Here is a 288358-nt window from a genome sequence, read left to right as displayed (position 1 = left end):
CAGTATGGAAAACAGCATGGAGGTTCCTCAAAAAATTAAAAATGGAGCTATCATATGATCCAGTGATCTCATTACTGGGTATACATCTAAAGAAATGAAATCAGTATCTCATAGAGATATCTGTACTCCTGTGTCCATTGCAGCATTATTCACAACAGCCAATAGACAGCCTAAGTGTCTATTGATGGATGAGGAGATAAAGAAGAGTAGTTTATGCACGCACGTGTGCATACACACACACACACACACACACACACTGGAATATCATTCAGCCTAAAAAAGGAGATCTTGCTATTTGTGACAATAAGGAGGAACCTGGAAAACATTACGCTAAGTGACATAAGCCAGACACAGAAAGGAGAATACTGCATGATCTCACTTATGTGAGGAATCTTAAAAAGTTGAATTCATGGAAGCAGAGAGTAGAATGGTAGTTACCAGGAGTGGGACTTGAGTGAAATGAGGAGGTGTTGGTCAAAGGGCACAAAATTGCAGTTATGTAGGATGAATAGGTTCTGGAGATCTAATGTGCAGCATAATGACTATAGTCAAAAATACTGTATTATATACTGGAAATTTGCTAAGAGAGTAGATTTCAGGTGCTCTCACCACACTTGCACACACATACCTCCCCCCCAACTCAATGAAAATTATGTGAGGAGATAGATATGCTAATTAGCTTGGCTGCAGTAATCATTTTACTATGTTGTACACATATATCAAAATATCATGCTGTATATCTTAAATAGTGGTGGCAGGGATGTCAATGTCACAGTGAAAGAAGAGCATGTGAGGGGCGCCTGGGTAGCTCAGTGGGTTGAGCGTCTGACTTCAGCTCAGGTCATGATCTCGCACTTCGTGGGTTCGAGCCCCCATCGGGCCCTGTGCTGACAGCTCAGAGCCTGGAGCCTGCTTCAGATTCTGTCTCCCTCTCTCTCACTGCCCCTCCCCCATTTGCACTCTCTCTCTCAAAAAAATAAACATAAAAAAAAAGAAAGAAAGAAGAGCATGTGGATGGGATACACAATGCAGCCCTACTGAGAAAATATCATCTGTCACACTTCAGGAACTCTTTTGGATCTGTACTTGTAAAACGGAGATCAAATTCTCAGAGGTTCTTTCTTTTTACCCTACACCTTCACCTCCCTCCCTCCCTCTTGTCTTTCCTTTCATTTATAAACAGCACAACTACCGGTGAGTTATTGTTTCATGCTGTGAAATCTTGCCAGAAGGATCATTGTGATGGTCTGTCTGGTGGTCCCTAAATAATTTTATTTTTGCTATGCTTACACTCTCTTTTCCACATTGCCACAAGAAGGCTGTCCTTTCAAACTGGTTTTTTTTTTTTTTTGTTATCTCTTATCCAAGGATTTTCACAAAAGATTTTATAATATCAAAAGAATCAGAATCAGGACAATGTTTTTTATTTAACAGATACTTTAACATGCTCAATATGTGCCAGGCACTGTTCCAGGCAGGACCTTTACAAATATTAACTTGCTTAATCTTCATAACGTTATTCTCAATTTCTAGAGGACGAAACTGAAACACAGAGAAGTAACTTGCCCAAGGTCACGAAGCTATCACATGGCAGAGCCAGGTATCAAACCAGGGCATCTGCCTCCTGTGTCTATATCCCTACCTACCGTGTTATGCTGCCTCTCTGTCATTGCTCTACTCCACTGACCCTTTATTTGCTTGAGCAATAAGGGATCAATAGTCTCAGGAAAAAAACATGAACTCTCAGATGTACAAAATAATGGGAAGAGGCCTGGATGTCTGGGACAGGACTGGGAGGGAGGGGTTTGTAAGAGCCCCAGTCCTGCCCCCTGCCCCTCTCAGAGCAGGGTCACAAGGAGCAGTACCCACCCCCCACCCCTCCCTGGTCTGCCCTCCGGCTAGCCTTACCACTCCTAACAGCTTTTTGCCCCAGAGTGACTGGGAGGAGGGACAGTACTTCGCTCCAACGAATGTGGTGAAATATACAAGAAGTTCAAAGCATTTTGTTGATATTCTGTAATGTTTTTCTCACAGAGCTTTTGTAATGGGGTATTGTTGCCTCTGTAACGCAGCTGGAGAGACAAAGAGATTTCAAGTGACTTCCCCACATCGTACAGTCAAAGGGCTTCTGAGAAGTGAACAAAATTCTGCAGACATCAGGCCTCTGACTTTTACCCTGCAAAGTAATCTCTCCCAAACAGCCTCTCCCTGTGATATCAGGTTTCCTCAGCTGAGTATTTAGGAGGCTGCTGGCAAGTCTAATCACCTGGGACATCTTAATAACTGAAGTCACATTTGATGGAAAAACTCATAAAGAAGCTGTGGGTGATTGAGGGCATCTTGTCAGAAGTCTGGCTCCAAATACGCGTGATGCCACATATTTGGAATTCTGCAGTGAGAATGCAGAGATATTTCAGGGAAAGTATCAGAGAGGTTTATCTGATTCCTTTCATACAGTGTTTTCAAAGGAGAAACAAGTGTTTTCAAAGGAAAAACAAGTTCTCCATTAGCTGAGAAGCACCGTGTATTCAAAACAGTAAATGAAGTATTTGTTATTGGTATAAACAAAGACATAAAATAGATCCTCACACATACTTTCAGGAAGCCAGAGGTAAAGCAGAGAAAGCAAAGAACTATGAGGGAGAAGGTTTAGAAAACTATGCAGTTTTGTCTTGGACATTTGCCAGGGAAAGCTGGGTAATGAAGGATTAAAAACAAAAACCAAAAAGGAAGCAGCGTAAGGAAAGCGCTACAAGGACTAAAGCGCTGTCCATGCGGTCGATATAACTGAAACGATCCAAATCTTGGTGTGGGTGGGAGTGGGGGCATGGGGACAGCAGGCCGGGGTCAAACTCAGGGTAAAAAACAACATCCAATAAATGAGTGGAGAGGAAAAGATGAATAAGGAGCAAGAATAGAAAGAGGAAAGGAAGTACATTTAACCGGAAATCAACCAAAATAGACACGTACAGTGTCCTTTGAAGGGAAGGGGGGAGAAGGGGCCATTAACACGATTCGAGCAGAGGAATTTGAGGAGATGATTTTAAATATTAAGCAATGGAGGACTTTCAAATTACCTGCAAATTCTATCTCTGTGAATTATAGAGGGCGGACGCCCTGGATGTTGTCACAGGAACGATTGGCTTCTATGATTTTCCATCCCAGAAGTTAGCCACCTTTCAAGGCGAGTGGGCAGGATCCCAACTGCCATATTTTAAGTGTTCTAAAGGCTTGGGATGGTGGTCAGTGGGGCAGGGAGAGGAGGGAATGTGCAAGACCATGAAGAAAGCATTGAGATGGATGGATGCATTGACTGGCAAGAACGCCTGACCACATAGCTGCAAATGTCTGAGTAGGGGGCCAGGCCTTGCCTGGTCTCAACGAACTTCATCCCCTACTGCTGAGGCTGCTTGGTGTCCATCCATCATTGCAGCCTTCTCTAAACTTGAGGCCAAATCCTGGCCTCTGGCTGGACTGTCTCAGGAGCCCTAGCCCCATATGCTGGGACTCCGAAGGCAAGGGCAGGGACAAAGGCATCCTTGCTGTTTATGTCATCTTGACCTTGGACTCTGTCTCTCTAACTGGAAGCCAAAGTTCTGTTGACCCTCTCTTGGTCTTGGATTTGTCCTGTGTATTTAAGGCCCTACCTTGGATGCATATCTGGTTCCTAAAACCCTGTAAGGCTGTGAGCACTGACTTAGTCTTGGTAGGCTCCCTCACAGAATCCAGAGTTGTGCCCAGACCCCTCTCTGGGCACAACTTGTGATTGGCACCAACTACTGGAGACAGATTACTGTCACCTGCTGTCTGTCTGTCCTCCTGGCTCACTATGAAACATCACTTATGCCTAGATTCCCATCACATACTCTGAGGCCCTTTAGGGACATTTGGTTCCCCCAAGTGTGTCCTTTGTAATATTGCATAGATCACACGGTCAGCTGTGCTTTGCCGTGGCTGTCAGATGCCATGGGTTGTCTGCTACATTGGACTGCTTTTATTCTAGAAGGTGGGTCTGCACCCCAAGTCCTACAGCTGGGTCTGTCCCACCAGCACCTGGGCCATTCCAGGAAGTGAGGGGGTATTTTGAGGTATCAGCTTTTCCCAGCCTGCCCCGTCTCACTGCAGCCAACCTGGCCATTCCCAGCTTCTTGGATTAAAAAAAAACAAACCATCTGTCTATCTATCTATCTATCTATCTATCTAAAATCTATTACATATATATAAAATCTATTTATATAGCTTGTTTCAGTATCCTCAAAAATATTTTACTAATAGGGTTGTCTATTTAACCACACTAGAGCCAAAAAGAGACCAGGAAAAACACATTTAGAGTTCAGAGACATGGCAGACACCATCAGTGCTCCGCTCACAGCTGCTTGGCACTCACTTCCGACACAAGACTAAGGCTTCCGACAGCATGCACCTGTGACTCAGCCTGGGCACTTTCTCTCAGCTGTGGGCAGGGCAGGCAGGAAAAGCCAGAGAGTCAATGCTCCTGGGAGCAGCTCTCAGCCAAAGATGGATTGGAGTTTAGGATGAACACTCTAGCTTCCTTTCCTTATTGTGAAGGGGGTAACTTAACAACCCCAAAGTGTATTTGTTCTGTGCTGTCTCCCAGAGTTCCCCAGTGGGATTGAGCCTCAGTGGCCCATAACTGGAACCTGCTTAATGACTCACATTTTTTGGCTTCCTTCTCTTCCCCATTTCACTTTCCTACTCCACTACTGATGTTGCCCAAGATCACCTCTCCCTTGCCCCCCAAATTTGTGCTCAAATCCTCATCTTGGGGTCTGCTTCTGGGGGGAAGTCCAAACAAGACGAGAAGTCTCATATTCAAGGTAAAGGATTTAATTGTTTTACTGAGAAGGCACACATACTTTGAACCCTAACGTAATAATATACTTTCTCTAATACGTTACGAGAGGGAAAAAGACCAAAGGCCCCTATGAACAGTACTTCATAACTGGGTCACATGGGCTCTACTGGCCTTTGAAGGGATCTACTGGCCTTTGAGATGTTAATAGGTGTTGTAAGATTTGGGGGTCAAATATGCTTTGGTTGAACAAAATTAAGCAGGTTTCTTCTCTTTAGTACTCCTGTAATCTCTAGGAAATCAATGGGCTTTGTAAATTTCCAGAAGTATTGGCTTCCGGCTTTCCAAATTCAGTTCTTAGAACACTTTTTCTTAGAACGCTTTTTCCTCAAGAGGTTCTGTTTACACTGGGGTACCTGGGTGGCTCAGTTAAGCGTCTGATTTAGGCTCAGGTCATGATCTTGTGTTCGCAAGTTTGAGCACTGTATCAGGCTTTCTACTCTCAGCATGGAACCTGCTTCAGATCTTCTGTCCCTCTCTCTCTCTGCCCCTACCACGCTTATGCTCTCTTTTTCTCTCAAAAACAAATAAACATTAAAGGAAAAAAGAAAAAAAGAAAAAAAAAGAAAAAAAACACCTTGCAGGAGGCTGGCATCTCAGAGAATATAGTTTACGAAAGGCCTTTGTGCCCAAGCTATAGAATTAAAACATAATATTGAGAAGTACACAAGGCAAGTTTTTCTGATGGTGAGAATACTGCATTTTAGGGTACCCATGTTTTCTTTCATGTCTCAGCCAGCTAGAGGGACAGCCATCTATGGGCTGAGCTCAGATGTTAATATTTCTTCTGCACAGAAAAACCAGCTATTTAGTTTGTTTGATCTGAACATTTAATGAGAAGAGAGGCAGTGAAACACGTGTGGTCCTCCCCCACTCCCAGCCAGGATGGTATCAGTGGAGGGCTAATGGGGAGCCTCACCTCCCATCCCTACCCAGAAGTAACAAAAGGCCCCTCCTCACCACTTCCTCAGTGTCAACATTAACTGAGTGGAGATGTGGATGTCTAGACCTACCTAGCAGTAATGAGGTGATGTACTCCATCCTCTGACCAGAGTGGTGCCAGAGGATGCCTGTTAAAAGACACAGTTTAAATAAAATCCCAAGTCTCAGAACATAGGTTTCAATAGAAAGTCGCTCATCATACCAAGAACCTGAAGATCTCAACTTGAAAAGACAATATATGCCACTGAAATGACAAAGATATTAGAGTTATCCGATAAGAATTTTTTTTAAGTTTATTTACTTATTTCGAGAGAGAGAGCGCACACACACATGCAAGCAGGAGAGTAGCAGAGAGTGAGGGAGAGAGAGAATCCTAAGCAGGCTCCATGCTGTCAGCACAGAGTCTGATGTGGGGCTCGGTCTCATGAGCCATGAAGTCAGGACCTGAGCCAAGACCAAGAATCAGACACTTAACTGACTGAGCCACCCAGGTGCCCCTAGAATTATCTGACAAACATTTTAAAACAGCCACCATGAAAATGCTGCAATTAGTAATTATGGACCTGCTTGAAACAAATGAAAAATGAAAAAAATAGAGTCTCATTAAAGAAATAGTCTTAGCGGTTGATGGGGGGTGGGAGGGAGGGGAGGGTGGGTGATGGGTATTGAGGAGGGCACCTTTTGGGATGAGCACTGGGTGTTGTATGGAAACCAATTTGACAATAAATTTCATATATTAAAAAAAAAAAGAAATAGTCTTAGCAAAAAATTACAAGATCTAAGGAATAACCAAATGGAATTCTTAGAACTGAAAAAAATACAAACTGAAATAAAAAATACAGTGAATGAGCTCACAGCAGAATGGAGAAAACAAAGGAAAAAATCATGGTCTTGAAGATATAAAATAGAAATAACATAATATGAACAACAGAGAGAAAACAGATGGAACAAAAATGAATAGATTCTCAGGGATACATAGGACTATAACAAAATATCTAACTCTTGTCATCAGAATTCCAAAAGGTGAGGGGACATGTGTTCAAAGAAAGAAGGGTGAAAAATTTCTCAAATTAGGCAAAAGACCTACAGATTCAGAAGCTGAATGAATCTCATCAAACAGGATAAATCTCAAGAAATCCACACCAAGACATGTCATAGTAAAACTTCTGAAAACTAAAGACAAAGAAAAATTCTTTTTTTAAAGTTCGTTTATTTATTTATTCGTTTATTTTGAGAGAGAGAGCAAGTGGGGAAGGAGCAGAGACAGAGAGGGAGAGAGAGAGAATCCCAAGCAGGCTCAGTGCTATCAGCATGAAGCCTGATGCACAGCTTGAACCCACAAACCATGAGATCATGTCCTGAACCAAAACCAAGAGTCAGACGTTGAACCAACTGAGCCACCCAGGTGCCCCTGTTTTTTTTTTCTTTTTTCTTTCTTTTTGAGAGAAACAGAGCACAAGCAGGGGAGGGGCAGAGAGAGGGGGAGACACAGAATTCGAAGCAGGCTCCAGGCTCCAGCTGTCAGCACAGAGCCTGACGCGGGGCTTGAACTCACAAACTGTGAGATCATGACCTGAGTCAAAGTCAGATGCTTAACTGATTGACCCACTCAGGTGCCCCTGTATTTTTTTCTTTTTTAATGTAAGTGTTTACCACTGTAATATTCCCTCTTAGTATTGCGTTTGCTGCATCCCATAAATTTTGGTATGTAGTAGTTTAGTTTTCATCTTTCTCAAGATATTTCTGATTTCCCTTTTGACTTTTTCTTTGATCTGTCGATTGCTTGGGAGTGTGCTGTTTAATTTCCATATCTTTGATAATTTTCCAGTTTTCCTTCTGCTGTTGACTTATATTGTCATTCCACTGTGGTCAGAAAAGATACTTCCTATCATTTCAGTATTCTTAAGATTGTTGAGACTTGTTTTGTTGCCCTAACATGTGATCTATCCTGAAGAATGTTCCCTGTGCAGAACAGACATTCTGCTGCTGTTTGTTGGAATGTTCTGTATGTGCGTGTTAAGCCCACTTGGTGTATAGTGTTGCTCAAGTCCTCTGTTTCCTTGTTTTCTGTCTGGATATTCTATCCATTACTGAAAGGGAGGCACTAAAATCTACCATTTTTCAAACTGCCATCAATTTCTCCGTTCACCCAGGCGCCCCAAGACAAAGAAAAATTCTCGAAACCAGCTAGAGAAAAATGACACATTATCTATAGGGCAAAAACTATTATAATTACAGTGGATTTTTCATTAGAAACCATGGAGGCCAGAAAGTCGTGGAATAGCATTTTTAAGTGCTGAAGGAAAAGAACTGTCACCCCTGAATTCTATATGCACTGAAAATATACTTTAGGAATTAAGGGGAAAACCAAGACACTCTCAGATGAAGGAAAACCAAGAGAATTAGTTGCCAGCAGACCAACCTTAAAGAATGGCTAAAGGTATTTCCTTAAACACAAAGCAAATGATAAAAGAAGGGATCTTGCAACATCAGGAAGAAAGAAAGACAAAGAGCACAAAATGTGACTAAATACAATAGACTTCCTTCTTCTTTTGAGTTCTATACATTATGTTTGATGGTTGAACAATTATAACATTGTCTTATATGGTTCTAAATGTATGTAAAGGAAATATATATTTTTAAATATTTATTTTTGAGAGAGAGAGAGCACAAGCAGGGGAACGGCAGAGAAGGGGGGTGGACAGAGGATCCGAAGCGGTTCCCCACTAACAGCCAAGAGCCTGATGCAGGGTTCGAACTCGCGAACTGCAAGATCATGACCTGAGTTGAAGTCGGATGCTTAACCGACTGAGCCACCCAGGCACACCTGTAAAGGAAATATTTAAGACAATTATAAATTGGGGAGGGTAAAGGGACACAAAAGATAAGGTTTCTATACTTCACTCCAACTGGTAAAATGATGACACTGGTAGACTGTGATAATATCTATCTATATCTATATCTATATCTATATCTATATCTATATCTATATCTATCTATAAATATAAACATATGCTTACATATACTTTGGTATTACCTAGAAGGACTAATAAGAAAAATATACAAGGACATACATTCAGAAACACTGCTGACAAATCAAAATGCAATTGTAAAAATATTCTAGTAACCCAGAAGAAGGCAGGACAAAGAAAACAGAGAAATGAAATGCAGAAAATAAACAGAAAACAAAAAATAAAAAGACAGATTTTAGCTTTTTCACATCAATAGTTACATTTAAAAAATTCAAAATTTAAATGGCCTAAATACACCAACCACAAGACAGAGAGTGACAGAATGGATAAAAAAGACAAGACTCAATTATACGTTGTCTATAAGAAATACACTTCAAATATGATATGGGTAGGTTGAAAGTAAAAAAAAAAAATGGGAAAGCTATGTAATTCAAATAGTAATCAAAAGAAAGGAAGAGTGGCTATATTGATATCAGATAAAATAGACTGTAGAGAAAAGAAAATTACCAGGGACTGAGAGCAATATCACATAAAGGGTCAATACACCTAGAAAACATAGCATACCTAAATGTGTACACACAGATGTATTTGATGCGAATGAAAAACTGAGAGACCTGAAAGGAGAAATAGACAAATCCACAATCATAGTTGGAGACTTCAACACTCCTTTCTCAACAATTCATGAACAGCTGGGCAGAAGATCAGCAAGGATATAGAAGGATGTAACATTATGAAATAACATCAAATAACAAGATCTATTCACCATTTATAGAACATGCCACCTCACAGAAGGAGAAGACACATTCTTTTCAAGTGCCCGTGGAACATATACCAAGATAAAGCATGTCCTGGGCCATAAAACAAAACTCAACAAATTTAAAAGAATTGAAATCCTACAGTGTGTTCTCTGACCACAAGATAATCAAAGTAGAATTTAATACCTGAAAGATAGAAGGAAAATTTTCAAACATTTGGAAATGAAGCAAAACATTTCCAAATAATCCATGTGTCAGAGGAAGCTTCGAGTGAAATTTTTAAAAATATCTTGAACTAAATGAAAACAGAAACAAAAACATACTCAAATTGGTGGACATAACTAAACCAGCGCTGAGAGGGAAATCTGTAGTTTTAAATGCCTACAATAGAAAACAGGAAAAGTCTCAAATCAATAATCTAAGCTCTCAGCTCAAGATACAAGAAGAACAGCAAAATACACTCAAAGCAAGTAGAACAAAGGAATTAATAAAGATAAGGGCAGAAATCAATGAAGTTGAAAACAGAAAAAAAAAAAAGACAAAAATAGCGAAACAAAAGCTGTTTTTTTGAAAAGACTAATAAAGCTGTGTTGGTGGGTGGGGATTGGCGAAATCTACACACGTAACAACATGACACAAACTATATGTGCACACCGTACCAATGTCAGTTTCCTGAGTTTTGGTATTGTGCTACAATTATGACAGATGTAATCACTGGGGAAAACTGGGTAAAGGGCTCATGGGACCTCTCTGTACTATCTTTACAACTTCCTGTGAATCTATAATTATCTTAATTTATAAAAAGTTAAATTGGAAAATATCTGTACAACTAAAAAATTATTTATTTTATAGTCTTATATAAATTCCTCACTGGAAAACTACAGGGTGCTAAGGTAGCTTATAACGAATGTACCATATTCCTTCATCTCTCCTTAATCTTACATAGTTTTTGTTGTGTTTTTGTTTTTGTTTTTTAAAGTAGGCTTCACGCCCAGTGCAGAGCCCAGTATGGGGCTTGAACTCATGATGCGGGGATCAAGACCTGAGCTGAGATCAAGAGTCGCTGAACCAATTGAGCCACCCAGGCACTCCAATATTACATAGTTCTCTAACCTCCAAAGCTTGGTCACCTTCCTCTGAATGTTGTCTAATTTGCCAGTGTCCTTCTTAAATACTGATGCCCATAAGACAATACTTGCTTTGAATGGGATATCATCTCCCTTGTTCTAAACACTATACTTTTATTAATGTGGCCACAGTCTTTTCCAACTTTGTAAGTAGCCATAGCACAAATCCTTGTATCATTTTTGGTCTGGTAGTCATACAAAACTTTCAGATCCTTGAATATGAATAGAAGAATATTTCCATCATTAGTATTTATATAATGGGTTATCATGAACCTAAATGGACGATTTTTCATTAATCCTTGTAGGATTTCATCTTGTAGGATTCAATCCAGGATTGTTCCAGCCATCAAAATCGTTTTCAAATGCTATTTTGTTGCCTATCATTAGGGCTATCTTCACATTGTCAGCTGCAGATGTAAGTATCTATCATTCTATGTCTTCATCTCAGTCACTGCTACTAAAAATGTTGAGTAGGACAAGGTACAAGAGCCATGGAGGTATGCCACTCTGGTATCCATCCAAGAAGAAACTTATCATTTACTTCATGGAATGCAGTTAACTGGGAGTCTCCACTGTTCATGCTTTCAGGCTATGAGGCTCTGCCTCAGCCTTCTTTTGGTGTATGTGGTAAAAAAAATAAAAATGTAACACGAGATTTACCCTCTAAACAAATATTTAAGTGTAAAGTACAGTGTTGTTTAACTATAAGTACATGTTGTACAGCAGATACCTAGAACTTTTTCATCTTATGTGACTGACACTTTATACCCATTGAACAGCAGTCCCCACTTATACCTCCCCTCAGCCCTTGGAAACCACCATTCTTTCTGCTTCAGTGAGTTTGACTACTTTAGATACCTCATATAAGTGGAGTCATGCAGTATTTGTCCTTCTGTGACCGGCTTAATTCTGCAGCATAACGTCCTCGAGGTTCATCCATTTTGTAGCATATGACAGTATTTCCTTCATTTTTGTGGTTGAATAATGTTCCATTGTATGTATGTACCACATTTTTCTTTATCCATTCATTTGTTGAAGGACATTTAGGTTGTTTCCATCTCTTGGTTATTGTGAATCACGCCACAGTGAACATAGGAGTGCAGATATCTCTTTGAGATCCTGATTTCAGTTTTTTAATTTTAATTGTATTTATTTTTGTGACTTCAGGTTTTTAAATAAATACCCAGAAGTAGAATTGCTGGATCATATGTAATTCTATTTTTAAGTTTTTAAGGAATCGCCATACCACTTTCCATAGTGGCTACTCTGTTTCACATTTCTATCAACAGTGCACAGGGGTTCCAATTACTCTACATCCTCACCAACTCTTATTATTTTTTGTTATTTTTTTTATAATGGCCATTCTAATAGGTGTGAGGTGATAGCTCATTGTGGTTTTGATTTACATTTCCCTAATGATTAGTGATGTTGAACGTCTTGTCATGTACCTGTTAGCCATTTGTAAGTTTTCTCTGGAGAAATGCCTATTTGAGTCCTTCACCTATTTTAAATTCAGATTATTTGTTTTTTGCTCATGGGCTGTATGAGTTACATATATATATATATATATATTTTTAATTTTTTAACTTTTATTTACTTTTGAGAGACAGAGAGAGGCAGAGCATGATCGAGGGAGGAGCAGAGAGGGAGACATGGAATCCGAAGCAGGCTCCAGGCTCTGAGCCGTCGGCACAGAGCCCTACGCGGGGCTCAAACCCACAAACTGTGAGATCATGACCTGAGCTGAAGTCAGACGCTCAACCGACTGAGCCACCCAGGTGCCCCGTTACTCATATATTTTGGATATTAACTCCTTGTCAGAGATATGGTTTGCAAATACTTCTTTTTATTCTATAGGCTGACTTTTCATGCTGTCCATTGTTTCCTTTGCTCTGCAGAAGATTTTTAAATTGAACTGTCCTTAAAGCAGTCCTTTTTTTTTTTTAATGTTTATTTATTTTTAAGAGAGAGACAGACAGACAGACGGACAGAGTGTGAGTGGGGGAGGTGCAGAGAGAGAGGGAGACACAGAATCCGAAGCAGGCTCCAGGCTCTCAGCTGTCAGCACAGAGTCCAACATGGGGCTCGAATTCATGAACTGTGAGATCATGACCTGAGCCGAAGTCTGACACTCAACTGACTGAGCCACCCAGCGCCCTTACCTGCAGAAGATTTTTAGCTTGATATAGTCCCACTTGTATTTTTGCTTTTGTTGCCTGTACTTCTGATATCATTTCCAGGAAATCATTTCTAAGATCAATGTCATGAAGATTCCCCCTTGTGGCTTTTTCCAGGTGTTTTAGTTTCAGGTCTTAATTCATTTTGAGTTGATTACTGTGCATGATGTAACATAAGGGTCTAGTTTCATTCTTTTGCATGTGGATATCCAGTTTTCTCAGCACCATTTATCGAAGAGACGATCATTTCCTCATTGTAAATTCTTTGCTCCTTTTTAAAAAATGTTTATTTATTTTTAAGAGAGAGAGAGAGAGAGCATGAGTAGGGAAGCGGCAGAGACAGAAGAGGACAGAGGATCTGAAGTGGGCTCAGTGCTGTCAGTACAGAATCCAATGCGGTGTTTAAACTCATCAACCATGGGGCGCCTGGGTGGCTCAGTGGGTTGAGCGTCTGATTTTGGCTCAGGTCATGAGCTTGCGGTTTGTGGGTTTGAGCCCCACATCGGGCTCTGTGCTGACAGCTCAGAGCCTGGAGCCTGCTTCAGATTCTGTGTCTCCCTCTCTCTCTGCCTCCCCCAACACTCACACTCTGTCTCTCTCTCCTTTAAAAAGAAATAAACATTAAATTAAAAAAATTTTTTTTAAATTAAAAAAAAAACCTCATGAACCATGAGATCATGATCTGAGCCAAAGTTGGACACTCAACTGACTGAGCCACCCAGGCTCCCCTCTTTGTTCCTTTATCAAATAGAAGTTGACCATATATGCGAGAATTTATTTCTGGGCTCTTGATTCTGTTCCATTGATATGTGTCTGTTTTAAATGACAGTATCATACAGTTTTGATTAATGTAGCTTTGTAATATATTTTGAAATTAGTAAGTGTGAAACTTCCAGATTTGTTCTTAGTTCTCAAGATTGCTTTTGCTTATTTGGAGTCCTTTGTAGTTCCATATGAATTTTAGAATTGTTTTACTTTTGTTTCTGTAAAAAAATGTCATTGGAATTTTGATAGGAATTTCATTGGCTCTATAAGTGGGTTGGGGTAGTATGGCCTTATAACAATATTAATTCTTCCAATCTATTAACTCAAAATATCTTTTTTAAAATTTACTCAAAATATCTTTCCATTTTTATGTGTCTTCTTCAATTTCTTTTAACAATGTTTTGTAGTTTTCAGCTTTGTACTCTTTCTATTCCTATGTTAAATCTATTACTATGTATTTTATTCTTTTTGATGCTATTATCAATGGAATGCTTTTCTTAATACCTTTTGCATATAGTTTGTTCCAACTGTATAGATATGCAACTGATATCTGCATGTTTATTTTGTATCCTGCTACTTTACAGAATTCATTTATTAGTTCTAATAGGTTTATGTGTGTGTGTGTGTGTATGTGTGTGTGTGTGTTTTCTACATATGAAATCATGTCATCTGTGAACAGAAATAATCTTACTTTGGCAGGAACTCTCAGCATTCTATTGAATAGAGGGGGTGAGAGTGGGCATCCTTGTTTGGTTCCCAATCTTAGAGGAAAAACGTTTAGTTTTCTATGTCAAGTATGATGTTAGCTGTGTGCCTGTCATATATGGCCATTATTATGTTGAGGTACATTGCTTCTATACCTAATTGGTTGAGTTTTATCAAGAAAGGATGTTGAATGTTGTTAAATGCTTTTTCTGCTTCTATTGATGTGATCACATGATTTTTATCCTTCATTTTGTTAATGTGATGTATCTCATTAATTGATTTGTGTATGTTGAATCATCCTTGCATCCCAGGGATAAATCCCATTTGATAATGGTGTATGGTCTTTTTAATGCGCTGTTAAATTTTGTTTGCTAGTATTTTGTTGAGGATTTTTGCATGCATGCTCATGAGGGATATTGGCCTATAATTTTCTTAAATTGTACTGTTCTTATTTGGCTTTGATATAGGGTAATGCTGGCCTCATAACATAAGTTTGGAAATGTTCCCTCCTCTACAATTTTTTGGAAGAGTTTGAGAAGGATTGGCATTAATTCTTTAAATATTTGGTAGAATTCACAAGTGAAGCCATCTGGTCTTGGGCTTTTCTTTGTTAGGAGGTTTTAGGTTACTGATTCAACCTTCTTACTCATTATTGGTCTGTTCAGATTTTGTTTCTTCATGACCCAGTGTTGTGAGGTTGTATGTTCCAGGAATTTATCCATTTCTTCTAGGGTAGCCACTTTGTTGGAATGTCTTGTCTTTATTTTTTAATTTTATTTATTTGGGTCTTCTCTCTTTTTTTCTTCATATAGCTAAAGGTTTGTCATTTTTGTTTATTTTTCAAAAAATTCACTTAGTTTAATGGATAATTTTCTACCATTTTTCTATTATCTATTTTGTTTATTTTTTACTCTAACCTTTATTATTTCCTTAATTCTGCTTAGTTTGGGCTTAGTTTGCTCTTTCTTTTCAAATTCCTTGAGTTGTAGTGTTAGGTGGTTTATTTGACATATATATTTTTTAAGTTTATTTATTTATCTTGAGAGAGAGAGACAGAGAGAGCAAGTGGGGGAAGGGCAGAGAGAGAGAGAGAGAGAGAGAGAGAGAGAGAGAGTGAGTGAATACCAAGCAGGCTCTGTGTTGTCAGCATGCAGCCCGATGTATGGCTTGAATCCACAAACCGTGAGATCATGACCTGAGCTAAAACCAAGAGTCAGGCGCTTAACCAACTGAACCACCCAGGTGACCCTATTTTTTTCTTTTTTAATGTAAGTGTTTACTACTATAATATTCCCTGTTAATATTGCGTTTGCTGCATCCCATAAATTTTGGTATGTAGTAGTTTAGTTTTCATCTTTCTCAAGATATTTCTGATTTCCCTTTTGACTTTTTCTTTGATCTGTCGATTGCTTGGGAGTGTGCTGTTTAATTTCCATATCTTTGATAATTTTCCAGTTTTCCTTCTGCTGTTGACTTATACTGTCATTCCACTGTGGTCAGAAAAGATACTTCCTATCATTTCAGTATTCTTAAGATTGTTGAGACTTGTTTTGTTGCCCTAACATGTGATCTATCCTGAAGAATGTTCCCTGTGCAGAACAGACATTCTGCTGCTGTTTGTTGGAATGTTCTGTATGTGCGTATTAAGCCCACTTGGTGTATGGTGTTGCTCAAGTCCTCTGTTTCCTTGTTTTCTGTCTGGATATTCCATCCATTACTGAAAGGGAGGCACTAAAATCCACCATTTTTCAAACTGCCATCAATTTCTCCCTTCAGTTCTGTCAATGTTTGCTTCACATAATTAGATGTTCTGATTTAGATGCATTCATATGTATAATTGTTATATCTTCCTGGTGAGTTGACCCTTTATTATGTAATGTTCTTCTTTGTTTTTTGTGACAGTTTTTGACTTCAAGTTTATTTTCTCTGATACAAGTATAGTCACCTCTACTCTCTTTTGGCTACCACACGTATGGAATATCTTTTTCCATTCTTTCATTTTCAGGTTATGTGTATCCTTAAATCTAAAGGGAGTCTGGTAGAGTCTTCTGGGGAAGATGGGAAAGTAGGCGGACCCTAAGCTTACTTCGTTCCATAGACACAACTAGATAACACCCACATCAATGTAAATAATCCAGAAAATGACCCCAAAACTGGAAGAATAGACTCTCCAGAGCTAAATGTAGAGAAAAGGCCACACTGAAGAGGGTAGGAAGGGTCTAGAGATGCAGTTGGGAGCTAAACAGATCCATGGACCATCTGAGCAAGGGCCACCACTGGTGTGGAGAGAAAGAGCAGACCCTCACACCAAGCACCCCAGGCACAGGGAACCCACGTGAAAACCAGAGGGGAATAATGCCACAAGTTCTTGCAATCAGTGGGGCTTAACACCTGGAACTTTGAACATCAGTGGGTTCAGCTCTGGGAGAGCTGGGAAGGTGAGAGGAAATTGAGTCTCCACTCTTAAAGAGACAGCACAATGACAGCCCACAGAGATACAGCATAGAAGCAATGGTTTGAAAAATGCCTGGGGTGTATGTGAAAGCGAATTGTTGAATAATCTCAGAGCGAGTTTTGGAGGGTCAGGGATCATTGGGAGACTTCTCCAGACACAAAGGAGCTGGTGGGCACCATTTCCCTCCTTTACCCCCAGCCTAAACAAGCAGACACCCCCAGGAACCAGTGTAGCACCAACATTCACTACCTAACTCGCTAACAGCATGCCCCACCCTGTGTTCCCCTGTGGACATGACCCCTCCAGCTAGGTCTTGGCTTCAGGTCCTCTCTCAAAGCAGACCTGCACAAACCTTGCTAACACTGTGCACCCCACTCCCAGGTTCAATTGCAGACCTTCCCTCTCCAATAGGTCCTTGGCTGCAGTCTAACCAAACTGGTGCTACAAATCTGGTTGAGTGTGGGCAGTCCCAATAGAGACCAGCACCACTCCAAAGTGACTCCTACCCTGAAGAAAGGGGAAGATAACCACATGCACCAGTCTGACTGTAGCCCCAACGGTGGCCTGGGGAAGGAAATCTGGTCTGACTGCAGTCTGCGCCCACCAACAAAAGCTTCTCAGGGGATAATACAGGGAAAGTCCCCAGCAGTTTGGTGCTACTGCATCTCTAGTAAATGCCTGGTCTAAACTCAAGCCTAAAGTGGCCCTAGACTGGCCCACTAAAAACACAGAGAGCAAACCCTGCCCACAACAGGCAAAGAGAGCCATTGCAGATCAATGAATTGGAAACAAAAGAGGCTAAGTCACAATAGCAGGGCACAGGTAACACACATAGGAGACACCCTTGAAGTACCAAGTTCTGGTGAACAGCAGACATTGCAATGCAGGGCATTCCAGGACCTCTTTTTCATAAGGCCACTATTTTCAAAAGCGGGAGATATAGCTGACTTTCCTAACACAGAAAAAGACACAGAGAGTTAGACAAAATGAGGAGACAGAAGAATATGTCCCAAATGAAAGAACAGGGCAAAATCAAGCAAGAAACTAAACAAAATGGAGATAAAAATTGAAAGTAAGGGTTATAAAGATACTCATTGGACTTGAGAAAAGAGCGGAGGACCTCAGTGAGACCCTCAACAAAGAGACAGAAAACAAAAAAGGACCAATTATAGATAAAGAACTCGAAAACTGAAATTAAAAATACACAAGAGGTAATAAATAGTAGACTAGAGGAAGCAGAGGAACAGATAAGGCACCTAGAGGAAGGAATAATGGAAAACAATCACACTGAACAGGAGAGAAAAACAAAATAATAAAAAATGAAAATAGACTCAGCAACACCATAAAGCATCATAACATATGCTTTATAGGGGTGGCAGGAGAGGAGAGAAAAAAGGGGGCAAAAATGTATTTGAAGAAATAATAGCTGAAAACTTCCCAAATCTTGGGAAGGAAACAGAAATCAGGTCCAGCGGCACAGAGAACCCCCAAGAAAATCAAGCCAAGGAGGTCCACACCAAGACATATAGTAATTTAAACGGCACAAAGTAGTGATAAAGAGAGAATTTTAAAAGCAGCAAGAGAAAAGAAAACAGTTACATAAAGGGAAACGCTGTAAGGCTATCAATTTGATTTTTTAGCAGAAATCTTGTAAGCCAGAAGGGACTGACATAATATATTCAAAGTGCTGAAACAACAACAACAAAAACCTGCAGCCAAGAATACTCTGTTCAGCAAGGGTATCATCTGGAATAGAAGGAGAGATAAAGAGTTTCCCAGACAAGGGTAAAGGAATTCATGACCACCAAATCAGTCATACAAGAAATGTTAAAGGTAACTGTTCGAGTGGAAAGGAAAGGCCATAAGGAGGAATAATAAAAGTAGGATGCACAAAAGCAGTAAAATTTATTATGTCTATAAAAAGATGTAAAGTATGACACCACATACCTAAAATGTGGGGTGGAGAGGAGTCAAGCATGGGTTCAAATTTAAGTGACCATCAACTTAATATAGACTTCTATAAGCATAAGATGTTATATACAAACCTAATGGTAACCACAAATCAAAAACCAGTAACAGATATGCCAAAAAATAAAGAGAAAGGAATCCAAGATTATCACTAAAGAAATCCAGCAAACTATGACAGAAATGAGCAAGAGAAGAATAGAGAATAACTACAAAAACAACCATAAAACAAGGAACAGAATGGCAATAAGTACATATCTATCAATAATTAATATTACTCAGCCATAAAAATTAATGAAATCTTGCTATTTGCAACAACACGGATGGATCTAGAGTATATAATATTAAGTGAAATAAGTCAGTCCAAGAAGGAGAAACACCACATGATTTCACTCATATATGGAATATAAGAAACAAAACAAGTGAGCAAAGAAAAAAAAGAGACAAGCCAAAAAACAGACTCTTAACTATAGAGAACAAACTGATGATTACCAGAGGGGAGGGGTTTCAGAGGATGGGTGAAATAAGTGAAGAAGATTAACACTGTTCATCATGATGAGCACTGTATAATGTATAGTATCGTTTACTTTTTTTTTATGTTTATTTTATTTTTGAGAGAGAGAGAGAGAGAGCGCAAGCAGGGGAGGGGCAGAGAGCGAGAGAGACACAGGATCCAAAGCAGGCTCCAGGCTCTGAGCTGTGAGCACAGAGCTCCGTGGTAGGCTGGAACCCAAGAACTGTAAGATCATGACCTGAGCCGAAGTTGTTGCTCAACCAACTGAGCCACCCAGGTGCCCCTGTATAGAATTGTTGAATTGCTATATTGTACACCTGAAACTAATATAACACTGCATGTTAACTACACTGAAATTAAGATAAAAAAATAAAAAATAAAGTGAGTTTGGAAGACAACATATAGTTGGATCTTTTTATCCATTTAGCCACTCCATGTCTTTAGATTGGGGGAGTTTAATCCATTTACATTTAAAGTGGTTATTGACAGGGAAGGACTTACTGCTGCCTTTTTCATCATTGTTTACTGTTTATCTTGTAGTTCTTTTGTCCCTCTTATGTTTTGTTGCTTGCTGTCTTCCTTCGTGTTTCATTAATTCTTTTGTTGTTTTTTGTTTTGTTTGTTTTTGTTTTTTGGTCATGACATGGTTTGATTCCTTTCTTATTTTCTTTTGTCCCTTCTATAGGTATTTTCTGTCTGGTTACCATGGGACTTACCTAAAACATCTTATAGTGACAACAATCTATTTTAAGCTGATAACAATTTCAATCACATAAAAAAATTCTACACTTCTACTTCTCTCCCCTCTACTTTATGTTATAGATGTTAGAAATTATATCTTTTATATTGTGCATCCAATAACGTTTTTATAATTATAGTTATTTTTTACACTTTTGTCTTTTAAGTTCTACACCAGAATTTAAAGTGATTTATACACTATAGTTACAGTATTTTAGTATTCTGTACTTATTTATATAGTTACTCTTACACTAGTGAGCTTTATACTTTCATGTTTTTGTGTTGCTGTTTGATGTGTTTTCATTTCAACCTGAAGGACTCTCTTTAGCATTTTTTTATTAAAGTTTTTTTTTTTAATGTTTTTATTTATTTTTGAGACAGAGAGAGACAGAGCATGAGCAGGCGAGGGGCAGGGAGAGAGGGAGACACAGAATCCGAAGCAGGCTCCAGGCTCTGAGCTGTCAGCACAGAGCCCAACATGGGACTCTGACTCACAGACTGTGAGATCCTGACCCAAGCGGAGCTGAAGTCAGAGGCCCAAATGACTGGGTCACCCAGGTGTCCCTCTTTAGCATTTCTTATAAGGCTGGTCTAATGCTGATGAACTCCCACAGCTTTTGTTTACCTGGGAAAGCCTTTCTCTTCTTCATTTTATTTTTTTTTAAGTAGCCTCCATGACCAGAATGGAGCCCAATGTGGGGCTTGAACTCACAACCCTGAGATCGAGACCTGAGCTGAAATCAAGAGTCAGACGCTTAACCAACTGAGCCACCCAGTTGCCCCTCTCCTTCATTTTTGATGGGACAATTTTGATGGATACAGTATTTGTGGCTGGCAGTTTTTTATAGTGCTTCAAATATACCCCTTCTGACCTGCAAGGTTCCTGGTGAAGAAAAAAATCTGCTTATAGTCTTATGAGGGTTTCCTTGAGTATGATGAGTCACTTTTATTTTGCTGCTTTCAAAATTCTCTTTGACTTTTGACAATTTGATTATAATGTATCCATTAGGATTCTTGAATGTGGATGCCATTTCCTCCCCCAAATTTGAGGAGTTTTCAGCCATCACTTCTTAAATAAGCTTTCTTTTCCTTTCTCTCTCTTCTTCTCCTCAGTTATTGCATTCTTCACCTCCAAAATTCTGGTTGGTTCTTTTTAATATTTTCTATCTCTTTGCTGTACTCATTTTGTTCATGCATACTCTTCCTGAGCTCACCGTGCAGTTTTATGATGGTTATTTTGAATTCTTTGTCAGGTAATTCATGTACCTCCACTTCTTCAGAGTTGATTTATGGAGATTTATTTTGTCCCTTTGATTGGGCCATTTCCCCTTGTTTCTTGATGTCCTTGTAACTTTGTGTTGGTTATCTGTTGATACTTGAAAAAACAGCCACCCGTCTCTCCCAGGCTCAGACTGGCTTAGTACAGGGAAAGACCTTCACCAATCAGCCCAGCTAGAGATCCTGGGGGCCTCTCAAACATTTTCTGTGGATATGTCTTCTCTAGACTTGTGCACGTAGATTTTGAATTAAGGGGATTTGCTTGTTTCTTTCATTCAAAACCTCATAATCTCTTGCTTACTCTGGAGTCTGCTGTACTGTGAGTCCTCTGAAACAGCAGCATGCTGCCTGGCTTTTGATTTTCCAGTGGCCCTTAAGGCATCTAGAGTATGTCAGGTCCTGTCAGTGCCCCAAGTTGTGCTAGACAGAAACCAATCCTTTGGGTAGCCCCCTCAATAAGCCAGGATGTTGGACGCATACTCCATTCTTCTCCTCTCCCAAGGAAGAGGCTGTCAACTTGTATCAGTGTCTTTCTCCTGTACCATGGGCCCTCTGGAGCAGCAGCAGCTGCACTGATCTTTTTTGTTTTCAGCAGCTCTCACGCATCTAGAGTATGCTAGGTCCCATCCATGGTCTGAGACAAAAACCGGTCCCTTGGACAGCCCCCTGAAAAGCTGGAATGTTGGACACATGCTCCACTGTTCACTTTCCCCTTGAGGGAGAGGCCGCCAGGCTGTCTTAGCCTGTGCGTGTTGTACCGCAGGTTCTCAGAAGCAGCAGCAGGCGGCCTAGCTCTCTTTTGTTCTCAGCGGGCCCCCAGCTATTTAAAGTATGCTGGGTCTTGTCAGCGCTCAGAGGCAGGCAAGACAGAAGCCAGTCCCTCAGGTAGTCCCTTTGAAAAGTCAGAATGTTGAACGTATAGTCCAGGCTTCTCTTTCCCTACCCAGGGAGATATACCAGGAGTCGGGACTAGGGTAAGAGGGTCACAAAATTTCCTAGCACCTTTGATGTAGCTGATTTCATGCTTGCCTGGGGTACAGAAGCCTTTTAACTGGTTTCTGGACTTCTCATAAAGAGAATTCATTCCTGTACTGCCGTTGGTGTCTCTGTGGGAGGAAGGATGGTCTGGCATCCTATTCTGCCATTTTGCTTACATCGCTCTGCGTCAGCTTTTGGGACAAGGCCACTCCCTTTCTCAGTAGCTCCCAGACGATAACTGAGTATGGTGGTGGTATCAGGCTCTTACCATGACTTTGCAATGTGGAACTCCTATAATGGGCAATCTTTGCTTTGGAGCTCCCCATTGTATTGGCTAAGACTGCCAGATCTGCACTGTAGTCTGAAGCCAGCTAGCCCTTTCTAACCTGCATTCTCCCCCTTTCATCTTTTCTTTTTTTAAGTTTATTCATTTATTTTGAGAGAGAGAAAGGGAGGGAGGGAGAGGCAGACAGTGAAGGAGGGAGAGAGAATCTCCAGCAGGCTCCACACTGTCAGTACAGAGCCCGATTTGGGGTTTGAACTCATGAACCCGTGAGATCATGACCTGAGCTGAAATCAAGAGCGGAGGCTCAGCTGACTGAGCCACCCAGGTGTCCCTCTCAATGAAGCTTTAAATGGCTTAATTAGTAATGCTGTTCCAGAGGCATTGATATTGTAGACTATTTGTAGCTTGTCTAATCATCTTCCATCTGCCCCCAGATCCATGACATTTACCATGTAACCACTGCAGCATTTCCTTGTGCTGGCATAAGCAATATTTTATAGTATAAACTCTATAATAATGGCTGACAACATGCCAGAGTTTAACAAACAGTCTAAACTTTACATGGAATGGCACCAGCATTCTTGTCTTTGTTTTGCCATTATTACTGTTGTTAGCTCAATTTAAAATTTCATTTTCTTTCAGGAGCCACGTTAAAAGAAGCTACACACTGGCAAACGTTTGGCCACTTTGAATTTTTTAAATTATTTTCCTTTTTATGTTGTCATACAAGTAAAATAAACTTTTTTCTTTGGTATATACGCCTATGAATTTTAAAGCATATATATAGTTCCATCAATCCCCAAACTCCCTCATGCTGCTGTTGATTTGTTTTCTGTCTCTATAATTTTGTATTTTTGAGAATGTCATATAGGTGAAATCATACATACAGTATGTAAGTTTTTGGGACTGACTTCTTTCACTCAGCATAATGCCTTTGAGATTCATCCAAATTGTTCTATGTAACCATAGTTTCTTCCTTTTTATTGCTAAGTAGAATTTCATTATTATGGATGATGTGTCACATGGAGTTAATCTATTCACCAATGGAAGGATATTTGGATTGCTTCCAGTTTGGGGCAAAAGGAATGGAGGGGATTATAAAAGTTAATGTACAAAAGTTTTCGTGTGAGCGTCAGTTTTCATTTCTCTAGGGCAGAGGTTGGCAAACATTTTCTGTAAAGTGCCAGATACTAAATACCTTAGGTTTTGTGGGCCACTTATAGTCTCTGTAACATATTCTTAAAACAAACAAACAAACAACAAACAACTCTTTAAAATTATAAAAAGCATTCTCGGGGCGCCTGGGTAGCTCAGTTGGTTAAGCGTCTGACTCTTGGTTTTGGCTCAGGTCACGGTCTCACGGTTCTGTGGGTTCGAGCTCCACATCGGGCTCTGCGTTGGCAGCGTGGAGCCTGCTTGGGATTCTGTCTCCCCCTCTCTCTACTGCTCCCCTGCTTGCGCTGTCTCTGTCTCTCTCAAAATAAATAAATCAACTTAAAAAAGAAAAAAGAATTTAAAATTATAAGAAGCATTCTTAGCCTGCAGACAGGCAAAAGCAGATCACTGGCCTGATTTGACCTGCTTGCCTCAGTTTGGTGACCCCTGCTCTAGGGCAAATATTTAGAACTCGGATTGTTGGGATTTATAGTAAGTATATGTTTAAATTTATAAGAAACTGTTTTCCAGAGTGACCATACTATTTTGCATTCCTACTCTGTGCATGAAAGTTCCAATTGCTCTACTTCCTTGGCAGCACCTGGTATTGTCAGTATTGGTTTTGTTTTGTGTTTTATTATTCTAATAGATGTATGGTAGTATCTCACTGCATTTCTTTAATAGTTAATGATGTGGAGTATCTTTTCATGGTGAAAGTTTATGTCTTTTCTCCTTTTGCCAACTTATTGTTTTGTTACTGTTAACCTTTGAGAGTTCTTTATGTATTCTAGATACAAATCCTTTGTTGGATTCGTGGTTTGCAAATACTTCCCCCCAGGCTATAGGTTTATTCTCTCAATAGGGTCTTTCACAGAGAAGAAGTTTTAATTTTGATGAGGCTCAATTTATCAATTTTTTTCTTTTATGGATCACGCTTACGTGTCAAGACTAAGAATCCTCTGCCTAGCCCTAGGTCCCAAAGGTTTTCTCCTACTTTTTTCTTAATGTTTTATAGTTATGATTTGCATTGAAGTCCTGTTTCATCTTGAGTTAGTTTTTGTGTAAGACGTGAGATGTAGATTGAGATTCTCCTTTTTCTCCCTGAGGATGTGCAACTGCTTCAGCATCATGTTGAAAAGGTAACTTTCACTCTAGTGGATTGCTTTTGCATCTTTGTTGAAAATCAGTTGTACATATTTCTGTGAATATATTTCTGGATTCTCTATTCTGTTCCACTGATCTATGTGTTTATTTATTTATTAAAAATTTTTTTAATGTTTATTTTTGAGAGAGACAGAGAGAGCACGAGCAGGTGAGGGGTATAGAGAGAGGGGCACAGAGAATCTGAAGCAGGCTCTGTGCTGACAGCAATGAGCCTGATGTGGGGCTCAAACTCACAACCATGAGATCATGACCTGAACTGAAGTCAGACACTCATCTGACTGACCCACCCAGGTACCCCTGCTCTTATCTTTATAATTTCTTTCCTTCTGCTTGCTTTGTGTTTCTTTTGCTTTTTTTTCTAGGTTGTTTTTTTTTGTTTGTTTGTTTTCAGGGTGAAAAATTAGATTATTGATTTCAGTTCTTTCTTTTCTATCAACATTTGATACCACTAATATCCATCTAGGTACTTCTTCAGTTGTATCCCACTAATTTTGAAGTGTTATAGTTCCATTTTTGTTCAGTTCAAAATATTGCCTAATTTTTTTGAGATCCATGAATTATTTAGGGATGTATGTTTAATTTCCAATTGGAGACACAGAACATACTTTCTGATTTCAATTCTTTCCAATTTACTGAGGGTTTTTTTATGACCCTGGATATGGTCTATCTGGATAAATGTTCTATGTGCACTTGAACATATTCTGCTCTTGTTTGGGGGGGTGTTATATAAATATTAGATGTAGTTGATTGATGGTGTTGTTCACTTTTATATCTTTGCTGATTTCTTCTAGTTCTATTGATTTCTGAGAGCAGAGTATTGAAATCTCCAAATATAATTGTGAGATTTTCCCTTTTTTGTTCTCTAAGTGTTTGCTTAATGTATTTTCAAACTTCGTTTTTTTTTATTGGTGTGTGTAGACCATTTACATTTAGTGCTGTTATTGATATGCTTGCATTTATGTTTACTATTTTATTATCAGATGTTCGTTCTGGTTTTTTTGTTATTCTGTTTCTATTTCTTGCCTTCTTTTGCATTCTCTGAACATCTTTTTCACTTCATTTTAATTTATCCATTAGGTTTTTCAACTATCTCTTTACATAGCTTGTGTTGGTTTGGTGGTTGCTCTTAGGATTACAATATACATACTTACCTTTTCACACTCTACTTTGAATTAATATTTTACCGCTTCAAGTAGAATGTAGAAACCTTACCACCACATAGGTCCCTTTACCCTCATCCCCTTATGTTATACTTGTCTTATATCTACATACACTGAAAACCCGATCAAACAATTATACAGTTCTTGCTTTGAATTGTTAAACACATTTTAAATTATTTGAGAGAAGATTGGCCTATTTTGCTTACCCAGATATTTACTATTTCTATTGCTCTTCCTTCAGACCTGATGGTCCAAATTTCCTTCTCTTATTATTCCTCTTCTATCTGAAAAACCTCTAATTCTTTTAGAGCAGGCATGCTGGCAATGATTTCTTTTAGTTTGTCTGAGAATGTCAGTTTCACCTTGATTCCTGAGGGATATTTTCACTGGATACAAAATTCTTCTTTTTAAAGTTTTATTTATTTAACTAATCTCTAAACCCACGTGGGGCTCAAACTCATGACCCTGAGATCAAGAATCGCACACTCTGACTCAGTCAGCCATGTGCCCCTGGATATAAAAATCTGTGTTGACTTTTTTCAACACAAAATCTTTGTGCCACTTCCTTCTTATCTCCATGGTTTCTGATAAGAAATCTGCAGTCATTCAAAGAGTTGTTCCCCTATAGCTAATACACTGTTTTACTCTGTCTGCTTTCAAGATCCTTTCTTCGTCTTTAGTTTTTAACAATTTGGTTATGATGTATCTAGGTATGGATTTCTTTTTGTTTATCTTTCTTCAGATTCATCAATTAGTTTCCAGTCACTATTTCTTCAATTACTTTTTTTCAGTACCACACTTTTTCTCCTTTCCTTTTAGAACTCAGACGACATGAATGTTTGCCCTTTTATTACTGTCCCACATTTCTTGAGGCTCTGTTCATTTTTCTCAATTTTTGTTTTCTTGGCTGTTCAGATTGAGCACATTTGATATACATTTAAATTAAATACTGATATACATTTAAGTTTAATAATACTTTCCTCTGTCATCATTATTCTACTATTGAACTCATCTCATGAGGTTTTTTTTTAATGTTTATTTATTTATTTATTTTGAGAGAGAGAGAACATGAGCGAGGGCAGGGAAGAGAGAGAGGGAGAGAGAGAAGACCTAGATTATCTTATACCTTGAAGGGCTTTACCCTGAACTAAGAAAATATTCTGCTGCTCAACATTGTCCTTTCTGCCTTCCACAAAGTGGTGGTCTAGGGAAATAAATCATCATTGAAATTTTATTAATAATAAAAAGGAAGCAATATAGGAACTGTACAAAAATATCCTCAAGAATATAGGAGCAAGACCAAGAGAAGACCAAAGGGCACACATCAGAGATAATTTGCCAGGGAAAAAAATGAAAATCATGACCAAAGATTTCTATAGGAATACAAAAAACTACATAAAAGCACAATATGTGAATAAGGAATTTAACACAGATAAACAGCTCAAGGAAAAAAAAATAAGATAAAAGAAATAAGAAATGAGCTAGCAGGGCTCAGGAAAGAAATGGAGAAGATATATAAAGGAGAAATGAAGGTCATCTTATAAACATCAAAAAAATAAAGAGATTACTGGGGGTAAAAGCCATGGGCATGAAAGGTAGGCTTGAGAAAAGTGAACAAAATGAATGAGAATATAACAAGTAGTTTTAGAAGTTTAAAAGGATTAAAGAGAAGGGGCACCTGGGTGGCTCAGTTGGTTAAGCATCTAACTCTTGATTTCGACTCAGGTCATGATGTCATGGTTTATGGGACTGAGCTCCACATTGGGCTCTGCACTGAATGTGGAGCCTGCTTGGGATTCTCTCTCTCCCTCTCTCTCTGCCCCTTCCCCACTCTCTCCCTCTCTCTCAAAATAAATAAACTTAAAAATTTTTTAAATAAAAGGATTAAAGAGAAAATGACATATATAAAGAACAAAGACCTACCTCATGTATGATTGGTGTTTCTGAATAAGAGAATAGATTAAATGGAACAGTAATATCAACAAAAATGTTCAAATATAAAATTCAAGAGTGCTTCCAGAAATAAGACTTGAATTTTAGCTTGAAAGAATAAACCTATCCCAGGTAAAATTGAAATAAAACAGCTACCTTCAACACATATCCTGACAAAGTTAACGGATTTCAGAAATAAAGAAAGAATCCCATGAGAATCCTTGCAAATAAACCAAGTCACTCGTGAATGGGAAAAAATTCATCTGGCTTCCAGCCCCTCTATAATAGCATCCAACATTAGAGGATGGAGGAGTAATGCCTACCAAGTCTTCGGAGAAAGAGAATGTGTGGTGAGCAGACCGTCATCCAACTATAATGGCACAGATGGCTTTATATTTCTCAAGAGTCTTTCTTGAAGACAGAACTGTCTGATAAATTTCTACCAACAGATACAATAATAAAAATGACTAGGAGTGATCAATGGGTCCATTAAAGGCTAAAATGACTACAGAAAGAGAACAGCATATACATCTTATATACACTGAGATGATATAAATAGAAGTCATAATATAGCCAACCAAATTCTGGATATCCTAGAGGTGAGGAAACATGGAGGTAGTATAAGTATGCCAATTTCCTCATCTTTCAAGAATTATTTAAAGCCAATAATAGAGACATAAGTATTTTTCTCTGAAGGTGTAAATTCACTTTAAGAAACTCATGGATAGAGATTAATACATTTATTTATTTATAACATTTTTCTCTTTATTATTATTTTTTAATGTTTATTTACTTTTGAAGGAGAGAGAGAGACAGAGCGTGAGTGGGGGAGGGGCAGAGAGAGAGGGAGACACAGAATCTGAAGCGGGCTCCAGGCTCTGAGCTGTCAACGCAGAGCCTGACACAGGGCTTGAACTCACAAGCCATGAGATCATGCCCAGAGTGGAAGTCAGATGCTCAACCAACTGAGCCATCTAGGCGCCCTTAACATTTAGTTTTTAAATAATTTTAGATTTCCAGAAGAGTAGCAGAGATAGTATAGAATATTCCTGTATACTCTTCACTCAGTTTCTCTAATGTTAATATCTTATATAACCATTGTTATGGTACCAATGTTTGTGTCCCCTCAAAATTTATATGTTGAAATCCTAATCCCCAAAGGTGATGGTATTTGGAGGTGGAGACTTTGGGAGGTGTTTAAGTCATGACAGTGGAGCTCTCATGAATGGGATTAGTGCCATATAAAAGAGGTGCCAGAGAGATCCCTATCCCCCTCCAGCATGTGAGGACATAATGAGAAGACACCAACTATGACCTTGGAAGAGGGCCTTCATTTGACCATGCTGGCAACTTGATCTTGGATTTCCAGCCTCCAGAACTGCGGGACATAAATTTCTGTTGCTTGTAAGCCACCTAGTCTGTGGTATTTTGTTATAGGAGCCCAAATGGGCTAAGACGACATTGGTACATTTATCAAAAGTAAGAAATGAACACTGGTACAATACTTTCAACTACACTCCAGACATTATTTGGATTTCCCTTTTTCTCTTTCAAGATCTGATTCATGTGATACCATCTTGCATTTAGTCATTATGTCTCTTTAGTCTACACTCTGTGACGTTTTCTTGGTTTTTCCTTGTCTTTTAAGGAGATCAAGAGTCGCAGGCTCTACCTACTGAGCCATCCAGGTTCCCCTAAAAACCTTTTATTATCGAAAATTTTAAACATACACAAAAGTAGAAATGATCATATAATGAACACCCATGTACTCATCACTAAGCTTCAACAATTTTCAATATTTTGCCAATCTTTTTCTATTTAACCACCTTCAAAGTCCCTCAATTCTCACAAAGATATCAGATATCATTTTCAGTTAGTTTGTTCACATTGGGATCCAAGCAAGCTTTATATATTCTTTTGATTATTGTAGATCGTAAGTTTCTTTTATTCTCTAACAGCTCCACTCCCTTTTCTCCCACACCATTGATTTATTGGACAAACTGGATCATTTATCCTGTAGGATATATTATATTCTGGATTTGGTTGATTGCTTCTGCAGGGTGTCATTGAACTCAATCTCTGTTCCCTGTGTTTTCTGTTCGGTATTTATATAGAGCAATTTGATTAGATTGGTGGGGGTTTTTTGTAGGCAGAATATGTAACAGGTGAGGCTACGTACTTCCCCTCACAACATATCAAGGGGCAGATAACGTGTGTTGTCTCTCTTGTAGTGATGTTAAAATTAATTAGTAAGACCAGGTGACGTCAGCCTGATTCATCCATTTTAAAGTTTCCTATCAATCTTTCCCCTAATGGTTTTTAGCAGCCATTGATGATCATCACTAAGATCCATCATTTTATTAAGACCTGAAAAATGGTCATATCTTATTTTATCATTATTCTGCATATTATCTGGAATTCTCCTAAAAAGAAGAAGATTCTTCATCAACTATCTGGTTATGGAAAAATTCAATTAATGTACAGGAAAGGCAGATACGTGTTTGATTCTTTCTCTTATTTTAAAAACCACTTTTTCAAAACAATGAATTGGTGCTCTAGCTCCAATGATGACAAATAAGCTTTCTGGGTTTTTGTTTCATTTTTTCCTACCATTTTGAACTCATAAATTTAAGAAATTGATGCTTATCAATCAATGCAATGTTTATTCATTTTGATACCCAAATTATCTCATCTTAAACCAGAGGGAGTGCCTTCAAGTTGGTTCCTGTGTCCTTTTGACAAACCCCAGTAGTCACTGATAGTTCCTTTGCTTATTTTATATGCTTCTAACTCTAAGTGCAATCTGCCATCTCTCTGAGGAGCCCTATTTCTTTTAGGTGAAAATGGTATTTAGAGGCCACCATTTTGGTACTAGTGTGCTCATGCTCCTGAATCATCATTGTATCTAAGTCTCTGTCAGTGTACAAAGCTAAGAGATACAATTTTTTAAAAAAAAATCCTAGGGGCGCCTGGGTGGCTCAGTCCATTAAGCATCCAACTTCGGCTCAGGTCATGATCTCACAGTTTGTGGGTTCAAGCCCCGCGTTGGGCTCTGCTGACAGCTCAGAGCCTGGAGCCTGCTTCGGATTCTGTGTCTCCCTCTCTCTCTTTCCCTCCCCTGCTCACACTCTGTCTCTCTCTTTCAAAAATAAGTAAAACAATACAAAAAGAATAAAAAATAAAATAACCTAAGTCATGAGTTTATATTGATATTTCCAATATGAATTTATGATTAAACTGTATAATTTATTTGATTTTATACTAGCATCTCTCTTTTATCTTTGGTGGAAAAATCCCTATTTTTAACAACATTATCATAATTATTAGGCTTATCCTGTGTGTGTGAGAGAAAATAGTAATACTAATATCACTAAGGCTACTAAAAGCAGTTTAAGATTTTTTTAAGAGCACTTTGCCCTAAGGGTATATTCCACTGGGTTTGTGTCATTAAAACACTGTATTTTAAAGCAATTTGAATAAATTATTTCTCACTGTGAGAGAATGCCACCATCTGATGCATGAGTGCTTCTAATTGGTATAACCCAAATTACATCCAAAACCCCGGCAGCAAAGGAGCCTTTTATCTTTCCAGACGGTGCACACTGAAATGGGTGTTGAACAAGTCAGTCTGACACATCTGCCTTTATAAGGCTATAGGTAAGTGCTTCAAAGTTATGTGCTAAAAGGTTAGTGGGGTAGAGGTTAGTTGGGTAGAGGATCAGGAAGTGTAGTGATCATTTAGAATACCTGCTTGGGGGAGGTGAGGGGAAATGGACTCAAAGAAACATAGATTTGCAATCAGTGTTCAGGACCCATCTGAGACAAGAGTCTGAATTCCTAATGGCCTTGTGTGCGTGATGGCATCTGGCAGCCCAGGTAAGAGCTTGAGAGGAGAGTGGGCTTTGCAGTGGTGGGAGGATAAAAGAACAGGGGGCTCAGGATGCTAAGGTGCTGGCAACAGAGAAACTGATGTGATATACCATGAAGCTCTAGAAAAGAGAGGATGTTAAAAGAGACAGAAAAATAATGATAAGCGCTTGCAATAAGCCAGGCACTGTCCTAAGCACTTTACATATGCTAATTCACGGAAACCTTACAACATGTTAAGGCAAGTATTGTTATTATCATCCCCATTTTACAGATAAGGAAACTGAGACCCTGAGAAGTTAATTTGAACAAGGTACACATATAGTAAATGGCAGAATTAGAATTTAAACCTAGAAGACTGGCTCCACAGAAGGAAGCAGTAAGACGTGCTTAACCTGGCAAAAATTATAAAAGCTGTAATACCTATAGCTGGTGGGGATATAGATTAAAAAATGCTCTTGCACATTGCTGGTGCACATTGGAGTATTACAGTCGTTTTAGAAACGAATCTGGTAACAACTGTTAATATTAATATATTTCATTTCCCCAGCAACTCTGCTCCCGGGAACCTATTCCATAGGAATGAAGGTACCAGTAAGTAAGGACATGTGTAAAAGGATGTTTTATCGCAGCATTGCTCATAGTTGCAAAACAAAACAAAACAAAACAAAACAAAACAGGACGCCAAGTGAAAGCCTGCCAATAGGAGAATGGCTGAATGAATGATAATATGTCCATACCACAAAAGTTATGCAGCCATTAAGAAGGTTCCACTGGGGCTATACCAGGTGACATGGGTGAGTTCCATGAAGTATTGTGAATTGAAAAAATAAAAATCAAAATCCAAAATTGCTAACACAAGAACTGGAATAAATTTGAATATGATCATTTTGCAATCTCTAATAAGTTAATCTAAGCATCAATCATCATGGCTACTAACATCACAAAAATTGTCAATGAGGTTTTTGTGCTTCCTGAGGGAAGAATATATCATTATCTGTTTATGAAGTAGTAATAAAAGTTGGACCTGAATTTGACTAAGCCTCTGGAGCCAACTATAAGCTTATAGCAAATAGAAGAGGGCACATTAAATTAGACTATGGGAATACAATCACTAAAATCATGACTGTGGGATATGCTACAGGACAAATGTCCCGTTTTCTTCAAGAAATAAAAAGTGATGGAATGGGAAGCTATAGATCTAAAAGGGAATCAAAAGACATTAAAAACAAATTGTTTTTTAAAAAGTCATGTATGATATTTACTGGACAATTGGAAGTCTGACACTGATTGGATATTAGGATTTTATTTATTACTTTTGTTAATGGTTTTGTGGCTTAAAAGAATTCTTATCTTGGGGTGCCTGGGTGGCTCAGTTGGTTCACTTAGCTGACTCTTGATTTTGGCTTAGGTCATGATCTTGCAAAGCCGGCTTGAGATTCTCTCTCTCCCTCTCTGTATACCCCTCCCCTGTTCACACTCTTTGTCTCTCAAAATAAATAAATAAACTTAATAATAATAAAAAAAGAACCCTTATATTTTAGAGATGCATTTGAATTATTGACATGAAATGATATGATGTCTGGAATTTGCTTAAAAAGAATAAGAGGGCAGGGGTGCCTGGGTGGCTCAGTTGGTTAAGCGTCTGACTTCGACTCAGGTCATGATCCCGTGGTTTGAGCCCCACGTCCGTCTGGCTCTGTGATGACAGCTCGCAGCCCGGAGACTGCTTCGGATTCTGTGTCTTCCTCTCTCTCTGCCCCTCCCCACTCAGGCTCTCTTTCTCTCTGTCTCAAAAACAAATAAACATAAAAAAATAAAAGGAATAAGAGGGCAGAGTGAGTGGGGATATCGATAAAATGAGATTGGCTCTATGTTGATAATTGTTGAAACTGGGTAATCGCTACATGGTGTTCATTATACTATTCTCTTTACTTTTTTTATATATGTTTAAAATTTTCCCATGATAATTTTTCTAAAATGTTATGGGAGGGGTGGTAGATATATTCCATTTGTCCCTCCAGATCTCCTCCCACCCTTCCCCCCATACTCTCTGCCTGGGAAGCTGACCTCTATGGATAGAATCAATGGGCTCCTGTGCCCTGTGTTAGGTTTGTAAAATGGGATACCCATAGGAGATGGAAGGAAGGAGAGTGAGGTTGGGGTTTTTCATTTCCCAGGCTCCCTCCCTGATGAGTCACAGTGAGCTGGCTGCCTCCTTTAATGAACCACAAGTCTCAGCTCCTGCCAGGGTGCTCTCCACCCATCCCTTTTTGCTGCTCATCCCTCTTCTTGCCCTATCCCTAGTGGTTTCCCTAAACCCTGCCCATGCTTTTATAAATAATCTCTTATTAAACTCTTCTCCAATTACCCATTTTGAGCATGCCATCTGTTTCTTGATGGGCGCCTGTCTGATACCAGAAGGTAATCAGCAGCAATAAGTAGAATCAGGGGAAGAAGCCCAGAGTAGTGGGGAGGAGGCAGTATAGGGCATTGGAATGAGAGGAGAAGTAGCTGAGGGCAGAGTTTAGCCAAAATATACAACAACCTGTAGACTACAGACACTGAACAAGCTAGTACTGATACATCCCGGCTCATTCTCAGCCCTGCCTGAGTTGGGTTCAGATCTGTAGGACAGGACTGGTTGGGTTATTTGAACTCAAGTTTTCCCAGATGGTTGACCCTGGTGGTTAGCAGGACCCTCAGATTCTCTTATCCCAGGGGAATCTCAGCTGCCAGCAGGGGCCCTGGTACAGCTGGAAAGCCTTAGTGGCCTCTGAGAAAACAGCCCTTAAGTTTTCCCCAGGGAGCTGGGGTGGGAAAGGTAAGTGGTGGCTCCAGTAAAAGATAGTGCTCAGGCTACAAAATCTAAACCTGGGGGCGGGGCATGTCTCCTCCCCATGCTGACAGCCTGGTCCCATGCAGCAAAGGAAACTGAGCCAGTGGGAAGTGGGGTGGGTAATGCTACAAAGATCATGTGGTTCCCTAACTCTGTTGACCTGATGTATCTTTTTTTTAATGTTTGATTTTTGAGAGAGAGAGAGAGAGAGAGACAGAGTGTGAGTGTGGGAGGGCAGAGATAGAGGGAGATGCAGAATCTGAAGCAGACTCAAGGCTCTGAGCTGTCAGCACAGAGCCCAGCGAGGGGCTCAAACTCACAGACCGAGAGACCATGACCACAGCCGAAGTCAGAGGCTTAATTGACTGAGCCACCCGGGCACCCCAAGCCGCAGTATCTTTTAAAATGCTTTAATTTGAGGGCACCTGGGTGGCTCAGTCAGTTAAGCATCCAGCTCTTGGTTTTGGCTCAGGTCATGATCTCATGGTTCATGAGTTCATGTCCTGCTTCAGGCTCTGCATTGAAAATATGAAGCCTGCTTGGGATTCTCTCTCTCCCTCTCTCTCTGCCCCTCTCCTCCTTGCATGCTCTCTCTGTCTCAAAATAAATAAATAAACATTAAAAAATAAAATATTTTAATTTTAAAAGACATAGATTCAACGTTCTATATAGTTCAAAATGGCTCAGAAATAAAAGCTATAACCAGATACACAATTAAAGCTCTCCCTCTAATGCCTGCCCCATCTGCCCAGTCCCCTTCCTCCCCAATTAAACAGCCACTGTAACCTTTCAGAGGTTAAAAAAAAATTTTTTTTTTAGTGTTTATTTTTGAGAGAGAGAGAGAGAGAGAGAGAGACAGAGTGCAAGTGGGGTAGGGGCAGAGAGAGAGGGAGACACAGAATCTGAAGCAGGCCCCAGGCTCTGAGCTGTCAGCATAGAGCCCAATGTGGGGCTCAAACTTGTGAACTTCCAGATTATGACCTGAGCCTAAGTTGGACACTCAACTGACTGAGCCACCCAGGCACCCCATCATGTTTATTTTTGAGAGACAGAGAGAGAGAGACAGAGCGCAAATGGGAGAGGGGCAGAGAGAGAGGGAGACATAGAATCTGAGGCAGTCTCCATGCTCTGAGCTGTCAGTACAGAGCCTGACATGGGGCTTGAATTCACGAACGCGAAATCATGACCCGAGCCAAAGTTGGACACTTAACCGACTGAGCCATCCAGGCACACTCTCTTCCAGACATTTTTTAATGTATATGGATATACATTAGTATATACATGTGTATGGATATACATACACATGGATATACATGTGTATGGATATACATAGTAAGGATATGGATATCCTTACTTTTCTCCTTTTAACATGATGTATGCTCTCTTCTGCTTCTCTTAAAAACATGTTAGAGCTCTTTCCATACTGATACACATAGAGCTTCCTGGTTCTTTTGTTCCAGCCATGTGGTATGGTAATGTACTTAATTATCACTGGTGATAGAAATTTAGGTTGTTTCCAATCTTATGCTATTTTTTAAAATTTTTTAAATGTTTATTTATTTTTGACAGAGAGAGAGAGAGACAGAGCATGCGCGAGGGAGGGGCAGAGAGAGAGGGAGACACAGAATCCAAAGCAGGCTCCAGGCTCCCAGCTGTCAGCACAGAGCCTGACGCGGGGCTCGAACCCACAGACCGCGAGATCATGACCTGAGCTGAAGTCGGACACTCAACCGACTGAGCCATCCAGGCACCCCTCCAATCTTATGCTATTAACAATACACATGTTGTATGAATGAGTGAGCAAATGGATAACTTTGTACATGGATCATTTTCCATGTCTACTAATGTATGTGGGGTCAATTCCTAGAAGTTAAATTACTGGGTCAAAGGTCATACACTCTTATGATTTTGACAGATACTGCTAAATTGACTTTCAGCAAGGTTGTGGCAGTTAACACAGGACGGTTGTGCCAAGGACCCTTAAAGACAGCAATGGCAGGGGTAGGATGTCCTCTGTGGTTGCTTCAATTGAAGTTAGTGCCCCATGGGGTCCATCTACCCAGCCGGGCACTGTCACCAAAACCTCTTTAATCCTGACATTCCTAAATCCAGGCCGACCTTCTGTATTAGTTTTCTATGGCTGTGTAGCAAATTATCACTTAACAACATGAATTTATAACTCACAGTTTCATGGGTGAGGAATCCTGGCCCAGGTTAGCTGGGTCCTCTGCTCACGGTCTCATTGGGCTGAAATCAAGGTGTCAGCCAGATGGGGCTATGATCTCATGTGAGGCTCAGAGTCTCTTCCAAACTCTATTAGGTTGCTGGCAGAATTGATTTTCTTTCTCTTTCTTTCTTTCTTTCTTTCTTTCTTTCTTTCTTTCTTTCTTTCATCTATCATCTATCTATCTATCTATCTATCTATCATCTATCTATCATCTATCTGTTTATGTTAAGTAATTTCTACATCCAACGCGGGGCTCAATTTCATGATCCAGAGATCAAGAGTCCCATGCTCCCCTGACTGAGGCAGCCAGGTGCCCCCAGGATTGATTTTCTTAAAGTCGTGGATTAAGATCCCAATTCTCTTTCTGGCTTTTGGTAGGGGGATCGCTCAACATCGACAGACTGCCCTCAGGGCCTAGCCATGTGGCTTTCTAACATGGTAGTCATATTGGCAAAACTAGCAGGAGAACTTCCCTCTACTCTGCTATGGCAGGATCTGGTGTGACATAACCTAATCAACAGAATGATTATCCCACCATATTCACAGATCCTGCCCACACTCAAGGGGAGGGGATGAATCAAAGTATGTATACCAGGGACTGAGAATCTTAGGGGCTATCTTAGAACATTGTTACCACACCTGCAATTGTTCCTGAGCCCAGCTTTGCTCAGCTCTTGGCGTCAGCCTGAATTCTGGGGCTCCATGTAACCCCCTCTCCATTCTTGTGTCCACCAGGGCCCCTCCTGCTGAGACCATGCCTCAGTTCCCTGGTTTCTGGCCGCATATCAGTATTTTTTGGAAAACAAAATTGTCTTGCCAGGTGGCTCTCAGCTGCCTACCTCCAGCACTACTTGTCCCTGCCTCAGCCAACCCTTGAAGTTTGGTTAGCCCTTCTGGGGTAGGATTCAGAACCCAGAGGCAGCACAGACCAAACACTAAGCCATGCCAGTCACCTCCTCACCTCTCCTCCCTTTCTTCTTCCTCTAAATATTCAATCTTGAAGGGGGTCCACACCGATTTATTAATGCCAGTATCTTCATGGTCATGTATTTAAAATGTATTTCTATGGGGCACCTGGGTGGCTCAGTTGGTTAAGTGTCCGAGTATTGATTTTGGCTCGGGTCATGATCCCAGGGTTGTGGGACTGAGCCTTAAGTGGGGCTCCACGCTGAGTATGGAGCCTGCTTAGGATTCTCTCCCCCCCTCCCTCTCTTCGTCCCTGTTCCGAGCTTGCACTCTCTCTGTCTCTCTCTAAAATAAAAATTCTAAAGAAACGTATTTCTCCCGGATATTTTGGTTCTCACAGTTCTCTTTGGAATCTGAATGCTTCAATTATCAGTACAATTCCTTTTCATCTTAAGACATTATTTCCTAAAGTTCTTAGATGTACCAAAAAGAGATTAGTTACAAGAGTCTCTCTTCAAGAGTCTCTTCTTCCATCCCACCTCTCCAGCCCCCACTTTTCTACCAACCTCCCCAATGGAGCACCACAACAGGAGTTACACAGCATGACCAAAGGAAACCTCTTGACTTGACAACGTTTGTTTTGTTTTAGTTTCTGCAACCCTATTTGTAGTGCTAGAGGTATTTTTCCCCCCAAAGAAATATTTTATGAGTCATCAGGAGACCATTATCCTGTAACCACATCAGAGACCATGGGTATTTTCTCTCAGAAAATTTCGATATTTTGAAAATTTACCTAGATAGAACTGATGTGTTTTCAGCTGCAAATTCATCTATGGTGCAGATTCAAACTGTTAATCTTGTATATGTAAATCACTATAGTTAAATTACTTAAACACATAGAGCACCAACTAAGATTTTTAAGTCTTTTATGTCTGGGGCTAAGAATAGCAGACACAGATTCTTGTCTTGCCTTTATTGATGACTGCAAATCTTACAAAGGGTAATTTATAAATTACCTTCTTCATAATACATGAAGACTTGCCCTTCAATCATCTGAATGTAAATACAGACATACCCTGCTTTATTGTGCCTCACAGATACTGAGGTTTTTTGTTTGTTTGTTTGTTTGTTTTTTACAAATTGAATGTTTGTGGCAACCCTGCATGAAGAAAGTGTATTAGCACCATTTTCCCAATAGCATTTGCTCACTTTGTGTCTCTGTGTCACATTTTGGTAATTCTTGCAGTATTTCAAAGTTTTTCATTATTATAACATTTGTTATGGTGATCTGTGGTCAGTGATCTTTGATGTTACTATTGTAATTGTTTGGGGGCACCATAAACATATATGTATACAACAATAATGAAATTAGGCCAATTAATAATGCTACAAGGGGCCTCTAAATATTTAAGTCCCACATCTCTTACTTTTTTTTTACTTTCTTTTTGAGCGGGGGGCAAAGAGAGAGGGGGACGGAGGATCCAAAGTGGGCTCCACGTTGACAGCAGTGAGCCCGGTGCGGAGCTCGAACTCATGAACTGTGATATCATGACCTGAGCCGAAGTTGGACGCTCAACCAACTGAACCACCCAGACGCCCCCAACATCTGTCACTTTAAATCAAAGGCTAGGGGCTCCTGGTTGGCTCAGTCAGTGGATCATGCACCTCCTGATCTTAGGGTCGTGAGTTCAAGCCTTGCGTTGGGTGTAGAGCTTACTTAAAAAAAAAAAAAAGTTAAAAAAAAATCATTAAAAAACTTAACTAAGGGCTAGAAATGGTTAAACTTAGCGAGGACAGTATATCAAAAGGTGAGATAGGCTGAAAACTAGGCCTCTTGTGGTGGCAAACAAGTTAGCCATGCTGTGAATGCAAAGGAAAAGTTCTTGAAAGAAACTGGAAGTACAACTCCAGTGAACACATGAATGATAAGAAAGCAAAACAACGTCATTGCTGATAAGGAGTAAGTTTTAGTGGTCTGGACAGAAGATCAAACCAGCCATAACATTCCCTTAAACCAAAGCCTAATCCAGAGCAAAGCCCTAACTCTGCAAAATTCTATGGAGGCTGAGAGAGGTGAGGAAGCTGCAGAAGAAAAGCTGGAAAATTTTGTTTCCAGAGGTTTGCTGCAGAGGTTGGTTCATGAAGTTTAAGGAAAGCAGCCTTCTCTATAACATAAAAGTGCACAGTGAAGCAGCAAATGCTGATGTAGAAGCTGCAGCAACTTACCCAGAAGATCTAGCCAAGGTAATTAATGAAGATGGCTACACTAAGCAACAGATTTTCAATGTAGATGAAATAGCCTTCTATTGGAAGAAGATGACATCTAGGACTTTCAGAGGCAGAGAGAAGTCGATACCTGGCTTCAAAGCTTCAAATGCAGCTGGTGACTTTAAATTGAAGCCAATGCTCATGTACTATTCTGAAAATCCTACGACCATTAAGGATTATGTTAAATCTACTCTGCCTGTGCTCTCTAAACGGAACAACAAAGCCTAGATGACAGCACATCTGTTTACAACTTGGTTTACAAATTTTCTAAGCCCACTGTTGAGACCTAGTGTTCAGAAAAAAAAGATGCTTTTCAAAATATTACTTCTCATTGACAATGTATCTGGTCACCCAAAAGCTCAGATGGAGATGGACAGTGAAATCAATGTTGTTTTCACGCCTGCTAACACAGCATCCATATGTCAGCTCATGGATCAAGGAGTCATTTTAACTTTCAAGTCTTATCACTTAAGATATGCATTTCATAAGACCACAGCCGCCACTGATAGTGATTCCGCTGATGGGTCTGGGGAAAGTAAACTGCACATCTCCTGGAAAGGATTTACCATTCTACATGCCATTAACAACACGTGAGTCATGGGAAGAGGTCAAAATATCAACACTACCAGGAGTTTGGAAGAAGTGGATTCCAACCCTCATGGATAGTGGAGGGGTTCAAGACTTCAGTGGAGGAAGTAACTGCAGATGTGGTGGAAACAGCAAGAGAACTGGAATTAGAAGTGAAGCCTGAAGAGGAGACTGAGTTGCTGCGATCTCATGATAAAACGTTAATGGATGAGGAGTTGCTTCTTATTTTTTTTTTATTTTTTAAAAAAGTTTAATTATTTTTGAGAGAAGAAAGAGACAGAGACAGAGACAGAGAGGCAGGGAGTGAATCCCATGCAGGCTCCACACTATCAGTGTGAAGCCCGATGCTGGGCTTGAACTCACAAACTGTGAGATCATGACCTGAACTGAAACAAAAGTTGGACACTTAACCGACTGAGACACCCAGGGGCCCCAGCCATAAAGTAGTTTTCAATTAATGTATGTACATTGTTTTTTTAGACAATGCTATTATTGCATACTTAATAGACTACAGTTTAGTGTCAACAAAACTTTTATATGCACTGGGAAACCAAAACTTCATTTGACTCACTTTATTGTGATATTTATTGTGATACTGTGATTTATTACAGTGGTCTGAAACCAAACCCTCAATATCTCTGAGGTATGTCTGTAGTAATATCTGTCTCTGTTAGGTGCAAGGAGTGACTTTAGTGAAGGTGGCAAGGGGCACCTGGGTGGCTCAGTCAGTTAAGGATCCGACTCTTGATTTCAGCTCAGGTCATGATCTCACAGTTTGTGGGATCGAGCCCCATGGCGGGCTCTGTGCTGACAGAGCTGAGCCTGCTTGGGATTCTCTCTCTCCCTCTCTTTGCTCCTCCCCTGCTCGCGCGCACACACACACACACACACACACACACACTCTCTCTCTCTCTCTCTCTCTCTCTCAAAATAAATAAATAAAATAAACGTTAAAAAAAGCAAAGGTGGCAAAAGGTGCATCTATCTCCCTCTTCTACTGACTTGACACCATGCCTGAAATCATACTATGAGATGTTTTTTCTCTCAGTCCTATAGGCTTTCTGCTTTTTAGGGGTCCCTTTTACTTCATTTAAAAAAAGTAAACATTTTATTTTGAGATCATTATAAAGTTAAATGCAGTTGTAAGAAAATAATACAGAGATTCCAGGTATCCTTTACTCACTTTCCCGCAATGGTCACATCTTACAAAACTATAGTACAATATCACAACCAAATACTGACACTGACACAGCCAAGGTATAGAACAGCGGCATCATCACAAGGATCCCTCATGTTGCCCTTTTATGGGCTCACCCATTTCCTTCCCATCCCACTCCTCCTTGATCCCTGGCAACCACTAATCTGTTTTCCATTTCTATGATTTTGTCAAGAAAGTTATATAAAGGTAGTCAGACAGGTAGGCTTTTGAAATTAGCTTGATTCACTCACCACCATTCCCTGGTGATCCATCCAGGTTGTTGCGCGTGTCAATACCATATTCCTTTTTACTATTGAGTGTTATTTCATGGTATGGATGTATCACAGTTTATTCATCTTCTGAAGGACATCTGTATTGTTCCAGTGTGGGGCAATTACGAATGAAGCTGCTATAAACATTTATGTACAGGTTTTTGTACGAACATATGTTTTCATTTCATTCATATAAATGCCCAGAAGTACAAGTGTTAGGTCATATGGTAAGTATATATTTAGTTTTTCAGGAAACTGCCAAATTGTTTTCTATGGTGGCTGTATCATTTTACACACCCTCCTCTAAGCAAGATATGAGTGATCTAGTTTCTCTGCATCTCTGCCAGCATGTGATGATGTCACTATTTTTAAATTTCAGCTATTCTGATGAGTTTGCATTTCCCTAAAGGTTAATTTTTGTGTGTGTGTGCTTATCTGCCGTCTGTATATCCTCTTCAGTAAAATGTCTCTTCATGTTTTTAATCCATTTACTAAGTGGATTATTGCTTTATTTTGTTTTTTAAGTATTGAGTTTTGAGAGTTCTTTACATATCCCTGAGGTTCTGTTTGTTTGTTTATTCAGTCTATTTTCTGTTGTTCAGACCGGGTAATTTCTGTTGCTCTACCTTCCAGTTCACTGATTCTTTCTTTTGTCTCTTCTATTCTGCAGTTGAGCCTATCCATTGAGTTTTTAAATTTTGGTTATTTCATCTTTCAGTCTGAAATTTCCATTTGGTTTTTCTTTATGTCTTCTATTTCTTTACTGAGACTTAATTTTTTTTCATTTGTGTCAAGTGTATTTGTGATTGCTCATTATTACTTGTATGATGGTTGCCTTAAAAACTTTGTCAGAAAATTTTAATATGTGTTTCATCTCAGTTTTGGCATCTTTTCTTATTTAGCTTGAGATCTTCCTCATTCCTAGTATCATAAGTGATTTTTGAATAAAACCTGGGTGTTTTGGGTATTATGTTATGACTCTATATCTTATCTAAACCTGTTTTAGCTGTTTTTAAAAAAAAATTTTTAATGTTTATTTATTTTTGACAGAGAGAGACAGAGAGACAGAGCATTAGCAGGGTAGGGGCAGAGAGAGAGGGAGACACAGAATCCGAAGTAGGCTCCAGGCTCCGAGCTGTCAGCACAGAGCCCGACCCGGGGCTCGAATCACAGACCACGAGATCATGACCTGAGCCAAAGTCGGATGCTCAACCGACTGTGCCACCCAGGAGCCCCTGTTTGTTTTTTTTTTTAATACAACTCCAACAGGAGAAGAAGGGATCCCCATTACTACCAGGTCAGCATGGAAGTCCTCTCAGTCTCTGTTGGACTGGGAGAGGAAGTGGAGAGGAGTATCTGTTGGAGGGGGCTCCTTATTACTGCTGAGTGGGGTGGCAGTTGAGGCTCCCCACTAGGTCTCCACTGACACCCCAAGGAGAGGGTGGCCTCAATATCACTGAGCAATGGTCAGTGTCCTGAGTCTCCACTAGGGTTCTTCTGATGCTACTTCAGCAGAAAGGATGCAGGGTGGAAGTTCAGGTTCCTCATTACCACCCAGCAGGGAAGAAAGAGCTGGCTCCACAGGTTGCGTTTTCTGATGCCATCCTAATGGGTAGGTTGAGGTACCTTGTTCTAGGTGGAATTCTAGGTTTCCCACTTGGCCTTTGCTAGTTATGAGTGCGAGTGGGGCTATAGCTTTCTGTGTGGGTTTAGCTGGAGTAGAGCAGTTGCTGTTGAAAAGTTTTCTCTTCCTATGCTGCTCTTTCTCAATCTTTTGGCTTAGAAAGAGCAGCTTTTGTTGGGCTTTTTTTTTTTTCTGCACTTGTTTGCATTTCTGGATGTCAGCTTCTAGAGCTACAAATCTGGGATATATGAGTCAAAAAGAAAATCCAGAGAATTCACTACCATGTTGTTCCTGGAATACTGAGGTCCTTAGCAGGTCCTCCCTCTTCTCTCCATTTTGGGTCTTCTTACATTTGTTTCATATATAATGTCCAGAGTTTTCAGTTGTACTTATGGGCAGAGTTAAGAAAAGTATGTCTATTCCATCTTCTTGGAAATAGAAGTCCTCAAGTTCTTAAAACTTGTTATTGAAGTATAACATACATACAGAAAAGAGCACATATCTTAAGCATATGGGCCAATGAATTTTCACTAACAATATACCATGTAAATAGAATTCAGGTCAAGAAACAGAATACAATCAACCCCCCTTAGAAGCCCCTTCATGCCCCCTGTGAGCACTAGCCTCAGCTGCAAAGTTAACCACTATCCTAACTTCTGACAGTATAGACTGCTGCAGCTTGTTTTTGTACTTTATATAATGGATTCCTTTAAAAAAAAAGGGGGGGGGGAGGTGTCTGGGTGGCGCAGTCAGTTGAGAGTCCAGCCCTTGATTTCGGCTTGAGTCATGATGCCAGGGTCGTGGTATTGAGCCCCTTGTTGGGCTCTGTGCTGGATATAGAGCCTGCTTGAGATTCTCTCTCTCTCTCTGTCTCTGTCTCTCTCTCTCTCTCCCTCTGCCCCTCTCCCCCACTCACTCTCTCTCTCTCTCTCTCTCAAATTAAAAAAAAAAGGAAATACCCTTGAAAGACTTAATGCCATATGATGACATTGACTAATATCTTATCATGGGTTAGTTTATCATATAATTTTCCTTATGTTTAATAATAACAAATTCATTAAAAAATAATTGATATTATAATATACTTTAAAGTTTATAACCTTATATCATCTGTTCCTCACATATTCTTATGAGGTAGATTATATTATTATCCTCATTTAATGTGAGAAAATTGAGTCTCAGAGATGTTAAATAATTTGTCTAATGTCACCCAGATAATAGGCAGAAAGACTGAAAAGCTTCAGGAGAAAGAGACCTTCTTTGCTGCCCGGGCCATATATCAATTTTAGAGAAGCTTCTGATTGGCTCTGCTTTGGCCATGTGACCACCAAATGCCTGTCAAGGAGGAAACGGGGCACCATGATTGACCTGCCCACCAGGATCATGTGGAATTGAGGAAAGGATCTTCAAAGTGACCCAGAGAAAGAAATGGGAAACCATGCTAGACAAACAGAACTTCGTTACCATAGTCCCAATGAGGACAAAACCAATGCTACCTATTTCTTGATTTTTGTGGAAATGTTAAAATAACCAAAATCTCGCTCTCTCTTCCTATATCCATATTTTTATGACTCATTTTAACATTCTGTAATCACATTCAGAATCACATTCTGTAAAATTTGAAATGGACTATAGAAAAGTTATCACATAGATGAGGAAAAGGAGGCTAAAAAGAAAACGCTTGGTCTAATTTCATATAAATACTTGCTTTGTGGTTTTTCCTCCATTTTTATTTGTTATAAGAATAATTTTATGAGCTTAACCATTTTCAGATAAAAAACTATGCCAAATGCAAGATGAGTAAGTTCTAGAAAACTACTGTAACAACATAGCACCTAAAATTAAATTTGTTAAGAGGATAGATCTCCTGTTAAGTATTCTCACCAGAAAAAACCACCCAAACCAGAAAACATCACAAAAGAACACAGGGAAATTTTTGAAGGTGGTGGATATGTTTAGTATTGGTTACGGTGATGGTACTATAGGTATATGCATATATTCGACGCCATCATGATGTATATGCTAAATGTATGAAATTTTTGTACATCAGCTATAATTCAATAAAGCTAAAAGAGGGAAAATGATTCTATAACCTTAATATATTCATGCGTATTCCAATCTTTATCAAGACACACCATATCGACAGTTGTGATCATGTACACTGGCTTTCAAACAAATGATAAAAGGCCACATATACATTATCTTCTAGCAACGATTAGAATATTTCTATGTTGCAAAGCGTGCAGGTAAGTGGCCTAAACCTGCCACCTGGTAAGAGATGGAAAGCCCCCTGCACAGTGGTGAGAGCTCTTGCTTCTCTTCTTAAGCTGGATCAGCACCTCCTCCTGGCCCAGAATTTTGGCCTTGAACAAAGTTGCAGAATGGGAGAGGAGGCCTGTGGAGCCCTCCGTTTCTCCCTATTAGGGCATATTCTTCCTCCAGTGCTTTTCCAGATTCTCATTCGCTCAGCCCCTTCCTGGGGCCTGTTCTCCTATGAGTGTTGGCATCTAATTTCTGCTCAAAGATTCACTGATTGTTTTGATCTTAGCAGAAAATCACTCAAAGTGCAACCTCTCAGGGACATCATTATTTGAGAAGGGGACCCTTCCAACACAGAAAAGTATTCCTGAACTGAAGGAATGGAGGAAACCTTTTTTTAGAGGGTCCCCTACTAAAGGACAGGGCCTGCTCTAATATTGGGGCTGCAAAGACACTAAGACACCATCCGTGCCTCCGAAGAGTTCAAGTTCCTGGCTTCATTCCAGGTGTCTGTAGTAACCTCCAGCTATCTGCAGGCTGCCCCACCTCTGCCTGGAGCAATAAGGAGTCCTTGGACTCTCCCTCAATAGGCCCTGTCAGACAAGCCATCTGCATCATTCCAGGCCCAGGCAGGAAACAGATGGCACCCTCAGATTGGGTAAATTGAGACGAGTTTAATAGACTATTTACAAAGGCATATCAGGGTGTAGGGAAACCACAGGACAGAAGGAGCAGAAGGAGGGAGCAGTTACTGGAACCTCACAAGAGAATTCTGTGAAGAGGGCCTCTTGACAGGAGTGATGGCTTTTGGCTCAGGGATGAAACCAGGTAGCCCTCAGGGACCCAGAAAGAAGGCATTCGAGGGAAACAAATACCCTGATCTCTCTCCTCCCAGCCTCCCATCTCTCAGTGGTGGCCAAAGGCAACTGGAAGACAGAGGACATAGGAGCCCATTGGTGGAGTCCATGGACTTCGGCTTGCAGGGGCACAGAGTAGGTGGAAAAGGGTGGAGTGGATCTGGAAGGGCAAAAGGAAGCCATCTGACACACCGTCTGACTTCGGAAATAGTCTGCTGCAGTTTTGTCCAAGGTGGTTTCCACCAGTACTCCTGAGAGTAGGGGTGAAAGTTGGGGGGTCGTGTCTGTCTTCCTCCCTGAGGAGTGGGGCAGCCTGAATTGTCCTAGTCTGCCTGGGGCTTTTGAGTCTTCTCCCTGTTTTTCCTCCAGCGTCCACACAAGGCAGTGTTGTCAAGTAAGGAAGTAACCTGCTCCAGGCCCCAGCCTCACTAGCTTCCTGCACCCATCCAGCCAGCCCTGTTTCTTGTCCCTCGTGTCCCGAACAACTAGCTGCCTCTGCAAGTGGGCTGCTAGACCCTCCACTCCTCCCGCTACTGGTGGCCAGTGCACAGGGTCATACCCTCCTGATTCCCTCAGTTTCCCCATGGCTGCCAGAAGTCAGGACGCACTTCCCCCGTGTTTGTGAGGACTTCATTTAGCCTGTCAGCCTCCCTGGTGTCCCCACTTGAGCTCTCTCCACACCCCATACCCGTCTGACCTCAGCTCTCTTTCCTCTAGCCAGCTCAGTCCTTCTTTATCCCTAGCCTGCAGTGTGGGATCTGCTGAAGTAGAATGCTTTTCCTCTCTATGAAATTTAACCAATTTGCAATTTAATAAATCAGGGCACTAATTTATAAGGAGAAATCTAAGAAGACTGGATTCTTGGTTCATTTGCAGGAAGTTTCTCTCCATGCAAGCAACAAAGGAAAAAAGGTAAGGGGAGCATGAGAAAGAATGACAGACTTTGTTTTTTTTTAAGTTTACTTATTTTGAGAGAGAAAGAGAACACATGTGAGCAAGCAGGAGAGGGGCAGAGAGACAGGGGGAGAGAGAATCCCAAGCAGGCTCCACGCTGTCACTGCAGAGCCCGACACGGGGCTCCATCTTATGAACTGTGAGATCATGACCCAAGCCGAGATTAGGAGTCAGATGCCTCATCAACTGAGCCGCTGAAGTGCCTTGACGAGAGACTTTCTAAATCCATTTTCTCTATATATTTACACTTTGTAAAGTTTATTTATTTTGAGAGAGAGAGAGAGAGAGAGAGAGAGAGAGAGAGAGAGAGAGAATCCCAAGCAGCCTCTGCCACGCTGTCAGTGCCAGGAGCCCGAAGCGGGGCTTGAGCTCAAGAACCATGAGACCATGACTTGAGCCAAGACCAAGAGTCGGATGCTTAAACTCACCAAGCCACCCAGGCGCTCCTCTGTATTTCCATTTTTATGCCCTTTGTACATTTTTACTATTTACTATACGTACTTTGTACATATTTACTATAAAAACCAAGTTCATGGATTACATTTACAATTTTATAACACGATTTCAAAAAACATTGGAGGCTAATTATGACCAGTGACTTTGAGTGATACGGATAATAGAAGCATGGAACAAGTTGCAGACACGTGGCACAGAAATGACAGCTAGAGCTAGGACAAGGCCACCAAGATTTTCAGATTTCTGCCCAGGGTAGGCCTCACTTCAGGGGGAGTGGGACTGGTTACGTTTCCTTAGTTATGTCAGGAATTTGTGTGGAGACCTGAGTTAACTGGCACGGTGGTTTGATTTATTTCCATGGTGGTCTGGCATCCTGTAGAAGTAGGCACTTGGGGATGCCGGCTAGTCGGCACAAACCTACCTGGCTTTCAGCGTGCCTTCATCGCTTGCTGAGATCCCATCGCCACCTGGGAGCTTCCACATGTTTCATTTAATAAGCGATATTGTGGAATGACAAGTAGAGGAGTTATTTATATTTGGGGGTCGTTTAAAGTTTTATTTTTTAAAAATTTATTTTGCAAGAGAGAGAGAGAGAGAGAGAGAGAGAGCGAACAAGCAGGGGAGAGGCAGAGAGAGAAGAAGACAGAATCCCAAGCAGGCTCTGCACCATCAGCACAGAGTCTGATGCAGGGCTTGAACTCACAAACGCGAGATCATGACCTGAGCAGAAATCAAGAGTCGGACGCTTAACCGACTGAGCCATCCAGGCGCCCCTATTTTGGGATCATTTAAATATTTGTTAAGAAGAAGGCCATTCCTAACTGAGAGTCTGAAGCAGGTAATTTGTTTCTGCTGTTCTGCCGCTTTCCTTTACTACCCCATCTACCTGACAGGTCCATCCTGAGGACAGTGGGGGACAATTATGAGTGATCTTAGCTCTACACTGAGGGCTTCTGAAGAGACTTGCTTCTTCCTCCATCTCCGCTCCATCCTCCCAGCTAATTGCTGAAGCTCTGGGTACGGACCTCCCAAGGGGAACTTGAACCCAACTGGCTTAATGACCTGAGAGAAATATTAAGACGCGTAAGTGATTTAACTGTTAATGAGGGGTATCTGTATATTTCTGTGAAGAACAATAGCTCAGCAATTCTGTGATCACTGCTAATAAAACTTTGAGAAACAAGACCAGTAATACCCCACTGGTGTCTTGCCCTAATGGATATTAAAACTTGCTATAAAGCGAGTGTAATCAAAAGAGTAGAGAATTGGCACGGGAATAGACAAATAGATCAATGCAATGGAATAGAGAAGAAAGACATAGATTTTATGGGAACTTAATACAGTGTATAATAAAGGTGGCACTTCAATTCGCTGATGGATTATTTAATAAGTGGTAGAATAATTGCTTCTTACAGGGAAAATATGAAGTTAGACCCCTATTTCTTTAATTACAGATGGATTAAAGATGCAAAGGTAAAATAATAAAAACATTCTAGGAGTAAATTTAGGAGGATATTTATTTTATATGATATCCAGGTAGGGAGACCTTAAATAATACAAGAAACTCAGAAGACATAAAGGAAATGAAACAAATTTGATAAAAGAGACAATTAAAATTTTCCAGGGGTAGAAGACACCATACAAAGTCAAAAGATAAAAGCTATGAGAAAATCATTGCAACAAATTGCAGAGAAAGGATTCATATACATAATATTCAGTTTAAACTACATGAAATTGCTCATAATCAACTGTTTATGGCCAAAAAAAAAAAAAAAAAAAGAAAGAATGGCAATTTCAGATTTCAACCCAACACAGGGCTTCCAGAATACATACATTTTAGGGCTTCTATATGTTGATCAAAAAAAGACAAACAGGGGCGCCTGGGTCGCTCAGTCGGTTAAGTGTCTGACTTCGGCTCAGGTCATGATTTCATGGTTCGTGAGTTGGAGCCCCGTGTTGGGCTCTGTGCTGACAGTTCAGAGCCTGGAGCCTGCTCTGGATTCTGTGTCTCCCTTTTTCTGCCCCTCCCCTCCCCCTTCTCAAAAATAAACATTAAAAAAAATAAGAAAAAAAAAAGACAAACAACCCAACTGAAAAAAAGGTGAAGATTATAAACTACAAAGAGGAGCGGTGCCTGGGTGGCTCAGTCGGTTGAGCATCCGACTTCAGCTCAGGTAATGATCTTACCATTTGTGGGTTCGAGCCCTGCGTTGGGCTCTGTGCTGACAGCTCAGAGCCTGGAGCTTGCTTCGGATTCTGTGTCTCCCTCTTTCTCTGCCCTTCCCCAGCTTGCACTCTGTCTCTGCCTCTCTCTCTGTCTCTCAAAAAAAAAAAAATAATAATAATAAGTTAAAAAAAATAAAAATAAATTACTAAGAGGAAATTCATAGAAAAGTGTAAATATATAAATACATACTTATAAATATCTAAGTAAATATATATGTTTATATATAAAAGTAAAAGTTAAAACTGGAGGAGGACAGTGGCTACTACCAAAGGAATAGAAAAGAACAAGTGTTGGTGAGGATGTGGAAGATTTGGAACTCTCCTGCACTGCTGGTGGGAATGTAAATTAGTGCAGCCACCGTGGAAAATAGTATGGAAGTTCCTCAAAAAGTTAAAAATAGAACTACCCTATGATCCAGCATTTCACCTCTGGGGATATACCCAAAAGAACTGAAAGCAGGGTTTCAAAGAGATAGTTGCACACCTATGTTCATGGCATCATTCTTCAAAATAGCTAAAAGATGGAAGCAACCCAAGTGTCCATAGACAGATGAATGAAGTGTGGTAGATAAATGCAACGGAATATTATTCAGCCTTAAAAAGGAGGGGAATTCTGAGTCATTCTACAATATGGATGAATCTTCAAGACATTATGTTGAAGTGAAATAAGCCAGTCACAAAAAAAGACAAATACTGCATGATTCCACCTGCACAAGGCATCTAGATTAGTCAAATTCATGGAGACAGAAAATGAAACGGTTGCCCGGGGCTGGGGGGAGGGAGTCATGGTGAATAAATGTTTAATGGCTACAGGGTTTCAGATTTGCAGGTGAAAACAGTTCTGGAGTTTGACTGCACAACAATACACTTACAAATGCTTAAGACGGTAAATTTTATGTGATATATATTATTATTAGATACGTTGTATTTATTGTTACAATATATATATTTTACCACAGTCACATTTTTTAAAAAGTTTATTTCATTTATTTTGAGCAAGTGCAAGTGGGGAAGGGGCAGAGAGAGAGAGGGAGAGAATCTGAAGTAGGCTTCATGCTGTCAGCACAGCCTGACATGGGGCTCGATCTCATGAACGAAACTGGGAGACCATGACCTGAGCCAACATCAAGAGTCGCACACTTAACCGAATGAGCCACCCGGGCACCCCTATCACAATTAGAGATTTTAAGCACACACACACACAATAATAACAGGATACCATTTTTCACCCGTCAGGCCAAATTTAGAACTAATTTTGACAATGATGTATGGAAATGTGTACTTGCTTTAATTACTGGCTAGAGGGAGAATTGGTATAGCATATTATGAAAGTAATTTAGTAGGATCTATTAAAATCAAAGATGCGCCTATTCTTTGGCACAGCCACACAATTTTGGGATTATAGCCTCCAGAAATAAATGTACCAATATATAAGTATGCATGTGTAAAGATGTTTTTTGCAGTGGTCATAACTGGAAACAATCCCCTCAAAAGGACAGATGGTTAAATATTATGCAACTTTTTAAAGTAATAAGATCTACAATGATTGATCTGATAAGTATGAGATATTATTTTATTAATAATGATATGATATATTATTGTAAGATAATAAGCAAGTTGCACAGAAAATTATGATTCTACTTGGGTGAAAAGTGAATAAAAAAATCCCTATCATCTTTTTACATGCTGTGATGGTTAATTTGATGGGTCAATTTGGCTAGGCTATGGTACCTTGTTGTTCAGTCAAACTAGTCTAGATGTTACTGTGAAGATACTTTTTTAGATGTGATTGATATTTAAGTCAGTAGACACTGAGTGAAACAGATTACCCTCCACAATCTGGGTGGGCCTCATTCAATGAGTTGAAGGCTTTAAGAGAAAAGACTTCCTCTGAAGAAGGGGAAATTCTAGCAACTGCAACATAGAAACCCTGCCTGGCCTGCCCTGTGGAATTTGGACTCAAGATTGCAACATCAACTCTTACCTGAATTTCCAGCCTGGTAGCAAATTCTAAACTTGCCAGCCCCCACAGCTGGGTGACCAATTTCTTAAAATAAACCACCTCTGTGTGTGTATGTATCTGATACATATGTATTTATATACATACAGACAAATACTGCATGATTCCACCTACGCAAGGCATCTAGATTAGTCGAATTTATAGAGACGTTAAATGGAATGGTTGCCAGGGGCTGGGGGGAGGGAGTCATGGTGAATAAATGTTTAATGGCTGCAGGGTTTCAGATTTGCAGGTGAAAACAGTTCTGGAGTTTGCACAACAATACACTTACAAATGCTTAAGATGGTAAATTTTATGTGATATATATTATTAGTACATATGTTATATATATTGTTACAATATATTGTATATATATCCTACATCCTGGAAGGCAACATTGTATTGGGTTAGGGGCCCTAAGTTCTCAGATACCAGCAAAAAAATTTTTAAGTATCTATTGCATGTCAAGGATTGAACAAGACTGGAAATACAAATGTCAAGAAACCGTGGCCTCCTTGGAGAGCTCTGGAACTGGCAAGAACTAGTACGATCAAAATGTCTGCATCTGTGGATTCTTATTGTGCACTAAGTGAATTAAATCTTCTTTGCTCTAACTGGTCTCGGAAACTGTCATCCAGCATCCTGGGTGATCCTGAAAGGCCAGCTGGGAACTGTGCCAACATACATAGAGAAATGCCTAGAACAATAGGGGTACAAATTATGCTTTGATGGAAGTTAGTGGCATTTCTCCTAGTTAAGTAAGCACAGTTTTATCACTCAGATGGAAGGATTGAGTTTGGGGGTCTGATGAGTTTTCTCTTTGAGGATCTCTTTGGAGTTCATTTCCTAATGTGAGCACTGTAGAGGGAGATTAGAGAACTGTACAAAAAAGCCATCAAGTAAATCACAAGTGTGGGACTAGAATGCAGGCCTGTGATGACCAGCTATAAAGGTTTGTTGGTGCATTTTCAGTCTGGGTTTGTAAGATTAGCCCTCAGGAGGCTGTGGTTATTTCTGCTGCATGGTTACACTTTAGAATCATCAGAGGCCTTTTAAAAATAACATTCCCAGGACCCTTCCCTGGAGATTCCAATTGAGTATGTCCTCTCTCCTCACCTTCCTCATGAGAATTCACCTCTCAGATCTCTCTCTGACTGCAGAAATGTAACCGACCATGGGCATTGGCTGCAGCCTCTGAAATCTGTCACCACGTTGGTACAGAGGCCATGCTTCCCACAGGCCACGCTTCCCACTGGCTGCTCCCAGCGAGTGACTAAGGCACGCCTGTTCCTGAGAAACATGGGAACCCCTCTGACAGGTACTTTGGCTCAAGGACTCCCCTTTGGCATTGTCAAACCCTCCTTAGATTGAACTGCAGTCTCTAAGATGCTTCTACCTGAACTTCCTTCTTTTCTCCTTTCTCCTTCACTGGTCAGGCCTGCAGTGAGGAATGCTAGGCTTCCCAGTCTTTTCTTTTCTTTTTTTAATGCTTATTTATTTATTTTGAGAGGGAGAACACGAGTGGGGAAGGGGCAGAGAGAGACAGAGGGAGAGAGAAAATCCCAAGCAGGATCCATGCTGTCGGCACAGAGCCCAACGCAAGGCTTGATCCCACAAACTGTGAGATCATGACCTGAGACGAAACCAAGAGTCAGATGCTTAACTGACTGAGCCACCCAGGCCCCCTCCCCCCATGTCTCTTCTATCTCCTGCATGCATTTTCTCTCACGGGTGTTTTCATTAAGAAATTTCTTGTATGTTTTATCCCGTATTTGTGCCTGCTTCTAGGTAGATGGAAACCATTACAGCCCCTTTTCTTTCTTCCTCCCTCCTTCTCTTGCTTCCTTCTGTCTGTACTCTGGGCCAGCCACACTGGAGGTGCATAGATTAATACTGTATGGTCCCTACTGTCAAGGTTCACACAATCTATTAAAGGAGGCAGACCCAAATAAATAATTATGGCACAGTTGAGACAAGGACAATGCATATGCACAAGGATATGCATAAGGCATTAGCAGGATCCAGAGAAGTGGTATCTAACCCACCATTGAGCTAAAATGGAGAAAACCATTGAATAAGAGTCAGCAGGAAAAAGGAGCTGAACAGAGGGAGGGGTAAAAAGACATTCCTGGTTGTTGTGCTGCAGGGGTGGATGTTTTCAGGCAAAGTGGCTTTGTATGACACTTTAGACTAGATGGACATATAACAAGCCCTTATTTTGTGGCTTGACCATGATGCCTTCCCATTACATGGCATTACACAGAGCTGGTGTCTGGGGAGACGTGGAAACCAGTCTTCCCAGGGGCTAAGGAACTGCACTAGGAGCAAAGGGATAAGTGTGCTGCCCTTCTGTGTCAGGCCTTGTTCCCCAGAAGTAGACCCTGAGATGTCAATTCTTGTGCAAGTCATTTATTAAGGAAGTGCTCCCAAGAGAAACTGGCAAAGGAGTGGGAGATGCTAAAGAGATAATGGGGAGAAGCCAGCCTCAGCCTAAACACACAGGGGAGTCTGAAATGTACAGTGGATTCTCATTCTCTCTATAAAGTCACCATGAACACTGAGTTAGCGAACACTGAATCATTGTTCCCAGGTGAAATACGAGGTTTAGGTTCCTGTAAGTCTCTGGTCACATGTTGGCAACTGTTCAACGCACAACCTTATTTTATGTGTTTAAAGACCTTGTTTAATGTATGCCATCAATCATTAATTGATTCATTAACATTGAACTCATGGCACTATAGTTCATGCCTGAACAAAGCTTCTGTAACACTCATCTTTTCTCCATAAGGCACATCACAGCCTTTTTGTGCTTAGGAAGAGTAGATGGCACTTTAGCACTATGCTTAAGGGTCATTTTTTTAATGTTTGTTTAATTTTGAGAGAGAGAGAGTGCAAGCAGAGAAGGGACAGAGATAGAGGGAGGCACAGAATCAGAAGCAGGCTCCAGGCTCCAAGCTTCAGCACAGAGCCCGATGTGGGGCTTGAACTCACAAACCATGAGATCATGATCCGAGCTGAAGTTGGATGCTTAACAAACTGAGCCACCCAGGCACCCCTACAGGGGTCATTTTAAGCAGCAAAATCACCAACAAAATCACAAAAGTGAGAAAAACATAGTACTAAATAGACTGTGAAAAGAACACTTGTTTACAGTATAAAAGTTGAAAAAAGAGGCAGAGTGTTGCCTCATTCTGTGCATGTCCATGAATGAATGTGGAACTACCATACACGTGGACTTGGGGGTTACAAATAAATTTTAGTGCATCAGAAAATTTGCAAATATGGGATCTATGAATTAGAGAATCGACTGTAAATACTCCTTCAAGTTTATCCCTCCTCTGGACTATTATACCCCTGTACCATCATTCATCCCACCCTGGCTAGGCCTATGGGGGAGGGGGGTAGGGGGCAGGAGTATGTCCTGGGCCCTTCTGGCCCTCTGCACCTGTATCTGGGAAAAGTGGCTCCAGTAGCAAATGCTGCAGATGGGCTCACAGACAGGGTAAGAGATCCAAAGGCATCTGGCAAGAGCAGATAGTTTCCACAGTATGCTCTGGTTCAGGTCACAGGAATACCACTGATGGGCAGAGATAATCCCCATGGGGGAAGAGCAAATCTGTACTGTTGACTGGGCTCTACACCAAGCCTGGGATAGCAAGTAACCCTGGACCAGGCTGCATAGCTGTTGCCATGATGAGCACATTGCTTGTCTCCTTGGCTATAACATCTGTTATGACAGAAGGGACCCTGTTTTGTTCCCACTGACCTCACCAGGGCATTGCCAGTACCTGATATTCAATAAATATCTGAGGAAGTGATAAAGACAGCAAATGTCATCCATAATCCCACCATCCAGGTGGAACTGTATTCATCCCTGGGTCTTTCCTTTGTACATGGGTAGGGCTAGGAGCCCTGACCACAAACTTCATCTGGCCTAAGGTGAGGGGATCACTTCAAGGGTTGTGAGGCCAATGACTCTGGAGGGAACCCCAATTCTTATGCACAGGTCACCACTATTGTGATCAGGGGACTCTAAGCAGATAATTGGGTGGTAAGAACATTTTTTCTTTTTTTAAACACGGATTCGTAACTTTACTTTCTAAGAGTTATTGTGCATATATATATATATATATATATATATATATAAGATAATATTGGATCAAGTCATTCATATATAAACAATAACTCTTAGAAAGTAAAGTTATATATATATATATACAATATTGTTATATATATATATAACAATATATAATAAAGTTATATATATATACATATATATATATACACATATGTATATATATGTGTCCCCCTCAAATTCATGTGTTGAAGCCCTAACCCCTAGTATCTCAAAATGTAACCTTATTTGGAGATAGACTCTTTTTTTTTAAACTGCTTATTTATTTTTGAGAGAGAGACAGAGTTCAAGTGGGGGGAGGAGCAGAGAGAGAGGGAGACACAGAATCCAAAGTAGCTCCAGGCTCCAAGCTGTCAACACAGAGCCTGACATGGGGTCAAACCCACGAACCATGAGATCATGACCTGAGCCAAAGTCAGATGCTTAACCAACTGAGTCACCCAGGTGCCCCTGGAGATAGACTCTTTAAAGAAATAATTAAATTAAAATGAGTTCATTAGGGTGGGTGCAAATGCAATATGACTGGTGTCTTTATAAAAAATAAAAAGAAATTTAGACAACAGACATGTACACAGGGAAGATGATATGAACAGACACAGGACAAGATGGCCACATACAAGTTAAGGAGAGAGGCTTAGAAGAAATCCTTTCTGTCTTGGTCCACAGACGGAATCAACCCTATCAACACCTTGATCTCAGAATTCCAGCCTCTGAGAACTATGAGAAAATAAATTTCTGTTGTCTAAGCCAAAAATAAAAATAAAGTGCAGACAGAGAAAGAGAAGTCCTCAAACAACAAGAAAGGATGGTTCATGACATATTAAAAGGAAAAAAAAAAAAGAAAGTAAATGTTATCAAAACACCTGAACTAACCTTGAATCCTTACTCTCTGATAGGCATTATTCTAAATTCTTTATATGCAACAGGGTGCCTGGGTGGCTCAGTCAGTTAAGCGTCCGACTATGGCTCAGGTCATGATCTCATGGGTTCGTGAGTTCAAGCCCCGCACAGGGCTCTGCACTGGCGGTGCAGAGCCTGCTTGGGATTCTCTCTCTCTCCCTCATTCTCTGCCTCTTTCCCACTTTCACTTTGTCTCTCTCAAAATAATAAATAAACTTTAAAAACAAACTAAATATGAATAAATTCTTTATATGCAACAATTCATTCACCACAGAGATGCTCTGTGGTAACCTGTACAAGATGCTCTTGGTGCTCTACCCTACACCCTCAGGCCCCCACTTCCATGTACTCCAACTACCTGAATCTGCCAAGGGTTTGGTCCACAGTATGGCAGCCTGGAAGTGCCAAAGTGCCAAGGATTTTGACAGTCTCTTGAGCAACCCTCAACCAAAGGCTATGGCTTGTTAGTGTATAAATACCCCGGCTCCCTCACTCCCAATGTCGGAAGACTCTGAGGGTCATGTTCTATGCCTTTTCCCAGAGTTCTACAATGGGATTAGGCCCCAGTGGTCCAGAGTTGTTTCTTGCTGGATAATCCACCATTTTATGACCTCCCTTCATGGACTAACTCCCCTACCAATGTTTTCCTTTATCTCCCAAATAAACTATTTGCTCTTAAACCCTTGCCCCACAGCCAGCTTCTGGAGAATCCAAACTAAGATATAAAAAAAAAAAGAACATAGAATATCTGAGAACTAACATTTAGAATATAAACATATAAATGCAACTGAAAAACAATCACCAATATGTAATGGTTGCCAGTCACCAACTCTCCAGGCTTGACAAGAATGTGTATTTAAACTCACATTAAATCTTTTAAAAGGCAAAACTCTTCCAAGATAATAAACACCACTCAGAGATTTCTTACTCTACCAGGCATCAAAGCATTTTTTCCTCTTTTAATTTAAAGGGAAAAAACAAACCCTCCAAATGTCTACCCAGAAATATTAGCTTGAAAAGAGCCCAACTTTGCTTTTCTAAATCCTCTATAGTTAAAATTAGATACATCTGTTACCTGATTTTAGCGGGATCCTAACTCCTTCCATTCACAAATCTGAGCTCACTAGAAAATAATATTTTATAAATCATGTTTTAAGAGACCACAACAAAGACAAAAATATATTAAAATAGTGTCTCCATGCACAGTCTCTCAACTTACTAAGCTGCTTTTGTAAACACTGGAGAGTAGAAATCCTACTGATATGTTCTATGTTTTGTATTGATCATGCTAATCACAGTTTAATGAAATTTTTGCTATGTTGCAATTTTTTAAATGTGTCAGAATACACCAGCAATCAACAAAAATAATGTTAAATATAAAGTCTTGTACTGAATTTTTAAAACAATAACACTATAGTAGGATAAGAATAGGGGAGAAAATTAATGAAATGATTGAGATTTTGTTCATAGTCCCTGATTATTTCCATCAGTGGCCATTCATTTGTTTAAAAGGGCTTTTGTGACTCACAGGATAAAATTTCATAAGTCTTCCATTTTGTACAAGGCAACCTGGTTCAGTCAACATTTCCAATTACCAGCCACACTGTGGGCTCTATTAAACAAATAAAAACTCTTGGGAATATATAAACAGAAATATAAGTTAAATATCTGCTTGTAGATTCCACTTGATTAGGGTGAAATGTGCAGTCCACGATATTTGGGACAGCTTCCTATTTAACTGATAAATGTTGCTAATAAAGCTGTTCCTACTGTCCTGCATGAAAATGTGTACGTTGAAAAAATTATGAAAGAAGGTATTTTTAGCCCAGGAGATAGACTCTACATATTGAGGTCTGTAAAAGCCTTTCATATGGAGAAGAATTCTTGCCATTGTATTTGAGACATTATGACACACAAAAAATATCACTTAATATATTTGAGGCCATAACTTTGGGCTTTTATTTTCGTTTCATTCAGTTCAATAAACTTTAATGTTTAAATCTCTACTTTTGTAGATATGCCCTGGTAAACTCATTTCATATGGTTTTAAAATCCCCTTTTATATGGTTTGGCTCATAGATACTATATATATATATATATATATATATATATATATATATATAATATTTATTTTGAGAGAGACAGAGAGAGAGTGTGTGTGAATTGGGAGGGGCAGAAAGAGAGGGAGAATCTCAAGCAGGCTCTGCACTGTCAGCACAGAGCCCAGGTGGGGCTCGAACTCATGAAACCATGAGATCATGATCTGAGCCGAGATCAAGAGTCAGACGCTTAACCAACTGAGCCACCGAGGTGCCCCAGATACTATATTTTCATTAAAAAATTAGATAAAATAGCACGGAAACTGTAATAACAACCATTACAAAAGCAACAAAGGCTAACATTTGTTCAATGCTTACTGTATGCAACATATTCTTTATATACACTAGCTCATTTCAAGCTTATAACGACTCTATGAGGTATTATTATTATTATCCCTATTTTAGAGATGAGAAAAATAGGCACAGAGAGCTGAAGAGCTTGCCCAAGATCACACCACTGGGGATGGCAGACTCCATCCCAGCATCCTAGACAAACCCTTGGTGCTAGCTTGTAGTTAGCCATAGCTGAGCCAGCAAAAATCAGTTGTCTAAAGTCAGTACTGAACAAATATGAGACACCAAACCTTGGTTTGTGTCTATACTTCTCAAGAGATGATGTTCTTAACGACCTTTGTTTTACTTTCCAAATGGTTTTACTTGTGCTGCCTTTGAAGCCAACTTCATGTCAAAGGGATTAATCACACTAAAGAACTAAGTCTAGAGGCAGGGTTCATTTGGTTTTGCCAAACTCTGAGGATGCTAAAGGTTGGCTGAGGAGATTTAGGAAAGGAGCTGACAACATAATAATTTTTTAGCTTCTTTAAAAAAATTAATCGAAGTACAGTTGGCATACAATATTAGGTTCAGATGTATAACATGATGGTTTGACAATTATATACTTTACAGCAAGTCTAGTTGTCATCTGTTACCATACAAAACTGTTACAATCTTGATTACATTGCCTATGCTGTACTTTTCATCTCCATGACTTATTTATTTTATAACCAGAAGTTTGTACCTTTTAGTCCCCTGCATTTATTTTCCAACCCCCTACCTCTCTCCCCTCTAACAACCACCAGTTTGTTCTCTGTATTTATGAGTCTGTCTCTGTTTTTTTATTTGTTTGTTTCCTTGTTTGTTTTGTTTTTTAGATTCCCATATGAGTGAAATCATATGGTATTTGTCTTTCTCTGTCTGACTTATTTCGTTAGCATATTATGGACCCTCTAGGTCCATCCATGCTATTGCAAATGGCAAGATCTCATCCCTTTTCATGGCTGAGTAATATTCGGTGTGTGTGTGTGTGTGTGTGTGTGTGTGTGTGTGTGTGCATGTGTGTGTCCACATCTTCTTAATCCATTTATCTATGGTGGACACTTAGGTTGCTTCCATATCTTGGCTATTGTAAATGATGCTGCAATACACATATAGGCATATATCTTTTCAAATTAGTGTTTTCATTTTCTTTGGATAAATACCCAGAAGTGGAATTGCTGGATCATAAGGTAGTTCTATTTTTTTTCGTATTTATTGATTAATATTTAGAGAGAGTGAGCACAAGCAGGGTAGGGGCAGAGAGAGAGGGAGAGAGATAATCCCAAGCAGGCTCTGTGCTATCAGCGTAGAGTCCAACACGGGGCTTGATCTCATGAACTTGAGATCATGACCCAAGCTGAAATCAAAAGTTGGATGCCCAACTGACTGAGCCACCCAGGCGCCCCAAGGTAGCTCTATTTTTAATTTTTTGAGAAACCTTTATACTGTTTTCCATAGTGGCTGCACTAATTTATATTCCTAACAATAGTGCACTTAATTTATTAACCCGTCTTGCCTGATTCTTCTAGTCCTATCTTCTACAGCTCTCAACTACCACTATAGTAACCTGGATAATCTTCTCCAAAGATATCAGGTCCTAATCCCCAGAACTTGTGAATGTTACCTTATTTTGAAAAAGGGTCTTTACAGCTGTGATTAAGTTAAGGATCTTGAGATGAAGAGACTGTCCTAAATTAGGTAGGTGGGCCCTAAATGCAATTGCATTTATCCTTATAAGAGGGAGGGGCAGAGGGAGATTCTACACACCCAGAAGGTAATGTGAAAACAGAGGTAGAAATTGTAGTGATGTGGCCACAAGCCAAGGAAGAAACGCCAGCAGCCACAGACGCTGGAGGAGACAGGAAAGGATTCTTCCCCTAGAGCCTCTGGAGGGAGCATGGCCCTGCCCACATCTTGACTTTGGCCCACTAATACTGATTTCAAACCAAAACCGTGAGAGAATAAATGTGTGTTGTTTTAAGCCATCAAGTCTGTGGTCATTTGTTACAACAGCCACAGGAAACTAATACAGCCAATGATCCTCTCTGAGACCTTATGTTCCAGCTTTGAAGAAGAAACCGAAGTCCTGTTTTAGTGTGTGGTTTTATCAGGAAAACAAGCATCTGAACCGTGATCCAGGATTTTCCTCAGTGACTGACGTCAGCACAGAACATCACTGGTGTGGTACGTGTGTCGGGGGGCACTTCTTAAGCCACGTGTCCCTTTTTAGCTCCTGATGCCTGCTGCCATCGCTGCTGCCTTGGGTTATCCCACCCGCACAACCATCCTATGACCTTGGAAGATCAAGAAGAGAGTCACTGGGTCCCAACGGATGGGAAATGCCTGATTTCAAATGTCACTGAGGTGGTGTGTAGAGAGGTCAACAACATGGACCTAGGAACAATGTGTGACGTCCTGCCTCAGGCTCATTTAACAAACGAACACTTTTTCCATGCTGTTTGGCTGCCTGGTGCCTCTGCCCACCCTCCCTGTGTTAGGATGATTTTGGACATCCTGCCTCCCAAGGCAGAAGGCAAACACTTAGTTTCTCAGATATACTTGCAGCTATGTGTGTGTATGCAATGATGCTCCCATAAGCGTTTGCTTTGGAAGACAGTGAAGGCAGAGGGATGGCACAGAATCCATTCTAGTGAGGGCAGCAGAGCCTGAAGAAGAGACTTCCAGCCTCCGGGGCAGTGGTGGCAGAGAGCCTAGGGGGAGCATCCCACGCCCAGCACCAGCCCCGTAAGCTACAGAGCTCTCGCCCAGCAGTGGGAGCAGTCTGACAGCACAGTTCAGGCTTACAGGCCTGATTCTCTCACCACCCTAGTGATTCTGTGAGCCCCTTCTTACTACCCCTCAATATATTCCTTTTTGTTTAACATATCAGGATGGATGTTGTTTGCAACAAAGAACCTGCCTGATGCGTCTGCCTTGTGGTTGTGTATTCCCACCATCACTGTGTGGGTGCTTCAGACACAAGATAGGCCTGGTGGGGACTGTGAGACTTGGTTTTCCTGATCCCTACTTCTCGTAGCCCAGCCTTCCATAGCTTATCAGGAGATAAGTGGTAGCTCAAGACAGGCAGGAATTTGGGATTTTGAGATCCTGAACAGATCAGCTCTTAAGGCTGGTGGGATTTGGCAATGAGCACAAAAGTGCACGTCGGCCCTTGTGTTCATTTGGTGAGGCCTGTCCCAATGCACTGTAGGAATGAGAGCCTCGCCCTATTCCACAGCCCCTCAAAGGTGGCAGGACTGCCCCAAACATGTTACACCGTGGTGCCAGGGACACAGATCTCTCTAGCTGAACTTATTTCTCTCTCTCTCTCTCTCTCTGTTTAAAATGTTTATTTCTTTATTTTGAAAGAGAGAGACTTAGAGAGTGAGCAGGGGAGGGGCAGAGAGAGAGGGAGACAGAGAATCCCAAGCAGACTCTGCACTGCCATTGCAGAGCCTGACATGGGGCTCAATCTCACGAACCGTGCGATCGTGATCTGAGTCGAAATCAAGAGTCGGACACTTAACCCACCGAGCCACTGAGGCGCCCCTGAACTTCTTTCTTTTTTTTTTTTAAATTTTTTTTTTTAACGTTTATTTTTGAGACAGAGACAGAGCATGAACGGGGGAGGGTCAGAGAGAGGGAGACACAGAATCCGAAACAGGCTCCAGGCTCCGAGCCGTCAGCACAGAGCCCGACGTGGGGCTCGAACTCACGGACCGCGAGATCATGACCCGAGCCAAAGTCAGCTGCTCAACTGACTGAGCCACCCAGGCGCCCCCCTGAACTTATTTCTTAATTCACACAATTAATGTCCTTATCAGATGCCACCTGACATCATGGTCTGGTTGTTTCACTGATACCTAACAAGACTGAAAACTCCTTGAGAGTGGAGACCCATCTCCTCCTTCTCTTGGCTCTTTGTGGTGCCTGGCTCGGAGGTGAGCACACAGGCATGGTGCAGCACCACTGGATGTGAGAGCACGAGAGGCAGAGAAGCAGCCTTCACGTCAGTCAACCCTTTCTGTTCATATTGCCCTCTGAAGAAAAAGGATGTGATAACATTGGTGAGCACAACTTCCTTGCTGCTTCTGAATTCTCAAGAGGAGTGGCAACATTTTCCTGAGACCAGAGCTCTGGGGACAACCCCTCAGACTCCCTTTCACCCTCACACTGTCACGAGACCTGAATATCCCATTGTGTAAGGGCCAACTTCTTTTTTTTTTTTTTTAATTTAAATTCAAGTTAAATAACTCTACAGGCTTCAGGAGTAGAACCCAGTGATGCATCTCTTACATAGGATACCCAGTGCTCATCCCTAAGAGCGCCCTCCTTAATGCCTATCACCCATTGAACCCATCCCCCTACCCATCTGCCCTCCAGAAACCCTCAGTCCGTTCTCTGTATTTAAGAGTCTCTGATGGTTTGCCTCCCTCTCTGTTTTTATCTTATTTTTCCTTCCCTTCCCAAGGGCCAACTTTTAATTGATGATCCATTCACAACTAGTTGTTACAATCAAAAATGTACTTTAAGGGTTTATTCTCATGATTAAAAACTGTTGCACTTGTCATTTGTGTTTAGAATTCTGAAGGCTTCGTGGGAATTATTGATTTTTCACTGGCACCTGTCATTCACTTTATGCAAGTTGGTGGGAAAACTGTGGTTTAGTTCCTCACCTTCCTTTCAGTGTAGTCATATAATTACATAATTCATAGAATAAATATAGTTGGAATTCCAGAACTATATAGAGTTCCAACTGTATATGATAAAATGGTATCTTCATGCAAATTTGAAAATAGCACACTTTTTCAATTTATTTCACCAGTCTGGACCTCATGCCTATGAGATGGTGTTTTTGGTTTTACATTCTAGGAATTCTGTTAGGTTAAGCCTGGAATCACCTGGCTTGTAGTTTAAGTATTGGTTCATTGGAAACAAGTCAGGTGTCCATCCTATTTCCTACTGTATTGTAATTTTTATTCTTGCTTCTTAACCTTATTATGGTGCCCCTCCCCCATCCTGAACAATTATATATCTTTTTTGTCGGTAGTGGCTTCCATGATAAAGCAATATATCATCCCACCAGAGAGGTTCTGGATTTATTTCTTTATTAGCTGCTGAGCCAAGAACATTATAATGCACAGGGCGAATATAATAAGAGCTACATGTGGGACTGTTAACCTGGCAGGGCCTCACACAAAGGCAGTGCATTATTATTCCTGTCAGCCATTTGAAATGTGACTGCATCCACAGGGAATAACATGACCCTTTAACTCCACTTGGTTAAGATATTTACTTCTCTGCCCTGTCTTCAGCCACCAATCCATCTTTTAGAATAGTGACTTTCAAGCTTTTCTGAGCTCAAACCACAATAAGAAATACATTTGATACTGCGCACGTGCACACACACACACACACACAGGAATATACACACACACGCATGCACAGGAATATAAAACCAAGCCATTTAACAAAATAATATTTACTCTCACTACTTGTGATAAACGTTGATAATTTCTACTCTCTTCTAATTAATAAGATAATTGACTGATACCAAATCAATTTCAAAGACCTACTAATGAGCCTTGAACCACAGCCCAAAAAACACAGTTTTAGAATCTATTTCTCAGGTAGTCAAACTACAAATCAGAAGTATCTTCATTTCCTCGACTCCGTTTTGTTATTTCCTCTGGGATTTACTTCCATATTTCTAAGTAACAATATATTCTTTATATATATTTATATTATATATATTTTATATATATTATATATATTTATATATTTTTTTGTATATCTATATATATTATATATCTATATATTTTCTTCTTATGGAAAATGAGGGCTTAGCTCCCTTTTGTGTACCTTCTTCAAATATTCACATATTTCCCCTCCTTACCTCCCAATATATCATGAGTTTCTGATTAAGTCAACATTCATTATTTATATTATCATGGTTGTATGTATCAGTCAGGGTCCCAGCAAAAAATAGATGGCACACTCAAATAGGGTAATTGGAGAAGAATTAATAAGGGACCATTTGTAAAAGTGTGGGCAGGGTACAGGAAAACCACAGGAATAGGGCTGCTAGAACTGTAGGGGCTCCGTTACCACACCTGGGCACAAAGGACCTGGAGATCTAGAAGTGTATAGAGAGAGCCACCTGATAGCAAATGTAAACATTTTGAGGGCATGCAGGCAGCCCTAGCATGAGACAATCATGCTAGGAAGACAGACAGGGCACCACATACCCTCGACTCAACTTCCTTCCTCCCTCTGATCTCCTGCTGAAGCTTCCCAGGGGAAGAACTCACCTGGAAGCCAGAGGGCATGGGGGCCTGTTGGTGGAGTCCATAGAGGTCTGCTTCCAGGGCACAGGGCAGGTAGAGACGGTTGGATGAATCTGGAAGGCAAATTATGTAACTAGTATTCACAGCTGAGCACATTTAGTGTTTTTTATTTTCTTAAATAACTTGTATTTGCCTTGGAGTTAGTGGTTGGCTCTTTTTATGAAAAACATTTTTTTGGTTTTTATGTCTTAAATATATTTTTAATTTTTACTAAAGTCATCCAAACTCCTAGACAATCAATCAGTTCTACAAGGCTAATAATGAAAAAAAAGAACAGTCTTCCACACCCCATCACCTCCATTTTCCATTCCCCAAAGGCAACCATTTGCTTCCTTTTTAGCTGTTTCTTTTGGTATTTCCCTTCACATCACTAAATAACACACTTATAATGATAACTCTTGCTTTGTGTGGTATAGGCATTATCTACCTATGTCTCAATTTGAAAAATGAAGGTTTTTTGCTCTTGCATGGATTCCCCCTCCTTGGTCACCACATATAGCCACACTTTCCATTTCCCAAGCTTCCCAATAGAGATATATCATAATTGGGCTAAACCAATATTCATTCTTTATATTATTATGATTATGTAAATGTAATTCCTGGCTAAGCTATGTAGTACTCCACAATTACTTTTTTTCTTTTTTTTTTTTTTTGAGAGAGAGAGAGTGCACGCAGGTGCACATGAGCACAAGTGGGGGAGGGGCACACGGAAAGAGAAAGAGAGAGAGAGAATCTTTTTTTTTTTGGGAAAAGGATACTTTATTTATTTATTTATTTATTTATTTATTTATTTTCAATATATGAAATTTATTGCCAAATTGGTTTCCATACAACACCCAGTGCTCATCCCAAAAGGTGCCCTCCTCAATACCCATCACCCACCCTCCCCTCCCTCCCACCCCCCCATCAACCCTCAGTTTGTTCTCAGTTTTTAAGAGTCTCTTATGCTTTGGCTCTCTCCCCCTCTAACCTCTTTTTTTTTTTTTTCCTTCCCCTCCCCCATGGGTTTCTGTTAAGTTTCTCAGGATCCACATAAGAGTGAAAACATATGGTATCTGTCTTTGAGAGAGAGAGAGAATCTTAAGCAGGCTCCATGCTCAGCACAGAGCCCGACATGGGGCTCGATCCCATGACCCTGGGACATGACCTGAAATCAAGAGTTGGACACTCAAGTGACTGAGCCACCCAGGTGCCCCAGCCCATTGATTACTTTTCTTTGCTTGCTCAACTTTTTCATTTTCCTGTAATTAATAGCTGTCTGTTTTTCTCACTTGTGTTGTTTCCTATCCACTTATAATGAATTCATTCCCCAATCTTCCCTCATTGTCTAAATCTCCTTTCAATATGCTGAAATTCATCAAGTACTCCATCAATTTCATCCTCTTGAAGAAGTCTTTCCTGGATAGATCTGATCTACTCCACTCTATATTGGTCGCTTTTTACTCCCGGGGCTCAGCTGCTGCCTTGAAGTTTCCTTTTACTATCATCTTTGATAATCCTGTGCCTCTCTCTCTTGTTACATTCTTGGTTCCCATAGGTTTCTCTTTCTTGGTTCTTTTTCTTTCTTTCTTTCTTTCTTTCTTTCTTTCTTCCTTTCTTTCTTTGAGAGAGAGAGAGAGAGAAAGAGAGAAAGCATCAGTGGGGGAGATGGGCAGAGGGAGAGAGAGAGAATTGTAAGCAGGCTCCATGCTTAGCACAGAGCCTGATGTAGGGCTCAACCCCATAAAGGTGAGATCATGATCTGAGCCAAAATCTAGAGTTGGACGCTCAACTGACTGAGACACCCAGTCACCCCTCTCTTTCTTGGTTCTATCCATTGTTTTTATGGAGCAGCTCCAGTAGCTTCTGAGAATGGGGTGCATGGGAAGTAATTTATTGAGACTTTGCATATCTGAAAATATCTTTACCCTCACATTCACTGATTGTTTTTCAGGTATAGAATTGTAGGTCAGAAATTATTTTCTTTGGCATTCTGAAGGCATTGCTCATTCCATTGCCTTCTAGGTGCCAAGTGCTGCTGTTGAGAAGTTCAGACCCATTCTGGCACATGACCCTATGTAACTAATTTTTTTTCCTGAAATAATAAGGAAAATTTATTATCTCATGTAACAAGAAGTCCAAAAAGAGAGAAGTTTCATGATTGGTTAGCTCATCAACGGCCTACATTCTTTCCATCTTTATGTTCTTCCAGCCTCAGCTTGGAGGCCTTCCTAGGCTGTCTCCTCTCATGGTCATAAGATGGCTGCCATAGGTTCAGGCATCATATCCAAACACTACAATACACAGTAGCAGAAGAGAGTCATCTTTTTCTTTTATGTGTTTTTTTAAAAAAAATGTTTCCTTATTTTTGAGAAGGGGGGGAGAGGGAGAGAGAGAGTGAGTGGGGGAGGGGCAGAGAGAGAGACACACACAGAATCCGAAACAGGCTCCAGGCTCTGAGCTGTCAGCACAGAGCCTGACACGGGGCTCAACCCACGGACTGCGAGATCATGACCTGAGCTGAAGTCAGATGCTTAAATGACTGACCCACCCAGGTGCCCCTCTTTTGTGTCTTTCTTAAAATGAAAAAACATTTCACAGAAATTTCTCACTGACTTCCCTTCCCATATCTTTGGCCAGAGCTGGCTCAGAAAACTGCCTTTAATTCAATCACCAACAAAGGGGAATAAGATCATCTTGACTGGCTTGGACCATCATGCTGGAGATGTGGTCCCTTTTCCTGAGGAACAGATATCTGAACAAAGTTGGGATTCTGTTAGCAGGTAAGGGATGTGGCTGCTGATAGGCCACCAATTTACAGCATGGAGTCTGGCACATAGTAAGCATTTAATATATGTTAAGCTATTATTATTATTAACTCTTTTTAAAAAATGTTTATTTTTGTGAGAGAGCGTGAGCAGGGGAGGGGCAGATGTGGTGGTGGTGGTGAGGTGGGGTGAGGAACAGAGGATCCAAAGCAGGTTCTGCGCTGACAGCAGTGAGCTTGATGCAGGGCTCAAACTCATGAACCTCGAGATGATGACCTGAGCTGAAGTCAGATGCTCAACTGACTGAACCACCCAAGTGCCCCTGTTGTTAACTCTTAATAGTTGTGTTAAACTTATCCAAATCACATACCTTCTAGAGCTCCAATTTCCCCATCTGTAAAACTGGGATAGGATCATCTGATTTGTTGGATCTTTATAAAATTAAGAGAGATTGCATGTGTAAAGTGCTTGATAAATGATAGCTATTTATTTTAGTTGCCTATGATTATTGCCAGAGTACTTGGGCAGCACATTGAGGCTCCAACAAAGATTCCTGAGGTCGGCTCCAGCCTGGTTTAATAAATTTTTTCCTGCAGCTAATAGGATCTTCTCTTTGTCCCTTGTATTCTAAAATTTCATGACCATGTGCCTTGATATAGTTGTGTTTTTTACTTAGCCTTTGCGCTCGACACACAGTGAGCCCTTTCAGTCTGGAAACTGATATCCTTCAAGTCGGAGAAATTTTCTTGAATTATTTCTTCAATGATTTCTGCCTTTCCATTTTCCATGTGTTCTTATTCTGGAACTCATTCATATGTTGACCTTCTTGACTGACGCGGTGCTCTTATTATCTTTTATCTCCTATTTTCCTTCTCTTTGTCTTTTTGCTTCACATGCTAGGAGATTTCCTCAACTTTAGCTTCCAGTCCTCCTACTGAGTTTTTCATTTCTGCTACCTTATTTTTAATTACCAAGAGTTCTTTCCTATTCTCTAAATGTTTCCTTTAGATTGGTTTCCTTTTTATTTGGTTGTAGTATCTTATTTTTCAGAAAATATTAAATATCAAAAATGATATCTCTCAGCATAGTCTCTGTTTCCTCCAGGTTCTTTTTCCCCCTCAATGTTTGGCCTCTGTCTTGTACCTTAGAGAGTTTCCCAAGATGTGTGGTAGTCCCAGGATATCTTGCTCACATTTAAGATTATAACTGAGGGGCGCCTGAGTGGCTCAGTCGGTTAAGTGTCCAACTTTGGCTCAGGTCATGATCTCGTGGTTCATGAGTTTAAGCCCCGCACTGGGCTCTGTGCTGACAGCACGGAGCCTGCTTGGATCTTCTGTCTCCCTCTCTCTCTGCCCCTCCCACTCTCTCTCTCAAAAATAAATAAATATTTAAAAGAAAGAAAGAAAATCCTTTAAAAAATAAGATTATAACTGAAAAGCCTGATTGGAAGAGAGCTTGGTGGGGGCCATCGATTATAAATTTCACTATCATCTAGCTAGACCCTTATACTGATACCAGGATATTTATGTCTTTTGTCTTGGGCTGTCAAATTCTCAGAGAAGCTTCCAATCCTGTCTGGAGAATATATATCTAACTTTTAGTGAAGGTCATTTGGGAGAAGAGGGCTGAGGTCCAGAGGTTCAGTAAGCCTTTGTTTAATCCCTATTTTCAATACAGGATCCCACCCTCAACAGTGCTTAATGTCCCCCAGTCCAGAGACCCTCTACTCTCCAGAGAATACACCTTAGTATTCAGGTAGAGTTGGGGGGAGCAGCAGTTGCTTTGCTGAGGATAGAGATCTGGGTTTAACTTTGCTTCTACTACCAACATTGCCTGTTATTATGTCATTGTCTCTCAACTCTAAACCCAACCTTTCCGTACTCAGCTTTGCATCACTGGTGTTGAGACTCTTCAAACCATAGTAATTCAGCCAGCTATCCCTTGTTAGACTCTACCCACGGAGGGCAATAGAGGGAACCCGGAAGGCTGGGGAAAGAAGGATCACATTGCTTATTATCTTCCTACTGCTGTGAGCAGCCTCCCAGCAATGCTTCTTCGCTCCAGCAGGGGTTCCTTCCTGCAGCAACAGTTTAAGTCAGTTTGCAGTTTTTCTGACACTCAGAACCAGCTTCATGGTGCCCCCTGCACCAGAGACACCAGCACTGGCTGAACAGGAATCGCTCCTCAGGGTTCTGGGTCCCAGCCCCATGGGCTCCTCCTCCAAGCTTGTAGGTTCTAATAATTCCATCCTTCCCCCACCCCCTGCAGCCTGGGAATGGTAGCTGCTTCCTGTAGTTACTGTCTCCATGATACCTTAGAGTCCAACTTTATGTCTAATTAACAATTCTTTATATTAAATTCTTTCTGTTCAAATAATTGGTAGGGTTTTTCTGGCTCCTGACCAGATCCTGACCATTACACCTACTTTCAATGAAACCTCTTGTTTTCCAGCCCCACTTACACCCCACTTCCAGAGGTATGGGCTGCCTCCAAATCCTGAGCCCTTCTGGAGTTTCACACCAGAAATTATCTTGCTTCTTGGTCTCCCTAACCCCAATGAGAAACTTGGGAGTTAGCCTCTTGTGATCTGTTGGATCAACAATGACTTGTCCATCTGCTTTCTTGCATCTGAGATTTTGTTGTTTTTTCTCCCAATCTCTTTGTCCCTGTAGGGTTTTGCTTTTTTAAACATCTTATTTATTGTCATAATAGAATATGGGAAAGGAAACTCATTGCTTTTTTAAAAATAAGAACAAAAGACTCATTTTTTAAAGGGATGGCAATGAACCGGGAAAAAATATTGCCACAAATCAGAATGGTCGGCTCCTCTGGGTGGGGGAGGGGGGAACAGAATGAAGTGGGTTCCAGGAGGAGGTAGATTTGATCATATTCAAATCCTACATATGAATTTCAACCATTCTGTGCATGATAAACTTCATAAATTTTGAAAAGGTAGACTTCAGTGTACAACTATATGAATTAGCATGTATTCAACTGCATAGAATAGGAAATTGACCACAGAGGTTTAACCAACAAGAGTATATTTTTCTTTCATAATGAAGAAGTTTAGGGGAAGGCAGCCCAGGGTTAGTATAATGTCTCCACAGCACCATGGGCAACCAGGCTCCTCCTTGCTTTGGGCGCAATCATGCTTGGCTTTTGTCTTTCTGCTTCTTAGATGGCTGCTTTACCTGTGATTATTGCATCCACATTCCAGGAAGAATGGCAAAGGACAAGGGGCAAAAGGCCAAAGAGACAAGCAAGCTCCGTTAGCTCTCCATTAAATGGCTTTCCTTGTATACTTGAAACTAATATAATGTTGTGTCAATTTTTAAAAATAAAGTTTTCATTTTTAAAAATGAAGTTTTTCAAAAAGGGAAACCAGGCCGTTGTGTGTTTAAAACATGCTTAAAATCAATTTGTGATAAAATAAAAAGTAAGAACTAGGGGCACCTAGTCAGTTGGCAGAGCATGTGACTCTTGATCTTGGGATCATGAGTTTGAGCCCCACGTTGGGTGTGGAGACTACTTAAAAATAAAATATTAAAAAAAAATCTTTAAAAAAACAAAACTAAAATCTAGGGGAAATTGTATGAAAAAAATGAGACAATGCTGTGCTTAAATTTACATTTATGGATACCTAAAATGGCATACCAGCCCCCTGGCACTATTTTCAAAATGGTCTTGCTCTCAGTTTATTTACTGTGAAGTGTCCACATTACAAAATGAAATGTGTGTAACTTTCACAAAGTATGCTTGGCCCCATGCGCCTTGGCTCTGTGATGTAAGTACAGAAGAGCAAAGGCGCTGTGTTCACCAATATTAAGTCACTTGTGGGTACAATTTGATCTTACCTATTTATTGTCAGATTTAAAAATCATGTCATAAACACTTGGAAAATTTGCATATATGTCCGCACATATGTATGCCCATGAAAACTGTGTAATGGAGTTCCAAACAGTCCAATTTTTGTCATAAACCCAGATCTCCGTAGTGCATACCCTCTCTATGAATGTCACTAGGGAGCAAATACAAGCTGCATACATATTTTTGTGCTCCTTTAAAATGTTTAATAAAGGGGTGCCTGGGTGACTCAGTCAGTTAAGCATCCAACTCTTGATTTCGGCTCAGGTCATGATCTCACGGTTCGTGAGATCAAGCCCCGCATCAGGTTCTGGGCTGACAGAACAGAGCTGCTTGGGATTCTCTCTCCCTCTCCCTCTGCCCCTTCCCCGCTCATGTTTGCTCTCTCTCTCTCTCTCTCTCTCTCTCTCAAAATAAACATTTTAAAAACATAATAAAATGTTAAAAAAAAAAGTTTCCTGAGCACCCCAAGCAGCAATTTTGCCTATTTCTCATTGTCTAAGACTCTATCACCAGCTCCCCGAAAGAAGTCGGGAAAGGTCATGGTTTTACTTGGGAATGTTGTCACCCTGAACAAAACCAGAGCCACATGAGGAAGAACGATTTGGGAAGAGAGTTCTCTGTAGAGGGCTATTGCCATGCTGAGTAACCCCTCTTCTACCGGGGGCTGGGCGGGGGGTGGTGCTGCTGTCTAGTGCAAGCATTGTGAGAGGGGCAAGGAAGAAGGACAAAATGGATACTACACAGGCAACTGACAGTATGTCCCACAGTTGCCATAAAGATTAAAATAGAAAATATTTTATAGAGTCCCTGGCACGATGTCTGGTACGGTGTTATCACCCAATAAGTCTCAACCTCTTAAATACTATTTATCCCCAGTTATCTGGCCCATTAAAGAGAAAAAAAATGGAAAGAACCAAATAGATAATTTCAGTAATGCTAACTATAAGAAACATTGTCCAGTGCTCTTTAATAGTTTTTTTTTTTTTCCCCAGTTTGAGGATGTACATTGAAACAGTACAACTCCTTCTGGGGGGAAGTCTAATCCACAAACTGTACAATCAGCTTGGTATGAGGGGAAATGTATTGTGTGTAGTTTAGCTTAGCTTTAGCTACTTATGGCTTTCTTTTAGCTCAGTCTCCAACCTGGCGAAGTGGATTCCATCCTTTTTTGGCCACCTATTCACTCTATTTCTAGTGCCTTATTTGTCTCCTCCTACCCTAGAACCCTGTGTTCTCTCTCCTCTGATTGGTATCTGTGTGGCTACACCATCATCATCACATTTGGATCATTTATGTCCAAATATTCATTAATACAAATGAGTATTAATAATGTTATAAAGGACGGTACTAAAATGTTGCTGTTTTCAGTTAGAATGGTTTTGGTTGCAGGGAGAAAATACGTGGCTAAAACTGGCTTTAAAATAATGGCATTTATTAATTCATATAGTATGTTTGGAGGTAGGCGGTCCCAGAGTTGTCAATTTAGTGGCAGAATATCATCAAGGGTTTGGTGTTTGTTTGTTTTTCTTACTATTTCCTCGCCTTTAGGATGCTGGGTTTTTAAAAAGTTTTTATTTTAATTCAAGTTAACATACAGCGTTATATTAGTTTTGGGTGTACAACATAGCAATTCAACACTCGCATACAACACCCAGTGCTCATCACAACAAGTGCATCCTTAATCCCCATCCCCTAATTCACCCATCCCCCCACCCACCTCCCCTCTGGTAACTATCAGTTTGTTCTCTATAGTTAAGACTCTGTTTCTTGGCTTCTCTCTCTCTCTCTCTTTTTCCTTTGCTCATTTGTTGTTTCTTAAATTCCACACATGAGTGGCATCATATGGTATTTGTCTTTCTCTGACTGACTTATTTCGCTTAGCATTATACTCTCTAGTTTCTTCCACATTGTTGCAAATGGCAAGATTTCATTCTTTTTATGGCTGAGTAATATTCCATTGTATATACAAACCACTTCTTCTTTATGGGATGGTGGGTTTTACCTTCACATTTGTGCCTTATGATCATAAGATGGTTGCAGCAGCTTCAAGCACCCTCACAAAATAGCATTGAGACAGGGAACAAAAAAAGGCGACTGGGGGAGGGGAATGCTTCCTGTCTTGTGTTCTTTTTTTTTTTTTAAGTTTTATTTACTTATTTTTGAGACAGAGAGAGAGAGCAAGCACAAGCAGGGGAGAGGCAGAGAGAGAGAGAGAGAGAGAGAGAGAGAATCCAAAGTAGGCTCCAGGCTCTGAGCTGTCAGTACAGAGCCCAATGTGGGGCTCGAACTCACAAACCGTGAGATCATGACCTCAGCCGAAGTCAGATGCTTAACCGATTGAGCCACCCAGGTGCCCCTTGTGTTCTTTTCTAAGAGTGAGCAAAACTTCCCCAAATTCTCCTCAGCAGACGTCCCGTCAGATTTCATTGGCCAAATCTGGATCATATGTCTGTGCCTAAATCCCTCACAAAAGGAATGAAATCACCCTAACTGTCTGGGAGTGGGAGGGAATGAGCACATGGCCATAGGAAGATGATTCTAGAAGGAGAAATGGGTTTGGGTAGGTAACCAACAGTGTTTCCTATATTTGGTAATTCTGAACTACTGCAGAATAAATCTGGAGTCGGAATACCTGGCCCGGGGTTCTGGCATCCTCATGTAGTACCTATGTGACTTCAGGCAGGGCAGGTCACCTCACCAAATTAAGGAAATAGATCTGAATTCTCTTTATAAACTCCAAGCGCTATGTGAATATGATAAGTCATCATGTAGATGGATTTCTTATTTACTTACGTACCAAGATATTAAAGTGGGGCCTTCCTGATGCTGTTTTGTACCAACACAAGAGATATTATGTTCCCAAACTAGTATGGACAGGTGCACAGAGGCAGACTTTACAAGAAACTCTATGACTCTCAAATACCCTCAACAATTTTGATTATAAGGGCATCAAAAGAGGGGAGAGGGCAAGAGGATTTGTGAGGAGGATTCCTTGGAGAAGTCTATTGTATCCTTCACCCTGCCCCTGGGATGAGGGGAAGGGGCGAGACGCCCTCTAACCTCCAGCCTCATGAGAGAGGGCACTAAGGGGACCCCTTAAAGAGGTTGCTGTATGTTCCCCGTAGTTGGGGAAGCAGGACTGGAGCCTAAGTTAAGACAGCCTGTGGCAGTGGGAGAGAGTGGCTACACTGGAATCAGCCAGCACTCCCATGAGTGGGAGCCAGGGAGGTGGGGGAGTCTGGCTGGAGCTTTTGTTAACCTTTTTTGAAATATATGATACACATTAAAATGTGCAAAAAGGGGCGCCTGGGTGGCTCAGTCAGTTAAGCGTCCGACTCTTGGTTTTGGATCAGGTCATGATTTCACAGTTTTGTGAGTTCGAGCCCTGCATCTGGCTCTGCGCTGGCAGTGCGCAGCCTGCTTAGGATCTCTCTCTCTCCTCTCTCTCTGCCCCTCCCCTGCTCGTGCTGTTTCTGTCTCTCTCAAAACAAAACAAAACTCAACCCACCCCTTAAAATGTGCAAAAACAACAGGCTTGCAGATTGATGAGTTTTCACAAACTGAACATCCCCATGAAATGAGAACATTGCTTACCAGCATCCTCTAATTTCCGTTTGTACCTTTTCAGTCACGACTACCCCCCAGGGATAATCACTGTCCTGACCTCTGGTAGCCTAGATTAGTTTTGCCTCTTTTTGTTCTTCATATAAATGGAATCATACAGTGTGTACCCTTGAATGCCTGGCTTCTTTTGCTCCACATCATATTTATGAGATTCATCATATTGTTACATGTAGCTGTAGATAGTTTATTCTCACTGCTGTATAGCATCCTGTTGTGTAAATATTCCACAGTTTATTTATCCCGTCTACAGCTGATAGGCATTTAGTCATTTCCAACTTGGGGCTATTATGAATAGCTATGGATGTTTGAGTGCATGTCTGTTAGTAAACATATGTACACATCTCTCTTGTGGATATACGTAGGAGTGGAGTTTCAGGGACACAGGGGTGGTATTTGTCAAATCTGGAGCAGTTTGAAGTCTTGCCTAAGAAGACTTCTTGGAGAGAATGTGGATTCAACAATGCAAGTCTAGGTAGAGCGCCCCTGCCCCTACCCTTCACCTCAGTCCCAGAGCCAGGGGGCTAAAACGGGATGGCAGTTGGAAAAACAGTATATGGTCCCCATTATAAGAGCTGCAGTCAGAGGGACCCAGCAAAGGAGCCTCCCATGAGCCCCATGTAGGAAGCCATGTACCCAGGAACACGGCCTGGCCTCCAGAAACTTCAGAATTTAGCACAGCATTGTGCCTGTCTCAACATGGGTGTTGTAAAGGGCTGGTGCTGAAGAGGCTAGCTATCAGGCTCCAGTTGTGGACACCTGGTTTTCATCAGAACAATTCCATTATGTGGCTCTGTAACCTTGGGAAGGTCATCTTCCCCTCTCTAGGCCTCACTTTTTTCATCTTTCTGATGTGTGGCTCCTTTCTGCTCTGAACTTCCAAGAATTGCCTGTGTTCTAAATGCCTTGACAACAGGGCCCATATCTTCTCTTTCTTCTGTATTCCTAGAGAGCACTCAAAGCTAGAGCTCTATACACCAAGATCACTGGAGAAAAAATGGCTTGCAATTTCATTTTTTCTAAAGAAAAAAAAAATCTGCTTTTATGAGTCCAGTGATGCATCTAACAAGGATTAAATTGGGGCATTAAAATTAACAACATGACAGGTGTACCTGTCCAAATATAGGTGTTACATTGTGCGCCAACTTTATGGAAAAATCCATTACCATTCTTGTCACACAACTGATATTCTCTAAAAGAACAGAGCAAAGACTGCCTGGTGCATTGTAAATTTATTGACTCACTATTTTATCCAAGGACATTGGGTAATTAGTAGATTCCAACATAGACCTAACGAATTCTTCTCTTCATCTCGGAACATGTTTTATCACTTGCTACTGCCTTATTTCTAATGCTTAGCATTTAAAGGTTATATTAAAAAAAAAAAGCCTCCAGACGTTATGTAGTCACTGTCTGGAACGGCATTATATTTCAACAGGATATTATCATTCAGGCAAGGAGGAATCATTTTTACTGGGTAGGAAATTATTCCATTGTGCGGTATTATTCGAGCAATTAGAATTCACATTGTGTGGCAAATTGTCAGATCTTCTCACTGGAGTCTGTTAATATAATGTTCATATTTAATATGTGGGGCTGCAGAGGGAAAAAGGCTTCCAGTATAAGCACTGGGCACTCTAAAAGATTCAGGCAGCTGGGCAGGTGAGCCATAATATAATTTTGTTCCCAGGAAATTCTTTTGGGGTTCCCCTGAAGTTCCCTGTCTTACTTCACCAATCAGCAACCTTGCTTCCTTGGATTTATCCCCTTTAGCCAAGGAAAACTTAGCTTTGCCCCTTAGGGCTTTATAGGGAACTGACAACTTAAAATTTGGTGTTGTTCCAAAAGTTTGTTGGAAAATCTGTCTTAGAATTCAGAACAGATTTTCCTTAGTTCGTTAGGAATGACTTTGGTTCCCAAGCAGGCCCCTGGGAGCCATGTCACCCCTAATGAAGTGGGACTCTGGTATTAATGATGATCAGGAAACCAACTGTTGGATAGAGTGCTATTTCCCAGTGAGAATCCACTCTAAGATCCGACTTGGGAGAACAGAAACACAGCTTGCCTTCTCTACTCCCAGCTCCACTCTGCAGTCAGAAGAGGGGGTTCCTACAGCTTGGGGGATTGGAGCGTACCGGGCAGGAAAAGGAGTTGGCAGATGTCCAGAACGCTGTGAGCAGAGGCACAGGCTTCCCAGCAGTGACAGAAAGAAGAAGGGAAAAGGAGCGGGGGTGGGCCCGGCATTGATGCAGCAGCAGAGGTGGGAGTATTTATAGTTTTGGCTGCAATTGAGAGGAAAGTCCCTGGCCACAGGGATGATTTTGCTCATGGGATATTGGTAACTTGGGTGGTCGTAACTAAGAGACTTTCCCAATCAATGTACAAGTCCATGGTTTGACTTTATACTCAAGCCTCCTAAAACCTAACATTTCTTTCTGAGTTTACAAAATCATCATGGAATATTTCAGAGACACAAAAGGTATACAGAGCAATATAACAAACACCCAGCTTAAGGTATAAAACATTTCAGATATAGTTGGAGCCCTCTGTGCACCCCCTTCTCAGTCTCATTCCCTCTACCCTTGAGACAACCATAAATTTGATGTTATCATTTTTATGTGTATTTTTGTATTTTTATTACATGCATAGCACACATATATATATACATATTATAAATCCTACATAAATTATATCATATTATAAATCATTAGGGATGTACATTTAAACTAAATGATTTACAACATTTTTGCATATTTTAACATTTTATAAATAGTAGCATACCCTATGTATCCTGCAACTTGCTGTTTCCTTCCAACATTATGGGTTTTTTTGAATGTTTAGTTATTTATTTTTGAGAGAGAGAGAGAGCGAGAGAGCGAGCGAGAGCGCATGCGTGCACAAGACTGAGCAAGTGGGGGAGGGGTAGAGAGGGAGGGGGACACTGAATCTCAAGCAGGCTCCACACTATCAGTGCAGAGCCTGACACAGGGCTCAAACTCACAAACCAAGAGATCATGACCTAAGCTGGAGCTGGATGCTTAACCGACTTAGCCACTCAGATGCCCCCAACATTATGATTTAAAAATTAGTATATGTTGGGCTCCTGGGTGGCTCAGTCAGTTAAGCATCCGACTTCAGCTCAGGTCATGATCTCATGGTTTGTGGGTTGGAGCCCCATGTCAGGCTCTGTGCTGACAGCTCAGAGCCTGGAGATTGCTTTGGATTCTGTGTCTCCTTCTCTCTCTCTCTGCCATTCCCCCATTCGTGCTCTGTCTCTGTCTCTCAAAAATAAATAAACATTTAAAAAATTTAAAAAAAATTATTCCACATTGATAGTGAGGCTCTGGGTCATCCATTTTAATTGTTGTATAGTATTCCATCTTACAAACAGATGCATCTTTCTTAACAGCCAGACGCAGAACCCAGCCATGAACTCACTCCTCTTTCCTGCCTCACAAAGGATGTTAGATTCTTAATTCACAACCACAGCAAGACCTCTTTCTAAGGGCCAAATTGTCCAGGTCCCTCATCCAAGCCCTCTTTCCCTGGCCTCAGGAGAAGCTTTGTTGGAAATGGCAGGCTGCCTATTGAGTATGGACTCAGAACATCATCTGACCTTGAGAGATGGAGTTTGCCTTTGCCACAGGATATGGATTTGAACAACTGCCTCTACCTCTGGTGGCAGAATGACTCATGTACTTGGAATTCCCTACCTCTTTCCCCTGGGTGATATCCAAGCCATGCTGTCAAAATGTAACTAGTTTACTCTTTAAAAGGCAAAAGGAATCCTCAGAATTAAAAATAACAGAATTATACAATGCAAGAACTAGAAGAGTAACTTATCTCTCCCTCCTTCCTCAACACCTCAGTATGGGTCAAAAGATATTTAGGCACCTGCCAAGCCAACCATCTAAGGAGGTTTCGAGGCAGCAGTTACTTGAGGTCTTTCTAAAAGGGGCAGGGTGGATGAACACTTGATAAAAAGCAGCAGAGTGCCAGAGTGGATCAGCATCACTCTTGGTCATTAATCAGTGGTATTTAGAGCCCTCTCTGTCTCTCAGCTCAGCTCAACAAGTCAGGAAACCTCCTGGCAAAAGATTCTGTCCCAAGATTTCTGGCACTTGGTTTTCTGGCACTTGTGTAAAAGCATTCCTTGAGAATGGTCTGGCCAGTCAAGTGCTGGCACATACCACATTGTTCTTAGCAGGATCTTTGGAGAAGGAAGAAGGCTTCTTCAAATTCTAACCAATGGCTTTGACTGCGTGGAGGCTGCTAATTCACCCCAGTTGGCTGCTTTCCCTATCACTCTTCTATCCTACAGGCAGAACCTGGAAAGGAAGCCCAGAAGGTTGGAGCTGACATGAACTCTAGAGACATTCCAGCTCAACACCTGATTTACCAAGTTATTAAGTTAATAAATAGGTGCCAAATGCCTAGGGTATGCCAGACTCTGTGGTGATTCCACGATGACCAAAACCAGACACAGCTCCTGCCCTCTTAAAGGTCACATTACAGTGGGTAGGGGCAGGGGGGATGACCAGTATTAATCAAGCAATCACACAAATGTAAAATACCCCATGCTGTGAGCCAGACTTAGGGATCTGAGACAGAGCCTCCTTAAAGAGGTGATGCTTGGGTGAGATGTGAAGCATGAGTAAGTGTTAATAAGGCAAAGAAAGGAGAAAGAGCTTTGCAGGGAGAGGGAACAGTAAGGGGTAAGGTGGTGCATAGCAAATAAAGAAGGCCATATGGCCTTTTATAGCAAATAAAGTGAACAGAGAGGAGGAAGAAAAGCAGGGGAGCAGGGGCCATACCACACGGAACCTTGAGACCTATGTTAAATATTCTGGTCTTCATCCTAAAAGCAATAGGAAGCCATTGGCGGGGGTGGGGGGAGGGCTTCAACTGGGGCATGGACAAAATTGAAATAGAATTTTCAAAATTTTCTTTTTGACTGCTATATGGAAAACCAACTGAAGAGGAGCCAATTAGGAGATTATTTTAGGTAAGAAATATTGTTGGCTTAGGCTGGGATGGTGCTGCGGGTGGTGGTAAAGAAAAGGGAACAGATTTGAGAGATATTTAGGAGGTTAAATCAACATGACATGGTGACGGTTTAAATACAGGGATGACAGAGAGGTGGGTGTCAAGGAGAGTTCACAGGTGTCTTCAGTGGGTGGTGCTGCTGAGTGAGATGGAGGGGCCCCTGAAAGAGCACCAGGTTTGTGACAGAAGATTAAGTGTTGAGTTTCAGGTGCTTTCGTGATATCCAAGAAGAGCTATCCAGCAGACCACTGACTATATATGGGTGTGGGACTGAGAGGAGAGGTATGAACTGGAGATTTATATATCCTTGAGTCATCTGCAGAAAGGCAGTGATTCAGTCAGGGCTCCAAAAGGAAACAGATGGCACGACCAAATCAGGAGAACTCAGTGAGAATTAATAAAGGGACTATGTTAGGTTTCTGCTGCATAACAAACAGCACCATAGCCTCAGGGGCTCAATAGAGCCAATGTTTCATTTCTCGCTCACAGGTATGCGGATTGGTTACCGTTCAGCTAATTTAGGCTAGGCTCAGCTGGGCCAGGCTGACTCCAGACTTCAAGTCCTATTGATGTCTGCTCCACAAGCCTGGACACCTCAGGGAATGGTACCATATCAAAGTCTCAGAGTTGGCCTCTGCTGTTGGCCGGTCAGGTGTCCACCAGTGGGCTTAATGAGAGAAGTTTGTGTCGTGGATGCTATGACACTGAGTTCACAAGATCACTGAAGGAGCACCTCCTCCGGAGGAAGAGGCTGACTGACAACCAGGGCTTGGTTATCTGGTCCACCTAATTATCGAGAGCCTCCTCTGCAATATATGCCCTCTGGTGGGCATCTATGTGGGCACGATAACTTGCATATTTTGGGCTTCATCCCACAGGCCTATCCACATACCTGCCGTCAAGACATCCTGTCACCAATTTTTCAATCTTGTTCTTTCCAAGTCCCTGACCAATTGGATAACCCAACTTTCATTGCCCATGAGGCAGTGTGAATCCAGTCCTCTGGCCATCTTGGTCCCAACAAAGTAAACAACCAAATGTTCTGCCTCTTGGAAGGATTTTAGCAACATTTTTAGGGCTACTTCTGAATGGGACTGGACTGTAACAGTTATCCAGCTTTTGGCTGGTGCCAACATACCATGTAGACCCCTTAGGGAAGTGGGCCCAAGCTTTTTCCTTCACTGATAACAGGTCAAAGGGAATGGAGGCCATGAGGCCACTGGTATAACTGAATGTGAGGCAGAGTAGCAGTAACAGTAGGTACCATAAGAATCTGAGCCACCTACTTGGGCAGTTTTCTCCTGCTTTCCTGACATGCTTGGGGCTGTTTTCATATATTCTACTTCTGTTTTATAATTATTATAAAATAATTATATTCTGTTTTATTATGTTTATATTGAATTATTCTGTTTTATAATGAAAAAGTGCTGGGCCCCTGGATGGCTCAGTTGGTAGAGCATCCGACTCTTGATCCCAGGGTTGTAAGTTCAAGCCCCATGTTGGGTGCGGAGCCCATGTAAAAAAAAAAAATTATATGGGCGCCTGGGTGGCACAGTCGGTTAAGCGTCCGACTTCAGCCAGGTCACGATCTCACGGTCCGTGAGTTCGAGCCCCACGTCGGGCTCTGGGCTGATGGCTCAGAGCCTGGAGCCTGTTTCCAATTCTGTGTCTCCCTCTCTCTCTGCCCCTCCCCCGTTCATGCTCTGTCTCTCTCTGTCCCAAAAATAAAATAAACGTTGAAAAAAAAAATTAAAAAAAAAAATTATAGAAAACTGCTACGCATGTCCACGTTTATGGTTTGGTAGTTCAGGTAACACCCAGATCATAGTAGGCATTAAAAACATTAAGAGTACATATAGAGTTTTATTGAATGCTATTATTACATGACCTACAAAAATAGACATGCAACTTTTTTTGCTGTTAATATCATGTATCGAAGTAATAAATTCCTGTACACTGAACCACCATTCTTAGTATAAACCCCATCTGGTGGCAGTAATTTATTCTTTTAATAGGATGCTGAACTTTGCCAATATTTTATTTCAGATTTTTACATTGATATTCATGGATGAGATTGGTCTACAGTTTTGTGTGCTATTTTTTTAAGTTTATTTATTTTGAAGGAGAGAGAGAGAGAGAGAGATCTCACCAACCGTGAGATCATGCTCCAAGCCAAAATCAAAAGTCAGATGCTTAACCAACTGAGCCACCTGGCGCCCCTTGTGTGTTATTTTTGCTAGGTTTGATTTCCATGTTATTTTGGCTTAATAGAATTATATTTCCTTCTTTTATATGTTCTGGAACTCTAAAAGCATTAGAATGATCTGTTCCTTAGAGATTTGCTAGAATTCACTTCTGAAACCATCTGGATCTCCTGTTTTGTGAAACTTTACCATCACCTACCAGCTCTGCTGAGTCTCTTTGAGTTAGCTCATCCCCCTGGTCAGGAAAGTTTTCTTTAACAGTCCAAACTACTGGCAGACAAGCCACTTAGTTCAGTGTTTCTCAGTGTGTAGCCTGGAATTACCTTTGACCTTTGAATTAGAATTTCTGAGGGGAGGGGCTGAGTTTGCACTTTGAGCTCTTTAGGTAATTCTGTACATTCTAGTTTGAATTTCCCACATTGGCAGGAAGCTTCCAGTTTCTCCAAGTTAAATTAAAGACTATTTTGTCTCCAGGGCTCCCTGCCCCCCTTTCTGGATAGGTGCCTGTGAGCCAGGCAAAGCCAGAGCATTTATTTTCCTTCCCTTGCTCCTGTATCTATTGCTGGGCTTGGACAGGAGTATGTGCTCAGCAATTCCCTTCCCTTTCCCAGGAGCATCTTCTGAGGTCTTGTTCATCCCCATTTCACTAATGGTGCCTATTCTGGTTGGAAAAGCTTCCTAACTGTGGCCAGAATTTCACTGGCCTGAAGGTCAGGGATGGGTAGACTGACTAAGCATCTCGATTTGCCTACAACTTCTTATGTCAGCACTGAAAACCCCAGGTCCTCAGAAACCCCTGAGACCCAGGCAAATTAGGTCAGTGGGTCACCCTATATCCTGCGTCAGAACTGGCATTATCACGTAGCCATCAACATTTCATCACACTTAGCTTCTCCACAGATGATTTCTGGGAAATCTGGCTGGATGAGTTGGAAAGAATAGCCTTGCCACCACCATCACCACTACCCTAAACTACACTTAACTCCCAAAATTCTGGACTCCACTTTAGACTTAAACAAGATTCAATTACACATTCACTTTTGAGAAGCACCACTCCAGAGCACATGTTCTCAAACCTGGCTGCACAGTGCAATCACCTGGGAGTTTTTAAAAATACTGATACCGGGGGAGGGGGGGAGGCAGGCCTGGGTGTCTCAGTTGGTTAAGCATCTGACTTTGGCTCAGGTCATGATTGTATGGTTTGTAAGTTTGCACCCCACGTCAGGCTCTGTGCTGACAGCTCAGAGCCTGGAACCTGCTTTGGATTCTGTGTCTCCCTCTCTCTCTGCCCCTCCCCTCCTCCCCCGCTCATGTGCTCACGTGTTCATGTGCTCTCTCTCTCTCAAAAATAAATAAACATTAAAACATGTTAAAAATACTGATACCTTGGTTTCCCCTCCAGTGATTCTGGTTTACTTGGTTTGGGTGTGGCCTGGGTATCTTTTTTTTTTTTTTTTTCAGCTTTATTGAGATTTGATAATAACATTGAGAAGTTTAAGGTGTACAATGTTATGATTTGATATGTGTACATACTGTGCAATGATTACTATGTTAAGGTTAACATAGTAATCCTTCACCTCATAAGATTTAAGCAAATTTTTAGCAAATTTCAAGTACACAATTCAGCATTATTAACTATAGTTACCATGCTGTACCCAGGAACTTATTCATTTTATAACTGAAAATTTGACAAACATTTCCCCATTTCCCCCACACCCCAACCCCTATTTACCACAAATCTACTCTGTTTGTAGGAGTTCAACTTTTTTAGGTTCCACATATAAGTGAGATCATGTAGAATTTGTCTTTCTATCTGGCTTATTTCACTTAGTGTAATATCCTCAGGTTTCACCCATGCTATTGTAAACAGCAGTGTTGCCTTCTTTTTTATGGCCAAATAATATTCCCCTGTATATATGGTATCTGGATTGAAAGCTCCCCAACTGATTCTAATGTGCAGCCAAGGTTGAGAATCACTATTCTAGACAAAATAATAGAGTATGTTCAGCCTACACTAGGGTAGGCTTGGATGACTATCCAAATCTAACATCTTACACTACATTGATTTTCTCTCCCTCCATTAGCCCTCTTAACAAACTTCTAACAGGATAAAGGCTAGCACTGCACTGGGCACAGCCTTCTTCCCTTCTTATAGAACATTCCTGATGGTATACTATACTATAACTACACTATACTACTATAGTTTACCAGCCACAGACAGTCCCTTCTTGATGTTTCTTTATAATTTACAACAGTGATCATGGCCTGTCCAACTTCCATTACCTCTGTTAATTTCTACCCGTGTCCTGCTCCTCTGGATTTCTACTGCATTTATAATCAGTAGAATGCAGTTCAACACTTTATATATGTTGGCTTTTCTTCTCTAATTATTTGGTCTTTATTTTACTAATCAATGCTCTTTGGGGGCAAGTGACAGAAGCCTGACTCAGCCAGGCTTCAATGAAAAGCCAGTACACTGGTTCATATAAGAGATAAGCGCAGGCATACTGACTTCATTCAGGTATGGCTGGATGCAGGTACTCAGATGATGCCATCAGAAAGATACTTTTCTCTCCTTCCCTTAACTCTGATTTCTACTGGGTAGGCTTCATTCTGAGGCAGGGCCTCCTCACTTTGGTAGTTAAAGTGGCCATTCTAAGGTTGAGGGCTTTTAATTCTCATCATGTTTGGAAATCCCCATCAGATAATTTTGTTTCACATTATGCCTGGGACCCTCGTCAGCCTACTCAGACACATTTTACAGAAATTCAGCCCCATGAAGAGCAAATACATACCAGAGAACACAGGCCCTGGGAACAAAAAAGATAAGAATTAAAAACCTCATTCCGATCTTTTCTTAATTCCAGATACTGGGCCAAGATGGACTGTTGCAAGTCCAAAAGCATTTCACTCATATATTGAACATTTGCTCACCACCTATATGTCAAGTATAGTGCTGGGGACTTGGATGAGTAAGATTTGATCCTTGTATTGATGGTCTCAGAGGTTACCAGACAAGACAGACATACTAGCAACCATAATGCAACATGGCAAAGGCTACTGTGCAGGTGAAGGCTGGGCAGGTATTTGCAGAAGACAGAACCCTCTGGAAGCATGTGCTGCCAATCCCGCAGGTACAACATTTAAGAAGAATTGTGTTAAATGTTTTCTAAATTCTCCCTCAGCTTGAATTTCCTGCTCTTTATTTCTCTCTCTCTGAAGTCCTCTTTCCATTATAACAGAAGCATTTATCTTAGTGGGAATGTGGGTGGATTCCAGCTAAATGCACTTGCAAATCACCTTAGGGGTTCTTTTTCTAATGGTAAAAGTAGTTTCCAGGGCCAATGTTTAAAATTATTTATGTATGCTCTAGAGGACAATCACTTAGAACGACAGAAGCAAAGGGTCATGACTTGTAGGGAGAATGGAGAGTGGGTGTGTTCAATGAGGATGCTAAAAAATCTATAGACATTGGTCAACCTAACGGAAAAGGACAAAGAACTACTGCACAAGAATTTCTTTTGAATAACCCATATCAAAAATTTACAGTGCAAATAGATGCTAAGACAAAGAAAGGGCTTTAATTTTGTTTTTCTGGCCTTCAAGTGGAAACCCAAATGTGGACTAGAGGTTTTGTGCCAAGCCTCAGGTACTGCTAGACATTAAAATTTGAAGTAACTCTTTTTCTTAATTCTTTGTATGTTACCTTTTCTGTTCTTCCTATTAGCTGCTAGAGGGCTGTCAGACCTTTATCGAGGAGGTCTGTGCATAATAATGGCCACCAACTATGGAGTGCTTAACATATGCTACACTGTGCTTTTCATCCTTGTCATATTTTTCATACTTTCCTCATTTAATTGTCATCCTCAGAGTGGTAGGCAGGTACTGCCATTATCCCTATTCTACAGGTGTAAAATGAAGATCTCAGAGAAGCTGAGATAATTTGCCCAAGGTCGCAGAGCTAGTAAGAGGGAGGCACAGAGGAAAGACTCAAATACAGATATTTCTGACTCCAGAGCTCATCTGATGATAGATAGGTAGATAGACAGACAGGTAGGTAGGTAGATATAGATAGACAGATGGTATTGATGAGGAATAAAGTCCCTACTTTTAGCTCAGGGTGTTAACTAGCATCACAGACTTATTTAGAAGGGACTTAGGGAGGTAGTCGAGTTGGTTGCAAATCGAAATCTGGAATATTCACATGGCTGCTCTGGCTCCCAGGGCAGAGTCACCATGGAGAAGTCCAGGGGTTAGCATGGCCATAAGACCATCTTTTAGTCCCCACTTCTCAGAGGAATGTCTAGGCCTCTTAAGGCAACAGTACATGAATCATTCAAATGGGGCAATTTTTAAAATGGAGTCACATGTTGAAATGATAATGTTTTACATGTACTGGGTCAAAATATATGATTAAAATGTATTTCACCTGTTCCTTTTTATTGTTTAAATGTTTATTTACTTATTTCAAGAGAGGGATGGAGAGCACAAGTGGGGGAAGGACACACACACAGAGACAGAGAGAGAGAATCCCAAGCAGGCTCCATGAGGTCACTGCAGAGCCTGATACTAGGCTCGATCTCACCACCATGACCCGAACCCAAATCAAGAGTCAAATGCTTCACTGACCAAGCCACTCAGGTGCCTCTCACCTGTTTCTTTTTAAAATGTGGATGCTAGAAAATTAAAACTTACATATGTAGCTTGCATTATATTTTACAGACAGAGCTGCTCTAAAGAGTATGCCAACCGAGATGGTCAGTTCTGAAGAGACTAAAGGTAGAAAAAAGAGACTGGGCAGCAACTCTGTGTGGTTGCCCACACAGAGGCTGTTTTCTCCTTCCCTGCCTTCAACTCCCTCAAAGCAAAAAGGGCAGTTTGGTTTTCAGTGCTTCCTAGTACCCAAGGACAGGATACAGTGGGAGAGCAGTTGGTGCTAGAATGTCCTCTGTCCCTTGTTTCTGTCTTTTTCTTGGCATCTGCTTCATTTTCTTTCTCATGGCAAACCCACCATTCCTGTTTCCTAGTCCAAGTGGAAGAAAATGGCCAACATCAAGGGCCCCCAAGCTTAGATTTCTTTAGTTAGATAGAGCAGCCAAAGTGAGTTTCAGTATTGAGGTCAAAATTCCCAGAAGAGATCGTGACTCACCCAGCTTGCATCTAGTCCCTTTCCTGGACTAATTAACTATGCCCAGGGTGCTATGGGCATATTGTACTAAGTCAGCAGTTCTGAGGGTAAGAGCCTCATTACCAGATTGAGAGAGACAGGGATGATTCCCAGAAAACCGGGGAGGTGGGGGGAAGAGGAACACACTAAGCAGGCAAGCACATAAACTACTTGGCATTCACTCATTGGGACTTCTGAAACCAGGCAGTGTTGGTACCTATGTTCACATATAATGCTGGCCATGACAGCTAGCATAGGTGGTCCAAGAAACCCGGAACAGGTAATCCAACACTCTGGGCCTTGTGTTTCTTAAAGAATGAATTGTATCGTTCCCCCAACAGTTCATATGTTGATGCTCTAACTCATAATCGGGCTGTATTTGGAGATAGAGCCTTTAGAGAGGTACTTAAGTTTAAATGAGGTCATTAGGGTGGAGACCTAATCTCATAGGACTGGTGTCCTTATGAGGAGGGGAAGCGACATCAAAGAGGTCTCTCTCCCAGCTCTCATGGATGAAAGAACATGTGAAAATACAGCAGGAAGGTGGCCGGTCTACAAGCCAGAAAGAAACACCAGAAACCAACACTGTCAGCACCTTGATCCTGAACTTCCAGCCTCCAGAACTGTGAGAAAATCAATTTCTGTTGTATAAGCTACCGAGTCTGTGCGATTTTGTTATGGCAGCCTGAGCACACTAATACAGTGCTCTGATTAAATTCTAACTTACTGCTTGTCTTCCATTAAGCTCCAGTGTGATTTCTCTGAAATTAGTAAAAGGCTTTTGTGGAGTGCACTTTTAGAAAAGAACATAGGAGAAGGTCTTTGGGATCTAGGGCCAGGCAAAGGGTTCTTAGACTTGACACTAAAAGCATGAACTATAAAAGGAAATATTGATTAATTGAAGCTCATCAAAATTAAAATCTTTTGCTTTGTCTTGAAAATCTACGTGACAAAGATGAAAAGACAAGTCACAGCATGGAAGAAAATATTTGCAAACCACATATCTGACAAAAGAAAACCACCTAGAATGTATCTAAAAAGACCCTCTAGGAGCGCCTGGGTGGCTCAGTCAGTTAAGTGTCTGACTCTTGATTTCAGCTCAGGTCATGATCTCTTGGTTTGTGAGTTTCAGCCCCACGTTGGGCTCCGCGCTGGCAGCAAGGTGCCTGCTTGGGAGTCTCTCTCTCTCTCTCTCTCTCTCTCTCTCTCTCTCTCTCTCAAAATAAATAAATAAACATTTAAAAAATGATCCAGTTTTCCAAAATATTACAATTGGTGGAAACTGGGCAAAGTGTACATGGTATCTCTCTATATTAATTTCTTACAACTGCCACTATGATCTCAATCGAAACTGCAAGTAAAAATATGTATTATTGTGGGACAAGGCAAAGCGTTTGTAAACTACCTCAGTGCTCTGTAAAGAACTTAAAGTTCAATTCTCCACACAAAATTTTTACTGTGTGTTCCTCTAAGCTTCCAATACAATGCTTATCACGTCATTTTATAATTATCTGTAGATGGTCTCCCTGACCACACTGAGCTAAAGTAGGGGCCATGATTTATGCTTTGTAACCTTAGTGCCAGCTTCATTTAAGCTTCAATGTGCTTTGAATTATTCATCTCTATATACACCATGGTGATTTGCATTTAATAAATATTTAATAAATTTTGTTGATTTGAACTACGTTATAGTGTAGTGCATGAGATGTTTTTTGCCTTTGTTTCTCAGGAGAGATGGGGAAGGCTCCTGATACAAGGATCATTCTTCGACCCAGGACAAAGGTAATGACAGGGAGGGCATTTCTGTGGCATGTTTTCCTCCATTCTAAGATGCCATGAGTCATTAGTTGACCATCAATTTAATAAGAACTTTTCAGGGTGGGGAAAGAATCGGGTAGTATATTTACTTTCAGAAATGTTAAAACCTGAGGCTGTTGTGCCCTTTTGGCTCGAAAGAAAAGTGACCTTATAGTTTGAAAAAAGCTGCCTCTTTGTCCTAGGAGATGCTGGTTGGTGTCCTGAATTGGATACTGTATTGAAAGAAAGAAAAAAAAGAAAGAACAAAGGAAAGAAAGAAAAGAAGGAAAAAAGAAAATTTCCCAAGTGTAGGAGGTAACTATTGGATAAAGAGCTATGTCTGAAGTAAGTGAGTTATCCATACGAACATAAAAAATCTGGAGTGTTTTCTCAGTTAGTATTACCCACTAAAACCAAAGGGTGGAAGATTATGCGTCCCTGCTGGCTGATGCTGCCGACAGCATGCTGTTTGGACAGAATCCCAGGAACTGCTGGCAGAAGCATATTTTTTTCCTTAACTCTTTAACTGCTAGTGTTTTCACTCTCCTCGTCTTTCCAAATTCAAGCCTCTTTACGGACTTTGTTCAAGACTTCAGGATAGCTCTTGTTGCTAGTTGTGACCAAAATAAAATCACTTCCTTCTATGGGATGCTTTGGTAGTTGCTCCCCCAAACAGTTTCTAACCCTTTCAAACAAAAATTCACCCCATTGGCCAGCAACAGATGCTTGGAATTCCTCCTTGGCAAAAGGAATTTTCCTCTTCAGCCTTCACTTTTAAATGCAAATAATCTCAGAGTGGGAATACAATTTGCTGTAATATAAACCAGTTTGCCAGAGATTAGCAATGAATTCCTGCTCACAGAAATACAATACAAAATGAAAAATGTATGAACAAAGGACTGTATTAGGGACCATGGGCTCTAGAGCCTACTGACAAAGAATAATTTCCTCTGGAAGCTCATTTTCTGACACTTTTTGAGCAAAGTTAAAGTGCAATAATTTTACGTTCGATTTTTAAAAAATTTTTAAAACATTTTTTTAAAGTACTCCCTATACCCAACGTGAGGCTCAGACTCACAACCTCAAGATTAAGGGTTGCATGCTCTACCAACTGAGCCAGACAGGTGCCCCTTAAGTTCAATAATTTAAAGTTCAATTCAGCATCTACTGTGTTTCAGGTACTGAACTAGGTACTAGAGATAAGAAGAAATAGTTGGTGGGGGCACCTGGGTGGCTCAGTCAGGTGAGCGTCCAACTCTTGGTTTTGGCTCAGGTCATGAATCCAGGGTGGTGGGATGGAGCCTAATATCGGCCTCTATGCTGAGCTTGGAGCCTGCTTAGGATTCTCTCTCTCTCCCTCTCTCTCTCTCTTTCTCTCTCTAAGAAAAACTAGTAAAAACAAGATAAAAGGGGCCAGCCAGATGTCCAAAGCTGGATACTCCCCTTGCATACTTCTGGCTTCTGTAATCTTGTTTGCCTCCTGTGTCCACCAACTGCCAGGATAGCACCACTGCTAAGGGCCCCCTCCCGTTTTTCTTTTGTCTCTCAACCCCCTACCATCCCAGCCATAAAAGGAGCCAATGCCAAGGTTCGGGCTCAGCCTTTGGAGGTGACTCCGCTGGGCCGGCAAGGGTGCACAATAAACAGTCTTTTCTGGTTCCCTGAGTGTGTGTGGCTTGTCTCTTCCTGGGTGCCAAGTATTTGCTTTAACACTCTCTCCCTCTGCCCCTCTGAACTGGGGCACCTGGGTGGCTCAGTTGGTTAAGCATCTGACTTCGGCTCAGGTCATGATCTTTCAGTTTGTGGGTTCAAGCCCCATGTTGGGCTCTATGCTGACAGCCTGGATCCTGCTTCAGATTCTGTGTCTCCCTCTCTCTCTGCCCTTCCCCTACATGTGCTCTGTCTCTGTCTCTGTCTCTCTCAAAAATAAACATAAAAAGAAATAAAATAAAATAAAAGACAAACCGCTGACTGAGAGAAAATATTCACAATACAACTGTCTAATGAAGTACTTGTATATTGAACATATGTAATAAATTCATACAACCCAATAGTAAAACATACGATCCAAGTAATAAATCAGCAAAAGATGTGAAAAAAGACTTCACAAAAAAGATACACAAAATAGACCTCAAACTAGTATGGAAGATTGAATCAGTAATTAAAAATCTCTCAATAAACAAAAGTCCTGAACCTCATGGCTTCACTGGTGAATTCTACCAAACATTTACAGAAAAACTCACATGAATCCTTCTCAAACTTTTCCAAAAAGATGAAAAGGAAGGAACACTTCCTAGCTCATTCCATGAGGCCAGCATTACTCTGATACCAAAGTCCAACAAAGCACTAAAAGAAAACTAAAAACCAATACGGCTTATGAACACTGATGCTCAAATCCTCAACAAAATACTAGCAAACCTAATTCAGCAATATATTAAAAAGATTATACACCATGACCAAATGAGATTTATTTCTGGAATACAAGGATGGTTCTGTGTACAAAAATTGATCAATGTAATTATACCACATTAACAGAATGAAGACAACCCCACATGATCATCTCAATTGATGCAGAAAAAGCATTTGACAAAATCAACAACCTTTTATGATAAAAATAATCAACAAACTAGGAATAGAAGGAAACTATCTCAACAGAATAAGAGCCATATATGAAAAAAAAGAAAAAAAAAAGCAAACATCAAAGTTAATGGTGAAAGACTGAAGCTTTTCCTCTAATACCAGGAACAAGGCAAGGATGCTTGCTTTCACCACTTCTATTCACCACAGTACTGGGAGTTCTAGCCAGAGGAATTAGGGGGAAAAAAAAAAAAAGCAACAAAATGAAAAGGAAAAGTAAAATTATCTGCTTCCAGATGATATGATCATATGTTGAAAACTCTAAATAATCCACAAAAAGACTGTCAGAACTAATAAATGAATTCAGTAAAGCAGCAGGATACAGAGTTAAAATAGTTGGGAATTAACCATGGAGGTGAAAGACTTGTACAATGAAAACTATAAAACATTGCTGAAAGAAATTAGATAACATAAATAAATGGAAACACATCTCATGTTCATGGATTGGAAAACGTAATATCATTAAGATGTTAACACTACTCAAACCCATCTACAGATTCAATGCAATCCCTATACAAATACCAATGATTTTTTTTTTTTTGCATAAATAGATAAACCCTTCCTAAAATTCATATGGAATCTCAAGGGACCCCAAATAGTCAAAACAATCATAAAAAAGAATAAAGACGGAGGCATCATCCTTCCTTATTTCAAAATACATTACAAAGATAAAGTAATCAAAACAGTACCCTTTCATGATTAAAAAAAACCAAACTCAACAAATTAGGTATAGAAAGAATATATCTCAACATAATGAAGACCATATACAACAAGCTGACAGCTAACATTGTACTCAACATTGAAAAGTTGAAGGCTTTTTCTCTAAGACCAGGAACAAAACAAGGGTGCCCGTTCTTGCCACTTCTATTCAGCGTAGTACTGCAAGTCCTGGTCAGAGCACTTAAGCAATAAAAATAAATAAAATGCATCCAAATAAAAAAAGAAGAAGTAAAACTGTCTGTCTTTGCAGATGACCTGATCTTATAGGTAAAAAAATCTCAAAGACTCCACAAAAAATTGTTGGAACTAATAAATGAATTTAGTAAAGTTTCAGGATATAAAATTAAAAAACAAAAATCAGTTGCCTTTCTATACACTGCCACGAACTGTCCAAAAAAGAAATTCAGAAAACAATCCCATGTACAAAAGCACCAAAAATAATAAAATAGGAACAAGCTTAATCAAGGAAGTAAAATACTCGTATACCAAAAACTACAAATCATTGATAAAAGAAATTAAAGAAGATACACAGGAAAATGGTAGAACACCCCCATGTTCATGGATTGTATAGGGAGGAAAAATAATTTTTCCTCTACCCTTCTAGGTCCTTAGCTGAGACCACTCTCCCACCCCAGTAATAAAAGACAGATTAACAAGAGAAAAACAAACAGAAGTTTAATAACATATATACCTCCTATATACATGGGAGAGACCCAGGAAAACTGAATAAATCCCCAACATGGCCCAAGACACCACCTTAAACATTATCTTCACCCAAAACAAGAGAAAGATGTTGGGGGAGGGGAGAGGCCAATTACAGGAGGTTGTCAGAAAAAGCAGTAAACAGGGGTAAGGCTGTTATGCAGATTTAATTATGCGCCTCCTCCACTGATAAGAGGCTTTTGTGATTTACAGCTATCCTTCTCTTCCCGGAGCCCTGAGAGGGAGACATACTTACAAATGGAAATTATCTTTATAAATGTAAATGTTCATTACAAAAGGGTAACTCCTACTAGGCTTTCAGAGCTTTTTCTGTGTTTGCTGCTTCTTAAAAATAACCAACTCAAGATAATTCTTATACTAAAAAGGTATAGTTTGGGGTCTCATATTCTCATATTCCAAATCTTCAATTGGAAGACTTAATATTGTTAAATGTTCATACTACTCAAAGTAATTGACAGATTCAGTGCAATTGAAATCTCACTGGCATTTTTCACAGAAACAGAAAAAAACAATTCTAAAATTCATATGGAATCACAAAAGACCCCAAATAGCCAAAGAAATCCTGAGAAAGAACAAAGCTGTAGGCATCACAATCCTGCTTCCAAACTATATTACAAAGCTATAGTCATTAAAACACTCTGGTACTGGCATAAAAACAGACACATACACCAGTGGGACAAAATAGAAAACTCAGAAATAAACCCATAAATATATGGTCAACTAATTTTTGACGAGGACACCAAGAATATATCATAGATAAACAATAATCTCTTTAATAAATGCTGTTGGGAAAACTGGATATCCACATGCAAAAGAATGAAACGACCTCATCTTATACCACAGAATAAAATGAATTCAAAATAGATTAAAAACTTAATGGTAAGACCTGAAACTATGAAACTCCTAGAATACATAGGGGAAAATCTCCTTGATGTTGGTCTTTGCAGTGATTTTTTTCGATATGACACCATCAACACAGGAACAAAAGCAAAAATAAACAAGCGGGATTACATTACACTAAAAATCTGCATAGCAAAGAAATAATCAACTAAACAGAAAGACAACTTGTGGAATGGGAGAAAATATTTGGAAACCACACACCTGATAATTTAATATCTAAAATATATAAGGAACTCCTAAAGGTCAATGGCAAAAAACAAATAACCCAATTTAAAAATGGGAAAAAGACCTGAATAGATATTTTTCCAAAGAAAACAAATGGCCAATGGGTACATGAAAAGGTGCTCAACATCACTCATCATTACAAAAATGCAAACCAAAACCATAGTGAGCTGTCACCTCACACCTGTTAGGATGGTGTTGAGATAAAATGTGTTGGCAATGGGGTGCCTGGGTGGCTCAGTCAGTTAAACCTCCGACTCTTGGTTTCAGCCCAGTTCATGATCTCATGGCTCCTGGGACTGAGCCCCATGCTGACAGTGAGGAGCCTGCTAGGGATTCTCTCTCTCCCTCTCTTTCTGCCCCTCCCCCACTCATTCATTTTCTCTCTCTTTCTCTCTCTCTCTCTCTCTCAAAATAAGCATTAAAAAAAAGTGTTGACATGGTGTGCAAAAAAGGGAACACTGTACACTTCCAGTAGGAATCTAAATTGGTATAGCCATTATGAAAAACAGTATGGAGTTTCCTCAAAAAATTAGACATAGAACTACCATATCATCCAGCAATTCTACTTTGGGTATATATCCAAAGGAAATGAAATAAGTATCTTGAAAAGATATCTGCACGCCTATGTTCATTGCAGTATTATTCACAATAGCCAAGACACAGAAACAAATTAAGTGTTCATTGACAGATAAATGGATAAGGAAAATATGATACACACACTCAAATATAATTCAACCATAAAATAGAAGGAGTTCTTGCCATTTGTAACAACATGGATGAACCTGGAGAACATTATGTTCAGTGAAATAAGCTCGACACAGAAAGACAAATGGTGTCTGATCCTAATTATACATGAAGTCTAAGGAAGTTGAACTTATAGATGCAGAGTAGGATGACATTTGCCAGGGGCCCAGGGTTGGAGAAATGGGGAGATGTCTGTCAAAGGGTAAAAATTTTCAGTTACAAGATGAATAAATTCTGGGGATCTAATGTAGAGTATGGTGATTATAGTTAATAATACTGTATTGTATACTTGAAATTTGCTAAGTAGATCTTAAAAGTGTTCTCATATGGTCCTCTAGTTATGGAATGAGTAAGTCACGAGAATAAAAAGCAGAGCATAAGGAATACAGTCAATGATATTGTAATAGTGATGTAATGGGACAGATGGTAGCTATACTTGTGAACATAGCATAATGTACAAACTCATCAAATCACTAAATTGTACATCTGAAACTAATGTAGCATTGTCTCAACAATACTCAAAAAAAAAGTATTCTCACCACAAAAAAAGGTAACTATGTGAAGTGATGCATGTGTTAATTAGTTTGATTATGGTAATCAATTCACAGTACATATGTATACCAATCATCACATTATTCACCTTTAATATATACAATTTTTATTTGTCAATTATACCAATAAAGCTGGGGAAAAATATACAAATGGCCAATAAACACATGAAAAGATGTTCATTATTAGTCACCAGGGAAATGCAAATCAAAACTACAATGCAATAACTGAATACAACAGCCCTATAAGGCAGTTAAAAGATTACAAGGAGTTGAAAGCTTATAGCAGATTATTGTCAATTGATTTCAATTGCTGCTCCCATATCCCTGGCTGTTCCAGACACTGTTACTGCAACTGAATCCATTACACAGGCTGATGACACTTGGTATGCTATCTGAGACATTACCAATACCTTATGTGCCACCTTACCAACACTGAAGGAACAAGATCAGTTTGCTTTCATGTGACAAGGCCTCCCATATATGTTTATAGCATTCCCTTAGGAATACCTAAGATCCCCTGCCATTTGCCACCAGTTGGTGAGTCAGAATTTAGCAGGATGAGTTCCTCTACCTTTGATGTCCAAAGCTTTCACTATATAGATGAAACCTCATTGGCAAGTCAGAAGCCTCGGTCTCAATGACGTTGACAGTGGTGCTATCACACCATGCGGGTAGCCAGGAAGAGTATCTGAGAAACCCAGACAAAATCCAGGGGCCTGTTCAACAAGCAAAATTTCTTAGAACTATCTGGGGGGATTTAGAACATTCAATCCTTCTGGTGGTCGTGGAAAAACTGCTCTCTTTGGCCTTACAAACCAAACAGGAAGCCCAGGACCTTATCGGACTCTGGGTATCGGAGTATGTGGCTCACCCAAGTAGGCACCTACTTGGTCTTTTATATTAGCTAGCCTACTAATCAGCATCCTTTGAGTGGGGCTTATATCAAAAGATCATGTTTTAAGTTGCCCTACAAGCTATGGCATGCTCTCTATCTTCAGGGTCCAATAAATTTAATGATCATGATTTTGCTGATTGAAGTCTGGCAAAGGGAGGCTGCCTTCACCCAGAAATGCCCTTCGGGGTTTTGGACTAGTTGCCTTCCTGCCATGGCTACTAGAAACAGCCCTTTTGAAAAGCAGCTATTAGCTTGCTACTGGGCTCTTGTCAAAACTAAACATCTGTACCATGGAAGCCTTGTGACTCTTCAGCCTGATATTGCCATTTTAGGATGGGTAAACTCAAATTCACTGACTAACAAGGTGGAATGGGCCCAATAAGATTCACTTGTCAAAAGGAAAGGGTGCATTCAAGAAGGCAACTGGCCTGGAACAAGCAGCATCTCAACTTTATATGAAAAAATGACAGCTATTATTTTGGAGATAATTTATCCCTTACTCTGTTGCCTGGAGCACAGCCATGGGTGCAATGGGACCCTTGATTCACAGAAGCTCCTCTGATGCCTAGGCCTGGTTCACTGATGGCTCAAACTTAACTCCAATGGTGTCCACTGGGTTGCTGTAGCTACTCAACTTCATCACCAGCTATACAGAATGAAAAATGAACGTGGCTCCACTTACTGGGCAGAACTCTAGGCCATTCTCATAGCTCTGACGAATACTCACTTTGATTAACCTTATCAGATTTGTACTGACTTATTGGCTATTGCCAATAGCTTTAGTTGCTTGGTCTGTTACTTGGAAAACTATAGATTAAGGACACCCCTCTTGGGGGTCATGTACTATAGAAACAAACCATGACTTCTGATCAAACCAGTTGGGTTACTCATGCAGATACCAATGGAAAGGCCAATTCTCTGATGAGACCAATGAAAATCAAGCTGCTCATTAAGCCTGCACTTCCCAGATTGTCATCGTTGCTGCTTAGATCAGTCAGGGCAACACATCCACCCTCACAGACTGGGCACAAAATAAAGAACTTTATGTTTCTGATGCAGAGGCTACCACTGCATGCTAGACTTGTGACACCTGCCAAAAGTTGACCCAATTATCTCACAATGAGGGAGCCCATATTACATGGGGCCCTGAATCCACCTGCTCCTGAAAGATTAACCACACTGGACCTTTGACCTCTCAGGCATATCAGTAGGGCTTCACTGCTGTTCACACTTTTTCAGGTTACTCTTCTGCTGTTCCAGTCTGATCAGCTGAATCCAAACAAATTACTGTGGCCCTGGAAGCTAATCTAGGTCATGTGATCAGCTTCCCAGCCCATTTGCAGGCTGACAATAATGCCCCTTTTGTGGCAAAAGCCACACACAATGGGCTGATTGTCAAGGTATTCAATGGTTCTTCCATGTGCCCTCCCATCCACATGCATCTGGTATTGTGGAGTTTGACCAGCTTCCTCAAAAATCGACTTAAAAAGATTTCTATTTCCCTCACCTCCTCCTGGTCTATATATCTTAGTAAGGCAGTTTAGTCATTGAAGACCGTTGTCTCCAGAAAGAAATCTTCCCTTCTCAGCTACTTCCTGGGTAATGATTAAGACAAAATGTGGTGGGGTTTATAGACACCTATTTTGAAAATTCAAGATTCCTTTCTGACCAATTCTTGGCACAATGCTTCTTTCTTTTCCTAATGGCAACCCCAAGCCAGCGTGGTTGGTACACTCTGGATGGCAGCTTAGTCCAAAACAAGGCCTAGGGGATTGAAACATAATTCTGGTTCAGCCATCTGGATTCCCTCATTGGACTTCCGTGGTCTAGATCATAAAGATAATGACCACTTGGTTGAGAACGTTGCTCACAGAATCTCCCTACCATGAACCATACGGGCTAAAGTGGGGACATAATGGGTCTCTGTAAGTTTTATAAAAACATCCTTGTCCCTCTTGCACCCGACTCTTAGGGATGAAAGGTGTGGGTATGAATAATAGATGATTGGAAAAGGGTGAAATTATAGCTGCTGGAATGGGCCCCAACAATTTTGTGGAGGTAGAGGGAGAGCAACACCAGCACCTGGGGAGGGAGCACCTCACATGCCAAGATGAGCAGAGAAGGGAGGGACATTAATGAACTTTTATCTTTTAGAACCACCCCCTGGAGTCTTATCCTTATGAGAGAAAATGCCCTGGTGTAGCTTTCCTTAACTGTTTTACTTCTGTACTTCATAATTTAACTGACTGTTGGGTCTGCTGTCCTCTGCCAGGCAATTTGATCACCATTGTTCTTAATCTTACTGAGAAGTCTATCAGCAACAGCAGGGGAGGACCCAAGCTGCTAAACTTTCGTAGAGAACACCTGTCAGCACCTCCAGATGTCTTCCCCAACCTCATTTCCATAGCCTTGACTCATTCCACAGGGTGGAAGAATGTCAGTTGGCTGGTGGTATGGACAAATAGAACAGACTGGATAACTGCCCTCAGACGGGCTTTCCAAAACTGAAGGCTAGCCCCAATTATTCAGACAGAATTGGGACCTTAAGGTGTACCAGCTGTCTGCGTGGCCGCTTCGGAGACACTGATAATCTGCATTCCCCAACTGACAAAGGTCCCACTCGGGGCTCCAACAGTTGTCAAGCTCAGATTGACAAGTATCCTCCGGATGTCCTTTTGTTGGTGGGTAGAATAATAGTCCATCCTTTCACTGAGGGAGCTCGCTCTCTCTCATCCCCACCATGCTTCTTGTTTACTGAGAACAATAAAAGCCTCCATCAGCACAAGCTTACCACTTTGGTTTCGGCTTTCTCTTTGCTCCTCCCTTCCCTCCCAGATTAAATTACTTTACCTCAGCTATGCATATTAAAGGATATTTGTTACATTTTATCCAGAATTCCCATGTGTTTGTAGTTTTTAGGATAATTAGGATAGCTGGCATGTCATACATGAGACAGAAATGCCCTCGCTGGTTTACTTTTTCCTTCTATTCTACATAGGTCTTCTCTACCTCTTAGCTTTTGCTGATTCACACTTTCTGCTTTTTTGTATCCTGAGTTTGTTTTGCCCTGAATAGTCCCAGCAAGTCCCAGTAAAGAATGGCCTCTCTTTACACACGTGCTTGTCTCAACTTCCTTGGCCATCAATTTCATGTTTTCTAAAAAGAGGTAATATGATAAAGCCAATTTGGCTTTTTGGGTCAGGCTACAGCAGAGGCTTCTGATCTATGAACTGGTTGCTCACTGGTCAGGTGCTCACCCTGGCCCAGTCAGTTATGACCATGAGCAATGGTAGAGAGAAGGGGGGTGTACTGGGTCACATGGAACAAAACATGGGACGGCTTTCTCAATAGGAACCGAAAGTAGGGTAAGTTCCTTTAGAAGGAACTATGGGTGGGGAAGCTATTTGATATAGCTAGAGGTTGTAGAGGGTAGGGTAAGTGATTAATTCATCAACCTCTTTGGAATCTGTATCCTATTTTTTTAAAGAGGAAGGGAACAACAATACAATAGGTCGTTGAGTAACTAGAAGGTGAAGCAGAGACTATCAAGTATGAACTATCCCAGGAGTTTTTAAACTTTGTTGCTTGTGAATCCATTAAAAGAAAAGAAAACAAAACAAAAACTACTACCTTTTCACACATTTGGAAGTTATTTAATATTTTTATATTGTTTGGGGTGCCTGGATGGCTCAGTTGGTTGAGCATCCAACTTCAGCTCAGGTCATGATCCCATGGTTCGTGGGTTGGAGCCCCGCATTGGGCTCTGTGCTGACAGCTCAGAGCCTGGAGCCTGCTTCAAATTCTGTGTCTCCCTCTGTCTGCTCCTCTCCTGCTCGCACTCTGTCTGTCTCTCTCTCTCTCAAAAATAAATAGACATCTAAAAAAATTAAAAAAAAAATTTATAGTGTTTTAAATGTTTATTCTGAGAGCGAGCACATGTGGGGGAGGGAGGGGCAGAGAGAGAGAGGGAGAGAGAGAATCTCAAGCAGGCTATGCGGACAGCATGGAGCCCGATGTGGGGCTCAAACTCACAAACTGTGAGATCATGACCTGAGCCAAAATCAACAGTCTGACACTTAAATGACTGAAACACCCAGGTGCCCCTAATAGTTTTCATTATAAGTTGAGACAGTTGTAAATTATGCGTATTTGTTGTGGTTAAAGGCTATGTGCTATGACACAGGGACTGTCAATATTTAGTAGCTTATAGAACAGAGAAGTTTATTTCTTTCTTATATACTGGTTCCAAGATTCAGGCTGAGTAGGATGTTCTGCCATTTTCAACACATGGCTTCTAAAGTCATGCTAGTTACTATTCTAGCCAACAAAGAGAAAAAGCAGAATCCAAGAGCCAAGGAATTTCTTTTAAGCAGGGGAAGCTGACGTTGTATCAGTTCTGCTCACATTCCATTGGTAGAATCTTTGTTATATGGCCATTGCTTTACTGTAAAGAAGGCTGGGAAATGTAGTCCCAGGCCAGGCACCCATATCATAGCAATGGCTCTGTTGTTATGGAAGAAAAGAGAAAGGAATTTAGTGAGCATGGTTCCTCATGGTCTGTATATCTAGAAACAAAAAGACAAGTTATTTGCTCCCTCCCTACCCAATATCCGATGATAATGTGGGAAGAGAATAACCAAAATGAAACTCCTATTTAGAAAAAGAAAGAACAAGAAACACTAATGGTCATCAATCCATAGTGATTGTAAAACCCACTAATAGGTAATGCAGAGACTCCCACTTCTGACAGTAGGATAAATTTCTTGACTAGCCTATCTAACTGTCCTAATTCTGCTGATGGGGAGAATTCCCATGACCACTATCCTCTAGGGGGCCTGGCTTTGGTCTCTGGGAGTTTTTTCTTTGTCCATTATTCCCTATGATCACATGTGAAGAGCAGATTGGGGAAATACTCTTCTTGGGGGCTGTATCACTTTCACAACCTCCTACTTGCTGTTCCAAGTTTCTGCAAACATTACCACCCTCTGTGTCACCTAGAGGATTGGTAATGATACACTGATTAACACTTAACTATTGTCTCTCTGATTTCCCAAGCCATTGACACCCATTTTGCAAGTGTTAACGCTGGCACTTCTTGATCCTACCAGAAGAAATCGAATCTTTTCTAATATCAAACTTGTGCTTTGCTGTTCTGTATCTTTCGTAAATACAATAATTTTTCATTTCAATGGCAAACAATGGCATCGTATTTTTGAAAACTTTTAAAATGGCAACTGAATTTAACATATAGTATCAACAGTGCAATAACCCAACTGAAGTGATGGCAATGTGAATTACTATGGCTAAATTCCTGTATGGATAATTACAAATACATCAGGACAGATGCTTGACAAATGGGGATTGTAATTCACTATCTATTTTAAGACATTCCTAATTTCTAGAATGTTAAAATGTGAAAACAGCATGTCTTAGAATTGATGAATCCAAGAGATATATCTGCACTCCTATGTTCATAACATCATTATTTACAATAGCCAAGACATGGAAACAACCTAAGTGTCCATCAATAGATGAATGGATAAAAAAGATGTGGTATACACACATATACACACATGATGGAATACTATTCAGCCATAAAAAGGAAACCCTGTCATTTTGACAACATGGATGGATCTTGAGAACATTATGCTAATAAGTCAGAGAAAGATAAATAATACGTGGTTTCACTTATATGTGGAATCTAAACAAAACAAAACCAGAAAAAAAATCAAACTCATAGAAAAAGAGATCAGATCCCCCCAGTGGCAGGGGGTGGGGGAAGGGGGAATTGATGAAGTTAGTCAAAAGGTACAAACTTCTAGTTATAAGATAAATAACTACTTGAGATGTAATGTACAACATGATGACTATAGTTACCGTTGCTGTATGGTATATTTGAAAATTGCTAAGAGAAGAAATCCTAAAAGTTCTCATCACAAGGAAAAACCTCATTTTTTCTTTTTCTTTTTTAAATCTATACGAGATGATGGATGCTAACAAAACTTGCTGTGATAATCATTTCACAATATATAAGTCATTATGTTATATACCTTAAACTTATATAGTGCTTTATGTCACTTATATATCAATAAAACTGAAAGAAAAGAATTGATGAAATATGAAAGTAGGTGTCTATTTAGTTTGCCTCCAGTCACTTTAAAAATTTTATTTATCTATCTACCTATCTCTCTCTCTCTCTCTCTCTCTCTCTCTATTTATTTATTTAGAATGAGTCTGAGGAGACAGAAAGAAAGGGAGAGAGAGAATCCTAGGCAGGCTCTATGCTGTCAGTGCAGAGCCCAACATGGGCTTCAATTCCTCAAACTGTGAGATTATGACCTGAGCTGAAATCAAGAGTTAGATGCTTAACCAACTGAGTCACCCAGGACCCCTGCTTCCAGTCACTTTCACATACCAGTATCTACAACCAAAGTAATTAGGCCTGCTTTTTACTTCCTGATTGTCTTCATGCTCATATCTCTTAATGTCAGCTAACTTGTTGCCATCTAAAACAATAAATTTGATGGGAGTAGGGGTGATGACTGTAGTCTGATTCTTTCCTCCAAGCTGGATTCATTGTTTGCCTTAATGCTTGACATAAAGGTTTTAATGAGTCTCTAGGTAAACTTTGAATAAGGGACTTATTTCTTGGGTCGAGAAGCAGTTGGATTTTTCAAACTTGTGAGGCTTTTGAGGCTTGTAATATAAATATTCTCTCCATTGTCTTCCACCTCTGCTTGCACACTGGCTATTTCTTACCCAAACTCATCTTTTCCTTGTAATGCCTTCCTAAGGCAGTAAGAAGAAACCACTATACATTAGCATTCTAGCTCTTGCCCTAGATCTACTGGCTTGGTAAACATGTGGTCTGCCTTCCAAGTTAACACAGTTAACCAGTTGTCTTGGGGTCCCTCGCCTTCTAACTAACACTATTTATTTCTTCATCATTTGCTCTCCAGGCACTAGGCAAATGCTGAAAATTTTAGGTTTTTGTCATAGTGGTGCTCTGCTTTCATGATATCGATTTCTGTATTAGTTAAGGAAGGCTTAGCTGCTGTAACAGAGAGGTTCCTTAAAATTCAGAGGGTTAAAAAACAAAGGAGTTCATTTCTTTCATGCCATTCTGAGCTGAGGGTTCTAGGTTTGTGTATAACAGGGACCCAGGTTGATGACAGATCTACCATCTTCAATATGAGACTTCCAAGGTCAAAGTAATTATTTCCATTTCTTCCAGTGGGACAGGAGAAGAAAGGGTCATTCAGGGCCGGGAATTGTCTGCTCAAATTCCACTGATGAGAGCTCAGTCCTATGGTCACATCTAGTTTCAAGGGAGATTAGGAAATTTAGTCCCTAGTTGGGTATTCATATCTCAGTTACAAAAATAGAATGGATTTTGGTGGAAAGCAAGCAATTTCCATAACAGGATATAATTTCCAATATCTTATTATAATTGGCATTTAAAAATAATATGTACATCACTTTCTCAATGTATCCAATGGACTCTAAATTCTTTAGTTTTTTAATATCCACCATTGCCCATCTTTCAAAAAACTTGAACAAGTTCTTTAACAGCTGGATATATTGAAGTTACTTTCTCTCCTAGAAGTCATAATTCCATTTCACTCCCCCCACAAAAGTTACATTAATATATTTTTAAGTTTGAAAACCCTTTTATTAATCATCCTATCACACTTCCCCTGAAACAAAAATACATGTGTATACATATACCTCAGTAAAACTGGAAAAATATATGTGTATTTAAAATTGAAATAAATGTTCAATTTTCTGTGACTAAAAGGCTCTAAATGTTAAATAAGTGTTCTTCTAGATTAAGTTATCATTGTAGTAAATAGTACCCAACTGATCAAAACTATTTATCATAGATTTTTAAAATTAATTATTAAACTTTTACTCAAAACATGTCACCTGTTAAGGTGGATGGACTCCCCACATATTTATTTCATTTTATTTTTTATTTTTCTTATTTGTTTGTTTATTTATTTACTTTTATTTGTTTGTACCCTAGCTGATGAAAGACCTTTGGCTGGCACCCGAAGGGTCTTTTCTCTTTTGAGAGGCAATAAACCCTCTTCCAAAAGTACTCTAGGAAGGAGAATGTTCTTTCCCAATGTGCCTTGGAAGTCTCTACACTACTCCACGCTGTCTCCCTCCAACTGTGGAGATCCTTCTGCCACTCCACAGATTGATTTCCCGGGTGTTCCAAGTGATCTGACCTCAATACACCTGTGGTTGAGGGACAAGGAAAGCCTAGGGTTCCCCTATTTCTCTGCCATCTTAACTCCTCCCTAATACATCTTTGTAGTATTTTTCTGATTTTCAATTTTTATTTTTTTTTTATATTAAATATAATTTATTGTCAAATTGGTTTCCACACAACACCCAGTGCTCATCCCAACAGGTGCCCTCCTCAATGCCCATCACCCACTTTCCCTGTCCCCCAACCCCCTATTTTTTTATTTTTTAAATGTTCATTTATTTTTGAGAGACAGAGACAGAGCATGAGTGGGGAAGGGGCAGAGGGAGAGACACACACACAGAGGATCTGAAGCAGGCTCCAGAGAGCCTGTCAGCACAGAGCCTGACATGGGGTTGGAACTCACAAACCATGAGGTCATGACCTGAGCCGAAGTTGGAGGCTTAACCCACTGAACCACCCAGGTGCCCCAACCCCTCTCCCCCCTTTTGAAAGTAATCTCTAAGTCCAATGTGGGGTTCAAACTCATGGCCCCAAGATCAAGAGTTGCTTGCTCTACCATCTGAGCCAGCCAGGCGCCCCTGGATGAACTTTTTAAAAATAGTCCATGTATCTATGGGTAACTAGTACTTATTGCTAAAATGAGACAAGTTCAAAATCAATTATATTCCTATTTGTCACCTTTACAGATGAAAATACTGAGAAAATTTATTCATATAAATAAGTCAGTAGTAATGGAAGGAGTTTTGTTATTAGTAACATTACTCAATTCTTTGAACTCCTTGTCTCAAGGAATGTAGGGAACAGACTGTGGTCAGGGCACACCCAAAGTGGAAGGTTAATAGGAAACCTTTCTTCTATGATGCTGGGAGCCTACAAGCAGGACCATCATGTTGCCCAACTACAGGGAGCACCTTCATTCACTCTGTAGTCTACAGCTTGTTCACTGAAAATGTGAATGGTGCCTTTAGGAGTTAAATAACATGGAGGTCTCACTCAAAGAATTTATACCTTTAATGTAAAGGTGGACTACAAGTACCCCTCCATCTCAAAAACATTAAAGAAAACAGAATATTTTCATTATCTATGGAAAAATTATAAAACTTTATTAGGAGATATAAAGATCTAAATGAATTAAGAAATATACCATGCTCATGGATTAGAAGACTAATACTATAATGATGTCAGTTCTCACCTGAATTATCTATGGATTTGATGCAAACCCAATAAAAACTCCAAGATATACTTTTGTGGAACCTGAGAAGCTGATGCCAAAATTTATATAAAAATGCAAATGGACAAGAATATCTAAATTACTCCTGAATAACAAGGCATAGAGTTTTGCCTTATCAGATAAAAAGTCAATATAAAGGTACGGTAATGAAGGCAGTATGGTATCATACCACAAAGAGACCAATGGAACAGAGTAGAAAGCCTACAAATAGGTCTACACAATCATGGATGTGATGTGCAGCAGAGACGGCATTCCAGATCAGTAAGAAAGGATGCACTTTTCAATAAATGGTCTGAGACAACTGGATACCTGTGTGTAAAAAGAAAAATCAGACTTCTATCTTACACACAAAAATTAATTCCAGGTAGACACTGCCAAACAAATTTATGCAGCTTTTTTCTCTCATGATGAGCTAGAGTGGGACATGTTTGGTTGCCAGGGTGGGGGTGGGTAGAAGGGACAGAAAGGGAGAACCACTTCTGCTTGCAATAGCAGGGCAACCGCTCCTGGTTCTGTTTTCCCTGCCCCCAGCCTCAGCAAAAAAGAATTGGTTCCACAAAGCCATGTCCACCCAAACAGTGTCAAGGGAAGACAGCGAGACTGGGTAATTCTGGTCAATAAAATCTGTGTGGGATCAGATCTGGCCTTTTGTACAGCTCAAATTCACTCAATAAAGGCCAATCGTCTCCGTCTCAGAGATGGTAGAAAGGGAGCAAAATAGACAACCAGTACAGTCCAAATTCCTAAGTGGGTTGAACTCTCAATAGGTTGGGGTTGCTGTATTTGCTTGGTTCCCATCTGTCACTTTTTTTCTGCCTCTTAATTGAAGCGATGAACTTCTGAGGAAAAAGATGATGACTCACTTCAGAGTTGCAGGCTCTCAAATAAAGGAGGCACCACTGAGTTGTTTGGATGAGGGAATCCTGCCTCTGAACATGGCTCTGCTCTTCCAAGGGAATCCCAGGGCTGATAGCAGCCAGACACTTCCTTCCTCAGACCCAAAGGTGGGACTGCTGCAAAGCTCCGGTATGGAAATTAACTTCTCTCCTGCAGACTGCTTCCATTGCAGGGGATGCAGTTAAGTCAGCACCAGCCCGATCATCTATCCCAGACATTCTCTGTTGACCTTCAGCTCATGCTCACCTTCCCTGTTACCATGGCGGCTGGTGGTCTACAAACCACACTTCCCAGACTCCTTTGCCAGATGGGTTCTGGTTGGGTTCTTACAACAGGAGTCAGTCAAGTCAAATTAGAAGACAGTGAGAAGGTAGGACGCATTCTGTTTGTGGAGTAGCTGTGGCAGCCGTGGGCCAGGTAATGTCAATAGTAAGTATGGGCTTATGAGTTGCAGTTCTCGGGTGGTAGCAGCTTCCTGATATCAGGCCAACACTTGCTCTCCCCCTGGAATAGTAGCAGTTTCCTTGCCTCTGAGTCACACAGACCCTTTTTTACTCCTTTAACCCTTCCAACCCCTTTGTAGCCAATCCCCTGCATTAAAGCCCTCTCTGCTTGAAATATCTAGAGTACTTTATATGTTCTTGACCAGAAACTGATACACCAGCTGATATACCAGCCTTCAGATACTCTTTCAACTTCTCTCTTTTTTAATGTTTGTTTATTTTTGAGAGAGAGAGAGAGAGAGAGAGAGAGAGTGAGTATGGGAGGGACAGAGAGAGAGAGAGATACAGAATCCAAAGCAGGCTCCAGGCTGTCAGGACAGAGCCCAACACAGGGCTCGAACCCATGAACCACCAGACCATGACCTGAACCGAAGTCAGACGCTTAACCGACTGAGCCACCCAGGCGTCCCTCTTTTAACCTCTCTAAAACCTCATTTGAAAATGTGAATTCAGCTACATGAATTGAGCACATACTAAGTTTAGAGCAGAGGACTGTCTGGGATATAAAGATGCATAACTTGACCTCTGACAGTCTAGAAGAGATGATTAGAAATGTCCACAGATAACTAATACAAGTCAGAGAAAGATAAATGTCATAAAATGAGGACATATTTCTGAAACCATCATATTTTTTTCTGAACAGTCACAGGATACATTAACAACAGTAATGCTAGCAGGGTGCTACGTGCCATAAATAATTATCTCATGGATATGAAAAGGCATTGGAAAATAGAACACATATGTATATAGACACACACACGCACACACACACACACACAAACACACACACACTCATTCATTCATTCATTCATTCATTTTGCCCAGAGGAAGCTTAGGGAAAAGAAAGTGGAGTGAATGAAATTCAGATAGATCTCAGCAAGGGTGGAAAGATACTGGGCTCAGCAGTGTGTACCGCAGTGTTAATTTTAGACACATGGAGCAAAGCTCCAGGAGGCTCTTTTTGTTTCTTAAGCACTTGAGGTCCCCTCCACCTCATGCTGCTCCCTGGCCTGGAGGGTAGTGCTAGCTGATCACAACAGTATAACCTATACTGAGCTGTCTATCCTCTGAGGTAGCTGGCTAGGAATTGTGGGAAATGGGGGCAGGGCCTCTCATTAGAATGTTCTGGGATGAAGGAAGAATAAAGCCTCTGTTCTTTGGTCATGCTGTGACCCATCTATCTGAAACAAATGAATTTTGTTTTCAGTCCAGTGATCCATCATTTAGGGAGAGGAGGAAGAGGGAAATAGACAAAATGTAAATGTAGGAAGATTGTTGGTCCCTTGTGGATGTTACCAAAAACTCAGAGTGATTTAGTACAGAGCTGAGTCACAGGAAATGGTAAGAGGCTGCAGGGATGTTAATGAGCTCTTCTTCCCAAGACCCAGGAGGCTGCAGTCAGAGCAGGATACTGACCTTCCCAGGCAACCTGAGGATCACCCAGGAAATCTCAGCCTTAAAGAAGTGGGCATTTTCCCTCCATCTCATAGCTTCCTCCATTTGCCATCTGATATCCTAAGTCTCCCCAGATAGGGTGTTTATATCTTTAATTTCAGGACATCCATCCCAGTTCCAATGTTAGCATGACTGCTCCCAGTCATTTCCTCCCTAATGCAAACAGACAGTTTACAAAGGCAGACTTCACTGGGAATAAAAGAAGAGATCAAGACACATGAAAATGTGGACCCATCTCTCCTGGGGAAGATGGAGACAGAACTGCCTTGGGGAAAGTTTGGAGAAGAGGCTGCTAACTAAAGCCAACTCTATTTGCTGGTCAGGACTGGCTCTGGCAAGCTTTGTGTGGTGGAATAGTCAATGGGCCAGAAGTGCCACAGAGTCAGTCAGTGCTCCCAGGAACAGCCCCAGTCGATAAGACAAGCTACATGTGCAACATCTACCCGGGTCCTTCTGCACCATCCTGGGAGACACAGGGGCTGCCCGCTGTGCCACAAATGACACATCCCCTTCCCTCTAACCCAAGAATCTACTGTCTTCTGCCAACGTCTATGAATCCGTGCCAGGCCAACTTGTTAGCTTATAAGTAGGGTAAAACCTCAGAGCCTTCACAGTTCTTGCCATTTATATCATATAATATGGGGCGTCTGGCTGGCTCAGTCAGTAGAGCATGCAACTCTTGATCTTAGGGTCACAAGTTTAAGCCCCATGTTGGGTGGAGAGATTACTTAAATAAAGAAAGAAAAATTCACATAATATTATATATGTATACAATCTCTCTGTATATACATGCTTTCTGGAATTTCTCCTGTAAGCATTTATTATTTTTAATATTTTAAATGAATGAATGGCCCTTTATAGTTCTTGACAGTAACAGGCCCTTTATTGGCTTCCTTTCCCTTTCCTGTCTCATTTCTCCATTCCCCTACTGGCATTTTCTAGGTTCGCTTGCCAAATAAACAATTGGCACTCAAATTATTGATTTGGGGTCTTCTTAGACAACACAACCAAAGACAACCAATATGTCCCATAGATATTTTCTCAAGCACTCTCCACACTCCTCATACTAGTCTAGAAGACTAGACTGATGCAAGTTTCTACTACATTTACTGGAGGAAAAGGGGGCAGAAAGGGGGAGGCAGAGAAGGGAAAGTCTGAGGCTTTATGTGTTTCTTGCTTGCAAGCAAAGGAGCGCTTTGCATAAGCCTCACTACTGCCTACCCTACCTCCTCACCACCTTTGGCTGTCCTTTCCCTTTCTTTCCACTGATTTAATTCCCAAATAACATATTCATTTAATGGCTGTGAAATGGTTTGGACCCCATGGATGGATAATGGAGTGTAATGACTGATGTGGGATATGGTACATTTTTCTGAACAATGAATTATAGTAATAAACATTCATCAAATGCTAAATAGAAAACACCACAAAATATTTAGTTTAGAAAAGCATTCTGGTAATAGATGCAAATAAATAAAAGGCAGGACCAAATTAAAATGCAAAACAGCAAGTAGACAAAAAAACTATAAAGGATGGAAAAGCCAGTGGAGGCCTCAAAGAGAGAGCATGGAATTTGATTCAAAATGTTTTTCTCTCCTATGCATAATAAAACAAGTGATTCATATTCAAGTATTCTGCAAAATGTAATGAGGAAAGCAAATCAAATTTTAAATAACAATTCTTTTAAAAGGCAGTTGGCCAAAAACGGCAGTTGGACCTCTTTAAAAATACAAATTAAAATCAACTACTGCTTTGCCAGGACCTTTTAAATTTTAAAGATCTTTTCCCTCCTACCTGGAAAGTCTTTCTCTTTCTTCAACCCTCAGTCTATTCAAACCCTATTCAGCTTTCAAAGAATCAGCTTAAGAACACCCTCCTCCAAAGACCCCCCATAGCATCTATTATCTTTACTACTCATTTTGGCACTTAATGATAATAACTACCATTTAGTGAGCATTTATTATGTGCCAAGTCCTGAACTAAATCTTCTGGGGCCATTGCCTCACTAAACACAACAATCCTTAATGTAGCTACTGCCATGATACCCACTTACATAAAAGGAAATGGAGGCACTGAAAGGCTGAGTAACTTGTCCAAGATCACAAGGGGAGTTGCATAGTTAAGATTCAAACCTGAGTCTTGTCATTCAGAGACCCACTATACTAAATTGCCCCTGCCCCACATGGTAGAACCTTTGAATTAGTCTGTGATCGACTCATTCAGTGCCCTCTCCTTGGATTATAAACTTCCCAGGACAGATATTCTTGAACACTTGCCTCTGATGCCACTATGATTATGTGTGACATTCTACATTCACAGATTCTGTATTTTAGATAAATAATGTGACTCATTGTTTTCTCTGCTTATAAGTTTACAAGTTGCCAGGTATGTTAAAAATGATCAATAAAATAGGACTTAGTGGATATCTCTTTGTGATGATTATATATACATATATATCATACATACATACATATATACACATTATCCCAAAGGCCAGTATCTTATCGAATAAGGAAATAATAGAGGCTTTCACGCTAAAGTGAGGACTAAGACAGGGAGCCTGACGCAGGGCTCAAACTGATGAACTGTGAAATCATGACCTGAGCTGAAGTCAGACACTTAACCAACTGAGTCACCCAGGCACTCCCTCTCTCTGCTAGTTTTAAATATTGTATTGGCAGTGTTAGCCAATTAGCAGTTGGACAGGAAAAATCAAGTAGAGGCATAATAATGGGAAAGAAAGAGAAAATTTATATATTTTTGCACCTGATAGTTTTATCTACATGAAAAATACAAAAGTGAAAAAATTACCACAAACAAGAAGAAAATTCATTTAAATAGAAGGATATTAAATTAACATGCAGAAACCAAAAGCCTTTATATACACATATAGTCAATAACCAGCTAGAAGAAACAATGAAAGAGAAGACACCATTTATAAGAGCAAAATAAAAGAAAATAATGTGCCTAGGTATAAACATAATGAGAAAAGTGAAAAATCATTATGAAGAAACTATGAAACATTCCTAATAGATCTACATAAGTAGAAAAACATACCATGTTCTTTGATAGGAAAATTTAACAGCATAAAGATACCAATTCTTTGTAAGCCAATCTATAAATTTAACACAATCTTAATAGAATTTCATCAGTCCACTTTCCTGGAGCCAGGAAATATTGATTACAAAGTTTGTTTCAAAGAATAAACAAGCCAGAATAGATATTCCTTAAAAGATAAAAGCAGCGAGGAAAGCTAGCTCTAACAAATATGAAAACATATTATTAAGCTTTCATAATTAACACAGTATGATATCAGCACATGAATTGGCCAATGGGACAGAATACAAACAAACAAACAAAAAACCCCCCAAAAAAAACCAACAACAAAAAGAACCCCAGAAGTAGACTTACATGTACATGGAGATAGAGTATGTAATAAAGACAGTCTCAAGCATGGGAAAAGAAACACTTTTTAATAAGTAGCGTTAGAACAACTTGATAGCCATATGGTAAAAGATAAAATTCAATTTATTTCTTATACTGAATAAATTCCAGATAGATCAGAATTTTCAATGTAAAAAATGAAACTACAAATAATAAGAGAAAATATGGGTGAATTCCCTTATAGCTTGGGAGTGACAAAACTTTCCTAACTCACTCAAATTCCAGAAGCAATCACCCCATGGAAAAATCCTGCCCGAGACACCACCAACATTGGAATTGGTGTTAAGTGATCCAACTTACAGTATCTGCCTGACCAATATAGTCACTATTTCTTTTTTAGTCTGTTTAAAGAACATAATTAACTAACTAAAATCCCACTGAAGTTTCTAAATTCAAGTATCATAATTATCAGTTACCCATACAACATCTTAATACTTTCAACACAATATCCAATGTCTTTAACATGATATCCTGGCACTTAACAAGCACTTAATGAATACCTGTTCAATGGCTGAATACAGGTCCTTCAAGAAAAAAAAGATTTTTTTTTTTCTGAAAACCTGCCTAGGAATTTCTTCACCGAAACACAAAAGATAGGTGACACAGGGGGAACCAATTCCCAGTGAGCTGCCTGTGACTCCACACCTAGTCTCTGGGAGAGAGGACTGCACTAGTCACGGAGCAACCTTAAATTTACTCTAACTTATAAAGAAAATCATTCACAAGTGTCAGTATTTTTGACATACTTTCTGGTCTTGACCTGTCAGTGTAAGACCATAACCCTGGTCTAGGCAGAATCTGTGAGTTCTGGCCTCCAGAGATCTAAGCTAGTGCTGGAGATGATCAAGTTTCCTTGGGGTTGCCTTCATTTGGATTCTCCCCAGAATGGAGCCTGAGATAAAGAATTGAAGAGAAGTAGTTGAGAGGTGAGCCCAAGAAGCAGAGTGAGAGATTGAGGAAGTAAGACAAGGAGAGGAGGAAAGCCAATAGAGGGTGTGTCAATGAGCAGGTTATCACTTTGGGTATCTGGAGCTCAATCCAGCTGGAGCCCCTGAGACACTGAGTACAACATACCTCAGAACTGCCCTGCCAAGGGGCAAGAAAGCCAGAGTATGCATCTATTCCCATCTCTCATTAAAGACCCAAAGATCGCTCCTAGGAAATGCAGACATTTTCAGCATGCTTCCTCATCCACAAAGCACAGAGATGCAGGAAGCCATTAGCATGCATTGGGAGTGTCCAAGGGACCCTGTTGGGGGGGGGGGGGGACAAAAGGGGATTAAGTGTAGAGCCTGCTAACATCTGCTACAGTAGTCAAGCTGAAAAGGTTAACCAGATGGTGGGAAGTGAGGAAACTAAAAAGAGTACGTTGGAAAAGTACCTCTTCGTGCTTGAGCTGTACTCTGACATGCAGTGCCCTGGAATTTCCTTTCATATCTGACTTCAACCCTTGTGGCAAAAGGATGCAGTTATCAAGAGGCAGGGAGTGTCAAGTCTCCTGCCCTCCCAGTGATTACTCATCTAAGAAGAAACAACTGTTTGGGGCAGAGGAAGGAGAGGTAACTAGCCCAGGACAGCTTTTATTTTGAATGAAATGTTGAAAATAAACTTCTAGAAAGGACTTTTAACTCCACTTCGGGGATTTGGAGTTAGTTCATAAGGGTAAAGCTTGACACTGGTGACAAAGTTGCCATATGCAACCTAGATGTTTAATCTTTTAACATCTTACTTTATTTAGAAAAAATCTTGAAGTCTATGAATCAACTGCTAATAGCTGTCATGGCTAGGGCATGGGGTATATACTGTAAATGTTTAGTAGATGTATATACAATATGTATATTTAATATGTATAATTTTATAATTCATACATATGATACAGTATTCTATATTATTTATACATAATTAATGCATATCTTAGTAGATGTATATGTATTTAATATACACCTACTCAAATACTTTAGCATAAATGTTATTAAGAGTGAATATATTTTATGAAGTGTATTAGTCAGGACAGGCTGGTTATAAGGAATGAAGTAACAAACAACCCCAATCTCAGTGTCCTAACACAACAGAAGTCTGCTTCTCACAGTCACCCTAGATTCTCACAGGGAATCTAGGCTGTCAGAGCTTCAGCATCTTGTATCCACATTGTCTGCAACATGCAGCCTCAGTACCCCTAGCAGAGGAAGAGAGACAGGAGAATCACACTGGACTTCTCACTTCCTCAGCCCAAGGGTGACTCCCCCCCTCACAGCTCATTGGCCAAAACTAGTCCCATGACTGCCTATCTGCAAGGGGGCTGCAAATGTAGGAACAAAATGAACTATTTGGTGAACATGAATAGTTCACAAAGCCTGCTTTTTTTATTACCAAGCAGCTAGATGGATGGATGGACAGAGGACAGACGAAAATTCACTGTGTCATTTGTCGCCATTATACCTAATCTGCCAAATTGATTTTCTCAGAGGTGATTAATACTATGAGACTGGATCTACAGAATAAGAGGGGCGATAGTAACATCACTTACAGTAAGGCTCCACACAGTGTGAATATTAAGACAGCAGATATCTAGAATCTTCCCTAAGTAAGCAAAGCATTGTTTTGCTGGTTGAGTTCCTTAGGAAGCAAGTTTTGAGATGAGATGAAATTTATTGTGTAGGCTATTTATTAAGAAGTGCCCTTGGGGGGCACCTGGGTGGCTCAGTGGGTTAAGCATCCGACTTCAGCTCAGGTCATGATCTCACAGTCCGTGAGTTCGATCCCCGCATTGGGCCCTGTGCTGACAGCTCGAAGCCTGGATCCTAATTCTGATTTTGTCTCCTTCTATCTCTGCCACTCCCCCACTCATGCTCTGTCTCTCTCACTCTCAAAAATGAATAAATGTTAAAAAAAAATTAAAGGGGTGCCTGGGTGGCTCAGTCAGTTAAGCATCCGACTTTGGCTCAGGTCATGATCTCATGGTCCATGGGTTCGAGCCCCGCGTCAGGCTCTGTGCTGACAGCTCGGGGCCTGGAGCCTGCTTCAGATTCTGTGTCTCCCTCTCTCTGACCCTCCCTCATTCATGCTCTGTCTCTGTCTCAAAATTAAATAAACATTAAAAAAAATAATAAAAAAAAGAAGTGTCCTTGGGACTTACACCCATGGAAGCAAGCAGGCACAGGGAGAGAGAAGATGAGCTGTAACAGGCTGCTGATGGCTTCAGTGAACCCAAAGAAAGCTCCAGAGCTAAAATAGTCCCTCAGAAATGTCTCCCTATGAACTGAGATGGTGAAGCCTTCATACCTCTGCGTCTATTAGTCAATGGATGTGGGCTGCCCTGGGAAGGGTGTGACTTTAGTAGATAGACTTAAAATGTAGACACATATACACACATTCCCAGCAGCTAGGGCAACATGTCCTTCACTGAAGAGGGATCAAGAGAGCACATCAAAGCAACTTCCACACATTACAAAATCCATCTGGTTACTGCTTCTCTCTCAAGAAGTAGAAGCATTATGTGACTTTTAGAGTATTTACTATTACTTGATTTCTTGCTTTTCTTAAGCGGATAATTAAGAGTGCCCTACAACCCAACGTTTACAGGCTACCACCATTTCTTTAACGTGTTAAAAAAATGAACTTTAAAACATTTATTTTGCCAAGTAAAATCCACACATAATGGCTCTTGCAGTTGCATATTCTAAGAGAGCCTAATCAGAGACTGGGCATCGAGATGCCCCCATCCCAGCATTGATTTTCATCAGCTCATTTGCTAAGCCAATGCAGAGCCATGAGAAAAGACTGTGAATAATGTCAGTGATTAGGTTCAGACACACACTCAGCCATCTGAGGGAGAAGTGCCAGAAATAAACATTACGAAGAGCCTGGGTTCCCTTTGAAGGTATCTACCGCGAAGGAAGAAAAAGCTTGGTGTGCCTAGAGAAAGTAGTTGGTAGAGGTATAGTGTGATGGCTGTTACTTGGGGGCCTCCACACTCAGGTACGCTGGCTGCTCTACCTTGGGGAGAAAGGTCGTTCAGCTATAAAGCCAAAAGGGCTGGCCACCTCGGGGACCAACGGATCTCTGGTATTGGCTTTCTCTAAAAGGCTCCAGCACAGAGATCACCCTACATTCCTTCAAGTAATGCCATATCTTTGCAAAGCTGTAGTTTTGATTCTGTGAACTAAGAAAATCCATTTGGAAAGTTCAAACAGTCCTTGGCCCCCAGCTGGTGTTGCTAATTTATGCAAGGAAGTGGACAAATGGTGGAGAGGAGGTCGGATAAGAGTATGTGGGGTCCACAACTGACCTTTTTCAGGGAATTTCTGGGACATTCTTTCTAGGATCCAGTGAGATAGCAGGGGTAACTGTGTGAGGTGATAGATATGTTAATCAGCTTGATTATGGCGATTATTTCACAATATATACATGTATCAAAACATCGAGACACATCAGTGTACATGCCCCAGAAAACGACCTGAAGACTGGCAGATCAGACTCTCCACGGTTGAATGTAGAGAAGAGGCCATACTGGAGAGGGTGGGAGAATCGAAGATGTGTCTGGGAGCTAAATGGACGCATGGAACTATCCACTGCAGGGCAGGATGCCGCAGGTGCAGAGAAGGGAGAGAAACAGACTGTCACATCAGCGAGCCTTCAGGGGGAAGATGAATCCCCACAACATCTGGCTTTGAAAACTAGAGGGGCCGCGAGTGCCTACAATCAGCAGGGCTTAAAACGTGTAACTTTAAAAATCAGCTGGCTTGTGGAACAGCAAGGAGAATGAGAGGAAACTGAATCCCTGCCTTTAAAGAGACAGTACTACAAACAGCCAGCCCCATGGAGACACAGCATAGAAGCAGCTATTTGAAAAGTTTCAAAAACGCCTGGGGTATACATGAGAGAGATTTGTTTACTAAACTCAGCGTGAGTGCTGGAGGGGCAGGGATTGTTGGGAGACTTCTGTAGGAACAAAGGAGCTGGTGGGTGGCATTTCCCTCCCCAGCCCCCCAGCCTAGATACATGGACACTTACTGGAACCAGCACCACATAACTTACTATCTAATGTGCTAACACTGCTGCCCTGCCCCCTGCATTCTCCTGCAGACATGTCCCCACCAGCCAGGCCTCAGCTCCAGATCCCCTCTCATGGCAGACCTCTGCAAACCATGCTAACACTGTGCCCAGCTTGCTTCTGTGAATCTGCCCCCTCCAATCCAACCTGCCTTGGTCCCAGTGGCTGCAGATCCCCTCCTGCAGAGGACTAGAGCAAACCTTGCTATAACACTGTGAGTCCCACCCCCACGAGCTTCTGCAGATCTGCTCCATCCAACATAGCCTGCCTTGGTCCCTGGCAGCTGTAGGCCCCCTCCCACCCATGTGGACCTTACTGGCACTGTGTGCCATACCCCTGTGTTCTCTTGTAGTTTAGTGCTACTGTATCTCTGGCAAATGCATGGTGTTGACTCAACTTAAGCCAAAGGTGGCCTCAGACTGGCCCACTAACAACACAGGGACCAAATCCCATGTACAACAGGCAGAGAGAGCCATTGGAGATGAATGGACTGAAGGCAAAAGTGATTCAGCCACAACAACAGGGCACATGCATAAGAGATACCCCTGAAGTGCCAGGTTCTGGTGAACAGGGGACATTGCACTGCAGGGCACTACAATACCTCTTCTTCGTAAGACCACTACTTTATTTCTTTCATTCTTTCTTCTTTAAATGTTTATTTATTTATTTTGAGAGAGAGAGTGTGTGCATGAGCGAGTGGGGGAGGAGCAGAGAGAGAGGGAGAGAGAGAATCCCAAGCAGGCTCTGCACTGTCAGTGCAAGCGTGAGGTGGGACTTGACCCCATGAACTCTGAGATCATGACCTGAGCCAAAACCAAGAGTCAGACGCTTAACTGACTGAGCCACCAGGGGACCCCTCACTACTTTCAGGAGGAGACATAGTGGACTTTTCTAACACATAGAAACAGATACAAAGAGTTAGACAAAATGAGGAGACAAAAGAATATGTCTTAAAGAATAGGTCAAAGTCACAGCAAGAGAGCTAAACAGAATGGAGATAAGTAATATGTCTGATAGAGAATTTAAAGTAATGGTCATAAAGATACTCACTGGACTTGGGAAAAGAGTGGAGGACCTTGTGAGAACCCCAACAAAGAGACAGAAAACATTAAAAAGAACCAATCAGAGATGAAGAACTCAATAACTGAAATTAAAAATACACTAGAGGTAATAAATAGTAGAGTAGTGGAAGCAAAAGAACAGATCAGAAAACTAGAGGAAATAATAATGGGAAGCAATCAACTTGTACAGGAGCAAGAAAAAAAATACAAAATGAAAACAGGGAACTCAATGACACCATCAAATGTAATAATATTCACATTATAGGGACCCCAGAAGGAGAGCAATGAGAAAAGGGGGCAAAAAATGTAATTGAAGAAATAATAGCTGAACACTTCCCAAATCTGGGGAAGGAAACTGAAATCAGGCCAAGGAGGTGCAGAGAGCCCCCAAGAAAATCAACCAAAGGAGGTCCATACTAAGACACATAGTAATTTAAATGACACAAAGTAGTGATAAAGAAAGAATTTTAAAAGCAGCAAGAGAAAAGAAAACAGTTACATACTAGGGAAAAAGGGAAAAACCTGCAGCCAAGAATACTCTATTCAGCAAGGGTATCATTCATAATAGAAGGAGAGGGGTGCCTGGATGGGTCAGTCAGTTGAGCAACCGACCTTGGCTCAGGTCATGATCTCATGGTTTGTGAGTTCAAGCCCCGCATCGGGCTCTGTGCTGACAGCTCAGAGCCTGGAGCCTGCTTCACATTCTGTGTCTCCCTCTCTCTCTCTGCCCCTCCCCCGCTCATGCTCTGTCTCTGTCTCAGAAATAAATAAACATTAAAAAAAATAAAAATAAATAAATAAAAAAGGAGAGATTAAGAGTTTCCCAAACAAAAGTTACAGGAATTCACAATCAATAAACCAGCCCTACAAGAAATGTTACAGAGGACTCCTTGAGTGGAAAGGAAAGACCATAAGTGGGAGTAAGAAAAGTAAGAAACACAAACGCAGTAAAATTAAGATATCTATAAAAACAAGTCAAGGGATTCACAAAATAAAAGGACGTAAAGTGTGATATTATATATCTAAAATGAGTAAAGAATGTGTTCAAACTTAAGCGACCATCAACTTAATATAGACTGTTATATGTATAAGATGCTATATACAAACCTAATGGTAACCCCAAATCAAACACCAGTAATAGACATGCAAAAAATATAGAGAAAGGAATCCAAGTATATGAGTAAAGAAAGCCAGCAAACCATGAGAGAAGAGAACAAAAAAAGAACACAGAAGATTTACAAAAACAACCATAAAACAAGTAACAAAATGGTAACATGTATATACCTATCAATAATTACTTTGAATGCAAATGAACTACAAAGCTCAAATCAAAAGATATAGGGTGACAGAATAGATAAAAAAGAAAGACCCACCTATATGCTGTCTACAAAAGACTCATTTCACACTTAAAGACACATGCATATTGAAAGTGAAGGATGGAAAAGCATTTATCATGGAAATGGAAGCGAAAAGAAAGCCTGAGTAGCAATACTTAAATCGGAGAAAATAGACTTTAAAACAAAAACTGTAACAAGAGTCAAAAAAGGATACCGTATTATCATAAAGGGAACAACCTAACCCGAAGATATAACGACTGTAAATATTTATGCCCCCAAATACATAAAGCAGTTAATAACAAGCATAAAGGAAGTAATCCATAGCAATACAATAATAGTAAGGGAATTTAGCACCCCACATGCATCAGTGGATAGATCATCCTAACAGAAAATAAAATAGAAAGAGTGGCTTAGAGTGACACATCAGACAAGACGGATCTAACAGATATATTCAAAACATTCCATCCTAAGACAGGAGAATACACATTCTTATCAAGTGCACATGAAACATTCTCGAGAACAGATCACATATTAGGCCACAAAACAAGTCTCAACAAATTCAAAAAGATCAACGTCATACCATGCATCTCTTCTGACCACAATGCTACGAAACTAGAAATCAACCACAAGAAAAAAATCTGGAACGGACACAAATACATGGAGGTTAAATAACACGCTACTAAACAATAAATGGGTCTACCAAGAAATCAAAGAGAAAATAAAAAAATATATGGAGGCAAATGAAAATGAAAACACAAGTCTAAAATCTTTGGGATGCAACAAAAGCTGTTCTAAGATGGAAGTTTATAGCAATAAAGGCCTACCTCATGAAGCAAGAAAAATCTCAACTAAACAACCCAACCTTATACCTAAAGGAGCTACAAAAAGAACAAACAAAACCCCAAACCAGTAGGAGGAAGGAAATAATAAACATCAAAGCAGAAATAATGGAAACAGAAACTAAAAAAAACCACAATGGAACAGATCAATGAAACCAGGAGGTGGTTCTTTGAAAAGATCAATAAAATTGATAAGCCTTTTAGCCAGACTGATAAAAAAAGAGAGACAGAAAACTTAAATAAACAAAACCAGAAATGAAAGAGGAGAAATAACAACCAACAGCACAGAAATACAAAGGATTGTAAGAGAACATTATGAAAGATTATATGACAACAAATCAGACAACCTACAAGAAATGGATAAATTCCTAAAACATGTAACCTCCCAAAACTGAAACAGTAAGAATTAGAAATTTTTAACAGACCAATTGCCAGCAATGAAATTGAACCAGTAATCAAAAAACTCCCAACAGACAAAAGTCCAGGGCCAGATGGCTTCACAGGGGAATTCTACCAAACATTTAAAGAGTTAATACCTGTTCTTCTCAAACTTTTCCAAAAAAAAAAAAAAAAATTGTAGAGGAAGGAAAGCTTCCAAATTCACACTATAAGGCTAGCATTATCCTGATTCTAAAACCAGATAAAGACACTACAAAAAAAGAGAATTATAGGCCAATATCTCTGATGAACATAAATGCAAAAATCCTGAAGAAAATATAAGCAAGCTGAATCCAACAATACATTAAAAAAATCATTCACCACGATCAAGTGGCATTTATTCCTAGGATGCAAGGGTGATTCAATGTTCATAAATCAATGTGATACATCACATTAACAAGAGAAAGGATAAAAACCATATTATCATTTCAGTAGGTGCAGAAAAAGCATTTGACAAAGTCCAGCATCCACTCCTGATTTAAAAAAAAACCTTCAACAAAGTAGGTTTAGAGGGAACATACTTCAACATAATAAAGGGCACATATGAAAAACCCATAGCTAACATCATACTCAATGGTGAAACACTGAGATCTTTTCCCCTAAGATCAGAAACAAGACAAGGATGCCCACTCTCACCCCTTTTGTTCAACATAGTACTGGCAACATTGGCCACAGCAATCAGACAAGGAAAAGAAATATAAGGCATCCAAATTGGTACGAAAGAAGTAAAACTTTTATTACTTGCAGATGACATGATACTATATACAGAAAACCCTAAAAAATCTACCAAAAAGCTACTGGAACTGATAAAGGAATTCAGTAAGGTCACAGGATACAAAATCAATGTACAGAAATCTGTTGTATTTCTATACACTAATAATGAAGCAGCAGAAAAGAAATGAAGAAAGCAATCCCTTTTACAATTGCACCAAAAACAATAAAATACCTAGGAATAAACTTAACCAAGGAGGTGAAAGACCTGTACTCTGAAAACTATAAAACACCAATGAAAGCAATTGATGACAAACAAATGGAAAGGTACTCTATTCTCATGGATTGGAAGAACAAATATTGTTAAAATGTTCATACTACCCGAAGAAATCTACAGATTTAATGCAATCTCTATCAAAATATCAACAGCATTTTTCACGAAACCAGAATGACACCACATTTGTATAGAACCACAAAAGACCCCGACTAGCCAAAGCAACTTTGAAAAAGAAGAACAGCATGGGAAGTAACACAATTTCAGATTTCAGAAGATTCTAGAAAGCTGTAGTAATCAAAACTGTATGGTACTGGCACAAAAATAGACACAGAGAGCAATAGAAGACAACAGAGAGCCAAGAAATAAACCCACAATTATATGATCAATTAATCCTCGACAAAGGAGGCAAGAATATGCAATGGGGAAAAAGAAAATCCCTTCAACAAATGCTGCTGGGAAAACTAGACAGATATATGCAAAAGAATGAAACTAGATCACTTTCTTACACTATACACAAAAATAAACTCGAAATGGATTAAGGACTTAAATGTGAGACCGAAAAACATAAAAATCCTAGAAGAGAGCACAGGCGATAATTTTTCTGACAAATGTATGGAGGTTAAATAACATGTTACTAAACAATTAATGGGCTATAGCAACATCTTACTAGGTATGTCTCCTAAGGTAAGGGAAACAAAAGCCAAAATAAACTATTGGGACTATATAAAAATAAAAAGTTTCTGCACAGCAAAGGAAACAATCTGCAAAATAAAACTACAATCTGCTGAATGGGAGATGTTTGCAAATGACGTATCTGATAAAGGTTAGTATCTAAAATATATGAAGAACTTATACAACCCAATACCAAAATAACAAATAATCCCATTAAAAAATGGGCAAAAGACATGAACAGACATTTCTCCAAAGAAGACATAAAGATGACCAACAGACACACGAAAAGGTGCTCAATATCATTAATTACTGGGGAAACACAAACCAAAACCACAATGAGATACCATGTCACACCTCAGAGTGGCTAAAATCCAAAACATAAGAAATAACAAGTGTTGGTGAAGATGTGAAGAAAAAAGAACCCTCATGCATTGTTCATGGGAATGCAAGCTAGTACAACCACCGTGGAAAAGAGTATGGAGGTTCCTCAAAAAATTAAAAATAGAAGTACCATATGACCAATTAATTCCCTTCCTATTTTCCAGAAGAACATGAAGACACCAATTCACAATGGTACATGCACCCCTATGTTTGTTGCAGCATTATTTATAATAGCCAAATTATGGAAGCAGTACAGTTCATTGATAGATGAATGGATAAAGAAGTGGTAGATGTAGATATAGATATAATGGAATATTACTCAGCCATGAAAAAGAATAAAATCTTGCCATTTGCAACAATATGGATGGATCTAGAGAGTATAATGCTAAGTGAAATAAGTCAGTCAGAGAAGGATAAATACCATACAATCTCACTCATATGTAGAATTTAAAAACAAAACAAATGAAGAAAAAAAGACAAACCAAAAAACCAACTCTTAACTATAGTATATGTGCTGCCGAACAAGCACCCGACTCTTTTTTTTTTTTAATTTTTTTTTTTTAACGTTTATTTATTTTTGAGACAGAGAGAGACAGAGCATGAACGGGGGAGGGGCAGAGAGAGAGGGAGACACAGAATGTGAAACAGGCTCCAGGCTCTGAGCCGTCAGCACAGAGCCCGACGTGGGGCTCGAATTCACGGACCGTGAGATCGTGACCTGAGCTGAAGTCGGATGCTCAACCGACTGAGCCACCCAGGCACCCCAACGACTCTTAACTATAGACAACAAACTGATGGTTACCAGAGGGGAGGTTTGTTTAGGTGGGGGGGGGGGGGGGGGGAGGGGTGAAATAGGTGAAGGGGATTAAGAGTACACTCATCATGATGAGCACTGAGTAATGTATAAAATTGTTGAATCAGTATATTGTACACCTAAAAACTAATATAACACTGTATGTTAACTATATTGGAATTAAAAACAAAACAAATCACATACTTTAAGTATATACAATTTTTATTTGTCAATTATATCTCAATAAAGATGGAAAAAAGTGTTCCTATATAATATGAAGAGAACCCCCCTCTGGAATTTTACAAATTATTTTATTAAAAAATCAAATTGTTTTAGAAATTGTTTCTTGAATGTTCAACTGACATTTCTTTGAAAAGTGCACTACGTTAAGACTGGGCCTTGGTACAGCTCAGCTTTATATACATTATATATACGATCATTATTTATTTTAAAATAATTGACAATAGCCCCTACTTTGCTCAGTTCTAGGGGAAGTGGAAAGTACCATATAGTTGTTTATAACCTGTATCACACAGATACCCTAAGAATTAAGGTATCCCTTTGTAGCATTATGTCAGGATTCATTCAGATGAGAGATTCAACTACCAGAAATCCAGTGATTTCCTCTAATAAAACACTCTGTGTTTCTTTTCTCTTTCTTAATTCATCTTTTTCCTCCTCTTCTCAAATAAAATATGGAAAACAGTGTTAAGTGTAAATGAGATTGAGATCCTAGGAAAAAAAATTATTATAAATATAAACTTGGGGTTAAAATTATGTTAAATGGTGCAGATCACATTCCAGATAATATGTGGAAAATACATATTACTGTGCTGATGTGAGCATATTCAATATACCTTTTTGATATTTGTGTGTCAATTTTGACACTACCAGACGTCATGCATTTAGACTGTCTTATACAAATGAAAACCACTATTGAAATTATTACCTACCCGCTAAAATTCTTGTATTTTTCACATTCTTGTTGAATTCATCTTTATACAGTCATCTGAAATGACTGTTTTCAATAGTATTTCTTTTCGGTTTAAAATGTCTATAAATAACACCTCAATCACCATGACCATGTCTAGTGTCCGGATTATATCCCACTAAAAAGAGCCAGGGCTCTTTGAAAAAGTGGATGATTCTAGTCTGAGGTAGAGAAAGTATTACGTGGTCTTGAAATATCTTGTGCCAGAAAATACAGAAGTGCTCAAAAACTGATGGGGCATGTAAAAGGAAGACAGAAGCCAGCTTGAAAGGGCTCCCACTTGATAACTAAGGGACAATCTGAGTATCAAAATAAATAATGACTGGAATAGATTATAATACCTTGAGTAAAAAAAATTCAAACTGACACTATTCATTAAAAAAGTTAAGGGTGAGGCAGAAATAATAAAAAAGGTATTTACACAGGAATGCCAACTAATAAATACAGGATTGTTAGAATTAGAAAAACAAAATTTTGCAATCACCATTATAATACTTGATTCAGGCAACAGTCATAAATAGATGTAAAATCGGTGAGTGAAAGACGGTAGGGAAGACTATATTTACACATTCTCAAAGTACCACTAGTTATAATTACAAAGAGAAAAAGAAAAAAGAGAATAAAAGAGAAAAAAAAGGTACTTTATACATGGAGAAGTTTGGTAGAAATCACTTGAGCCAAATGATCAAACTTAACGTCACCAAAATGGGAAAAATTGACATCGTGTTTTCTATGATGTGACACACTGAGGACACAAATCATGCATGAAGTATTCCTGTTAAAAAAAAATTCTAGGGGTGTCTGGGCGGCTCAGTCGGTTAAGCGTCCGACTTCAGCTCAGGTCATGATCTCACAGTTCATGGGTTTGAGCCCTGTGTCTGGCTCTGTGCTGACAGCTCAGAGCCTGGAGCCTCTCTCTCCCTCTCTCTGTCCCTGCCCTGCTCATTCTCTGTCTCTCTCTCAAAAATAAATAAACAGTTAAAAGATTTTTAAAAAAAGATTCTAATCATAAGGTACTAATTACACCAACCAAATTCAGGAACATGCAAAATGTTGACCTGGCCTCTTCAAAAATGTCAATGTAATAAAAGATAGAAAGGTACAGAAATTATCTTTAAAAGGAAGTAAAGGGACATGACAACTAAATGCGATGTGCAAACCTTAACTGAATCTTGGATTTTTAAAAAAACAGTATAGGGGTGCCTGGGTGACTCAGTTGGTTCAGCATCTGACTCTTGATTTTGGCTCAGGTTATGATCTCACAGTTGTGAGTTCAAGCCCCACATCAGCCTCTGCTCTGACAGAGTGGAGCCTGCTTGGGATTCTGTCTCCCTCTCTGTCTGCTCGTCCCTGCTCACACTTTCTCTCTCAAAATAAATAAATAAACATTAAAATAAATAAATAAATAAATAAATACCAGTATAAAAGGCACTGTTGTAATTAGTCCAACTGAAGAAATATGAGAACAGAATGCACATTAGATAACAGTATCATATCAATCTCAAATTTCCTGAGTGTGATATTCTTCCTGAGTGTGACCAATGTCTTACAGTTATTTTTCTTAAAAAAAAATTTTTTTTAATGTTTTATTTATTTTTGAGAGAGAGAGTGTGAGTGAGCAGGGGAGGGGCAGAGAGCGAGGGAGACACAGAATCTGAAGCAGGCCCTAGGCTCTGAGCCGTCAACACAGAGCCCGACGCGGGGCTCCAACTCATGAACTGCAAGATCATGACCCGAACCAAAGTTGGATGCCCAAGGGGCTGAGCCACCCAGGCGCCCAGGGGTGTCTGACTCTTGATTTCACCTGAGGTCATGATCCCAGGGTTGTGGGATCGAGCCCCAAGTTGGGCTCCATGCTGAGAGTGGAGCCTGCTTGAGATTCTCTCTGTCTCTGCCACTCTCCCCCACTCATGTGCACTCTCTACAATAGAAAGAAAAATATGCTTTAAGTACGTATGGGGACAATGTCAAGATGTCTGAAACTTACATTTAAATCTCTTGGATCTTTCACAAAAAAGGTTAATAACTAGTGAATCTAGGTAAAGGGTATGTGGGTATTCATTGCAGTATTTTTATAACTTTGTGGTATGATTAACATTTTTCAAAATAAAAAAAGTTAGGAAAACAACATGGAAAAAATAAAATTAAAAAGATAGGCTGAACCAAAGATAAAATGCAAGACACCAAGCTGTGATGGGCAAAGTTAGAAATAGAGTGAGGATAGAAAGTCTAAGTCTATGGCCCCTCATGGCTCTATTCTTATGAGTCTACCCTGCTGCCTCAGAAAAGTCTATCATGTGCTACTTATTCTTCACATTAGGAACCAAACAGCCTTCCATCATGTTAGGATCATAAGCTCTTGACCTTGTGTCACAAGAAAAAGATGTACGAGAAAGCCAAACTTTCTATAGCTTCAACTGCTTCATGTCGTCTTTCCTACAGACATGGTCACCAAGGCCCTTCTTATTTGGAGGGCTGACTGAATTTTGTTCTCCTTGGCTGTAGGTTTGTCATAGGGATAGGCCAGTTCCCAGAGACGGGAAGAAGAGCTCCATGCCAGCAATTCCAGTCACTCTGAAGTGCATTTTTGAAAGTAAGAGAGAAATGTTTATCTGGTTTGTAAGGCTTCCGTCCTCTAATATTTATGTGACCCTTTTCTGGGAATATTCTGCATCTGACTCCTCTCTCTTCCCGCATGGTTTTCCCCTATCCTAGTGACCTCATTGGATGCCACTGTTGATTCTTTCTATGTGTCACCTATGAACATGCATATGTATTGCTTCCTTCTTCCTTTACTCATTATTTATTCATCCATCACAATTACTTATTTATGTAGGTCACTTTATTTTATTTTTTATTTATTTTTTAGGTCACTTTTTTTTAAATGATAGTTTTACAAATGTTTAAGCAGATGAACATTTATACTCTAAAGGGCAGGAGATGAACAAGAGACACAAAATGTACCACAGACAGCTGGATTAGGAAAGAAAGATTAACACAGGCCTGGACTCTCTTCTTGTACTTCCATCATCATCTGCCTTTTTTAATTTTTGGAACTGCCCTGATCTCTTGTTTTCAATAGCCCTTCACTATTTCAAATACCACTGTGATTGTTTTGGATTCCACTACCTTGAAAATGAAGGAAGGTTGTTTGCTATTTTTAAGCAGGAATCAGAAGGGATATAAAACATGTCTAGCCTGACCAAATTGGAGACAAGGGTATGAGAGTAACAGATCCAAACTAAGCCAAGCCTCTGATTGGTCAATCAACTTCTACTGAGCATCTGCTATTTGTCAGCCATCACGTTTGGAAGTGGAGGGAAAGACTGACTGACACACAACCCTAACTTAGTGGTCCAAAGTATTCCATGTCAGGTTAACATTGGCCTCATCTGAAGAAGGATATTGAGAAGAAGATGGTACCTACCGCATGGATGTGGGTACCTCATTTTGGAATTTTATTCAGATGCTAATAACAGACCTTCAATAAAGGGTGGTTTAAATTTATTTGTCTTTTTTGCAGGCAGAGGTAGGTAATCTAGTGGTGGCCTGACAAGTCCATGAACTCATCCAAGTCCCAGGATTCTTTTATCTTGCTACTTTGCCCTGCTTAGCAGCAACTTTCACCCTGAAGCTTGCCTCATGGTTGCCAGGGAGCCACTGCAACGCTAGCCATTGAGTCTGCATTCCAGGCTGGATGGTAAAGAGGAAGACAGAAAAGGGGCAGAAGGCTACTCTCCAGGCCAGTCAACCTCTTTTTAAAAGAGCTTTCCCAAAATCCCACCCAAAACTTCTGCCTCTACCTCATTAGCCAGAACTTAGTCATTTGACCACCAATATCTGTAAAGAAAGATCTCAAGAACAAAAAATCAAGAGCTCTGTGAGTACTTACAAATTTGTAAGTACAAGAGCAGATACTTATTATATTGGCTTGTCTTTTCAGTCGGGCCCTTAATTTTTCTGGTTTCTTTTCATCACCCAATTATCTAAAACAACCATCCTTCACTTAAAATACATAGTTGTTAAAATTCTGACTGAGGAAGAGGGATAGTCTAAATGATGTAATGAATAAAAGTGGTGAATTAATGGTAGGGCAAAGGAAGAGAATTCACATAAAAGGCTTCTAATTTTGTGGCTGGTCACTTCCGCTGCCATCACTCAAGGGTATAAGGATATATCCCCTTATGCTATTAGGAACACAACCTTTTGTAAGTTTAACCTTTAGCACTTGCTCAAAGTACTGAATAACGATAACAGGAGTTGGAAATTCTTAAAAGCAGGGCTGTGGCTTCCCTGAAACAAATAAGAAATTCCACCTGTGGACAACAGCTTGGCCTGTGCCTACAGAGTTCCACTCTGTGATCTTACCTTCCTAACAATGTCCTAGGGAACAAAGATGTTACAGCATATTTATCATCAGAAACAATGCAAGCAAGACAACAATGGAACATCCTTAAAGCACTGAAAGAAAAAGAAAGTCGGCATAAGATTCTACACCCAGAAAAAACAGTTTTCAAAAACAAAGATAAAACAATACCTTTTTACACTTACAAAAGGTGAAATAATTCATCACCGGCAGATCATCATTATAAGAAATGTTAAAGGAAATCCTTTAGGCAGAAAAAAATAATACTACCCAAAGGAAATACAGATCTACACAAAGGAAGGAAGAACACTGGAAATAGTAACGACATGGGTAAATGTCTAATATTTTTTCTTTTCCTTTAAATATGTGGAAAAGACATTTGTGTAAGCAGAAATAATTAACAATGTAGTGTTGGGTTTATAACACATGTAAAAGTAAAATGCAGGACAAAAATAACACTAAGTCCCAGAGGGGAGAAATGTAAATATGCTATTATAGGGGTCTTAAACCATGCATTAAGTGGTATAACATTACTAGAAAGTTGACTGTGTCAAATTAAAAATGTATACTTACACCCAAAAGCAAACCCAGAATAACATAACAAAGAGGTATAGATAATATGGGGGAAAAAGGAGATAAAATGAAATAATAAAAAACACTCAGTTTGTTCCCACTTTAGTCAGTGGTAGCTCTTTCAGGTTGGTTCTTTGTCACTTTGACAAGCCCTCATATCTTGGGGGTTTTTTGGAGCACTTTCTCATTTTCTGATACTACAAGATGCTCTCTTCCCTGGTCCTAAAATCGGCTGTTTCTCTAACAATCCCTGGTTCCTTTTATTGGAGACTGTCTTTAGAAAACAAAGTCTGGGTACTGACTATGCTTGTTTCTACTGGGTATCATTGATTCTAGGCCCTCTTGATGGACAGAGCTATGTAATACACACATGGGCACTAACCCACATGTACACATGTATCTATAATTCTTCCTTTATCTATCGATCTATCTATCTATCTATCTATCTATCTATCTATCTATCATCTACCTATCTTAAGCTAAATGTAAGTTCATACTTCATGTCTCTGACTCTAATCTAGTATCAGAGGGTTTCTTCTTGTTTTACTTGTTTACCTAGAAGCTTCCTCTCTGACAGTGAGAAACTTGGACATACTATCCACCATGATTTACTTGTTTAACACCAATACACATGTAAAGTGATTTGAAAAATTATACCAATACAAAATCCTGCACACAAATGTTTGTGGCAGCTTTATTCACATTGGTTAACAACTGGAAGCAAGGAAGATGTCTTGCATCATGAGAATGAATAAACAAACTGTGGTGCATCCATACCATGAAATCCTGTGTGCAGTAAAAAGAAATGATCTATTGATTCTTTCATCAACACGGATGAATCTTCAGTGCATTCTACTATGTGAAAGAAGGCAGGAAAAAAAAAGCTACATATTGTGTACATTGCATGATTCCACTCATATGATACTCCAGAAAAGGCAAAACTATAGGGACAAAACAGTTAGTGGTTCCCAGGGGTTGAGAAGGTGCAAGTTGTTGACTACAAAGGGGGACACACGAGGCAGCTTTTAGGGTGAATGAATGGTTTTGTATAGTGTTGGGGTGATGGATATATGACTACATTTGAACTGCATAGAATCCATAGAACTATATATTACAAAGAGTAAATTCTACTGTATGCAAAATTTTAAAAAGCTGATCTATCTAACTTTGGAAAATGATGTGACTGAAAACTCTAAGGCTATGGACAAAAGGAACTACATTGTCATTGTATTTCTAAGTGGTAAATTTGTTTCTCATGAGAGTATGAGTTTTAAAATATACTTTAAACATAAAGACACAACTAATTAAAAGGATGGAAAAAGATTATCATGCTAACACTAGTCAAAAAAAAAAAAAAAAGCCTGAGTTGCTATATGAATATCAAAGTAGATTTCAGAGCACAAAATACTATCAGGAATAGGAAAGATCACTTTAAACTGATAAAGAAGGCAATTCATCAGGAGCACATAATCCAAAATGCTTATACATCAAATAACAGAGCTTCAAAATATATGAGGCAAAATCTGAGAGAACTGCAGGAAGAAATAGACAAATCCACAATTATAGTTAATTTCAATGCCCCTCTCTAAATAATTGAAAGAGCAAGCAGAAAGAAAATCAGTACAGCTATAGAAGACTTGAACAACACAGCCAACCAATTTGATCTAAGTGACATTTATAGAACACGCCATCCAACAACAGCCGAATACACATCTTTCTCAATTGCGTATGGAACATTTACCAAGAGAGATTATATTATGAGCCATAAAATGAGTCTCAATGCATTTAAAAGGACAGAAGTCATACAGAATCCATTTTCCAAGAACAACAGAATTAAATTAAAAATCACAGAAATATATTTGAAAAATCCACAAACATTTGAAAACTAAATAACACATATAAATAACAAAATCAAAAGAATAAAATCAAAGAAAAAAAGGGAATCAAAGAAAAAAATCAAAAGGAAAATTAAGTATTCTGAATTGAATGAACATGAAAACACAAAATTGAACACATGAATAACAAAATTGTGGGATTTCACTAAAACAGTATGTAGGGGAAATTTTATAGCACTAAACACTTACATTGGAAAAGAGGACCTCAAATCAATTACCTCAGCTTCCACCTTAAGAAAGTAGAAAAGGAGGGGCCCCTGGGTGGCTCAGTCAGTTGAGCCTCTGACTTCGGCTCAGGTCATGATCTGACAGTTTGTGAGTTAGAGCCCCATGTCAGGCTCTGTGTTGACAGCTCTGAGCCTGGAGCTTGCTTGGGATTCTGTGTCTCCCTCTCTCTCTGCCCCTCCCCAACTTGTGCTCTGTCTCTCAAAAATAAATAAATGTTAAAGAAAATTTAAAAAAAAGAAAGTAGAAAAGGAAGAGCAAATGAAGTCCAAACTAAGCAGAAGAAAGGAAATAATAAAGATCAGAGTAGAAATCAATGAAATAGATGACAGAAAAATGACAGAATAAATGAAACCCAAAGCTGCTACTTTGAGAACAATAAAATTGATTAACCTTTAACCAAACTGATCCAGAAAAAAAGAAAATACAAATGACCAATATCGAAACAGAAAACTTGAAATGTCTTACATTGAATAAATGAAAATTTTAAAGACTTTCTTACAAAGAAAATACCTGGCCTACATGTCTTCAGTGGCGAATTCTGTGAAATATTTAAGGAAGAAGGAACACCAATTCTTTGTAACTCTTAAAAATAACTGAAGAGGAAGTGATACTTCCCAACTTATTCTCTAAGGCTGGCATTGCCTTGATACTAAAACCTGACAAGGACATTACCAGAAGAAAAAAATTAAAGGTCAGTATCCCTCATGAACATCAATGCAAAATCTAAACAAAATTTTATCAAACTGAATCCAACAACATATTAAAAAATATTAAAAACTTGTCAATACATCTAACAAAAGATGAGAAGACTGTACACTAAAACCCACAAACTACTGGTGAAAGAAATTAAACACTGAAATAAATGGAGAGATATACTATATCCATGGGTCATAAGACTTATTATTAATATGTCAACTGCCTCCAAATTGATCTGTATATTATATGCAAGCACCAATTCCAGCAGGCTTTTTGGTAGAAATTGACAAGATGCTTCTAAATTTTCTACAGAAGTGCCAAGGACCTAGAATAGTCAAAATAACTTTGAACAAGAGGAACAACACTAGAAGATTAAAACTAACTTCATTTTTTTTAATGTTCATTTTTGAGAGAGAGAGAGAGAGAGAGAGAGAGAGAGAGAGAGAGACAGAGAATCCAAAGCAGGTTCCTCACTTTAGTGCAAAGCCTGACATGGGGCTTGAGCCCGCAAACCGTGAGATCATGACCTGAACCGAAGTTGGATGCTCAACTGACGGACACATCCAGGTGCCCCCAAATGAGCCACCCAAATGCCCCAAAACGAACTTGAAAAACTTATTATAAAGCTATAGTAATCAAGACAGTGTGGGACTGATGTCAAGGCAGGCAATTAAAGCAATGGAATGGATTAGACCTACACATATGTGGATGACTGATTGATGACAAAGGTGCAAAGACAATTCAGTGGAGGAAGCATAGTCTTTTCAGCAAATTGTGGTGGAACAACTGGCAATAGAAAATGTATTTAGAACCATATCTTACACCATAAACAAAAATGGATTCAAAATAGATCAGTGACCTAAATGTAAAAATTATAGAACTTCTAATGTTTATTCATTTTTGAGAGAGACAGAGACAGAGCACGAATAGGGGAGGAGCAGACAGAGAAAGGGAGACACAGAATCCAAAGCAGGCTCCAGGCTCTGAGCTGTCAGCACAGAGTCCGACGTGGGGCTCAAACTCATAACCTGCGAGATCATGACCTGAGCTGAAGTCGGATGTTCAACCGACTGAGCCACCCAGGTGCCCCAGAAATTATAGAACTTCTAGAACAGAGCACAAGAGAAAAACTATGGCCTTGAATTACAAAAAGACTTCCTTGAAATAACACCAAAAACCTTATCCATGAAAAAAAAAGATAAATTTCATCAAAATTTAAAACTTCTCCTTTTCAAAAGATGAATGAAAAAATAAGCTATAGACAGGGAAAAAAATATATCTGATATATACATATCATATATCTGATAAAAGGCTTGTACTGAGTATATATAAGGAACTCTCGAAGCTCAATAATAAGAGAACAACCTGATCAACAAAGTGAACAAAAGGTGTTTATAGATACTTCACCAAAGAAGATATATGGAAAATAAGCATGTGAAAAAATGGTCAAAATCACTAGTTATCAGGGAAATAAAAATTAAAACCACATTGAACTACCTCTTCTCACCTTTTTAAATGGCTAAAATTAAGAAGACTCACCATACCAGAGGTTGGTAAGAATGTGAAGGAACTGTCTGACTTGCATGACTGCTGATTAGAATGTAAAATGCATAAGCACTTTGGAAAACAACTTAGAAGCTGCTTTGAAAGTTGAACACACACCTACCAAATGACCTACCTATTCCACTTCTACGTGTTTATCCAGGAGAAATGAGAGCATATGTCCATACTTTGACTTATACATGAATTTCCACAGCAGCCTTATGTAATAGCCCCAAACTGGAAACCCACTCAAATATCCAGCAATAGGTGAATGAATATGTAAATTTTGATGCATCCACACAATGGAATACTACTCACCATTAAAGAGGAATAAACTGTTGATACATATAACACCATGGATGAATCTAAAAATAATTACTCTCAGCGAAATAACCCAGACAAAAAGAGTACATGGTAGTATAATTTCATTTGTATATAATTTTTTTTTTAATGCAAAGTAATCTATAGTGACAGAAAACAGATCAGTGGTCACCTGGTGGGTGATGGTGGTTGGTGAGGAGCAAGAGGAAGAGGGCTGAGAAAACTTTTGGGTATGATGAATATGTTCATTATCTTGATTGTGGTGATAGTTTAATAGGTATATATACACACATCAAAAGTTACTAAGCTGTATGTGAAGACATCTGCAGTTTCTCATATATCAATTATACCTCAATAAAGGCATTAGAAATAGGATTTTTCAATAACAGTTCAATATTCGTTGCATTGTTATACTTAGCTATGTTCTCTTTGGTTATCTCCAAACTTTTGGCATTTTCTTTGTTCATAAAGCTTTGGATGCATTTTAAGTTATTTTCTTAGGATAATAAATTCCTCAGAGTGGAATTGCTGGGTAAAAGATTCTTAGGTTTTTTTTTTTTTAAAGCTCTTGAAAGGCTATTTCAATTTATACTCCTACCATCACTGTAGGAATTATAGGCTTGGGTCATTTTAAAGAAATTTATGTTAAAAACTCATTGAACACTTCATAAATTTACTCTTTTGCTTTCTGAGCAACCTTTACTAATACTATTGCCCTGCTCTAAAATTATCTGAAACTACTTACCTCTTTCTCAAATTATCCCTAATTTTTGCTTGTTGCTATGCTGTGCTTCATTTTACAAACATTCTCCCTTCTTTAAAAAATGTTTATAACAGCTTTATTGAAATATAATTCACAAACCACACAATTTATCCATTTAAAGTATACAATTCAATGGTTTTTAGTAAAATTAACAAAGTTCGGCAACTGTCACCAGAATCAATTTTATTTATTGTCTTTTTTTTCAAGTTTATTTCTTTTTGAGAGTGTGAGTCGGGGAGGGGCAGAGAGAGAGAGGGGAACAGAGCATCTGTGCTGACAACAGCAAGCCTAATGCAGGGCTTGAAGCCACAAACTATGAGATCGTGACCCTAGTCAAAGTCAACCGACTGAGCCACCCAGGTGCCCCTTACCAGAAAACCAATTCTAGAACATCTTTATTACCTGTACTCATTAGCAGTCACTCATTTCCTTCTGAATCCAGTAGCCCCAGGTGACCCCTGATGTATTTTCTATCTCTCTGAATTTGCCTCTTCTGAACATTCCATATAAATGGAATGAATACAGTATGTGGTCTTCTGTGACTGGTTTCTTTCACTTAGTATAATGTCTTCAAGGTTCATTCTTATTGTAGCTTGTATCAGTATTTCATTCCTTTTTTTATTGCCAAGTAACCTTCATTGTACAAAATGCCACATTTGACAATTCATTGGACAATGAATAGGCTACTCAACAAATCATATTAAAACAACAGGACATCTGTTGGCAAAAAATAAATAAATAAATAAATAAATAAATAAATAAATAAACAACCTGGATCTAAGCCTCTTACCTTATCCAAGAATTAATTCAAAATGGATCTCATATCTAAATGTAAAACATAAGACTGTAAACCATATATAAATAAAGACAGGAGAAAATCATCATTGTCAGTGGTTAGGCAAAGACATCTTAGACCTGACACCAAAAATATGATCCATTAAAAAAAAAGAAAGGATTTATATCCTGTATATACAAAGAGAGAACTCTTAAAACTACACAGTAAGACAATAAACAGCTCAGCAAAAACCTTAAATTACAACCCAGTAATCATACTCCTGGGCATTTATCCCAGAGATATGAACATTTATGTCCACACAAATGATCACAGCAACATTATTTGCAATAGCCAAAAACTTGAAACAACTAAAATGTCCCTCAATAGTTGAATGGTTACACATACTGTGGTACATCTAGACCACAGAATGATTACACAGCACTAAAAATCAACACGTGATTGATATATGCAACAACTTGGATAGATCTCAAAGGTAGGCTGAGAGAAAAAAGGTAATCTCAAACTGTCACATACTGTGTGATTCCACCTATCTAGCATTTTCCATGTGCCAAAAATATAGAGATGGAAAGCAAACTACTGGTTGCCAGGAGTTACTGTTGGTTGGGGAGAGGTGCGTGGCTATGAGGATAAAGGGGTAGCACAAAGGAGATATTTATGGTGATCGAACAGTTCTGCATCTTGCCAACTGTGGTGATTACACAAATCTACACACACGACAATATGGCATAGAACTATACACGCACATCATACCAATGTCAATTCCTGGTTTTGGTATTACACTATAGTTATGTTAGATGCAACCACTGAGGGAAAGTGGGTGTAGGATACATGTGACATCTCTATGGTACCTTTGCAACTTCCCAGGAATGTATAGTTATTTCATAATAGAAGTGTTTTTAAAAATTTTTTTAATGTTTTTTTAGGGGTGCCTGGGTGGCTCAGTCGGTTAAGCGTCCAACTTCAGCTCAGGTCATGATCTCACAGTTCTTGAGTTCGAGCCCCGCGTCAGGCTCTGTGCTGACTGCTCAGAGCCTGGAGTCTGCTTTGGGTTCTGTGTCTCCCTCTCTCTCTGCCCCTCCCCCACTTGTGCTCTGTCTCTCTCTGTCTCTCAAAAATAAATAAATGTAAAAATAAATAAAATAAATAAAATAAATAAAATTTTTAATGTTTTTTTATTTTTGAGAGAGAGAGACAGAGAGATAGAGCACGAGCAGGGGAGGGGCAGAGAGAGAGGAAGACACAGAATCTGAAACAGGCTCCAGGCTCTGAGCTGTCAGCACAGAGCCCAACACAGGGCTCTAACTCACAAACCGTGAGATCATGACCTGAGCTGAAGTTAGCTGCTTAACTGACTGAGCCACCCAGGCACCCCCAAAGGGTTTTGTGTTTTTTTAATGGCAAAAGACTTGAACAAGCATTTCACCAAAGAAAATATACAGATGGCAAATAAGCACATGAAAAGATGTTCAACATCATTAGCCACTAGGGAAATGCAAATGAAAACCATAAGGAAATACCACTACCTATTAGAATGGCAACAATAAAAAATACTGACAATATCAAGTGCTGTCAAGGATGCAGACTAACTAGAACTCTCGTATGTTATTGGTTGGAATGCAAACTGATACAGCCACTCTGAAAAACTCTTTGGCAGGTTAGTTTTTATGAAGTTAAACATACGTTTACCATATGACCCAGCAATCTCACTACTAGGTATTTACCCTAGAGAAATGAAAATTTACATTCACCCCAAAATCTGTACATGAATGTTCATATATGCTCTATTTATAAATGCCAAAAAACTAGAAACAACTGAAATGTCCCTCAACAGGTGAATGAATAAACAAGCGGTGGTACATCCATACAATGCAATTCTACTCAGCAATAAAAAGGAAAGAACTATTCATGAATGCAACAACATGGATAAATCCCAAAGGCATTGTGCTTCAAAGTCTCAAAAGGCTGCAGACTGTATGATGCCATTTGTATGACATTTTCCAAAAGATAAAACTATAGTAACGAGAAAGATTAGTGGTTTCCAGGGGGTATGGGTGGGGCATGGATGTGGCTATAAAACAGAAGGTCAGCAAACATTTTCTGCAGAGGGCCAGACAGTAAATATGTTAGGTGTTGTGGACTGCATATGGGTCTGTGTTTATTTTATTGTTATATTATTCTTATTTATTTTTGTTTGTTGCTTTTGTTCTTTTTACAATGATTTATTTTTAATTTTTTAATGTTTATTTATTTTTGAGAGAGGGAGAGAGCACAAGCTGGGGAGGGGCAGAGAGAGAGGGAGACTCAGAATCTGAAGGAGGCTCCAGGCTCTGAGCACAGCACAGAGCCCGATGCAGGGCTCAAATTCGTGGACTGCGAGATCATGACCTGAGCCAAAGTTGGATGCTCAACTGACTGAGCCACCCAGGTGCCCCAGCAATGCTTTCAAAATATAAAAACCATTCTTAGCTTCTGGGCCCTAAGAAAACAGGCAATGGGCAAGATGTGACTCAGATGTAGTTGGCCAACTCCTACTACAATGAGATAGCGCAAGGGAAAAGGGAATCCAGAATGTGGTGTGTGATGTCATTGTCCTGTATCCTAACTGTAGTGGTAGTTACACAAATCTACAGATGTGTTAGAACGCATAGAAGTGCAAGAACACAAAAATGTCAATAATATTGTATGCTAATTAAGATAAAAAGACCTCAGTAACCTATCAAATCTGTTCATCTCTGGTGCAAGAGATCAAAGGTTGCCTTTTCCCTAAGATACAGAGATCAAGAAATCTTTTTAAAGATATAGTTGCTTATCTATTCTATATTTATAAAACTGTTTACTGTAGTGATTCCCTCAATTAAAATGGAACTCTTGTTCGAATGTGATACTGAATTCTATTATACGTTATTAGGTTGTGGTGATGGCAACTGTTTCTTTGAGGACAGGAAAGGCACGTGTTGATTATTCTCGGTTACAGAGACATAAATGTATTTAGCACTTACAATAATGTTCAGTTTATTAGCTGAGCAATGAACATTGAAGCTCAAAGCAGTATGTGAGTTTCAGCCTGCAAACAGTAATTCAAGCTGAATTGTTTTTGAATAAGGCGCCTTTGTAAGTGCCAGAAATTATAACTTGTGTTATAGAGAATATGCCCTTTCTTAACTTTTCCAAATTAGAGAAGAGAATCTGAGATTTACTTGAATTATCTGGAGAACAGGGCCATTGTACCACACCAGTAGCACTGTTCCACAGGCCTTGCTTACTGTCAGAGAGAATACTCAGCATATTATATTAAAAAAAAAAAAAAAAAGCCAGAGAACTGACTTCTGTGGTCTGGCCAAATGAATAAATTTTTAATGTCTCCCTAAAAATAGCCTTTAGGAGAATAAAAATATTTAATCTTTAGTAGTGATTCTCAAGGTGGTGGGTTGCATACCTCAGACTCAGTGGTGCGTTGGGAAATTATATGACCTAATCAAGAGCCACTGGCCTGGTAATCCCTTTGGAAAACAGTATAAAATCTTTCATCTGGGTAGTCCTTCAAACTATATTTATCAAGTATATACTTGAGAGCACTGGGTGTTGTATGGAAACCAATTTGACAAATTTCATATATTAAAAAAAAAGTATATACTTCAGGTAATCATGTGATATCTAACAGAAATCTTTCCCTACATTTCACTCTGGACACAAAAGGATTTCAAAAGTGAGCATCAAACATGAAGCATAAAAAGACACTGAATTTTCTCTGTCCTTGCAGGATGGTGTTATACCAGTGGCTGGCATGGCACTTCTCGCTGTTTCTTTAGAGGCCATCTCTTCCCATCATCCCCAACCGCTGCCCTGCACTCCAAACTAAGTGTTTGTACTCATGTGATAGACCTCTTCTCCCTTTATGCTTATAAAAACATGTTCGTGCAGCAAAAATTTATTGAGCGCCACTATGTGCCAGGTAATAGTCTATACTATTGCATAAATAAGCAAACAAAAGTCCCTGCCCTCATAGAGCTTGCATTCTAGTGGAGGGAGACAGGCCACAAACAACAAATATGATAAATCAGTAAATTATATAGTATGTTAGATACATTTGGATTGCTTAAGGTGCCTGGTTAGCTAGCTTTGCTGAGTTGCTGGTAAATTATCATTCTCCTCCTTCTCTTGTGCATCAGTTTCCCCTTCTCTGTTGCACTATGCTACCAGTGTACCTGCAAAGAAGCTATTATTTCTCTAATCTTGAAAGGACGCTGTCTCTTGATTCATTCTGTTCTCATTATGGCAGTCAGAGTGATCCTGTTTAAACCTAAGTCAGATGATACCACTCCTCCAAAAACCTTCCAGTTCCTGTGCTGCTGACTCAAAGTCAGGTTGTAAGATGTCACAATGGGCTGGGGATGAGCTGCCCTGAAGTACCTCTCCGGCTTCATCTCTCTCTCTCTCTTTAAGGTCTTCAATGTCTTTCAATAAAGTTTTATTTGTATTGGTTTTTTAATTATGGTTTTCAGGGGCACCTGGGTGGTTCAGTCGGTTTAACGTCAGACTGCAGCTCAGGTCATGATCTCATGGTTTGTGAGTTTGAGCCCCACGACAGGTTCTGGGCTGACAGCTCAGAGCCTGGAGCCTGCTTCGAATACTGTGTTTCCCTCTCCCTCTGCTTCCCCTGCTCACACTCTGTCTCTGTCTCTCTCAAAAATAAATAAAAAAAAATTACGGTTTTCAGACTCTATTTTGAAATAATTATAGGTTCACAGGAAGTTGCAGGGACAGTACAGAGAGATCCCAGGTACCCTTCCCAGGTACTTTTCCCCCAAAGTGCATCCCACCTACCTGAAGAACAGTATCAGAACCAGTAAACTGACATGGGCACAGTGTGTGTGTGCAGCTCTATGTCATTTTATCACATGTGCAGATTTGTGTACCCTCCACTGCAATCAAAACAGAACATTTCCATTGCCATAAAGAACTCCCTTTTTGCTATCTCTTAATAGTCACATCCATGTCTTCCCCCCTCATGCCACAAACTCTAGCTCCTGGCCGCCACTAATTTGTTCTCCATCTCTATAATTTTGTCACTAGAGAATGTTATATGAATAGAATCATATAATAGGTGGCCTTTTATTTTTTTATGTATTTTTTTAAAGTAGGCTTCATGCCCAGCATGGAGCCCCATGTGGGGCTTGAACTCAGGACCCTGAGATCAAGACCTAAACTGCGATCAAGAGTCAGACGGTTAACAGACTGAGCCACCCAGGTGCCTCGATATGTGACCTTTTAAAAATGGCTTTTGTTCACTGAGTATAGTGCCCTTGGAATTCCTCCAAGCTGCTGTAAACACCAATAGTTACTTCTTTTTATTGCTGAGTTATATTCCATGGCACAGATGTACCACAAGCCGTTCACCTATGAAAGACATCTGGGCTGTTTCCAATTTTAGGCTACTATAAATAAAACTGCTAGAATAATCATGTATAGGTTTTGATGCGGGCATAATTTTTATTCCTCTGGGATGAATGCCGAAGAGTGTGATTACTAGGCCATATGGTAAGTGTATGTTTAGGTTTTAAAGGAAACGCCAAACTGTTTTCCAGAGTAGCTGTACCATTTTACATGCTACTAGCAGTGTATAAGAGATTCAGTTTCTCCACATCCTCACCAGCACTTGATGTTGTCATCATTTTTTCCCAGTTTGAGATATAACTGACATGTAACAGAATAGAGATTTAAGGTGTGTAACAGAATGATTTGATAATATGTATATACAGTTTCCCTCCACTATCCAAAAGTAGGGTGTTCCTATGAAACTTCTCATAAGCCAAAATGGCATAATTACCATTATTTATATGGAAAAATTTTGAGTGTTTTCAGCCCCTCAAAATCGCTCTCTTAGGCTTGTCTGATACCTTAGGACACATCTTGCCAATGGATGTGCAGAATAAATCGAGATAAGGCACAGATGCTCACAGATGTAGTTGAAAACTCTGGGGGCCTGATGTGGAGTTGCTGAGAGTGGTTCTGGGGGAAGGAGCTTGGCGGGGCCGCTCTCACCGCTCTCGGGGTGTGCTCTCTTTAATGGCTCTCCGCAAAACAAATGCTGAAAGCTGTTTTCGCTTTTCACCTCTTTTCGAAAAAACAAAAATCCTCTTTGGATTTCTTTTGGTTAGCAAAAATAGGTACTGATGCACGTTTTTTGTAAAAGCGAACTGGTATAATGTGAACTTTTGAAATGCGGGGGATACCTGTGTTGCTAAATAATTACCACGATGACTTTAGTTAATAGCCATCATTTATCCATCTGGTCATGCCACAGAAGTCAGTTCTGTGTATGCTGTGTACCGTATGATCTCACTTACATGCAGAACCTAAAAAAAACCAAATTCATAGAAGCAGAGATCAGATTTGTGGGTTGGTGGAGGCGGGGGTTAGGCGGTGAGAGAATTGGGTGACGGTGGTCAAAAGGTATAAACTGCCAGTTTATAAGAGAAATAAGCTCTGGGGATGTAATATACAATATGGTGACTACCATTAATAATACAGTATTGCATATTTGAAAGTTGCTAATAGTAGATCCTAGAAGTACCCACAAAGAAAAGAAGATTTTGTAACTGTATCAGGTGACCTCAACTCTCATTCTTCGTTCCTTCACTCACTCTGCTCCAGCCACAGTGGCCTTCTGGTAATTCACTCAGCACATCAGACAAGCTCCTGTCTCAAAGTTTTGGCATTTCTTCTTCCCTCTCCCTAGAATGCTCTTTCCCCAGATAGTCTCATTTCCTTTGGATATTACTTAATGTCACCTTCTTATTCATCTCCACACCACCACTACTATCACTCTTGACTGAGACATCCTATCCTCCTTCCTGGCTTTATTTTTTTCTCCATAGCATGTAGCACTATTGATTGATAGCTCTTTTTATATCTGTATTCTATAAGTTTACTTATTTATCCTGTTGTTATCGGTTTTTCCCACCAAAATATAATCTTATGAAGGTATGAATTGTTGTCTGTTTTGTTTTCTCTTTGGTCTCAGTGTTTAGAACCAACTCTGGCACATAGTAGGCGCTCAACAAGTATTTTAAATGAATTATGTTGCCTATTTCGTGTTTCAAAAGGGAATGACTGGCTGACTGTTATGCTTTAAGTGCTGGTCACGGGGCAAATATTTTCTGTAACCTATTTCTTCCACATCTTTCAATCACATTTTCATTATATCAATAGGTATAACTCTAAATAATGAAAGAGAATTTTGTCTCTTAGATCCCCATCCAATGCATATAAAGGAATTGTGAATATAGGCTCCTCCTTCTTCTTCAGGCTACAGATCTTAATGAGCCAGGATTTTGTTAGTTTTTTCTTAGGTATATATTTTTCTTTCTTCTAGAAATTTCTTTGTGATCTCTTTCCTTTCTTGTGTCATTCATCTTCCTTCCCCACTCTTTGCCCTAAAAAATTTAAGAGAGTAGTTGATATCCAGGAAAACCTTTCATCTTTTACCTTGATCTCTTTTTCAGTGTTATCTCAATTTTGAACAGGCTTAGTTGAAAAAAGTAAACATTTCTTAGATATATGTATTATTAGACATACAGTTTTATTCCTCAGGCTGTGCTTACTATAAAGCTCTCTCTGTTGACAACATGTACAGACTGCACTGGTAGGATGAAGAAGGAGGCAGGGGAGGCTTCTTGAACTAGCATCTGTTTTCCTTCAATATCAGAATTACTTGATGATGTTTAATGAGGCACTTGCCCATTAATTTTAGGTTGGTTTTTCAAATTATTTGGACATATCACTCTGCAATATGTTTTTAATTTTCCAGACTAAAACCTTTACTTATTCTTCCTATAATTTAAAACTTTTTAAATGTTTATTTATTTTTGAGAGAGAGAAACAGAGCACGAGTACGGGAGGGGCAGAGAGAGAGGGAGACACAGAATCCAAAGCAGGATCCAGGCTCCGAGCTGTCAGCACACAGCCCAAGGTGGGGCTTGAACTCAGGGACCATGAGATCATGGCCTGAGCCGAGGTCAGACACCTAACCAACTGAACCACCCAGGCGCCCCTCTTCCTGTAATTTTAAAGCATAGCCAGTCATTATGGTATTTAATGGGAATATATTAGGCAGTCAGAAAAATTTTTGAAACTAGATTGATTTAAAAGTTAATGTATGCACATTAAAAATATTTTGCAAGTGTGTTGGGGCGCCTGGGTGGCTCAGTTGGTTAAACGTCCAACTTTGGCTCAGGTCATGATCTCACGGTCCATGGGTTCGAGCCCCACATCGGGCCCTGTGCTGACAGCTCAGGGCCTGGAGCCTGCTTCAGATTCTGTGTCTCCGTCTCTCTCTGCCCCTCCCCCGCTCGCGCGAGTGCGCGCTCTCTCTCTCTCTATATCAAAAAATGAATAAACGTTAAAAAAAATTAAATATTAAAAATATTTTGCAAGTGTGTGTGTTTCCTTCTACGGCTTCTAAATAAAATATAATGACAAGAAGTACATCCCCTACTTTTTATTATGAAGGCTCAATATTCAAGATAAATGCTTTTGTTAATCTTTACTTTTTTGATTGTAACTTTTAAGAAGTTACTCTCAGCGAATGAACTAGAATTACATTTCCACACTTGGGCACCATTAAATTACTAAGTGTACTAGGAATTTTTTAAGGTTTAAAATGCATGATTTTAAGCATTTGGGGAATTTAAGACAAAAGTATAAAGTTATTTGTGGAGAAATTTAAAATGTTACACAATGGCTGAAATAAAATTCTTGGGATAAGAATAGTGTGTGTGGAGGTGGGTTTGAAATATCCAAAAGTCCAACATCTTACTTTTTAAAAATGGAAATTCCCTGTTATAGTCACTGAGAATTCTAATCACATAGCATGCCAGATTTAAAAATATTTATTTTTAAATTTGAATCTATATATTTGTCTTTTTTATAAATCATCTTATGGTATGCTCAAAGGCACAGTTATTTGGTTTTCAAGTATTTACCTAGAGCCTCTAGATTACTTTTCCGGGTTTCAAATTTGTTGGACTTTATTGAGTAATCACTTATACTTAGGTTATGAGTATTTGTTTATTTTACTTGTCTACTGATGGCACATGGGAGTAAAATCCATTTTCAAGGTCTCCCTCTTTGAAGAGAGAATATACCATAATAACAAGCCTCATTATTTCACCATGATATTAAAAAAAAAGTCCAAAATCTTTGTTTGAAGGATTCAAATAACATCTGTTACAACACCAAAGCACCAGCTCATTAACTGCCTTTCTTCTCCACTCATAACTACCTGTGTAAAATATAATTCCAGGCTCCCTCGTGTAACTTAATTTTCATTAAATTTTTTAAAAAGAAAATTAGTAAGTTGAAGCAGTGGAGGTGAAGACTGTCACTTTTTTTTTGGTTGTTTACTCCCTGTCCATTCCCAATTATTTCTGCCACCTGGTGCACAGAAGATGTGGTCCAACAAAAGGGATTATCTCACACACATACACATACATCTGTCACAGTCCTGGTCCCAGGAGTTGACATGTTTTACTTTTGTTCTTTGGTTTCTCGTTTTCATGTTCAAGTTATGTAACTGCTAGCTTTCTTTCTAAATGGGAGTTATTTGTACAAAACAAAACAAGCTGATAAATTATCCCCCCACCAAAAAACCAAAATATGAGCAAGTGGGGACAGACTAGTGACAAGTACAATACTGTCCAAAAGTATTATTATTTTATTATTTTATATCCAGAAGGAATCATAGGGAAGCAATAGGGCCTCTCACTGACCTGAGAACAACAAAACAACGAACAAGTACTCACTGAAAGCTCATAGAGCCAACATGAGGACAGGAGTTAAAACTGTAAAGGGTTTAATATTCCAATGTCAAGTGAGTACCATGGGCCTGCAATAAGGTCTAAGAGGGCTAAAACAGTCTGGCTAACTCATACAAACTCTTAGAACTAACCAGCTAAAGCGTCCTTTAAGGGTAAAGATCCACACTGAGGATCTTTACTGGTGAATCTAAATTGAACAGGATAGAGACAATAGAGACACAGGAAAGAACAGGTTCAGAAAAATTAGAAGAGGGGAACAGAGTCTAGAAACCCCAGCAATTAAGCCACCATAGTTTCTGACACTTCGCAAAGACAGTAGGAGAGGGCCCTAGCCACAAATTTATAAATCATTTCTAAAAGTTCAGAAAAAGGAATTCAGTTGAAAATGAACAACAAAATAAAATAAATAACAGAAGCTACCTGTTATCTATCTATCTAGCTAATCAGTAGATAGATATAGAAGCAAGCATCCGATGTTCATAATACAAACTCGCAAGAAACCTAGAATAGAGGAGAAATTCCTTAAGCTGATAAAGACATGTACAAAAACCCTGCAGTTAACATGATACTTAAGGATAAAAGACTGGATATTACCTCTTTAAATTGGGAACAAAGCAAGGATGTCCACTCTTGCCACTTCACTGTTGCTACTTCAACATTGTACTGAAGGTTCTGGCCAGTGCAATCAGGCAAGAAAAATAAAAGGCATCGAGATTGTGAAGGAAGAAGAAAAAATGTCTTCATTTGCAAATGACAAGAGCCTATATGTAGAAAATTGTAAGGAATTAACAAACAAAAAACTATTAGAACTAATAAATCAGTTCAGCAAAATTTCAGGATGTAAAATCAGTATATGAAAATCAATTGCATTACTCTTTACAAGCAATAAACAATTCAAAATGAAATTAAGAAAGTAATTCCATTCACAATAGCACTAAAAAGAATAAAAACGTGTAGGAATAAATTTAATAAGTACAAAACAGGTACACTGAAAATTTAAAAACACTGATGAGGCAAATCAAAGAAGATTGAAATAAATGGAGAGACATTCTGTGACATCCCCAAATTGATCTACAGATTAACACAATCCCTACCAAAATTCCAACAATTTTTTTGTGTATGTGGAAATTGATAGGCTGACTGTTGGGAGACAATTCTCCATGGATATTCTACAGTTCTGCACAGTGTAGGTCTTCTGAGCAAAGAACATGTTTGAACAGCAAAGACCTTGGAAGCTAGCGATTGAGAGATATGTCTCCCTAAGAGACATTTGCTCACATTCCAAGGTTATAAATCTAGAGACCTTCTCCCTCCCCTCCCCAGAGAAGATTTCTTTACGTTCCAGAGTAAAGGCAAAGTCATTCTCTCTTCCAAAAGAGAAGAATGGGCAGATATGCCAGCAAACCTTATATGAACTTAGAGTCTCATAATTGGGGGGGGGCGTCCATTCCTGCACTGAACCCCACTGCACATACAGGCAAACATCTGACCTTCATTTGCGTTTCTCTGTGGAGAACTGCCGCATGGGGAATTGATGCAAGATGCTACTCTGGATGCCACTTTTGCCAGGAGTAATCTACCATCTTTGTCCCTGACACAGGGATCTGCCGTCCTTTGTCAGTATATGCATGTGAAACTGTGACTAACTTAGTTTGAAAGTAGGGTAAAATCTCAGACCCCTCACAGTTTCTGACTTAATACTGATCCTAAAATTAAATGAAATAGACCTAGAATACTCCCCCCCACACACAAAGTTTGAAAGGAAAATTGGGACTTTCACTTCCCAATTTCAAAACTTATTATAAACTATAGTTATCCATATAGCAGGATGCTAGCACAATGACAGGCAGATAGATCTAAAGGAAAGAAGTGAGAATCTAGAAATAAACTTTTACATTCATGGTCAATTGATGCTTGATAAAGGTGCCAAGGCATTTCATTGGGGGAAAAGATAGCCTTTTCAACAAATGGTGCTGGGAAAATTGGATATCCACATGACATGACACTCATACATTAACTCAAAATGAATCAGAGATCTAAGTGTAAAAGCTAACATTATAAAACCTGTAACAGAAAACAGGTGAAAATCTTAAGGACCTTAATTAGGAAAAGATTTCTTATGTATGACCCCAAAAGTATGATTCATAAAAGAATACATTAATAAATCCAATGTCATCAAAATTGAAAGTTTTTGAACTCCTAAGCTCAAAACACCACTAAGAAACACCAGTTAACACCCTAAGAAAATGCACATAAAAGCCATAGAACTGGGAGAAAATATTTGCAAATTACATACCCAGATAAAGGACTTGTATATCCAGAACATACAAAGAACTCTTACAACTCATTGATAAGAAAACAAACCAATTTTATAAATGGACAAAAAGCTGGACTTGTTCCCTACAACTAAACAGTACAGCCTGCCTATAATGATTAAGTAGGGTCCAGAGTTTCACAACATAATACCCAAAATATCCATGATACAATCAGAGATGACTCATTATACCAAAAATCAGGACGATTGTGTAGATGCCAACAGAGATGACTCAGATGTTGCAATTATCTGACAAGGATTTTAAAGCATCAATCCTAAAAATGCTTCAGTGAGCAATTATGAACACTCTTGAAACAAATGAAATAGAAATTCTCAGCAAAAAAAAGAAGATATTTAAAAAGAACCACAGAAATTATAGAACTGGAAAGTCTTACCGAAATTAAAAAAAAAAAACAAACCTCATTGGTTAGGTTCAACAGTGTATTGGAGAAGACAAAAAAAGAATCAGAGAACTCAAAGACAAATCAATAGAATTTACACAATCTGAACAATGGAGAGATCTTACATTTAGGTCTTTGATACATTTTTTTTTTACTGTTTAAGGAATTATTTATTAAGGTGATAATTTTATAATCCAGGTTATATTTCCTTGCTCAGTCATCAATTCTGTTATTTAAAACAAAAGTGACATTCTGAGCTATTCCACAGTAAAGAACTACAAAATTAAAAAAAGGGATGCTTTGAATCTTTGTACTTTGCTGAACTGCTGGGGAGAAGGCAGTCTCTGATGTTTTAATTTTTGTATATATGGTGAAGTATCAATCCAAATTCATTTTTTTGCATGTGGATATCCAGTTTTCCCAGCATCATTTGTTGAAATGTCCAACTGATTTTTGACAAAGTTCCAAAAGCAATTCAATGAAGGTAGGATAGCTTTTTCAACAAATTGTGCTAGAACAATTGGGCATGCATACAGGGGGGAAAAAGAAGAAAAAGTTAAGCCTTGACCTAGACACCTTACCATATAGAAAACTTAATTCTAAATAAATCTTGGATTTAAATGTAAAATGTAAAACTGAAACTTTTAGAACAAAACACGTGAACATCTTCAGGACTCAGAACTAGTTGAAGAGTTCTTTAAAATGACACTAAAAGCACTATTCATAAAAGAAAAAATAATAGTTTAGACTTCATCAGAATTAAAAACCTTTATGCTGTGAAATATTTTAGTAAGAGGATGAAAAGACAAGCTACAGTGTGGTCAAAATATTTGCAAATGACATTTCCAGCAAAAGCTTTCTTTGTAAGTAAGAACTCTCAAAACTTAGCAGGAAAAAAATCCAATTACAAAAGAGCAAAAGACATGAACAAACATTTCACCCAGAAAGAGATGTGGATGGCAAATAAGTACCTGAAAAGATGTTTAACATCATTACTCCCTAGAGAAATACAAATCTAAACAACAATGAGATATCACTATAAACTTATTAAAACAACAAAAAGAAAATATAATGATGATACCAAATGCTGGTGAGGATGTAGAGAAGCTGGACCTCTTATACACAATGTATTTGCTCATCATTGCTTCCTGCATCCTGCACTACCCTTCAGGATTCAAAATTTTTTTTCCATAGTGAATCCTTCAGGGGTTCCTAGACTGACATTCTGTGAGTGATAACGTCCTTCAGTCTTTGTCTGAAAATGTCTTTATTTTGCTCTTCTTTGAATACAAAATTGAATCGCGCTGTGGTGGCTATGAAAATAGGCCACTCAGCTCTCTTGCTACAGGAGTGTAATTGACAGATGGCCTCAGCTGCTGCACTCTGAATCCACCACCATGTTAGCATGGAGGCCACACCAGGCCACACTTCACACAGGCTGCTCACAGTCAGTGACTAAGCATGGCAAGGAAAGTAAGGCAGACCCATTCCTGCAAGACATGTGATTCCTTTGACAGGCTACTTTGACTTGAGGATTCCTCATCAGCCTGGCTGAACTTGTCTTACAACCGCACCGCAGTCTTTACAATCTGCCTGGGCAACCCTCCTTTGACAGGGGGTCAGATCTGCATGGTCATCGAACACTCTCTCCACCTTCTGGGGCTCCCTCCCCTTTTACACTCAAAGGCAATTTCTCCAATGGGTCTCTTACATATCCAATCTCATCTTGCCTTCTGCTTTGCAGAGGACCTAAACTAATGCAGAAGATTTGTAAATTAAATGAATATAAAATGTATCCAAGTAATAAAAGTCTCATTCCCACCCTTGCCCACATCTACCATTTTCCCCCATCACCACCATATTCGCGCACATGTACATTTTGCCAATTTTTGTGTGTGCCTTTTCTTATGGAAACATAATAAAATATGAATACACAGTTTTACTTTCTTCTTACACACATGGTACCAAAGTATAAACACTGCTCTGGGTCTATATATATTTTTTTAATGTTTATTTATTTTTGACAGAGAGCGAGAGAGAGAGAGAGAGACAGAGCATGAGCGGGGGAGGGGCAGAGAGAGAGGGAGACACAGAGTTGGAAGCAGGCTCCAGCTTCTGACCTGTCAGCACAGAGCCCGATGCGGGGCTTGAACCCACGAACTGTGAGATCATGACCTGAGCTGAAGTCGGACACTCAACCCACTGAGCCACCCAGGCTCCCCTGGGTCTTATACATTTTATCTTCTAGGCCTCTTAAACTTTTTAAAGTATTTTCAATCTTTGTGTCACTCTGTATCACAGAATTCTGGACATTTCCTTAAATCAATTTTACAGGTTATTTATTCTCTTTTTATCTGTGTCTAATTTGCTTTTTAACTCATCGATTAAATTGCTTTTTGGTGGCTGTATTTTTTATCTTTATATTTCTGTGGTTGTTTTTCCTAATCTGTCTGTTCTTTGTTCATGGCGTCTTGCTCTTTTCTTAGTGTTTTGATCCTTCTTCTGGGCTTCTAAAGTCTCTAAAACATACTGATTTTATATTCTCTTTCAAATTTTATTCTATTATCCCTGGTTTGAGGGGCTTTAATCCTTGCACTGATTATGTCTGCTGACTTCTGCTTGTGCTGGGCTGTTTCCCTGTGAGGTTTTATACGTTTTTATTCTAAGTTCAATGTGTGTGTTGGCGGCATTTATTTTTCTATGTGTAGCCAATGCAACCTGGGCTCTTGGCATTTACTTTTGCCAGGTGTATCAATTAGAGTCCAGTCAGGACACAGAAACCATGCCAGTGATTTGAACATAATTAATACAAAGAATTACTAACAAGCTAGAGGTTATTACTAAAAGGATAAAAGAGAACTCTGAAGAATACAGGAATAGCATTGCAGGGAGCAGCTATTACCTCTAGAGTTGAGGGAGAAGATCCAAGGACTTGAAAAAGCACTGCCCCTTCTACCACCAACTCAGGCTGGGACTCGGACCTTGGCAGAGAGGGTGGGTTGCAGCCCACCGGATGGTGAAGGAGTCCTCTGAGGTAGAACAGATCAGAGCTGGCCCATAACTGGCAGGCCAAGGCCGGCAAACAGGGAGCTGCTCACCAGGGTGCTGGTGTGCTGGGGCTAGTGAGCTAGAGCTAGAAGACAGGCACCTGCCTGTTTGGGTGCAAGGGAAATTCACTGGACGCAGGCTGCCCCTGGGTCTCCTATACACTGCTAGCAAGGATGCTGCCTGCTTGGAATCTGGTTTAAATTGCTGAATGAGCACCAGTTGGTCTTATGCATACCACGGGCAGTTGCATGATAGATTCAGGGAAAAAAAACAAACCCACTCCAGACCAGAAAGATAAGCTCTTGCCTCTGCTTCCTTGCACTGTTCCTCCAGCACCCTCACCTGACAAAGCCTAACATTATACTGTCCAGCCAAGGAGAAATGTTTACAAGGTCCGGTATCACAAAACAGGACAAAGAAAGGTAGATTTAAAGCTTAAAGTCAATAAACTGATAATTGGTGCAACAGGTCCTTTAGGACCAGGTCTAATTTTTTACATTTTTTGCCTATTTTGGGATTACCAAACCATGTGGGCAGTGTAAATATGGACTTCAAATCCAGAAGAGGCATATTCCTGGAATTTTGATTTTTCAGGGAGACTCCTTCCCCTCAAAACTTCCCATATAGCATTGCCAGCTCATAAAGGAGGCCTTAATCCTATGTGGCAGGTAATTATACAGCCATGATAATGTTTATGCAAAAATACTTGTATGTTTTAGTACTGAAAGAATTGTGCTACAGATTAATTCACACAACTGGAACCTATCTAGAAGCCCTTACTGCTAACAATGCCAAATCCATTACATGGAACAAAAATCCATAGACAGAGTAACAGAGTATCTGAAGGAAATATAAGCACAAAATCAAGAACAACCATGAAAGAAAATTAGCCAACTCCCCAAATGTTAGAAATAATTAACACAGCAAACTAAAGAAGACTTTAGAATTAAGTATAATATCCCAGAGATATTCTAGATGATATACATGAGAGAAAAGATATAGCTAGAGCTTTCAGAAGTGAAATATATGATCATTGAAATAAAAAACTCGGGACGCCTGGGTGGCTCAGTCGGTTAAATGTCCAACTTCAGCTCAGGTCATGATCTCATGGTCTGTGAGTTCGAGCCCCGCGTCGGGCTCTGTGCTGACAGCTCAGAGCCTGGAGCCTGTTTCGGATTCTGTGTCTCCCTCTCTCTGACCCTCTCCCGTTCATGCTCTGTCTCTCTCTGTCTCAAAAATAAATAAATGTTTAAAAAAAAAGAAATAAAAAACTCAAGAGATGGGCTAAAAAGAATAACAAACACACCTAAGAATGATTTTAAAAATATTTACTGACTAGTATGACACAGTTATCAAATAATCAGAATATATGCCTAACCAGTAAGACTTGGAATAGTATGACCTAACAGTGTATACTGGCTTAATTTCAGTCTTAAACACAGATGAAGGATGAGCCAGATGATTTTTCCAGAATACAATGCATAGGGACAAAAAAATGAAAAGACATACCAAAGGACATAGAAAATAGATTCAGAAGTTTAAATATCCACATGATTGTGATTCATGGTAAAACAGTGAAAGGGAAGGGAAGGAATAAAAAAATAATGGGGACATCTGGGTAGCTCATTCGGTTAAGTGTCCAACTCTTGGTTTCAGCTCAGGTCATGATCTCATAGTTCATGAGATTGAGCCCTGCTGTCAGCATGGAGCCCGCTTGGGATTCTCTCTCTCTCTCTCTCTCTCTCTCTCTCTCTCTCTCTCTGCTCTGCACCCCCCCACCCCACCGCCACCCCAGCACTCATGCACTGTGTCTCTCAAAATAATAAAGTTTATATACATATATATATACATATACACACACATATACAAACTATATATATAAAGAAATAATGAACATTATCAGAGTTCAGGATGTCAGTCTTCAGGCCATCAGGTCCCACCAAGCACACACATGGATTTTTTATAAAATCCTCCACCTATATACATCTTATAATTTAAAGAAAATCCAAAAGCATTCAGAGAAAAATTAGCTGGTTACTAATACAGAAATGAGAATAAAATTGACAACCATGGATGCTATAAGACAATATCTTGAAAGTTCTGAGGGAAAACTGTTTTGATCCTAGAATTTTATACCAAGCCTCACTAGCATTCAACCTTGAGAGCTAAATGAAACATTTCTCTTTAGCACCTCTAAATTGTTTTTCCCAGACCCTAACAACTGCAAAATTTCTCAGTGTCTAGACATGTAAACTATTTTTGAAAGAATTATTTCAAGATGTACTTTGTCAAAATAAAAATGAGGCAAGAAGAAAAAAGAAAACAAATCTAAGTCAATATTGCTGTGTACTGCAAAAACAACCATCCCCCCTCCCCCCCCCAAAAAAACCCAACAGAAACCAGTCCAACTAAATCCCCAGGTGATTTCTATATGTGAGGAGCACAGGTAGCAGAGGAAACTGAATGCATGTTAGAGTTCTTGTTTTGTCGGGGTAGGGTGTGGACTTAGAAAGATATAGGTATTTATTGATGCTACTTGTTTATTAAAAATACATTGAAATAATGTAACCAGAATTAAACAAACAGAACTACTCAGTAAATTATTTGTAGCAATCCATTTACATTACAGCCTGTTAGGTAGGCCCATCTGAAAATGGTCCTTCTATTCTTACCATCTTTAATCTCAATTTGAAAAAGGGCTATTGAAAAAATAAATAATAGCTAACATTTATCAAGCAATTACTTTGTGCCAACACTGTTTTAAGTACTTTATATATATTATTTTATTTAAACCTAATAAAAATAACTCTGTAAGACAGAGACATTATTTCTATTTTACTGGCAAGAAAATTGTGGTACAGGGTAAATAACTTGCTCAAATAAGCCAAGATTCAAACCCAGACAGTCTGGTTTTGAATCTCCTTACGTACTACTTTGCTGCCATATTGACAGAGCCTTCAGCTTTACTTATTTTTTAAAAAAGTGTTTTTTTTGGGGGCGCCTGGGTGGCTCAGTCGGTTAAGCGTCCGACTTCATCCAGGTCATGATCTTGCGGTCCGTGAGTTCGAGTCCCGCGTCAGGCTCTGGGCTGATGGCTCGGAGCCTGGAGCCTGTTTCCGAGTCTGTGTCTCCCTCTCTCTCTGCCCCTCCCCCGTTCATGCTCTGTCTCTCTCTGTCCCAAAAATAAATAAAAAACGTTGAAAAAAAATAAAAAAAAGTTTTTTTTAATGTTTATTTATTTCTGAGACAGAGACAGAGCATGGGTGGGGGAGGGTCAGAGAGAGAGGGAGACACAGAATCCGAAGCAGGCTCCAGGCTCTGAGCTGTCAGCATACAGCCCTACGCGGGACTCGAACTCACAAACCGTGAAATCATGACCCGAGCCGAAGTCGGTCGCTCAACCGACTGAGCCACCCAGGCACCCCCAGCTTTACTTATTTATTTAATAACTTTCTGAGTGCCTCTGAATATCAAGGCAGTGAATGAGTAAAGGAGGGGAGGCTAGTTAGAGGAGAATAAGACTCTGTTCCTAGCTTAATTTACCCTCTTGCAACCAGTGGGTAGATAAAGAAAGTAGTATGGCATAGTGTTAAGAGAATGGATTTGGGCATCAGATAGAACTGGGGTTAAATCTTCACACTAGCACTTACAAGCAGTGTGTTCTTGACTGAATTACTTCATCTTCCTAAGTTTCAGTTTCAACAACCATCGAATAACAATAGTACCTACCTCACTGGGTGGTTGTGAAGATTGAGATGGTCTATGTAAAGAACTCAAGCTATTGTTATTTTAGGCAATAAGAATGTGTCTTTGGAGCTCACAGATAATTTCAAGCTGGGGAGAGTAGGGAACACTTTATGAGAGAAATAATATTTGAGCTAGGTTTGGAAGAACAAATAAGATGTTTAATTTGTAGAAATGGGAAGAGGTCTATTCAGGCTGAGCTAACAGCGTGAGAAAATGCATGGAGGCAGGAAATCAAATTGGGTCAGATCATACAGTACACTAAAGGAAATATTAGTAAATAAAGCTTGAATAATAGCTTTGATTTCTATTTTGGGAAAATAGATGAAAGGACATTATGAACTCCAGGCAGACAGAAATTCTTTGATTTTCTCCTTAATTTTGCTGCCCTGTGTCACACAGAATAGAACTGAATAGCATAGAAGTTACATGTGTTTCACATGTGTTGATAGGGTAACCCCAGGTCTGTACCCATCTGCTTTTGCCCCCTCCTTGTCTCCATTCTAGAGGCTACAAAAAGCCTTGGTTTCCCAGTCTCCCTTGCAGCCATTAGTGGCCATGTTTCACTGTGTGACTGATGAACTATAAGCAGAAATCTATCGGAGGACTCCTGGAAGAGTTTTGCTTTATAACGAAAAGGACAAATATCCTGTGTCCGTTTCTTTTTCTCTATTTCATGCCATGTCTGGAGTTACAGCAACCATCTTGCAAACATGAACTTATAGAGCAGAGGATCCTGATACAGTTGAGATATTAAACCAATTGCCCAGCAGCCACAAATCTCCAGACACCTTGTTATGTGAGAAAAATGAACTCCTGTCCATCATTAGCCACACTGTCTGTTCTTGCAGCCAAAATCATTCCTAGCTGATACAATGGAAGATATTCTGGCTTTGAGAATTAAAAAAAAAAAAAGTAGAATTCATTTTTATTTGGGCAGAGTTTCATTTATTCTGTTTTTCTCAAGTCAGTGTCCACAGTCCTAATGATTTCAAAACCTAATCTAGTATTTGGCTGAGGTAAGACCAGATGTGGGAAAGGCTGAATGGGCTGTGACAACTACATACCAAAGACAGATGCTTTACTGTTCAGTGGCACTATCCATCAATACAAGTTTCTGCATGGTCTCTTAAATCTATTTATTATTTGTTCTATCTGCAAAAGTGTTCTGTTGTCAAAGAGAAAATACTTTGGCATTAAATAACGACCTACAGGGGCACCTGGGTGGTTCAGTCAGTTAAGCATCTGACTTCAGCTCTGGTCATGATCTCGCGGTTTGTGAGTTCGAGCCCCGTGCTGGGCTCTGTGCTGACAGGTCAGAGCCTGGAGCCTGCTTCAGATCTGTGTCTCCCTCTCTCTCTGTCCCTCCCCTACTTGCACTCTCTCTCTGCCTTAAAAATCAATAAACATTTAAAAAATAACAGAAATACAATATCAGAATAATTGAACACAACATCTATAAAGGGTAAATAAATGGCCAATATGGAAATTCAGCATGACAGAACTGTTACTCCACTGCCACATGTAAAGCAATGTGCTGTAAGTTTCGTGCAGTGAAAATATTGTCACCTACAGTGATTCCAGGGGATGATATAAGCTTAACCCAAAATCAGATTTCAAGGTATAGATGTATCCACGTGTATTTTTATATCTTGGTGGCCCAATCAAATTTGGTGGGGCTTTTATATCTTGGTGACCCAATCAAATCGTTTGGGCTCAATGTAGTCTAGGTTCCAACACAACACATACATTTCTGGTTGTTTGAGTTGGCCAAAATAGAAAACTCTGAAAGATTAAGAAAACATATATAAAGGAAATTAGTGAAGAATCAACAATGTCATCATATTTGGCAATCTTATTTTGGACCTTTGGTTTAGTGAATACGCTGCTATACCACTACCTATCTCTTGATAGTAACCAATTCAACAATCTTTTGATAACGTCCAGAGGAAGTAAGTTTGGCATCCTTCATAAGTATCAAACAAAAACCAAAGTTATAAATCACGTTTTCCAAGGAGCATTGTTTTCTCTCTAAACTTTGCTTTTGGCTTAGAATTAGGAGTTTCCTTCCCTTTTGACTCTTCCTATCTTCTTCAAAAATCTCTAGAAATAATGAGCTAAAGGTTTTTGAAGTAAAAATGCATTCAATACAAATATTTTCACTGGTTTATAGGAGAGGTGGTCACCACAGGGCTGAAGCATCCTTACATTGCCTTGCTAAGGCCTAACCATCCCCTGATACCGATTGGTTTGTATAGAGTCACACACACAGTTAGCTTGGTCAGGGTGACCAAAAGATGACTACAATGTCACTGCTCCCTGGGAAAGGGGAACTGCCCTGTTTGATGCTTGCTACAGAACATGCTGAGTTCTTGGCACTGAGTTTCTCAGCTGTGGCACGATCCACTATGCGTGTAGCCCCTCACGTCACAACATGAGACTTGGGGGCACAGGAACTGCCACTGCTATGCAGATGCTCCTACTGCTTGCTATGCTGTAATAAAACGTCTTGTGATTGATTGAATCCTGTTGCCTACTTTTCTGACATGTGTGGAAGTAGGAATTTTACTCTGTTAGCCCCATCAGGCTACTAAAAACAAGCTTAGAGTACAACAAAATCAGGTTCACTGATCCACTGCAATGAGGGAGGTCACATCAGAGGAACCATGGGACATTTTAAAAAAAGGAAGGGTAAGATAGAGTCTTTATAGAATTTGGGGGCAGGTTAGAGTTTAGGGGAAATTTAAATGAAGCAGGAGGCTTAAAGCAAGGTTGTGTGTAAAGGGACCAACATCAGTTCTAAGCAGCAAAGTATACCCTTGGATTCCTTGGAATCTACCAAGTTAGGATATACGCAGAATGTTGAAGCCAGAGCCCTTACCTGAAGCTCTGCACCTAGGGTGAAAACTGCAGCTGTTTCTCTAGATCAAAGTGACTTAAGATTCTCCAAGCAAGAATAGGATGCTTTATTTTTTATTTATTTATTAAATTTCTTTTAATATTTATTTTTTGAGAGAGAGAGAAAGAGACAGAGTTGGGGAGGGGCAGAGAGAGAGGGAGACACAGAATCCAAAGCAGGCTCCAGGCTATAAGCTGTCAGCACAGAACCCACACGGGGGCTCGAACTTACAAACTGGGAGATCGTGACCTGAGCCAAAGTTGGCCGCCTAACTGACTGAGCCACCCAGGTGCCCCTGGGATGCTTTTTATTTTTTTGTTTTTAACATTTATTTATTTTTGAGAGACAGAGAGAGGCAGAGCATGAGCAGGGGAGGTGGAGAGAGAGAGAGGGAGACAGAGAATCTGAAGCAGGCTCCAGGCTCTGAACTGTTTATTAACACAGAGACCGACGCAGGGCTTGAACTCACAAACTGCGAGACCATGACCTGAGCTGAAGTCAGACGCTCAACCGACTGAGCCACCCAGGCGCCCCTGGGACGCTTTATTTTTAAAGATATATTTTCAAAAAGCAAAGTTTCTAATAGTCTATAATTTTAGAGACTAAAGTTTCTCCATTAGTATGGCAGCATTAGTCACCCAAAGAAGGTGGTTATTATGACATTCTATACCTATAGTATGTCCTTGGGAGAAATATTATTTCCTGTTAACTGTGCAATCATAGTTTTTAAACCCCAAATTCAGTTATATATATATATATATATATATATATATATATATATATATATATATATATATATTTAAACCACAGTAATAATTAGCAGTGTTATTTTAAAAAGGAATTTAACTTAAAAAAAAAAAACTTTTGTCAGAATTATTCAAGACTTTGCTAGAAGTACAAAAAGTAAAAAGAATGTTTTTGGTCTTAACAAAATATGCTCTATGATTTTTAAATAACTCACAACAGAAACCCTCTGTTATCTACACAGAGAAGTAGCTGGTTGTTTTATTAAAAAACAAATCTAATTTTACTTTTTTTGTATGTCATCTATGTAATAATTTGCAGCAAGGTACTTATATACCTTTTTATTTTATTTTGTAAAGTTTTATTCATTCATTCATTCATTCACTCATTCATTCATTCATTTAAACCAATGTGGGGCTAAAACTCACAACCCTGAGATTGAGAGTCACATACTCCTCTGACTGGGCTAACCAGGTGCCCATATATGCATTTTTAAATAAGTAAACCTATCAACATTGGACATACCCTTTTTTGCCATTTACAGACCTTTTAAAAATTAATATACTTTCATAACGAGGTAAAATTCATATAATGTAAAATGAACTATTTTAAGGTGTACAACTCAATGGCATTTAGCACATTTACAGTGTTGTACAACTATCACCTCTATCTAGTTCCAAACATTTTCATTACCCCAAAGGGAAACCCTATACCTACTAAGCACTCACTCCCCATTCTCTCCTCCCTCCAGCCCTAGGCAACAACTAATCTGCTTTCTGTCTCTACGGATTTGCCTATTCTGGGTATTTCATATATGTAGAATCACACAATATATGACCTTTTGTGGCTGGCTTTTTTCACTTGGCATGTTTTTGAGGTTCGTCTATGTTGTAGTATATGCCAGTATCTCACTCCTTTTTATGGCTGAACAACATCCTTTGTATGTATATGTGTATCACATTTTGTTTATTCACTGGTTGAATGGACATTTGGGTTGTTTTCATCTTTCAGCTATTAGGAATAGTGCTGCTCTGAACATTCGTGTGCAAGTATTTGTTTACCTGCTTTAAGTTCTTTTTGGGTATTTACCTAAGAGTGGAAGTGCTGGGTCATATGGCAATTGTTCATTTAACATTTTTGAAGACCAACCAAACTGTTTTCCACAGCAGCTACACCATTTTACACTTCCATCATCCATGCATGAGGACTCCAACTCTCCATGTCCTCACCAACTCTTGCTGTTTTCTTTCTTTTTTTTTTTTTAAATAACAGCCATCCTACTAGGTGGAAAGTGGTATCTCATGGTGGTTTTGATTTTCATTTCCCTAATGATTAGTGATGCTAAGCATCTTTTCATGTATTTATTGTCCATCTGTAGGTCTTCATTTTTTAAAATGTTTGTTTATTTTTGAGAGAGAGCGCACATGAGCACATGAGCAGGGGAGGGGCAGAGAGAGATGGAGACAGAGAATCTGAACAGGCTCCCCACTGTCAGCACACAGCCCAAAGCAGGGCTCAAACTCACGAACTGTGAGATCATGACCTGAGCTGAAGTCGGAGGCTTAACTGACTGAGTCACCAGGCACCCATTTCTGTATGTCTTCTTTAGAGAAATGTCTATTCAAGTCCTTTGCACATTTTAAAACTGTATGGTTTGTCTTTGGGTGAGGTGTAAGAGTCCTGTATATATTCTGGATACTAGACTCTTCTAAGATTTATGGTTCACAAAGCACAAATTTTCTTTTGTTCTGTAGTTGTATTTTCACTTTCTTGATAGTGTCCTTAGATGTACCAAAGTTTTTAATTCTTTAAAAAAATTTTTTTAAGTTTACATCCAAGTTAGTTAGCATATAGTGCAGCAATGATTTCAGTAGATTCCTTAATGCCCCTTACCCATTTAGCTGATCCCTCCTCCCACAACCCCTCCAGGAACCCTCTGTTTGTTCTTTATATTTAAGAGTCTCTTATGTTTTGTCCCCGTCCCTGTTTTTATATTATTTTTGCTTTCCTTCCCACGTGTTCACGTGTTCTGTGTCTTAAAGTCCTCATATGAGTGAAGTCATATGATATTTGTCTTTCTCTGACTAATTTTGCTTAGCACAATACCCTCTAGTTCCATCCACGTAGTTGCAAATGGCAAGATTTCATTCTTTTGGATTGCCAGGTAATACTCCATTGTATATATATACCACATCTTCTTTATCCATTCATCCATCGATGGACATTTGGGCTCTTTCCATACTTCGGCTATTGTTGATAGTGCTGCTATAAACATGCGGGTGTATGTGCCCCTTCGAAACAGCATCCCTGTATCCCTTGGATAAATACCTAGTAGTGCCATTTCTGGGTCATAGGGTAGTTCTATTTTTAATTTTTTGAGGAACCTCCATACTGTTTTCCAGAGTGGCTGCACCAGTTTGCATTCCCACCAACAATGCAAAAGAGATCCTCTCTCTCCACATCCTCACCAACATCTGTTGTTGCCTGAGTTGTTCATGTTAGCCATTCTGACAGGTGTGGGGTGGTATCTCATTGTGGTTTTGATTTGTATTTCCCTGATGATGAGTGATGTTGAGCATTTTGTCATGTGTCTGTTGGCCATCTGGATGTCTTCTTTGGAGAAGTGTCTATTCATGTCTTTTGCCCATTTCTTCACTGGATTATTTGTTTTTTGGGTGTTGAGTTTGATAAGTTCTTTATAGATTTTGGATGCTAACCCTTTATCTGATATGTCATTTGCAAATATCTTCTCCTATTCTGTCGGTTGCCTTTTAGTTTTGCTGATTGTTCCTTCGCTGTGCAGAAGTTTTTATTTTGATGAGGTCCCAATAGTTCATTTTTGCAAAAGTTTCTAATTATGATGGAGTCCAATTTATCTCCCTCTTCTTTTATTGTCTGTGCTTTTGGTATCATATTTAAGAATCCATTGTCAAATCTAAAGTCATGAAATTTTACCCCTATGTTTTCTTCTAAGAGTTTTATAGTTTTAGCTTTTACATTTAGATCTTTCATCCATTCTTGAGTTAATTTTTGTATATAGTATAAGGTAAGGGTCCAATTTCATTCTTTTGCATGTGTATACCTAGTTTTCCAGCACCATTTATTGAAGAGACAATTCTTTCCTCATTCAATGGTTTTGGCACTCTTGTCAAAAATCAGCTGGCCATAGATATACAGGTTTCTTTCTGAATTCTCAACTCTATTCCATTGATCTATGCTGTTGCTTGTTTAGTAACTTTTCTAAACTATATTTGTAAAATCTGTATTCTTTGTCACATATGGCTACCTAAGCCTCTGTTTTGTTAGCTTTGTGGTCAGTTAGTATTTTAAAGAGTTTCTGTAAATATTGGGAGAGAAGAAAGAGGAAGAGAAAGAGGAGGAAGAAAGAACAAAGGGGAAGAAGGAAGGAAAAAGAAAAAAATAAACTACTCTTCCAGTCTTCTAAGATTGGCTCAATGTGGGAGCACTTCTCCAATGCTTAGCCAGGCCATTTGTGACTCTGCCTTAGCCTTCACATCCTGATTGTATGGAGCCTGAAGTCGAGCTGGAGGTAAAAGCTTAGGGTCTTTTCAGGGTTTTTTTGAGGATGTATCCAGCCCTGGGCACACATGAGGCCTTCCTGATTCCCAGGTATATGTGGGGGCTTCTGAAAGTCCCTAATTCTCCATGTATCTCCTTCCCCAATCTCTTCCTTCCTAGGCTTTATGGTCTATTTGTTGTCCTGACTGTTGTCCCTTGCTCCCAGGCTGCTATAGCCAATATGTGGGCCTTTAAATGTTTTTGGCAAAAGCTGCTCGGGAAGGTGCCCCAGGTCCAGGAATGCTCTGAGTTGACAGAAACAAAGGTAAACATTGTGCAGGTCCTTTAGAGAGCTACCAGACAATTCTAAACCCACAAGCACAATTATTTGAGAATAAGGTCCATATTGCTCTCCTAGGCACTAGCAACCTGCACTAAGAGTGTGGACAGCTGTCCTCTTGGTGCTCCCAATCTAGGGTGTGGGGGACCGTAGTGGGCAATTTAAAAGGCCACTATGTTCTCTTTCCACAGCACAGCAGCTGTTGTCTTCATCAAGCCTTCCTCTGGTAGTTATAACTGACTCGATTCTAGTGTTTTGCAAAAGCTGATTATGATAGTTTTTGCCAGCTCATTGGTTTCTTCTGGGGAGGATGCAGCCCTGGAGTTCCCTACTCTGCAACGTGCAGTGACATCACTCCTTAATATACCTTCATATGAATGTGTTTGTATGTAAACATATAGCAATGTAAATACACAATAAAATTAAGGGCTTTAATTTTAAGACATAATTAGTGTTGACATATTAAACAAAATATGAATTACATTGAAATTACTATTTTAATAAGTTTAATAATTTAATAAACTTAATAATTTGCCTAACAAATAATATCCATTTTCCTGTGTACATATTCATGTTTTATGTAATTATTATATTGCATATAGTATAATTATTTTTATTATCTCCTTTAATCTCCCCAGCCAACTTTGGCTTTCTCCAGACCCAGAGAAAACCAATAGACAGGAAATCAAGAACCTTCTAGCCAAGATTCCCTGAATACACTTTTTAGATTATATTCATAGGGGGCCTGGGTGGCTCGGTTGGTTGAGGATCCGGCTCTTGATTTCAGCTCAGGTCATGATCCCACACTCGTGGCATCAAGCCCTGCATTGGGCTCTGTGTTGAGCATGGAGCCTGCTTAAGTAGAACACTGACTTGCAATAATTTTACAGATTAAAACCAAAAGAAGACACTCTTCTCACCTTGTAAGTCTACTAAAAAAGGCCACTATTTAAGTCTGTCATGTTTTCTAAAGCGAAAGAAAGTTTATTATGTTTTTTCTTTCTCATAGACATTTATGACTATCTGTACTAGATATTCCTAGAATATGCACCTAATGACAAAATAATTTTTATGATAATCCTTAAAACTTCCCAAGTGAGGCAAAGAGAAAAAGAAAAACTGTAAAAGGAGAGAAGGAACTGGTTTCAGAATGAAATTATCACTGCAAAAGCTAAACACCCATTTTGACAGTTATATACACCTACCCACAACAGTCATCGGAGGTGTTTTAACCAATAACTTAGGGCCTTGGTAATTTTATCAAGTCATACCAGGAAAATTCAGTGCTTATTAATACTCAATGTATGGGAAAATAATGTGATTTCTTTTTTTTAGACAAGGTAGTCTCCTCGTGAGTTTTTTTTCTTTTTGTTCTAAAGCCCCTCTCAGACGAACAATCTTATTCGTGTCAAAGTTGCCTAAAGTGGCCATTACAATTCTAAATTGTCCTCAGTGAAGTTATGCCAGAAGTTAGTATGTTCATTAGCCAAAAACCCCACGGGACATTAGCTGACACTCAGTTAAACATAAAAATATCACTTATGAATGACTTGGGACCTTGACTCTAATGTTAAATCACTTCAACTGCTGACTGGAGAAATCAGCAGCCTCCTGGAGGACAGAATATTTACAAAGATCTCTCCCAAGGCCAATCTCTAAGTTCTCAGACAACATACAAGATGATGGACATGCAGAACACAGAGGATGGTATTAAAAGGCATATTTCATCAGAGGCCACCACAGATTGATCAGAACTCTAAAATCCCAGGATGGTATAACAAATCTGACAACCAAAGAGCCAAAGAGATCATCAGGGTCCAGATTCAGTGCAAAATCCATGTTATTAGGGATAGAGATGCCTCAAGTGGATGCGATGCAAGGGGCTGCAGATGTGTACATTATTACTAAATGAAGGGTGCTGGTCCATAGCAGTGAGGGGCTTGACCATACCTGGGTAGAAACTCCAAATGATCCTACCCTAATCAGCCTAAGATCACCAGGGACAAACCTGTAGTCCAACAAAATCAGTTTTCAATCCACCCATTCTGGTGAGGGACACCCGGGATGGCTTTGGCTGACAGACTGGAGAGCTGTTGAAGACCTGGCTGGTATGTCTGTGTGATGAGGGAGCGAGAATGAATGGCAGCAGCTAGGCTGTCTCACATGCTTTAAGCTACTATGTAACTGGGACACAATTATGCCCTCAACAAGACTTGCTACTTTGAATTTTTAAAAATTTTTAAATATTGGGGCACCTGGGTGGCTCAGTCAGCTGAGCGTCCAACTTTGGCCCAGGTCATGATCTCGCAGTTCGTGAGTTCGAGCCCTGCGTTGGGCTCTGTGCTGACAGCTCAGAGCCTGGAGCCTGCTTCGGATTCTGTGTCTCCCTCTCTCTGCCCCATCCCCGCTCATGCTCTGTCCCTCTCTCTCTCCAAAATGAATAAATGATAAAAAAAAAATTTTTTTTAAGTTTTTTAATGTTTATGTTTGAGAGAGAGACAGAACGCGAGCACGGAAGCGGGGGTTGCAGAGAAAGAGGGAGACACAGAATTCGAAGCAGGTTCCAGGCTCCAAGCTGTCAGCACAGAGCCCTACATAGGGCTTGAACCCACAAACCGCAAGATCATGACCTGAGCCCAAGTTGGACGCTCAACCGACTGAGCCACCCAGGCACCTGTGAATTTCTGTTTCAATGATGACATTATGGCCAAACCAGAAAGCTTTCCCCAATGCTGATTTTAAAAATGCCATGGAACACCATGGAAGAAGTTATTCAAAGCCTGAGTGCTGTAGATGCTCCAGACTGACTGCAAAATGGACACAATGAAAGCCTTCATGATGAGCCCCTCACTTCAGAGAATGGCTGAAAGGGTGTTGTGGTTTGCCCCCTGCAGGTGGAAGACTCCACTACCTTTGTTTTTAGTCCTCAAAGGCCCTCTGTGTGGGCACTGCTGACCCTGAGCCAAAAAAATGCCTGGGATAAAGATGGGCAACCCAAACAAGGCAAAGACTGCAATGCAAGACAAAACTAAGGAAGGGAATATCAAATTCCCTCCAAAGGGACCCATAAGGCAACGTGGATATGGCTGTTCAAGCAGGGGCTAAGCACAGAAGACATGGAGAGGGTGAGGACCAAAGAGATTTGGTCCGGATATTGAGCTATGGGGGAGGGGGCAGCAGCCAGTTAGTCATCGACCCAGTTGAAACTGAGAGTGCCTCTGCGAAACCAGATCCCTCCACAGAAATCATTCTCTCTACTGGAGGAACTAAGAAGCCAAGTGGTTGCCTTAAAACAAATTCTTCCTTCAGCACCTTTACCACTTGACCATGAACTATGTATTCTGATTTAACTGCCTTTAAGGAGAAAGGGGACTAAGGGTGGGGGTTGAAGTTTCTCCACCCCCAGGGCAGACCAGAGGCCTTAGTCTCTAATGACGGTACAATGAGGTGAAGGGAGGGCAAGGAAGCAGGATAAAAATTTTTATGACTTGAATACCAGAGCTCGTTCACAGCCATGCGTTCAATTGGCCAGAATTGGAAATGAAGTAATATGAGGAAGGGAATTAACTGTAACCATCTGAGTCTGGCTTTTTGGACCCTTGTCATACACCTCTGGTGAAGGGAGGCTGCTTCTGCTTGGAGGCATCCCCTGGGACTCTGGACTTGCTGCCACCCTAGCACCTACCCACAACATTCCATTTGCAAAACAGCTACTGGTCTGCTATTAGGTGGGCACTTGGGGAGACTGAGCATCTTACCCAGTACTTCCAGGTAACACTGCACCTAGATATTCTCTTAGGTTGGGTCCACTCAATGGTACCAGTGTTGGAAAGGCACAACAGTCTTTTCTTACTTAATGAAAATAGTGTGCTTAGCCCCACAGGTGTGTCCTCCTCACATGAAGATATTGGGGCCACAGGTTTAGGGGCATCGTAGCTCCCCCTCCTAGATCACTCATAGGGCCAGCCTCCAGCTACCTAGGGACCCCACTTCCAGAGTGTCCCTAAGGGTCCTTGGGCTTGGTTTACTGATGGTTCAGCCAAACTAAAAGCTGATGATGTGTCCTGGGTGGCAGCACCTGTGTGTCCCCAACAGGTCTGGAAGAAAAACTGTGGTAAGGACTGGTCAGTACAATGGGCCAAGCTTATAGGCATTACTCTTCTCTCAGGCGGTACTGCTAAGGACCATCCATGTTATATGTTCAACTGACTCAGGCTGTGGCTAATGCTCTAGCTCTCAGGTCAGGCACCTAGTAGTAAAAACACTGCTCTGTGGGGCTGTGAACTCTGAAAAGCCATTGCTACAGGCCAATAGCACATTCATGTGGCCCATGCAGACACTGGTAGAAAGAGTCCACACCTGGGTGAGACTGAATGGAGCCATACTGCCTATTAGGCTTCCAAGGGAGCATCTCCTTTGGAACAGCCGTGTAGGGAAGGTCAGGACTGAAAGGTTGGGAGCAACGGGAGTCTGGGACTCTGTGTTTGTGATTCCACCCTGACAATCTCTAGTCACTCCTCACCGTTTTCCCCCTCTGGTCCTAGTACCTGGGAAGCCTCACTGGCTTCATCTTAAGGTGGCAGTTGGACCACAAAGGGAAGGTGACTGCATCTGTTGCTTCTGCTACCACTTGGTTTCAGTTGTTGGGGAGGAAGACTGCTGGCCATGAGGATAAGAGTCAGTTGGTGAAACTTATGAGCCCTGGAGTATCCCTACAGTGGCCTGCTTGACGGTGGGGGAACTCTTAGTTCTACCAAGTTCCATCACAGCATGCATCTGAAATGGAAGAAGGTCTGCATGGAGGTAGGAGTCAGGTGAGTGAAGAGAGACATAGTGGCTACTGACTTAGAACAAATGACCTTCATGGCCATGGAAAGAGAACAATAACCCTGGTACCTGATGGTGGAACGCCTGCATCCCTGTGAGGTGTGTGCGGCGGGTAGCGGGGGGAAGGGGTGGGAACATTTAATGCTTTCTTTGTCCCCTTCATCCAGCACTGCAGCATTCACAAAACAATCACGTGGTTCACATGAGTCAAGCAGCAGCTACAGTTGACACTATGACCCTGCTGCTGAGTTTGTCATCTCATCCTTGAGCTAGGAAAACAGAAAAACTCCTGTGGGTGTGGCCAGATTGGAACTATTCCCCTGTGCTGGACACCCTCGGGATGGCAGCACTATTCAGCTCTGTCCGATGCCCCGATGAAAGCAGGACTGCTCGGCTGTGCCTGACACTTCAGCTCCCTTCTCACGTGTGCACCAGTGTAATCTTGTTTCAGTCTGACTGATGATGATATGAGGGTGATCTGGCTGTGACATCTGTCACTCCATTGATTGCCAGGGTTGATTCGGCTGATCTGGCTGGCTAGGCAGGCCTCCCTTCCTACCTCACCACTCCATGTACGTCACTCCTGAAGCTGCACACTTGGTTGAAGAGGACGACTTTCTCCGATAGAGGAGGACTGTTCATCAGTCAGAGGTATACGACTATCTGTGCTTCCCTGCTGGAACCTCCAAACAAGCTCTCAATCTGACTGATGAGAATTAAGGTGTTGAACCCTTGGCCCTGGGTTTCTCACCCATGATGCAACTCGCTGAGCACAGGGTCTCCATCTGGGTCCATCACATCATTTCATGGGACTTGGGGGCATGAGAAACAGAGCTATCATGCTGATGTCCCTGTTATTTGCTGTGCTGAGGTTTAATCTGACCACTCTGATCTGTGCCGAGGATTACTCTGGCACCTATGGATGCCACCTATGGATGGCACCAACACCTGGCACCCAGAGGTTGGCATTCTTCCCTAATGAAGATAGAATAAGGCAAGATAAGATTTTTATCTTAGTGATGAATATAATACCAGCATTCTAAATATAGTTCTTATAATTCTTTTTCTTCTTCCTTTGTTCACCCATTAGAAATCATTTGTTTAAAAGATAATGAATTTTACAAAGAGGTATCTGCACCCCACATGTTCACTGCAGCATTATTCATAATAGCCAAAACACGGAAACAACCTAAGTGTCTGTCAATGGATGACTGGATTAAAAAAATGTGATACTCATCTATCTATGTACACACACACACACACACACAAAGACACACAGAGGAATATTAATCAGCCATAAAAGAAGGAAAGAAGGAAACACTGCCATTTGGATAAAATTTTGATGGCAATATGCTAACTAAAGTAAGTCATACATAGAAAAACAAATACTGTATGGTTGCACTTACATGTGGGAACCCAGAAAGGCCAAACTCATAGAAAGAAAGAGTAGACTGGTGGTTGCCAGGGGCCGGGGGTGGGGGAAATGGGGAGACAGTCAAATGGTACAAACTTCCAGTTATAAAATGAATAAGTTCTGGGGATCTAATATACAGCATGGTGACTATAGTTAACACGTGCTGTATATTTTAAAGTTGCTAAGACAGTAGATCTTAAATGTTCTCACCACAAAATTTTTTAAAAAGTAACTGTGAGGTGAAAAAAAAGATACTGAATTTTAGCACAGCTAGAAATTCTTAAGATTATAAATCTGGATAAGTTTTTTTTAGACTCCTTGCAAACATTCTTATTCCAAGGCCTGAAACCAAAATTGTTAAAATATTTGACACATTCATTTCTTTTACAAGCAGTTATAATTTAAGTTTCCTTGTAGTTTTTTTAATGTTAAACACTCCATAAATTACAAAAATGTTTTAAAAACTCTCAAAGATTGAGTAGATACATATATTAAAAGCTGTCGATTAGGAAAGAAAAAAAGATCTGGACCTGTAGTTGAGTACCCAGTTTTGATTTTTCAAAACTTTTTATTATATATGTTCTCGTGCATACAGAAAAGAGGAGAAAGAACAGAGTGTGAGAAACTTCCATGTATCCATCATCAACTTTAATAACTGTCAACATGTTGCCAATTGTAGTTCATCTACCTCCACCAAGTTTTTTTCTTAAGTGTTTTTGTAGAAAGCCTAGACACTTCTTTTTCACACGTAAATACATGTAAGTCAATCTTAACCCCAAATAGGTTAATGCAATATAAATAGAACTACAGTGTATAGGTGAAGGAATATACCTGTCCCATTCATTAAAACCAGATAGCTAGGGCACTATGCTAGGTGCTGGGATTATCAGAGCGAGAGCCACATGAGGGCAGGGAAAGACAGTAAGTTCATAGGTTATTAGGTGAAAAACGAAATATAAGAATTATTACTCCTAAGTGATGATGATGGTAATAGTTAATATTTATAGATCACTTACTGTTTGCAAATGTTAACTCATTAGTTCTTCATAGTCATCCTCTGAGGTAAATACTATTATTACAGATGAGGAAACTGAGACCCAGAGAAGTGAAATAACTTGCTGGAGAGCATTCAGATGGCAAGTGGTCAAGCTAGGACTTTAATCTAAGTGGTCTGATTCCAGAGACCATGCTCTAAGGGAAAAAAAAGAGAGAGAAGACTACTTTAGTCTTGTGGTAAAAAGAAATATTCTTTGTTCACCAAACCATTTAATTTTCTTCCTAGGCACACAAGACGACTGTATTTCCCAGCTCCCTAGCCTTTATTTAAAAAAAATTTTTTTTAACGTTTTATTTATTTTTGAGACAGAGAGAGACAGAGCATGAACGGGGGAGGGGCAGAGAGAGGGAGACACAGAATCGGAAGCAGGCTCCAGGCTCTGAGCCATCAGCCCAGAGCCCGACGCGGGGCTCGAACTCACAGACCGCGAGATCGTGACCTGAGCCGAAGTCGGACGCTCAACCGACTGAGCCACCCAGGCACCCCTCCCTAGCCTTTATTTTTAAAAAAATGTATTATTGAAGTGTAATTGACATACAATATTATATTAATTTCTGGGGTACAACATAGTGATTTAACAATTCTATACACTAAGCTGTGGTCACCACGGAAGTGTAGTCACTATCTGTCTCCATATAATGTTATTATAATATTGTTGACAATATTTCCTATGTGGTACTTTTCATCTCTGTGACTTACTATAACTGGAAAGTTGTACCTCTTAATCCCCTTCACCTAGTTCATCTACCCCTCACTCCCTGACCTACACCGAAGCATTATTTACAGTAACAAAGACATGGAAGCAACCTAAGTGTCTGCTGATAAATGAATAAATAAGATGTGGTATATGTACAGTGGAATATCACCCAGCCATAAAAAAAGAATAAGCTCTTGCCATTTGAGACAACATGGATCAACCCAGCTCCTAGCATTTAAAAGGGCTATGTAACTAATTCTGACTAATGGAATGTGGGTGGACATAGACAAAATCTCCCAGTTAGAGCAATGGCTTCCCAAGATAGAAGGAGTGCTGGGGCACCTGGGTGGCTTAGTCGGTTAAGTGTCTGACTTTGGCTCGGGTCACGATCTCATGTTCGTGAGTTCAAGCCCCACATTGCGCTGTGTGCTCACAGCTCAGAGCCTGGAGCCTGTTTTGGATTCTGTGTCTACCCCTCTCTCTCTGCCCCTCCCTGGTTCTCACTGTCTCTCTCTCTCAAAAATAAATAAACATTAAAAAAAAAAAAAAAAGAAGGAATCTAGATCTCTGGGTTACTACTTAGAGAGAGCCTCTCCATCAGGTACATCTTTACTGAACTTTGTGAACACGAGAAATAAACTCTTACCATGTTAAGTCACTGAGATTGGGGGTTTGTTATGGCAGTTTGTATAAATTATACTAATAGAAACATTTTAATTTAAACTTAAAAAAATTATGAAATCTTGGGGCCCCTGAGTGGCTCAGTTGTTTGAGCATCCAACTTCAGCTCAGGTCATGATCTTACGGTTCAGTTCAGGCCCCAGGTAGGGTTTTGCACTGACAGCGCAGAACCAGCTTCAGATTCTCTGTCTACCTCTCTCTCTCTGCCCCTTCCCCCTCATACCGTGTCTCAAAATTAAATAACCATTTTAATTATAAAATCTTTATAAAAATATTGAAAAGTACAGAACATATTTACAATCATCTCTCTCTCCCCAGATTTAATAGATATTAATATTGTCACATATCCTTCAGGTTTTTCTTCAGTAAACCCATTAGATATAACTAATAGCTAATATCCCATAAAGCACTACCTCGTCCCTTACCCCTCCCTAGAAGTAACTACCATCCTGAAAGTGCTATCATCTTCATTGACATTTTTTACCTTGACTACAATATATAAAATTATGGTTATTTTGTGTGCTTTAAAAATGGACAGATAAGAAACAAAACGAATGAGTGAAGGAAAAAAGAGAGAAAGAGAGAGACAAAGCAAGAAACAGACTCGTAAGTATAGAGAACAAACTGATGGTTACCAGAAGGGAGGTGGGTGGGGTAATGGATAAAATAAGTGATGGGGATTAAGGAGTGAACTTGTCATGATGAGCACAGGGTAATGTATAGAACGGCTGGATCACTATATTGTATATCTGAAAATAATATAACAGTGTATGTTAACTATACTGGAATTAAAACTAAATTTTAAAGAATAAAAAAATAAAAATGGACAGAAATGGTATCAAAAAAGATGGCTGTTTTCATTCAGTATTGTTTTTGAGATGAATCCATGTTGGTACATGTAGGTCTAATTCCTTCACTTGAACAGTTACATGGAAATATAGTAATTTACTTAACCATTCTACTGAGACAGTTAAGATCATATGGTTTGGCTTCTACAATGCTGCAATGGAATTCCTTATATATTCCTAATATCAAATAGCCAAGGGAGGCCTCCCTAAGGATTTTCTCATTTAAGCTGACACTGGAAGGATGAGAAGCCAGAAACATGTGATGAGCTGGGAAACAAGTGTTTCCCATATCTGGAACAGTGGACAAGCCTTAACACTGAAGGAACAGCATGTGCTAGACCCAGTGTGGTTACAGGTGTAGTAAGCGAAGGAAAGAGTAGTAGGAGATAGCAGTGGAGAAGCAGACAAGGATCACTCTCTTAGGGGCTTTGGAGACCACAGTAAGAAGTTTGGGTTTTCTTTTATAGGCAAAACAATTAAAGTGTTCTCATTTTTTCTAGGTTGGTCAGACCATACTCAGAGTGTTTGTTGTGAGCACCTTCCCTCAACTTCACCATGAATGGAGCATCTATTGAATGAATGCAGTTGCTGCTTTTGCTCTCTGTTTTACAGGAATTAATTGTAGTATCTCAGAAAAAGGAAGAAAAAAACTACTTTTCAATCCCTTTCCTACTCATTTGTGTCTGAGGGGCAGCTGTATGTTTCAAAATGAAACTATATTTATCACAATTTCATTTTTCCAGCAAAAGGGCTTAAAAGGAAATGTTATTTTATTTTTCCATATTTTGCAATCAATTTCTTTTATTAAAATTGGACTGGCTTCGTGAAAGATTTCAAGTGTTTAGTTCAATTGAAGAGCCACAGAAGTATCATGCTGCTAGTTCTGAAACTATCTGAAGTGTGACAGAATCTGGTGATGACCAAATAGAGGAACAATTGAAAAATGTGAAAGAATTATGTATATATACTATAGTGCCAAACATTGTACTGTAAGTTTTAAAATGATAAATTATAGGATTTCCAAAAGTGCTTTGGATGTGAGTCATTCCTTTAGTAACTCAGCCAAACATGCTAACATTCTTTCTCCATCCCCATTCATTTCTTCTATTTGCACTTCCTGTATTTGTTTAGTGGCTACATTATCAGCTTGGGAGGGAGGGTTATCACTTCTTTCAGGAGCTTTCATTTATATTACCTCCCTGATCACCAACAATTCAAACATAGCACATCTCACAGTTGTATTAGTAAGATTTTTGCCCTATTTTCCTTTAGAATATCGTTTTTAAAAGGTACTTTTCAATTTTTAAAGGTATCTATTGAAACAGAAATTTCCAAAGATTTTAATCTGATGGATGTGAGTGAAATTTTCTCTATCCTAAAACAATTTTTTCATCCAATTAATTATTTTCCTTTCATTTGCAAGCTGGTTGTGCTGTCTCTAGGTAGAACCTTACTGCCAAATTGAACGTATACCAAAAGACATGGTGTGTAATAACTGTGTTTAATATATGCAATAAGGCAGAGTTAAAATCCTATCAACATCACACAGAATCAGAATCTGAGAGTTAGAAAAGACCTTAAAGACCACCTTGTACAACCACCAACTTTCCTGGATATGTGATCACCGGGTTTTTTTGTTTGGTTTTAAGTCAGTAGTTCTCAAGAAAGAGGGAAAATCTTCAGTAAAACAAATCAAAACAACTGCAAAAGAAATGGTACCATTCTAGCTAACATAAAAATTTGTTCCCAAAGGTAGCTTGCATAGGGAGGAATGATAATCTCTGCCCTCCAGCAAGGGGTGTAACACTAATGCGTTTTGATAAGTATCATGATGATATTGCGTGTAAGTGTGCTTTAAGGTCTCAAAAGAGGGAGCAAGCGACTATACTCCAAAGGTTACACCTTCAGAAGACAGGTGAATGGCCTTCAAGAATTACTGAGAATTACACAAGTGGACAAGAATAAGATTATTTTGGGGCGCCTGGGTGGCTCAGTCAGTTAAGCGTGCGACTTCCGCCCAGGTCATGATCTCATGGTTCATGAGTTGGAGCCCCACGTCAGGCTCTGTGCTGACAGCTTGGAGCCTGGAGCCTGCTTCGAATTCTGTGTCTCCCTCTCTCTCTGCGCCCCCCCCCCCCCAGCTCATGCTCGCACTCTGTCTCTGTCAAAAATAAATACACTTTAAAAATTTTTAAAAAAGAGTAAGATTGGTTTAACCTTAAAGAACAGCAAGAGTATCTCTTACACCTAGGAGTTACAGATAGGAATCTGCAAAAATGTTTGAAAAAAGGGTAGGAGCAATTGACGCTTTTTAACAATAGACTTCTACGTTAGTTGCACCTCAGAGTCACCTAGGAATCTTTAAAACCTGGAAGCCCAGATCTCACATCAGACCACTTAAAGCCGCATCTATGAGCGTGGCATAAGTATTTTTTTAAACCCCGCCCCCGCCCGGTGATTCCAACGTGAAGGCTACGTTGAGAATCACTGTTTTAAAGCAGGAAGCAAAATTTTGAAGGGGAAAAGTGGAGGCAGAACATAGAAGAAAAACTGAAAACCCTGGGAGGGCAGGGCGTCTACTGCAAGGGCAGGGACAAGAAAGAAGGGAGTGAGAGCCAGCGGTAGAGGATTTAAAGGCTGTCTCTGTGGTAGAACTCCCCGGATTTGGGGCTCGGTAACGAGGTCGGCATATGTCCAACTCCATTAAAGTGAAGTTATTCTGCCAGCAGCCCTGCTCTTATCCCCCATCATATTTTCTCGCATCTTTTCCCACAGTTAAAAAAAAAAAAATGACGGAAACGTTTTCTATCCCACGAAAGGCGCATGAGCAGACTGTGGGAGGAGCAAAGGTCTGAGAAGCCACGAGAGCGCAGCCGCAACAATTTCTTCGCGACTCCAGAACCACAACTCACGAACATCTAGGAAGGAAACCTACCCAGCCGCGTTCGCCCCGCACTGGGGAGCGCTGATAAATACCTCAGGGTACATTGGAGCCTTTTAAACACCGGAGGGCGGCGAGGGCAAGGGCGGGGCAACTACTGACGTTAACGGTGACGTCATGGCTCCGCCCTCACACCCGCTTCCGGCGACGCGCGGCCACCGCTTCCGCTTTCCCCACCCGCGCTCCGGCCCCGCCCCACTCCCACGCGCCCCCAAGCGTCACGGCACCGGACAGCCGGAGAAAAGGCACAGGTTGCTGTCGGAAGTCCCCCTGCAGGTTCCCCTTCCGCTCTGCCTAACGACTTCCGTTTTGGGCCGTCAACATGGACGCTGCGGCTGCTTGGCGAAGCGGCCTCTGATCGGTTGCGGAGGCGCAGCTTCTCTGCGGAGGCCTCCCCGCTTCCCCGCCCTCCCCGCCTCTCCCCCGCCCCTCTCTCCAGTCCCTGGGGCCGGCGGGCTCGTTGCTACATGGGGGCGGGCCTCCGCGGCCGGCTCACGGCTTCCTGTTCGGAGGCGGCCTGGCGGTAGGCGGCGGCGACTCTGCCCGCGCCCACTTCGGCGCGGTGACCGAGCGCCCGGGAAGCTCGAGGGCTTCATCTTGTGCCGCTGCACCAAGCCCGGCCCTGCGCCGCCATGGCCCCAGTGCAACTGGAGAACCACCAGCTGGTCCCTCCCGGAGGGGGTGGCGGGGGCAGCGGCGGTCCCGCCTCAGCCCCGGCGCCTCCTCCTCCCGGAGCTGCCGTGGCGGCGGCAGCTGCAGCTGCGGCCAGCCCCGGCTACCGGCTGAGCACCCTTATCGAATTTCTGCTGCACCGGGCCTACTCGGAGCTCATGGTGTTGACGGATCTGTAAGTGCCGCGAAACCCATGCCTGCTCTCCAGGCCCACCCCCCCCCCCCCCCGCTCTTCCCGCCCAACCGGCTTAGATAGGCTCGCACCTCCCTCTCTCCAAGGGGCTGCTGTTTTCTCCTTTCCTCTGGGTAATCTAGAATTTTTGAACTCTTGGGGCTCAACGGAGGTGGAGGAAAAGCTTTGCATTTGGGGTCTTTCTGGAGATGAAGCAACGGACACTTGTTAATTATGCATGTTAGACTTGCACTGAAAATCTCATCTTTGGGATTTTTGCTCGAGTTGCCAACCGAACCCTATTAATTTCTTGGTTGGAAGCTTTTTAGCCGAAAGCCCACTTTTAGGGTTTAGGAATACATAATATTCGAATTCCTAAAGACAGGAAATCTGTTTTACGGCGTCTTGACGGTACATTTTAAACGAAGGTTGTAATTGCTTCTGGCAAAGTTTGAACTCAGGAGATGTATTGTGTATAAAATAATCCAACAATTTGGAATCCAAGGTGTGTGTGTATGTGTGGTTTTTTTTCTGGAATGTTTGAGAGTGTTCTGAGTCTTAACGCCTTAAGTGTAAGTAAAAGCTGTAACTGGTCTTCTGTTATTGTCTCTTGGAGTATGAAGGGAGTTTATAGATCACTAAGTTACCAATGAAATGCCATGGGACATGATTAGGGTGTTAATCCCTTCAGAATAGGATCAGACTACACTAATGATTTTTAGTGTGTGAAGAAAAGGCATTATAAAATTGCGGGTATATGTACTTTACTGTTTTACATTTTTAAATCCAGGTTCAGAAAAACTAAGAATTATAAGTTTTTAATTGTAGTTTTTATCTTTGATCTATTGTTAGATTGCTGATCAGTATTTTCAAGTGGAACAATAATTTGTTACTAGAGACTAAAAATATTTGTTTGCAGATGAATGAAAGAGTTAGAATAGGTTCTCCTTATTCCTGCAAAACATCATTCTCAATTTGGATATGTTGTACTTTATTGAATGGAAGAGAAAGAAGACTACCCCTGCCTAATGAGAAACTTAAATAGCTGTCATGATTAGGTGTCGTAGTAATATACCTGTCTGAGCCAATTACTGGTGGATATCATGAAAATTTAAGAGTATCCATGAGAAAATTTCATACATGTAAAAGTCACCTACCCAATGTATAGCTAGGGAAAAATGTTGAAAACTGCTATCAGTGGTTGTATAATTTGTTTTTTCGTAGAGGATTTGTAGAAATTCTTCGAGCTATACTGCATTCTTACTATTTTACAGTTTAGTTATGAAGAAGCATCTGTTTTACTGCTGTAGAATAAGTACGTAATTTAAATCCTGCACCCTTTATATGATGATGATTCCCAAACTTCTATCTTCAGCAGAGACCTCTCCACTGAACTCCAGACTCTATATCCAAACGCCTACATTTAAATACCTAATGGGTGTTTCAGTGTACCAAGTCCAGACTCAAACTCCTGATTCCACTTGATCCCCCCCCCCCCACCTTTCCTGTCTCTCTAAAGAGTATCTCCATTCTTCCTGTTGTTGCTTAGGCCAAAAATTGGGGGTAACTCTTGGCTCTTCTTTCTTCCAATCCTACACCCAGTACGTCAGCAAGTACTGATCATCTCTGACTTCACAATCTGACCACTTTTCAACATTTCCATCAAGTGTGATTCCTTTGCCCCTGTCAACTGCAGTAGTCTGCCATCTGATATCTCCACTGCTAGCTTGCCCCTTTACAGTTTTTGTCATCCATAAAATAGGATGATCCTTTTAAAGCTTCTCACATCTCTCCAGCGGTTCTCCATCTATCTCACTTACAGGAAAAAGGTTTTATAGTCCCCTATATATGGAGTGACCATAAAAGTTATGGTCCAAGTCAGGACACTTTTGAGCATGAAACGTGGTGCTGTTAATAATAATGTTGGAGCAACAGGCACAAACCAGGACTATCTTGGGCAAACAAGGATACGTGGCCTGAGCCTTCTCTCTCTCCCTTACCTCTTTATCCTCATTTCCAAATACGCTCGCTCCTCTTTGCTTATTCTGTTTCAGCCACATTGCCCTTCTTGATGTTTTTTCATAGTGCCAGGCACACTTCCACCTTAGAGCCTTTGCTCTTCCCCCAGAAATCTGTGTGGTTTGCTTTCCTATTTCCTTTAGGTCTTTGTTCAGATAGAACTTATCACAAAGACTTTCTCTGACCACCCATGAAAAGCACTGTGCCCCTGCTGTCCATTCTTAACTCACTTTTTCTCTTAATCACTAGTGGGTACTCTTAGTTTATTGTGTCTCTTCCTTACTGGAGGCGCCATGAGGATGGGGATTTTGATTTGTTTGCTATGTTCGGTGGGCCTAGAACAGTGTCTGGCACATAGTCGGGGATTAAGTAAGTATTTATTGACTTAACACATCAACAAATGAATTTTTAGAATTGTAATTGCAGACCATGGAGTATTTAACAGGAAAATACACTGTTGTTCTTAATACTTAGAAAAGAGTAAGATAACTCTTTTCTCTTTTGATATGTGCAAGCCAAAATTAGTTTGAGAACTTACCTTGGAGTTCCTAAATCCTGTGTTTTCCCTTGTTCCAGCTGGAAGCTGTCAGAATTAACGTATTGATGCAAAGCTAGTGTTCTAGGTATACTTAATACGAATCTTATTTCTGCCACATTTGATGCTTGTCTGTGAACTATTGAAAGTAAAAAGGACCGCCTTGACAATTTCAGTGGTTTGTTTTGGGCCATGGATTTCTGGTTTTTTTCCTTCTTGTCTATCCCAACCTCCTTACACACTCTCATCTAAGAGTTTATACTCTGCCTTGACTTTTTAGGGATGTAGGTCCTACTTTTTTCTACTTTCTTTTCTTTCTTTTTTTTTTTGCCTGTTTTAATTAAAATTAGAAAATGCTAAGATCTCCATCACGTAAACTTGTCTTATCACACTTTGGTGTAAGTTTCTGTGACTTCCAAAAATTTGTGTTTTAGGGCTTTTGCCCCAAATGGCGGATTCATTATCCATAAAGGAATTTTAAATAGATTAGGAGGAATTGGGCGGGTGGGGGGGTGGTGGTGGTGCAGGCAACAGAGCCTTATAATCTTGGTCCCCAAAATGATACCACCTCTGAAATGAGGTGATCCTTTTAGGGTGTCCGGGGCAGGTGGAAAGAGCTGGAACAATGTTTCCTGTTCTTTCTACCCGCAAAATCTCTCCTCTTTTGTTTCTCTGTGTCTGTTAAGCACACACAAGCATCCATGGTTCTCATTCTTTCCCTCCCTTGAGGATGAGGGTTGTGGCTCCTCGGGGAGTGTTAGGAGCTTTCACATGTAGAGGAACTTACCAGTAGTTGTTTTTACTTGTAGTCTTACAAGGCCTAATGTATGCTTCATCTGATCTGCTGGTTCATCCAGCTTCTACCTGGCTTCCTTTATCACCAGATCATAACTTCAACTTCTATGCCACTGTCTACTCTCCGAATTGTAGTTATCTACAAGCCAGAGCTCATTTTCATAGTTTCCCCTCCTTCTGCCTTGAATCTCTGGTTTTATTGTTTCTGCGCCTGTGGGGGTGGGGTGGGGGAGAGGATCTAAGTAGTTCAGTGTGTGTTCTTCAAGAAGTGATTAGATGTGGAGCGCCTGGGTGGCTCAGTCAGTTAAGCGCCAGACTTCGGCTCAAGTCATGATTTCACGGTTCATGGGTTCAAGCCCTGCGTCAGGCTCTGTGCTGACAGCTCAGAGCCTGGAGCCTGCTTCAGACTCTGTGTCTCCCTCTGCCCCTCCCCTGCTCATGCTCTGTCTCTCTCTCTCAAAAATAAACATTAAAAAAAAAAAAAAAAAAGAAGTGATTAGATGTAGAGGAGGTTTTAGAGTTGCTCAGGCAGTTGAATCTTGGGCCATGGGATAGGGGTTTCTAGAATGCGGTGATTCATGAGGCTAGATCGGGACCTCTGTAAGCATCAGTGGATGTGAGAGTGTTAAATAGTATAATTTAACAGGGAAAATGGTGACATTGGTAGCTGGCTGTTGTACTGGAAAACTAGCAAAAAGAAATCAAAACCTTATTGGAGCTGTTTAAAAGTAATCATTTACAGCTAACCACCATGCAACGTTATAATTACCATAAAACCCTTGGCTGACACTGGTCCTTTTGTGTGCTTAGCTTCCAGTTTTGCCCACCCTAACAAAACATGGAGAGGTTATTGCTTGGAGGCAAGGTTCCATTGGATTCAGGGAGGCTGACAACTAGTATTCTGCATCCGTGACTATTTTGGTTTTAAAAGAGTATTTTCTATGACTCTGTGATATAGTAGTGTGCGTAACGTAAGACTTGAGCTTTTTCAATGTTTGAGGCTCATGCAATACCTTTTGGAGCATTTTGAATGGAGAGGAATGTTCCTTTGTTGATTTTTGTCCCTTATGGCCATATTGCTGGAAACTCATAAAAAAGAGTAGGTAGCCACACAAGCTTGTAGTGGCTATTGTTCCAGCTTTTCTGAAATGCTAAAGTATGTAATAGAGTCAGAATAAAGACCGTTATCATTTTGATGAAGGTATGCATATATTTAGTCAATTTCTTTTGTGTTTTTTCCTTCTTAGACTGCCAAGGAAATCTGATGTGGAAAGGTAAGTATGAAAAAAACCTTAAATCTGTGTCTGTGTTGTTAGATCTATGGGAGTGTGTATATGTGTATGGTATATGAGAGAGAGGGAGAGAGAGAAAGTGTGTGTGTGTTTGTGTGTCTGTGGGTGGCAGGGCTGTGGATTGGAAACCTAGGCCCAGAGAACCCAGGGTGACGTTTCACTCCATTTGTTTAGGGGGTCCTGGGAAATGTGGTTTCCTCATCCTTGACAATTCTTGGTGTGAGACCAGCTCTGGACCTTCTGTTCTAGAAACCTTTGTTGAGTCACTGACCAGGTCAAGTCCCTGAGGGGGGTAGAAAGATGTAGAAAACTTAGAACTTAATAAAGAAGCTGAGGAACAGATTCACTTTAGAAAGTTGGCTGCTAGTTTACCACGATGCCAGATATCTTTAGAGAATTGACATTTGCTTACTCCGTTGCTGCTTTATAGTTGAGATAATTGTTATTGAGTTGGAGTTGGGGGCTTAAGACATAACTAGACACCAATGTTTCCATAGGCCAAGGGAACAAGATAAATTAAGGTTTCAAGGCAATCCTGTGATAGAGATTTAAATTGTGGCTATAGTATAGACTACTTGACTGCATCTTTGGCACTAATGCTCCTTGATTTTTTTTTTTTTTTTTTTCTAAAGACCAAGTCACTAGGGAGGATTTATTAGTGACTATGCTCCATCCCCACCACCAGCTCTCTTTCTGATGGAATTAGACTGAAAAGGCAGAGATGGGGGAGACAGTTTGGCTGGTCAGTTTTAAAGGAAGGAAATGAAAATCCAGATTTCTTCTGTCCACTCTGGGGTAGGAAGGGAAACTGGACCTTGGAAGAACAGACTCATGCTGCTTATCACCTGAGATTGCATGGTGTCAAAAAGATCACGTTACGATAGTTTACAAAGGTGGGTGTTTGCTTTCCAGTAGAGGAGCTCATTTGGGAAAGCAAGTTAATAATATACAGATATGCTTGCTCTAGGAGAGCAACCTCACCTGCTCTGTAAGTTGTTGCTGAGTTAGAATGATGGTGCTAATTCTCCTAGCATGGAGGTGGCTGTCAGGTTGTAATGTGCGTTGAATATTTTTTCTGTGTTCCAGTCTTGCCTGTGATGCTCTGGTAGTTTTATCTCTTAAGATCCTTCACAGACACTGGCAAAGAGTCATAACTGTATCTGTGTCCTTGATTCTTCTCTTTGTACTACCACTGATCCTATTGCTGGCTGAATCTTAAGCCTTTCACGTTGTCTGTGGGCTCCATACACATGCTTTCACTAGGAGTTAGACTCTGTAGTCAGGATTATACTTCAACAGAAACTTTTGGTTGGGTGCATTGCCTCATGGTGTTGCTGTTGGTGAGATGCAGGGATGTGGTTTGGATCTGCAGGTCATTGAACAGCTGTACTGAGACTAATACAGGTTAGAGTCCACTTGGCAGGAGGCTGATGTCCTGCTGGGTTCTGTCATCAGTCCTGGCCTGTTCAATATTTTTTTTTTCGGTATCTTAAGGTAAACTATGAAAGTGATTTTCAGTTTTATAGCTGACAGGAAATTGAGAGGTCTAGTTCACACATTGATTGACAATGTAAAGCTTTTAAGGCTTTATGAGGAGATGATAAAAATACGGATGAGTATTGGGAGCAAAAGCATCATAGTGGGTATAGCATAAAAATAGATACAGACTGACCATCTAGCTGTTACTTTTAGTAGTCAACTTACTTTCCTTAACTTTGTTTAGATAATTTAATATCTAAGCTTGTCGTTGAAATTAGTTTGGTAAAGAGTTGGATAGTTCTTTGATTATTCAGCTTTTTAAATCATGCTCTTGCAAGATGGGAAATGGACCCTTGCTTTTGTAGAAGTAAGACAGTTTCAAGCTTTGGTAAAGATCTATTTCAGTTCCTTTCTTGTACCAAAAAGGTTGCCAATTCATAACTCATAACCACAATTATGAAATTCCTAACTCCTAATTTGATCTCCTCTGTGACCTGGTTAGCTTCTATATTGTACTTTTATATCTGTGAATTGGGTATATTTTAGTGAGCAACTTTTATCGTCCTGCAAAATTCGTTTTTAAAATGTGATTCTGATTTGTTACTCTGATACTATTGGATTTATTACCCTGAAGTAGAAAATTAAAAATGCAGCCAGTATGCAAAATGTGACAATAATTCATACTTATAAATATTTTAGGTGATTCATTTTGTTGTAATGGTTATAAACAAAGATTGAGTCATATTTTAGCTCAGATGAAATAAATTGTTAAATATTCTTTTCAACTATGTTGGTTCATTAAGAATTGTTTTATTTTATAGGAAAATAGAAATAGTGCAGTTTGCTAGCCGGACACGTCAACTCTTTGTTCGATTATTAGCTTTAGTAAAATGGGCTAATAATGCTGGCAAGGTGGAAAAATGTGCGGTGAGTTAAACTTTTGATTATGTTTTATATTAAGTAACTTTTTGGAATGTCAACTTGTAATAGATATAACTTTTGATTTTAGCTTAAATTTATATCTGCTGATTTGTTTGAGAGACATTATTTAAGTGAGTAATTCTGTTTCTGTATGAAAATGTGTAATATATTTCTGTAGAAACTTAGTATTTGATTACCTGACTAGAAAAAAGAGTAGGCCGTATCTGAAGACATTACTCTAGAAGACATTAAAGACAAAGACTTGAATTAAAGGGGGGAAACAGCCTTACATTTGTACACTTCCTTAAAGTCTGCAAAGTGCTTCTTGAATTTTGCCTATTCTTGAAAACCCTCAGAGTATGGCAGAGTCGGTATCTTCTTGTTTTACAGATGAGGGAATAAGGTTTTTAGAAACTAACTGGCTTCAGTTAGGGCCACAGAGCTGATGACAGCATTTATCTGTTTGCTGTTCATCTATTCATTCTCCAAACCCTTAGTGAGCACAGAGTATAGGGTATAGTGGATGACACCCAAGTAAGGCACAGCCCCTACCCTCAAGAAGCTCATAGCTTTTAAATTTTTTTTTTTTCAATGTTTATTTATTTTTGGGACAGAGAGAGACAGAGCATGAACGGGGGAGGGGCAGAGAGAGAGGGAGACACAGAATCGGAAACAGGCTCCAGGCTCCGAGCCATCAGCCCAGGAAGCTCATAGCTTTTAAAAAAAATTTCTTTTAATCTTTATTTATTTTTGAGAGAGAGAGAGAGAGAGGGAGGGAGACACAGAATCCGAAGCAGGCTCCAGGCTCCAGGCTCCGAGCTGTCAGCACAGAGCCTGACGCGGGACTCAAACCCACATACCACAAGATCATCACATGAGCTGAAGTCAGACATTTAGCTGAGCCACCCAGGTGCCCCAAAGCTCATAGTCTTTTGACTGTTACATACCAGAGACGCTAAAATCTGTGCCTCTCTCCCCGCCTCCCCCACCAAAACAAAAAAAATTTTTTTGAAGCTGTATTCAAGAAGTGTTGAGGGAAAACATCAGTAGGGGTCTTGTGTTAGCCTGTTGAGCTCCTAACTTGGGGAGGATGGTGCCTCCCAATTACTCCCTTCTGTTTTCCTTTGGTCATTTCCGGTGAGGAGAATGGAAAGAGTAGAGTACCTTTTCATACTGGAAAGGGGAGGGTAGTTATCATAAAATGAATAAAGTCCTAAAATAATGAGAGCATTTACTCACTTTAATTGAGGTCTGCTCTACAAGGTCCAAGTAATCTAGCCACTAGTCAGTTTTATTTGGAAAGTGGGTAGATTCTCTAAGTGAGCTTGATACTGATGCTCATATTCTTTTTTTTTCCATTCAGTTATGTAATAACATTAAAATTTTTTTTTATCAGTTTTAATAGGTGAAGGCAGAAAAACAACTTTTTACTTTGGTTAAATTTTATTTGAGTCATTTTTAAATTCTCATAAAGTTTACTAGACTTCCTGGATAAATTAAAATTAGCAGCTACCCACTTAGCATAGAGGTATCATAACAAGTGTATTTTTAGCACTCTGACAAGCTAAGTCTAGAATATTTTTAGAGTAATTTTATATTTGCAAATCTGTCAGGGTTTACCTATTCCATAAAATCCCACTTCGGAAAGGAATCTACAGCACAGTTGTGTTTCTGCACGTGATTTCTTGACTTCTCACCTCTGTTGTAGCCACTGCATTCACTGCCCTCGATTTTACTAGGTTCCTTTATCGTTAGACCCCAAGTCTGTGTGAAAGTTGCTAAAGTGAAAGGAGAAAAGGGGCTGTGAAGAAGTTGAGAATTTTAAATTCTAGGAGAATAATTGTTTTTAAGTTAAAAATAAAACGCAATCTTCATTGAAGTTGATACTCCATTCCAGCTCTACCAACTAAGCTAGTGATCAGACTGGAAGAATTCTACCAAGACACAGTCTAGTCACATATCTTTTGTCTGTAGGAGTAAGCTGTCATCCTTTTATATAATATCGATCAAGGGTTTATTTAGAGGGACAGTATTTTGTACCATACGTTTTCCTTATGGGGGAAAACATTCTTTTATTCATCGGTTGTCTGTTGGTATGATAGGGAAGTTAAAGTTTATATTCAGAGGGTCTTTTGTACACTGTAAAGCATCATACAAAGAATGGTTTTGATTATAAATATTAACAAACAGACTCATTCCAAGCTTATTTATCAGAAAGTTTTACAACTCATTGTTCTGGAAATTTGGACACCAAATGTAGTAAATCTGTTTTGGCTGAAATGAGGTAGCATGGTATACTGTTTCTGAAAAGCCTGGGGTTTCTTCTCAATAATTAATTTGGAGCAATCTTTTCTTAAAGATGTTCAAACTTGCAGTGAAAAGTTAGGTGTCACTGAAGTAAATCAAAATCCAAGTGTTCAATTTTTCAAATCTGGTGTTAAATTCCTAATTATATCATGGGTATTTCAGTTACCTGTTTAATACTACTGAGTTCAGTAACATAGTGTCAGGGAAAATCCAAAACTCTTGGTTTTAATATTGAGCCATATTGTAATTCATCTTTCATTAATTGAAACTAGAGTATTCTTCTATTAGTTTCTTGAGTTGGCTGTTCAAATAAATCACATTCTGAATGAAGTCTCATATTGAACTTCTGTAAAGTTTTGGTATTTTGTGAATGTAGACACAGATGTGTTTATGTCAGGTGTAAGGTCCATCAACTGAAGAATTAGAAGATTATTCATGTTTTAACTCTTCTGTTCTCAACCTAATGATTATTTAACTAGTTTCATTTGAGGTTCTTAATAGATAATGATCTTTAGCCATACCAGACATATTATGTGTGCAGCTGAGTGTGTAAGTACATAGTTTGTAGGATTCTAATGGTGAAACAGTCTGGATAATGTTTTATTTAAGAATAAGAGAAAATAATCCTATTCCTAGAGCTTTTTGAGAAACAGTTTTATTGAGACATAATTCACATGCCATACAATCCACCCATTAAAGTGTCTAATTCAGCGGTTTTTAGTGTATTCAGATATGTGCAACCATAACAGTCAATTGTAGAATGTTTTCATCATCTCAAAAAGAAAACATGTACCCTTTCACTGTCACCCCAAGTGCCCCCCATCCCAGCCCTAAGCAGCCACTAATCTGCTGTCTATAGATTTGCCTGTTCTGAACATTTCATATAAATGGCACCATGATGGAGTCTTGTGTGACTGGCTTGTTTAATTTAGCATAATGTTTCCAAGGTTCATTCATGTCATAGTACTTCATTCCTTTTTATAGTTGAATTGTATGAATCTGCTACCTCACTCGAGGCTCGATCTGATGAACTGTGAGATCATAACATGAGCCCAAATCAAGAGTTGGCCACTTAACTGACTGAGCCACCCAGGTGCCCCTGTCTTAACCTGAGTCTCAATTTTCTCATCTCTAAAGTGATAGGAATTATCTGATTTTGTCTGTTTCCTGGAGTTGTGAAGATCAGATAATAAAATGAGTATGGAAATACTGAGAAAATAAATGTAGGGCATTGTGTGCTGGTATTAATTGTGGGTGTGATGTGGTATTAATTCTGGATACCATGTTTTAAGTTAGCCACTGATAAATTGGAGCCTTTCCAAGGCAGCAGAACAAGGGTGGTGAGATAGAAATTTGGAGATGTAAAGACTAAATTGAAGTGACTTGGAATGTTTAGCTTTGAAGATAGGGTGGGCTTCCCCGTGTTGGAAGGACATGGGAGACATTACTGCTCCAGAATAGAAAAGTTTCAAGGAAGGAGTTTGCAGCTCCATGATGAGCTCTACTATTCAGAAACGCATTCAATAGAGAACTGATGGAAAGGATTTCTGTTTGGGGCATGAAGATGGCCTAGATGTCTTATAACAGCATTTATGGAGTATTTTATGTATTCTAGGCACTGTTCTTAAGGTTTTGTGTGCAATAACTCTTGCTCCTCAGAACAACCTTGTAAAGTTGGAAATCATTATCTCTATTCTACAGTTGAAAAACCTGAGGTACAGAGAGGTTAAGTAATTTGCCTAAGGTTACAGGGATAGTAAGTTGCAGAGTTAAAATTGAGACCAAGGCAGTTTGGGTCCAAGAGGCCATGCTTTTAACTACTTCATTACCAGCCAACTCTAGAAATCTGTAAGAGGAAAAAGCATTTTGTTCTGTTTTTCCTAACTTCTGATATGTATGTGTAATGTTAAGGATGGAGAAACAAATTGGAAAACGTTTTACTTAAAGTGATAGGAAGTTATTGTTTTTAATGTTAAATATAAACATATTAAATATTTCTTCACATTACTGGAAAATTTTTTGAGGAAATATTTTGAAATGTGGGAAACTTATATTAATGTCCCTCAGAGTTTACTTTGGAATGAATAAATGATATTTGAAGTGCAAAGTAGCTAGCTCTCAATGAAGCTTAATACATTTACCCTTTGCTTTAAAGATGATTTCAAGCTTTTTAGATCAGCAAGCCATTCTGTTCGTGGACACTGCTGATCGCCTGGCCTCATTAGCTAGAGATGCCCTAGTCCATGCACGCCTGCCTAGTTTTGCCATCCCGTATGCCATTGATGTACTGACTACTGGATCTTACCCACGGCTGCCCACCTGCATTAGGGTAAGTGCACTGCTCACCACTCCTGTTCTTAGAAGTTAAAGGCTTTGGCATTGGAGTCTACTGTGTTATTAAATTGTCCAGCAAAACAACTGTTCTATATATACATTTTTGAGTTTATTTAATCATTTTTGAGAGAGAGAGTGGGAGAGAATGGGGGAGAGGTAAAGAGAGAGAATCCCAAGTAGGCTCCAAGCTGTCCGCACAGAGCCCAAGGCAGGGCTCAAATTCACAAACCATGAGATCATCACCTGAGCCGAAATCAAGAGTTGGACGTTTAACTGACTGAGCCACCCAGGTGCCCCTGTTCTATATTTTAAAAGATTTCATGTAATTCACTTTTTTCTCCATAATTAGAATTGTGTTTTTTTGGAATACATTGAGGCCAAAATGTGAATAGCTATCAAAATAGATAAATCGGGGGGGGGGGGGGGGACGGTAAACAGGTGTAAATTAATTTACATCTATTTCATATGTGAAAATACGGTATGCTAGTTGCTTTTTGGAAGCTTTTTTTTTTTAAGTAGTGCGGTAATAGTTTACTGATGTGCTATTTTATTTTATACTTTTAAGAAGTGGTGAAAGTCATCTAGTGACATGAACTTGATTTCATAAATAGAGCATGAAGAAGATCATGTTGCATTACTGTCTCAGCTGGGTGGCACTCTGATGCACCATAGTTAAGGGGCATATCACTATTACTGGATGTCGACTTAAGAAATGAGTGTTAAGATCCTCTTGGGCAAAGTGAGAAAATATTATGTTAAGACAGGTGCAGGTAAGAGTTGTGTCTCTTTGTACATGGTTATAAAATCACTGAATTTTTTTTGTAGGATAAAATTATTCCTCCAGACCCAATTACCAAGATTGAGAAACAAGCCACACTTCACCAGCTCAATCAGATTCTTAGACATAGGCTTGTGACCACAGATCTCCCTCCTCAGTTAGCCAATCTTACAGTTGGTATGTACCGGAAGTTAATCTTTTTTAAGAATTGACTTGTTAGAATTTTTTTCAAACAGCTTTTGGGGTTTCATTCAAAGAACTCTCATTTTGAGGGTTTGGTCTGCAATTCAGGTAGTGTTCACATCTGTGACTTGTCAACCGATCGTTTCTCTTTAGTACCAAGGGATAAAATTTTAGTACCTGGAGATAAAATGGTGGTATGTGAAGCTGGGAACAGGGAGATCACCTGGGGCTGGAGGAGAGATGAAGCCCCAGAGTTATACCTCAAGAGAAAATTGTCAGTTGATGTTAGAAGTGTTCACTGCCTTTGGCTATTGCTTATGCAGGAACTACTGAGTTCTTTGGACACTTCTGAAAGAACTTTCAAGCTGTTTAAAATTTCTTGTAAGCAAAATTGAATGTTCTAGGCTAGCGGGAAGCTGGTTATTTTCTAGCAAAGTAGACTGCTGCTGCTGCTGCTGCTGCTTCTTCTTCTTCTTCTTCTTCTTCTTCTTCTTTTAAAAGCAAATGGCCGGGTGAAGTTTCGAGTTGAGGGAGAATTTGAAGCCACCTTGACCGTGATGGGAGATGATCCGGATGTACCATGGCGTCTTCTCAAGCTAGAAATTCTAGTTGAGGATAAGGAAACGGGAGGTAAATCATAAATACTGATTTAAATCATAAATATTAATTCAGATGTTTGGTGTTTTTATATTATTGAAACATTCTTACAGAGTACTAAATGTTTGGCAATTTATTCTGTAATTTGAAGTAGATGTTGTGATAATCATACTTACTTTCCATGGAGATTTTAGTGTTTCTCAAGTATAATGTTCTCTGATTTCCATGGGTAATTTCAGTTCTTTTTTTGTTTGTTTGTTTAATTTATTGTTAGTCGGTGTACTCTTCCTTAGTTGGTACTATGATATGATCTATACACTTTTCTGGTTTACCGCCTTTTTTTCTCCTGCCAATGGAAGATGGGCGAGCCTTGGTTCATAGTATGCAAATCAACTTTATCCATCAGCTGGTGCAGTCTAGACTCTTTGCTGATGAAAAACCTCTTCAGGACATGTACAACTGCCTACGTATCCTTTTCAAATTTGAGACCTGTATTTGTAAGGAATTCGTGTGTCCCTGTCCTCCCCATATTTCCATTTACCCCCTATCCTGAACTTTCCTTTTTTGGAGTAGAAATGGGGCTGGGGAACTGGTGAGTGTGGAGAATAGTGATACATCTATACTAGACCAAGTTTTAAATTTTACTGTTGGTAAAACAAAAATGAGTAAGAAATCTAGAGGGGAGAAAATAGTGCCATTTGTTCTACTCATATTCTCTAAACCATGATGAATTCGCAGGCAACCTGGGCCTTATAGTTTGTTTATGTCGGTTCAAAATGAAATATAAAACATTTTTCTAAAATTGTGCCACAGTTGATCACACCTTTTAGTATATGTCATCGAAGAAATAGAATTCCAGAAATTTCCTTCATAGCCAGCTTTTGGGGAATAGAGCTTATGTTAAATGAAGTTTGCTTGTAGTTCACTGGCCCTTGTAGTGATTTATTAAATTTGCTTAACAAACCCCATCAGATTCATTCTGCTTGTCGCTTCAGTTAGAAGTGCTACATTCCCAAACTCTAATGTTAATCCGAGAGCGGTGGGGAGACCTTGTACAGGTGGAAAGGTACCATGCTGGCAAGTGCCTCTCCCTCTCAGTTTGGAAGTAAGTGAAATTGATTCTGGCAAGTTCATGCTGTGACTGTAAATATCCTTTATGTTTCTCTTTTTCTTTCCTATATCTGATTTACTATAGAGCAATAGCTATGTACCTCTAGCAACATGATTTTATATAGTAAAGTCCCATGGTATCATATAAACCACATAAGACATCTGTAATTGACTCCTTTCTTAGAACATGGCATGTTTTAAATATGTAGACATCTGTTTGTACTAAGACTTGCTATTCTCAAAAAGTTAGATTACTCTGGCCTTATACCAGATTGCTGAAAGACCATTAAGATTGTTGGATATGTTTTTAAAACATGTTTGCTTATCACAATTTTATATTTTGAACTGTGCCTCTTAATGTCTTTTTTGAGGGAGAGTTTTGGGGAAAATCAGTATTAGGCTGTTTATAATCCTCAATTCCCTGTTTGAACTTTGCTTGATTCTCATTTTCTGTAGAGGAATTAGAGATAAATAGACACCATGTAGAAGACAGATTGTTTTGTTTTCAGATTTCTTTGTGTGCATGTGTTTTTATTTTTTATTTATTAAATTTTTTTTTTAATGTTTATTTTTGAGAGCAAGAAAGACAGAGCATGAGCGGGGGAGGGGCAGAGAGAGAGAGAGGGAGACACAGATCCAAGCAGGCTCCAGGCTGTGAACTGACAGCACAGAGCCCAATGTGGGGCTCAAACTCACAAACCGTGAGATCATGACCTGAGCCGATGTCAGAAGCTTAACTGACTGAACCACCCAGGCACCCCACGTGTGTTTTGTTTTTAAATTGTGTCTGTTTTTTTTAAAAAGGATGTAAATCAAATACTGCGTTGGATTACAGAATAGCTGTCTTCTCAATATTAAATTATTCCCTCCACAAACATTGAGGGCCTATCATGTTCTAGGCTCTGGCTAAGGCATACAATAGATTGTTTCTGTTTTATTCCAAAAATTAACAGGCTGTGTTGAAAAAAATCATTAGTATTTCTTTTCTCTTTAGTCAACAGGTTCTTGGGAGAAAAACAGGGACGGCATCTGTTCACAAAGTTACAATTAAAATTGATGAGAATGATGTCTCTAAGCCTTTACAGATTTTTCATGATCCTCCTTTGCCAGCTTCTGATTCCAAGTTAGTAGAAAGAGCCATGAAGGTAAGAGATCTCAATATATTTTAATATTGGTTTGATTAAATGAATGTATATAACTTACACTTTATTCTTAAACTTTTAACACATTCTTTAAAATACATGGTGGGGCACCTGGGTGGCTCATTCAGTTAAGTGTCCTACTCTTGATCTCAGTTCGGGTCTTGATTTCAGGGTCATGAGCACAGGCCCCGTGTTGGACTCTACACCAGGCATGGAGCCTACTTAAAAAATAATAAAGGGGGCGCCTGAGTGGCTCAGTCGGTTGAGCGCCGACTTCGGCTGGGGTCATGACCTCACGGTTCATGAGTTCGAGCCCCACTTGGGGCTCTGTGCTGACAGCTGACAGCCTGGAGCCTGCTTTGGATTCTGTGTCTCCCTCTCTCTCTGCCCCTCCCCTGCTCATACTCTGTCTGTCTCTCTCAACTGTCTCTGTCTCAAAAAGAAATGAATATTAAAATAAAAATAAAATACCTGATTGTTCCTAAAACCCTTTATTAAACTTGTTTTATGTGAATGTTATGCTTTTGCATTTGTGGGTTTTTTTTAATGTTTATTTATTTTGAGAGAGAGTACACGCATGCAAGTGGGGGAGGGGCAGAGAGAGAGGGAGAGGGGGAGAGAGAGAGAGAGAGAGAGAGAGGAGAGAGAGAGAGAGAGAGAGAGAATCCCAAGTGGCCTCTGCACTATCAGCGCAATCTCAGGAACCATGAGATCGTGACCTGAGCCGAAATCAAGAGTTGGATGCTTAGACGACTGAGCCACCCAGGTGCCCCACATTTGTTTTTTTAAATAACTAACGTTATGTATAATTCATAAGATGTTCTTTCACATTTTAAAATTTAGGTCGTATCACCATTTTATTTTTAAGGTCTGACATTTAATCACTGATAACCAGTACATAACCTATCTTGATTTGTAATTGCCAAAATGTTAGCTATAGTCTTTAAGCTCCCAGTACCATCTAAGTTTATCTTTTTTATCTTTAAGTTTGCTTTCTTCTACTGGTTAACACTCAGTCAGTGTGATTCTAAAAGGAACTATCTTGAGCCACAGTAATCTACTCTCAGACTTTTAAAGTGAAAATGTTTAAATTGCACATATGATTCTGTTCTTATTTATGCAGATCGATCACTTATCAATAGAAAAGCTCCTGATTGACAGCGTCCATGCACGAGCTCATCAGAAGCTCCAGGAGCTGAAGGCCATTCTGAGAGGCTTCAATGCCAACGAAAACTGTAGGTTCTTTTAAACCGGCATTTCCACCTTTCTTTTGTTTTCATTAGTATCCACTTTTATGAAACATCTTTCTTAATTAGACTTTTTTCCTGGTTTTGTCGTGGAGTTGGGCATTTCTGCATTTTAACTTGTGATCTACCAAGCTTGTCCAAATTTTTCTCTAATTCTCTTTTTAATTATTTTGTTTGGCCTTATTTTTTAAAGGTATGCATATTGAACCTCCTTAAAACTTTTTTTCCTATTGAAATGGAAGTTATTTTAACATTTTAATATGAATCATTTCTTTTAGGTCATCTTCTAAGAATAAGGTAGCTTTGCAGATACTTATGATGTTATTTATAAAATATGTCTCTTTGAGTGAAGCAGAATTTATCCTTTGTCTTTTTAAAGATTTTTATTTAGTTGTTAATACATGAGCAGGCCTCAAATAAGAAACACATATACACTCATAGCGAAAAATCTTCTAAGTTCACTTAGTAAGTACGTTTAGAGCTTCGGGGGACGATCATTTAGAAAGTAAGTGCTTTCATTCTAGTAATAGTTTCACAGTATTATCATGAGCATACACTATCCCTACCTCAGTTTTTGGTTGTGATGACCTTGTGCCCACAGTGAACAGCCTTTAATTAAGTGAAATGGTGTATGTGAAGTGCCACAAAAATGATGTCTTTAATAACTGTGGTAGCTAAAGTACTGCGTTCCACCGTCACAGAGCCCAGCTCAATCCATTATACTTAAAAAAGCAGCTTCTTCAGTACCACTTTGACGAATTAGCTAAAAATACTGCCTGAAGAGAGGACAGACAGGAAAATAAATTTGTATTCAGAATACATAGTCATTCAAAGAAAGTGAAAGAACAGAGGTGTGAAAGAGGGTCTGAGACAGACTAAAGACTAAGTGGAAACAGCTTAACTAAACAAGTGCAGGCCTTAAATACAAAGTATGCTAGACATCGGATGAATGAATGTAGTGTGTTAATCTATTTTGAGGGGGCATGTTCACTAGCCCCAACAGGGCTTAACATTAGATTTATCGAGTCCTGATGATTTTAATTTAATTATAAGGTACATGGAAGTCCTCATCCCCCTGCCCCCACTTTAATCCCTCAAGCAAAGATGTTATAAATACAGACCTAAATTTTCTGATTAGGAAGTATAATCAAAACTTTCAAAAAAAAAAAAAAACGAAAACTTTCATTGGGGTTAGAAAGCACACATAACCACCCTCCTGTTTTGTTCTTTTTTAGTAATAGTTTTGAGGTATAATTTGCATACAATTCACTCATTCAGTGGTTTTTTTCTTTAACATACTCAAGTTGTACAACTATCTCCACAGTCTAATTTTAGAACATTTTCATCATCCCCCAAAGAAACTCCGTATCCATTAGCAGTCACTCCCCTATTCATCCCTCCCCTCAGCTCTTGGCAACCACTAATCTACCTTCTGTCTCTATAGAATTGCCTGTTCTGGACATTTCAGATAAATGAAATCATATAATGTGTGGTCTTCTGCATATTGTTGGTAGCATAACGTTTTTGAGGTTTGTGTATATTAAAGCATGCTTTGGTACTTCGTTTTTATTGTCAAATAATCCATTGCATGGATATACCACATTTTATGTATCCATTCATTGTTGATGGGGTTCCTTCCACTTTTTTTTCCCCCTATGGTGAATAACACTGCTATGAACATTCTTGTACAGGTTTTTGTGTGGACTTGTTTTCATTTCTCCTGGCCATGTACCCAGTAGTGGAAGGGCTGGGTCATATGATAACTCTGTTATACCTTTTTACATGTTTAACACCACCTCTTAATCCCACTACCAGTAGTGTTTGAGGGTTCCAGTTTCTTTGAATATTTACCAAGACCTGTTATTGTTCTGTCTTTTTGTTTTTAGCTGTTCTGGTGGGTGTGAACTGGTATTTCTTTGTGGTTTTGATTTGAATCTACCTAATGATTCTTGAACATCTTCTGTTGAGTAGTTTTAGCTCTTACATTTAGATTACTTTTTGAGTTAATGTTTGTATGTGGTATGAGGTGGTGGTCCAACTGCATTCTTTTGTAGGGGGATACACATTCATTCCAGTAACATTTGGTAAAAAAATAAAGTTTTCCCATTTAGTTGTCTTGGCACCCTGTTGAAATATACCTTTCGTTCGTAAAGAACCCTATTAGGTACCAATTTTTTTTTTTATTGCTGATTTTTCAAAATAGTAAAATTCTAAAATTCATTTGTTGGGATTGTAGAAAATCAGGGTTTGTGATCTTTTGATATTTTGATAAGCTCTGGTTTAATTTAGTATCATCTGTAAACAAGGTTTAGTTTGTTTTAAGTAAGTAAGAACTCAGTATGGTTGCCCAGGAGATAACTTAAATTACTTTGAAAAATAGAGTGACCAGGTGTTTACATAAGAAACATACTTTTGTGTCTTGTTAATGTAAGTTGCAAAGATTTTCCTTTAGCACCATTTTGTAGAGATCTCACTGGTTGGGCAGCCAGAAGGTGTGAGTTGAGCTGCATGCTCTTGAACAAGTAGCATTCTTTGGGCTCCATTCTCATCTGTAACTCAAGGATGTTAGTCCAGGCCCTTCCTAGATCTCTGACTCTAGTGGGAGTGTGCTCCAGCATCGGTTTTCTAGTTCTAGGTGTCTGTAGAATTCCGGGTGTGAGAGAAGGGTGCTTTGGAGACTGTGTTTTGGAGGAGAGGTCGGTGCTTGTGTGTGGGGTTGGGCCCCTCAGACCTGCTTTAATCAGAACGGTTGTGGATATGAGGGCCATTATAGGAAAGGGCCTGCTAACCCACCATTTTATTACCTATGCTTTAGCTTGTTTTTAAAATTCATGTTCATGCATTTGTATTCTTCGTGTAGTCTTACTTGATCCCTTTTGTGATGGGAAAGCATGCTTTAGTCAAATCCTTTACTGGGACCTAGGGCTGTTCTTGGAATCCCTTTGTGCAATCACCCTTAATCACCTGGCTTTTCTTCCAGCTCCTCCCTGGAATAAGCCAAGGAAGTGAGTAGCTTGGACAATGGAGCATTTCAAGGGAGGGCTAGGGGAATGTACAGATAGCAGGTTTGGATGGTCTAGATGGCAGCATGTGGTTTCATGGGGGTGGGAATGTCTCAAGGGAGAGTAGGCAGAACTTGGGAGAGAAGGTCAAAAAAGGCAGTGCAAGGCACTTCAGGTCACTTCCCCAGGTGGCCTCGCTTGCAGCATTCCTGTCTCTTGAAAGCCAGGGGAGTCTCCCTTGTGTTGTGCTCTGTCAGAGCCAGAATCAAGGTATCCAGGGCAGTTCAGAAGCTGAGAACCACACGCAGCTATTCCTACCTGGGCTTTAGTTGCTTCTCTTTAGTCTTCACGCTTTACATTACTATGTATTGGTCCATTCCTCATTTTGTCCTTGGTAAATAGGGAGAAATCAAAGAGGAGATGTATATATATTTCTGTTTCAGGAAAGAGCAGTGTACCATCCTGTCATCTTGCACAACCTTTAACTCTCCCTTCTATGTTTTAAGTTTTGCCATTTTTGATACCTTCAAGCCAGTTGCCTTTAAATGCTTCGGGCCTTATATATTTTATTTTTTTGCAAAGAAAAATGTGGACATTGGCAGTCATTAGAGATACATCAAAGTATATTTTATCTTTTGGACTGTGCTTTCTATATTCTTCTCTAATGCCCTGTCTTTTCAAGAATACTCAATTTTGATAATTAGATTGGAATGATCATTGTTATCCCAATTGTCAGAATTAGTTTTACACCATTACTACACTAAGAATACATTCCTTCTCCATTGGGAATTATTAACAGTCCAGATAGGTGTGGAAAGCTAGCAATCCTGCTTCAGATCTGTAAGCACTATTTATTATATTAACCTGGTAAATTCAGCAAAACATCATTTGAACTAATTTGTCCTCCTGCTCTGAGTTATAAGATATTGTAAGAGGAATTTCTGTTTGTACCTATTTGTTCTTTCGTGTGTGTGTATGTATATGTGTGTTTGTGTTTTAGGTGAGAGCTCTGCTGGCCCTGTATGTTCAACAGTTCTTCACAAATGTAGTAGATGGACTGGAAAGCAGTTTGTTTTCATCTGATTAAATATGTCTCCTGCAGCTCTCTTTGCTTTATTAACTCATTTGATAATTTCTGATAATTTCTTTGTATAGATAGCACCAGTGGTAACTCTGCCCATTTTCATTATTGTGCAGATTCCTGATGAGAGGGTTTGGCTTGTTTCTTTGATTCATGAAAGGGGTATAGAGAATGTACATTGTTGAGCACTTTGCTTTTTAAGGCACCTTTTCAACCTTGTCATTTCTTCCTCCTAAGGACCCAAGGCATGGACAGGAAGATGTTACTGTTCTTGTTTAACAAAGTAGCACAGAGAAGTCACACCTGGTGAAAGGCTGGGCCTATGTAACCACTCTCCTCACTGCCTGCCTTTTCTTCTGTGCTGTAGCATTAGAGGACCATGGTAACTAGAAGAGCATATTTCTTTAGAGCTTCTCCACCTGATCAGCACGGGGTGTGATTTCAATGAATGCTCTGCTCCTTTACTGGATTTCGTTATGCCAGCTTGTGGGATTAAGGGAAGAGTTAATTAATTGGGCCAGGTGGAATACTCTGAAACTTGAGAACGAGTATATTGGCAGCTTTGGGACTTTGTGTGTAACAATTGCTTATGTTCTTATTTCATCTGTGACTTGAAAATGAGGTATAGAAGTAACGTGAAAAAAATGTTTTTCCTATATAAACAATAATGTTTAATGGTTTTCAAGTGTTTTTCTTAAACACATGGGCCCTAATTGCCAGAAAACCTCTCTTTGTGAGGAATGACATTGAAAATATTTAGGCCGTTGATGAAATTTATTCTGTTTACCAAACCATTTTCTTCCCACTATATCAAAAAGGAAATCCTTAAAAACTAACTTATTAGTAATTACTGAGTGAAAAGTAAAACTAGAACTCGGCTCACTGATGAAGTTAATATTTTCACTAGCTATTTTAACCTTTTTTTTTTAAGGAATCCTGGGATTTTTTTTGCTGTAGCGGTTGAGATGGGTATGTTCGTTTCAAGTCACCCTGAGGAATACATTCTTCCTTTTGAGCTACTAATTGACATAGTAGTACCAGTCCAGTTTTGCAAAATCATGTTTTTCCTCTGATATTAAGGATTGTTTGATAGTTGGTTTGTTTCTACACACTGAGAAATGATCTTTTGTGGAAAATATTCAGATAGAAATACACTTTTTCATTCTTAACTGTTCAGCTTCCATAGAGACTGCACTTCCAGCTCTTGTCGTTCCCATCTTGGAGCCCTGCGGTAACTCGGAGTGTCTACACATTTTTGTAGATTTGCATTCTGGAATGTTTCAATTGATGCTTTATGGACTTGGTAAGTTACCCAATGACATGGTCACTCGGTGTAAGGAAAAATATTTTGATAAAAGCAAAACAAAATTTTTCTGCCATTAGGTATTGGGAAGGGGTGGTATCAGCAGTACAGAAAGTAGATGTGGAAGGAATGACTCTGGCTGGTGTCCGTTCCTTGGGGCCAATTTTAACCCTGCCTGGGATTTTCTCTTCCCAGAAGTTAAATTTCCCAGTATGAAGTACATTTATGTTGTTTTTCTTATGTAGAAGTAATAATGGTGATGGCTGATGGTTTTTAGATGAACTGTTTTACCACTAATAGTCAGGTGACATGGAAATGACTACAAGGGATTCTAATGGCTAAAGAACATATACGAATGACAGTATAAACATCTAAAAGATGACTTAGGGTACAGAATCCTGAAGGAAAGGATGTTTATATTTCTGAGTTAAACACAGTCAAAATTAAAGTTTGATTTACCATGTTCTGTTACCAAGTTGGTGTTCTGAAATGATGAACTGCTTGGAACGTAGTGTTTTTGTATTGCTAATGGAACAGTGTTCTTGAATATATTAGCACATTTACCATTTGAAATTAATATTAAGCTAGATTAGCGAAAATAAATGATTTTCTGCTCATATAGTTGTAAAGGTAAGTTTTTCAGGGAGCCTGGCTGGCTCAGTCGGAGGAGCATTTGACTCTTGATCTCGGGGTCATGAGTTTGAGCCCCACACATTGGGTGTAGAGATTACTAAAAAAATAAATAAACTTAAGAAAAAAAAGATAGCTTTTTCTATGAAGCGTTCATGGAAAACTGGCTTCATTACTTTGAATCACATCGCCTTTATGATGGCTTATTAGTGACACACTTATGAATTACCGTTTAACTGGTTTCGAACCACAAGGCAGCTGTTGTTCATTCTTCAGAATTTTTTTTACTTAACTGTTTTCTTGACTGTTTACACAGTACACACTCATAGATAAAGAAGATGACCATGTAAAACTGAGAGAAGCCAAAAAAAAGTTACCTGTTGGCAGTCATTCTTGTTTTAGGGGATATATGCTTATTTTAGCTGAGGCTGCCATAACAAAGGACCACAGAGTAGGTTGTTAAAAAGAAAGAAATTTATTTTATCATAGTATTAGAGTTTGGAAGCATAAAATCAGGTTGCCGACATGGTCAGATTATGGTGAGGGTTCTGTTCCTGGCTCATAGGCCCAGGCCTTCTCCCTGTCATCACGGCAGAAGAGGAGAGCAAGCTCTCTGGTGACTCTTCTTATAAGGGCACTAATCCCATCAAGACAGTGCCACCCTCATGACCTCATCTAAACCTGATTACCTCCCAAAGACCCCATCTCTAAATACCATCATCACATTAGGAGTGAGGGCTTCGACATACAAATTTTTGGGGGTACAATTAAACCATGGCAATGCTGCACTAATTTTCTTACACTTTTTTTCTTGAACTGAAATCATTGTATATTTTGCTTTTGTTCAAAACGTGCTGTTATTAGCATTTTTTCGGTGTCATTAAAAATTCTAAGTGACATTTAGGAAGCTGAACTTCAGCTAACAGCTCTTGCTTATGCCAGAAACCATTTGTATTGAATAAATAAATATTTCAGTGGAGTTTTACAGTTTTTACATTTTTAAGGTTCTAAGTTTGGTAATACTATGAGTTAGAAATACATGCAAGTTAAAAATATTAATTAACTAGGCCTAGGGTTTGGGAATTGAAATGCAGGCAGATAATGAGTTCATGTATTTGTTACTTGTTCTTCCTGCTAATGTACATTTGCTATTAATCAGTTGTCTTAACTATAACTCTCCCTAAATGTTAAAGAGAGAAAACAAATTAGGTTAATTTATGCCTAATGATGCATTTAGTTTAGTTTTTCTCTGACTCAAAAATAACACTAATTTTTGCCTAAAACAATCATTTTCATTTAAGTTCTGGGCTACCTAAATATTTTGTGCCTCGTGTAAGCAATGAATTAATGAAGTGCTATATTCTATAGACCAGGCCACGCTGGATGACATGGAGAAGTCTGTGAACGATGATATGAAACGAATTATTCCTTGGATTCAACAACTTAAGTAAGCTTATTTATTTAGCTCAAGACTAAAAATGGAAAGTTATTTTGACACGATATATTTTCTTCTCCATCATTACTCTTGATCAGTCACTGTCCTTAATGTTTATGACATGAAACTTGAGCACCTTTTGGTACTTGGAATCGAAATTGTCTTGGAATAGGCCCAAGATAGCAATGTTTTGTATCCAGTTCCCCTCTAGGGCAAATACAGGTATGAAGGGCATGACACTCAACTTTCACTCGTCGCCATGTTTCCTCCTGGAAAAGCACTCTGCAAGTCACTTACACAATGGATTTTATTGACTCTAGTGTTCTCTGCAATAGTCTTATTTGTTCTTACCCAGGATAATCTTCATGGTATGAATCTACCAGCTGACCCTTCAGAATAGTTGTTTCTGCTTCTCTAATACTGTCATTCAATATTGTCTCAAAGTCCTTTGAATGCTTCATACTGTCAAACTAAATAAAATTGAAAATGGAGCTAAAGACAATTCTGTGAGGTTTCATTGCCACCCTGGTACACAGAGGTGCCATTATGGCAACTCTAACAAACTCGCTTTTAAAATTAATAAAATTCCAAGGGATAAAAATAAATTGCGGAGGTCAAAACCCAAACTGTCAAATGGAGAAGGGGAGAGGGCTAGAGTGTTCTTTGTGATCTAGCCTACCCCTTCTCCTTTTGCTAGTTTGAGTTGTATAAATATTTGAAGGCTTCACTATAATCAAGTAGTGTTTTCATTAACAAGATGTGATTTTTAATGCCAACCAGATTGGTGATATTATATGAGCCTCCTTTTGAATAGCTGTTTAGTTTAACTGTGTATGAAAAGTGATACTCCTTACTCTGAGTAAGGAATACTCTAATAACAAATTCCAAAGTTTTTAGCGCTTTGGCATTTTTTGGTGCATTGTTGTGCATTCTGGCTAAACAAATAAGGTTCAAATACTTAAATGCTCAATAATTCACAGCTTGCATAACTTGAGGTGGTTTATCTGGCAGTTCCAGCGAGAGGAGATACAACCTAAAACCAGAAGGCCGAGTACCCAAAGCCTTAAACTTATCAAATGCGTCTCTGTACTTAAACACATAATTTATAAGAAAGGTCCCCTGGTTATCACTTGTAATCATGCTTCTCAAATGATCTTTGGTGAATGACCAGCTTATTGCTAATCTGTTAATCTGTCATGGGGCATTAATTTTTTGAAATAACTTTATTGAGGTATAATTTACGTACCGTAAAATTCACCCATTTTAAGTGTATAATTCAATGACTTGTAGTAAATTTACTGAGTTTAACCATAATCACAATCCATTTTTAGAACATTTGGAACATTTTCACCACCTCAAGCAGGTGTTCATTTACAGTTAAACCTCATTCCCAACTTCAGCCCCTGGCAACTATGAATCTACTTTCTGCTTTTATAGATTTTTTTTGTGTGTGTGGACATTTTGTAGAAAGGGAATCATAAAGTATGTGGTCTTTTGTGACTGGCTTCTTCCACTTCGCATAATGTTTTGAGGTTCATCCATGTTGTAGCAGTTATCAATGCTTAATTCCTTTTTGTGGCTGAATAATATTCTGTTATATGGATATATACCACATTGTTTATCCATTCCTAAATTGATGGGCATGTGGGTTGTTTCACTTTTTGCCTATTATGAGTAATGCTGCTGTGAATAGTCATGTCTAAGTCTATATGTGAACTTAACATTTTCATTCCACTAAGAGTAGAATTGCTGGGTCATACAGTAAATTTATGTTTAGCTTATTAAAGAAACTGCCAAACTAGTTTCCAGAGTAGCTATGCCATTTTAAAATCACATCAGCAATATTTGAGGGTTTCCATTTCCCTGAGTCCTTGCCGAAGCTTGTTACCGTTTTTGACTATAGCCATCCTGGTAAGTGTGATGAGGTATTGCATTGTGGTTTTAGTTTACAGTTTTCTAATGACAAATGATTCTGAGCATCTGTTCATGTGATCACCTTTCTTGTCATGTGCAATGAAAACAAATTGTAGAAAAAGGAAATGAAAAAACATGTATAAAATATAAGTCCCAGGGCGCCTGGGTGGCTCAGTCGGTTGAGCATCTGACTCTTGATTTTGGCTCAGGTCATGATCTCAACGGTTTGTGGGATCAAGCCTGCACTGACACCACGGAGCCTGCTTGGGATTCCCTTTCTCCCTCTCTTTCTGCCCCTCCCCTGCTTGCTCTCTCTGTCTCTCTCTCAAAATAAATAAACAAACTTAAAAAATAAATAAAAGCCCCAATTTTTTAATTGTAAGGATCAACAGACAGAATTGCATCTCAACAAATACAATCAGAACAAACAGTATAAAAATGAAAAAAATCTCTACACGTTTTTCATTGGAAGTGTACACAGGCAGTTAATGTGGAACATTCACTCTTACGCTCAGATTTTTTTGTCCCATGAAATCGTAATAAGACAAAAGGTTGAGTAAAATGGCCATTCCGTGTGTGCTTTGAAAAGAGTATGTTGTGTTTACAATTCGTATGAATACATGTTTATATATATTTAGAATTTACATTGTGTTTAGAATTTTTAAGGTGACAGATGAGCTTGTTTCTTGCTTGTTGTAACTTATCTAAGTTGGATTGATGATGATGCTCATCACAGGAGATAATGTGTATCTTTTTCTGTTTTTCTTTTAAAAACATACATAATAGGGATACCAGTCTCACAGTCTCACTTGTTGATGGGACTGGAAGTAGAGATTTGAAAGCAGTTTTAGCAAGTTCAGAATATTCATTTTTAACTTCTACCTTAAAATGAAGCAAGTATGGTTGTATTTTCAAAATTTTTCTTCATTTCTTCATTTGTGGCCAGTTCTAGCAATTGATTCTGTGATGTTGCAGTTAAATTTGTTTTTTCAGTGGGGAAAAAAACAGGTTTCTAGACCTTCCACATTTTTGGGTAATAGTTGACAAACTAGCCTTCAAACGTGTTATGTTAGGTTTTACTGCATGTGACTAGCACAGGGTCGGTGCCACACGCAGCTCACCACACCAGTGCAGCAGCACCCGGACGGGTCTGTACCCTGTTCAACAAGGTGAGCCTACTGATCGTGAGCTGGGATGTTGTGATAATTGTTACATTGCTGTGAAAAGTTTCTAAATTCGTATTCTTATTTTCTGTAGTTACTTCATTGTGAATCAGTGAAAGTTTGTGAACCAGTCATTTTATCTCTTTTTCACGTATCTTATACACACACACACACACACACACACACACACACACACACACAGTGTCTAGCCTCAAGGACAGCTAATGAAATAAGTGAGAGGAATATTATAAAAAGCTTCAAACTGAAATCTGGTGGCTGAACTGAGAGAGAGGAGGGAAAGAAGGTAATACCTTCCTGGCACCCGCTCTATATACCCATCACTTTACACATACACAGTATAACAACTAGGACTGTATATCTCCAGTGATACTAAAAAAAGTAGGCACCTTTGAGGCACCTGGGTGGCTCAGTCGGTTCAGGTCATGTCATCATGGTTCATGGGTTCAAGTCCCGCCTTGAGCTCTGTGCTGACGGCTCAGAGCCTGGATCTTGCTTCAGATTTTGTGTCTCTGTCTCTGTCTGCCGGTACCCAGCTTGCACACGTGCACACACTCTCTCAAAAATAAACATTGAAAAAAATTTTTTAAGAAAAATTAGGCACCTTTATACCTATTTATTGTTTTCTCTTTGTTTTATAAACACTAAAGGCATTTTATGAAAGATGTTGAGGTTAGTTATTGCTGTCTTAATAAACTCTAGGAAATCTGTCCTCCTCTGTAATAAACTTCTACAGTGTCCCAGCCTTAATACTAGTTAATTCTTCCTTATAACTAATCAAAATCATTCACATTGCAGTTTCAATTCCTTAAACTAGAGCTAGAACTAACAGGGGCGCTTGAGTGACTCAGTCAGTTGAGCATCCGATTCTTGATTTTGGTTCTGGTCATGATCCCAGAGTCGTGGGATCAAGCCCTGCATCGGGCTCTGTGGTGAGTGTGAAGCCTACCTGAGATTCTCTTTCTCTCCCTCTGCCCCTGTCCCCCACTGTCACTCTGTCTCTAAAAACAAAGAAAAAGAACTAGAACTAACAGACCAATGTAAAACTGGAGAAATGATTCATCGGTATGGTTATGTGTCTTTTTACTAGCAGTTAAGTTTCAGATTGTTATTTTTTAGTGGTCTTCAGTAATCAGTTTACAAATCAGTTGCACACAGAAGAATCTATGATTTTGTGACGTAAATTATTTTCTTTCAATTAAGGTTTTGGCTTGGACAACAGCGTTGCAAACAATCTATAAAACATTTGCCTACATTAACCAGTGAAACATTGCAGCTGTCCAATTACTCAACCCATCCTATTGGAAACCTTTCTAAGAATAAGCTGTTCATTAAACTTACCCGTCTTCCACAGTACTACATTGTAAGTATGAAAAGGGGTGATTTGGGTGATCGAATTCAGTTCATTCTCTTAGTATCTCAAATGACTTATTGCTTAACTTAATTTACAAATATATTTTATTGGATATTTAAGTTTAGTGATTTTCAACCTAGGAAGTAGGGATAGGGGAGAGAGGAAAATCATGTGTGTAAGAAATGGTACGATGATCAGGCAGGGTTGGGAAATACAGGTGTGCCTCTATCCCTCACTCTTGGATCTTTCCTGTAGTGAGGCCTAGTTTCTGCTTTGGATGAAGCATCTCTATATAAGAAGAATTTTGAAAGCAACTACTGTGAATGTTTGGAGATCTTTTGGTGTCAGAGAAACTTGATTGGTTTTAATCAAATGTTAACTTGCATAATGCAGCTTTTTAAAATATGGGCTGGCTGAAGTGAAGTAGCTTTATATTCTCATCCTTTTGATGTATGTACCTTTCAGGGCATGGTAAGATCCTTTCTCGTTCTTTTTTCACTCTTTCTGTGTGTCTTCTAGTTTCTTTGAGATCTTTGAATTGGTTAAAATTTGCAAGAATTTGAAATATGAACTCACCCTAAATATATTTCCCTGCTTATAGAAATTTCTGTTTATACCAAGTAGATATTTTTGGCAAAGAATATAAGATGTTTGAAAAACTTAATTCAAGATTGTTGGTTGAAGGCAATAGGATTGAATTTTATTTTATTTTTTTGATGTTTATATTTGAGAGAGAAAGACAGAGTGAGTGGGGGAGGGGCAGACAGAGAGGGAGGAAGAGGAAGAGAGAGATGGAGACACAGAATCCAAAGCAGGCTCCAGGCTCTGAGCTGTCAGCACAGAGCCTGACGTAGGGCTTGAGTCCACGAGCCAGGAGACCATGACCTGAGCCAAAGTCAGACACTTAACCGACTGAGCCACCCTGGTGCCCGTAGGAGTGAGTTTTTTAAGGTCTTGAGCTGTACTTTTAAAAGATATTATCTTAAGGAGCATCTGGGGTGGCTCAGTCAGTTAAGTGTCCGACTTCAGCTCAGGTCATGATCTCATGGTTTGTGAGTTTGAGCCCTGCGTCAGGCTCTGTGCTCAGAGCCTGGAGCCTGCTTCAGATTCTGTGTCTCCATCTCTCTCTTCCTCTCCCCTGCTCTTTCTCTGCTCCTCCCCTGCTTGTGCTCTGTCTCTCTCAAAAATAAACAGAAAAAAATTAAACAAATAAGTAAAATTTAAAAAAAGATAGTATCTTTAAAAAAAAGTGCCATGTGTACCCTGACATATCTTAAGTTAGTGTTATTTATGTAGAGCAGGGCAGTAAGTCTGTCAGTGATGTGAATTTCACTTTTTTCTGAATTTAAAACCCCAGCTGTAGAACTAGATTTGATACATGACAAAGGATTGTTGTTTCCGCTCTTGGTGAGCTGCCTAGTCTACATATAAAATGATATTCAGAATATATGCATAATAATCAAACCCATGAACACACAAAGATCCTTATACACAGCCACGGACAAAATGGTTTTAGTATTTCTGATCTTATTTAGTATCACCAGAAGCCAAATGTTAGTTTCAGTGACTAACAACTTATTGAAAAGCAGTAAGTTGTTTCACATGGTTTAGACCAAAACTGAATGTACATTCTCTTCATCCTTCTTATTTCTCACGTAGGGGTGATACATTCATAGAAATGGAAATGACCACGGACATTAAGAAGTACAGAGGAAAGTCTTGCTACCTTTAAATATTTTTTTTAATGTTTATTTTTGAGAGAGAGAGAGAGAGGGACAGAATGTGAGCGGGGGGCGGGGGGGGGGGGCGGGCAGAGAGAGAGAGGGAGACACAGAATCTGAAGCAGGCTCCAGGCTCCGAGCTGTCAGCACAGAGCCCCATGCGGGGCTCGAACTCATGAACCGTGAGATCATGACCTGAGCCGAAGTCAGATGCCTAACCGACTGAGCCACCCAGGCGCCCCAAGGCTTGCTACCTTTAAATGTCTTTCTGCCATTTTACTTTTGTCAGCTTTATTAAGATGTAATTTACATACAGGAAAAATTTAGACTTTTTGTGTTTGAGTTGGAATAAATGCATACATTGTTGTAATCCCCATCTCAGCAAAACACAGATCCATTACCCCCAAAATGCCCTAGTGCTGCATCTCTATAATTAAACCCTCCTCCCACTTTCAGCTGGTGACCACTGACCTGTTTTCTGTCTTTTTTTTTTTTTAATTTTTTAAAATATTTATTTTTGAGACAGCATGAACAGTGGAGGGTCAGAGAAAGAGGGAGACACAGCATCTGAAACAGGCTCCAGGCTCCGAGCTGTCAGTACAGAGCCCGACGCGGGGCTCAAACCCACAGACTGCAAGATCATGACCTGAGCCGAAGTCGGACGCTTAACCGACTGAGCCACCCAGGCGCCCCCTGTTTTCTGTCTTTATGGGTTTGCCCATCAATCTAGTTTCTTTCACTCAGCATAATGCCTTTGATTTCCACCCATACTGTGGTGGTGTTATAGTTCATTCCTTTAATTGGGGTGCCTGGGTGGCTCAGTTGGTTAAGCGTCCAACTCTTGGTTTCAGCTCAGGTCATCATCTCGCAGTTCGTGACTTTGAACCCCGTGTCGGGCTCTGCACTGACAGCGTGGAGCCTGCTTGGGATTCTCTCTCTCCTTCTGTCTGTCTCTCTCTCAAAATAAATAAGTAAACTTTAAAAAATAAAAACAAATATTCCTTTAATTGGAGTAGTATTCCATGGTATGGATGGTTTGTTTAATTGGGGCAATTATAAAGCTGCTATATAGGTTTGTATATAGGTTTCTTTGTGATCTTAAGTTTTCACTTCTTTTGGATAAATTAACTAATGGGATTGGTGGGTTAAGTTATATGATCAGTGTATGTTCAGCTTTATAAAAAACTGCCAAGCTGTTTTGCACATTGGCCGGGCCATTTTGCATATCTGTTGGCAATACAAGAGAGTTCTAGATGCTCTGCATTCTTGCCAGCCCTTGGCTAAAAAAAATTTTAGCCATTCTGATAGATGTGTAGTGGTATTTTATTGTCATCTTAATTTATGTTGTCCTGATGACTGATGATATCAAATATCTTTTCATGTGTTTTATTTGCCATCCCTTTATCTTCTTTGGTGAAGCATCCATTTTACTTTTAATTCTTCTATTTCCTCAGGTTCATCAGTGTGATATTAGGTGTTAGCCTAAGAATTTCCTGAAGAGAGTGTGTGGGGAGGCAGGGGGAGAGGCAGGGAAGGGAGGTGAGAAGAGAGACAGGCAAGTATGTGTTGGTCGGAGCAATGGTCCAGTGGCATTTCTTTCTCTCCCTAAAGTATTTAGGGGACTTTTCTTAAATTTTAGGTAGACATTGAAAATAGTAAGCTGGTATAGTGGTTAAGAGCAAGGTCTCTGGAGCCAAACTGGCATCAGAGCATGAGTCCATCACTTCTCAGCTCTGAGACCTTGGGCAAGTAACCAAACTATTTTGCACCTCAGTTTTTCCATCAGAAAAATGAAGATAATAATCCCTTCTCTACAGAGTTATTAGGAAGATTGAATGTGTTAACATTTGTCCAATATCAGGACAGTACCTGGCATGTAGTAAGCTCTATATCAGTGTTGACTTTTTTTTTTTTAATGTTTGTTTATTTTTGAGAGAGAGAGACACAGTGTGAGCAGGAGAGGTGCAGAGAGAGGGGGAGTCACAGAATCTGAAGCAAGCTCCAGGCTCTGAGCTGTCAGCACAGAGCCCCATGCAGGGCTCAGACTCACAGACCATGAGATCATGACCTGAGCCGAAGTCATACGCTTAACCCACTGAGCCACCCAGGCGCCCCTCCATGTTGACTATTGGTGGTGGTGGTGGTCTTTATCCTCACCGTGACCTATTTTTTAGTTGAAAATCAGGGTTTATTTTTATATGCTTCCAGTTGTAAGAGTTAGTTGTCATTTTTCTCTGCTATAACAGTGGAATTCTTAAGATGTTTTGATGGTTAAGGGCAACAGGGCAATTTAAAATAGATACCATGCTAGGGCCACCTGGATGGCTTAGTTTGTGAAGCGTCCAGCTATGCACTTCGGCTCAGGTCATGAACTCACAGTTCTTGGGATCCAGCCCCACATGCTGTAGGCACAGAGCCTGCTTGGGATTCTCTCTCTCCCTCTCTCTCTGCCCCTCCCCCGCTCTTGTTCTCTCTCAAGCTTTAAAAAATCAATCAATAGATCCCATCCTAGAAAATCTAGCATACCTGCTAGACTTAAGCATACAGTGTTTAGAAAACAAAGTATATATATTTAACAGGAATCCCTTTTTTGTTGAGTATCCTGATTGATTTGTCCTTGTTTAAAGAAGAAAAACCATCTACGTTAGATTCACAGTTCTGAGCCCTACTTGCTGTAAGGTGGCAAATCTACCACACTTAATTCTCTGAGTCTCATTTCTGATTTGGGCCTTTTTAGGTTGTGGAGATGTTGGAGGTCCCCAATAAGCCCACACAGCTGTCATACAAGTACTACTTCATGTCTGTGAACGCTGCGGAGCGTGAGGACGCCCCTGTGATGGCGCTCTTGCTGCAGCAGTTCAAGGAAAACGTCCAGGAGCTGGTTTTTCGCACAAAATCTGGGAAACCACCTAAAACCGGCACCAAGCGCAAGGTATGATCACATACAGAAATGAGCACAGAATTTGTGTGTTTTAACTTCGTTGCATTCTTCAACTAGTTATGGGAGATAACTAGATAGGGTTTCAAAAATAAGAATTAGATACGGTTTTTAAGAGATTGGGTGGCAATAAGGCTTAAATAACAATTCTTGAAAATGCCTGTCTTTTAATTAATAATTAATTATACACCATTTCCACCAGAAAGTTTGCTAAATACACAGTAGGTACTTAAATTTCCAGTATTTACATCAAAATATTTGCTCAGTAAATATTTGTTGAATGAATAACATTTGTTGATTAATCTTGAGCTATAGTCATTTTAACTGTCTTAACTAATTGCATCACCTGTATTTTTTTTTTTTTTTTTTTTTGCCTACTTGTGTTCTTCACTTAAATTCTAGCTGTCTGATGATCTGTGTCCAGTAGAACCTAAGAAAACCAAACGATCAGGAGAAATGTGTGCCTTCAATAAAGTTCTAGCTCACTTTGTTGCTATGTGTGATACAAATATGCCATTCGTAGGACTTCGGTTGGAGGTAATTTTTTGGAACAATTTTGAGTATATGAAAGACTAATTTCTAAAATGCCTTGCTTACAGCTATGTGGATTCCATTAAGAAAACCAGAATAGCTGTGATCTTGTTCATTTGGGGAGGGATGGGGTTGAAATCATAGCATCTCATGGTGTACCTGTAAAACACACATTATTTCGTCTTTCTGATTCCAAATTGTGGGCATTCTGTTCTTTATGGAAATGGAAAGTAAATTCTTCCCAAGTTAAAAAAAAAAAAGACATCTTTTGAAAATTAACATCTTAACTTGTATACCTCTTAGTAGGAGCATTATCTCTTTGTGGTAGTTAGTTGATGATGGGGTGCTTATTTTTGAGTTGGTGAAGCCATACATACTGCTTACACAGTAATAAACCTGGGTTCCTTTCGAAAAGCAGACCAGAAAGACTATTAAACCCAATTTTTACTCTGTCACATGGAGTAAGGAATAGACCTACATATAATTAGTGTCTTTCAAGAATATGCAGTTGTGATATCCAGCATGATCCCCAAACATGAGAGGAAAGGGAGGTAACAGAACCTGCATTTTTACATTTCCAAGAAAGGCTTTGGCCAAGGATTGGCATCCCTTTAAAGGGATACACCACGACGTTAATGATTTCGCTCTATTTTAAAGTTTTACTTTTTGTAAGACTCCTTCCCTCTGTAAATTACTATGAATGAAGTGGAGACTTATACCACAATTAAAACTAAAAAATTTTTTAAAAGAAAAAAAACATGTTTATGAGTGAAACAACTGAGGATATAAAAAGTAGAAGAAGAAGAAGAAGAGACCTGACAATGTGGAAGTGAATTATTTCAGTTAAACGGACGATGGTAATCTTGGGAAGACTTGTTGAACACTTTCATGCTTTAGAGCAGGAATTGCCAAACTTTTTCTTTTTTCTTTAAAAATTTTATTTAAATCTGGCTTAGTTAACATACAGTGTAATAATGATTTCAGGAGTAGAATATAGTGATTCATCTCTTACATATGACACCCAGTGCTCATCCCAACAAGTGGCCTCCTTAGTACCCATCACCCATTTAGCCCATCCCCTCACTCACCTCCCCTCCATCAGTCCTCAGTTCTCTATATTTAAGAATCTCTTATGGTTTGCCTCCCTCTCTCTTTTTATCTTATTTTTCCTTCTCTTCCCCTATGTTCATCTGTTGTGTTTCTTAAATTACACATGTGAGTGAAATGATATTTATCTTTCTCTAATTTTGCTCAGCATAATACACTCTAGTTCTTTCCACGTTGTTGCAAATTGACCAAACTTTTTGTATAAAGGGCCAGATAGTAAGTATTTTAGGTGTTGGGGGGTCCCATGGTCTCTTATAGCCACTCAGATCTGCTGTTGTAGTGTGACTCAGCCATAGTTGATGTTTAAACAGATGAGTGTGGCTATGTTTCAGTAAAACTTTATTTACAAAAACAGGCAGTGGGCTAGATTTGACCCATGAGCTGTTGTATGCTGACACCTGCTTTATTGAGCTTTAGGATCTGAAGGCAGAGGGTAAGGTGTAAAACTATAAAGAGCAGGAATAGCCCAGAGAAATCGAGGCCCAGAAACAGTTACCTAAAATAGATGCTCGTGTCCTTGATGTCCTAGCTCCTAGAACTGTGAGCTTGATAAATGTCTTGTCTGGGTACTAGCCATAGCTCCTAAAATGTACAGACAGGGTCCATGCTTCCCATCTACTTGACTGTGTTCTTGGACTTCTTTATTGTGCTGTGCCCTGTGGATTGATTACACGAATGTCATCCACGTACTACCTTTATCATGGGAAGGGAGGCTATGTGGTACCCAGGGGCAATGTGATGTCTGTCTCCCTGCTTGCTCTCCTCCCTCCCCACCTACAGGCTCATAATTGCAAGAAATTGTGCCTTTGTAATACCCGCAAAGACTAACACCTATAGACATATGTCCTCTCTGTCCCCCTTCTCTGTGTGCCTATACCTGTTGCACATATAGGACATGTAAGAACATTCTGTAGTACTTTGTCAAACTCAGTCAAACTCTTAAACAGTCTACTTTTTCTTTTCTCAATAAAAAAGCCATGTTGAAGACAAAAGACAAGCACATTTTCTGCTTAATTTATACTGAGATGTGAATAAATCTCATCTTACAAGGGATGTTTATATCACTGATCCATAGGATAGAGACCGTGTTTTTGAGTCTTCCCACACGTTGCTTCCTTTTGAACCTGAACTCCTGTGGCCTATTTGGTCAGCAGCTATTTTTCTTAAACATGTGCCCTTTCCAGGCCCAAAGCAGGGCTCAGTCAAATACTTAGAGCTGTTTTAAATCCTTTCTGGAACAAGGTGGGTATAAATAAATAGCCTGCCATAGAAGACCCAGGAATATGAGCCAAAGGCAGTCTTCTCTTTGGTAGATCAGATGACTTTTTGGCATACCTACATAACCTGCAGTTCCACTCACGGGGCCTCAGGCACTGTCCCTGCATTGGTCTTTTCAACTCACTTTCCAAATCTTCCAGTTGAGAAAGATATCTCATTGGATAACTGCATAAATTGGAAATCTTTTTTTTCTTGGGTGTCACCCAGGAAATGGTTTAATTGTTAAAAATGTATTCCAGGTCAGTTACAAACTACAAACTATTGTTTGTGATTAAAAGTGAGATGTGACTAGGCCTTAGACCTAGTGTTTTGAACACTATGTTTTGACCAAACATAATTGAATTACACAAGAAAACCAGTCTTATTTTGCAGTTGCCTCATTTGGAACCATCAGGATTGATTCTGGATTACTTTTGGCTCGCTGCCAAAGTAGATCAATCTCCAGAATTCTGAAGATTCGCCACCTGGAGGTGTTTTTTTTTTTTTTAACTAGAAGCTCTGGGTCACCTTTGAGTTTCACTGGACTTGACATAGTTGCCCAGGAAATCAAATGATGGAGGACAGTGTGCATGCCTAATACGTTGTAACTTTGGAACAGAGTAGTTCTAGAAGAGGTGCCATGAGAGTGGACAGTAGTACTTAGAAAAGGAAGTTTCCTCTGTAAAATTGCTGATCTGATCTAACTACTTCTGTCTTACCAGTTGTCCAATCTGGAGATTCCCCATCAGGGAGTGCAGATGGAAGGTGATGGCTTCAGCCACGCAATACGCTTACTAAAGTAAGTCTCCGTCCTGTGTGTCACTCAGGGCCACGCATTAGAAGTCACATCTGCTAGAGCCGCTCCTCTCTTACTGTGAGACTGCATAAAGCAGAGTTCCCAACTTGTGCACATCACTGATTTCTGCACGGAATTACTGAGGTCTGGGGGAGGATTCTCTTTTCACCTGCCGAGTGGAGGTCCAGCACCACTTGGTATCTGAGGATGTCTTTCCTCTGCATTTCTTTTCATTCGTTTAATGGATGTTTCCTGAGTGCAACAGTGTATCAGGTTTGAATTCTGATAGGGCCCTTCAGGATGCCATGGGTGGGAGGATCTGAGCTGGTTTGGAAGCCAGAAAGGGTAGCCCTGAGGGAGTACCTGTCATACTGGAACTGAAAGTGAGGTGAGAATTAGGTAGAGGAGAGGGAGCTGAGGGGGGAGTGGGCAGTCCTAACTAGAAGGGATAATTGCTGATGTGGAGTCTTGGAGGCAAGAGAAAGAAAGCTCTATGTCCCGGAACTGAAAGGAGGTCAGAGTGTCAGGAGTTGAGAGAGATGAAGCTGGAGCCAGAAGGGGGAAAGGGATCAGATCCTGAAGGACTTTGGAAGTGTCCTTAAGGGATGTAGACTTTATCCTAATGGCGATTTTAAGCAGCAGCTGACATCATTAGATAGGTGTTTTTGAAAGCTTATCCTGAAAGCCATATAGAGAATAAATTGCAGGGGAATAAGACTAAGTAGTGAAACCAGTCGCTGAAGTGGTTCACGCCAGAGTTGTTAGTAGCTTAGACCTCGTAAGGTTCCACAAGGACTCAGGGAATGGAATATTCAAGGGTTGGTGATGAGATTGATGTTGAAGGTAAGAAAGAGAAGATGGCACAGAGGCCTGTTCGTTTCATCTTAGGCACGTGATGGATGATTGTGGTGTTTCCTGAGATAAGGGATACCTAAGATGTGAGTTTGAAGGGGCTTTGCTAGGTTTGAGGTGCCAACACATGCCTTTGGCCGGGCAGGGCTGTGTATCAAGCTCAGGTGACAGGCCTGGGCAGGAGAAGTAGATGAGTCATCACGAAGCTGATACTAATTGAGCTGGGATATTAAAATAGATTGCCAGGAAAGAGTATACGAGGGAGTTGGGCAGAGGGCTTGGTTCTAAATGGATCGAGGACAGCAGGCCAAAGGATGCTTAGAAGGAAAGCTAAGATGGTGCATGTGCTACATAAGGTGACCAGGATGGACTTGCAAAGCTAGCGTGCCATTTAAGAGATCAACCTTTTTGGTGCAGTAAAGAGTTTTTTTCAGGGTGTATGTGTGTTGGTGGGGGGGTGTTGCATTGTTTCTTAGGTGTTGCTTAATAATACAAATCACAGAAGCAGTTTTTACTTCTCGAATTTCTCTGTCTGACAAAATATGGCAGCTCTATGATTTGAGCCAGTGGGTCTTTAATTTTTATTTACTTGGGAATCAGTTGGTTTCTGTGGAAGATGGGAAGGGCTAGCAAATAGCACATTCTCCACCCTTGCGTCATGGTGCTCACTTGAGTTGGAGTTGAAAGAATAGCTTTCCCTTCCTGGCTGTGTAAACACCCTTTCTACAAAAAGTTCTCAGGGTCTCGAGAGAGCTGGCCTTGTAATGAAAATCGTAGAGAAATGTGATACTTTTAATGGCTTTTGGTCTTGAATTACTTCTGCCTAAAGTACAGGGGATTGGTTTTTTTTTTTTTAATCTTTTCACTCTTCTTGGTAACTGGAGATAAATAAATAATGTTAACATTTGTGTTCTACTCTCTTAGTTATGTTTTTCATGTGTTGCAAGTCTTAAAATATCTTGTTCTCAGCATATTTACAAAGAAATTCCAACCCCCTTCCTTCTTGAATTCAAGAGAACCCATAATATAGTCCTACCTAGGAAGGAAGCATTTCCTATGTTTTAAGCTTCATCTTATAATAGTTTTTTAAAAGTCTTCATAATATCCTGGCTATTATTTTATTCAGAACTTAAAAGGAGAAAATAGAGATGGATAAATTAAAGATATCAGTCTGTCTGGTGCCTGCTCTCTACTATGGGGGTAGTAGAATGAAATGAAGACGGAAAAAGTAAGCAATAAATGTGTAAACATGGTTTTATGAAATTAAAATCTGGCAAAGGTCTAATTAGTATATAATTGCTTTAATGCATTTAATCTTTAGAAGGTCCTAAGCCTTAGTCCTAGATACATTAATATTAAATGCGTATATGAGTTGTTGATACTTCAAAGCTTTAAACTTGAGGACATTTTTCTCCGCTTTGTTAAAAATGTTCTGTTCTTGTACAACTTTTTGAAAATCTGTTGAGCAGGCTTCCCTGATGTATCTGTGAAAGTATCATGGTAAACACCTTAGATTGCTAGGGCTCATGGGTGTGTTGCCTTGTGTAGATTCCAAAGAGCCTTGATCTGACAGCACAGATGACACAGATCTCCAGAGCAGCATGCTCACAGTGCCTAGTTTTGAGCTCTTGAGCCAACTTCCCTTCTTCTGAACTAACATTACAGTACTAGTCAATGGTTGGTGCTGGTCTGCTGTCCATACCCACAAGGTTTTTTTTGTCTTGTCTGTTGTGTTTCTTTGCCTCTTGCAGCTTATGCAAATAATGCATAGGCACAGCTCATTTTTGCAAGTTGTGGGACTTAGCTTACATCAATGGAGTGACTCAGTCCTTTTGCATATGCAGGTGCAGCCTTTATAAAACCCTCTTCACTATCCTTGTAGGCAGCATGGCGCTTCTTGTACTAGCACTTTCAGTGACCTCCCCGCTTGTGCACCACAGGACCATAGTGTGGTCCCTGACGTTTGTAAAACCCCTCAGAACGGAACCGACATGCGGCACGCTGTGGCGCTAACACACCCTTGCCCCGGAAGACCAAAGCCTAGTTCCTACGTTTTTTCCATACTCAGAATTCTAGGAGAAAAATCAGCCAGGGGTAGCTGTTTACGTTAAAAAAAACTTTTTTGGATTGGTAGAAATTTTCAGATAAATTTAACCCATGGTCCAGGAAACCTCTCCCACGGTTCTTAATTTTTGGTGAATATAATAGTATTTTGAGTTTGTAATAAATTTGTCAGGTTTCCTCACATGGGGGAGGATTAAAGGTATAATTGTAGTTTATTTTTGTTCTGTTACATTTGTAACCTTAAAAGCAAGTGAAAGGTTACAGGTTCCTTGAAGTAGAGCCAATTCTATCTGTATCACAGATGAAGAAGGTGACATAGAATGCATTGTCAGGCTCATGCTGTCCCTCAGAGCATAAATTGAAAGGAGTCTTACTTTTCTCTTTGAAAACATGCCGGATTCTGTGTGTTCATTTTCTAACCAGATGGATTTCGTGAAACACCTATTTATGTGAAAGGAAGATAATGTGCTGCATTTACATTTCTTAAATCAAGATTTAAAAATCTGTCTGAATTGGCTGCTTTATATCTCTTATGGTTGGGGTTATGTTTTCAGGGATAAGGACAGGCAAAAGTCCTCCGTATACCTATGAAGTTTTCATGAGAGGCATATGTAACGTATGCAGTTACTATATATAGTTACCCCTAGCAACACTGGACAAAATCTTTCTGGTAATGAGTGGTAAAGGTATGTAGTATGAAAGAATAACTTTTGAAAACATTAAAAAAAACTGTACACTTAAGAGGAGCTGTGGTGGAATTTATAAGTCAATGAGAAAATTTTAGTACTATGTGAATTCTGTTTTTGTGTAAACTGTGTAGCTGTTCTCTCTCCTACAAATTTTGTTTTTTATCGTATGCAATCTCTGTCCCTCTTTTGCTGTCATAAATTGTTTATCCTGGGCAAGTGGTTCTCAGTGCAAGGGTGATTTTGCCCTCCAGTGGACATTTGGCAATGTTTGGAGGTATTTTTTGTTATTATTAACTGAGAAGAGGGGGTGGGAGTTACTACTGGCATCTGGTAGGCAGAGGCCAAGGCTACACAACAAAAAATTATCCAGCCTAAAATGTCAGTATTGCCGAGGTTGAGAACCCTGTTCTAGGTGTTTCTGAATAAGAGGCCTGAATCAAGATTCCGTATTTCCAATTGTTTTTTGACTTAGATATAGATAATCTTTATACCAAGTCTGAGAATTAATCTACCTTCCCTATGAGTTAAAGTATAATGTGTAATTAAAAAATCTGTTATCTCATTGTTTCATCTGTGACTGAAAAACCAGTGAAAATGTCCACAAAGTAGCAAGAAGAAAACGGGTAGGTAGGTATTTTAGTAGGTAGGTATTTTACGACACCAAAACTGATACATTCCTCTTCTATATGAGATATATGTAAGTAACAATATGTTAGATGAGTTGAGACATGCAAAGCTCCATCCCATGAGTGTTCCCTCTACAGAAGAGGAGAGGAGGGGGCAGATCATGAACCTGGCGTTTCGTCTTGGCAGTCAGCGAGCGAGACTTGGTTTTACTGCAGAGGGGAACTAACAAATACGAATACCGACCGTATCAGCTGCCATGAGCACTTTACATATGTTGTGTCATGTTTTAAGATCAGTGACCCACAAGGTAATTATTTATCTCCATTTTGTAGTCAGGGAAACAAATTCAGAGAGGTTAAATGTGGCTGAGTCAGAAGTAGAATGCAGGTCTATGACTCCAAAGCCCACATTGTTTCCACTGTATCATTCTGCCCTCGAAGAGGGGTTTTACGAGTGTTTTGTTCTCCTTAGGGTTTCCTTGAGGATGTTCTAGGTAGATTTCATAGAAAGCCAACATCCTTGATTTTCACTCTGAAGAATCGTGGTGTTTCTATTAACGAGATTAAGGATGAAGACAAACACTGTTAAAACACTCAGACACACACTTTGTTCAGCCAAGAGGTCCTAATCCATGTTGGCGTGAATGGAGACGGGTTAAATGCTGTGTATTGCCGTGAATTGCTATGGATCACTTCCTTCTTTTGCAGAAGGTGCCTAGTAGTGGAGTTTGAACTGCCTGTTGTGTAGATTGTGCTTTTGTCTTTCTGTGATGCCAAGTACACTTCATGTGCTATCTTTCGCCGCCAGAATTCCTCCCTGTAAGGGTGTGAATGAGGAAACCCAAAAGGCTCTGGACCGCTCTCTCCTTGATTGCACTTTCCGATTGCAAGGTAGAAATAACCGCACGTGGGTGGCAGAGCTAGTGTTTGCAAATTGCCCACTTAATGGCACTTCTACCAGGGAGCAAGGTGAGATGCTTCACACATTTTGTCTTTGCATATTTCTTTTTTTTTTTCATATTGATAGCTATTAATCCTCTTTTCTTTTTTCTTTTCTTTTCTTTTTTTTTAATCCTGTAGGGCCATCCCGGCATGTTTATCTGACATATGAAAACCTGCTGTCCGAACCAGTTGGTGGTAGAAAAGTTGTTGAAATGTTCCTTAATGACTGGAATAGCATTGCACGATTATATGAGTGTGTGTTGGAATTTGCACGTTCTCTACCAGGTACGTGCGATAATCTTTTGTCGGGGGGAAGCCCCCCCTTCCTTTTTTTAACTGAAGAAGTATAAGATGCACATCATAAAAAAAAAATTCTTTTTTTTCAGGAGAATATCTAATGAAAAAATAAGTTTCCCTTTTACCTCAGGCTTTTATTTCCTTCCCCCAGTTTCTGAGTTCTCGACTCAGTTTCTTAGGTATCCAGAAATCGTTACTCCTAGGTATACCGCATTATAGTAATAGGTAGTATTTAGTGAGAGTTTACTACATGCCATATGATGTAATAAACAGTTTGCTTGTGTTGACCCATTTAATCCTTGCAGTCACCCTGTGAGGTAGGTCATTTATTACTCGTCATTTCACGAATGAAGGAAACAAGTCACAGAGACTGAGAAGCTTGCTGAAGGTCGCATAGCTAGTGAAGGGTAGAGCTGCAAGTGGAGCTTCCTGACCATTGTGTTGTACACTGCCTCAGTATCTCTCTGCCCTGCCCTGCCCCCCTTGTTTCCAAATGGAAATGGAAGCCCACCATCCATGCCGTTGCTTTCCTTGTTTTATTTTCAATTCTTCTGTAACGAAATCACATATTTAGAGCTCTCAGCCTGTCTAGGCATATGATACTGCCACCATGTGTGTTTTAAAGTTTTGCGAGTTATCTTAATCTCCCTTTTGCTTCTTCTCTCTCTAGACATACCTGCGCATCTAAATATTTTCTCGGAAGTTCGTGTTTATAATTATCGAAAACTTATCTTGTGTTATGGAACCACCAAGGGAAGCTCAGTAAGTCTGTGAATTTATTAAAACTGAAGTTCCTCTCCTAAATCTTCTAAAATTTTTTTTTCATGTTTATTCATTTTTGAGAGAGCAGGGGAGGGGCAGACAGAGAGAGAGAGAGAGAGAGAGAGAGAGAGAGAGAGAGACATAGAATCCGAAGCCGGCTCCAGGTTCTGAGCTGTCAGCACAGAGCCTGACGCGGGGCTAGAACCCACAAACCGTGAGATCATGACCTGAGCCGAAGTCAGATGCTTAACCGACTGAGCCACCCAGGCGCCCCATCTCCTAAATCTTCTAAAAAGCAAGAATTCCAAAACTATGAAAACTACCTTGAAATAATTGAGGACTCAAATAAATATTGGGGATAAAAATGATAAACTTTAAGTACTTTGGTGATATTTAATATATTATAATGTTTAACTCTTTAAAATCAAAAGCAAAAATTATGCCCTCTTTGATGGGGTATATAATCTTGATGAGTTTTGGACAAGGTAATGTACTTTTGGTGTTTGTATTTGTTTTCTTCATGGATTTCAAATCTGGTTAGCAGCAGGATCACTTTAATGAAAGATTATGAATGGTTTTGAACAATACAGTATGTCTCTGCTTTTGGTCACATGACTATCAACATTATTTGGTCCTGTCTCAGTCTTGAAGGTATTCCCTGTAATCTCTTATTTCCTTATTTTCTTCCCACCCCATATGTAAAGTCCTAGAAATTTCGCATAAAAATTCAGCCAGCTGGCTTCTTTCAGGACTCTTCTAAATCAAGTAATATCAGAAATTCCTTGAGTGTTTTAAAATCTATTAACTGAAGGCATCTGTGTTGGAGGTGGCTTCCTTTCCCTTTACAACAGTGCTCACCCAGAGGGTGACTTTTCTTCAGTCCTAGATAAGAAACACCCCATGATGGTTTTTAAATAAAATTTAATCCAAATTGTCTTTTTAGCACCTTCTCTTTCTGTTTTATTTAGTGGAAGTGGGCTAATACTTAGTCTGCAAATGTACTGGCCCATAGTACCAGTACATCTGGAGTTCACAGAGTCCAGCCTTCTGGCTGGCTTTCCAAAAAGACCTCATGTAGATCTTTGGCGTTTTGCCTTACTGTTGAAACATTGTTTTTTCTTCTGCTGGAATCTGTTACTTTCTCAGTTTCTGAAACCTGTAATCTCTTTGATTTAGATTAGTATCCAGTGGAATTCCATACATCAGAAATTTCACATCTCTTTGGGAACTGTTGGTCCAAACTCAGGTTGCAGTAACTGTCACAATACCATTCTCCATCAGCTTCAAGAAATGTTCAACAAAACACCGAATGTGGTTCAGTTATTACAGGTAATTAAGTTTACTTTCTGTGTGAAAATAAGAGTCAGTGTCAGGGTCTCATGTAAGACCCCTCAAAAAATCGTGTGGTCTTGTCTTCAGTGACAAGGATGTGTATTTTTGTCTTTTATATATTTCATTCTTCTTGGGGAATTTTCTTTTCATTCAAAGTAGATGCAGTGATATAGTTTGCATTCTCTTCAAGGGAACGTTGTATGGAACGTGCCAGAAAGACATTGTCTCACTTATGACCATAAGAGATTCTGAGGCTTTAGCATTTGTATGGAAACTGGTTGCTCTCATTGTGTTTCTTTTAGGTACTCTTTGATACTCAGGCTCCGTTAAATGCCATCAACAAACTCCCCACTGTGCCAATGTTGGGCTTGACCCAGAGAACCAATACTGCTTACCAGTGCTTCTCCATCCTGCCACAGTCGTCCACCCACATCAGACTGGCCTTCAGGAACATGTATTGCATTGATATTTACTGCCGGAGCCGAGGCGTGGTGGCAATACGGGATGGTGCCTATAGTCTTTTTGACAATAGCAAGTTAGTTGAAGGTTTTTATCCTGCACCTGGACTAAAGGTAACCGACTTCGGTATTATAGCATGAGTAAACATAGACATCGCTAAAACAGTTGCTTTGAGGGGGAAATAATGGGGAAAAGCAACAAATTCCTGCTTAAAGTTAATAAGCAGCTGTGTTAGTTCGTCATCTCTGCAACTTCATTCTGAAGGAGCAGGAAGTTCTCATGTGCCTATGTGTATGAGATGATAAATTCTCCTTTCCTTGTAATGAGTAAGGTGGAGGGTAGTGCAGAGAGTCCCGTTTGCTAGTTGGAACTTCAAGGAACTTCAGCAATGTCTTTATCCTTGATTATTGAGAAGGTTTGATTCATCAGTTCAACCATGAGGGTTTTTTTGTTTGTTTGTTTTCAATGTAGGATCCTGGGCCACGATATCTGCAGATTCTGGTATAATAGCTCAATTGTATGTGCTTCTAGTTTAGAGTCAGATGGTTCCAAATGCCTTGTTTTGAAAATTAGTCCCTTGCAACCCACTCTTGCCATTTTCCTGTTCTGTTTTCAGCTCTTATATGAGGATTCTCTTGGTATTTACATCCCTGTCCCTAAATGAAATGCTTACATTGCTGTTCGTGGACTTCTTGGTTGAGGGTGTTATCTGATTCTCACAATGGAAGATGAGGATTTAATTCTTTTTTAATTTGTATATGCTCCTTCTTCCTTCCAGGCTGCTCCCAGTATACCTTCTTTCTTTCCTCCTATCCTTGCAATATGGCTAGGCAGCAATTTTGATTAGATAATTTTTCAGTGTTGTCATTATTATAAATATGTAAACACTGTCCACCAAGCTTACTATGATTACTTTTCCTTTCTTGTTCAACATTTTATTTTCCTGGGAATTATTAATTTGCTTTTTTTTTTTTCTTAGCTTTCTCTGTACTTACCACTAACTCAACCTTAGAGTCTCTCCCATGTATGTAACTTTCCCCTCTGCGCATTCATATATCAGCTACCTCACTGGTTTCATCTTGAAGAAATCTCTTCTATAATCCTCTGACCTCCAATCTGGAATGGTAGTGCTCCAGACCTGTTGCACAGTTTTGATTCAGGAATCTGTAGAGGGATAGTGAAGAGGGAGAGAGAGTCCTTTACTTCTCTCTTGTGTTGCATGCCTTGTGGCTTTGCACCGCAGGTCTTTTTCTTGGTTTACTCCATTGTTTTCGTAGAAAACCTCCTACATAGTTTCCTGGGAGAAGGTACGTGGGAGGTTAATTTGAGACCTTGTGTGCCTAAAAACATCTTTAGTTTACCCTCATCTGATTGAGAGAATGGCTAAGTGTACAATTTGAGATTATAATCATTTTCTGTGAGAATTTTGAAGACATTGCTCCATTGTCTTCTAACTTCCGTTGTGACCACTGAAGTATTTAATCTCATTCCAGTTCTTGAACCTTATGTAATTAAGTGGGCTCTTTCACTCTGGAAACCCACATCCTTTTGCTCTGGGAGTTGCCTTGTATGATTTCTCAATTCTTCTTTGTTTTCTCTGTTAGCTCTTTCTGGAACCCCTACTATTCTGATTGGTATCCTGGACTTTTCCTCTAGTTTTCTTATTTTCCCTGTGTTTGTCTCTTTATTTTTGGGAGATTTCCTCATGTTTTCTTCCAAGCTTTCTATTTTTGATAATTTTTTTTGTGATCTTTTAAAAAATTCCCAGGAGTTCTCTATTGTTTCTAAATAGTCATTAAATGTTCATTTTATGATACCTTGTTGTAAATGGCTATCTTATCTTCTTGTACCTCTTTTCTTCCTACATACTTTCCATTTCATCCACCTTGCTTTTTTGTTGTTCTGATCTCTTTCATATTGGTGATTCTTAACTCACTGCTCGTATTTATTTGTTTATTTAAATGTTTATTTTTGAGAGAGTGCACGCATGCGCAAGCAAGGGAGGGGCAGAGGGAAAGAGAGAATCCCAAGCAGGCTCTGTGCTGTTAGTGCAGAGCCCGACACAAGGCTCTATCACACGAACAATGAGATCATGACCTGAGCCAAAATCGAGTCAGATGTTTAACTGAATGAGCCAGCCAGGTGCCCCCTTGCTGTTCTTATTTAAAGGTAAGACTTGCTGACTGTGGTTTTCACTGCAGGATCACCTGCTTGGGCCATTTCTTTGGCTAACTCCCAGTGTCAGTAGATTTAGGTCTTTCTGTTGGGCCGGTCGGTGGGAGTGCCAGGGGAGGAGTATTCAAGTCTCTGCATAGATGGGATGCATCTGGCCCCCAGTTTCTGGCAAGTCAAATAAGAGAAGGAGAATACTATTTTCAACATTCAGTATGTAAGCTTTAATCTTCATTGTTTTTTTAAAGTAATCTCCACCCCCAGCGTGGGGCTCAAACTCACGACTCTGAGATCAAGAGTCACATGCTCTTCCGAGTGAGCCCACCAGACCCCCCGTTGTCTTCATGTTTAATATGGCGCTCCTCTCAATTGGCGCCGGAACCCCCCTAGTCAGAGATTCTCCACCCGAGTGGTAGAGGTCAGCCTCACCCAGTGAGCCTGACAGAGGTTCTGGGAGGCTTTCCATGTCGCCTAAAAAGACTTTCGGGCAGTCCTATTTTTAGTCTCACTTTTCATCCCCCCTTCCAGAGGTGTCTAGTGCTGCCGGTTCCTACATGTCTTGGGGATCTGGACAGAAATAGCTTTGCTTCTTGGCTTTCCCCACTGCTCGCTTTAGGCTACAACTTCCTCACATCAGATAGTTCAGTTACCACTCAGCCATCTGCTCTGCAGCCTCCAGAATTCATGGCTATTTTTCTCTTCTCTCGTTCTGTCTTTGTGACTTACTGCTTGAAAAAAAGTTTTAGGACTTTCAGTGGGTTACTCGGAAAAGATAAAATGTGCATTGTCAATCCATCATCTTTTATTAGATATCAGACAGCATACTTTGAAAAGCTTTCTAGTGATCCTGATAAGCTTTTGATCTATGTTTTTGAAGATTGGGAAGGTGGAGCGTATTAAAAGGAAGAGAATGCTTGAGATGCAAAGTCTGGTCGCCTTGCTGAAATTTTGATGAAATACACCATAAAACAAGATTGTCCCACTCTTGGTGGTTCAAGATTTCAGTCGCGTTAAGATAAAAAGAGGAAAGATGGCTTGGTTTCTGTATTCAGTTTTCTTCTGTCATATTTTCTAGCTCAGAAGGTAGAGAACTCTTACCAAATAGGACATTTCACAAAGTCACTGAAGTGATTTATATGGCCAACATACAACTTTTCTCTTTTTTCCTGTGTTTCTGATTCAGAAGTTAACAAGAAAATACTTGGACCTGGTGTGGGGAGGTACCAGGGTATACTTCTTTCTTCAACTTTGTACTTGCACCATACTTCTTGAGAGGACTTTTAACTTAGATGTTATTTCCTCACTTTCCCCGCCTTCCTTCAAAATTATCAATATGTCTTCCAGTTTGTCCTGGAAGTGGCCACGTATCAAACTTACCTTTCAGAGTTGGGCATGGTGTATTTGTTTGTGTTAAAATAATCTAAATGATTAAACATATCTTACTAAAGGTAGGTAAAATAATCTGAATTCTACCTGTTTATATCCATAGACATTCCTGAATATGTTTGTTGACAGCAATCAGGATGCTCGAAGAAGGTCTGTAAACGAAGATGATAATCCCCCTTCTCCCATAGGGGGAGATATGATGGATTCTTTAATCTCACAGCTCCAGCCACCACCCCAGCAACAGGTGATGTCTAGCTGAAATTACAAATGGTATCACCTTTGCCTAACTTCACGGCTTCTACGGGTGTCTGGGCTTCTCTGTTGAAAGGCAAGGAGGTCCTTGGTGGGCCCAAGATGTCCAGGACGTCCATATGAAAAAATAGAGACAGAGGGAGAGGAAGAAGCTTCTAGTAATGGCAAGTGAATTAGTACCAGAACTAGCTCTAACCTCAGACTTAAAATGCTGTGAGGTGATCACCCATGTGATCACAAAGAGGATGATATCCAGCTGGCCACTAAGCACAGAAAGGGTGTTCCACATCGTTTGGCATCACAGAAATACAGCTTGAAAGCACAGTGAGAGAATACTCCACACCCACAAAAATGGCTTGGAGGAGAAAACTGACAATTCTTGCCAACATTAGGTATTAGCAGTGACGGAAACTCACTTACTAGTAGAGGGTGCATAAAATGGTACAGCTCCCTTGTAGTGGTGTTTAGAAGTGCTCCAGGGTGTTAAATGTGAACATTACGCTTACCTCTGACTTAACAATTCTACTCTTAGGGGTATGAGCAACAGAAATGCCCCAGAAAACACAAGAATATCCATATCAGCCTGATTTATCTAAAACTTGTAAGCTACCCAAATATCAAACAGCAGAATGAGTGAATAAGTTGGGGTATACTAATGCAATGGGATACTTTACGGAAATAAAAAAACAAACTTCCTGCTGCATGCAACAGCATGACGAATTTTGCCGACATAATGTTGAACAGAAGAAGCCAGACACTAATAAGTACATTCAGTATTGATGTAAAATGTGAAAAGAGGCAAAATCAAGCTTGAGTGACAGAGGTCAGAATAGTGCCTACCTTTGGGAAGGTGCTAAAGACATGGGAGGTGTATGAGGGAGGCCTCCGGGGCACTGGGAGCGTTCTTCAGTGTCTTGATCCATGTGGCAGTTACAGTTGTAAAAATCCATCAGACCGTGCATTTGTTAGGATGTGTGTACTTGACTATATGTGATTTGTAACTCAAATAAAAAACCGGATTAGGAAGAATTACGTCGTCCTAGGCTTTTCTTTGCTGGAGATGAAGGTAAAGGTGAGTAGAGATAGGCTGAACTACCATGTTTCACTGCCTTTAAATCTCCACCAAATGGGAGTTGCACTGTTTTTTATGATCTGCCAGAAACAACACTGCCAGTTTCGCTATGCCATGCCATGAATTGAAAGACACACCCTGATTTCAGAGATGTGAAAACGTGGAGGGGAAGAAAATCTTAGAATCGGTGAAATGGTAGATCACTGATACAAATAAATCAGTGATATGGTAGATAAGATGAGCAAAAAACATTTTGAGGGATGTAAGCAAGGGCATTACAAGGTCAGGAGTGAGATTCTTGCTGTGTTTTAAACATTTCGAAAGTCAGAGAGTTATTAAATTTCTGAATTATTGTGTATTTTGCACATTTTCATATCATGTTTCCTGTTTTGTAACCAGTGAAATGTGTAAATGTTAACACTTGAGCTGTAGGCTGTGTGCTGTATGTACTATATAATCTACTTGGGTGGCCGTTTGACCAACGTTTACTTGTTTTCTTTTCAGCCATTTCCCAAGCAGCCAGGGTCATCAGGCGCTTATCCTCTTACTTCGCCCCCTACATCTTACCACAGCACAGTTAATCAGTCTCCCTCTATGATGCACACACAGTCTCCAGGTAAGGTGTTACCTGTGCTCTTGTCATGTTCAACTTTCACATCCAGAATACGCACACGCACGCACCACACACGTAGCCTTGACTTCAGAAACAACTCCTTATCTCTGGCTAAATATTGGCCATTTGTTCCTTATGGCAGGATTGTGAAATCTGTGTTCACGATTCAGGTTTGAATTAAGTGGAGATATTGTCACCCAGAGCCAGGCTCACGGCACAGCTCCAAGAAGTGCTAATCACAATATGATCTATGTCAGAGGCCAACAAACGAAGGCCCTGGGCCAAGTCCTGCCCGTCACCTGTTTTTGTAGTTTTGTCGGAACCCAGCTACACCCATTCGTGCAGTGTCGAGGCTGCTTTCCTGCTGTGCTGGAACCCCTCACAGAAAAAGTTGGCCAAGCCCTGGTATGTGAGACGTGCCCCTCAGAGGGAGGCACAGCCTGCTCGTCCAATCAAAATGGCTCTGTTGGCAGCCCCATGAAGTGCGCTGTGAAATTGTTTGAGGATGCCGAATTTTTACTTGTAACTGAACGATCTGTTAGTGTTGCTTGAGTTCTTGCCCTGTGCCAGTGCTGTGTGGTGCTGGGGATTCAGCAGTGAGCCAGACACCGGCCCCACTCTCCAGCTCATCATCCAGCATGGAAGATAGGTATCACATTTCTTGGGTAGATGATCCCTTACGTGCTCATCAGAGGTGCTGGGACTACAGATGAGGATTTGGAAGTTACTGTCCTGTCGTCTAAGGTCACCGAAGGCTGAGTTCGGTGGGTGAGCGCAGACCCTGACGAGTACTGGCAGCTGCTTCCCAGGAGCAGGAGCCTGAGAAGATGCTGCCAGGGAGCAAGGAGAAAAACAGGAGACATGAGCATAGAACCCAAGGGGGAGTGTGTTTCTAGGAGATGAGTGAGGTTTTATATAAAAGGAAGTAGAAATAATTTTGAAGTAATTCTAGAAGCAGACAGGTATATAGAATTTGCTGTGTGCCAGGCCATGTTCTAAGCACTTCATCCATTTAATCCCCACAGCAAACCCACAGCTAACTATCTAAGTATGACACTTAAAGGTTAGTCGAGTTGATGAACATATTTACTGAATGTAAGGCACTACATTACGTGTAGAACATAAAAAATATGAAATTCTCTCACGCAGTAGAGAATTTAAAACCTGCTGGTACGGAGGATAGTTATGGTAATGTAGCAAGTATTTCAGTGTTGAATTTATTTATAGTTTTGGTAGCATGGTTCCCCCTTTCCTGATCCTCAGTTGAAACTAGTCCTGTGGTAAATCCCATCTTTAAGCTTCTGGCTCTCAGTTTTTTAATATCTGCCATCTAGACCTCTTCCCTGAACTCAAGTCCTGTATCTCCCAGCTGTCTAGTCAGCATGTCCTTGTAGATGTCTAGACAGTGGCTGAGACTTGAACTCCTAACACCCGCCCCTGCCCCCACCCTATCTCCGGAAATGGCAGCCCCTTCCTTCCCGCCGCTTGGCCAGAGCTGTTAGAGTCGTGCCCGACCCCTCTTCCTCGCGCACCCACTTGAGCAGTTACCGGTCACTGTCCGCTCTGTACTCAGAATTTATCCAGACTCTAACCGCTTTTCACTTCCTCAGCCTCCGCCCTCGCCCAAGCCATTAACCGTCTTTCACTCGGATTATTAATGTGGCCTCTAACTGGTTTCCCTGCCCTTGCCCTACAGTCTTATTTTCCACACAACGCCTAGAGTGATCCTTTGGAAACAGAAGCTAGTTTATGACTCCTTTGCTCCAAACTTTGCAGTGGTTTCCTGTCTCATTCAGGGTAAACCCTGTGTCCTTAGAGTGGGCCTACAAGCCCCCGTGTGATCTGGGGACACCCCCCACAGCCACCTCTCTGTCCTCATCTCCTCCCACTGACCCTGTGCACCCACTGATCAGCCACACTGGCCTCCTCCCTGGTATTTATGCTCCTGCCTCTGGGGCCTCTGTACTAGCTCTTCTTTTTGCCTGGAATACCTTATCCCCTGGGTATCTTCATGCCTTACCCTTCAGTTTCTTTGTGACAAGGCCCACATGCTCTCAGAGCGGTCTTCTCGGGTTGCTTTATATCAACAATAGCACCCACCTCCGCCACTACACGAAATTGCCCCCTTTCCTTGCCCTGTTTTTCTCCATAGTTCTTATCACTGACATATATTGGTTTGTCTTTCTCATTTTACTAGAATATAAGCTCCGTGAGGGCAGGAATTTTTGTCTCTTGTGAACTGCTGCATCCCCAGTGCCTACAACAGTGCTTGGCGTGAAATTGACATTCATGCCCACGTGCTGAATGAATGAGTGAATAAAAAAAAGTACACTGGATATTTTTGTAGAACTCAGTCAATATAAGGGCTAGAATTTGGGCCCCAGGGAATTGATCTCTCCCTCTCTCTCTCTGTCTCTCTGTCTCTCTCTCGTTCGATAACAAAATCATTCCAGATTTTCTTTATGCTATTTATGGGAGCTTTACTACTTATTTCTTTAGTCTGTTGAGAGAGTCTTAACTTGAGGTCCTCGGCCAGGACATAATATGTGTCCTGCAAGATCATCTATAATTATTTTCCTTCATTAGGGAATCTGCATGCCGCCAGCTCCCCCAGTGGGGCTTTGAGAGCCCCTTCACCAGCGTCATTTGTTCCAACTCCTCCCCCATCCTCGCATGGAATCTCAATAGGACCAGGGGCCAGTTTTGCTAGTCCACATGGTGAGTCTGTACATGGAAATCGCGATAGCATAAGAATTTGACGTGAAAGTCGTTGTTTTGTTAAATAAATTATTTTCGTATTGCAAAAGTAGCACTCTGTTTATTGGGGAAATCGCAAAAGAATGAATTTGTCCTAATCCCACCACGCAGAGACCTACCAGTTGGCCTCTCTGCTCTCAACCCTCTGTCTCTCTCTCCCTCGCCCTGCCTTGCTCTTCCCGTCACGCACCCCCTGCTTGCCTGCCTGCTTGCATCTCTGTTGCCCTCCACCTGTCTGCTTGTCTCTCCCCTCAGACACCTCCCCCGATAGTTGGGACTGTACCATATGTATTGAGACTTGGATTTTCTAACTTTTTAACTAAAAATAATCTATTTTGAATTGGTTCACATAAAGAAGAGGTAGCCAGTGAAGGGTTTCTATGCCACCAACCACCTAGTTCCTCTTCCCAGAGGCATTTAGTGTTATTAATTTTTCATGTGTTCTTGCAGAGGTGTTTTATGCGTACAGAAGCAGATACCTGTAAGTGTACTCTCCCCTTCTCTTTTACACTCATGACAACACACTTCAGTGCCTTACTTTTTTCATTTATTTTATTCTAATGCCATGCCAAATCACACCATGAAGAACTTTCCCAGTTAATTACAGCTATGTAGCATCTGTGGTTTTACTCTCTACTGTTAATATTTGTAGGAACATTTCTGTCAGTAAAAACTCTATATCGTCATACTAAATGACTTCATAGTATTCCCTTGTCTCGGCATACTGTAATGTAACTGTCCTCCTATCATATGTTTAGAATGTTTCCTTTTTTTTTTTTGTTTTTTTTTTTTTTACAACTAAAAATGGTATCATCTCTGCTCACCTAATTATTTCCTTAGGTTAGTTACTAGAAGTGGAATTGCTGTTTCAAAGGGTTTGAGAAATTCTAAAGCTTTTGAAGCATATTGCAAATTGCTCACCTGAAAGGCTATGTCAATTTCCTCTAGCATCAAACAAGAGTATCTATTTTCCTGCATCGTTGCCAACACAGGGTATTAATGATTTTCAAAAATCTAAGTCATTTTGATAGGTGAAAGTTTCTTGGATTATTAATGAAATTGAACCTTCCCCCTGCCCCCCATGGATCTTTGGTATTTCTCATTTTATGCCCTGCCTATATATTCTTGTGTTTTTTTCTGAACTATTTATAAGACTTGAAATTGAGACCGTCTACTCTCCTCTGATACATGGTAAAAGTGTTTTCTCAGTTTGTCGTTTGGTTACGGAGGGGTGTATATATAATATGTTAACGGTATCTGCAGGATGAAATTTAAATATCAAATTGTTCAGGAAGTTGCTGCTTTCAAAACTTGATTCTTGGTTCATTTCTCAGTGTAGCCTTTAGTAAATAAAACAAAATTTTCCTGTCCTCAGCGTTGAGTAGAATGAAAATGTAATTTGTCAGTGTTACTTGAAAAGTAGATTTCTGCCCTTAAATGAGCTTTGAGATTTTTTTGCTCAACATTTTCAAACATGTTTGCAAACAGGCTTTGAAAATAGTAGGTTGCTACACAATGTCCATGTTGAAGCTTGGGAGAAGGTAAATTTTATCCTGCCTCGGTCTGTATTTTTCTAATTTTGTATCACATTAAGAAGCATCATACTTCAGTGAAAGAGCAAAAGAAAAAATAAAGCAGTCACCTTGTAAAGTGTCGAGTGTTTCAGTGCTGTCAAGTACTTTTCAGTTATTAAAATACAGGTTTTGAAAACCATCTGTTTACTTGTTTACAGGAACCCTGGACCCTAGTTCTCCATACACTATGGTGTCACCAAGTGGAAGAGCCGGGAACTGGCCAGGGTCTCCTCAAGTGTCTGGCCCCTCACCAGCAACGCGCATGCCTGGAATGTCACCAGCCAACCCATCACTACATTCTCCGGTTCCAGATGCTTCTCATTCCCCTCGAGCTGGAACAAGTGAGTGTCATCACCATTTTTGTGTTCATTTTTAGTCTAACCTCCAAATGACCTATTTTTTTTCCATCCTCACATTTGAAAGCCATGACCTACTTGTTAAATGGGGATACTTAAAACTTAAACTTTTATCCACTTAGTAAATTGGTTAACAATAGTTTGCAAAGTTAAGCAAAACGTAAGAAAGAAATGTCTCCTCCAGAAATCTTGTGAGGTTGACCCCCTTTGTTCTGTTACTAACTTAGCTACTAGACCTTAAAAGACACCTAAAGTTAACTGATAAGGTTATGCAAGTTAACACAGAAGAGAAAAATTGTACACATACGTTAGTTAGCTTTGCCATGTAACACTTCATGACTTAAAACAATCTTGTATTAACTCACCATTGTGTAGCTTGGTGATTTTGGGCTAAGCCAAGCTGGGCAAGTTTTCCAGACTCTGTTTTGCTCACTCATGCTTCTGTGGTCAGCTCCTGGGTTGGCTGGGGCCTGACTGGCTTCAAGTGGTCCCAGTTGGTGTGGCTTCCTCTGTTCCATGTGGTCTCATACTCGAACACAGGCTTGTTGACCTGATGGGTGGACAGGGTTTCAGAAACGTGAGTGGAACCCTAGGTTTGTTGCTGGCACCATGTCCCTTCTACCACATTCTGTAAGTGAGCAAGTCACAGGGCCAGCCCAGATTCCAGGTAAAGTAGACTCCATCCCTTGAAAGACTTGCTACAAAGCCACTTTGCAATGGACCTAGCTATGGGGAGAATAAGTCTGACCATTTTGCTAACAGGAAGCTAATATGATTGTTATAGCACAAGGAGTAATGAACAGTATGGGTTGCTTTAGAACATCAAAGATTTATAATAAAAGTGAAACAGAACGAGACAGTGTGATTTGTAAATGAAATGACATGTTTTCCTTCCCACAGGTTCCCAGACTTTGCCAACAAACATGCCTCCACCTCGTAAACTACCTCAGCGCTCCTGGGCAGCCTCCATACCTACCATTCTCACTCACAGTGCCTTGAACATTTTACTGCTGCCCTCTCCAACACCAGGCCTTGTGCCTGGCCTGGCAGGTAGTTACCTTTGTTCTCCACTCGAGAGATTCCTTGGATCTGTCATCATGAGACGACACCTTCAAAGAATTATTCAACAAGAAACGGTACGGGTACCTAGTGAACTCAAAAGTGGTGATTGTCGAAGGCAGGTGCTAAGCTGCCCCACAGAACAGGATCTGAATGAAATTGATATTCCTTCACCTCCTTTAACTAGCTTGTTTAGAACTATGTTTTTCACCCTGCTCTGGTGTTAAAAATGCACTCCACTATTTTATTTTCCATTCTTACATTAACATATTCCTGCATTTTATGTTTGCTCTGCTGTGGCTAACATGGATCTGGAGATAGGTCCCACAAGGTCCCTATAATGTCATAGGACAAACGTATCCAAGATCTGGCTCTGGAGAGACTAGCATACAAGTGACTATTTGCCCTCTGGAATTGGCTTCTCCACTGAAATAAAATTACTTATGATCACAAGGTGGAAAACTTTTTCAATACATGGGCGATTGAATTGAGGTAAAATTTTTATAGAAAAAACTTCTGTCCTGTGGTGATAACCTTTATGAGATAGTTCAGGGTTGATGGCACCGGTTCTGGAGCCCGGCCACTTGGGTTTGTACACAGGCCATGCCACGTGCTAGTACAAGCTTAGGCAAATCTCTTCCCCTTTTTGATAAGAGTAGATAGTGGTATTTACCTACCTCATAACAATTGTGGAAATTTGAGGTATTTCATAGAAAGCCCTTAGCATAATGTCTTAGTGTTTTTCAGTACATTTTAGTTACTGGTAACTGTTGATGTATGTATGTTTTAATGAAGTAGAATGGTGAGTGTTTAAAATATCTACTCCATGGATGGCACCAAGGTAATTTGCAACCTTTATATTCAGATGTTTTGAAAAATCGAGGTTTTAATGTAAGTTGAATAAATTAGTATTTTAAAAAATGACTATTATGAGATCTGTAATCTACCCTACCTCTGCCACTTACGAGCCGTGTAAGCTTTCAGCTCTTTGAACTTCATTTTGCTCATCTGCATAATCAATATATTAAGCTAGAGCAGAGGTCAATAAACTACTGGCCCAGGGGCCAAGTCCTATCCACCACCTGTTTTTGTAAATAAAAGTTTTACTGGAACACAGTCCCACCCATTAATTTACATGCTGTCTGTAAATTCAGCTGTAATAGCATCATTGAGTGGTTGCAACGGAGACCATATAGCCGAAGATAATTATTCTCCATTACTTCACAGAAAAAATTGCCAACCCCTGGGCCAGTGTAAGGTCCCAGTCCAGATCTAACATTGCATCCCTTTGGAATTATTTAACATGTTCTTTTGACCCTCATATTTCTATAATATTGGTCCATCCACAGATCTAACTACTGAGTTCAGGCTCAAGTTTGTTGTTATTTTACAAAACTATTCCATAGGTTGTGTTCTGTTCTTCCATCAAGGACACATCATGTACATTTTTTTCTTGAGGATGTTAGCAGCTGGTGGTGCTCACTGCCTAGATATTTTTGTTTGGGAACAGGTATCAACTTAGCTGTTTTCCCTTTGAAACCATTTTCTCAGCAGCATTTTCATTTTCTCTTGTCTTACATGCTGTCTCACATGCTCACTTGATGCACCCTTCATGTTTTGCAGCTGCAGCTGATAAACTCCAACGAACCTGGAGTGATCATGTTTAAAACTGATGCGCTGAAATGCAGAGTAGCCCTTAGTCCCAAAACCAACCAAACACTTCAGCTAAAAGTGACACCTGAAAATGCAGGACAGTGGAAACCTGATGAACTTCAAGTTTTAGAGAAATTCTTTGAAACAAGAGTATGTGTTTATTAACGCGTAATTTTAATACAGGCATACCTCGTTTTATTGCACTTTACCTCATTGCGTTCCGTAGATAGTATATTTTTTACAAATTGAAGATGTGTGGCAACCCTGCACTGAGCAAGTCTGTTGGGGCCATTTTCCCAACAGCATTTGGTCACTTCAAGTCTCTTTGTCACATTTTGGTAATTCTCGCAATATTTCGGACTTCTTCATTTTTGTTATGGTGATCAGTGATTATGACTCATGGCAAGTTTAGACGATGCTTAGCATGTTTTAGCAGTAAAGTATTTTTTAATTAAGATATGTACCCTGTTTAGACATAATACCATTGCACACTTACACTATGGTGTAAACATAACTTTTATATGGTCTGGGAAACCAGAAGATTTGTTCAACTCGCTTCATTGCGATACTTGCTTTATTGCAGTCTGGAACTGAACTCCCATCTCTAAGGTCTGCCTGTATAATCAACAAAAGAGAAGAGTTGACGTAGAATGCAGAGTAACCTGCTTTCTTTATCCCTATAGGTTGCAGGACCGCCATTTAAAGCCAATACTTTAATAGCCTTCACCAAGCTGTTAGGAGCTCCTACACACATCCTCAGGGACTGTGTGCATATTATGAAGCTAGAGCTGGTAAGTTACAGAGAAATACACACTTTTATGTTTAGCAAGATCTGTCTGAAGGGGTTGGAGTTAGTGGGAGCAATGTTTATTGGTTTTCCCCCTTTTTATGTACTCTGCTTTTCTCTTAAACTCTTCTTAATTTTTAACTTGAATTGTATTTTATCTTTGAGTAAGTAATACAGTCTTCCTGTATCTTTTGAATTTAGATCAAGATGATACAGTGGAAATTTTCCCATCTATCCCTGTCCAGCCATCCAGTCTCCCTCCGCACAGGCAACCCGAGTTGTACCTCTTGTAAAAAGCAAATACATTTGGGGCGCCTGGGTGGCTCAGTCGGTTAAGTGTCCAACTTCAGCTCTCAAGTCATGATTTCATGGCTTTTGAGTTTGAGCCCCGCGTCAGGCTCTGGGCTGACAGCTCAGAGCCTTGGAGCCTGCCTCGGATTCTGTGTCTCCCTCTCTCTCTGTCCCTTCCCTGCTCATGCTCTCTCTCTTGCTCTCAAAAAATAAACATCACAAAAAAAAATTTTTAAAGCAAATATATTTAAGGGTGCCTGGGTGGCTCAGTCGGTTAACCGTCCAACTTCAGCTCAGGTCATGATCTCGCAGTTTGTGCGTTCAAGCCCCGCATCGGGCTCTGTGCTGACAGCTCAGAGCCTGGAGCCTGCTTCGGATTCTGTGTCCTCCTCTCTCTCTCTGCCTCTCCCCTCCTTGCACTCTGTCTCTCTCACTCTCAAAAATAAATAAAAAGATTTAAAAAAAAATTTAAAGCAAATGTTTTTTTTTTTTTAATTTTTTTTTTCAACATTTATTTTTTTTTTTTTTGGGACAGAGAGAGACAGAGCATGAACGGGGGAGGGGCAGAGAGAGAGGGAGACACAGAATCGGAAACAGGCTCCAGGCTCTGAGCCATCAGCCCAGAGCCCGACGCGGGGCTCGAACTCACGGACCATGAGATCGTGACCTGGCTGAAGTCGGACGCTTAACCGACTGCGCCACCCAGGCGCCCCAAAGCAAATGTATTTAATACACTCTTCCTGCTCCTGGATACTGAGATGGTGCTCCCGTGGCTTCTTTTAATATTTCTTTTAATACTGTTATAGATTAATTTTTTTAATTACTTATTTAAATTTTTGTTCCATTTAAAATCTATCTTAGTGTTGGGGCACCTGGGTGACTCAGTCAGTTAAGCATCTGACTTTGGCTCAGGTCATGATCTCACAGTTCATGGGTTTGAGCCCTGTGTCGGGCTCTGTGCTGACAGCTCAGAGCCTGGAGCCTGCAGCCTGCTTCACATTCTGTGTCTTCCTCTCTCTCTGCCCATTCCCCACTCACTCTCTGTCTTTGTCTCTGTGTCTCTCTCTCTCTCTCTCAAAAATAAATAAACATTAAAAAAACTTTTTAATAAAATAAAATATATCTTACCGTCAAATGTGAGGTGTGAATCTAGCTTTTTCTGATGCCCCCAATTGCCCTAATATCATTTATTAAAAAAAAAAAAACAAAAAACTGTCTTCTCTGGGGAGACTAATTCCACTTGTCTCCTGTGAAAGTGTATCATATAGATGAAATTCAGATGGCGGCTGATTATATTTTTCCAAGCTTACAACACTTTCATTCAGATGTTTCTAGTATTGCTTTGGTTAATTCCAAATACCTCACTCCTTTTTCCAGTTGGTGTTTTACTGTTAATATTGGGATAGCGGTGTTCCTTTGCTAATAGTCTCAACATTTGCTTCTGTTCTTTCTGATAGCCTATAGGAAACATTTATGTCAAAAAGGATGCCCTTTTGTGTTTTTAAAGGAATAAGTATTCATGTAGCTAAAAAAGACACCACTGAATACAATTTAAAATTATTAATACAGTTTGACAGTTTGACTAGTTTGTTTTAGGAAAGGGGTTGGAAATGAGACTGGGAAGTCTAGGTTGGCACCAGCTAAGAAGGGCCTTGAATGCCGGGTCTCGGTCCTGGGAGGGGAAGGGAACAGCATGTGTCATTGTGTGTCACTGATCATTTGTGAGCTTGATGAGAACCGTGCTCTAGGACATTTGCCTGGCAGTAGTGGGAGGAGGAACTGGGAGAGGCAGCCACCAGAAGGGACCATTAGGGGCTACAGGAGAAGTCACGAACCCTGGAACTTGTTGGGTGGCATCAGTGAAAATAGAGAGGCGGGAACAGATGTCAGAGCCACCAAGGAAGCAGAACCCACAGGCCTCAGGAATTAATGGAGTGGGAGGGAAGGAAAGTGGAACACATCCCAGAAATCTGGAGTTGACTTTTATTTAGTAACTTTATGGATGCGTTTTCTTTGAAATAATACAGGCTGCTATCATCTTTATGTCCTGTTAATAATGGAGTATAAGATAAAATGCTAACCTTTCAGATTCCTGTACTAGAGTATAATTTTAAATGTTCATATGACTTGATCATGATTTCTTTTCAAAACAGTTTCCTGACCAGGCAACACAGCTAAAATGGAACGTTCAGTTTTGCCTGACCATTCCTCCCAGTGCACCACCGATCGCGCCTCCTGGGACGCCCGCTGTGGTGCTGAAATCCAAAATGCTTTTTTTTGTAAGTACCATCCAGCGTGTGTGTGTGTGTGTGTGTGTGTGTGTGTGTGTGTGTACACGCACGCGCAGAGCCCCTAGGCAAAAGCCGTGCGAGGATAGTAGAACAACTTCGGGATAACTGCCGGATTACCCTTCGCTGCCAAACATAGGCTCAGATTCCTTAATTGTCAGTTTAGACTTGACATAATCCTGGTTCCTTTAGTAAGAACAGAAATTTACTGAACCAGATAATTGTGTGGCACCGTTGTATCTTAAGCGTAATACTCGGTTGTCACTTTTCTTGTCCTACTTCATTTTCTTTTGCCTTAGGTAACTTAATCTGATAGAGTGCATGATAGTACCCTTGATACATTTAGGCAAATGTTTTTTCTCACTACGTTTTTATTCTCTTTGTATGTGTTGTGTGTCTTCAGCTTCAACTAACTCAGAAAACATCAGTCCCTCCCCAAGAGCCTGTTAGTATTATAGTTCCAATCATTTATGACATGGCCTCAGGCACCACCCAACAGGCAGACATTCCCAGACAGCAGAACTCTTCTGTTGCTGCGCCCATGATGGTCAGCAACATTCTGAAGAGGTTTGCAGAGATGAACCCACCGCGACAAGGTACATGACCGGTACATGCTATTGTATTGCATATATGTTTTAAGAGTTCTTTTGAGAGATTCCTCCTCCTCCCCCCACCCCACCTCCTTCCCCACCCCACCCCCAATCCTAGTACTAGAGCGCTGATTGCTGTGGCCCTCTTAACGTCTGCCTGTCGCTTTCTTCCTTTCTCACTGGTTCTTCATTTTTGTCCATGTCTCTGCTGCCTGGACTTCATTTTCGTTAGTGATTTACTATCGGGACTGACCCAGCTGCTAATGCCAGAAGCTTGTGTTCATAGCACACATTGCCACAGAGCCCTAGGTTAGGATGATAGACTTTTCATGGCCGTGAATTCCTGCCCTACTACCATCGATAACCTGCCACTCTGTACATCACCAGTTGAAATGCATGTCGGTTTCTCATACTTCATGGTTCAGTCATGAATAGAATATTATCATTCAAAGTTCTGTATCTTCTAAATGTTTTGTGAAGAATAAAAGCTGATACAAATGGCATCACTGCTTTTTGGGCTTCTTATATAAGTGTCAGGTGGGTGCAAGTGAACCTTTTCACCAAGTGCACAAGGAAGCTCTCAAACAACATTTTCAAGGAAACCTGAATGTTTCTGGCAGATAAACAAGGTCCCTTCGATACCATAGTAGCCTACACTTAACACACACCTCCTGGCAGTGCTAAATTTTTGGTTACAACACATAAAAGCTCAGCAAAGAGAACGTTTCTTCCATTTTCCTTGTTTCTGATTTTCAGGAAATTAAATTTACATTTAAATTTGCTTATATCTAATATTAAGGAAGTCCTGTGTAGCTTTCTGTTCAGAATAGTATGATAACAGAATTATGTTTTTAAATGAGGGAAAGTTGTTCTCTGAAACATTTTTAGGTACCACAGTGTCAAAATTTTACTAGAGACAGGAATCATGGGAGAAATTCTTTTTGTAGCCATTTATTTCTCCATATTGTATACATTGGCAAGTTTTCACTCAAGCATAGTTTATAAGGAATGAACTGGGCAGTAGAGAAGGGTATGCTTCTTTTGTTGTAATACTTCTTCCACTTCTTACAATTTTCTGCTTTCATCCTTTGACTTATCTCTTCTTTCAGCTAAAAATAGGTCCTTAAAAATCAAAGTTTAAAGCTAAAAGAATTTTCAAAGTAGCAGTCCAGTAGAACTTTGATGATGACGCCATTCCTTCACCAGCAGATGATTATCATTATTATGTCTTGTGGAATTTACAATTAAGAAGAAAGAATGTTTTGATCCTATTGGGATCAAACAAGTTTTTCTACCTACCAATAATGAAAATGTGTTTTTAAAAAGGAAAAAGAAGGATATAACTTTTCCTTTTATTTGAGAAATTGTTGGGATGTTTTGGGAGTGTTTTTCTTTCTTTCTTTTTTTTTTTTCTTTTCTTTTTTTAATTTCTACCTTAGACGGGGCAAACTTTGGGTTTCATTTTCTTTCTGTACCAGTTGGAAAGAAGCGTGCAGTAACTTGCACAGGGTCACTGCACATCCCACCCTTGGCCAAAAGGCCATTCATTATTCAATTGGGGTCCCTGGTTCTCTCACTTGTAGCCACTGTAGCACCAGGCCATGCTCCAGGACAGGGAGCCAGCTTTTGGTTTATATTATTTACAGCTGGTTTCAGTTGATTATGTCTAAATATATGTCATGTTCACAAGAAGTAAGAGGCAGGGTCTTTGGTTTCTTTCAGCAAAGGGGAAATCGAAAGGATGAATGATTAGCCTCCCCTCCACCCGCAAGCAAGTCTTGGTTTTGGATTGTTGGTGTGCCATACTTCAGTGCCCCCCCCCCCCTCCGAACCCATTACTTCTCCCCTCCCAGTGAAGTGCTTTTACGAAAAATCACTTTTTTTCCCATTGAATTTAATGTTGAACTCCAGAAGTTATCATTTCCGTTAATTTTGAGAAAACTCCAATATATGTCATAGAACTGCACTGTCCAATATAATTGTCACTACTGGCCACATGTAGCTTTTTAAATTTAAGCTGATTAAAATGAAATAAAATTTAAAATTCAGTTCCTCAGTCACACTAGCCATAGTGCACATCTAGAATACTTCCATTAGTGCAGAAAGTTCTACTGGACAGTGCTATCGTTAGACATTTTTATCTGGTCTTTGAAGCGACATTAGAAGGACATCGTAGATGTTGTAGCTGATACACAAATATGAACTAGATCTTTGCATTAGCTTCAAAATGCATAAACAAACTGTCCGCAGCCTCGAAACCCAACTTTAAAGGCTTATCCAATGCTCCAGTGTTTCTATGGAGAAACTCTAGGCCTATCTTACTACGTTCACACCTAACTGGGACTTACCCAAAATTTCCCCATGAGGAAAACAAAACCCTAACCAAGTATCATTTGATACTTAACACGAAAGCTTAATCCCCTATAATCTGTGCAGTTAAAATTTAGTCTTTTATTTTGACCCTTAAAGTTCTTTCTGATTTTAGACTTTTAGATTTAATTTAATTTGATTAAATTTAAATTAAATTTAATTTAATCTGATTTTTAGATTTAATTATCCCTACCCCCACCGGTGTGTTGACATCATCTTTCCTGTATTGCGAATAGCTAATGACCATTTTTCTCTGTTGCAGGTGAATGCACAATATTTGCAGCTGTTCGTGATTTAATGGCTAATCTTACACTGCCCCCTGGTGGGCGTCCATAGACACTATTGTTTTTAAACCAGGAAGGCTGACAAATGAGACAAAACAGCAAAAAAAAAAAAAAAAAAAAAAAATCTGAATTTAGCCTTCAGTTTAAAAAGAAAAAGGACTTTTTTGACTTTTAGAGATAAATATTCTAAACTGGCAAAAATTTTCAGGGTGCACTTCTTTCATCAAAAAGACCATCAATCTTTTGTATAGTGAACTTGTATAGTGTGTTTAAATGGGACACATTTCAAACTAGGTAAAACATCAGTGTCCGCTTGCCAGTAATAGATTTAATATTCTGTTTTATACTATAAAGTTATGGAAATGCCAAACTTGTTTATTTAATTGTTTTCTTATGTTTTGGGTGTAATAGTCCTTCTTTTGGTTTTTGTTTTTTAAGGCAGGTCTGTCTTTTTTGAATACTGTAAAACTGTGATAAACTTTATATTGAAGCTGTATTTTACTATGCCCGCTTTGAATCCTTACATGAAAATGTTCTGGGAGTTGTTATAAACACATCCCAAAGCAGCAATATTTAATAAAACTAGGTTTAAAAAAAAAACAAAACAGTGACACTCACTTGTGTGTATATCAGCTCTATAGACTTCTCAGGGCCTCCCTTCATCTTTCACCTGGTGGGGCCAGTAGTTAATTTCTAATGCTACATGTCTGGAATTTTACCAAAAACATCCGCTTCTTTGTTTCAAGGTTAATTTATTTTCTTCAAACATTCCTAACTTGACCCATGGTGAACATTTTGCACCTTAGTTGTCTTTTAGTGTAGGATTTGGGTAAAAAAGAAGGAACCAGTCTTTGAGAAGAGACAGTGAGTAGTTCATATTGATCAAGGATCCCAAATTACTGCAGTCATTCTCATCCATTGAAGATACGGGAACTTTTTTCTGTTAGGCAAATTTAGCTGACAGGATGCTTCTGCATACAGCATTTAATAGGAAACACAGAACTTGGATGTCCTACCCTTGCATGAAATTTCTGTGACATTTCTTTATCTTGCTTATTAACCTCTCCCCCTTGCCTCCCCCACCAAAATTGGGGTTATTCTACACAATCCCAACTTAATTCATTGTCACCAAAATGGTACAATGTTTTGCTTGGAAGAAACCTGGCACAGTCCCCCCACTTTGAAGAATCCAAGATCCAGTGCCCATCCAGGGTCACATGGACTTTCTGGTGCTGACACATCTCAGCAGAGTTTCCTTTTGGAGCACTGTGCTCTCTCCCAGTCAGGGACCTTTTTAAGCTTCAAAGAATGTGATCAGAAGCAAAGGTCTTCTGGTGACTTAAATGTTATTTGGGAAAGTTTTTTTATATGATAATACTGCACTGAATTATCTGGTCACTGTAATATTGGCCCTCCAGTAAATTTTAGATGTTCTAATTCCCCTTTAAGTTGATTCGAGCTTCTATTAATTATCAACTACCAAATTCTAGTTTCAAACATCTCACTGCAGTTATATCTGTTCTCAACTTTGCTTGATTCTCCATTCACTTCTGGTCAGAACTGAGGCCTTCTTTGCCTTTCTTCTGTGTCTTATTTCTACCTTTATCCCCTCCTTCTTGCCAAGCTCTGTGCTATTCAGGAGCAGGTGACTGAACTTTATCCTTCCTTTAACCTTTATCCTTCAGTTTCCAGTTCTCCTTATAATGGGAATCCCATCAGTTTGGCAATCTACGATGTCTTTATCAAGGGTCAGCACTTTCCTATTTGGAGCTGAGTCCTTTCTTTCATGTAGAAATCTACATGTATGTACAAGAAATGTATTTTTATCTGCAGGACAATATTGTCTCAAATTTTACAAGTAGAGTAAGCTTTTCAGGTATCCTCCCTTTTAAGTGGTTTCAAGACATTAATTGTATTTTTAAACATGATGCATTCAGCGGACACTTTTTTTCCTGATTATAACTCATCTCCGAATGCCTTGTGCAAATCAAAAGATAGGATTCAGTGAGCAGAATTTGCTTTTGCTGCTTAAGAGTAAACCCATGATATGAATTTTGATATGCTTGGGACTTGGAATCGGTATATACTTTATTAAAGCTTTGAAAATACTAGCATTCAAATCTTAGGTTCCATGACAAACCATGTCCTTTGCCTCTTTTGTTACCCAGGTTCAATCAAAGGGACTGGATGCCTATAGTGATTTTTTTTTTTTTTTTTCTGATAGGTGGTTTGGGTCTTAACTTGAAGGTGTTTTCAATGTGATTTTAGTAATTTTGGTAATAAATTTATACAAGTTTCAGAGAACTACCAACTCTCTCTAGTTAATTTTCACGGGGATATTTTGGATAATAGTCTGGTTTAGTATTAGCTTGATCTCAAAAGAAGAAATTGGTCCTGATTTGCCACCTTCTTTTTTTCATTTGTGGAAATGATGTTTTGGAATGTACAGAAATACTTTCAGAATTAGGAAGAAAGCGAAAAATTCAACAGAACATATCAAGTTATTAGTAACAGGGGCTGAACCTTAATGTTTGAAAGTTTACCCTCAGCTACTGCAAGCAGAAACTAAAATATACATGATAATGAATGTAAATACCACTAATAATGGTGTTGCAGTTAATACAGTAACTCGTTCAGCCACAGGATACTAACAGTCTGTTAGTCATTCTTTGGACCATGATTAATTTGATAACTTCAAGAAGTATAATTTTGCTTTAATTTGGAATCTAGTTTCTACATAAAAAGTTCCTTTCTTTCATGATTTTTCCCCTCCAAGTACTACCTGTTATATTTTACTTTAGTATTTATTATCCAAGTGTTCTTTTTTTTTTTAATGTTTATTTTTGGGAGAGAGCATGAACCAGGGAGGGACAGAGAGAGAGGGAGACAGAGGATCCAAAGTGGGCTCCACGCTGACAAGCAGAGAGCCCGATGTTAGGCTCAAACTCATGAACTGTGAAATCATGACCTGAGCCAAAGTCAGACACTTAACCAACTGAGCCACCCAGGCGTGCCCCCCTGCCAGGTGTTCTTGATCTAAAATCAGTATACAGAAAATTTTAAGAACTTACCAGAAACTTAAGGGAAAGGGAAAATGTTCATGTGTGTTTCACTATTTCTTGTGGAATTTTCTCTTTCATTTCGTTTGATGGGAGTGGGCAGTATGTCTAAGGGAATGATTTGAAGTTTACTTTGGATGGATTTAGTATCGAGGTTATTAAGAGAAAATAAGAGGCCAGACAGCATTGTGCTATCATATCTCACAATCTTCTTTAAGTCGCCTCCACTTCCAAGTGGCCAAGTGATTTATTCAAATGCCTTGCCCAGGAATATGACATTGATGGAAAGGCACATTTAGATCAATATAAAATAAGAGCTAATATTCACTGAGAGCTACTATTGTCAGGCACTGGCCTAAGTATTTCAGTGTGTGTTTAATCCTCTCATCAACTCAGTAGGATATGTATTAATATCCTCCTTTTACAGACGAGTAAACTGAGGCCCAGAGAAATGAAGTTTCAAATTTGCTGAGATAAAATTAAGTTTGCTTAAGATCAAACAGCTAAAAGGGGGCAGTTTGAGTCCAGAGCTAGCATTCCTACACACTGTGCCACTTTGCTTTTAACCATGAAGTCGGGAAAGTTTTGTGTAGGCTCTTCCGCCAGAGCCTTTGACTCCACACAATTTTAACACTTTTCCAAGCTCAAGAAGCTCACTAAAAAGCAACTAAAACTGAAAGGACCTCTTGTCACATAGGGTTGACAGTCCATTACCTTCTGACCCTCATTACACTTATTCGGAGCTTAACTAAGACTGCCTAATGTAAGAAGCGCTAATTATAACCGAGAATACTAAATAATCATCATCTAAGCTGGATGCTTCAGGACCATAGTGGAAGAAGCTCTTACCGGGCTCAGGGCAGTACAGCCCTCCAGGATCCAGGGCATGCGTCGTCCCTGTTTGCCTCTGCTAGATGGCCCAGTGGCGGATGTTTTTGAACTTTGTGTCACCTTGGCACACTGCAGGAGCATGGTAGATGCGTGGTACAGGCAGCCGGTGGTCACTCCGCACTAATGCCTTTATTTGCCACAGCCAATGTGTGGGCTTAGGAACTAAATAAACTTCACAGAATTGCATAATGCAAGGAACATCTGTAATTCAAGATGTGTACCTTGAGCACCTTACACATCTCTACAATAAAAGAGGCACGGACACCAGGAGGGGGGAGTCGAATCGGGGACTGGCAGGGTTTCAGTTTGGGGAAATAGACTAGAGGGCGGAAGAGTTTCAGGTACAGGCTCTCTGGGCAAGCACTTGATAAAGGAATTAGGCGTCTGCGGTCCCCTAACGCTGGGGTGGTGCAGGTACCGGTTAAGCCAGAAGGCTCCGCCCAGGGATCAAGGAGGCTGCGCGAGGAGCTCAACACCCTCCCTTCGCCGTGCTCGTGGGGCCTGCCTCCAGGCGGGGCCAGGCCGACTGCGCAGCCGCCGCCCACTGCGCAGCCGCCGGCGACGGCGTCTTCCCAGGCTTCCGCGCCTGCGCACTGCCGCCTGCCCCGCCCCTCGCCCCGCTGCCTCCTGGGCTCGAGCGGGACATGGTGCTGTCTGAGCTGGCAGCGCGCCTCAACTGCGCCGAGTACAAGAACTGGGTGAAGGCGGGCCACTGCCTGCTGCTGCTGCGCGGCTGTCTGCAGGGTTTCGTCGCCCGCGAGGTGGTCGCCTTCCACCGCGGCCTGCTCGCCGCCGCCCCCAACCTGGGCCCCCGCGCCACCTGCTGCAGCGGCTCTCGGTGCAGCCCGCGCGCTCGCCAGGTGAGGCCAGGGCCGGGGACCTTGACCACCGCACCCTATCCCCTGTCCTGGTCCCCGAGCGCGGTGTCCCGAGCCCTCCCTGGGGCGGGGCCGACCGCAACGCTCCTCGTTCACTTGCCCAAAACAGCACCCCTCCGCCCGGGACCCCTTCTCACCGCCGCCCCCTGTAGTTTCAGCCTCAGTGTCAGGTATGCGCAGAGTGGAAACAGGAGATTTTGAAACACCACACCAACAGGAATGGAGACGTCCACTGGGGAAACTGCCGACCGGGCCGGTGGCCCGTCGACGCCTGGGAGGTGGCCAAGGTAAGCACCTGCTCGGGAGGATAGGAGGTGACCCACCAGGTAACTGGTCACTTGAAGCCCAGAGCCTCATAAACAGATGCGGGAGAGAGGAAAGGGTGTTTGATATAGGGTCTAGTGTTTACGAGGTTCAGGGCTGTTGTACTGGATCTAACCTAGGTTAGGGAAGTAGAAGCTTTCTTCTACTTTTCTGCTAACAAGGCAGTTGAGTTTGCTACCTGCTATAAGGAAAATTTCGACAAGAGATGCCGGTGACACCAGATGTAGAGTGAGCATCATGAGCACAGGCCCAGCTAAGGAGTAAAACTTTGAGGAGGTCGCGGTGAAGTGTGCAGCCAGATAGAAGACTATTAGGCCTGTTTTCAGATCTTTGCACTATGACTTACTAGCTGAGACAATTGGGGAATTTTTAAGAACTTTTTGATGTTTGCTAGAAGCCCTGTAGGGAGTGGGGAGGGGCAAAGTCACTTCCTAACACAAATTAACTTTTGCAGTCAGTCAATCTGCATACTAATTAGCAGCCAGGCACAAGCTTGGTGCCGTGAAAGCAGGGATCAGAGTCCCATTTCAGCTGCTGCTGTGTGACAGTAGCCCAGCCTCTGTACCCTAACCTCAAAAATGAGGAAGTTGGACTTGATCAGTGGCCACCAGGCTGGTGGCTATCGTGGACCCATAAACCCACCACATCTACACCCTCTTCCCTATTTTTTTGTTGTTGTTGTTGTTGCCACCATAGACTTGCCAACTTTTACCCAGAAAAGAAAGAAACCCAAAATTCTACCCTTGACTGTGACTGTCCCTTACCTGTTTGGTCTTTGTTGCTGCTTTCATACCCTTGGCATCCTCTTGAAGCCCTTGCCACCTGTTCATGCCCCTTTCTGTTGCTGTCATCAAAAGACCTTCCAGTCCTACCAGAGTATTTATATTCTCTTCCCAGCCACACCCTCCTCTTTTCTCCTCTCTGAACTTGCATGACCCACCCCCAACCCTGATAACACTATAATCTGTTTGTGCTCAGGGGAAGAATCTCTTGAGGGAGCTGACTGGTTTCTTTCTTTCTTTCTTTCGTTCTTTCGTTCTTTCGTTCTTTCGTTCTTTCTTTCTTTCCTTTTCTTTCTTTCCTTTTCTTTTCTTTCTTTCAGAAACCGAGAGAAAGAGTGTGAACGAGGGAGGGACAGAGAGAAGGAGACACAGAATCCGAAGTGGGCTCCAGGCTCCAAGCTGTCAGCACAGAGCTCAACACGGGGTCCAAAGTCAATGCAAGATCATGACCTGAGTGGAAGTCAGACCCTTAACCAACTGAGCCACCCAGGGTTTTTTTTTTCTTTCTTTTTTTTTTTTTTTTTTTTGAGTTTATTTATTTAGTTTGAGAGAAAGAGCATGTGAGAAGGGCAGAGGGCTCAAACTCACAAACCATGAGATCATGACCTGAACAGAAATCAGAAGTCAGACGCTTAACCCATTGAGCCACCCAGGCACCCCAAGGTTAGCTGACTGGTATCACTTTTAGTTCTTGATCACGAGTCCCATTGCTCTGGCCTCGCCTGTGTATAGGGCTCCTGTTTCTGGAGACAGCTGTTGCTGCCTTTCCTTCTGTAAGCTTCCACTCCTCCACCCTTACCCCCAGCTGCTGACTTTTTTCCTGGAGTTGATGCATGCCCTCAGATACATGCTTCTGCATCTTTTTGCCAGACCTACCAGCCTATCTCCATGTGCACCGTATTCCTTCTGCTAGAGTTGGAAGGGCATCTCTTACCGCCTGGGCTCTCCACTTGTGTGTCAGACCACGTTCCCTCCCACCTACCCACAGACCTTCAGTCTTCAAGTATCCACTCTTTCTCCCTGTCAGCTTAGTCCCATCACCATACAAATAGCTTTAACGTTGCCTCAGTTTATTTAATTTTTTTTTGAAAAAGAAAGAAAAGATTAAACATAGGGTTACCACATGACCTAGCAATTCCACTTCTAGGTTTATACTGAATGAATTTAGAAATATACGTCCACACAAAAACCACACACATTTGTGTGTGAGTGTTCCTAGCAGCACTATTCACGATAGCCGAAATGTGGAAACAACACAAATGTCCATCAGCTGATGAATGGATAAGCAAAATGTGGCCTGTCCATATAATGAGGTGTTATTTAGCCATAAAAGGAATGAAGTTGGTTGAACCTTGAGAACATTATGCCAAGTGAAAGAAGCCAGGCATATATTATATGAAACGTCCAGAATGGGCAGATATGTAGAGATAAAAGGTTAGTGGTTGCCAAGGCCTGGGGGTAAGAGGGAAGTGATAGTGAATGGAGGTAGAGGGCTTCTCTTTGGGGTGATGAAAATGTTCTAAAACGAACTGGTGATGGTTGCACAACCATGTGAATATACCAAAAACCGCTGGACTGTACATTTTTGTATCGCGGTGTAACTGACATATGACATTGTATCAGTTTTAGATGTGCAACAGAAGGGTTTGATAGGAGTATCGAGTGATTGGCCACATCACCATACATAGTTACAAAAAGTTTATTTTCTTGTGATGAGAACTTCTAAGATCTGCTGTTTCAGCTACTTTCAAATACAACACAGTATTATTAACTACAGGCACCATGCAGTACAATACATCCCCAGGACCTATGTATTTTATAACTGGAAGTCAGTTCCCTTCGACCCCCTTCACCTATATTGCCCGTTCCCACCCCCCACCTCTGAAAACCACCGATCTGTTCTCTGGATCGCTGAGCTTGGGTTTTTGCTTTGGTTTGGTTTAGATTCCACATAGAAGTGGGATCACACAATATTTGTCTTTCTCTGACTTATTTCACTCAGCATAAGGCCCTCAAGATCCATTCACATTGTTGGAAAGAACTGTATGCCTTGAACTGGTGAACTGTATGGTATGTGGATTATATCTCAATAAAGCCATTTAAAAAAAAAAAGCTTGAATAGATATTTGGGAAAATAAAATTTTAAAAGAAAGAAATGCTTCCCTTGAGCCATTCCCTCTAGCACTCTCCCCATCTCTCTGCCTGCCTCCCATGTGCATGCCCAGCAGAGCGTCTCAGAAAGGGTTTTATACCTGTTGTCTTTCCCTCAGCTCCCGGTCACTCCTCAACCCATTCCACCGTGGCTTCTGCCCCTCCCAGCACACTGCATCTATTTTGTCGGCACACTTGACCTCCAGTTCTGCAGCCTCATCTTTCTTACCTCTCAGACATTTGGCTCTCCTGGCCACTCTTGAAACAGTTGTGGCTCTGTGACATCATTCTCCCCCACAGGTTTCCTCCTCTCTCTCTGGCTCTTCCTCCTCCTCAGCCTCCTCCTGGTCCTCGGTGGACATTTCTCAGGCCTCTTCTGTCCACCTCTTCTCTTCTGGTGATATCGCTCCGGCCATGGAGTTCACCATTAAAGACTACCCTTATGCTAATGGCTCCCCATTTCGTACCCCTGGCCCTTCCCATATGCAAGTGCGTGCTCGACCCCTCTCCTTATTCCCTCCTGGGGACTTTGTATTTACTCCTCGAGCAGGACTCTTCATCTCTACCACCACCACCCCCCACCCCCGCCACCAAACCCATGGCCACACTCCAGCAGCAACTACCTACAACCACCCTCGATTCATCTCTCCCTCTCCACCCCCTTGTTTACACCTGCACAATAGTTGTGGATGCTTCTCTCCATCTCCACGTCACAACTCTCACCTCTCCTGCCTGGCCTCTGGCTGCAGCCTCCATCCCAGTCACCTCTGCTGCTCTGGTCATGTGTGGTCACCTCTGGTCCGTTCTCCACACTGCAGGATGTGTGGTGTTCAGGGGTAAATTGGCTCATTTTCTTCCCTTGCCTAAAACCCTCACGTGGCTTCCTGGTATCCTTCGAATAAACTCCAAACCCCTTTCCAGAGCCAGTAAAGCCCAGCACGATCTGGCCCCTGTTTGTTTCTCCAACTTCATCTCCCCCTACTCACTGAACACGCAGTAGAGGATAGTGAGAGGCAAGTAACAGGTGTTTCCCACCACGTGCCTTTGACATCTGGAACACGGTGGCATGCAACACCATTTTAAGAAACTCCTTTCAGTGGCAAGGAGGCAGCAAAGCCTCGCTGTCGGCTTCTAGTTCTGAAGAAAGGGAATAAGTCCTAGAATAAAACGTTAACATGGGAAAGACAGTTTTATACTGGCAAGAAAATGCCAGATGGGACGTTCCTTGTAATAGAAAAGAAAAACTGTGCCTGGTTTTGAGGCACCTAAGATCCCTTCTTAACTTTGGGATTATCCTCCCAGCGGGAGCTGAAGTGTTTTTTGTTGATGATGGTGGTGGGTTTTTTGGGTTTTTTTTTTCCAGTTTTACTGCCCTGCTTTGGCTGTGATAAGTTAACTTCTTTGTAAACATTGTAGCATCCACTATAGACTTTCAGAGGATCAGCAAGTCAGTGGCTGTTAAGACATGAAAAGACAGTGGTACTGGCTACTGTATCTTTTTTTTTAATGTTTATTCATTTTTGAGAGAGAGAGAGAGCGAGCATGAGCGGAGGGGCAGAGAGAAGGGGGGGGGGGGGGAGAAACAGAATCTGAAGCAGGCTCCAGGCTCTGAGCTTTCAACATAGCACACGGGGCTCGAACGCACAAACGGTGAGATCGTGACCTGAGCCAAAGTCCGATGCTTAACTGACTGAGCCAGCCAGGCGTCCCCCAAAGTTCTTAATTGTGTGAGGCTCCAGTGGAGGATTCCACCACCATCAGGAACATAGCCATGACTCTCCTTGGGGTGTGTTGGCACCGACCACAAGCCCTTTCTGTAATACCGTTACGAGCAGCACTATAGGAAATGTGGTTGCCTGCCTACTGAAATGTGTCTGTTTTTAGGAAAATAGGTCTCTCTATTTAGAGTTCTTATTGCAAGTAATTTTGCTTATGTCATCGTTTCTAGTTCCTTGGCAGGAATGTACTCTTGAGCTGCTGAGCTTGGTAAAATTATTGCATTCAGATGTAAATTTGGAACTGTTGCAGGAGAGAAATATGCCCAAGCCTTGCTGTGACACCATTTTGGGGGTCTGTGCCATAAAATCCTACAGAAGGCAAGATCACACTAGAACGAGGCCCTTCTGATATATCTAGTATCTCAAACCCTAGGATCCCATCTGCAACTCCTAGGTAGGTCATGCTCACGTTGCACTATCAGCACGGTAATTGCCAACATTTATGACCTGTTGGTTTACCGTGTGCCGGACACCGTCCTTCACCTGCATTAACTCATGTAATTCTCACAACATCCTTCGAAGTAGACGAGGACAGTTATCCCCTACTAACCAATGAGGACTCTGAGGGTAAGTAACTCGCCCAGGGTCACCCAAGTTGGCAGGTGACTGAGGTGGGATGTGAACCTGGCTCTATCACACTCCAAAGCCCAGGCTCACTTGGGAGTAACTATCACTTTTAAATTTTAAGTCTTCTTTAACAATTCAGCCACTGAAACCTCAGGAAGGAAAAGAGGGGGGATAAAAGGACTGCTTTCTACCTATGCTTCCTGCTTGTCCACCATTAGGAAAGGACAGTTATGCCAAGTGTTGAAGTATTTCTGATAGCAGAGGGATGGATAGAGCAACCCTTCGGTTATCACACTTGGCCAAGCCTTAGCTCTGACATTCTTTCCCAACCTGTGTTTTGGACTCACAAGGCTCTACCTTGAAACCGCAGTAAGAACATTCCAATCAGCATTTGGGAAACAGGCAAGTAACATTTGCCCACCGGTTCCTAGGGTTGGAGGAGACTCAGGTGTCCCTTGTGCCTCCCCTACTCTAGGCCTTCATGCCCCGAGGACTGGCAGACAAAACAGGCCCTGAGGAATGTGATGCCGTTGCCCTTTTAAGCCTCATCAACTCCTGTGATCACTTCATGATTGATCGAAAGAAAGTCACAGAGGTAAGAGCTGTCACATGTAAAACCATCCAGTGAGGGGCCCCTGGGTGGCTCAGTTGGTTAAGCGTCCAACTTCGGCTCAGGTCATGATCTCACAGTTTGTGGGTTTGAGCCCCACATCATGCTCAGATGCTGACAGGCCAGATCCTGGAGCCTGCTTCAGATGCTCTATCCCCCCCTCTCTCTGCCCCTTCCCCACTCATTCTTTCTCCCTCTCTCACTCAAAAATAAATAAACATTAAAAAATAATAATAAAAATAAAATCATCCAGTGAGAGTCAGTCGGGTCGGTGCTGTGAAGGGCAGCTGAGAAAGACACCCTGTGGTGCTCAAGCAGCCGTGCGCACACTCATGTAGCAGACGGTCTCTCCCCAGAACAGTGTCGTGCAGGGAAAGTTAGACTTTGGCTCAAGGTTGGCAACACTAAGTGGGCTAGTGGGGCCCACGTCGCATGCACCTTCTGTGTGTCCAAGAACCCCTATGAGAACGCAGGTAGGAGACTGGCCCCTGAGTTCTCCCTCACTGAAGTTTCCCAACACCTTGATCTTCTGTTCACTGCTAAAATAGATGAGCCACCAATTTCTCTCCCCTGGTCTGCCATAAACAGAAGTCAGGTAATTTTCCATATTAAAAAAAAAATAGGGGCGCCTGGCCGGCTCACTTGGTGGAGCATGTGACTCTTGATCTCGAGGTTGTAGATTCGAGCCACACGTTGGGTGTAAAGATTACTTAAAAAAATAAAACGTTTAAAAAATAAAAAATAGAGAGGAGTACATCACTCTGTCGGTCATGTGCCAGCATTTGAATCCTGCCCTTCTGAATCTCTTTGGCTAACCCTAACAGACAAGCAGTCTCCGAATAGATCACTATGCTTGTCAGATTTCCTCTGGGGGATTTAGACTTTCTGTTTCACCAGAGAACAGCTCTCGCACATTGATTAGTCTGAGGGTTGTCGAAAAGAGTATACAACGTACCTGGATTATATATAACATATAGAGAAAATGCACGTGTATTTTGCTGGCATGCTAGCAGCTGGAAGAACTGAGAATCTTTCATAATATCAGCAGACAAAAACTGTCACAGTACAAAGTCGACCTCTTCATATCTTTTAGCTAAGAATGTGGAAGACTTTATGTGAATTGTATACTAATACACAATGAGACAGAAGCATTTGTTATACAATATAGGCAAAAGTTGATTTTGTTTTCATCAGACTTGCCACATCAAAACACCCCCTTCGCCCACCTTCCTGGAGCTCCAACAATATTTAAGAGTTTTGCATTGTCTGCTTCAGCCTTTGGGTATACGTAGAGCCAGTAACCAATTCTCTTGCTCTTTGGCAGGTGGTTTTTTTTGTTTGTTTGTTTGTTTGTTTTTGATAAGAGTGGTCTTTTGTTGTTGTTGTTGTTATTTGTTTGTTTTTGAGAGAGAACGAGAGCAGGAGAAGGGCAGAGAGAGAGGGAGACAGGATCCGAAGTGGGCTCTGTGCTGACAGCAGTGAGCCACATGTGGGCCTTGAACTCACAAACCATGAGATCACAACCTGAGCCCAAGTCGGCTGCTCAAGTGACTGAGCCACCCAGGCACCCCTGGCAGGTGGTTTTAAGTTTAGAGATTTGGGAGGTTGTGTAAGAGATAACCAGCCAGTCACAAGATTTCAAGAGCCGACAATAGTTGTAGGCCTGTTTGTATTTCTCACTCGTTACTCCAAGTAGCAGGCGGTCAAACATCCCCCTGAAGCCTTGTGGATTTCATAATTAACAAAGCCTTTCTGCAGTTTTTCTTGGGAAGTCCAGAATTTCCATTTACCCCGTCATTTGACTTTGAAACCTTCTATCTTTTTTTGCCTTTCTGTAGGTGATTAGATGTCGTAATGAGATCATGCATTCTTCAGAGATGAAAGTGTCTTCTCTGTGGCTTCGAGATTTTCAGATGAAGATCCAAAATTTTCTGAATGAATTCAAGAATATTCCAGAGATTGTGGCAGCCTACGCCACAATAGAACAGGTAAAAATCAGATTTAACAGTTCTGGCATAAAGAACTAAGGAGAGGGGCGCCTGGGTGGCTAAGTTGGTTTAAGTGTCTGACTCTTGATTTCCACACAGGTCATGATCTTGAGGTTGGTGGCATCGAACCCCACGTCAGGCTCCATGCTATACCGTGGAGCCTGCTTGGGATTGTCTCTGCCCCTCCCCCGTGCATGCACAGTCTCTCTCTCTCTCTCTCAAAATAAATAAATGAACATTAAAAAAAAAAAAAAAACTAAGGGAAAAAAGCAACTCCAGTCACTCATTTAGAATTTGAAGTTTGTTGGATTTAAATGAAATTTTAGAATGTAAACAGGGGGGAAAATGTTGATACGAAATGCAGAATTGTGCTGGGCTTAAGAAGCTTTTCTGTGGTCACAAGATATTACTAAAATGGATACAGTCAAAGAGGTTTAGTTATAAATTCTTTGAGCAATCCAGTGAAACATCTTTTCCATTCCATTATTCATATATTTGTTCGATGATTCAAACAGCTGTTGATATCTGACTGGGCTGTTCACATCCCTGCAGAAGATCAGCTAGATGGATGTGAATATGAAACAGGAGTTTACCTGAGTGAGAGCCAAGTAAATGAAATAGAAATGGAATTACTAAAGGAGAAACTTCAAGAGATCTATCTTCAAGCACAAGAACAAGACGTGTTGCCTGAAGAGGTAAAAAAAAAAAAGTATTCTATTCTCTGTGCGAGTAGACCAAAGAAAGGCACCAGGGAGGAAGAGTAGCTTGTTTCAACATATTGCCAGTTATGTTTCTGATTTATAAGTCCGATCATTTCCAGAAATGCATGTTCTTTTGACACAGACTAACACTACCTTTAAACAAATATTTTCCCTCGATCAGCAGATATCTGAGTGCCTAATGTGTGCACAGAGTGGCACAACACGGTAAGGGCTCCAACAGGTTTCTGAACAAAAGGCTCTGGGGATTCTCTGCAAGTCGAGAGGGGATTGCAAAAAAAGACTTTGCTGAGAAGATGCTGTTGAGCCAGGACTAGGAGGATCACGTAAGAGTTTGGAAACTGGCATGAGTGGAAGGGTGTTCTTGGCAGGAGGAACAGCACTTGCAGAGGTATAGAAGAATAACTTGGGCCTGAGCAGTGGTAAGGCCAGCATAGAAGATGTGGTCAGATGCGAGGGCAGTCAGGTAGCTTGAAGCCGTATTTTGAAAGGTTTGTTGTGCTTTTCCAAGGGGCTTGGACCTTATTCCTAAAAAGCAGTAGGGAGCCAATGGGTGTTTTTAGGCCAGAAAGAGTTAATCAAATGGATCCAGTATGGCTTTTAGAAAGTTAACTCATGGTAGTTGGAGGTTGGAGACTTGCAGGATGGTGTCACAGCCATGCGAGGTTGGAGAAAGGACAGAAACGAGAGGTGCGGTGGAGGGGCCGCATTCTGGAGGCATTGCTTGGGTAGAGCTGATGGCTCTTAGTGGATGCTTATATTACTTGGAGTGTGGCATGGGGCTGGAAGGAGGTGGGGAAGGAGGGGGTCAAAGGATCAACAAGGTTTCCAGCTTAGGCCCCTGCAGGCTAATGATGGCCGTAAGTCCTGATAGGGAATACAGGAGAAATGAATCCCCTTTGTTACATGCAAGGTATAAAAAAGCAGTGTTCTGGTAAAATTCAGACGTATTCCAGTACTTGCTGGATTGGAATTTTACATCACCAGGAAATCTTGGACAAATCATTTTTCCTCTCCATTGTACCATATCCAAGCAAAGTAGTTTTGCTGGTTGCCTCTTTAAACACAGAGTGTTTATTTACTATAAAGTATTTTGTTCATTAAGCCGTGCTCCTTACTGGTCCATATGCATATGTTAATCATTCTGACCTTGACCTAGATGATTCATTCAGCCTGGTGAGCTTCTAATTTAGCAGCGGGACCAGGTACCACTGGTTTCTGGATGCTCCCACCCCAGCACAGCATAGGTGTTTACAATGATGAAGAGGACAGTTAAGTCTTGTATTTTCTAAACCCGGGTGTTTTACCTTACTTTATTTTAAAATACCATTAGAACCAGGGGCATCTGGGTGGCTCAGTTGGTTCAGCATCCAACTCTCAATTTCGGTTCAGGTCATGATCTCAAGGTTCGTGGGATCGAGCCCTGTGTTGGGCTCTGCACTGACAGTTTGGAGCCTCCTTGGGATTCTCTCTCTCCATCATCTCTCTCTGTTCCTCCCCCATTTGTGTGCTTGCCCTCTCTCTCTCTCTCTCTCTCTCTGTCTCAAAATAAATAAATATAAAAAAAAAAAATAAAATACCATTAGAACCAGCCCCAATTTTCTTTCTGCTGCTTTTGTTAGAAGCAGTGTAGAACAGAACAAGACAACAATGGGGTTGGAGAGGAGGGGTCAGACTCAAGCCCCTTGAGTGGTCACTAGCTCTGTCTTCTCTCTTGAGGGACCTGTGGTTCTTTTTTTTTTTTTCTGTCTGTGTAACACACAGCAAAATGCATCTGTACAGGAGCACGCTCAAGCCAGGAGTCTGTGTAATTTAGAAGCTGGAAGGGAACCTGGCGGTCACCATATCCCCTGCTTTACATGCCAGGCAGCAACCCCAAGGAGCAGGCAGGAACAGAAGAGTGTGAGGGTTGGCGCAGGGGTCTCCCTCCTCTGGTCCTGTGCCTTTCCACATGCGGCACTGCAGATCTCGTATCGCTGAGGTGCTGGCAGCTGTCAATTCTGAACCCTCATTACCTCTGCTTTACAGAGAGGAAACTGGGGTTGGGTGGCCTGTTCTCTGCATCCCAAAGCCTCTATATAGAATTGATAAATTTGCATTTTTCCTGCTTTCTATTCAGTAGACCATGGCATTTCTCTTGATATTTCAATTGATCAAAATGTAAGTTAGGATTGATTGGCACATTATCTGAAAGAATTTGAAGGTTGGCTTTCCATGATGCGTGGAACTGATCTCTTTTGAAAGTTCCACACCATACATGATTATCCACATTCTTTAGGGTGAGCCTCCAAAGTCTGAAGATTTGCTAAGCCAAATGGCAGTGAATTGAAAATGTCATCAGCTGCGGCTGACTGTTAGTTTCAGCTGAGGTCATGATCTCGCGGTTCATGGGTTTGAGCCCCACATCAGGCTCTGCGCTCACAGCACGGAGCCTGCTTCAGATCCTCTGTGTCCCTGTCTCTGCCCCTCTCCCTCCCTCTCTCAAAAATGAATAAATGTTAAAAAAAAAAAAAATTTTTTTTAATTCAGCTAAAGCATGTCAAGCGCAGTAAGTGGTTAAAAAACATGTAAGGAATTTGTGCATTCTTTAAAACCATTCCTGATATCTTAAACCCTGGTGAAGAGACCATCTCCACAGAGACCCCTGGGGAGACATAAGCAGAAGGGGCAGTGACAGATGTACCTGACTCAGTCAGAAAAAGGATTGAAATGACCCTTCATTTATTATATTCCAGAAAATACTTACAGAGCATGTACCTACTATGTGCCAGACACAGTTCTAGAAGCTTGGTGTGCATCAGTGACCAAAACAAAGATCCCCGTAGGGGGAGACAGTAAAGAGTCAATGTAGTAAGCAAACGGCGCTTCTCAGCTTTAGAAGAAGTACTGTGTCAAGCACAGAATGGGGGACGAGGAGTAGCAGAGTGGGGACAAGTATCAGGTTGCAACCGGGTGGTCAGGTTGGCCCCCTGGAAAAGGTGAGGATTAGCCATGTGCACATGTGCAGGGAGAGCCTTCAGGCAGGGGGCACAGCAATGTGAGCAGGATGGCTGGGGTGCGGATAGAGAAAGAAAAGCGTGTGAGGAGGTAAGAGAAAGTAAGGCAAAGAAAGCAGGTCATATTGGCCCATGAGCCATCAGAAGGATGTAGGCTCTTACTCCTGCGATGGCCGCTGTGGGACAGGAGCAGGGAGACACACAAGGAGGCTCCTGCACTTACCGGGTTCAGACCAGGACAGAAGTGTAGACATGGTATGGTGAGAAGGTGCGCACATGGGGGCATGTAGAGACGTCAAAGACAAGTCCAAGGGTTTGGGATTAAGCAGAAGAATGGGGATGCTAAGCATGTTTTGCCTAGAGCAGCACATGGCACATAGTAGACTGGCTCTTGATAAGTATTTGTGGAATGAATGTACCAGACACAATGCTAAGTTCTTGGAGTAGATTATTTCTTTTTTTATTAAAAAAAATTATATTTAATGCTTGTTTATTTTTGAGAGACACAGAGCATGAGCAGGGGAGGGGCAGAGAGAGAGGGAGACACAGAATCCGAAGCAAGCTCCAGGCTCTGAGCTGTCAGCACAGCGCCTGACGCGGGGCTTGAACCCATGAACCTCGAGATCATGACCTGAGCCGCTGTTGGATGCTTAACCAACTGAGCCACCCAGGCGCCCCAGAGTAGATTATTTCTAGTGCTCACCAGAATCCTAGGTGGTGTTGGTAGCCTCATCTTTCATTGGCATATGTGGAAGTGAGCTCAGAGAGGTCAAGTGTCTTACCCAAACTTACACAGCTGGTTAAGTGGTAAAGCTGGGCTTCAAAATCCAAGTCTGTCTGACTACATTCCGTGATTTTTCTAGTACTTTCAGCTTTTCCATCTCTATTTCCTCTTCTCCCTTTACATATAAACGTGCAGAAGTCTTCCCTATTCTTAATTTAAAAAATTTTTTGACTGTGTCTCTGCACCGCCCCCACCACCCCACCAAACTAAAATAATCACCCCTCTTAAGCACATTTCAAGGGCACAGAGGATCAAGAGGTCACAGCAAAAGGATCACAGTGCCCAAGTCATCCAATGAGAAGGTCTCTGGAGAGGGGGAGGAAGGCCCCCACTCCATCTTGGAGTGTGTGCAGTTCGCAGACCCAGCCAGCAGTGTCATGGGCATCTGATGGGAACCCAGTACCAAGCACAGGCATAAGCGCTAACAGTGCAGTATCCACAGTTACCAACGTGTGCTGGGGGTAATGTCGTCAGTGTGATCTTTCACATTTTTATGGTTTCCAGATTTATTATTTAAAGCCCAGGTAACTTTGAGGAGCAGTAGACTTGCTTCCAGCTGTGTAATAAACAGCCTGTTCCCCTCTACTTAACTAACGTGTCTGGAGATCTCTGGCAGTCTTTAGCTCCTCGCTGGCCCTCCCGGATCCCTGTTCGTCCTAGCCACAAGCCACAGCCAGTCTTCTCCCTCCCTCCCATCCCACCATCATCTAGCATCTGGCTGTTTCATGTGCCTACATCACAATAACCTGAGTGCGTGCTTAGCTTATGCCCCACATCTACTGCATCAGAATCAATTATGAATTCTCTGTAAAGTTTAAGAACCACCACTCTGCTAGGAGTAAGGTACTCCATTGCTTTTCTTCATCAGATTTAAGTCATCTTGACTTAGCTTGGAGTTCAGGATCCCCCCATTAAAAAAATTCACCATGCCCCCCAAATATGAGTGGCTCTCATTTAAGCAAAGTGACCGGTTAGGGGATCCTGAGGATAAGCCCAGTGAAAACACTTCCATTGTACTATTCTGAGAGTACTTGTATTAGTTTAAGCGTTGGGAAGTATGCATTATTGGTGGGAGTTTGAATCAGCATAGTAACCTCTATACATGGTAGTTTGGGCAAAATCTATTAACAGTAAAAGAGAAAACTAACACCACGTTCCACTTCTAAAAACAGATCCTACAAATAGCCGGTCACTTGTGCAAAATGACACGTGTACCAGGTTAGTTACTCCAGCATTATTGCTCCTAACAGAAGACTTGAAATAACATGTTAAAATGTGAAGCATCCATAACTCAAATACTATATAGTCATTAAAAAAAATAATGAGGCCACTCTTTCTAATCTGCCACAGAAAAAAAACTCGGTTGAGGGACAGCGTCTAGTATGCTGCCATTTGTGTTTTTTAAAATGTGTGTCAGTCATAGTTATTGTGAAAAAACTTTTAAATGTGTATGTATACATGTATATATGTGTGCTCACATGTAAGTCTCTGGAAGAAACACAAGAAACTTTGTTGTGGTCCCCTCTGAAGATAGGAGCTGGGTGACTGGGGACAGGGTGGGGAAGAAGACTGACTTTTTACCTTGTTCCCCTGTGTTCATTTTGAATTCTGTACATGTACATTTATTACTATTAAACATACATATATTTTATAAGTATTTAATATACACATATTCAATAGTAATAAATGTGCAGCTATAAATTCCAAATGAAAGGGCATCATTTTGTTTTAATATTACAGTATACATATATATGTGTGCATACATGTGTGCCCGTGTGTGTGTGTGTGTGTGTGTGTGTACATACACATATAGAGATAGAGACAGATATATAGCCCTTTCTTACAAATGCAGGAAGTTTTTTTTTTTTTTCAAATGCAGGAAGTTTTAAAGCAAAAAGAGTTAAAAATTTTTTCCCCATTTTTATGAGATGTAATTGACATGCAGCTTAAGGCATACAGCATGATGATTTGACCTACATATACTGTAAAATGGTTACCACGGTAAGTTTAGTTAATATCCATCTGCTCATACAGATACAAACAAAAAATAAGAAAAAAACTTTTCCTGGTGATGCGAACGCTTAGGATTTACTCTTGTAACAAATGTCCTGTATATCACACAGCAGTGTTCGCTGTAATCATCGTGTTGTACATTCCATCCCTAGTACTTTTTTATCTTATAACTAAAGTTTGTTACATTTTGATCCCCTCCCTCTCATTCCCTCTCTGCCCCACCCCATCCCCCCTTCAGGTTACAACAATTCTGATCTCTTGGTCTTTGAGTTTGCTTTTTGGGGCTTTTTTTTTTTTTTCTTAAGATTCCACGTATAAATCATACAGTATTTGTCTTTCTCTGACTTCTTTCACTTAGCATAATGCCCTGAAGGTCCATCCACGTTGTCACAAATGCAGGATTTCCTCCTTTTTTTTATGGCTGAATAATATCCCATGGTATATATATGTACCACAACTTCTTTATCCATTCATCTATCGATGGATACTTAGGCTGTTTCCACATCTTGGCTGTTGTTAATAATGCTGCTCATGAACATGGGGCTGCAGATATCTCTTCCACATGGTGTTTTCATTTCCTTCAGATATATTCCCAGAAGTAGAATTGCTGGATCTCATGGTAATTCTGTTTAATTTTTTTGAGGAACCTCCATACTGTTCTCCATAGTGGCTACACCAGTTTACATTCCCACCAGCAGCGCACAGGGGGTCCCTTTTGACCACATCTTCACCAGCATCTATTACCTCTTGTCTTTTTGATGATGGCCACTCTGACAGGCACATGGTGAGATTTCATTGTGGTTTTGTTTTGCATTTCCCTGATGATTAGTGATGTTGAGCACCTTTTCATGTACCTGTTGTACCTGAGTTGTACGAGTTCTTTATATATTTTGGATGTTGGCCCCTAAAAGCAAAAAAAAAACAACAAAAAAAACTTGAGACAAGCAGACACCCCTTTGTGTAGCCCCAGAACCAGCTACTGGTGGACACATGAGCAAGAGACAGTCTTGAAGCTAGTAAGTTTTTCATCAGAATTATAAGCCTGCTATAAAATTTTCTAAGCCATACATTGTGTGGTTTCCTCTTGCAGATCTTAAATCGACTGGAAGTAGTGAAAGAATTTCTGAGAAACAATGAGGATCTTAGAAATGGTCTTACCGAAGATATACAGAAGCTAGACAGCCTCCATCTACAGCATCAAAAACCAAGTTCAAAGGAACCTGGGGCACAGACACCTGAAGGGAAGGCCTGAGGTGAGTTTAGACCTACGAGGTTAAGTAAGGATAGAATAACCTCATCTCTCTGATGCCTGTTCTCTTATGTAAGGCCATAATGAACTCACAATTTAGTCTAACCCGAAGTTTTTCTGTGTCCTTATTATTTGAAAGAAAGGACACTGAGCCCTGCGCTCTTTCTAATTGATGGTTCTCACATCTGTGAACTAATTCAACATAATCTGCCTGTCAGCTGTGTTTAGTCAAATATACCTGAGGTCATTGGTCTAGTCTTAACTAAATCAACTTTCTAACATAATCCAAAAGCACATCAGCCCTAAAATGACACCAGGGATCCCTAGCTCTTCCCTGTGGCATTACTAGCAACTTGTTAATTTCCATAAGAAGAACTTGTTAAAATAACTGTCTTTGGTGTTTTACATTTTTCCTTTCAAATAAAGAAAATTAAACATTTTCTCTTGTTTTAGGCTGCCCTTTGACAAAACCCAGGCATGTTATGTGAAGGTCGGCATGGCTTCAATCTCAGCCCTTCTTTTCTGTGCAAAAGGAAAAACTTAACAGAGTGCACCACCCAAACAAAAAGGAATCTTTGTTGTCTTGTCTTGGACTTTCCTTTGACTCTTTGGGAATATTTTTTTTAATATTCGTAAGCTTGGTGTTGTGTTATCTGTAACCCACCAAAAAATGTTAGATACTGTTGTACCAAAACTTGCTGTCACCCAGGGGTTTTTTTTTTGTTTTTTTTTTTTTCTTTTGTTTGTTTTGGTTTATTGGTTTTGCGGGAAGGTTTTTGCTATTCTTTTCTGATCCTAAACTTAAGCTGCTTAACACAGTAAAGGCTATTTGGCCAGCCCTGGGCGAAGGGTCACAAAGAGTTCTCTGCCAGCTGGCACACAAGCCCTATCCCTACCCCCTTCCTAAAAAAAGTCTCGTTTACGAGGGGTGCCCAAGGGGCAGGCTGTGATGTAAATCCTTCCTTTTTGAAAGAAGGCAAGAAAAGAGATTGCCCATTTTCTAGCCATTTCCAATTTAGTACAGAACTGTTGCTACCTATTTCTGGTAGCCCCGGGCACTAGGGCAAGGAGGTGGGCCCAGGATGGTCAGTGGGGACCAGAGAACACAGTGACTTGATTGACCAAAGCAGGCAGAAGAAGGCCCATGCCAGTCTCACAAACGGGAATGTCGGGGATAGCTTCACAGTTACTGACCTGTTTATGGTACTCCTGGGAAAAGTCAACTCCCGTGGCAATCCCCTCTTTCCGCTCATTAATATCCTGAGTGCACAGGGCCTAGGCCTCATGTGCTCCATGAATATTTGTTGACCGAAGGATCCACAGATGCTTATTCATACACATGAATGTTAGACCACTAACTAAACCAACCTGGTCCTTTGTTATGAGATTTAAGAGTGAAATACCAACATTCTTTTAGAAATTCAAAGGCATCATTTTTCTTTCAGCAGATTGACAGATTCATTTGTACTTCCTCTATCCCCAAAAGTCATCTACTTCTGACTTTATCCTGTCTGTTTCCTAAACTGCAAAACCACTGTCCAGTCATATGCAGTGGTCCGGGGATCAGCCTCACCCTTCCCTACCTCTGCTCCTGTTCAAAGCCAGCAGTGCCTAACTGGGCCATGTCACCTCTGGACCTTCCGGAACAGAATTGCCTCATTCCCTGCTTCCTGGAGGAGATGCTTCCACTCCAACCCCAAATGAAGCCATCCTCCTTTGCTTACTGAGCTGCCCATCAAGGATGTGACCCTGTAGGGGCACCTGGGTGGCTCAGTCAGTTAAGTGTCCGACTCTTGATTTTGACTCAGGTCATGATCTTGTGGTTCGTGGGTTGGAGCCCCACACTGGGCCCCACGCTGACAACTGATAGTGTGGAGCCTGCTTACAATTCTCTCTCCCCCCTTCCTTGCTAGCGTATGCTGTCTCAAAATAAATAAATAAACATTAAAAAAAAAAAAAAAGGATGTGGTCTCTAGAGAATGGGGAGAGGGTGAAGTGTATTTGGTATATTTTTATATTAAAATGAGTGTAATATAATGCTGTAAACCCTGGATAAATACAAACATGCCTGTAACTTAACTATTTGGTCTTGAATCATACATTTTCTTTCTCCCTTCATTTCATGCAGCTCCTTTAGAAGACATCAACAGTAAAGTAAGAATTTTCATTCATCTCACAACTATCCCCAAACCAAGAAGTTTGCTGAAACATTTCCTAGCTTCTAGATACAAGGTACAAGAGTTGGGATCAAATTAAATTTTGAGTCCCTAACCAATTTAAGACCTGATTTCTAACTTTAGGAACTTAGGGTTATGAACACTTTCATTTCATGCCCCTTGTATCTAGTTAGCTTTTCCTTCTCTCTCCAACATTTATCACGTGTTAGCCACGGGTCAGGCCCTGGAATAGATGCAAATGTGAGGATTCATAGGGTGTGGACAATGGTATACATGCTGTCCTCTCTGGATTTATTGTCTGCTCTGATAAATTCAAGATACCGTTCAGAAAAACATTATGCTGGCAACGTTTAATTACACTGAAATTGAAGAAAGGAAGACATGCCCAGAGAGAGCTTTAAAGCAAATGTAGCGTGTACAGGGACATCAACCTGTGGGCCTCTCTACGGATCTGTGCGCGCGGCACAGGATGTGCACAAAAGGGCGCTCACAGCGGCGTTGGCAGCCAGCCATCGAGATGACGGGTTAAATCCCAGCACATCCATGCTACAGAGCATTATGCAGTTGCTAAGAAGTATAAACTAATGCTGCAATGCAGTAACGTGGAATGCTCTCGAACACCTACTAAATAGAAAAGCAGAATGTTTAACAATGCATGGCATGCTGTTAAACTATTTGTATCTTTCAACAAAAGGTGTTGAAAGTTGTGTGCTTTTCCCAAGCTCTTTTGCAGTGTTAGCTCTGTGAAAGGAACTGGGGTTGAGTGGGGTAGTTAGAAATGTGGCTTTCCTGCTCTTCGCATACCCCTGCATGAAATTTTTGCAACAAACATGGACTCCTGGTATTTTGAAAGTTTTTACGTACAGTTTTTCATTTCAAGACAATAAAGAGGCGTAAGCAATATAAATTCAAACTGCCATGACTTATGTGTTACGTTTCCCGGAATATGTTGTAGCCTCCATTTTTGTGGGGGTCAGCTTCACCTCCAGGGGCACTTGTGAGGCATCAGGGTCCAGAGAAGCCCAGGAAGTGGTCTCCTTTCCACACAGGGCTGTTTCATCTTGGAGTGCCTGGTTTTCATCCAGCAATATGATTTACTCTCTCACCCTCTCCCTGGGACACGATATGTGGAAAGAATCGGAGAGAAATCGTTTCAGCATTATGGTTGCAAAAGTGAGGTAGTTCTTTGGATTTTAGCCCGTTTTTTGCCAGGGAGCTCAGAGGACCTAAGGGGAAAGACATTACTTATTAAACTCAGTATAAAACACGAATTCTGGGAAACAACCAAAGTGTGTCCATAACAAAAACTTCTGGAAAAATAGCTCTGCCAGTTCAGAAAATGTTAATGGCTTCATACGTAGTGGAAGAGATCTGTAGACAGGTTAAATTGCCAGGGCCAGAAAGGATTGTTTGAGAGTTTGGGGAAGATTATGAAATGATTGTTACCCTAAGGTTTAAAAATTTATTTCTTATTTTTTTTTTAAGTAGGCTTCATGCCCAGCCTGGAGCTCAATGTGGGGTTTGAACTCACAACCCTGAGATCAAGATCTCAGCTGAGATCAAGAATTGGACACTCAACCAACTGAGCCACCCAGGCGCCCTGAAATGCTCATTTCTATTAAAGTGTTGATCACTCTTATGGCTTGAAACATGAATATCTTAGGCAACAAAGGGTTACGTGTTGGGTGGGCATACTGCAAATTAGACCCTGTAAGTGGAGCATTGCCTTAGAGTAGGAGGCGTTGCAATCTTTTGGATTTTTTCTCTAATCATTTTGCCCTCTAAATTATAAACGTTGTAAAGTGATAGGAAATTATCAGTAAGGATTATTACCTACTTTTCTCTTACCAGGTTAATTAGAAACCTACCTGCCTTTTATTGGAATATACTCAAATTACAAAATACATGTTGTAAGACAGATCTAAAAATATATTAATTCCTACTCAGACATTAGTGAAGGGGAAAATTCCTTTAAAGTTTTAATAAAAATCTTGGAAGAAGGTTATGACCCACTTCAAAACTTTCAGAACTGGTTTCTATTATTACATTATAGTCTGAACTATCTAAAATACTATCTTCCAGAGACTTCCTTCCTGATTCTCAAACCCATGCTCTCTGATATGTGCATGTTAGTTACAACTACAAAACTGTAAACTGAGCATTTTGTGACATCTTTGGGGGAAGGTGGGTGCTGACCTGACATGCTTTATTACCTTCCACTGACTTTCAGAAAGGCGTGAGGATTTTTATTTCAGAACCATATGTGGTAGCTAGCCTCCAAGATGGTCCCCAAAGATCCCTGCCTCCTGGTATTCCCACCCTTGTATTTTCCCCCCACAGTGTACCAGAAATGGGCCAACAGGACACAGCTGAAGTGATTGTGTGTCACTTCCCAGATTACGCTACAAAAGACCATGGCTATCTTGGGCTTTCTCTCTCTTGGAATACGTGGAGGGAAGCCCTGTCATGAGCAGCCCTGTGGCCCCCATGCCAAGGAACTGAATGAAACCTGCAAACAACTGCGTGAGTGAGCTTGGAAATGGATCCGCCAGCCCAAGGGAAGTCCAGAGACTGCAGCCCCAGCCGACAACTGAGAGATCCTGAGCCGGAAACACGCAGCTAAGCCACTCCCAGATTCCTGACCCTCAGAAATCGTGAGGTAGTATTTGTTGTTTTAAGCTAAGTTTTGGGTGATTTGTTACTGATACACAATAGTTTTCCAGAGTTTGTTCTCCCCCTGAATGCAGAGTGTGAAATGCAGAAACTGCCTACAAAAAGGACTACTGCTTAGATGCCACAGAAGATAAAAGGGGGGTGGGGGCGCCTGGGTGCCTCAGTTGAGCATCAGACTCTTTGATCTCAGCTCAAGTCGTGATCCCGGGGTCATGGGATTAAGCCCTGTGTCGGGCTCCGTGCTGAGCGTAGAGCCTGCTTAAGACTCTCTCTCCCTCTGCCCCTCTCTCCAGCTTGCACTCTCTAAAATTAAAAAAAAAAAAAAAGATTTTTTAAAAAGAAGATAAAGGCGAATCTTCCAGAGTTCCACTAATGTTGTGCCTGTCTTGTCCAAGGCCTGATGTCTTCAGAACCTTTCAGTCAGTTGTCGTCAATTTCTTTACATTTGAAATCTTTAACCAAAGTAAGGTTTAAGTAGTCTTCACCCAGCAGACCACTCTGGAACTTCCTGCATCCTCCAGAGGCCAGAGATTCAGGGTCAAATCCTAGAGGGTAGCCTCTGCTGCAGAGATAGTGGCCTCACATCCACATCCCCACCCTTCTCTCCCCACTTCATGCAACCTGGTTTGACAAGTTCTTAGTACCCATGGGATTCCTAGGGGAACACGGGGCTAATACTGTTGACCACTGACCCCCACCCCCACCCCTAGCTAGCATTTAATACAGGGCAATAGGCTTACCAGTTTTACCAGCTGCCATTCCCCCCCCCCCCCCCCCATTTCTAGGCATGAAGAAAAGAGGAAAGGGTTAGGATTTTGTCGTTCTTATTCTCTAGTTACCTAAAATCCAGGGTTGACAGCAACAGACCTCAGAGTTGTATCTTGTTTCTATGGTAGAGTCTGTCATTGCTCTCCAGCCACCAAGAGATTCTAGGTTCTCTTAATAAGTACCCCTTTTAAAAGACCAAACTGGGTTTCACTGAACTCATTTAAACCCACTTTGAAGTATTTCCCTTGGTAGACATAGCCCCCGAGTTATTTTTGCTGTAAGAGATTAATGCCTGTACCAAGTTTTAAAAATCATGAATGCTATTAGGCACCGTTACTTGGCCTGGACACCCCAAAACAAGTAACAGAACATCCCAAGAGAGCTTTCATTCAGTCTTCCTCCCCTGTAAAAACTACCCCTCGAGGTGTGTGCAGGTCCCGTGAAGAGAAAGACCAGCCAATCTACCCTCCCCTAAACAACACTGTATTTTCAGAGCCCGAAATAAACACTCTGCAGCTTCCGTTCTTTGCTACTTTCTATTTTTTTTATTAACCAAACTGCAGGTTTAAATCAGATTCGAACTGTTTTATTTGAGTCAAAACCAAACTTTTCACTGGCCTTTTCTTCAGGAAGAGTAACAGTTCGGTGCTTGCAAGCTGCAAAAACTCAATCGGACCCGCTCAGCCAGGTTTGGAGGACGACGGGTTGGAGCTGGGGGCTGCCTAGCAGGAGTTGTCATCCTCAAAGTCGCTAGCACACACACGGTCGCTGGTGTGAACCATGGTGGGGTCGTTGGTGGTGGTGGTGGCAGCGGTGGTGGTGGCGGTGCCGCCGTAGTGGTGGATTACGAAGCGGCCCGCCTGCACACTCTGCGCCATAACGTTGGTGGTGTGGCACGCCAACAGCAGCAAGTTTCGAGGCTGTACGCGATAGGCGAAACGCATGAAGGCCATCGAGTAGAAGATGAGCGCCGTCGTCATGCGGCCGCTGATGATGTCGGGCGGTGCCCTCATATCCTTAAAGGCGGCCAGCGGCAGGCCCCAGTTGGCCACAGGACCCCAGAAGTGCACGCTGGTCAGGTATTCCCGGAACTCCTTGGTCTTCATGTAGTCCCTCGCTCTCCGCCACAATGCTGCCACCGTCGCCATGATCGCCGAACGGTGGGAGCACCAAGGGAATAACAGCCAGCCTCCAAAGACGTGGACGCAGACCCCGCCCCACGAAGCATCGGCCGCTGGCCTCGCGCCTTCGCGTGGCTGCCATAAAGTGCTCCACACAGCGCATGCCTCTGTCGCATGTGCCTTTAAGTGCAGGAGGTGTGGCCACGCCCTTCCGCCTTCACGTGACGGCCGTAAAGTGTATCTGACAAGCACTTAACGAGGTTCCGTTGCGTTTGGAGTTGGAAGGCGTAGCCTTGCCATCATCCGTAAGCAGCGCTGCCAGAAAGGATGCAGAGCGTGCGTGCTCGTGTGTGTGTGTTCGTTCCTCTAACAAAGGTGAGACCGCAGCCTCGTCTTCACTCGCCATTGGGGTGTGGCCATCGTAGAACTCTCAGGGCTCCACGTGGCACGCAGGGAGGTGAGTGTCCGTCCAGCTGTGTGCTTCTCTTCAACTATCCAGGGGAAAACTTGGCTTGTTCTGCCCAGTCTGTGGACAGTGTTGACTAGATGTTGATACAGAATCCTTCAACCAAGTACACAATTTTAGTCCTTATATAGTTTGCCTGAGCATTGCAGATACTGTGACATTCCACCCCTAAATCTTTCGGCATCTGGATCTTAACAAGGACATTCTCCTAACTTAACCACAGTACAATAATCCACTCAGATACTTAACATTAGATACAGTACTATTTAATAGATACAGTACTATTTAATATGCAGTGCATATTTAAGTTTTACAGTTTTGGGCTGTTTTTTTTTCTTTCACGTTGGAGAGGGGGGATCCAGGATCCAGTTAAGATTCACATTTAGTTACGTCTTTTAGATTAATCTCCCTTAGTATAGAGGAGTTCCTCAGCGTTTTTTGTCTTTCATGACATTGATATTTTTGAAGAGTACAAGTCACGGGTTTTTCAGAATATCCTTAATTTGGATTTATACGATTTCTCATAATTCGATTTAAGTTAAACATTTTGGGTCAAGAATACTACACATGTGATGTTGTCTCCTTAGTGCATCACAGTGGAAGGCACATGATATCCCATTGTTCCATCATTGGTGATGTTAAGTTTGATTATCTGGTTAAGGGGTTATCTGCCAGGTTTCTCCCCCTCTGTAATTAACAAAATAATACAGGGGGAGCCTCTGTGATTGTGTACGGAAATTCTGTTTCAACAGTCTTTCACCTAATAGTTAATATACATTGATGAAAATTCTTAATGACACAACTGATAATTATCTTACAAGTGTTTCCTATTTTTCCAATTAAAAATAGCGTGAAAATTATACATTGAAATATTAATACTTTAGTGATTTATAAACAAGACCATGGTAGCTTTAAAAATTAGTTCATTAATTATGTTTATTTACACCCCAAATATTTTGCAAATATAGCTCCAAGTATATAATATAGCCATTGCTCAAAAGGAAAACAGCATCATTTTTAGATAACCTTTTTAAAATGTTGGGCTTCCAAATATGGATGACTGGGATACTAAATTGGTTCAGTACTAGTTTGAATTAACACATCAGCAACCATGAATTGAGTGACATTCTAGGCCTACACCGTCAGATGCTCCAGTGTCCTGAAAGAAATGTAAGCCACCACTCCTTGTCCATAAAAAAACTTTCAGTACTTGTAGATCAGCTAAACTTGGGTTGTTACTTCGTTCTTGATTAACTCTTGCTGTGTGATAAATCACCCCAGAACTTAGTGGCTTAGAACAACAGCAGTCCTTTATTTTACTCACAAATTTGCAGTTTGGATGGGACTCCATAAGGACTGCTTACTGCTCCAAGCATCACCAGCTGGGGCAGCTCAGTTTGGGGCTGGAAGATCCACTTTCAAAGTGGCTCACTAACATGACTGGCAAGTTGATACCGGTTGTTGGCTGGGAGGTCCACTGGGATCATTGGCTGGAAGGCCTCAGTTCTTTCCCACAAGCTGCTTGTACTTCCTCACAGTATGGTGGCTGTGCTTCCAAAATAAGCGTAACAGGAGAATCAAATAGAAGCCCTGTGGTAGGCAGAATTTTACCCCCAATGACCCTTGCCCTGGCATATCTCCCATTGGGATGGGTGGAACCTATGAATATGATTAGATTTCACTCCCATGGTTATATGACAGAAGGGATTTTGCAGGTGTAAGTAAGGTCCCAAATCAATTGACCTTAAGTTAGGGAGATTCTACAAGTGGGCCTCAAGTAATCACTTCAGCCATTTAAATCTGGGTCCATTCTAGAAGCCAGAGATAGAGGATATCAAGGGATTTGAAGTGTGGGAGGGATTTGACATGAGGGAGATTATCTGCAGCTGGCTTTGAGGGTGGAGGTGGCCATATTAGCAAGGAATTTGGGTAGCCTTTAGGAGCTGAGTGCAGCCCCAGCTGACAGCCAGCAAAGAGGGGCAGACCTCTGTCCTCACAAAGAATTGAATTCTATCAACAATGTGAGTGAGCCTGGAAGTGGATTTTCCCCTAGACCCTGTGAGAACTCAGTCCAGCCAACACCTTCAGTTCAGCTTTGTGAGACCCTGAGCAGAGAACCCAGCCATGCTGTGCCTAGAATTCTGACCTACAGACCCAGATAATAAGTGGGTATTGTTTTAAGCCACTAAGTTTGTGGTAATCTGTTGTGCCACAATGGAAAACTAATATAAGCTGTATTGGCTTTTGTGATCTAGTCTCTAAAGTCACATCACATCGCTTTCTCCAGTCATAAGCCCACCCAAATTCAATGAGAGAGGACATAGACCCACCTCGCAAAGGCAGGGGTGTGAGTGCCAAAGTCATACTTTAAGAAGAGTATGTGAGGGGCGCCTGGGTGGCTCAGTCGGTTAAGCATCCAACTCTTGGTTTGGGCTCAGGTCATGATCTCACGGTTCGTGAGTTCAAGCCCTACGTTGAGCTCTGCACTGACATCACAGAGCCTGCTTGGGATTCTGTCTCTCTCCCTCTCTCTCTACCCCTCCCCTGCTGGTTCTGTCTCTCTCAAAATAAATAAACTTAAAAAAAGAGCATGTGGGATGGGAAATATTGTGGCCGCCTTTGGAAAACAGAGTTTACCATGTTACTTGTAATCACAGAATTATAGAACATTGGAGTTGAAAGGATCTCACAGTTTATCTGTAAAATGTGGACAGTGGTACCTACCTCACAGCAGTATTGTGAGATTTCAATGTGATAATCCTTGTTCAGGGCTGAGTATAGGATCTGGTATATAACGAGTGTTCAGTGAATTTCTGTTACCTTTTTATCATCCACTGTAACCCCCTCATTTTACAAATGAGGCATGAAGCCTGAAGAGATCATGTCATTCGCCATGGTGATACAGTGAGTTTGCAATAGACCACATCAGTCCTCTGCACAAATCACTTTAACATCTGATGTGTTTCTGTCTTTCCTACCATGTTGTGAGTTCCCTCAGACCAGGGAAAACGTCACCAAAAAAACTGTTCCTTCTCCCCGTGAGCCCTTTTAATAGGCTGACTGGATATGGCCCAGAACAAATTGAACAAGACAGGGTCTGCCTTTCAGTGGAGCATTTTACAGCTAGAGAAATGGAGGTACACGCAAAGTGTGGCTTTCCTGGTAGATTCCAGGCTGGTAGATGCAGGCTAAATAATGCCTTTGTATAAGGTTTGTGCCTGTTGGTTGGTACAGTTATGAGAATGGCCCAGGCGGAGGGTAAGACATAGTAATGGAGCTTGGCCAGCACTTGAAGGGAAACTGGAGAAAGATCCAGGGCTAGGAGTGAGCACAGCTACAGAGACTTCTTCCTGGCTGAAGCAAAGATGGTGACAAAACAGTCTTAGGATTAGAGAACATAAGTGATGTTACCAGGCCCAAGTTTGGCTGCCTGCCGCTTGAAAGGCCAATACTCAAGAGACAAGCGTTGATTGGAAAGAAATAGCTGTATTCACATGGCCTGCCACCTGGGGAGAAGGTGGACTCTTGTCCAAAAGCCAACTCCAAGGTTTCTGCCTGGCCTAGAAATTTTGAAAGGAGTTTAATCAGTTAAGGGAGTGCGGTGGTCTGTGGCATTTCTTGATTATGTGCAACTCGATGATGCCAGCTACAGAGTTATCTTGGTGTTTGAAGGTTGTGCAAGAAGTTCTAGTTCCTTGGTGCCCGGGAGGCAGGAGGGCGGGCTGTGCAAGAAGTTCTGGTTCCTTGGTATGTGGGGGTGGTTGTGGAAGAAGATATGGTTCCTTGGTACTCAGGGTCTTGTGCAAGAATATCCTGTTCTTTCTGCATAGGAGGGCAAGGTCTACAGATGCACAAAGGGAGGTCAGTAAAGTCATTTATGTGACCTTAAAAAAAGAAAACATTTTGCTAAAAAATTGCTGGGCTAATCGGAAAGCTGACACAGCCTCAAACACACTTGCTGGCCTCTATGGCCTGGGAAAGTTCTGGTCCTTCATTTCCCAAGGCCAGTGGTCTGCATATCTCAAAGAAAGTAAATCAATTCTGTTACAGATCAAAGGCCTTAGGTCAGCAAGCGAGGAGTGTGTTAACTTGAAAGCAGGTTAACCCTTAAGACCAGCCGGGTGCTATTACAGTTAATGTTGGCCAATGACTACCTTTCCCCACAGGTAAGTGAGCCCTGCTGTGTATCCCAGTGTGTTTTCACAGCTGAGACTAAACAGCTGAAGGTTTATCATTATTTTAAATACTATCTCTTTACCATTAATGTTATTGGAAGTGGTGTTTCTCCCCACCGTGCTGCCTCTCCCAGCATAAAGCTGTCAGGGTCTACTGTGCGACTCAGCCTGGAGACACTAACGTGAACTTGGTCAGTCAGTTCACTATCCTCTTTCAGAGGAAAACGATGGGAGAAGACAACCAAATACAAAGGTGGGTTCAGACCTTTGCCCAGTCCTCTCTTCTAACCAAGATTCCAGCTCACAAGGTCCTGTGAAATCCTGCCTGTTGTTAACAATTCTCGCAATACACGACCCTTCAGTGAGTTCCAGTGCAGCGGACCATAGAGAGCATGCCTTTTTATTTTACCTGTTCTTTTTAACTTTTTAGTTTGTAATAATTTCAAACTCACAGAAAAGTTAAAACAGCTTAAAGCAAGTGTAACAAAGCAAGGAGTGTCAAAAGAACACCCTCCCATCCTTCACCCAGGTTTACCAACTCTAACATTTTGCAACAGTCCCTGTAAAGTTTTCTCTACCTCTAAGGATATTTCTTAAGAATGTCAGTGTGTATTTCCTCAGCACATGGACATCCATGACTTTGTTTTGCATTACCACAATACACCCATCAAAATCAAGACGTTTAACAATATAATACCATAATCTGCGGTCCTTATTCACACTTTGTTCATTGTCCCAGTAATGTCCTGTTCACAATTTCGTTTTCCTAGTCCCGGATCCAGACCAGGATGATACAGTGCATTTCATCGTGGTGTCTCTTTTACTTCCTTTCATCTAGAACAGTTCCACCTTCCTCTGCCTTTCTTTGCCATTCATGACCTTGACATTTTAGAAGAGTACGGGCCAGATATTTGATAGAATGTCTGTCATTATGGGTTTATTTGATGTTTCTTCATGCCCATCTTCAGGGTGTTCATTTTGGGCAGGAACCCCACGAAGGGGATGTTTTGTCACCAGTGCGTCACATGAGGAGGCAGGCATGTGATATCTGTGTGTCTGGTTATTAGTAATAGTAAGGCAGTCTTTGCCAGGTTTCATCATTGTAAAGTCAGTATTTTCCCCTTTGTAATAAGTAATTTGTGGGGAGGTACTTTGAGACTATGTAAATATCTATTTTCTCATCAAATACTTAAGCTACTAATTTTAGCACCCATTGCCGATTCTTGCCTGAATTCAGTATTACTCTAAAGATGGCAGCATTCTTTTTTTTAAAACAATTTTAGTCTTCTGGTTTAAAACAAAAGTCAGAAATGTATTTCATTAAAGTTGTCCTGGAATGCTGGCCAACATTTACAAAACATAGGACTATTCCTGAGTTATGGCTACGAAAACCGAACATTTAGGACTTGGGTATTTTATGAAAAAAAATTTTTTTTGCCACATCTATGCTGATCTCCTTGGAGTATCATCCCCGGTGATGGACCTGGGGAGGGTGGCACTGTTGGTCAGTAAGACCTGCAGTTTGGAAGAAGAGCTGGCCATGGAGCAGAGAATAGAACAAGCTGGAATCTGCCAACACCTCTGCCTCTTGCACTGCATTTAACCCCGAATGCGTTTGGAGAGTCGTGTTTTACTTCTGTATGTCCAGTCTCAGACATGGAAACATATGGGAAAGGCGACTCTGGGAAACAGGGTTCTGGCTTAACCAGGTTGACACAGTACAGACCATTCCAGCCAATTAAAAACTTTTCCATGTTTGGGGCGCCTGGCTGGCTTGGTCAGTGGAGTGTGCAACTCTTGATCTCAGGGCTGTAGGTTCAAGTCCCATGATGGGTGTAGAGATTACTTAAAAATGAAATATTAAAGAAAAAAAGTTTTTCCATGTTTGTTTTATCATTTTCTTTCTAGGTGTGTGTGTGTGTGTGTGTGTGTGTGTGTGTGTGTGTGTGTTAGATTACATATGTATGTCCAAGCATACATTACTATGTATTTTGTCTGAACCATTTGAGAGAAGAACAAATAGATTCTCTCATGTAACCACAGTACTCATTGATGTAACACTGTATACAATGCTTTGTATGATTTTAGTCCATATTTCAGTTTTGTCAACTGTCCTAATAATGTCCTTTATAGCATTTTTTCCTTCAGTGCAGGATCCTGTCCAGTGTCATGCAGGGCATTTCATATTCCTCTTTTATCTGGAACAGTTCCTCCGCCTTTGGTCACTTTTTATGACATGGGTATTTTTGAAGAGCACAGGCCAGATATTTTATAGAACTGTTCCTCAGTCGGGGCTTGCCTGATGTTTCCTCACAGATTCAGAAAGATTATACTTTCTCAGCCAAAATACTATCAGTGATCTGTGTCCTTCCGCGATGATTGCATCCAGAAGCATGTGTGCACCTGCCCATGGTTGTAATGTTCATTTTGATCAGCTGATCAAAGCACTGGCCAGGTTCCCCACTGTAGTTACAATTTTGCCCCTTGGAGCTAATAAGTGGTCAATAGACGGATACTTCAAAACTATATAAATATCCTGCTCCTTATCAGACTTTCTCTCCCAGAGATTTAGCATCCATGGATGAGTCTCATCCAAATCAATATTTACTACGATGGAAGCAAGGTGAGGATTTTCCAATCCTACCAGTCCTTCCATATATATGTCAGCATTAGTGTAAGGAAGAACCTCCCGTCTCCCCCCATGTATATACTTACCTGTTTATTACTAAATTGGTCTCCTGGATTCCTGTTTTATTCAGTGATTAGAATCCTTTACTGTCATCTTAATTTTGATGCTCCAGTTGGTCCATATTTGGACAGTGGCAGCCCTTCGAAGCTGTCCCCTCTGACCCCAGCATTAAACTACACAAAATGATATACCTGCAAAAGGCTGTTCCCTCCCCGATTTATTTCATGCTGTCCACCCCACTCCACCCCACCCCACCACACACACACACACACACACACACACACACACACACACTACTTATAGGTAACTACTTTCATTTTTTTTTTTTTCTGGTTCATCCTTCCTGTGTTTCCTTTTGCAAAATTAAGGAGATAAAGTGCACTTTTACTTATTTCCCCTTTCTTACACAAATGGGAACAGACTATTTATATTCTTTTTCACTTTACAATTTTTCTTGGAAGTGACCATATCATCCTCTAGAGATCTTCCAACATCTTTAAAAAAAATTTTTTTTTTTAGTGTTTATTTTTGAGAGAGCGAGGGACGGAGCGTGAGTGGGGGAGGGGAAGGGAGAGGAGGAGACACAGAATCTGAAGCAGGCTCCAGGCTCTGAGATGTCAGCACAGAGCCCGATGTGTGGCCCAAATATGTGAACCATGAGATCGTGACCTGAGTCAAAGTTGGATGCTTAAGCAACTGAGCCACCCAGGTGCCCCCCAACATCTTTTTTGTTTTGTTTCCAGCTACAAAGTACTCCATTATGTGGATGTGTCATAGTTTATGTAGCCAGTATCCTTCATTTAGATGATTAGGTAGTTTCTACTGTTTTGCAGGTGTGAGTAATCATGAATATGCTTGTGTATTTTCTTGTTATTACAGGTGTATTTTAAGAGTAAGGCCCCAGAGGGGCACCTGGCTGGCTCAGTTGGAAGAGCATGCAACTCTTGAGCTTGGGGTCATGAGTTCGAGCCCCACATTGGGTGTAGAGATTATATACATACATACATACATACATACATATATAAACTAACCTTAAAAAAAGAGCAAGGCCCTATAACTGTTGTTGCTGGATCAGAGGGGAAATATAAATTTAATTTTGTTAGATATGATCAAATTTGCCTTCCATTTTGCATTCTCACAATGTACAGGAGTGTCTGTTACCCCACGGCATTGTCAACAGAGTATATTATCAAGCTTTAGAATGTTTGCTGCTGTGACAGTAGAGAAATGGTATTTTCCGGTAGTTTCTTTTCTTTTTTTTTTTTTTTTTATAACAGCCGTATCGAGGCATATCTCACATACCGTATAATTTACCCATTTAGGGTGCACAATTCAGTGGTTCCTAGAATATTCACAGAGCTGTGCCTCCATCACCACAATCAATTCTAGAACATTTTCATCACCCCAAAAAGTAACCCTGTACCTAGTAGTAAGTCACCCCTCATTCTTCCTTCCCTGAAGCCCCTGACAACCTGTAAACTTTATGACTCTAAGAAGTTGCCTATTCTGGACATTTTGTATAAATGGAAGCATACAATGTGGCTTTTATGTCTGGCTTCTTTCACTTAGCATATTGTTTGGGTTCATCCATGTTGTGGCATGTAGTGATACTCTATTCCTTTTTGTGCCAGAAGACCGTTCCACTAGGTGCGTCGACCACATTTTGTTTATCCATTCATCGGGGGATGGACGTTTGGGCTGTTTCTACTTTTTTCGCTGTTGTGAATAATGCCACTGTGAACATTTACGTACAAGTTTTTGTGTGGGTGTGTGTTTTCGTGTCTCGTGGTTGGATACCCAGGAGTGGAATTGCCGGATCATATGGTAACTCTGTTTAATTTTTTGAGGAACTGCTAGACTGTCTTCCAAACAGGCTGCCACATTTTACAGTCCTGCCAGCAGCGCACAAGGGTTCGTTTCTGCACATCCCTGCCAACACTTGTAATTACCTGCCTTTTTTCATGCCCATCCTAGTCACTGTTCTCGATAACATTTGTAATTTGCACTCTTAGTATGAGTGAATTTCTTTTCATATGTTTAAGGGTCATTTTAGTATCTTTTTAGGTGAATTGTCTATTCATGTCTTTGGCTCATTTCTAAATCGGAATTTTGGACTTTCCCCTCAAATTTGGAAAGTTTTTTTTATGTATTAGACATATTAGTACTTTGTGGTGTATGTTGCAAGTATTTTCTCCTTGTTTGTCATTTGTCTTTTGACTTTTTTATGGTGTTTTTGGCAGCATTGTTCATAATAGCCCCAAATGGTGAATGGATAGACACAATGTGGTATATCCATACAAGGGATATTATTCATCAGTAAAAAATAACAAACTGTGGACACATGCTATGACATAAACGAACCTCAAAAACATGCCCAGGGGCCCCTGGGTGGCTCAGTCAGTTAAGCATCTGACTCTTTTTTCTTTTTTTTTTTTTTTTTTTTGTTGAAGTGTTTATTTTTTTAATTTACATCCAAGTTAGCATATAGTGCAACAATGATTTCAGGAGTAGATTCCTTAATGCCCCTTCCCCAATTTAGCCCATCCCCCCTCCCACACTCCCTCCAGTAACCCTCTATTCTCCATATTTATGAGTCTCTTATGTTTTGTTCCCCTCCGTTTTTATATTTTTTTTGCTTCCCTTCCCTTATGTTCACGTTTTGTCTCTTAAAGTCTTCATATGAGTGAACTCATATGATACTTGTCTTTCTCTAATTTTGCTTAGCATAATACCCGCTAGTTCCATCCACATAGTTGCAAATGGCAAGATTTCATTCTTTTTGATTGCCAGGTAATGCTCCATTGTATATATATACCACATCTTCTTTATCCATTCATCCATCAGTGGACATTTGGGCTCTTTCCATACTTTGGCTATTGTTGATAGTGCTGCTGTAAACATTGGGGTGCATGTGCCCCTTCGAAACAGCATACTTGTATCCCTTGGATAAATGTCTAGTAGTGCAATTGCTGGGTCGTAGGGTATTTCTATTTTTAGTTTTTTGGGAACCTCCATACTGTTTTCCAGAGTGGCTGCACCAGCTTGCATTGCCACCAACAGAGCAAAAGGGTTCCTCTTTCTCCACATCCTTGCCAACATCTGTTGTTCCGAGTTGTTAATGTTAGCCATTCTGACAGGTGTGAGGTGGTATATCATTGTGATTTTGATTTGTATTTCCCTGATGATGAGTGATGTTGAGCATTTTGTGATGTGTCACTTGGCCGTCTGGATGTCTTCTTTGGAGAAGTGTCTATTCATGTCTTTTGCCCATTTCTTCACTGGATTATTTGTTTTTTGGGTGTTGAGTTTGATAAGTTCTTTATAGACTTTGGATACTAACCCTTTATCTGATACGTCATTTGCAAATATCTTCTCTGATTCCATCAGTTGCCTTTTAGTTTTGCTGATTGTTTCCTTCACTGTGCAGAAGATTTTATTTTGACAAGGTTCCAATAGTTCAGTTTTGCTTTTGTTTCTCTTGCCTCCAGAAATGTGTTGAGTAAGAAGTTGCTGTGGCCAACGTCAAGCATTTTGATGGCTTCCTGTCTTAAATTTAGGTCTTTCATCCATTTTGAGTTTATTTTTGTGTATGGTATAAGAAAGTGGTGCAGATTCATTTTTCTGCATGTCGTTGTCCAGTTTTCTCAGCACTACTTGCTGAAGAGACTGTCTTTATTCCATTGGATATTCTTCCCTGCTTTGTCAAAGATTAGTTGGCCATATGTTTGTGGGTCCATTTCTGGGTTCTCTATTCTGTTCCATTGATCTGAGTGTCTCTTTTTGTGCCAGTACCATACTGTTTTGATGATTACAGCTTTGTAATACAGCTTGAGGTCCAGGATTGTGATGCCTCCTGTGTTAGTTTTCTTTTTCAAGATTGCTTTGGCTATTCGGGGTCTTTTCTGGTTCCATACAAATTTTAGGATTATTTGTTCTAGCTCTGTGAAGAATGCTGGCGTTATTTTGATAGGGCTTGCATTGAATATGTAGATTGCTTTGGGTAGTATCGACAGTTTAACAATATTTGTTCTTCCTATCCAGGAGCATGGAATCATTTTCCATTTTTTTGTGTTGTCTTCAATTTCTTTCATAAGCTTTCTATAGTTTTCAGTGTATAGGTTTTTCACCTCTTTGGTTAGATTTATTCCTAGATATTTTATGGTTTTTGGTGCAATTGTAAATGGGATCGATTCCTTGATTTCTCTTTCTGTTGCTTCATTGTTAGTATATAGGCATGCAACCAATTTCTGTGCATTGGTTTTATATCCTGTAACTTTGCATAATTCATGCATCAGTTCTAGCAGTTTTTTTGTGGAATCTTTTGGGTTTTCCATATAGAGTATCATGTCATCTGCAAAGAGTGAAAGTTTGACCTCCTCCTGGCCGATTTGGATGCGTTTTATTTCTTTGTGTTGTCTGATTGCTGAGGCAAAGACTTCCAATACTATGTTGAATAACAGTAGCGAGAGTGGACATCCCTGTCTCGTTCCTGACCTTAGGGGGAAAGCTCTCAGTTTTTCCCCATGGGGGATGATATTAGTGTTGGGTCTTTCGTATATGGCTTTTATGATCTCAAGGTGTGAGGTGTGATCCTTCTATCCCTACTTTCTTGAGGGTTTTTTATCAAGAACGGATGCTGTATTATGTCAAATGCTTTCTCTGCATCTATTGAGAGCATCATGTGGTTCTTGTCCTTTCTTTTATTGATGTGATGAATCACATTGATTGTTTTGTGGATATTGAACCAGCCCGGCATCCCAGGTATAAATCCCACTTGGTCATGGTGAATAATTTTTTTAATGTATTGTTGGATCTGGTTGGCTAATATCTTGTTGAGGATTTTCGCATCCATGTTCACCAGGGAAATTGGTCTATAGTTCTCCTTTTTAGTGGGGTCTTTGTCTGGTTTTGGAATCAAGGTAATGCAGGCTTCATAGAGTTTGGAAGTTTTTCTTCCATTTCTATTTTTTGGAACAGCTTCAAGAGAATAGGTGGTAACTCTTCCTTAAATGTTTGGTAGAATTCCCCTGGAAAGCCATCTGGCCCTGGACTCTTGTTTCTTGGGAGATTTTTGATTGCCAATTCGATTTCCTTACTGGTTATAGGTCTGTTCAAATTTTCTATTCCTTCCTGTTTCAGTTTTGGTAGTTTATAGGTTTCTAGGAATTTTTCCATTCCTTCCAGATTGCCCATTTTATTGGTGTATAATTGCTCATAATATTCTCTTATTATTGTTTTTATTTCTGCTGTGTTGGTTGTGATTTCTCCTCTTTCATTCTTGATTTTATTTATTTGGATCCTTTTTTGATCAAACTGGCTAGTGGTTTATCAGTTTTGTTAATTCTTTCAGAGAACAAGCTTCTGGCTTCATTGATCTGTTCTACTGTTTTTTTTGGTTTTTTTTTTTTTTTTTCAATAGCATTGATTTCTGCTCTAATCTTTATTATTTCCTGTCTGCTGCTGGTTTGGGATTTTATTTGCTGTTGTTTTTTTTTTTTTTTTTTTTTCCAGCTCTTTAAGATGTAGGGTTAAGTTGCGTATCTGAGACCTTTCTTCCTTCTTTAGGAAGGCCTGGATTGCTATATACTTCCCTCTTAGGACCGCCTTTTGCTGCGTCCCAGAGGTTTTGGGCTGTGGTGTTACCATTTTCACTGGCTTCCATGTACTTTTTAATTTCCTCTTTAACTTCTTGGCTAGTCCATTCATTATTTAGTAGGATGTTCTTTAGTCTCCAAGTATTTGTTACCTTTCCAAATTTTTTCTTGTGGTTGATTTCAAGTTTCATAGCATTGTGGTCTGAAAATATGCACAGTATGATCTCGATCTTTTTGTATTTGTTGAGGGCTATTTGTATCCCAGTTGTGATCTATTCTGGAGAACGTTCCGTGTGCCCTGGAGAAGAATGTATATTCCGCTGCTTTAGGATGAAATGTTCTGAATATATCTGTTAAGTCCATCTGGTCCAGTGTGTCATTCAAAGCCATTGTTTCCTTGTTGGTTTTCTGTTCAGATGATCTGTCCATTGCTGTAAGTGGGGTGTTGAAGTCCCCTACTATTATGGTATTATTATCAATGAGTTTCTTTACATTTGTGATTAATTGATTTGTATATTTGGGTGCTCCCACATTTGGAGCATAAATGTTTACAACTGTTAGGTCTTCTTGGTGGATAGACCCCTTAATTATGATATAATGCCCTTCTTCATCTCGTTACAGTCTTTATTTTAAAGTCTAGATTGTCTGATATAGGTATGGCTACTCTGGCTTTCTTTTGTTGACCATTAGGATGATAGATGGTTTTCCATCCCCTTACTTTCAATCTGAAGGTGTCTTTAGGTCCAAAGTGGGTCTCTTGTAAACAGCATCTAGATGGATCTTGTTTTCTTATCCATTCTGTTACCCTCTGTCTTTTGATTGGAGCATTTAGTCCATTGACGTTTAGAGTGAGTACTGAAAGATATGAATTTATTGCCATTATGTTGCTTGTAGAGTTGGAGCTTCTGGTGGTGTTCTCTCGTCCTTTCTAGTGTTTGGTGCTTTTCGTCTTTTTTTCCCCCCTCATCTTTTCTCCCCTCAGAATCCCCCTTAAAATTTCTTGCAGGGCTGGTCTCGTGGTCATGAACTCCTTTAATTTTTGTTTGGGAAACTTTTCATCTCTCCTCCTATTTTGAATGACAGCCTTGTTGGATAAAGAATTCCTGGCTGCATATTTTTCTGGTTCAGCACATTGAATATATCCTGCCACTCCTTTCTGGCCTGCCAGGTTTCTGTGGGTAGGTCTGCTGCAAACCTGATCTGCTTTCCCTTGTAGGTTAAGGACTTTTTTTTCCCTTGCTGCTTTCATGATTCTCTCCTTGCCTGAGTATATTGTGAATTTGACTATGATATGCCTTGTTGATGGTCGGTTTTTGTTGAATCTAATGGGGGTCCTCTGTGCGTCCTGGATTTTGATGTCTGTGTCTTTCCCCAGGTTAGGAAAGTTTTCCGCTATGATTTGCTCACATACACCCTTCTACCCCTTTTTTGTCTCTCTTCCTTTTCTGGGACCCCTATGATTCTGATGTTGTTCCTTTTTAATGAGTCACTGATTTCTCTAATTCTTAAATTATGCTCTTTTGCCTTAGTCTCCCTCTTTTTTTCTGCTTCATTATTTTCCATAAGTTTGTCCTCTGTATGGCCGATTCACTGCTCTGCCTCATCCATCCTTGCCGCCATGGCATGCATTCCAGGTTGCAGCTCAGTTGTAGCATTTTTTATTTCATCCTGACTAGCTTTTACTTCTTTTATCTCCACAGAAAGGGATTCTAATCTATTTTTGACCCCAGCTTTGTATACTTATTATCATGATTCTAAATTCTGGTTCAGACATCTTGCTTGTATCTGTGTTAAGTCCCTGGCTGTCATTTCTTCCTGCCCTTTCTTTGGGGTGAATTCTTTCATTTCATCATTTTGAAGAAAGAAAAGGAATTGATAAGGCAAAAAATAAAAAAATTAAAAAATTAAAAACAACACACACACACAAAATCAAATAAATGATGCTAGATCCTAGATGTGTTTTGGTCTGGGTGTTGAAAGGGGCTTGATAGATTAGAGAAAAAAGGGCAAAAAAAAAATTTGAAAATTTGAAAAAATGAATACAATGAAATAGAATAAAATGAAATGATTAAAGTAAAATAGAATTTGAAAAATTTACAAAAAAGTAAAAAATATAGTAGAAAAAATATTTTAAATAAAAATTAAAAATACATTTTTTCTTTCTGTATTCAAGAAAAAGCAAAAATGAAAAAAAAATTGAATAGATGGACCAATGAACGGACTAAAATACAATCGAAATTACATTGTTTTCCCCTAGAAGTCAGACTGTGAAGCACTTTATAGTCTGTAAACTAAGCAGGCGGAGAGACTGGTGGTGTTCCTGAAGAGTGAGGTTGGCCCAGTTGGGTGGGGCTTAGTGTAACGGCTCCATTCTCCACTAGATGGCGCTGCTTAGCTTACTGGTGTGGATTGTTGTGGCACTTGTAGGTGTGTATGCGCACGCGTGGGAGGGGTGAAAATGGCATCACCCAGCTACCCAGTCTCTAGTATTGGAACTCTGTTCTCCCTGATCAGCAGTTGTGCACCTGTTCTTTGTCTCCAGCTTCTGTCCATTCCCCACTTTTACGCTGTCCGTGACCAAGTTGTGAGGTTGCCAGGCAGCACCACCCTCCTGAGTTTTCTCTCAGATGGGGCTGTGTTTCCCGACCCCTCACTTCTGAGGGACTGCGGTTTTGATCCATTCTGACCCTCTGCAGGAGGGTCTCACTGAGCAATGGCTGGGTATCGGCCTCACCCAGGAACGTTCACGGGATCGTGCTGCTGCTGATACCCAGAGACTGTGGCTGGGTGCCAGCCTGCCCCAGAAAAAGTTTGTGCGATCGTGCAGCAGAAGCATTTCAGAGATTATGGAAAATCACAACACACATCTGGCACCAGGCTTCACCTTAACGACCCTGTTCCAGTACCAGCAAATGTGGTTGTTCTCTGGGGTCTGCTTGGGTGGCTGCACAGTCTCTACTAAATGTCCTTCCAGCAGGGGAGCCGCCTCTCCCCATGTGGCCTGAGCACCCCCCAGACTTCACTCTGCTCCTGGGGTTTTGCCCTTCCCAGCAAAGCACAGCCAGGTATCGATCTGCGGAGTTTCAGACTCTGCACTCCCCCTGTTTATAGAGTCTTAATGGAATTTAAACTCTCTCTTTTCTCCTTTCTCCCTTTTTTGTTCAATCCCTGCAGCTGTTTCCACTTTTCCACTTTCTCTCCAGCCGCTTTTTGGGTTGGGTGCTTTTCCCGTACTCTCCCTGCCCCCCACAGCCCAATCTCCTTCCTCTCTCCACAAGCAAAAACAGCTCCCTGCCCTCCGTGGCTTCTCTCTCCCCCAGTTCACCTCTGCACGCTGAGTACCTGCTGAGTTCTGTGGTTCAGGTTGTGCGTATTGTTGTGTTAATCCTCAAATCAGTATTCTAGGTGTGCAGGATGGTTTGGTGTTGATCTGGCTGTATTTCATGGACACGAGGTGCAAAAAAAAACTTCCATGCTGTTCTGCCACCTTGGCTTCTCCCGGAAAAAAAAAAAAGTGCCTGACTCAATTTCTGCTCAGGTCATGATCTCACGGTTCATGAGTTGGAGCCCTGCATTTTGGGATTCCCTCTTTCTGTCACTCCCTACCTCACACATGCATGCTTGTGCTCTCTAAATAAATAAACATTTAAAAAAGCAACATTATGCCCAGTGGAAGAAGCCAGACACAAGAGACCACATATCATATGATGTCTTATATAAAATGTCCATAAAAGGCAGATCTGTAGAACAGAAAGTAGTTTAGTGGTTGTAGGGATGAGGGGGGCAGGGATAGGATTAACAGTAAATGTATATGAGGGATCTTATTGGGCTGATGAGAATGTTCTAAACTGATTTATAGTGATGTACAACTTGATAAATTTACAAAAGCATTAAATTATATACTTGAAATAGATATGTGGTATCTCATATATGCCTCAGTAAAATTTTTAAAACTCAAATTTTTAGATCTCCAAGTTTATCAACATTTTTTTTTATTGCATCTGGATTTTGATTCAATACCAACAGAAAAGTTGTTTCCTACACTTGAGCTATAAAATAACTGTGTTTTCTTCTAGTACTTACGTTGTTTCTCTCTTTAAAATTTAGGTCTCTAAAAATAAATAAAAATTTTATTTTTTTCAATGTTTATTTTTTTAGAGAGAGAGTGTGAGTTGGGGAGGGGCAGAGAGAGAGGGAGACACAGAATCTGAAGCAGGCTCCAGGCTCCCAGTTGTCAGCACAGGGCCCAACACAGGGCTCATACAGTCTGCGAGATCATGACCTGAGCCGAAGTCGGACGCCTAACCAACTGAGCCACCTAGGTGGCCCTAAATAAAGTTTAGATCTTTAATCCATTTGGAGTTTATTCTTATATGTGCTAGGAGATATGGATGTAATTTCATCTTTTCTCAAATGGGTATCCTGTTGCCCCAACACCTTTTATCAAAAAGTCTACCTTTGCCCAGTGATTTGAGATGCTACCTTTATCATATACTAAATTTCTATTTCTAGGCTTTCTATTCTATTCCATTGGTTTGCCTGTTAATGGACTGGTACCATACTGTTTCTATGATAGAGGCTTCTGGTTTTAATATCTGGTAGCACTAGTTCAGCCTTATAACCCCTCTTTTCAGTGTTTTCGGTTTTCTATAAACTTTAGGATCTACTTGTCTAGTTCCATAAAAACATTTTTTAAAGTTTATTTATTTATTTTGAGAAAGAGCGTGCAAGCAGCGGAGGGGCAGAGAGAGGGAGAGAATCCCATGGTTTGCAGGGCTTGAGCCCATGAACTGTGAGATCATGACCTGAGCCAAAACCAAGAGTTGGATGCTTAACCAACTGAACCATCCAGGCTCCCCCAAAACATTTTTATTTTCATTGGGATGGCATTAAATTAACTTGGAGAGAGCTGACATTTTTATGATCCTGTTATGGGTTGGATTTTGTCCACCAAAAAGATAGATGTTGAAGTTCTAACCCCTGGTACCACAGAAGTGACCTCATTTGGGAATAGGGTCATTGCAGATGTAATTAGTGAAGATGAGATCATACTGGAGTCAAGCGGGCCCTTCATCCAATATGACTGTTCTTATAAGAAGGACATCTGCCCAGGGTGCCTGGCCGGCTCAGAAGGGCATGCCACCCTCAATATCAGGGTTGTGAGTTCAAGCCCCACGTTGGGTGTAGAGAGTGCTTAAAAATAAAACCTTAAAAAACAAAACAAAACGCACCTGGCTTAGTCATTAAGCATTCGACTTCGGCTCAGGTCATGATTCTCACAGATCCCATGTCATGTGAGTTCTAGCCCCACTTTGGGTGAAAACGTGAGCCCGGGGTGAGTCCCACTTCCCTCTCTCCTAATTCCTCATTTTGTTATGTGTTTACATATTCCAACTGATACCACTTCTTTCCTTACCTGCGCCTCTCCCCACCCATCTTTCTCCCGGTCACATAAAGGTATGCTGGTGGTTGTTAACTTGAAAATTTAGTTCATAAAATGTAGTGCCAGAAAGTAAATAAGTGCTCAAAAAATGGGGACATGTCAAAAGGACATAAGAACCAACTCAAGGGTCTCCCAATGGCCAAATCTAGGACAACGGAACAACAAAATAAATGATAATAGTAACACAGAACCTAAAATATCCATGAGTC

General features: G+C 40.4%; 3 protein-coding genes and 3 long non-coding RNA genes across 8 annotated transcripts; 3 read left to right on the top strand and 3 right to left on the bottom strand.

Moving 5' to 3' along the window:
• The first annotated feature begins 22044 nt into the window (after positions 1 to 22044).
• LOC128311588 (uncharacterized) lies at positions 22045 to 45815 on the top strand. The gene is made up of 4 exons (XR_008290087.1): positions 22045 to 22240; positions 31534 to 31598; positions 32359 to 32402; positions 44945 to 45815. It is a non-coding gene; the product is annotated as an uncharacterized LOC128311588 (long non-coding RNA).
• A 117119-nt stretch (positions 45816 to 162934) lies between these two features.
• LOC128311589 (uncharacterized) lies at positions 162935 to 171680 on the bottom strand. Its single transcript, XR_008290088.1, has 2 exons — positions 167104 to 171680; positions 162935 to 166684 (listed from the first exon to the last, which is right to left on the bottom strand). It is a non-coding gene; the product is annotated as an uncharacterized LOC128311589 (long non-coding RNA).
• Positions 171681 to 177197: 5517 nt separating this feature from the next.
• MED14 (mediator complex subunit 14) lies at positions 177198 to 242859 on the top strand. 3 transcript variants are annotated; one of them, XM_027054127.2, is made up of 31 exons: positions 177199 to 177741; positions 182335 to 182361; positions 184680 to 184785; positions 189242 to 189415; positions 190246 to 190375; positions 190883 to 191011; positions 191338 to 191445; positions 191951 to 192083; positions 193083 to 193233; positions 194354 to 194465; positions 199738 to 199863; positions 201862 to 201940; positions 206227 to 206386; positions 210836 to 211030; positions 211439 to 211573; positions 214654 to 214730; positions 219767 to 219927; positions 220039 to 220185; positions 220868 to 220959; positions 222136 to 222288; positions 222594 to 222863; positions 226412 to 226552; positions 228137 to 228248; positions 230832 to 230963; positions 232735 to 232917; positions 233833 to 234068; positions 235615 to 235794; positions 236328 to 236435; positions 238876 to 239001; positions 239414 to 239606; positions 242233 to 242859. In XM_027054127.2, the coding sequence occupies exons 1-31, from the start codon at positions 177527 to 177529 to the stop codon at positions 242304 to 242306; spliced, it is 4365 nt and encodes a 1454-aa protein (XP_026909928.1). In that variant the 5' UTR covers positions 177199 to 177526; the 3' UTR covers positions 242307 to 242859. The 3 variants fall into 3 exon arrangements, with proteins under 3 accessions (XP_053058223.1, XP_026909928.1, XP_026909929.1); XM_053202248.1 differs by lacking the exon at positions 235615 to 235794 and having other exon boundaries at positions 177198 to 177741; XM_027054128.2 differs by lacking the exon at positions 230832 to 230963.
• LOC113597587 (uncharacterized) lies at positions 189550 to 248321 on the bottom strand. Its single transcript, XR_003418368.2, has 3 exons — positions 248171 to 248321; positions 233298 to 233482; positions 189550 to 190986 (listed from the first exon to the last, which is right to left on the bottom strand). It is a non-coding gene; the product is annotated as an uncharacterized LOC113597587 (long non-coding RNA).
• CXHXorf38 (chromosome X CXorf38 homolog) lies at positions 246796 to 265004 on the top strand. Its single transcript, XM_027054129.2, has 7 exons — positions 246796 to 247064; positions 247235 to 247369; positions 253160 to 253279; positions 255133 to 255282; positions 255798 to 255977; positions 262885 to 263047; positions 263497 to 265004. Exons 1-6 carry the CDS (start codon positions 246849 to 246851, stop codon positions 263044 to 263046), a joined length of 963 nt encoding a protein of 320 aa, XP_026909930.1. The 5' UTR covers positions 246796 to 246848; the 3' UTR covers position 263047; positions 263497 to 265004.
• Positions 265005 to 269195: 4191 nt separating this feature from the next.
• MPC1L (mitochondrial pyruvate carrier 1 like) lies at positions 269196 to 269987 on the bottom strand. The gene has a single exon (XM_027054068.2). The coding sequence runs from the start codon at positions 269807 to 269809 to the stop codon at positions 269384 to 269386; it is 426 nt and encodes a 141-aa protein (XP_026909869.1). The 5' UTR covers positions 269810 to 269987; the 3' UTR covers positions 269196 to 269383.
• Between the last annotated feature and the right edge of the window lie 18371 nt (positions 269988 to 288358).

The sequence above is a fragment of the Acinonyx jubatus genome, chromosome X, assembly GCF_027475565.1.
Source record: "Acinonyx jubatus isolate Ajub_Pintada_27869175 chromosome X, VMU_Ajub_asm_v1.0, whole genome shotgun sequence".
In the NCBI taxonomy this organism is placed as follows: Eukaryota; Metazoa; Chordata; class Mammalia; order Carnivora; family Felidae; genus Acinonyx; species Acinonyx jubatus.
This window is presented reverse-complemented; position numbering and strand designations above follow the sequence as displayed.

Bases quoted from the DNA above. Each gene is read 5' to 3' on its own strand.
- CXHXorf38 (XM_027054129.2), top strand. From the start codon at position 246,849: ATGGTGCTGTCTGAGCTGGCAGCGCGCCTCAACTGCGCCGAGTACAAG. The intron at 247,065-247,234 runs GTGAGGCCAGGG...CGCCCCCTGTAG, and splicing joins GCAGCCCGCGCGCTCGCCAG to TTTCAGCCTCAGTGTCAGGT. The intron at 255,978-262,884 runs GTAAAAAAAAAA...TTCCTCTTGCAG, and splicing joins AAGACGTGTTGCCTGAAGAG to ATCTTAAATCGACTGGAAGT.
- MPC1L (XM_027054068.2), bottom strand. From the start codon at position 269,809: ATGGCGACGGTGGCAGCATTGTGGCGGAGAGCGAGGGACTACATGAAG.
- MED14 (XM_027054127.2), top strand. From the start codon at position 177,527: ATGGCCCCAGTGCAACTGGAGAACCACCAGCTGGTCCCTCCCGGAGGG. The intron at 194,466-199,737 runs GTAGGTTCTTTT...TTAACTGTTCAG, and splicing joins CTTCAATGCCAACGAAAACT to CTTCCATAGAGACTGCACTT. The intron at 222,864-226,411 runs GTAACCGACTTC...TTATATCCATAG, and splicing joins ATCCTGCACCTGGACTAAAG to ACATTCCTGAATATGTTTGT.